This window comes from Blennius ocellaris (genome assembly GCF_963422515.1).
Source record: "Blennius ocellaris genome assembly, chromosome: 8".
Lineage (NCBI taxonomy): Eukaryota > Metazoa > Chordata > Actinopteri > Blenniiformes > Blenniidae > Blennius > Blennius ocellaris.
This window is the reverse complement of record NC_137657.1, coordinates 9778770-10006269: the sequence shown is the minus strand read 5'-3', so window position 1 is coordinate 10006269 and position 227500 is coordinate 9778770. Positions and strand designations below refer to the sequence as shown.

Sequence of the window (227500 nt, the reverse complement as noted above, 5' to 3'; positions counted from 1 at the left end):
TTCTTTTACAACATATAACTAGCATCTTGATATGGTTATCACTAAATGCAGAGATGTTAATAATAGGTCTTATAGCTTTCTTACATCTTCTCTTTGACAGGAATCTGTGGTCTGTATCATCACTACCAAGCCTCCACTCCATACTTAAATATTGTTGAATGGATAAACAAGGCCTGCATTGTAAAAAAATGTCCAGCCTCAGTGTGATGAAATTTGAAGGTGAAAGGTTTTACATCATGCATGATAATTATTTTTATTTAGATTATGATTAAGATGTACATTGTATTAATAGAGACCCAGTGGTGGCATGATAATTGAGGAGTTCAATTTATTCATATTCATTACTCCATAATGTGCTGTATATATAATCTGTGAGTGCCGAGCTGGAGATGCAAACAAGCTCCCAGTGAAATGTTTTAATTGGCCTGTTCTATTTCCATTTCAATAAGAGGTCCCCTCCTCTTCTCTCCCCCTCCCCTCCTTTCCTCTCCTCTTTTGTGCTCTCCATTTCTCTCAAGCAGTCCCGTCTGATATTTGACATGCTGGCTCCCTCTCTTCTTCCTGTTAATGGATCGGTTAACTCCGTAATTTGGAGCCGTATGTGAGGGGATGGGGACAAGTGCATGCGAGTGTGCGAGTTTGTGTGCGATTGGATGCAGCAGGACTAAACTAACACAGGAAGTTGAAAGAGGAAGAGATGGGGAGATGAAAAGGGAGACATGAAAGGAGATGGGACGAGGAGAGAAAAGTTTAGATTTTATGAACACTACGAGTGGGGCTTTGGCAACTGAGATGAGATGTACTTCTGATCCAGAGTCATCGCAAAACTGACACTACCAAAACTGTAATCCAAGTTATTCAGAAACAAAACTGTCTTAAATCAAATATCAAGAGAGTTTGGGATTTGTAAAGTGCAGTAACTAAATACGTCTCAAAATTGTGATAAAACAAGTTGTGTTGCATTTACAGAGCATACATCATCAAGTATTTTAAAGATTCTAAGATATAGGCCCTCAGGGATCCAAATAAACTTTGAAAGTGAGACATGTCTCTTTAAATATCGTTTCATATTATTGCTTTGTAATACAAGCGAGTGTATGAAATGTGTTTGCAGACTATGCCAAGAATCAGAAATAGTGCTGGTGAGCTACAGGAAGTATGGGAGTGAAAGAAGGAATATAATGGAGGGATTGTGGAGAGAAGGAGTGGAAGGAGGATGAGTTAAGGAGATACTGTGGCGGGAAGTAACATGAAGGGGCAGAAGATGTTTAAATGGGTGGTTAAAGTTAATGGAATGATTGGGGAAAGTATAGAGCAGTGCGAAGAAGAAGTAGAAGTAGAAGAAGAAGAAGAAGAAGAAGGAGAAGAAGAAGTAGAAGAAGAAGAAGAAGAAGAAGAAGAAGAAGAAGAAGAAGAAGAAGAAGAAGAAGAAGAAGAAGAAGAAGAAGAAGAAGAAGAAGAAGAAGAAGAAGAAGAAGAAGAAAATAGTCATTATGTTTGAAAAATTTGCTGATAAGAGAGAGAGGGTAACAGTCATCAGGGATGAAGAGAGCTGTTAAATCCAAATGAAGAAGAAGAAATGTCAGTAACGTGGAATAGATAACATCCGAAAGATAAACCAGCTGAATCTCAAATGAGGGGTTGCATCCTTCTAAAGTTGCATTTAAAGACCAAAGACAGCCCAACTTGTGAACTCCATGAAAGGCAGCTCACTTCTGTAAATTATTTTCTACAACCCAATGGGAGTACAGTATGTGCTTCACATATCCCACAAATCAGACAAGTTTAACAATTTCATGCTGCACTTTTTGGATCTCCTTCCAATCCCAGACTGAGGCACTCCCTGTGCCCTACTGGCATACCTTCTGGTGGCCTACCATGGCCTAGGACACTGAGGACTTCGTCTAAGCTTGTTCTATATGTACTCACAACAAACCAGTCCACTAAACTAACCAGTCACCCATGGTCCCAGGTTGCCTTGGAAATCATTACTGGATGACCAGTTTCTATTCACTACTTGCTATTTTAACAATAATTGACAGATGAAAAAAGAAACATTCCATTTTATTCCGCTTCCTAGTCTCCCAACAGCCCTCAAGACTGCCGGCCTCTGTACCATTCATGTCTTCCAACTCCATGTGCTTCTTTAGATATAGTTTTAGACGGCAGACCTTGAAGGCCTTCTGTCAGTCCCTTGGCTCAAGTGTGAGTCTGTCTTGGCAACGGATAAATGGAGCGAGGGAACCAGCACCTGCAGGCAGCCCTGTTTGGCTTGGCATTCAGGAACCCTTCTGCCAGGAGCAGATACTTGCCTTGGGTGGAATACATCCCAAACGGTTTCAGCAGTCCAGCCACAAGTTTGTCACCCTTTGAATGTGTACTTGGAATTCCAAGGATTGGACTCCAAGGAGAAGATTATTTAAATAACTTCCTACCCAGAAAATTGAGGTTGCATTGCCTTCAGTCAAGGCCCATCTCCACCATTGCTGTAAGGTATTGAAGGATGTCCGGCACGTTGTCCTTCACCTGTGAAAGCAGAACACCTGTCTTGCAGATTGTCACTGGGTCCCTGCTCACACCAATAGACCCGGTCAGAGATTGTGAGTCTCCTCCAAGGAATTTGTTTTGCAGGTGGATTCTGATAAACTCGATCCTCATTATGTGAGTCCACTTGTCAACAAGTCCTTAGTCAACCATTCTGCTGTCAGGCTAAACAGGCGATCACACATGAGACATCATCCACATCATCCAACATGCCGTGTTTTCCAACTCCAGTTGTCTTTCCCCACTATGACCCCACCACCACCCCACATTACTGATGGTCTCCCAGCTTAGACTCTGGTGATGGCTGCAGTATGAGACCAAAGAACACTGTTGGGTTCCTTGTGGGTCTCTCTCTGCCCTCTTCTCTCTCTACTCCTCGAGGTTGATGGTCAGAGCTCCTACACCATTGATTCTCAGACACACCAGCAGGTCATCTTCTCATTTGGCTCAGAGCTCTGGTAGCCCAGGCTACCAGCGGTGTGTTGCCAGATTGCTGTGTCAGCTGGTCTGGTACTTGGTTGCTCTTGGTCTTTGTTCTTTTTTTTTGTTGCTAAAATCACACTTCTGTGCATTGTCTAATACCAGTTTCCATCTGTCCAGGACCCACCCCTCACTGCCAAGTTGCCCGTGTGCCAAACTGACCTTCTGCCTTGATTCCTTCACTCTGTTCCCGACATGGTTTCTATGTTCCAGGCTTGGCTGAGATCGCCTCCTTCAGTCAAGCTGTCCGCCCCACCTGTCTGGTTCGCTCCGTTACCTGCTCTTGCTTTAACACTCACACACCGACATGGACCATTGCTGCAGATCCCCCGTTGCGACCTACCTCTGTCTGTGCTCTGGTCCCTCCTTCTTTTGTCACCATGTATACAAGCTAACCTATATAAAAGCTCTCAGATGATATTCAATGGTATTTGCATGTTTCATTAAGTTCCCTTTTCTTTTGCAGTATCTTTTTAGTCTCTCAAAAAGAAATTGAGAGTATCTAACCCTATGCTAACTTTAGTTTAACTGACAGTTGTACAACTCCGTACACAATCTGAAGAAAGGACGAAGAACGAAAGGAAACATTTTGAGGTAACAACAGTGTCGGAGTAACACTGCAGTGCAGAGCTGTAATGGTTACCAGTAATGGTGCTGGAATCTCACCAAGCTGTGCTACAAAACAGCAATCTCTCAATTCACTGAAATCAGGAAGCACGTTTGCCTCAATAATCAACTACTTGAAAACTTCTGGCCAGAACTGAACTGGTCCCACTTTGATTGTTGATATTTAGATGCAGATTAAGAGGACAGAGTGTGTGTGAGAGAGAGAGAGTTTGCATCCGGAAAATGAAAGCATGGATGAAAGAAAGAAAAATCTGTCAGTCTCATTTCAGTTCTATTCCTCTTGCCATTTTCTTTGCCTCATTTCATCCTCTATATTTGCTCACATTCTTTGTCTTTACAGCTTCATAGTTTTAATCTCTTTCATTTGTGATTCACCTCTGTCTTTCACAAACCCTCTCATTTCCCATTTGCCCATTACCCCCTATCTCTTGGCCCTTCCAAGCTCACATTTCCCCCTTCCGCTTTCTCTCCTCTTCCTTCTCCAGACTTCACCTGATTCCCTACTTCTCCTCATGTTTTTTCCTGTCAACCCCCTTCCTCATCCCTCCCCGTCTACTCATCTCAAACCCCCTTCATTTGTTCCCCTCTCTCTATTTTGTCTTTGTGTGCCCTGCCATTCTCTGTGCTGCCCCAGGCTCAGACATATGGCACTCTCCTCTCTGCTATTGTCATCCATTAACACAGTTGTCAGTGGGAATTACAGACACGTAGCGCAACATGTGAGGCTGTGCTCCGGCTTCTGATACTGGAGACAGAACAAGGCAGCGAAAGATGTAAGGTGTCTTAAAAGGGCAAGGAGAACAATCTGTTATGGTGCATCCCAAAAAGCACTCATGGCAAGAAATGTCTTGCAAAAACATTATGAAAAATTAGCTTATGTTATTCTTCTATTGTAGCTGTTTTGTAATATGAATATGAATTCAACAAGGGATTTGAGAGAATTTCTTTATAATAAAACCCTTTTTGCTCTTCATTGAAACACATCAAAACAGACAGAAATAATCTTGCATTAGACTGTGAGAGTAAAATGCAGTGCAACCCTGAGGTATTTAAAAACATCAATAATATTTCATATTTCAACAACAAAGAACAGGGATTACTGATATCTGCACTTTTTGGTTTTCAATAAATCAACACTATTGAGATAAGTTGAAGTGGCAGCACAGTGTGTAGCGGTTTGCACTGACACCTCACAGCAAGCAAACTCAGGTTTGGTTCTATTTTAGTGAGTTTGCCAGTTCACCTTATGGCCGATAAGATTTTATTCACATTTGAGTTTCTCACATAGTTCATATGACTATTCTAGATGTGTGGCTGTAATGGATGGTGATTGGTTCAGGGTGTACACTGCTTTTCACTGACTGTTACTGGAGATCTGTTCTCACCAAGTCTCACTTGGAGAATGTGGGTATAAAAGACAAAATATAAATCAGTTTGCTCATGATACGTAGTTATCAATTTGTGCATCCTTTCACCTTGATATAACCGGAGTAGACTTGAGGCAGTAAGCATTAATATTACCATTATAAATTCAAATCCCAGGCTGCCATGCTGTGAACGTGGCTTGTTGAAACTAAATTCTGTAAGTTTTTAGTGTTCCATACACCACAGGAGCACTACTCATGGCAAATTTGTGGTTCCACACTCCGGGCATCTCCAGCGAGCTGCCAGCTCAGAAGTGAAAGGCCCAGGGACACAGCCATTTTCAAGGTTCCTCCAATGCCAGCACAGTTCTGAGATCCTCTGCATGCCATGCTCACACACCAAAAAATAACATTTGTGCTTTTCGACACATCCAGCAGAAGCATTCAAAGTAAAAACAGCTGCAGGTTATACATTTAATTTCAAAGGATGTTGGATTCAGGTGTGCTGGCTGGTAGGCAGCCACAATAATTACAATATTTGTCCATAAACTTCATCAACATTGCAAGCAATGTGACTAGTGCTGACAAAATGCATTATGTCGTAGCATTTGTGCTTTATTGTCTCTAAACATAATAAATGTTTTAAAATAAAAATTTTGTATTAGGGCTTTTAAAGATAAGCTGCTCTTGTACACTTTGTTTTAAACAAAACACAAGCAGTTGGCTATGTGGCCACATGATGTGGCCATTCTGTTTGGATGGCTATAACAGATGCCTGTATTATAAGTTTGCATTTTCTTCTGTCAGCAACAGACTTGATTACTGCACATTTGATTAAACCGGATAGAAAATCCCAGCATAAACACACACAGACATTAAGACACACACACACACACACACACACAGACACACACACACACACACACACACACATACACACGCACACGCGCACGCACACGCACTTCTCCAAAGTTCTAATTAAAGTGGTTGTGATGACAGAGCACAGAGTGTGATGTACAGTATTACACAGCAGTCAGTGTCTGTGTGTGTGTGTGTGTGTCTCAGAGAGAGAGAGAGAGAGAGAGAGAGAGAGAGAGAGAGAGAGAGAGAGAGAGAGAGAGAGAGAGAGAGAGAGAGAGAGGGAGAGGGAGAGAGAGGGAGAGACAGATAGAGAGAGAGATATAACAGCTCTATAATAATCAGTCCATAGGGAATGGCAGAGCAGAGAGCTGTGACAGCTTGTCCGCCAGCTAACTGTCAGCTACACAAACACACCTATGTGAGCGCGCGCAGACACATGCACACACACATGCACACACACATGCTAATCAAACCATACAGTTGTTACAGCTTATCTCATGTCAAAGAACTATTTAAAGATATTTTCACTTGAGTGTTACATGCAGCGATATGGGAATTGTGATGTTACTTGGATAATGCAGTGCACGTGAACGAGGAGGTTTTTAATGACAATATGACAGCTAATCTCTAAATGACTACGTGAAAGAAAGAACTGACTGAGGTCGGTGCAGTAGCAGTGATGCAGGCGAGATGCCACTTTGTAGAGCAGTCGGATTGCCAGACAAGCATAAAGACAGACAGACAGGCAGAGAGACAGACAGAGCCTGAGGGCGGTGTGTTTGCATCTTTCCTTCATCGTCTACAGGTTTTGATTCTGTTTGAAGTACTCCTTTTCAGCGATGGGTTTTGTTAAGTCTTGTCAGATTGTGCGCTCGCTTTTTTCTGAGTTGTCAGGACAAGACGTCTTTAATCTTCCTTATCCACCATATCTGCAAAGGAAAGACAAATACAGCTCCTTTTTCCCCTTCTTCTCTCATAAAAAGACGAACCCACTAGCTGTGTCCATATTCCAATAATTTATGACTCACTTTGATATCATAGTTGTTAGAGCAGATGTTTAAAATTCTGACATTTTCAGATCTTTAATTGTGAGAGCAGACCACAGTATATGTGAACGAGGAGATTCAATAATTAAGAGTTTGTCTTTATGTTGTGAAGAAAACCTTTCACTCTCGTAGAGATGGAGGTGAAATACCACCTCTGCACCTTCTTTAAAGTCTGAACATCTTCCACGTTTAACAAAACAAAACATTCTGCATTAGACTGCAGTACTTATACTTAATGACCAATTATACTGTGAGATATTTCCAAGAAGCAGCCTATTACAGACTTTTCAAATCGGTTTATGCTGAAGAGTGTGTTATAGAAGTAATTCAGTTTCACATAAATGAGTCTTTGCGAGTGCAACTGTACATACAATGGTATAAACTGTAAATTTCAGTGATATGCAGCTTCAGCCTGGAACACAAGCACCTGTATGATCCATGCAAATGTTTGGTCATTGGTTTAGGTTGTAGAATAACAGGAGATCGTATTTTTGCTTCAAGCGATATAGAGAAGTCAGGATCAAGCATTAAACATATTGTGTCAGGTTGTTTGTCTCTCACGGTCATAGAAAGAAGAGCGAGAGAAGAGCTGGAGAAGAGGGAGAGGCAAAGATTTGACAGAGGGAGGGGAAAAAAAACAAACAAGCAAAGGACTCGAATGAACTTCGGTGAATAGAGTTTAAAAATGTAGACTAAAGAAAAGCATCACTAGACGCCATAATCTTCGGTGACTTTGTTGGAAAGATCTGGAATCCTTGACCGATGAAGTTAATCTCATCATAATATGAGGTCTATTTTCCAGCTGTCAGTTTGCTGACAGAGGAAATCACCATGCTGGGGAGAAACCAAGCGTTCATACTTCATATTATCAGTGACCCTGATGCACACGCACGCACGCATGCATGCACCCACACACGCAATACAAAAACAAGAGCATAATCACACACACATACCAATACTGCATAAAGAAACAGTGAATGAGCAGATGTACAAAGTGCACATGCTGATCCTCATACACACACACCTACTTGAAAACAACACTTTAAACATTCATGTTCATGCTATAACCATGAGAGGACTAAGTTAAGCATACTTCATAGATTACTCTTGGGGAAATTACTTCTCTGTTCTTAACCCATCCGATTTCATAGTTAACCTTAACTGCACAAGCTCGGAGCAGTGGGCCACGGAGCGGGGTCGGGGGAGCTGATGGGGTTAAAGGTCTTTGCTCAGTGACCCGCAGCAGTCAAACTGGCAAACCTTCAATCCCAAGTCTGCATCTCTACGCCATAGGCCACTACAGCCCCCTGTACTTTCACATTTCTTTAGAAGCAGCCAATCAAAATCAAACAAGTAAATGAGCACAGGTGTCCAAACGTGATATTACTCCCTTGATGCTGTTGATTGTCCATTTATTGGACCAGTTTGTGCAGTCAGAGGATCTCACACTTCTGGATGTAGTGACATAATCATCTGCTTATGCCACACAAAACAAATATATACTTTAATGCTTGTTCACAAAACAGTCAAGCAGTTCCTGTTACAAACCATTTACCTGAGGGTCCTCAAAAATATTGTAAAGTGGGCTCAATAGTCAAAACCGTAATTTACATGATGAGTGAATATATAGCAATTTTCCTACCTTATGTCATTGTTCCTCTCAAACAAAATGAATACATGTTTGTGTGTGTGACAGTGGTCACCTTGTGTTCAGAGAAGTGAGCTTATAATTGGAAGTTCAGGTCACTACTGTTCGTCCCTGAGCATCAGGAAAAGCACACAATGTTAAACCTTTGTCAAGTAAAACATGGTCTGTCTGCTTTGACCACCCCGGAAAAAGAATATTCATTACGACCGTGAGATCTCAAAAACATAATAGTAGACAAATGACATAGCAGAGGGAATAGTTCATCAACAGAACCAAGGTTTTAACATAATTTGCTTCTGGGGAAGTCTTTATTCTGACCATCACCTCCAAAGTGATATGGTTACAACGTACAAAGTTTGAGGAGTAATAGTTTACAAGAGTACGAGTAAAAGACGTGACGGGGAGATGAGATTGTGTCTGGTGTGACGACGTAAAATGTGTCAACTCATTTAGCCACGTGAAAGCTGCAGAAGTCTTGCAAATGGCTTTTCCGGCTGTCTTGATGGCAAAACAAATCAAAGTAAAGAGATGTAAACTTATTTTAGAGTTCCAGGATTCATTCAGCTGAAAGCTGTAAGGAGAATTGTTTCACATTTATGAAGCTTATTTCGAATTAAAAACCATGCATTTCATTTCAAACGCTGCAGACATTAAAAGGTTCAGACATTCTCTTGTTAACCCATACTAAAGCTTTTCCAGCAGCTTCCTGGACACACTGTCATGTCCCACCAGCTTTTTGTATTTTCCTGGCACTGCTTAAACTAAACCTGTGTCCTGATAAAACAACACGCACACATACACGCCACAGTTAGAGACGTTGTAGTGTGCAGCGAGAGTGTGGGAGAAGCAAATGCAGTGAAGCGGAGTGCTCTAAAAGTCACTTAGAATTTGGAGAGCTACTTAGTCAAGGTCATTATTGTACCGAGTCTGTGCAAGTGTGAGTGTGTTGTTGCATATGTGCATATATCGGAGCATGTGTGTGTGTGTGTGTGTGTGTGTGTGTGTGTGTGTGTGTGTGTGTGTGTGTGTGTGTGTGTGTGTGTGTGTGTGTGTGTGTGTGTGTGCATGTCTTTGTCTGTCTGGCGAATATAATAATGCAGCCATTTGCTGCTATACCAGAGTGCAGTAAAACCATTAAGTGTCTGACAGAGGTGCTGACTGTAGATTACAGTGGCTCTAAATCTGAACGTGGCATTATGAAGCCACTGTGCTCCACAAAACTATGTGTTATTGTCAACACTCATAAATGCAGCAATATATACACCCACGAGCAGCATCCTGCGGCACGGATTGCACACATTTGCTAATAAAAACTGTTTGTTGTGGTAGTTTTTTTTTTGTTTTGTTTTTTTTAATCAAAGTGTAGTGATCTGCCATGGAAATATGTCAAACACACATAAACAGGATACTGTGATGCTTTATTTGTAATCATACTTTCATTCCAAATCAAAAGGCCATGGGACTCTTGGAGGCTCTTGTATATTTATAAGTTGTAGAAATGATTTTAAAATGTAGCTGATCACTCAAAACAATAACCAAAATTTCAAATAATGAAGGGAGCCACAGGCAGCAAGTAGTAAAATGTTAAATATATTATGAAATTGGAAACATGTGTTCCACATTGACAGGCTTAGCTGCTCTAAGAACTGAGATTCTCTCTGAAGGAAGTGTACAGTTAAGAAATAGTCAAAGTCCTGCACAGTGATGTAGTGGCAAGAACTCTCATCTCATTAGAAGAAAGTCTTTAGTACGAGAACCAGGTTGAGATTGGTGGCCCTTTTGTGCAGTTTGAATCATCTCCCAGTGTGTATGTGTGTTTCCTTCATGAAATCAGATTTTAGCTCATATTCCAAAAAGGCCTATGTGGGAATGTGTGTGAATGTCTTCCTCTATGTTGGCTCAGTGAGAATGAATGAATAGTGCATAGAAACACTCATCCCCATCACAGAAGAATATTGTGTCAACAATCCATCATTTTGCATTATTTGGTCTTTGTCTCATGTCCATGTCTGTTAAAACCATTCGGGGGATCAAAGTCCCATGTCTGTCAGTCTTATGGTCATATCTGGTATTTTAATATACAGCGTTTTAACAGTTGTCAGTCTGGTCCTGTTTCCTGCAGTTCCTCTTCCAGTTCATTGTCCCTCCCCAAGAAATGTACCAAGTGTAAGATACTGTGTTCCAGCTGTTACTCTTGTGTGGTTTTGTAAGGCTTGATTAGTGTCTTGTCTGCCATTTAGTTTAATATATTTATAGCCTTTTCTGTTCTATTGCCGAAGTTCTTTTTAATGGAAAGGAACATTTTCTGACCGACCACGAGGGAATCCTGGAACCACAATCCTTTCAGAGTCATGAATGTCCTGTCTCATCTTATTGGGGGTGATTTTATAATCAGACTTTAAAGCATTAAAAGATAACCTTATTGCTTCTTTACAAAATATTAGTCAATACAAATTTTACCGATGGCTTTATTCACCACTACTATCTCCATTCACTAGCACAAGTCAAAATTTGTATTATAATTACCAAAATGGCCTACATCCTTCTTGGAAAAACAACTTATTGGGTCTTCCAAGCATCGCTTCAAGTGAAAATGTGTTGAATATGTAATATCCCGTCATACACTGGAACTATGCAAGATGAATACACTCATGCAACCATTGGCAACACAACAGAAGCTCCAGTTAATGTGTTTCCGCGGTGCACTACAGTATGATTAAATAATAAGTCAAGTGTTACAAAACCACTTCAGACGAGGCATCCTTACAGCCTGAATAAGGTCAGGAGTGCCTACGCGCTAATGGTTCAGATGTATGGTCTTTACATCCTGCCAGGGGTTTTCACGATTGCCGATCAAGTGTTTGGGAGACGATTGATCTCGAGTTCACTCCAACTGCCAAGTCGAGAGGGAGTGAGAGAGAGAGAGGGAGTGAGAGAGAGAGAGAGATAGAGAGAGAAAGAGGAAGACGTAAGACAAAAGACTGGGAGGAGAGAGAGTGAGAATCCAGTTGGGGAAGGGAAAGAAAGATAAGCAGCATGTGTGAGCCTCTAACCACCAGCTGACACTCTTCATCTGTTGTGTTGTGTCTGCACGCCTGTTTCACCATCGGAGCGCTGTGGGTTTGTCTGAATACATCAAAACAGCCAGAGAAACAGAGAGCGAGAGGAAGACAGAGTGGGGGAAGAAAGAGCATTTTCTTAGAGAGACTCCAGCATCAGCTTTCTGTCTCACTTTCTCTTCCCTTCATTTCTCTGTGTAATATCATTTCCCCACTCTGTCCTGCTTTTATCGCTCTGAACCCACCACCCCCCCACCACCCCTCCTTTACTTCTCTTCTCAGAAGCATAGAGTTGGGAGTTGGGAGCAAAAGGCAGGAGACAGACAAGATAAAAGCTGTTTCCTGATTCTTCAGCTCTCAGCCTCTCTGCTGTCAGGCGAAAAGACAGCCAGTCAAGGCAGAGAATTTCCTGCTAGATGTTTCCCTGCACAGCTGCTGTCGCTAACAGGCAGACAGGCACAGAGAGGAGAAGAGAAGGGAACACAGAAGAACGGATTCAAGAGGCAGAAAGGCCGGTAAACAGATACGTAAAATGCTTGAGAAAGAGGCAGACAACAGATGATGCTTTGCGGATGATTTTCTCAGCCATACCACCTTTGTGGGATGGTCTAGTAAAAGTTCAAGTTTTATATGTGTAAAAAGAATGGAAAGGAAGAAAAAAAAAAGATTTTACACTATTAGTAAAATAGTCAAAAATGTGAAGGGAAAACACACCGACTTCCTCTAAGTGATGGAGAGTCTTTGTGTCTTGTTTTATCTGCAGTAGTTAGTGGTGTACTGTATAAGCAAATACACACGATTCCTCTGAAAACAAGGATTCTGCCACACTCACATACATCTCTGTCCTGACATCCATCTTTGAAGCCCCGGCCTCAAGCTTCTTGTCTTACAATTTGTTTGTTACATCTTCCCAGGAAGTGTCTCCGGTTCTACAAGCAGATATACAGTAAATGAACTGGAAGCATGAAATGTTTGTAACCACACAGAGCAGCCTGATGGTTTGATGAAGGCCTGGCTGCAACATGAGAATCCTGAATGTCAACAAGTATCACATGTCAGAAGTGAGGAGAGCTTCAGATTCCCTTTTCAAAATATTCGGTTTTATGTTTGATGGCATGGGATTTTGAATATATACTCGATATGTTTGCATGCCGTGTCCATCCCCAGTTAACCACACTGGGCCCCCCTCAACATCGTGGTCCCAACACAGATTCATGACCTCAATCAAGCTGCTTTGACATTTTACAGACTTGTATACTCTGATATACAAGAAAATCTGAGGGAAAAAAGAATGTTGAGGCTATGATTGATTTTCTCAGCCAGAGCAAACTGTATATTTATAGTTTTGAAATAAAGAAAAGCAGAGATCTGATGTTGCATCACAAATAGCCTTCAACCACTGAGCTTTTGTTGTGAAGTTGCATAAAGACGCGAGAGGCCAAAAGGTCCGACTGCAAGTTAAACTATAAATGGTACATAACAATCTTAAGCGCACCATTGATTCTTAATACTGTAAAGAAGAAACCAAAATAACATGGATTCGGGGTGCTGTCATAATGCAGGGATCATATCATTACAAATCTGAGTCGGTGGATTAGTTAAGAGCCGCTGTCAGTCAAAGTGTCACACTTTGTTTTTCAAGTATAAAATGACTACAACTTAAAACGCTTGAGACAATCAGTATGACAGGAAGTATATTAAATCATGTTAATTCGACATATACCGGTACTCTTTCGATTTTTTCAGGTTATCATCCATTTATGTCAGTATGAGATATGAGGTGTGCCTCCACTATGGAACTATGGTGAAAAAGAAAAAAAAAATGTTGTGTACTATTCAGTCCCACAATAAAGAAATAAAAAATAACTGTGACACACAATGGAGAATGCTCTTTTCCTCGGGGGGATTTCTATGGGCAGATAAACAAAACAATGATCCATTACTGCAACAAAAATAACAAGAGCAACTGCGGTATGTAAAAACTATTATCACTATTTGATAGGAATGTATAGAATGATTGATTCCTCGAGGTAATTAGCTGTTATTTCTGTCAGAAGAATTATGGAGAACATGTCTAACTTCTCTTTATTGAGCTTGAGATTGTACTTTATCTGTACAGTCTGCATGTTACCCCTGTGCATTTGGGACTTTCTCCAGGTACTCCGGCTTCTTTGCAGAAAACATTTGTGATCAGTTAGTTGATAAATTCAACTTACCAGTGGGAGTGAGTGCCCGATTATCTGTCTCTCTGTGTTTGCTCTGTGATTGACGTTTGATCTGTCCAGGGTATGTCATTCCTTTCCCTCATTGTGAAATGGGATCAGCGCCAGACTCTGACCCTGATCTAGATAAAGTAATACAAAATGCCCCGTCGAAAGTGCGTATTCCCCATTGCCAGTTGGGAAAGGCTCTCCCAGGTATAGAAGATGGATGGATGAAAAGTCAACTGCGTTACACAATGCCAGCGATCTACATTTGTTGATTGTATCTCACGGGGAGGTTTCAAATACACCTGATGGTTTAGATTATTGGATTCATACTTCAGTTGAATTAGCTCACACAATTCCCTGCATCACTTTTCTGCTGGAGGAACCAAAACATCGCGTGAACCATACATAGAGCGCAGCAACAAGAGCGTAGTCATCCAGCCTGATGGAAATTTGTGTTTCGTAATTATAGCGTTTCAAAGACGTCTTTGTCGCCTCACTTGTGTGAGCAAGTATTTAAGCAGTGCCAATCTGCTCGGCGGGTGCACGCGTGCATCCCTCCTCAGTAGCACACAAACAAGTACACTTGCAGACAAGTCGCACGATTTCTGTAGCAGGTGCGGCACAAATAACACATCAGTCACAGTGATTCCTTCAGCCTTACATGCTTCACTTTAATTATTCAATTACCGATTCTCGGTTTGGTCATGCACAAGTGACACTGATGGAATTCTTAAAAAAGACAAGCTTACTAAGTGATATATCGTGTATTCTCCCTAATCGACCCGCAGACACTTAAATTCACATTACAGGGCTACACACGTGATTATCGGCCTGTGTTGAGGCCTCACAGGACAGACAAGTTAAATACAGCAAGATACATGTCTGAACACATCTTGTCTCAGTTAATTAAATTAGATGAGGGTTGGTGCCATCCGGGGTGATACCAAAGAGTCAATCTGACGAGTGCGACTCATGTTTGTGCGTGTCAGCTCCGGTAACAGTACGTCATTTAAACACAGAGAGACTACCTGCTCAGGCTGCTGGGCCAGTGTTGCTCATACATTCGCTTTCATATTTGTTCAAATCAGGCAACAGTCTGGCTCATCTCTTCATGAGGGGAGTCCGTGCATTTCGACTTTGAAGCGTGTAGCAGCAAACAGCAGCTGCATGAATGCAACTGTGGTGCGTCGCGGCTGCCACTTTTGATTGAACAGAGGCCCAGATTCCGAAAAAAAAAAATGTCTTTGCTCAACTTGGGTATGTCTTTACTTCCTAGCAGGCAGGATGGTCAGACGCATCCCGCGAGAGTACAACCTTCCCTTCTTACAAGAAGTAAATCACTTGACACCCGTATTTTTTTTTTCTCCTGCTGACACGGTCTGTGGTGCAGCAGGCAACAATACAGGAAGCACACTGTCCCATCAGACACTTCTGCTCTCTCAATGGAGTCAAAATCGTTCTCCCTCTTCTTCTTTCCCCTCATCAACATCATTTTTTTTGTCATCCATTCTCTTGTGTCTGTCTTTTATATTGTGATCCTCAGACTGTGTACTGTCCCTCATTGCCTTTGGGATGCAGCCCCCCAGCCCCCCTTCCTTTGTGTGTGTGTGTGCGTGTGTGTGTGTGTGTGTGTGTGTGTGTGTGTGTGTGTGTGTGTGTGTGTGTGTGTGTGTGTGTGTGTGTGTGTGTGTGTGTATCCCCTCCAATCCTATAGGGGTTTGTATACAAGACTGGCCCTTTCTGCCTGCCATTGTTAAGCCAGCTTTGTGCCTTTGAGCAGCTGTGAGTGTGTGTTCCTGCCTATGTAAGTGTGTATGTACGTCATACTTGCATGTTGGAGTGTGTAACAGCATGCATACTGACTGTGTGTGTGTTTACATACTATGATTTTTGTATGTATGTGTTCACGGTGTGTGTGTGTGTGTGTGTGTGTGTGTGTGTGTGTGTGTGTGTGTGTCACTGTGTGCAGCTCCTTTCTGCCAAGACCCAGCTCATCTCTGTGTCTGTCCATTGTGTCCAGTTCTATGTTCTGTGGCCCTGGGCATTTGGCCGCTGAAGAGAACAATGCAGAATAAACAATAGTCAGACAATGGCTGGGATGCTCTGTGGGGCAATGGGATGAGACACCTAGCACGTACTTACAGCATAAGGAGTTTGAAAGCGAGTCGAAATCTGTTCTCACGGACCATTTCTCTAAACACTTCTGCTCTTCTCCGTCATGTACGGGGTGTAATATCATACTCATGGTATGTAACAATGGCTAATTATTGAGGCAGTATGTCGAGATCTTTAAAGAGCATTAAGTCTGACTAACAGCCAAGGCTGTAGGATGTGTGTGTGTGTGTGAGCGCGTGTGCGCGCCTGTGCGTGGCGCGTGTGTGTCATACAACTAATTTCCCACCCCCTCCCTCTCTGATGACCTCCTCCGTCCAACAGAGGCCAACTGGCAGTTTGACATCCTGTATCTAAAATCTATTCGTCATTCTTTCTCCGTCGCTCCATCCATCTCTCTGTCTCAATAAGCCATCAGTGGTTTTGGTTCTGATCCAAATCAATCCTGTTCTGACACTGACCCGAATCATTCATCTCTCCCTGCTGTCTCCCTCTATCTTAATGTCTCTCTAACAGTAGGAGTGTGTAGCCAGCTGCCAGCGAGCATCAGTCATGTTGTCAGGGTCTGGCTCGGGGCTGCTGTTGGCTTTGAGGGCAAGAGTTTCTCTTCAACTCTGTCCCTAAACAGCCTTGATGCACTGCTGGCATTTAACAGTACTGGCCTTGCCACCTTCTTTTCAGAGCAAAATTTGTCGGCTGCGCAAGCATAACGACAGGACTGATTCAATGTGGAGGAAGGTTATTGTTTCAAAAATGATGTCCCAGATCAGGACATCATTTGCCGCTGACCTTTTCAAATTATATTCATTTTTAAATGTTAAACACAGTAAGAAAAAAAAAAAAGGAATATTCTCTTTTAATTATGTTAGATTAATGAAATTACTCAAAACCTCATGGGAAAGTTAAACAAAGGACTTTTTAGTATAGTATATTAAATAGTGTTTCTAATAAATAGGGCAACTCAGTGTGCTACATAATAATGATCAGGCAAACGAAACGGAGTAAAACAACAATAAATAAAAAAAGACAAAACAAAATGCATGAAAATAAAACTTTGAAATAAAATCTTCATATATTTTTCATCGAAAAAAACATCAACATGAAAAGTCTTTATAAAAATGCAGGAATACATAAAGAGAAATTTTTATTTAAAGTGCTTTGAAAGAAACAAATGATAAGCATATATGAAAAGAAGACCTGAATTAAGTTCTGTTGGTTGTATTGTTGCATTTGTGTGAAACATAACAGTGAAATGTTGCTTCACCATGTTTAGTTTGAACTCTGCGGTCTACCATCTGACCTGAAAGTGGAGACGCCAGAGACCTAATAGATCTTTAATTGATTAACATTTCATTTATGCTTTCTGGACTTACACCATTTATTGATTTGTAGACCAGTTGCCAAACTTAAAGTCTGTTCTGTAACTTACTGAGAGCCAATATTTCAGAATGGGAGTAATATGCCTTGAGACAGTTTCTTTTTAACCTTTAAAACCTCAAAATATATCAGAAGTTTAAAATACAGAATATTCAAGAAACAAAGATCATGGTTCAGGTCAATTAGAAGTCATGACAGTCAAAAACACAGTCTTGTGAGACCAAAATATGCCAGAAGGTCCAGAGGGATTTACATTGTGCAGAAATTATAGGCCACAGGCTGAATCACAATGTCAGTAAAACAATAGTAAAAGTCAATTATAACTAACCTATTGCCATGAACTTTAGTGATTGAAAACAAGCTTTTGTGGAGATAGTGGGCTCCCACAATAGCAGAGAATTGTCAAACATCTATTTTGCTCACAGAATTGAGTTGGATTAGTTTGAACACAAGTGTCAAGATGTGCATTCATGTAAAAAGTATTACGTATTAAGAAATAACCGCTCCTCCTGGCAGTGACACTCACTTTTTCCGTCCCACAGGTAAATGAGCTCTGCCCTCTACAATTATGAGCTTGTGCCATTTTTGCTCCTTGCAATCGTGACTGGAAAACAGACATGGAGGAGAAAATATAAATGATGTCCACTCAATTCTGTCATAATCTGTGTGATAATTACTTTTTCTATAAACTCATTAACTTTTAAAATTCAAGACAAAGAAGCTAAATTGTTTTTTGCTGGCTGTAACTAGCAGGTCTAACTACTTATGATCTCATGACCGGACCATCCCTCTTCGCAGAACATTGACTGTATTACATTTATAGAGCTGCATCTCACTTTGCTGCTCTTTTGTTATTAAAACGGTTCGTCAGTACACCACAGCTTCACAAGCTGGTTGTTATAAGAGTAACAGACATTGATCATAATGTATTGCCATTTTCGATGGACTAGAGAAGAGACTACAAAGAGCAAACTTATTACTAAAGTTGATCCGACCTTCTCCATGGTAGGGTCGGAAGTTGGGTCTGATTCTTGTACATTAAAAAAGGTGCAGTGAACCAGCTCAATCACATTGTCAAAACATTTCAACTTATTATTCTCGATTAAAAAAAAACAAAACCTGATATTAATTTGTTTTTGAAACTTTTTTTCCCTCAATCAAATTATGGGTTCTGCCAATTAACAAGTAGATTTTGTTGAAATTGTGACATTGTGACACTTATGAACAACATTGTGATGAAGTTGTTCTGTTGCCATGGTGATGATGTCAACAATGTGATGACAGACGAGCGACGCAGCCCGTGTCTGATGATTTGAAACCGCATTGGCCATTGTTGTGAAATCCATCCAATGCTGATGTGTCACAGACTCCAATTGCTTTAAAAAAAAAAAATTGGCTCAACTGGACAGTTTTGGTGTTATAATGGTAACAGTCTTTATCTTTTTTCTTTTTTTTAATAGCGTTGATGCCTTTATTTGGCTAATGTCTGTCGTATTATACTCAAAGTGTCTGTGAGTAACCTCCACAAAATAAAGATAAAAAAAAAAAAAAAACGCTGATGAATCATAGGCCTGGCTGGTCGGAGGACATTACACCTCTTTTCACCTCATTCTTCAGACACTGCTGAGCCAATGCTTCCACCTCCTTCTCTCGCTGAAATGTTTTGATTATCTAATTTGATTACTTCTCTATTTGCAGTTCTCCATTTTAGTGAGACACTTTGTTGCTCCAGTGGATGGTTAATTTTCCTCACTGGCAGAAAAGCCCTTTTTGCTGATGTGGGCAGTATGGTAATGCGCAGCATGAACAGCTGTTTCAGGTTCATAAAGGCACAGTCAGAGACACTTCACTGAAAAGGCTGTGCTTCCCCTCAGTGTCTGGCTCCTATACTTTTTTTTTTGGAGGGGGGAAATGTTTTCTTGTCGTAAACTAAAATGTTGAATCGCACGAGTTCATTATTATGACCTGTACATCAGAACGGTGTGCAGGGTAAATAGATAAACAGGTGGCTGACTGTGCCAGGGAGAAGAGGGGCATGTACAAGTTCATTAGCAGACAGATTAGTAAAGTACCTTAAACTAACATCAAATCTTCCGCTCAAGTCTCATAAAAGAAAAATAAGATCATGTCTGTGCAAGAGCAGCTGCATTGTGTAGTCAGTCCTCTCTTTTCTTTTCTGCTTGATAATCTGATTCTTTCTCTCCTGCAGCAGATGTCATTTACCTGCTGTCTACTCTCCAGGGACTCCAGAACGCCAGACTTTTTTTCTTTTTTTCCCCCCTAAATTAAGGAAAGAAATTCACTCAGGTTGTCTTTTTCTTTCTTAGTTGCCCTCTCTTCACCCTCCATCTTTTCTGTACGATTTCCCCAAACACAAAATGTGATCTACATATCTGACATGAGCAGCAGTTTACAGTTCCAACAGGCCTTTCAGATTAAGACGTGTAAAACTATTGTACTTTTTTGGATGTGTTTTCTCCTCCCAAAGCCCACTGAGTCTCCTCCAGATTTAATTGGCCCTATAAATAAACCGTTCTGCTACAAAAGTACTTTAGAGGAAGAGTAATGGAAGAGCACACACACACACACACAGACACACACGCATGCGCTCAGACCTAAGACAGAAGCTCAAAGGGATAAAGTTGTTGAGATGCAGGAGATAGAAAGACAAAAAATTAGGATGTGAATTACCACAGCAGATGAATGCATGTTTTTAAGTTTTGGCTGAGCAGCGTACACTGAGACGGCTGACTTGTTATGCAGACAGGCAGCGACAACTTCTTCAGAAAAGCGGAGAGAAGCAATTGTGCATATGAATGAGAGGAGGAGGATGTGTTGTGGCTCACAAAGAGATGAAGGTGATGAAAAACAGATGCAAAGTGGGAGACAGGCCAACTTGCTAAAATGAGCAGAAGACACAAATCGTTGTGTGTTAATGCAACTTTTGGTTAAACTTAAATGAAAGGAGTCCTACTCTACAATTTTAGATCAGTAGATCCATCCAGTTATGTTAATTCACAACAAGCTGGAACATTTAATAATGTACAATTAGCTAAAGGCATGAAGGGTTAAAGAAATATGACATTACAATTTTTTTAAAGATGTGAAAAAATTAAAACAACAGAAAACTTGTTTTTTTTCTCCCCCCATAATTTAATTATAACAGTGACTCGTCCATATATATGTGCTTTCCTTTATAAACACTGAAATATTTCAAGATGCTACTTTTTTATTCTTAATAGGTTTTACCTAACAACTTGTGAAAATAGACATTTTGAGGTTATATCTCAAAATAGTATTTATGGGATAAGATTTAAATCTCTTGACTTGCTATACAAACCTTGTATGAGTACATTGTTTGTCTCGCTGTCCAAATCCATTTAATCAAATTATACATATGATCAACTGCTGGAAAGCAACATGAAGAAAGCAAGATGTCATGCTTGGTGTAATTAACTCCTTAAAAAAGCCTATCATAAAGGTGCATTGTCTGAAATGTAAGTTTAGATGAATTTAGATTAAGAATCTTCAGTGTAAAGATGGTGGCAATCCTGTGAACAAAGACCGATCCAGAAAGAAATGGTTTTGTTTCTATTCTTGTCTCTATACTTCAGTGACCTGCATAGAGTCTCTAACCTCAGTAAATACCTGTGGGATAAACGTTAAACTCCAATAAATAGGAAGCAATGCGAGCCATCTCAGGCTGAATAGAAATAAATCCTTCCCACTTGCACAAAGCTGTCGGAGTAAAAATGAAGCTCTTATAACATCGTTTCAAAACTGCAGGGTTTAGAAAGTGATATTCAACAATATGACGGTGTAACATAACGCACATGTGGCCACATGCTACTAGCTGTTGCATGATTTATTAATAAAGGTTTATCACATTAAAATGTATGGATCGTCAGCAAAACCTTATGTATAAAAATGCTTGTGATAAAAAGTCTTTATACATCAGTCGGCACCAATAATATGACTACCCTGCCTTTTAATGCCAAAACTGCTGTAATACATGAAGCTACAAACACGTCATCAGTTGATACGATGTCCATGAATGCCCACGCCTCAACTCTAGTAATATTTAGATAATCCCCTCCATCCCTCCTTGTCAGACTATGACTATGGGTGAAGGCAGTGACACGGACGGCAGGACTACAAGTTTCTCCGCCATCACACCGCCTGCAGCGGCTTACCTTGTTCCTGCAGTGCATCGTGGTCTTTCCTTGATATGTGAACACCAGAATGTCCTCATGATGTCAAAGGAAATCCAACTCTTCAGGTCAGACCATCGGGGGGCACTCTTGGGACGGTACAGGACGGGGGTCAGCAAAGGACACCCTGACACGTCTTCTGAGACAATGCCCCCTGTACGATAAAATGTCACGCAGTCCGTTCTGACACCTTTCTCTCAGAACCAATGTGAACTTTTTCATTCACAGCGGCTCTGCTGGATCGGATCACACAGGTCAGTCTTTGCTCCACGCGCGCGTCACTGAGCTTTGGCCACCAATGACCTTTTGGCTGGTTCATCTGGGTTTTTTTTTCGTGAGCTGCTTCTGGTAGCAACTGATCCCTGCAGATTTTCACGCCCAATCATCTTGGTATCACGATCAAATGACGGCCGAAGCTTTTGATTTTTGAGTAAAGATTTAATTGTATTTTTTTCAATTTGTTGTTTTCTACCTCCAACCCGCAGGTGCCTTAATTTGCAGTTGGACAATCGGTGGCATTTATGCTCCCTGCCAGTGGTCATGCTTTCATAAGTGACAAAAATCATTCCGGAGAGCCAGAAACGAAATTGATATGATTTGAAAGAACGAGATGAAAAGCGTCTTCACATTTTTTTTGCAGAAAAACAGATGCCAGACAGATCATAAAAATCTTTGTATGCATGAAAACAACTCTGTAACACGTGTAATGCATTTGTGTAATAGTATGCGCACGCACGTATGTGTGTGTGTGTGTGTGTGTGTGTGTGTGTGTGTGTGTGTGTGTGTGTGTGTGTCTGTGTCTGTGTCTGTGTCTGTGTTCCTCTCAGAAACAGAATGTAATCTGGCTGTGCCGGGTGTTGACTCTACAGGGATGTGCAGTAACATGCCGTCTAATTAACAGTGTCCTCTCCGTGGTGAGGCTTGTTCCCACAGCCCCGACGGCCATGATTAAAAGAGTTGCTCTCAAAGGACGTGAAACTCTTCCAATTCTCTCCAGAATCTTCCTGGATGCCGTCCACACACAATCAACCATCTCGTCTTGACCAGAACGGATGCTCTTAACTCTCCGCCTCACTCTGTGACGGGGTCTTTCTCAAGTATGCAGCCACTTTTCTCTCATCTGTGCAGGCGCTCCTTTTCTCTCCCTGAGCTCTTTTTTTTTTCTCCCCCTAACAAACACTCGTTGTCTTCCCTCCCCTCTCACTTCTCTCACCCTCACTGTCTGCCAGCCTTCACATCAAAGCTGATGATCGGTTCCTAACTGTTCAGCAGGCAGTATTTTATCTTGGTTTGTGTGAAGAGACCAAAATAATCAGCATGAATATGGAAAAACCTGCTTCTATGGTAATATCCAGCCCAGTAATATCCATATCAGTCAAACTAACTTGGCTTAATTTGACTTACATATAAACGGATGGCAACGCTTTACTCCAAAGTCTCCTTGGCTTCGAGTCACATTGTAAATACTGACTTTGACTTGCGGTATAAATACCCCGAGTTGTCAAGGTTGTTGGCTCAGTGCTGAAATTGAGTCATGTACAGAAAGCAACAATTTACTTCATTTGTGCTGTTTTCCTGGCACCATTTCCTCGCGCGGATGTAAAGACTCTTCACCGTTGTTTGACTCCGCGGCGCAATACCACAACTCAAGGTTGTTGGCTGAGTGTAGTGAGGCTGTTTTAAGAAGTTTCTTCAGCAAGGTCTCCAATTCTAATTTAGTCGTAAAGCTGGATTAAATTAGTCTCTCGTCCTTGAGCTCAACTTTTCTTAAAATATGCTCATTAGGACACCGTAACAGAAGTTTAAGGTTTCATGCACATCTTTTGTATGTCTATGAAATACTACTTATACATTTGACGACAGCAGGAATCACTTTAGGAACTAGAAATTAAGTTTGCATTTGAGTACCCTTTCAATTCCCGATTTATGCGACATAAGGTCCTGGAGCAGTGTGACCAATCCCAGCTCACAGTAGGAGAAAGGCGATGACTGTGATCAAGTTGCCAGTCCATCACAGGGATAGAGAGACAACCACACACACACACACACACACACACACACACACACACACACACACACACGCACACTAACGCTGCACACGCTGCTTGAATCAATCCTTTTATCTATCTATCTATCTATCTATCTATCTATCTATCTATCTATCTATCTATCTATCTATCTATCTATCTATCTATCTATCTATCTATCTATCTATCTATCTTGGGAAGCATGTCTAGAGAAATTCAACTGAAAGTGGGAAAATATTGGTTCCAAAACAATTAAGTTAAATTATCAGAGGCAAGAAGTATATACTATAATGTACTTTCTAGTTGAAATTTGATTTGCAAACATTCCCATCACTCCTGTTTGATGCAGGTCAATAAATGTTAAATGTTTCGAGGGGTTTCAAATCCTTGGCAGGTCCAATATATATTCTATATTTCGAGTCTTGAGCTTGTTTCCAGAATCTGATTGTTTCTTTGTTTTGTGACATTATTGCTGTACACTCCGTGACAATTTGGATACCCCAAATACATGAATACACTCATCTTTGACTCTCTCTACAGAAACCAAAATACCTTGAGAAAACTTTCACATCATGCACAGATGGAACATCCAATCTTCTCATATAAATTAAAAAAAAACATAAAACTCTGGAATCAAACAGGAGGTATTCTGACCATGAAATGTTTTTCTTAAACAATAACTTAAACAATGTGGAAGCAGAGCTGCAGAGACATGATGCAAAACAGCATTAGATCCAAAACAGGTTTATTTAGTTGCAGGAAGCTGCTAAAATTACATAATAATTGCAAAGTTATTGGTCTTAAAAAACAACATCCCAAATCCGAAATAAAGTTTTAAATCAAACATTTGAAATGTACTATTATATTAAAAAATATATGTATTTACCAGGTTTTGATCAAGTATTGAATTGCATCCAAGACCCACCTATGTTAATCTTTGCCAAATGGAAAAATAAAAGTGGCTGCAGAAACCTTTGTTCGACTATATTATGAATCTTACAGCCACCACCTATTCTTTGACACTTTTGGGAGAGGGGTCATCAAGGCAAGAAGTTTTCATTTGGTTTACCAGTTGCTAAGTTATCACTAGTCGCTACTAGAATCTTAAATAACTGTTTAATGTGATGTAAAATGAGCTTTTACCTGCTGGGTTACTTGGAGTGCAACAAGTTGTCACTTTAAAACTAAAAAATTATTAAAAAGAACAAATCACAAATATAATTGCAACATTTACATAGACAATAAGCTGCCGAATGTTTGAAAGCGATATACAAAATCACAATCTGCCATTTGACAGTGTGGTTCTGTGCCTGTTTGTGTTGAATAAATCAGCTGGTGACAGTTCAAATCTGCCACCTGCCGTGTGTCACACAAGCTTCAGATCAGCAGCTACAGATGCGCATTTCAGTAAATTGCTTCCAGTGAACTCGGGCTTTAGCTTCAGTCAAAGTCTCCCTTCAAACCCTCGGCTCACCGGTGAGCTGCACGCCGGCTCATAAACTGTTAGGTGGCAATGACAAACTGCCTGAAGAGAGAGAAGCTATCTGCCACTTTGGGGTCGTCACCTCCAGAAATAATATGTTCTGAGTAAGCATATTTTTATACTGCTGTGTTAAGAGAAATCCCTGTGGCTCAGTGGATTAAGTGTCGTGACATGATGTGAATCCTCACAATCTCTGACACATTGTCCTCTTTCCTGTTGCTCGCTGGAATGAATTAAAGAGGAATATTTCCGCCAGACATTAAAAATGAAGGCAGAATTTCAGGAAGTGAAGCAGCAAGGAGGAGGTGGGAAAACACATTTCTCTCTCAAAGATTGATAAAAGAGATATTTCTGTAACTCCGGGCTAATTCAATGAGTGGTGCCAGATCTCGCTGGGGATCTACAGACCCGGCTTTCAAAACAATTAGCTGGAGAATGGGAGCCGTTTAAAAGACAAGGAGGCGAGGAGATCTTAATACAGCTGTGGGTATTTCCCCACGGAGGACTCATTTCTGCAGCTTCCTACCAGGCCCTCACTCTCTCTCTAATACTGCTAACCAATCTCTGTTGTCTCATTTCGCACTGAAGACAATTTTCTGAAAGCTGCTGTAGGGGAGAAGAGGAAAGCAGAGAGGGGAAAGGAGAGGACAGAAATGCGGATAAATAAAAAACGATGTGAGAGCACGGGGTCGGACACGGAGTCAGAGAGAAGAGGGTTGAAAGTTATAGAGACGGAGGGAGAGAGGGACAAAAACACAATTAGGAGTGAGAAGACAGAGGGGTGGGAAAGAGAGAGTGGCGAGCTTAAATTGTGAAGCAAGTGGGAGAACAAAAAAGAGACAGAAGCAGAGAGAGGCACACTCATAGAAAAAGGTAGGGCTCAGCAGAAGGCAATAGCAGTCGCTGTCTGGGGAACTAGAAGATTGAACATCCCTCCCTCTTTATTAGGACTTCCTGCCTGCTGCCCTCTGGACGCCATAGGCCAGTCAGTGAGTCCAAATGTCCGTGGGGGCCAATCAGTCAGAGCACCAAGGAACTAAGTCAGCACGTCCTTGTCCACACAGGTAATCAAAGACATTATTAACCCTTTACCACGGTAAATCACTTTTCACTTGCTCTTAACCCAGGGTTTGTCATTGTGCCACTAACAGTAGGAGCCGCCTTTAGGTAGGTTAGCCTCATTTAATCTGGCACCACATCATAGACCGATTCACTGTATAGCCGTTAAGTCTGGGACTTTAACCTTGGGGCTGATGTAATATCCACATCAGTGCTAACGTAATTACCATTTCCAACAGCATAAGTACGGTTCATATTAAAATTCAAATAAGGCTGCAACAAAAACATTAAATGGATAGAAGGCTATACTTAAAGCTATGGGGAATCATTTCACAATCAGATCTTTGTATCACAAGATTATTACTTCTCTCAATGAGTCGTGGAGCGATTTACATCACATTTAAACATTTGGGTGGAGCATGGCAGAGGTGCAGGGGAGTCCTTCCATCCAAAGCTTATCTTTAAGTCTATTTCACTGGGCTGCAACTGCTGACGAGTGGTTGGAGAAACACAAATGCTTGGAAGTACGCTAATTAAGCACAATGTTGCCTTGGAATCACATACAATTGTTTCTATGTGCATGTAGCACGGACGCTTCAAGAACTTCCAGTGAAATTTAGGTCAAAATTTGCCTTGAGTTTTCATGTCAGAAGAAAAACACAAACTTATTATTCTCAGTTTGTTTCTGCCTTGCAACCAATGCACAAATGTGGAACAATTGCAAGACCACAAAAGATACCGTTTTGCTGTCCAGCTATCATTTCAAGCAGAATTGAGGTGACAAAAGAAGAGGGACAACAAAAGTTCCGTTTTTTTGTAATGTGCATTAAACCGATCCTGAAGAGGAGCATTCAGACGTTAAGAGGCCTGACTGAAGGGTCTAAAGTGGTGGTGACTTGGGTGGAAAAATCAAACTGAGGCCTTTAAAGTAACAACTCACTTCATTAACCTTGAGGAGACTGAAGTATTGCAGTAGTTGCTCAATGAGAAGCCTAAAGTGTATGTAAAACAGAAAGGCTGAAACTAATGAAAAAAAAAAAAAAGCAGGACATTTCTGGACATGAATAGAATCCCAGCAATATTTTTGACCTTTTCTTTTAACTGACAAACTTGTACAAGAATGTATTTAATTATTTTACATGTGCATTTAATCTATTATCAGTTTCACAAATAAATTTTGCTCGCATACACCCCACCCATAGACAGACACACAGTAATGCACTTTTTCAGCTTCTGCAAAACAACCTTCAACTTGGAAAAGTGCACAGTAAGTGCAAGCTTTGCACATTGGCAAATGGATGCAAATAAAAGCAGCAAGCCCCACTTATGAGAAATATCCTCTGTTCCATCAAAGTAAAGTGAAGCTTGTAACCCAACAAATAAATACAAATTACGTGAAACCAAGAAAATTGCAAGACTGAAATACTTGGGTTTGATGAAGTTACAGTTCATCTCTGACACGATCCTTTTAACATCAGGCTTATCTGGCCTATGAGCAAGAAATCCTCCCTGAACAAAGTAATCCCCCAAGAACAAAGTAATCCTCCATGAACAAAAGACACTTGTGGCATTCTTGTTCACTTAAAATTTTGCCAATTATACCACTGAGGTTAAAGCCTCAGATTTCAGAGAATTTTTGTTCTGTTCCACTTGAGATCATATGCAGAGCAATTGTATTGCAAATGAAGCACAAATGCATTTCTAAAAGTGATCATGATGGAATAATCAGCCATTTCTTCCTTGACGCTGCAGTTTTCTGGAAATAAAAACGTTCAGCTTCAGACGCTTTCACAGTGGCTTTTTACAGGCTTAAACTTAGTGAGAAGGTCTCTCACTTGTGTACGCAACAAACTGCACCACTACATGCTACAGTAATGAACACATAGACTCACAAATATGAAGTATCCAATATCTTCTTCCTCCTGATGTAAATTATATGTATTACACAGCAACAACTGACTAAATACATCGAAAAGCCAGAGTGTTTGTTGAACAAGCACTCAATGAATGACACTGTTATTCAAGACTACTCTAATGATTGTAGTTAGCCTAGAAAGATCAGACTATAGGTATAGTATAGTGAAAGAAGGGGCTCTTCATCACAAGGAGAATGATTATATGACTGTTTTTAATGATTTTAACACCTTTCAGCTTCAAGTAGCTTTATGATTTACAAGCTTGATCAGAATCTTCCTCCAGTGTTCAGCTAAAAAGCTCCCTCAAAGCCTCTGTGTGCTACCTGAGTATCAACAAATATAATGGCAGAAATGTTTAAATCTATCTTGGGGGAATAAGAGTGTTTAGCGAATAAACAGTTTTCCTCCTTTAACCAAGAACAGTTTGAACGTCCCAAAGAGTTGACACTTCTTTTACTCCATTTCCCGTCCTTTATCTGCTCTGGTTGTTACACACTGTAACACTGTTTGTTGTTATCAATACTATGTGGATATAAACATGCCTCATGCGCTTCCTACCTGCAGTATATCTCCATACGGCAGCTCCCTGCGGTGCAGCAGCCTGTGTCATCAGACGACTCCCACTCACACCTCTGAGTCCCAGTATGATAAATGGACTTCTCCCTGGAGAATAAACAACAAAGTCATCCAACCTCGACCCTACCACTCACTGTCATTTCAGGGATAGGAAGTCACGGGTTACGTGCAGCAGAAAGCGTTATTAGAGACGTTGTGGTGAAAACATGGAACAAAAGGTGACAACGACCTGAAGCCAACATCTGAACTACGGGGGCCTTTTTAAAACTCTATTTTGGGAAATTGAACAGACTCTGTGGTATAACAACAGGTTGTTAGACCAGACAGCAGATAGAGCCGGCTTTTTTTTTTTCCCTGCAGTCACTGGATCCACTGCCCGATATTTAAAAATGGGAATTGAAAATCCTTTGAGTTCCTTTGAGTTAATGATATACTAATCAATACTGTAGAGTACCAATAATGTTTTGGGAAAGTTTGGAGTACTTCAGGTCGCAGTCTTTGTCTTTATTAGTGATATACACCAATCAGCCATTTTGACAATGGACAGATGATGAGTATAACGCTGATTATCTCTTCATTGTGGACTGTGAGTGGGGGGTGGATTTATTTGGGACAAATCAGAGCATCTCCAGGGGTCAGTGTCCATCAGTAGGTGGCCAAGGCTCACTGATGCCCGTGGTCCCAAGGAGACCTTGCAACTCACAAAATGTAGATGATTCATTTCAATGTTACGGCTGCAGTTTAGGCAATAAATGTGACTGTTTCTGCACCCTTTTCCCAAGATGACTTCAACTTTTAAGCTCTGGCAGTCATTCATTGTTACTGTGTGTGTTTGACAGATATCATAAAGTGTGTAGGAGTTATGTTTATGACAACGATGCATGTAAAATCCTGTCAAGGGCAACATGGTGTGAATTTAAAGGGGTAAGGAGTGTCAAAAAAAAAAGAAATGAAGGTTTCATTTGATAAAAAACTTTTTACAATTGTGATTATTTATTTATTTTTTGTACTCTGTTTCCTTATTGGTGCAGAGTTGTCCATGGCTGACGAAAAATCCATTATAACCCAACAATCTCCAAAAAGAAACCACAAATTTCTCCGCACAAACTGGACGTCTGGCTTCATGCTGGCCGGAAGAAAAGTGAAAACTCTTGAAGTGAGCGTACCACAGTTGTCAGCCACTTGTGAATTCAATGGCTTTTCCGTCTATGTACTCCACTTTTAATTTACAGTTTCTGTATTATTTGCATGTTAAGGTGTCTTTCCCTCACTGGGGACCAATTAAATGATAAAGCAGTGCTGTTACAGGTTTATGTAAATGCACACTTCGAGAAGCTTGTATAGATAAATGGCGTGGAATTACAAAACAGCAAATAACTGCGGGTGGTGTGTATTATTTTCTTTTCTTTCTTTCTTTTTTTTTTTTTTAAATGATAAGGTTGCAAAGGAAATGTTTTGTGTCTTTGGGTGAGAAGCAAACCTTTCCCAGGGCTCGTTTTTAAGTAGAAATACAAGTGAGCAAAAATAAAATACAGAAAGAAGTTGATGAGGAAAAACACCAAATTAATGGAACGACTCAACAGTTTGTTGAGTTCTGGACATAAGTGAAAAATGGAGTCTCTTATTGGGGCAGCCGTCATCATTAAAGCTGAATCAAGCGATATATATATATATATATATATATATATATATATATATATATATATATATATATATATATATATATATATATATATATATATATATATATAAAAATTATTATTTTTTAATTATATAAAATTATTATATATATATATATATATATATATATATATATATATATATATATATATATATATATATATATATATATATATATATATATATATATATATATAATTTTTCTTTTTACTTTCCCACTGAATCAGATGGCTCCCTGATTGAACATCTCCCTTATGTACTTTTTTTTTTTTTTTTGCTTTGCACAATAAAAAAGTTAAAAGTTCAGGTTTGTTTAAAATGAGCCCCACAAGCTCACAGGTGCTCATTATGCATGCAAATACAATGTGGTGAGCCACTGCTGAAGAAAGTTTAACATTTATAAACCCACAAGAGAATCCACCAGTTAAATATGTATCTTGAAATTTACAGCTCGCCCAGGAGATGTGAGGTACTTCTTATTAACATTTGTCGTGACAGCTGTAAAAGATTAATGTTGCTGAGAGGAGAATTGCTGTATCGCCTTGACTGTGACAGATTACATTTCTTTACATTTGTGATTATAATGACAAGAACACTCAGGACGGGACTGTACTATTACCCTTACTGTAAAAAGACCAAAGCACAAATGCAATTTCATATGGCTCTTAAGAAGGGAACTGCCAGCAACACGTCAGCACGGATTTTGTCTGATTTGTATAGGAGGGCTGTTGTCTAATTCATCACACGTACAAAATTGATATGGAAGAAGAAAAGGCACAATGGGAGGTTGTTTGGGAGTCTTTCGCCCTATTTTAAACTTACATACTCATATATAGAATACATTCTGATATTGTTTCAACGAGTCTGAATAGTGTGACATCCATCCATGTTTTATAATGCTTCATCCAAGTCACTTCCACCTAATGACCGCCATTCCCAGCTGACGTTGGACGAAAGGCATGCTTCACCCTGGATAGGTCGCCAGTTCATCATAGGACTACGGTGGCCTGGAAGGGCCAATGGCACAACGCAACAGCAAAAAAAGCTACAATAGCAGTGCAGCAGACCGACTATTTTGATTACGGGACAGTTTGTGGAAATGATGGACAGCAGAGAACATACATGATGTTAATCATGACAATTTCAACAGGGCTATCAACATTGCTGATGTGTGAAAACACCTAACGACATTAATTGCAATCATCTAGCAGCAGTGTTTTAGTAACGTTTCATTAAACTGTACTATAATCAAAATTGTCCGTCAGAAAATATTGTCCCCCCCTGAAACAAAGACTGTTCTTTAGACCGCTGCACACTTCCATTGTGGCTTTATGCTGTTAGTTTGGCTTTTTGCCGTTAGTTTGTGGCTTTTTGCTGTTAGTTTGTGGCTTTTTGCTGTTGTGTTGTGCTGTTGACCCTTGGCCACCGTACAGGACCACCATTGAGAAACAGATATGCACGCACTCCTATATACATAAATATTCACCTATATTCTATATTCTATGACGGATTCATTCATTCATTCATCGAATACATATGCTTGAATTATGGGACAAAGCTGGCATGTATGGTAAATATTCCCACATGCACAAGGACAATATGCAAAATTCACAATCAAATTCTCCAAAACTTAGATCAAACTGGGGAGCATCTCACTGTAACGTGGGATCATTTACCAATACACTACCATGCACCACTAAAAGAAAACCAATGTTTACAGTAAGGAGACAATTAAATCTATCAAGTTTCTAAGTTTCTATCAGATGTGGTCCTCATACCATTAACTGACATAATACTATTCAATGGCATGTTGTAAAAAAACAAAAAAAAACAAAAAACAAAAAGGCTCTGACTAATGAGAACTGATTTAGAAAGATTCACATGGGACTTCTGTGAAGCATCATCTACTCAGAAGGGAATGACAGGTACTGAGACAGAAAAACAGACAGAGCAGAAGCATACACAGATGCACATAAGCACACACTTTGAGCCATGAGTCAGAAAGGCACAGCTGGGACTGACGACTCACTGTTGAGAGACAAATCAGCTCACACAGACACTCTGTCATTCTGAACCTCTCTCCCAAACAGGCAGGGATTCCTTTATCAAACCCTTTTAGGGCTTTCTCATTATAGATTGTTGATCAGCTAGTTAGCCATGTTTAATTTCCAGCACTCGAGCTGAGAAAGGTGAATTATTTCATGTGAAAAACCACTGAAAATCTGCCAATGACTAAACACACTGTATATTTTACAACTTAAGGACAAACATTATTCAGGTTCACAAAGCTTCTGCTGTAGAGCACCGGCAGCATGAAATATACAGCTTACATCAGCAGGAACCTTATACAGCTGTGATACAGCTGAAAACGATGAGTAAACAGTAAAGTAAGCGGAATATCTATGCACAAAGTGGGACACAAAAGTGACATCAAACTCCCAATATCAGACCTTCATGCTACAAAAGCACTGCAGAATGCAGAGAGGTTAACACAAAACAGCGTTAAGATTCTTTTCAGCCCTGCTAGTGTTTAAATGGTTGGACAATGTGACAACTCCACTAAAGTGAAGGCAAAATGTCTTGATTGTTGTCATTTCTGCAAAGGTCATGGGGCTCTCGACCTTGTCTTCTTGCCAGATTTTACCTCGAATAAAGGCTGTGCGCCTCATCTCAAGCTCTAATTTGGCAAAACATTATAGTGAAGGGAGACATACCTACAAAATACTTCATAATCAAAGCAGTGGTCGATTTCCCAGGTCTCGATACCAGAAAGTGTCTTATACTTTTTTTTGTAATGTGCATATCGAACCTGAATCCTTGAGCAAGCGCTTGGTACCCCACGAAGGGGGAGGAGCGCAGGGTGGGAACCATTGTCATTGATCATAGAATATACCCATCCTTTGTAAGCAGAGGGGACATGAGCCCAACTTACTAATGAAAAGTAGATGTCAAATGTAGGTTGATCCTTCATAACCGTGTCTTGTGTTTCATGTATCTACGTGTTTGTTTTCAAGTGTCCTTGAAATTGCTCCCAGTGGACATTGAGCGCCCTGCATAGCAGCCATTTCCACGAATGTGTGAAAGTAAAATGCAAGCCAGTGGAGACCAGGTCAGGTAGATTTTATGGATGGGCTTCGACAACGTAAGATTGTCAACATGGCAGCATTCATAGCTTCACTGCCAGGCAGCTGTGCCAAATTTTCCATTTTTACATAAAGTGTATGATCAGATCCACTCCATAGCTAACTCCTGCTGTTAGACTACAGTGAAAACATATGTTGACTGCGTGTGTGTGTGTGTGTGTGTGTGTGTGTGTGTGTGTGTGTGTGTGTGTGTGTGTGTGTGTGTGTGTGTGTGTGTGTGTGTGTGTGTGTGTGTGTGTGTGTGTGTGTGTGTGTGTGTGTGTGTGTGTGTGTGTGTGTGTGTGTGTGTGTGTGCCATGTTTAGGCGCGCACGGTCAAAGCAGGCCAAGCTGAGCTGTGGTGGGACAAACTCCAATCAAGATTCCACAGCAGGGTTGAGCAAATTAAAAGTGCAACGTTTGCTTTTATAGTCCAATGTCTTAAAAAGACAGAAGATAGCTTGTGTGTCTTTGCTTAAACAGAGAGCGAATAAAGGTAGTGATTGCCCACTCATTTCCCCATAAAGTAGAGTGATGGATAATACAGGAGTTTATCAGCTAAAGAATTACTGAGTGAACACAGAAAAAAAAAACCCTGCGATGAGCCTGCCAGTCAACGTTTGTTTTTTAAAGCAGAAAACAAGTTTATGATATAAAATAGGCTGGTTTCGTGCTTCCCAGACTTTGTGTTATGATTCCTGTCACAGTCCCTTAAGTGTTCACACTGACTGCTTCACAAGCTTCACACAGGCAAAATAATTTATGTCGGCAAGACACCTTGAATCAGAGCCACAGACAGGGCCATGCATCAGTCTCTGTTATCTCTGAGGGTCTTATCAAATCTTCATGTCCTACCAATTTGATGCTGTATTTTATGAGGTTTGCGCAGACTGGTTGACATCCGAATCACTATTAAAATTGTAAAGGGCTCCCCTCCGTGCGAGGTGATGGACTGGTTTCATCTTATAAACTCTTGTGTAACTTCATGGTGATAATTCATGCACACTTTGCCTTTAATGTAACAAGCATCCTAAGGAGTTTAGTGAAGAAATGACACCATTAAGCGGAGGTCTGCTGAGCAACAAGAAGCACTTGAAATGGCAGAAATTGACTTTGAAAGTTCACACGAATAGTTTCTTTTTTATATTTTCTGTTTGTTTTGTTTTAATATGTAGAATTAAGTGAGGCACGATTCATTAATCACAAACAATTAAAATGTATTTGTTTGTTGAGATGGGATTATTTTTTAAAAAAACGCATTTTTGGTTGTTTTGAGAATCTATGCCTCTGAAATGCAGATCATGTGAGGTGCATTTTTTTTTTTTTTCTTTTATGGCATAAGAGATTTGGACACCTGCACACAAGCAACCCAGCATAAGCAAAAAACAAAACAAAACACTGATTACTAGGTCAAGTCTCCAAGCTTTTTATCTCATTTACGTGAAACATTCAGTGTCATTTTATAAAAAACTAACATTAGTGGCTTTTGTCTGTCAGCTGTATGTCACACACTCTGCTGTTTACCTCTATAAACATGTAGAATTATTTCCTCAGACAGTTTGCATTTCTTAGATAGCATTAATTCTTGTCTGACACATTCTCTCCCTCTGGTTAATTTCTGCAGCAAAGCTGTAATTTCCTTTGTTTCCAGCAAAAGCATGTCATACAAGCCTTCAGAAAAGATCATTTTTAGGCCTGAATAACACTGAAAGACTCCCTGTAAATGGATAATTATACATTTGCAACCTTAACAAGACTAATGCAAACTGATGCAACACTGCACGGACAGTTAAGAATAGAAGATATGATGTATGGAAAATATTATACAATATTTTTGAAGTAAGAGCATATTTTTTTGCGTTACCATATCCCTATCCTCATCGTAGACCACTCGGACATTGTGACGATCATGATTGTACTGTGTGGACTGTATCCAGAGTAACAAAGTACATTGTTTCCATTAATTGCTGCTCCCTTTCACAAGGAAGGCACAAGAAGTCATCACAAGTTGCGAAGTAGAATTTGATTCATATTAGCGAAGTCAACTTTGCAACCTGTCTGCTGGATGTCTGCCCTTCCGGGTGTTCATGGCTGTTCTGCACAGGCTTCGTTATAAAGTCATGTTAATTTGTGCAATGAACCTCAGGTTTTCCGCACATGAATGAACATCCATCGCAAACCCTCAGCTTGTGAGGTCTTTGCTGTGTATTAGACTTGTATACCAGTCAGCTCTGATGTGTTGTGAACCTGAAAGGAGACCGTTTGGACTGAAATTCAATAACTCTAGCATCTTTTAACGAGCTTAGCTTTCACATCTCGGGGATCTTTTCACTGCATACAACCTGAACTTGATGGAACAATGGTAGGTTTTGTGTCAGATCACACAGTTGTGAAATATATTATCTGTGACACCCTTGCCAAAGTGCTCTCGCTTGGAATGCGCTTTTTGTTTTTTTTTCCACACGGCAGCCTGGTGAGCAAGGTGTGTGCTTTTGACCTTCATCGTTCCAGCTCATGAACCCCAACAGGATGGGTTGTCATTTCTCTTTCAACCCATTTTCATGGCACAAATGAGAAAGAAGCACTATAAACTCCGATGCACACTGGAGACTGCATTGTTCTCTGATAACTCTAAGCTGGTCTATGATCAATAATGCAGCCGTAGCTACAGTAAAGCAGTGCACCAAACTGGCAGGACTGACTGTAATAGGATTACGCTGCCTTCACACCGACGGCAGATGTGCTGAGGTGATTTTCTCCGTGGATCCGTTATTATCACTGTGCTTTCACTCTAAAGTTCAGTAAACTTTGTAAACAGGAGGATTGTACACGGAACAACATGGAAGAATTTATCTATTACTAAAGCATTTCATCACCGCATACACCAGGGGTTCTCTGCATCCTGGGAGGATAGCCTGATTGCCTCGGAGAAAAATCTACAAAACCCCTTCTCCAGTCTCCGACCTGCCAAAACATTACAGTGAAGCCAAATACTTTCAGACAAAGGCCGGTGTTGTAAAATGAAATCAACAGTTGCTCAGATCTGCCCTGTATAAGCATTTTATTATAGTTTTCTTTGAGACGTGCAAATCTTATTTAAACAACCTCAGTGCAGGCAAAGCCTCATGTGAACTTGTTGTATCTGATAACTGGCTATGTTTTGTTAAATACAAATATTAACAGCTTCATCATGTGTGTTTTTGCTGAAATATATATTTTTTTTTTAAATCTGGGAAGTTGTTGTGGCAAGTACATAATCTTATACTAATTTGTTAGGAGAGAGAAATGTTTGTCGATAACTCGCAGAATAAAAGGATTTTTGTGAAAACTGAACCACTGGGAGAAAAACGTTTGAGTTTTTGGAGCTTCAAACTGGACTGGCTCTTCAATAAATGGATGATATGTACAGAAAGGTGCATTCTGAAGAACATCACAAACATATTTTTGCCTTTGGCATCACCACCAGCACACTTCCCAGGAATGCGCTGGAGTGGTAGAAGTGATGAGGATGAGGAGAGAATTCTAAATCAGAGAGAAAATGTTTGAACGTAGAAATGTTTACCCAGAGAATAAAGCGGGGGAAAACACCTCGATGGCCGAGTTCACATTTAAATCATTGAATTATATTACATGCTGTTTGTTCCTCAACCACTACCATGGTAGCTCATCATGTTATGGATGACCTCTGTATGACTACAACAGTCGATGCCACAGTGTCGGCTTTGCATCTTTCCATTTGTTGCACATGAACTGTGTCGAACTGCAGCTCTAACAGGCAGCAGCCGCCAGACACCCTGCAGTGTTGTCACTCCAGCGCTTACAGTTGATATGCTTGTGTGCAAGCTTGGTTCCAGCACGTGTCCACAGGGAATCAGTTGACCGGTTTGAGTCTGAGTGTGCGCAATGTCTCCCAGAGAGGAAACTGAAGGAGACAGCTGCCGCCATCATTTCAGCACCCAGCAGTAAAAGTATTGATCCATTGTTTCTCTTCGTTTCCATTCTTCCCTCATTCTCTCCGCTATCACGAGTTTCAGGCTGCTGAGCTATCCAAACCCAATCATTTGGCAGTATGTTTATAAATCATTACAATCAAGTTTCACATTTTCTTGTTCGGCTTTTCCACACAATTCATTTGATATGTTCCCACTTCTTTATCAATTCCTCAAATTCTGCCCAAGTCTTCCTTCACCTCCTCCTCCTCCTCCTCCTCCCCCTCCAGTCACGCTGCTTTTCCTCACCTTGCTCCCTCCCTCTTTTTGACTCCAACAGATGTTAACCTTGTAGCGCAGTTTCCTCAGGTTGGAGAGACAGCCGGAGGGATGGAGCAGTGCAGAGCTCAATACCTCCACCTTCAGGGAACTGCCTGAACTTCCCTCTCACCAGTTTGACTGTAATGAAATCAAACCCTGATGATTCATGGATTTTTACAGCAGTGCTATAGAGGGTTGTAAATCATTTTAAGATATCTCCCTCATAAAGCCTGGCAAGGAATCATCATTCCTATGCAGGCAGAGATGTATAGCATCAGGCCGCTGCCTTCATGAGTCTCTGTTGTTCACCTGAGGCCTTTGAAGGGATCTTCAAAACTGTTTTATACAAGCTATTATTTTCAATACAGAGCTGAATAATAATGCAATCTTCATGGTGCAGACATTTAATATTTTTTTAGAATAGATGGATGGATGGATAGAGTTCGGAAGAGAGGAGTCGATAATGAGAGAGCACAGAGACATACAGTATATAAGGACGGAGACAGACAGACGAGAGAGAGAGTGAGAGACAGTGGCAGGCAGAGAAGATAAAGATCAGGTCCAAAGACATGATTAATACCGATAGAGACAGGCAGACACAGAGACAGACAGACACAACCTTCCCAGAGAGCTTCCAGAGTATACAAATACTCCACATCTGTGAAATTGGCCGGGTCTCGGTGGAGTTTCTTACTGTGGAGACAATAAACTATCTATGATTCTCCCCGTGTGCGAGCCTAATATTAATGAAAGTAATTACAGCGAGACAAAACAACAAACAGCCCTTGTTGGATAACAGAAGAAAAATTGGAAAGCAGTGCAGAACGATCCACTCAGCCAAGACACTCAGTTCTTACATGTTGGGATTCAAGTGGTTGTATCAAAGTGTCTTCTTGGTAATTTGTCCAGAATGTCAATGGAGAAATAAATTACTTAAAATCTGGGTCACAATTGTTTTGATTGACGGGAGAAACAACTGTCGGCATCGTTTCCGCTGTGTTTTGGGTGATAAAATAAACAGCTTAGAATTTGCTTTGGAAGCCACAAACACACTCTCTCTCTCTTAACTGCAGGTGCCAGTTAATGCTTCCATTAACATCACATCAGGAAATGACAAGTGCTTGGCTGAAGTGACAACACTGTCACTCCAAGGGGCGGGAGAAAGAGAAAGGAGGAGGCAAGAGGAAAAGGAGGGAGGTGTTACAGATGAGAGGCAATAATGGGAAGGGACAGCAGTAGGATGAATAAGAGACAGGAAGAGAATAGAGTAAAAGAGGAGATAAGTGTAGCAAGCTGGAGGGAGGAGGAGAAAGTGCGTGCTGTCGCTCTCAGAGCACTTTTTACTCCTTCTCTGCCATCCTTTGTCAGCTCCAATGCTTGGAAAGGCCATTTCGCCCGAAACAATGCGCGTGTGCAAAAACACACAACACAAAACATAAACATACAAATAGTGGCAAACACGCCAGAATGGTCATTCGCATACTGTCCTGTGAAACAACCTGCAAATATGCAAAGCTGGAAACGTCGCCGACAACCCCACAAGGTTGACATCCATTCCATCCAGATGTGATCTGCTTCACTCTTGCTTGACCAGATCAGACAGCTTTGAGATTTCAGACATCTCAGAATCATTACAGATGTTTTACAGAGTCAGACAAAAGACCAGCAACAGTACAAAAACATATTCCTTAATCCGTCTTTAAATTACAAAGCAATTGTTTTTTTTCCCGGTAAAGCTCACATTTTCATTTGTAAGGAATACGCACAAAAGTTTTGCTATGGTTAACAACGCAATAAAAAGTTGAAAATATAAGCACATTTTTGTCCATTAAGCATGGAATTTGGGGGATTATCTCCTATTATTCGACAATAAATAAGTATTTATGTCAGTTTAACAATCCTCATTATCACAAACACCCACGTGAACTCAAAGTGTGATTCTGCTGTCAGAAAATTACCTTCTTGGCTCTCCCTGGGCCACTTTACATGATTGACGTCTTCTACAGTGTTCAATGCTGGAGTACACTTTTCCTTTATCTTCAGTTAATTTCCGAGACGAATCAACATGCATCATTATTCATAACTCAGTTTATTTTCCTAATACCTGCAATATTAATCCCAGGAGGGTTATATTCAACGGTTCACAAGCATATGAATGTTCGAGGAAATGAAAAAATTTTGCAGCTTGGGAGCAGTTAGCAGCAACGTCATTGCAATCAGCTCACCCTTCATAAACAGACTGCATAATCACATCCCTAGTAACGCTACTTCAAACAGCGAGCATTCATGTACACACACACACACACACACACACACACACACACTCACACACACACACACACACACACACACACACACACGCACACACTACAGGTACCAGCACTTGTTATCACAGATTCACATTTAAATTGGAATACAAAGGGATAAACAAACACTACAACAGATTTTGTGCGCAAACCTCCTCTGGCAGAAGAAGAAAGCTCATCTATCTGCGTGTGCGTGTGTGTGTGTGTGTGTGTGTGTGTGTGTGTGTGTGTGTGTGTGTGTGTGTGTGTGTGTGTGTGTGTGTGTGTGTGTGTGTGTGTGTGTGTGTGTGTGTGTGTGTGTGTGTGTGTGTGTGTGTGTGTGTGTGTGTGTGTGTGTGTGTGTGTGTGTGTGTGCCATGCTTAGTGTCTGTGCCTGCATAGAGAATAAAAAGAACGACTTCTTGGACAAATCCAGTCTAAATAATCATCATATCCTGGCTGTCCAGATACCAACACTGTGTCCCATGTGGCTTCATTACTGTTGCTGCTAATTAAGCAGCTCCAAATAAACACCATCTTCTGCCTTCATTAACACAAACACAGCAGAATCATCACATGCTTCAATTGGATGTCTTTGTTGATGCTGATGTGGATCAGCATGAAAATACATTATATGCTGCTAATGCTGTAAACAATTGCCTCTATATGATATATATGCTATTCCTTATAGAGTTTATAATCCCTAATGCTTACATGTTGACATTTTGACATTGTCCCAGATGTTAGGAATAAGTTGCAGCCTTACGCAGAAATCCGTTTGTGTGAGCTTGTTAAATCTGAGCCAATTCATCGTACAATTGAGAAAGACATGCCCTTTTTGAAATGAGAAATTACAGACAAAACAACAATTGATTTAGCAGTTAAAAACAAAAAATGATGATTGATTTCTATTCTTTTTTTTAATTTCCACAGAGCGCAAGACTTTTCACAGTCTTAAAACATTTAAAGTTGTTTATAATAGCTTCTATTTTCTAATGAGCTTTGACTGATATGAAAACCATTTGTTTTACATTCATCAGTCACAGACATAGAGTCATACTAAAATACATACTCACACCCAAAGGCAATTTAATGTCACTATGAAGGAAACAAGCAAAGTCCCAAAAGCCATCTACTGATTCATCCACAATCCAGTCAATGACCAGATTTGGGGCAATTCGTGTTAAACATCGTGTGTACTGCCACCAGAAACAAGTGGAAGTACATTCACAGAAACACCTCCCCACACACTGCCCTCTTTTATTCCAAGATAAAGCTGCACAGCACCCATTTATTAACTTCATGGCCGCTAACTCACTATAAGGATAATAGAAGATTCACAATATATCCACCTCCCAAACTGAATCAGAGGAGAATACTTGGATGGTAATGTGATTTATCACCAGCCAGCAAGAGGGCAGACAACAACAGACGATCTAGATTCATTAATAGGGAGTCTGCAGTGAAAAGTGTGTAATTACAAAAGAGCTGAGTGGGGAGAAATCATTGAATTTGGGGTGAATTACATCAGAATTGTTCAAGCAAAATGCTTCAAAGTGTATTAAGGACGCGACTTGTTAAAGAGGCCTTGTCTGACAATGTGTGTTTACGTGAGTGCACAAGCGAACCGAACATGCACCTCTGCAACCATGCTCTTTGTCTGCATGTGCGTGTGAATATGCGTGTGCGCGTGTGCGTGTGCACGTGTGCGTGTGTGTGTGCGTGTGTGTGTGTGTGTGTGTGTGTGTGTGTGTGTGTGTGTGTGTGTGTGTGTGTGTGTGTGTGTGTGTGTGTGTGTGTGTGTGTGTGTGTGTGTAAAATAATGAGCAGGAGATAAAACATAATTGTATGCTGAAATCTCGGCACTTCAATTTATTCCTCCATTACAGCTCAGAGTTCAACACAGTGCAGAGGGAGAGAAGCCTTTGATTATGAAGCTGTTAAAAACTGGAACACAATGTAAACAACAGCAGACCGCCAGACTGAACTTGTACGTTTTCTTTCATCAAAACGGAATTGATCCCGCATTTGCATACAAAGACATTTGGCTACAAAACGCTTGAAATGTGCAAATGTTTGAGGCGTTTGTTTGAAGACTGCATGTGTTGCAGTTTTTCACAGAGTTTTGCTTCCACAAAGTGTGAGGTTGATAATGTCAGAGGAGCTGCGGAGTCGGAGAAAAGCTGTGATAAAATGCTTCATAACCCATTGACTAAAAGGACACCTCGCTTCTTTTCTAGTAAAAACCCTTCAAAATTTCCATCTTTCCCATTTCCAACAGTTTACCCTTGGGCACCCTCCAAGGTAAGAAAACACTTGTGTTACTATCCTGTTTTGAAGTCACTGAAGACCAGAGAGTGACTGTTGGAGATAAAGGGGAAGACTTTATCTGTACTTGTAAGGTTGAGCTTCACAGCCTCACATTTTCCGCACTTTGAAACATTATATTACAGGAAATTAAGAGGCTGAAGATACTCTACGCTTTAATACCAGATATCAGAAGTCGACAAATTAGCATCTTGATTAGAACTTGCCACTGTTAATGAGTGTTGATTTTTCAGTGACAATTAGCTGACAAGTTGATTAGAGTGTTGTTTGTTCCCTGATAGAGTTGATATGTTGCTCTGGGGCAAATGTTCAGCGAGATCAAAGTGTCATTATAATGCAATAACCACCTTATAGTCAGACGGAATAGTTTATTAAAGTGCTTTATTTGTTTAAATGTCAGTACAACTAAACCCGAGTTCTAGTATTGAATTCAACAGCCAGTGTTTTACAATTATGTAGTGGATTACAGTTATTACTTCTTTATAAAGTGGTGGAGTTGTTTGGCAGTTACTGGAAAAAAAAATTACATATTGACTTCTGCTGAAGTCAAATTGTGGTTTGCTCAAATGATTGTCAAACTATTGTAATTGTAACTGTGTTAATTGATTTGTCAACAGTAAAGTTGTTGAGCTGTGTTACTGTACTTCAGGGGTGTGAAACACATTTTAATTCAGAGGTCACATACAGCCCAATTTCATCTTGAGTGGGCCGGACTGGAAAAATAATGACATAATAACCTTTGTATTTAAAATGTTGTGATTATTTTTGTTGTGGCGCAGAGTATAACGTGATGAAAATGTCTATATTATCACAAAAAACAAATAATGACTACTGATAATGGCTTTAATCTCAACATAAAGTCAATTCTAATGAAACCTTCTGGTGTAAAATACAGTGAAATGTCAAAAGAAAACTACTCCTATAACTGTTGCATGATGCAAGTTTTTACAAACTCACCTCAACAACATGGCTTTAAACAACAAAGTAGCCATCTTTCATGGCAGCATCACCTACGTCTCAGCTCGGGTCTCAGTGATGTGTTGTGTCCGCTACTCGCAGAAAATCAGTTTTTTTTTGTTTTTTTTAATCTAAGTTTGCTTAGAAATGTTTACAATTTGCTTGATGGTTTGGTGGGCCGGATTGGAGCCTCTTCCGGGCCAGTTTTGACCCATGTGCCGTTTGACACACCCGCGATACTTCATAAAATAATGGAATCCATTGCGAAATGCATTGCTCTCCACACTGGCTGAAGCAGAAACACCATCTTTCTCCCAGAGTCTTTGGAAACTTTGAGAAAGCTCGGAAAGATATTTTGACATTTTGAATTTTTTGAATCTGTTATTCATCATCTCAAAGTTGTCACAACTGACTTGCTGCATTAAAAATGGTTCAGTTTCCCCACATCTGTGAGCTGAACATTCAATACTGTGTTTTTTTTTTGTGAGTTTTCCCCTCAAACAGTTCAATGTAATGCAAATGTGTAAAGTTTTTTTTTAATGAATAAATAGTATGAAAAGTGTTCATAAAATCCAAGCTTTCTGCTCAGCATCCCATGCCTGCTTTTGAAAACACCACAACACGAGGATTCATGAGCATGAATTAATGAGGCCAAAAAGTGTCACCTCTGACAGATCAGCATAACTGACATATTTCTGGGTAAAATGTGTGAGAGGAATATCACTCACTCATTCACAATGGTTTAGTGACTCATGCTGCCACACAGCTGAGTTGACTTTGCTTAATATCAAACCGACTCATTGGAGAGCACCGCAAAATGCAGCCGATTGCAATTAATCACTGATTTGAGTAATTATTCAAAATAGATTCAAAGCAAAACGAATAAAAAAAGACCTGATAATACCTGACACAGCTATGTTGGCTGCTTCTGAATGAAAGGATGGGTTGTCCTTCAATCTTATTATTATTGGTGTCCTTGGGCAAGACACTGAACTCCAAGTGGCTCCGATGGTGCTTAAGAACCCGTCTCCACCAGTGTCTGAATGGGCGAATATGTACAGTACTTAGAGGCTGCTCAAAATAGTTGAAAATGTCCCAGGGAAGTCCATTTATCATTGACTGAAAATGCATATGGCCTCAAATCAGTCAGTCGCTCTGTTGTGATATTACTACAAAGTCCAACCCTTCCAGTCAGCATTCCGTCCGTCGGTGCTGTACTTCATCAAAATTGTACTCCACGATCTTCCAATCTTCCTGAGTTTGTTTGTTTTCCTGCGGAGTTCCAAGTACATAGGTTTTAATGTCCCCGCAGTGAAAACCGATATAATGAAACTATTTTAGGCACGGAGAACAAACTTCACCTATTTCACAGCAGAGAAAACACAGAGGCTACAAATAAAACTGATGAAATGTTTTTGTTTTTTTTTTCCATTCAGTCCCATCAAAAAGCCTTTCCCTTTTTACATAACACTCATATAGGGAGTGGAGAATGACATTTCCCCGGGCCAGCTGTTAAACATGGTCTGCTTCACATGCACACGCACGGATAAAACGGATGCTTATGAAAACAAACTGTCTTGTCCCTCTCAGCTCTTTCTCTCAAACTCCCACTTGTGCCCTTTCATATTCGACTCAAACTATTTTAGGTGGCATTAACTCTTCTCTTGCCTTCCATGCGTTTCTCACCGGCAGAAGGCTGCTCTGACTGCTCTGCCTTCTACATGATATAATTGTCTCCGAGAATAAGTTCAGAAAATTGCCATCTTTTCCAATAACGCAGACAGCTGAATGACAGGAGGGGGAGGGGGGGGGGAGTCGGAGGCATAGAGTGAACGTGACATCTGACGGGTTGTGATTCATACACAGACTGACAACATTGTCAACATGAAGCTTGTGTTTATAGCCACTGAGCCACAGGTATTTAACATCAAAACACACTATGGATGACGGCTTGAGTTTCGAGATGGAATAGCTACGTTTTCAAACAATTTAGGCAATTGGTTCTTGAATTTTTTTTTTGCAATAGCAGAGTGGATAACAAAGGTTATGTCACCATCCAAGGTCAAGAGCACTTAATACTACAAACAAACCATCGATCCATCTTCTACACCTTATTCAAGTTAGCACTGTGGAGGCTCGTATTGATTATTTTTTTTCCAGAGTCTCCTTCTGTTCACACTCTCACTTCATTCCTACTCCAGAATGCAGAAGGTCCTGTCCACACGACAACCCCATTTCATTTAATGGCATTGTTTTTGGCTGTTCATCCACACGGCGCAGGGTTTTAGGAGTCTGAAAATGTGTGTTTATGGGTTTATTTGTTTTGTTCATGGGTTCCAGAGTGGAGAAATTTAAAACGCCGCTTCGGCTTTGAGGAGTGGATGGGCAAGATGCACGTTCGCTGAAAGCGATGATGTCATCGCTCAACCCTTGACCCCAAGACCCTCTCGGCAACATCACTTAAGAACAACAATGGCGGACTACATGCTCCAGGTCGTGCTGCAGAAGATACTGATGCAATTTGGTTTACAAAAGCAAGATGATGAATATCTTGACTATGAGGATTTTTGCACTTCTGCATCTCTTTCTCCATTGTTGGTGTGTTTCTGTGGCAGAGTTACATCGCCCCCTATATGCCTGGCATATATACTACATCTTTTTGAGTCATTTTTGGAGAAGCCGTCGGTGGGGAATCCACCGCCGCCATCTTGTTCGGCCATTTTGATCCGAATCACCACCCCAGCGCCACTGTTGGTGGGAGGCAGTACTACATGCAATGTTTTGTTCCGACGCACAATTATAGCGTCACTGTCGGTGGGAGGCAAGAGAACATGATCCGCAATGCAACCGCGCTCCTCCAGACTTGAAACCTCGCCAGTGCGGTATAAAAATGGCGGTGTACGGCCGCTGACATGCTTGTTTGTGGACGCCACCATACGTGTTTGTGGAGGCCGCCATTATTGCTCACGGTCAGCGCCATACTACTCTCAAAACGCAAACCTCGCCAGTGCGGTATCACAATGGTGGCTTATGGGCACCGACATACTTGTTTTTGGCCGCCGCCATGCGTGTTTGTGGTCGCCGCCATATTGAAAAGGACAACTTACGTCACTGCTTCAGTTACGTCACGGTTTCATGGGTCATGTTCAGTTTGAAGAAGCACAAGAACACTGGAGAAACATCCAGGTAGATATTATGTGAATAAAGCTCAGAGTATTTATAAGGCCCAGAGCCAAGTGGATTGAAGAGGGAGAATCCCCCCCCCCCCCCCACCATATTCCATATTCAATATCTCTCTGAACCTATTTCAGCAAGACACTGCAGCTGGAACCACATCTGTAGAGTTCAGCTACTAAACTGATCTGCCTACTTCATTCATCCAGTGACAATGTGTGGTGCATTAAGCAAAACTAACTACAAAAATGGAGAGTAACTGTAGTTACTTCAGAGTAAATGTCCATGACAAACCTTCAAAAAGTACCTCTGACAACTTTAAAAGAATAAAACCATCCATGAATCACGTCATTGTTCTTTATTATATTTACAAGCACTTTTAAAGAGAAAACCCAACAAATCCACATGAGCAAGCGTGAGCGACTGTGGAAAGGGAAAAAGTCCCTCTAACAGGAAGAAATCTTTGCAGAAACCAGACTCAGGGTGGCGGCATTCTGCTGGCCGGTTGGGGTGAGAGGATAGAGGAGAGGACAGACAGAGAGATAAAAGATACACTCTGAAAATCGGACAGGAGACTTCAAACCACGATATTGTTAGACATCCGGCAGGGAGGATGAGAGCACAGATGACAGGAGCTTGCTAGAACTTTCTCCCACTGGCTATGATGACCTGTGCTTGAAGCCTCGTGTGACCTTGTGTTGATGATGATCTGAAAAAAGATCGACAAGGTGCATGCAGATAGGTTTCAAAAGACACAAAATATTGACCACTACTTCTATGATGTCCTCCATTGATTGATCATCTTTATTCTGGAAGCATAACATCAAAAATGTAATGGATGAGTCTCAGGTCCCCCTTCTTGATTTCCGTGACCTCCTCGATCTCTTTCAGCATCTCGAAGATCTGTTGCAATACAGATGAATAAAAATAAACAAATTGAGCTTATGTTACATAAAAAATCTCAAACTTGATTGATGAGTCATAGGAGTGTTCTGCATGCAGACATGCGACACTCAATTCCTTTACGGTCTCTGGATCCGTGGTCAGCACAGATGCTGTGTGCATTGTTGGGTGTGCATATGAATGCTCCATGCCCACGCATTCGCTGCTACGATGACGTGACATTCTGATTGAACACTGCGTCTGAAAAAATATTTAAATCAGAATCATTAGTATTTGTTCAAATGTACTGATCTCTCATTGATGAATGCAAACTGACAAGCATCCAAGTGATTCATTGCAGTATGTTATATATAAGATATTCGATCTCCCTCATAACCATTAAACTTTCTCTAATTTGGATGCACTGATAATAACACAGAAATCCCAGTCAGGTTGTAAAAATCCAGTAATGCAGTATGATAAAAAACACCAGTAGGGGTCTCAATAAACCAACACATGGAACAAAGATAAAAAAAGAGCAACATAAACTTTGAGCTGATCTTACTTGAATTGCTCCCAACATAACTATACAACAACTCTTCCTCTCACTAATACTGATATAATGACACCTATCAACCATGTCCTACTTATTAGTGCAGGCTGATGCACACCGTTTTGAGGCTTTTCACCCACGTGACAAAATTCAGCCATTTAGGACGTAATCGCAACTAAATGTTGTGATGAAACTGCAGTTAGCAGGAGTGATAAGTGAAGGCACACAGTAAACTATGAGTTGTCTGGACGGAGAAAAAAAGCAGCAGAGACATGTGGACAGACTGACACAGTTGGGGATAGATGAACATATCTGTTCCCTCATGGAAGCTTGTGAAGCTGATCTGGCTCCGGTCTTCCAGTGCGAGTATAAACATAGTCTCTAAATACTGGTAGAACTCCACCTACCATTTCATTCTTATTAGTGCAGGCTGATATTTTACACAGAAAAAAATGCAATTATTTACCTTAGCAGAAGACAATCCTTTACTCTGTTGAGCTTCGAGTACACGTGTGAAGAAAACAATGCAATGGGAACAAATGTGCGCTTGAACAGCGCGGCGCACAGTTTTTTTCCGGCGAGTGGGTCCTCCAACGTCACTTCCGGTGGGTGGGCCTCCGAAAACGTAATTCCCGACGTTCCTCGGGGTCTGATACGTCACTTCCTGTATGTCGCTTCTGTAAACGTCACTTCCGGTACGCCCAATTTCAAAATGGCGGCGATCGGTAAATAAGTATGGCGGCGCTCGCAACACCGCCATTTTTGATTCTCCACCGACATCTCTTGCATTTTTGTGGTGTCATGTGGATAGGGAAAAAAAAAAAAAAAGAATGACAGGGAGGAAAACAATCTTGTGTGGACAGTGGACAAGTATTTTCTCGAAAACACACCACTGTAGCTCTTTTTCTTCATCAACTTTAGGTTAAAAATGTTTCTTCTTGCATCTTTCACATTTTTCTGTCGTAAGTATGAACAATTCATGCCATACTTGAAAAGCAAACAATCCTCTTTACAGGCTCTTAATTCGTAGCTCAGCTCATCACTTTACTAACATTTGGACAGTTGGTAGAGCGTCTCTTATCTCACCCTGCCAAGGTGTAGAAATGTCCTTCAGCAAGCACCTTGCACGGCAGCCATTGCCAAATCTTCATGATTGCGTGAATGGATGAATGTGATGGATCACGTAAACCACATTAAATACATTCTATATACACACATAGACTCAAACAGATGTCCGACGTGGAGCCAGCAATTGACAAAGTGACCAAGGTAAACCCTGTTGGCTCAAGGACAACCTCCATATATATCAATGCATAAAAGAAAAAACTAAATCAAGCCATCAATAATGATTGGTAGCCACAGTTTTAAATATTCAACAAGTTCCAAACAATGTATTGACCTGTTGTGATGAAAAATCTCACAAGAAAAAAAAATCTCTGCATTATCAGGCTTACAAAGTGATATAATTTTTCACAAATTTAGCATTCTCAGTGAGACTATTAATCACCACTGACAACCATTAAATGATCAATAGTCCAAGTAAATGTCCTTAGAGGCAGAGCTTCAACACTCAATAAATTCTACAATATTAAGAGTAAATTGGCTATATTAAGAAACAGCAGACACAAACGCCTGAGCTACAGAGAAAGAGTCAATGTTTATACACAACAAAGACATTGTCGCATGTGATTTAGTGAGGAGAGTCTCTTCGAAGACCAGCTGTTTGACACAGCTGACAACAAGAACTGCATCTGTAGATCTCCGCACCACTGGAGAGTTTTTCAACTAGAGCAAGCCAAGAGAAAGCCCAGTGAATGCATGGAGCTCATTTCCCCCAGGGGAACGAGAACTAAGTAATTTTGAATCCTGCAACGGCCAAAACTCCAGGATGGACCATGATTGGGTCACATGACGGTGTAATCCTCCTGACATCCACAAAAGCACATCTATTCCAGGGTACACGGATAGAGAAAGTTTGAAATCACTCATCCCTCCATCCAAACCTTTTCACGTTCCCTCAATTTCAGTTATCGAGCAGGCAGTGCGTCCCTCTCTTTTTCCTCTCTCTCCCCTCTCCATCTTTCCCTTCCTCGCAAGTGTGTAGATGGATGGACAGAGTCTGCAGGAGTCCTTGGCTGAACTGCAGAATTGCTGACGTGGCGCCAAGCCCCCTAACAGAGTAGTGACGCCTCGGTATGTCTCTCCGTGAGGACGCCACACACACACACACACACACACACACACACACACACACACACACACACACACACACACACACACACACACACACACACACACACACACACACACACACACACACACACACACACACACACACACACACACACATACTCACTCACAGGTGCATGCTTGAACTGCTACTTGCCTAAAACCATGCGAGCATCGCTCATATATTAATGAACGGAAAAGTGCAGACTCGCATGACTTATCTGCACGTAGGTTCACATCTGCACACTTGCAGATGCATATGAGCACACACACACACACACACACACACACACACACACACACACATGCAGAATGTGTACTTGTTCAATGAAGAGTGCACTCATTCTCTGTCTGTCTGTCGAGTGACGTCTTTATCACTGCTCCAGTCTCCTATATAATCAGCATCAGTCTCTATTGTCAGAGCCACACACACACTCCGACCACACTCCTACAATCACCACCACGGATACACAGGCCTTATTCTAAATGCACCCACATGCACACAAACACACTCAGGTCAGCTGAGTGATGTTGGAGTGTGTATTTCTCTTCTGCCTGTGTTAAAGTGAGTCATCTATCCTTCCACAGCTTCATTACAACCTGCAAGGGCAAACACTATCTTTCGTTCCCCCCGTCTCTCCAGATGGGGAGAGCAAGACCGAGAGAGGGAGCGAGAGATACAGTTTGTAGAGTGAAATTCCTCCCTTTTTTTATGCCCACCCATCTTGCTCTTTCTCTCTTGTTCCTTCGTCTCTATATTTATCATCTGTCTCTGTATCCATCGCCCTGCTCTTTCAATCACGCAGTCTTTCACTCTTCTTCGTGAGCTTCAAGCTATGATGGCTAAGCAGCTCGACGTAAAGGTTTTAACCCTTCGATGAACGTTTGCCACACAGTATTTACTTGCAAAATAACTTATGGCCCATATCTGGAGCATTTTTTGTTGTTGTTATTTATTTATCCATGAAGCTTTTCTAACCTTGTACAGCTTAAGAAAAAAACCCACAAGCAGCAACAAATTAGTCCTCAAAGGTTCAGTCAATAAGCATTTAGGTGACCCAACTAAAAATTATTGAATGACTATTCATTCATCCCTTTTGTTACCCTTTTCTTCATGTGGATATTAGTCCACCACAACAATGGACTGATAATCTTTTGAGTCAGAACTGTCCAAAGAAACAAGACATTTTATGTCTGGATCTCAGCCTTTTAGAGACACTGGTAGACTTTCTATTTTAACCATTTCTGACATTCATAAGACCCCCCCCCCCCCCAAAAAAAAAAAAAGAATGAATCAATAATTTAGATCATTAATAGCAGTAACACTGTGATATAGTGATGGTGGTAATAGTCAGACTCAAAACAATACACTTAATCTAATATGCATTATTTAATGCATTAGATTATGATGCACAAAGCAAATGATCTCAAGATTTTGTTGAAAAACAAAAAGAAAAACTGCCATCTGCAATGTAATTGCATAAGATATATGCAATTGTTCAATATGTGCATCAGGTGAAAGGGTTCACAGATATGTCATACATAAAATGGGTAAAGTACAAGACAAAGATCCATGAGAAGAGAAGTTTGTGGTGCTTTCAGGTGCTTCTCTCAGTACTGGATGAAAGCTTGCAGAAAGCCCCCGTTTTTAAGGCCCTACAGTAACCATGAATAATACAGGGCTAAAACCTCTTATTCTCTAAATTTTAAATGGCTGGCTGTTATCAAAAATAACTTGATCTGTGCAGCACTGGTTGACTTGCACGCAACAGCAATGCTGCGGCACTCCGCAAAGAAAAGTCACTAAGTCTGTGCTCATCATGATCCATGTTTCTGACTAATAAACCCAACATTCCTTTACTGAATTATTATGGAAAAAAGAAATAGGCAGCTATCTTACAAGGATTTTACATTCATGAGCTGTCGGTATTAATGAGTACTCTCACTCCTCAGCTGAGAATGACATTGATATCTTAGCACCGATATGAAGAGTTACACTTTCATAAATCGAGGGATTGAAAGCTCAACTATGACACAAACCCAGTGTCTGACTCACCAAAAGGTAGAAGCGGGATTTAAGCCTTGCACTCCCCCTGCTGGTTCACGTGGCAGGCTGGAAGAGGCGGTTTGTAGACTCTGCTGCTCTGTTGAGACGTCTTCTCTGGGGAATCACAACACTTAGCCTCCCTGTGGAAGATTATTATAAGTCGTCAGAAAAGCCTCTCCAGCCCTCCTCCAAAAAAACTCTGTATATGAAGGAGCAATTTGGATTTTGCTGTTATACCCAACAAACACCAGTCTCTTAATCTTTTTACTGTCACTACAAAGAAGGCAGCCAAAAGATGTAGATGAAGCTTAATGCATTTTAATGGTTCATGGAAAAACATGGGGCGTGGAGATAAGACAGTTGGTCATACATTTCTCACAGATCTCTCCTCAAGGTCTCTTCACCAAACGACTGCAGACAGCCTCATTATTCTAGAAGACAACTTCAGCGACAGTGAGGACTGATAAGGCTGGATCAATGCTACTGATCAGTTCACGCCGTAGTATGGATAAACACGTAGAGCTGAGGGCATCCTCGGTATATTTCAAAGAGGCTTTCACATCAAGACAATTGTAACTTACAGAGTTCAATGTAATTACTTAGTTTTTTTGAGGAGGATGGTTAAAACTGAACCACTCAGTCAATTTGTTAAGGGGAATTAATAATCCCTGAACTGTAAAAGTACTTTGGCCACACAGTTGAAGATTTTCCTCTTAAGGACCAGCAGCCAACATTTATTCAGGGAGTGGTGGCTTTAATGCTCCACCACAGAATCATAGATAATGGGGGGGTGGGGGACAGAAATGCTGTTGTGAAGTTGGGTCCTGTTAGTGGTGCAATCACACACAAAAAAAGGCTTTTCTGGATTTTTTTAATCAGAGGTTATTCACTACTTCACTGAGAAAAGTGGCTTCAGGCTCAGCTCTGAATTGTCAGACTGAGCTGCAAATAATCAGCCTCAGCACAGCGAGGAAAGGAGAAGTCAAAATAAGATCTCTTCTTTCACTGTATATCTGCTGAACATAACAGGATTCGACTAAAGATCAAATTGAGATTTGGACAATTTTCACATGTTTCTTGAAATCGAGAAGAGAAAATTTGTCTTTAGCTCGATTCAGATCAATCACAGGTGTGTGACAGGTTCTTTAGTGACACTAAAGAAAATGAACAGCTGTAGGTAAAGTCATTGAGTCAGAAAAAGTGCAAATGTCATTCCAAGGTGACCTCTGCTCATGTTTAATCTCATGCACATTTCAACCTCTGTCCATGATCTATATGCAACTAGTTGAAAACACCACATAATACTTTCATTATCATACCTCACCATTGGTTTCCAGTTGCTTCCTGGATCTAGTTTTCTCTTGTATGAAAAAAAAAGGATCTGGTTTTAATATTCCAGGTCCACTCACCCTTGTGCTCATTAACCCCTGCCAGTGGAACATTCACTAATAAGGCCTTAAGCCTGAGGCAAGACTTAACTTTAAGACATGTTGAATCTGCAGACTGCCTGTGACCCAGCTTGATCATGAACACTTTTGCAATTGTTGCATGACCAGATGTTATTTCAGATGCAGGTTGTATGATTAAAGGCTTCGCTCAAGGACTCAAACTGATAACCTATTGGTAATGGTATTGCTTGAGACTACAGCCGACCAAGGTTGAGTATGCAACAGGAGCACATTCTGCAAGCAAATAGATTTTATTATCATTTTTGTATCGATCTATTTGCCACATCGAGTTCGGGCTGGCAAGCATCCCGTCTGATAATGGCCAATAGGCGAGGTACACCATGCACAGGGTGCCTGACCATCACAGTCACAAAGCTGTTACAAACTTACACTCATAATCTTGAGGCAATTTAGAATCGGACTGTGGGAGGAGAAAATCCATCTATACACAGGGAAAACCTTCACAAGCACTGAGCTCGAGCTTACTTGAGCTGTACAGCGCCTATATGCAGCATAAATGTGACTTTTGATAGGTTAACAAGCGTCCATCTGAAAATTCAACCCTGTTCCTGTTTCAACTGATGGGATTTGATCACTTACTGCCTGAAGTCAACAGGAATTAGCTCAAAATGACAAATGATCTCCTCACGAGAGGCCTTTTGATAAAGAAAACTGCAGGTGGGGGTCGTACAAAGGACCCTGATCTGCTTGTTTTGCCATCGCTCTGGTGTTCAGTCTTGCATGCAGCATGCATCTCACACATTCACTGGTGTTTGACAAGGGAGTGAAGCATATCCCTGCAGTATTATATGCATTATCCTGTGCATACCTGCAGCACAGGCCCACGCCCAGCCCTGGAGTATGTCTCACCTGTGTGTGCTACAGTGTGCTGCAGCGACAGTAGCAGTACGGGCTGCCTTGCGTCATGCAAACACTCCTCCACTCTGCTGCGACGTAAACTCAGGAAATCCGAGCTTTGGGCGGATTGTTTGGCAACCTGTTCAACTTCCCTGTCTGTGTGTGTCACAGCAGCAGCGACAGGCAATGCTGTTCTCTGCGATCAACAGTTGAAGGTCACTTTTTCCTTATAGCGGGTTTTTTTGTTTGTTTGTTTGGGTTGTTTTTTTTTTGCCCTTGCTTCATTCATCATGGGGGACTGGAACCCTGCGCAGGCTCGCAAGAGGAGAACCGGCTCAGCGGGGCGAGGCGCGAGCGTGCAGCCGGTGAACGGGAGGTCAGCGGCGGCCACTCAGAGCGCAGCGCCCGCTGGACCCGCAGGGCAGGATAATGAGAAAAAACTGGAATATTTGCTGGAGACAGTCCGTCCGTCGGCGAAGACGGAGAAACGGAGACACCGGAACGACTTGAGTGAACGAATGAAGTGAGTCGGAGAGAAAAAAAAAGAAGTTTGGAGAAGTTGTGTTTCTACAAGTTTTTCTACGTAGCGCGTGGGAAAGCTAACGAGTTTAGCTTTTTTATTTTCATTATTTAACTCCGGAGAGATACGTACGAGAAAAAAACAATACCTCGTCTCTGAGTGGAGACTGTTTAGAAGTAAAGCAGCCGAGGGGAAAGGGTCGTTTGGGGACGTGGGCTGGAGCGAAGCCTTGTTTACTTCAGTGTCAGTTGTAGCCCATTCATTCAGAATGGGACTCAGTGTTAGGTGGTCCTGGAGGGGCCTGTTCTGTCTTATCCTGTTCTGGACGGGCCTGTCCTGTCCTGGAATAGTCTGTCCTGTCCTGGCGGGGCCTGTCTTGTCCTGGAATAGTCTGTCCTGTCTTGTGTTCTCCTGGAGGGGTCTGTTCTTTCTTGACCTGTCCTGTCCTGGAATAGTCTGTCCTGTCCTGGAAGGGCCCGTCCTGTCCTGGAATGGCCTGTCCTGTCCTGGAATGGTCTGTCCTGTCCTGGAATAGTCTGTGATCCTGTCCTGGAATAGTCTGTCCTGTCCTGGAATAGTCTGTCCTGTCCTGGAAGGGCCTGTCCTGTCCTGGAATAGTCTGTCCTGTCCTGGAGGGGCCTATTCTGTCCTGTCCAGTCCAGTCCTGGAGGGGCCTATTCTGTCCTGTCCTGTCCTGTCCTGTCCTGTCCTGTCCTGTCCTGTCCTGTCCTGTCCTGTCCTGTCCTGTCCTGTCTCCCTGCCTCAACACCACTGAACTTGATCACCTTGCTTCTTATAAAGTCTGATCAGAAGCCCCTCATTGCAATCAAGTCAGTTTGCTTGAAATTGTGGTAAATCTCAGCTCCAGGATTACTGGACTGATCTACAGGAGCAGGACCAATGTTACTCAATCCTTCTCCTCGGGTCCCCCTGTCCTACATGTTTCAGATGTGTCCCTCCACCTCCAACAAATCTGATTCAGATGGATGGCTTGTTATCAGGCCTCTGCAGTGCCTCATGACAACTCATTTGTTTGAATTAGGTGTGTAGCAGCAGAAGAGACATCTGAAACATGCAGGGTAGTGGTAAGTGCAACTTTAGAGTCAAATTCAGCAAAAAGATTCAATAATACAAAAAAAAAATGGAGACAACATTTTATAGATGCAACCCCAATAGACAGAAAATGATCTCAATTACACTAACAGATGTTAAAAAGACACAAAATGACAACCGACACTAAAACAGCTTGGCTACTGAAACACCCAACCACAATTCAGAGGCACTGAATGACATCAAACCATGTAAACAGTGTAAAACTGTTGTAAAGAGATACAAATTAATTATGAGACACATAATAATCGCGAAGCGGCAAACCACAGGGCAATGCACAGTGATTATAAAGGGACCCAGAATGATGACGGTGCTGCTCAATGACCATAAAGAGATGCAAAATGACAGCAAAATCAAACTGTATGATCATAAAGAAGTGCAAAATGACCATAAAGTGAAACAAAAGGCCTGTAAGGAGAATAAAACTGCCACAGAGATATACAGAGGTGCAGAAACACGAGTGCTAAACGACCACAGAGATGCTAAATTACAACAGGTTTATGTTAAATAACAACAAGTCGACACAAAATTGTCGTAAGGAAAATATGATAGTGATATGTTGAATGGCAAAACAGTCCTGAGACAGAGAATTAATGAATAAAACATTACTTCTTAATGTCACAATAGCTCTTATTAAATAGATAAGCTGTCGTGTCTGCTCTACATCGATCAATTCTTTGTATTTTTGTTTCTATCCAGTTAGTCAATTGGTTATTTTTCCTTTACCAGCTTTATTCTCAAACCTTTATGCTGCACCTGTTGTTTTACATTTGTCACATAAATGCGTCGCCATGAAAATAACTCGTCCTTCTTTTCCAAAATTCAGCATGTGATGCGTTGGAGCCAAACGACAGCCGGCGCTTCCATTTGTCTCATATTCATCTGCTTTCTTTCATCAGCTGTCACAAAAGACAGGAGTCCCTTCTGAGCTCGTCCAGTGGTTTTAGCAACTATAGAGGATTGCTCAACTGGTGTGTGGTAATGCTGGTAAGACACACACACACACACACACACACACACACACACACAGACTGTCACGCTCTTAGAATGGTTTTCTTGTAGTGTGATCATCAGGTTGATGGTTTTTTCTTTAATTCTAAAAGAAGTACTTCATATCGAAGGTTTTATTTTTATTGTCGGACGACTGAATGGATATAAAGTTATAAACCAACTGATAACGTCACTGTAGCAGTGCAGGGTTTTATAGTTTATTTTTTCATCATGTGGGAGGTGAAGACTGCTCTCAATCGTTTCTATCGACCGGTGTTCTCTGTCAGTTGAGGGTAAACGCACCATTTTATCCACTCGGTTACAATTACAGAACACGATCAGCTGGTTTGTCATTTAACCTCATTCTTGAGCTTTTTGTACTGCAGGATATTTTTAACCTTTTGGGGTTTTTTTTGGATTGTTTATTCATTACTTAAATATCACTAATTAAACTGAGCTCACTCTTTCATTTAAGTATAACTTTGTCCACTGCAACATGGTTTTACACCAGCTGTATGGGTTTTGTGTTAATGTTTGCATCTTATAAGTCAGACTTGCATTTAAACCTGTTAATGACCAGAGAGATGTTTGCAGTAATAGTTCCATGATGGGAGAACAACATCAAAACATGATGAAAAAAAGAAAAAAGTACAAGTACAGTATGTTTGAAAAAAGCCTATTTGCCTGAACAGAAGAGAAGAGAACAATTATACTCCTGACCCTTGTTCCAATGTAATTTTGGTTTTTATTTTCAACAGGGTATATATTTATATATATATACACACACACACACTAAAAGTCAAAGATTGATACACTTTAAGCAATCAAAACCATGTAAAATAAGGAAAATAATTCACCCTATTTTCCAATTCCAGCCTGCAGGCAACATACTGCCTCCCTCATCAATACTCGGCAGGCAATTTTTACAAATTATCCATTGAACAGGGCAATGTTTGATTTTTATTTTAAGTACACTTGAACAACTGCGATTATATCATGGGTATTAAAAAACAACACCACCAAATGATTGCGTGTTCATTAAAATTACAGTCATACATTTTTCAATACCTGCTATAATACCCATCAGTTTTCCCACAGGTCCTAGGAAAAAAGGTTTTTGTGGCCTTAACAATGAGCAAGGTTTCCCAGTGCTGGTCATTTAAATAATCAGAGCTCTTATATATTGTTAATCTTTTTTGTATCCATATTCACCTGAATTTAGATGACTCTGTGAGGATGGGGTGAAACGTGCGTGTTCTTGAAATATGAAACATATTCTTCAAATACAGTAAAATGTTGTATTGTCAAGATTATTATTTTGCAGATCTAACCGCAGAAAATGAGACATAAGTGAACAGAGACTGTGAGAGCAAAAATGAGAGTAGTAAAGCCTTAATTAAATCTGATCTTTTAACACGAGTTCATCATAGGTGGTTTTCCTTCATTTAGACCGAACGTGTGCGCTTTGTGTTGGATAATGAGATATTACACTTCATTTACATGGCCAGGGAGCGTGGAGGAAGGATAACAAGAATGATGTTAAAATGAGACAGAAAGAAAGAAAGAGGGGAATAATTGGATGTATGTACAAGGAAAGCATTAGAGGAGTGATATGAAACAACGAGTTAAGTCACTTATTGGAAAAAGAATTGACAGAGACGAGTGAAAGGAATGTAAGTCAAGAGAAAGAAAAAAGGAGCAATATCACTGTGCAACAAATCAAACGTGACTCGACACTTTGCTTTTTGTTCCAGGTGCTGAGTAACGCTCGCCTCTTCTTAGAAAACCTCCTAAGGTGGGTACATTTTGTTGGAAGATTATTTATTACCAGTTTTTTTTTTCCAAGAGGCTTTCTGCACTACTTCCATTTAGTGATTTTATTTTTTTCTATACAGAGATTAAGAGGATGTTTGACATACACATCAAATCCTAGAAAAATCACCCGGATGCTTTCTGCCGTAACAAAAGACTTTCACTTATCTTCAGATTTATTTTATTGCTGTATTGACAATAGAGCTTCTTTACCCTCGTCATTTAGTAATACTGGAGGAAATGGATTTTGTGCCATAACAATAAAGATTGCATTTGACAAAGGAGAGCCAATTTCAGGCCTGTTAGACCTCACTGGAATAGTTTAGTTTCTCTTTTCGTTATATCCCCTGGGGGTTCATGTATGGGACAGTTTTCACTCGCTCTTTAGAATATATCAAGACTTTTGATTATAATCCATTGATTTGTTTGCCTGTCAGGTACGGAGTTCTGGTCGACCCTATTCAGGTGATTTCCTTGTTCCTGAATGATCCATACAGATGGCCTGCGGCCTGCCTGGTGATTGGTAGGTCAACTTTTAAATACTTGGCAAATTATATCGAGAGTGCAAACACTCAAATCAAAATGTCAAATTAAGTTTTGCGATGGATCAGATAAAATAGTTAAAAACTGTTTGAAATGACTGCGACTGTTTCAGGTCTCTTTCCTTAAATAATGTAGGTTGTTGATCTGCCTCATTTAAGGCTTACGTAAACAGGTGCATGGTGTACTTCCCCCCCCCCCCCCCCCCGTATTTATTTTTATGGTATATATCAGTGAAAGTCTGCAGTGTTGCAGCTTGCAGTGTCTCTGGAGGGACAATCACCTGGCCTATATACTGCACACTGAAACTCTCCCGCAGAGAGCGAGAGAGGTAGAAAGTTGAGGAGTACCAGAGAGAGAGAGAGAGAGAGAGAGCTGGAGATGCCGGTACAGGCTTTTAAAGGAAGAAAGTTAAGCGAGCGAATGTGCATATAGGGTTCATAAACAGGGAAGAATGCCGTGATGAAATGAGCGACACAAAGAAAAGAGGAGGGCTGCGGGACAGGACGAGAGGGAGGTGGAGTGAAGGAGAACTGGATGGAGTTTCGGTAAATGCCTGCGCAGGCGATAGCTCAGAGACAGGTGAGAATGGGAGGCTGTTTACAGTAGCATGGACAGTAAAGCAGCTCATTCCCAAAGGGCACCGAGACAGTCACTGCAGCAAGTAACACACTCACACCCTCCTACACACAAATAACCAACCAGAGTAAATGAGTGGACCATAGTTCACAGAGTCTATCAGAAAAGTGGTGCAACGTTTGGAAGGAGGGAAAGTTTTACGTTTAAACCTGACCCGGAAATGTAATACACTGTATCTCCCGATGGTGACCCAGTACTTGATGAAAGGTAGCAGGTTATCGACGGGATCGGAAGGCCCAGCTTGTTGCCGTTTGGATTTGAAAATGCTGAAATGAATCAAAACTAGAGACGTGATGAAGGGTTTACATAGGACCTATAACGCAATTCTTGTGTGTTCCGTAGCTGTCATAGTGATATAGTGTTAAATGTGACCTGTGTCGTCATATAGAAAGTTTAGTAGAGATGTGCCCTACATACAGTAAGTTGTTGCTTGACCTGCATTTCGTCTTCCGGTTGAAAGCCTGACACCAAGAGCAAGAGTATTCCTTCATTCTGTCCTTTCTGTTGGGAGTTTGCACGTTCCCCCTGGGCCTGCATGGGTTTTTTCTGCATACTTCGGCTTCCTCCCTCAGTCCAAAGACACGCATTTGGGGTTATTTGGTGACTCCGAGATGAGGGTATGAAGGCGAAAGGCATCATCGCCTGTGCCCATGTGTTGGTCCTGTGATGGACTGTTCTTCTGTAATTAGCTGGATTTAGCTTCTATTATATTGATTATTCAGAATAGATGCTGGTGAGAAGAGTTGTTGGGCTTAAATAGACAAAAGTTATCGTGGTTAGTTTCTAATTTGAAATGTTCTGATGGGGCAAAAACAAGCAGGAATAGGAGCAATAAGCATGTGTGATGAGTGAAGAAAGTACGAGTAAAATAAATAACACAATCACATGAAGCTATTAGCTTCATCACATATAACTCCAGACTATGACAGGTCGGATGAAAGTCTTTTCATGTACTCAGCTTGCTTTATGAGGGGAAATCAGGTTGTTGTCAGATGAAAAAAACAGATTTGCCTGCTGGGCATTTGTTTCTTGTCACAACATTCTGCTTTTTTTTTCTTTTTTTTTTACACAGTGCCTCTTATAAAAGAAAACAACTACATGACTGAGTGACTAATAAACTGGAATGCCAAAGCTCAAAGATGACTGGATTGATGACAAGACAATAATCAAACTGTCTTGTCAGTGCGCACATCTGTTCACTCTAAAAGAGATGGATTGATATGCTAATGACTGATTAGGGTTTTAAAATCTAACAATCGCTGCAATTAAATGCCATCAACGTGCCTCAGCAGAGTCGTCAGGGTAACGGGGATGCTGCCTACTGGAGACTTTCTGAAGTCATCTGTAAGTTTCCTTTCAGTAAAAACCACGCCTGCGACAATATCACCTCCTACAACACAGCCTCTAATGCATAATAATGTGCCATTAAAAAAAGAAAAAGTGTGCAGGGAAATGTTTTTGATCAAGATGCGTCCCTCGCTTACACCCAATTCACCAAAAATGTGAATAAATTGTAAAAGAAAGGCAACTTGCCTTTTGCTTCTGAAGCTTCACCTGCATTTACCAAAACCCCTCATTAAATATGAGACCTATTAGATTCCCCCGAGATGCATTTATAGGCAGAGGTATCTAATAAGCTCTTTTGATGTTGCGCAGGCCATCGTTCTGAAAGAAGAAACACATCTTTTTTTTAAGCAATTTATACCAATTTATCTTCTCACATCTCCAATGCAACCAGTTTAGGTGCTGAACGAGTGAGAATCACTTAATGTCGAATATAAGCACAGGAAATCAAAACTAATGGGAGTGTTGACTAAAACGTGATGTATGTGTGCGCCAGGCAGCCTCATCTCCCGACTGGCCCAGTCGCTCAGCTGTCTAGCAGTTGGTGTGTGCTGTGAAACACATATGCCTTGTTACTGCTGCCTCATTTCTTTCATCAGGTGTTTCTGTTTAATCATGTGAGAGTCTGGAATAGCCTATCTGGGACTGCGTGGGTGTGAGTGTGGTGTGCACGAGAGCGAGAGGATTTGGCTGTGAAATCAGCTGACTATCAATCCGAGACTAAAAACATGTTTAAAAACACAACTAGTAAATGTATTTTTGCATCAGGTACTTTATAAATGGTTAAATCCTAATGTGTCCTCGTGTCTCGCCTGTGTCTTTGATGAGAAGTGTCTTCACTTGTCATCGATTCAGTTCAGACAATCTTATCAGTTAGGGAGCAATTCCTTTGCCGTTTCCAATTCATACACATAGTCCACACAAATCAGTGAAGTTAAAAACATAGAAGTTTAGATATTATAATGGTGAAATAACAATTGATAGTAGGGTAGCCATATATAGGATATATGGATATATAGGAAATTGGCATAAATAAGCCACTTCAACTTATTTCTTTTCTCTGTCGTTTGAAGTGAACAATATTTTGTTCTTGTTTGTATTTTCTATTTGTTGAGCTATGACCAAAAACCATTCACTTATTGTTATGCAACTCAGGGTCACAGCACGTTACCTCAGGGGAAAGCAGAGTACAACCACACACATTTACACCCCCTGGAAATTAAAAATCACCACTTAGCCTTAAAAAATGTCCCTATTTGGACTGTGGGAGGAAAAAAAACAGAGTACCTGGAGAAAACACATGCCCACACAAGGAAAATATCCACATTTCCCACAGGAAGCCAAAACACAGACTCCAACTGAGGGAATACATGGGAATTATGAAACTCTATGACATTTATTTATTTATTTTTTTAAATCTTGTTGATGAGAAAGTACAGCAGACAATGGTGGCTGTTTTAGATGAACTGACCCTCATTGTGCTCCACAGTGTCCAACGTGTTCATCCTGGTGGCACTTTACACTGAACGGCAGCTCTCTAAGGTGAGTGGAGAAAGCGACGCGGAGCTCTGTGGCCTTTTTACTCGGCTGTTGAATTCAAAGCACTTCCACAATTCCCACGAGGGATTATTTTGCTAAAATTGTTCTCTAAAAACTGACTGACTAGCTGACCCTCCCCAGTTGCGTCTGCAAGTGTTAAATGGTAAAATGAGAAATTAGTTTCACCATCTGCATTTAGGGCATATTCAGTTATGCTCTGTCTGTGTGTGTTTGGCATGAATATGGAACATCACAAGCTTTTTTTTTTTTTTACCCCTCTAACTTAACTAGGCCACCACAACTTCAAATGTGATCTGCAGTTGTTTCAAAACCAGACGAAGCAGATGCTTGGAATTCAAATTTTTTGGGATGCTGTATTGTAATGGCCGTCTTACAGAATGAGGTCAACCATAGTTCAAAATCTGCATCTGATACTGGAGGCAGTCTGTGGTGAGAGTGGTTAAAAGTGGGATGACATACTATCAGGAATTGACGGAAACATTTTTTTTTCTTTTTTTGCCGTTTGTGTTTTGCTCTTTCTGTGCAGGGTTCATTCAGCGAACTGCTGGGATTTCTGCTCCATTGCGTTAACATGGCAATTATGCTAACATTCCCTGCTGCAGTGGTCCTATTCGTTCCCTCCGTGACCCCAGGTAAAACGTTTCTCACCGTATTAAGCCGCCCTCTCTGCAGTCTTGCATAACTCCGACAAAACGATGACTAAAGTAGTAATCTATATTAAGGTGCAATCCGATATCCATTCATTGGTGGTTTACAATGTAGTCATGTGTATGGAATAGAAAATAATGTAAGTGTAATAAAGATTAAGGGGACATTTATATCCTTGCCCTTCAGAGAAACAGTCAACCAGTTTGATAGTGCAGTAAAAGACATCTCTTATACGGAGTCATAATTGGAGTCGGTTAGTGGTAATGGACCAGTTGGTCATGACTGGATCACTTCCAGCTGGCTCCGAGAAACGGAGGAGGAGCACAGAGGAGGACAGAGGAAAGGAAAGAACAAGTGAGGAGGGGAGGCAGGAGATGCCAGAGTGGGTGTGGTTTACTGTACGGGCTCATCCAAAGGTCATCTTCTTCTGTCTTTATCAGGCTGCTTGACAGAAACCATGGTGGCCTTCCACAAAGCATGCACTTCACCCATGATGACTATATATGTTGCATATATAGTTGCATACACGGTATGACTAAAATACCTGAGAAATACTAAATCATGACCTTTGAGAGGATGGCAGTCGCCATAAAAGTAGTGACAGTAGGGTTTTTTTTTTTGTTAAAGAATACAGACCCATCCACTAGAATATCGGTGTTTTGTGAATGAATAACTTTATAAGTCAGGTTATGGTATTTTTTCAGATTCTTCCACAAAGTGAGAGTTATGTGCAAAAAAGAAAATGTCTTCAAACACGGGCCTTTTTTTTTTTAACGCGTACAATATGTAAAAAGTATTACTATGCCATCATCCCCAAAATATTCTTATTGTGGTTAAAGTACGACAAAGGTATAGTTTGCAGTATTTCTAATCACATTTATCTGAAAATGATCTTTTTGTAGTAGAAGGTTGTAAGTTGTAACCATACAGCCACAACCTGATTGGTCTTGTCATATCAGTTGGCGCCACAAGGTGGTGCAGTGAGTCACACCACCACTCTGCTGCTGCAGATTTGGACACGAATGAAAACTGTATATTTAATGTGCACTGAAACAACAAGCTGCTTAAACTCTGAGGAACAGCAGCTCACTGCTGCCACCTAGGGCACAAAATTCTCACTGAATAAAACTTGCATGCCCGTCCTTTAAGACCAATGCGAGAGCTACACGTGTAAATATTTCACTGTCAAGGTCACATTTGTCACTTCACCCCTAAATGATCCACAGTACAGTGTTACATGTCGTTAACGTGACAATTCAACGTCCAGAGTTGTTTCATGGCTCATTTACTCTTCAAGCTTTAGCCAGTACAATTTTTTAACGACAGTAAAGAGAAAAATGTTACTTGTTTTTCAGTCCCATTTTGGTTTCCTCTCCTCTCATCTGTTGTCTCACTGGGAGGCGACGGAGTAAAGGAGTCACTCCATCTGTCTGTCTGTTGTTCTCTCTGCGCTGCTGTTCACACAGGAAGGGCAACGACAGAGGGCAGGTGTGTGTGTGTGTGTGTGTGTGTGTGTGTGTGTGTGTGTGTGTGTGTGTGTGTGTGTGTGTGTGTGTGTGTGTGTGTGTGTGTGTGTGTGTGTGTGTGTGTGTGTGTGTGTGTGTGTGTGTGTGTGTGTGTGTGTGTAAGTAATAGGAGTGGTTACCAAAATAAAATGAAGTGAAAACATTATGGTTTTATTGTCAACTTTTCAAAATGAAAAAGATTTCAAAACATGTCTATATTTTTCTTAATACATTGAACTGTATCCTGTTTTTTTTCTTCTTCTTCCAAACTGTTGTAAAAGAAATGTGGATGAAGACGTGTGTGTTAATGTCAGTGTGATTCATCTCACTGCACCGCCATCCGTTTACAGTAATAGGCCCAGGGAATATTATTGAGAATAATAAATTATGCAGCATGGCTCAGTAGGAGCCGTTATGTTATTTAATATGGCCTTCATTTACAATATAATTCACAAGTTGATGATCACAATAACATCGTGTTGAGTTATCTAGTTTGTGAAGAGACCAATTGATGGAAATCCCTCTCCGAGAGTGTGCGTGTGAAGTGCTGCACGTTGTCATGTTTCATACGAGTTTGACATCACGTGACATTCATCATATGAAACTGTTGTTCAGCCACAGACATAAACTTCTCGTGAAAGCAATAAAGTGTTGATCAACCTGACTTTTTTAAATTTCTTTCTTTACCATTTACCTTGTGTAGAGCAATGCTGTAAAAGAATTTCCCTCTGGGATTAATGAAGTATTTGTATTCTCGTCTTAACTAGTTTTCCAAAAACTGATCAGATGTTTTTCTTAATTTTCGAACTGGATTCCACAATAGTCACTTTTTTATGCTGTCTTTGTTTATACAACCTCAAAATGAGAAGAAAAAAACCCCCCTGAGCTTTCTAACTTTTACATTCAGGGTTGTATTGTTTGACATTGAAAATCATTTAAAAAAAATAAAAGCCTTTGAAAGAGACTTTTTCTTTTTCATCTTTTTTGTGTTATTTGGCCATTTCAAGTCTCTTTTCAATAGAAAGAAGAAGATGAACAAACCGTTTTCACAGTGGAAACAGTTTTAATAGTGTATAAAACGGTTTTGTGGCTTCACTCTCATTCAATAATCATTTCAAATTAATTAGTTTTGATGGCCTTTCTGGCATATTCTCCCTCTCATTGTCTCCCGTTTCCGAGCCACGCTGAGGCCGAGGGACAGCTGGTTAATGTGGGAGCTGTGCTGTGGTTTGATGCCAGGTGTTCTGACCTCTTCCTCACCCCGCTGGCCGAACGACCCGTTTTTTTGTGTTTTGAGTTAGTGATAAGCGGGCGACAATAGGTGTGCATGATGCCTCTGCAGGACGCATATGGCGACTATCAACAAAACCCAGCGAGAGAAACTTTTACGGATTTTTTTTTGTCTTTATTTTGAATACTTTTAATAATCCGTCTTCAAATCAGTTTTCCCCGATTAGCCAAAACAAAAACCCCACGAATGCCGGGGTTTTATCAGTGCACACACAATAAGAGCTACGCTCGTGAACAACATGGTGCTGTAAGAATGTCCTTGGCACATTAAGACTCCTAAATACTGGATTAAAATGATTTATTTTCCTTTTTGTTCAAAAACAAGTGACAGTCATTCTGTTGCCCTTCCATTTTGACTTTGTTCTCACCCCCCCCCCCACCATTTCATCTACTTTCCCTGACTTATTCCCTCTCATCTCTGCCGTCTATATTTGTCTCCGGTTTCTTTTAGATGTTCTTAGACTACAAGATTGTTCTGATCACAACATTTACAACCGTCACTTTGTCCCATCTTTTCCAGTTGGCGGTACATTTGCTCTCAGCGTTTACACCATTCTCTTCCTGAAGCTGTACTCTTACAAAGACGTCAACTGTTGGTGCAGGGAGCTGAGCAGCATCAAGGCCAAGACACTGACCCGAGCACTGTCGTGTAAGTCATGCATGCAGCTGTTCACTCTGTGGAAAGACACGACGGACTTTTTGCAGAGGACCGCACGATTACATGAAGTACAATTGTAGAAGAAGTCTTTGATTAAAAGTATCATTCATAGCCTAAAGTATTTACAGCTTTTTTTTTTTAGGATTTTAGTTTTGCAGATATAGGCATATTTACCATGATCAGAATCATAAGGGTTAAATAAACTTTGCTTTTATTTGGACACAGTTATCAGAATCAATATTTAAAAAAAAAAAAAATGCTTTAAACCTGTTAAATAGTATGTTGTGAATGTAGGATTAAGTGACACAACAATTAACTCTTAAATGATGTAATGTTTCAAGATAGGCCTGCAGATCTTTTCACTACATTGTTCATGCTATTGCAGTGACACCTGCTGGCAGTCAGCTGTCACTGCAGCTCTTTACCAAACCAGAAAGCATCAACATGCTGCATGAACACGTTTTTCATTTCCTCAGTAATTGCTGCACATCACCTGTATTTGTCTGTAGTGACTTATTAAACTAAATCATCCATGATGATTTGTTTTCCTCTTTTTTTTTTGTTTTTGGCTTTGTGTTAATTAAATCTTAAATGTTTGCTGCAGGTCCAGTTGCACAGCATGCAAATAGAGGCGAAGCCAAAGTGTGCTACCCTGGAAACCTGACCATCAGAGGTACTCGTATCCCGTAAATCAAGTTGTATTGTATTATAATTTGTCACATACAATAACCACCGCGTTTCCCTTTCTCTCTAGATATATACTACTTTGTCTTCGCTCCGACTTTGTGCTACGAGCTCAACTTCCCTCGATCTCCGAGCGTTCGTATGAGTTTCCTGTTGAGGAGACTGTTTGAGATGGTGAGAATAGTCACGCTGCAGTTGCTCGCCTGTTGATTGGACCACTTCATTAGATGCTGATCATTACAGAGCAGGGACACCCGACAAGAGCTGCAGTTTCAAACGTGATCTGACATAGTCGTCCAGCTGTTACACTTCAGCCCTTATCAGACCACATCAAGTCATCACATTTGTCCATCTGTCTGCTTTTCACACGTGTCAGGACAGTTTCAAGATAAAGAGAGAACCTTAGTTTTTCAGAGCTGATTGATGTAGGTGTGGTGAAGAAGTGCTGAAGTGTTTTCATGTTTGTCATAAGTTATTCAGCTCTTTTTTCGCCCACTAACCGAGATCCAGACATTTGGCGACGCATTATTTGACCGAGAATCACTTAAAATTTCCTGAATGTTTCTTTCACATTTGTGTGTTGTTCCCCCCAGATGTTCTTCATCCAGCTGTTAGTTTTCCTGACCCAACAGGTACAATCTCATGATGTTTTTCTTTTAAACAACTACATACCTCAAACAATTGCAATTAAAGCTGTGTGAATGCCATGAAAATGACACGGTATTGTCTTGATATTAAGGTCACGTGCCTGAAAGTGATTTATTATTCTTGTTCTCTCACCATCAGTGGATGATTCCCGTCATTCAAAGCTCCATGAAGCCACTGGAAGTAAGGCAGGCAAAATGAAAGTAAAAATCAGGCCATGATGCAAAGTGCTGCCGTGCATTTTATTAACTTCCAACTTCTCTTCTTTTTGTTGCAAGGACATGGATCTGTCCAGGATGACTGAAAGACTCCTACGATTAGCTGTAAGTAAAAAAAAAACCAACCAAAATAAAAGTACAGAGTTTGTTTAGTGGCTAACAACAGAACCTATATCACCTAAACAGCATCTTATACACAGATCTCATTAAAAACCACTTGTGTTTTGTTGGTAATGGCAAAGAGTGATGCTAAATCTTCAGTGGGAATGTAAATGAATGAAATATTTAAGACAGTGGGACTCTCCAGGCCAGATGAGGCCACCCGATGCTTTAACTGCTCATTTTAGGAAACAATCTGGAGTGTTGCAGGACTCAAAAGTTACAGAGAGCTAATTAAGAGCATAGTCACTTTTAATCGCGTATACAATCGTGCCCCTGGGCGTCCATATAATATACAGTGACTTTCCAGAGACTGTGGAGTTTTGTAGCAGTATAGTTAATGTGCTTATTCATGAACTTTGTCTGATTAGCGCGTGTTTTACTCTTTGCTGCGCCGTCGCTTTCTCTCTGCAGGTTCCAAATCACTTGTTGTGGCTGATGTTTTTCTATTGGTTCTTCCACTCGTCTATGAACTTCGCAGCTGAGCTGCTGCGCTTCGGAGACAGGCAGTTTTACAATGACTGGTGGTGAGTTTTCAGTGCGTTACCGTCTCTGGCGCTTCAGAACTCGAGTCACTGCACACCATGTATTCAGATCTGTGGTGCAGCGGAGTGGGTTCACATGCAAACTGTATTGATTTGAACTGCAGTCAGTCTGTTATTTCGAGCTTGTAATGTGCAGCATTGTTTTCGCCGACACTCCTTTTTCCAGGAATTCTGAGACAGTGACATATTTCTGGCAGAACTGGAACATCCCCGTGCACAAGTGGTGTCTGCGGTAAATTATTCGCACACTAACACACTTTATGGGAGCAATGAAATTCGCAGGACTGAGCGCAGGGGACGGCGGTTTGGCTTAATGCAGGAAGGCAGACTTTACAAGGCTCACTGATGTATTTGGGAAATTGATTGAATTGGCTGTAACTGAATGAGTGGAGTTTCCAGTAACACATCCGTGGGAGCAGATAGTGTGGTTACATTGAACTAGACAAAGTAAATATGTTTTACTTAAATTGTATTGTGTTTATTTGTTGTGTGTGTGAGAGAGAGAAGGAACAAAAGCTTTTCAGCCTACAGCACGAGAGTAAAATAAAGTGTTTTTGTTTTTATGATATAAAATTTACAGGCCCGTATTGATTGGTTTGTTATTTTTACACTATTTCCAATGTTTCTCGCGATTGAAAAAAATGTAACTGGTAATAATTACGGCCTCTGGTTGAAAACATCTGATCCTATGTATATTGTAAAACTATTATAAAACCGAAAATATAATAACAGCCATAATACCGGTAATGTAATCATTTTTGGCCTTTTTCAGAAGGTAATAACTTGCATTAATGGAATATTTGATCCATTATTGTAACATTTTGATTATAATAGAGATAAAGGTTAAACGAATAAAGGTTTTGTGCAGTTTGCTCATTAAAACTAGGTATAGTGAATAACAGTCGTCATGTTCATTCATTGAGGATAGATACTACGCATCGCTCACATTTATGGTTGTAGTAAAAATGGTCAATTATTACATTGTTGGTTCTTAAATGAATGAAGAAAAAGACTTAATAGATGTGACTTTGTTTGATAATTCATATATATGTGGAAGCTTTACTCATTGAATTGTATAATAGGGGAAACTCCATTATATTAAATGTTTTTGCATAATCCTGCTATGATCCCTCATTTCATTGTCTTCCCTCCTTTCTGAATGCCTTGCAGTCACTTTTACAAGCCGCTGCTGAGAAGAGGAGTCAGTAAGATGATCAGCCAATCAGCCGTCTTCTTCCTGTCAGCCTTCTTCCACGAGGTGAGAGCACAAAGTAAAACCAGACACTCCTGCTCTCAGCTGATTGCATTGCACCTCAGTGGTTAATTTTCCAGCTTGTATTGTATATAAATGCAACAAATGAAATGTCGTCTCTTGTTTCTGTCAGTACCTGGTGAGCGTTCCTCTCAGGATGTTCAGACTCTGGGCGTTCACAGGCATGATGGTACAGGTAAGACCAAACACACAACTCACAAATAGACTGTTATCTTAAGTTTTTATTCCTGACTGGGATATTTAACGTGGTTCACTTCACTGCACTCTTTTTATTAGAGTCTGATTTTCTCATTCTTGTTTCAGAAATGAGAAAACATTTTGCAGCTCTTGCAAAAATCTCACATCTCGAGTCTAATCTAGAGGGTGTATGTCTATGCTTTGTGTGCTTCACATCGATTAAAAGCAGAATCGTTACAACAGATAAAAAGGACATGTAAAACAACAATTAAAAACTTAAGTAGGGCATGAGATTAGGTGAGATTTTTAATTTAAATAATACATAATTTAAGAATGCCCATTCATTTCTACATTTATTATCTATTATAAAGGGTGTGTGTGTCTCTAAAGACAAGGTGATGATGTTCCCTTTGTCAGCTGTGGGGCTCTTTAAAGGTGTTGTTGGTGTTTGGCCTTGTCTCCACCATCATTACCTTAATGAATGGCCTCATTAGCATAGCAGGGGGCATTTGCTGTGCTCCGGGTAACTGGTGAGGACAACAGGCAGCATAAATGGCTTTTGTTGTCGCTCTTTTATCTGCTTGATAACACAGAGTGTGTGCTGAGTCATGCACACAAACAATAACGATCAGAAAAATATGCACAGAAATTGTGAGGCCGTGACTAGTCAAACACAATCACTTAGCAAAGTTTGTTTTTTGTTTTGCCCTCGTCCTGTTCGGCAGCTTGGGCAGACAATATGATGTGATTGATGTGATTCTGATGTCAGAACAGTTTTTGCCCTTGCAATAGGAGGAGACTAAGAGTCTCCCCATGTTACCGTTTGTTTAATTACCTTTTTTTGTTTGTTTCTTTTTTTCTGTCCACTCATCAGCTTCCGCTAGCCTGGATTGTTGGCCGCTTCTTGCGTGGTAACTACGGCAACGCTGCGGTGTGGATAACCATCATCATTGGTCAGCCATTCACTGTCCTGATGTACGTCCACGACTATTATGTCCTGAACCACATACAAGAAGCCAACTGATGCTGGGAACTCATTACAGGGGGCATCTCACAATATTAGAATAATCTATGAGATCAGATTTACAACTTCCATGTTTTTATTCCTCCGATTGTTGGTTTTTTCCCTCTGTTCAAGCACAAACGACCACGAGTCTACGGTGCAGCTCACAGACGTATTCTGGTGAATGTCGCTATGAGCTGATCATTTAAGATGATAATTCTACATACAAGTGTGAATCTTGAACCGCTGCTGTGATTGAGGGAGGAAGGTATATAATAATAATGCTGCATTTTGCTCAGGCAATTTTTATCATGTGAAAAATGTGACGGCCAGTTTAGGCTGAACTTTATAAATTTCATAGATCATAGTTACTCGAAGATCAACAGCATGTTGGATTGCCGGTACTCTCTTGCTTTTTATGTCTTGCGCAGCTTCAATTGTGCCTGGATGGTATTCAACATGGACGGATTCCATTAAAGATTAATGTTGTACTAGCGTGTTGTTGGAAGGTACGGTAAAGATTCATGATTGACAGTTTATTCGCGCCACTGGGCTTTTAAAAGGTCTTATGTTATTGTAGGTTTCGGCACCACAAGAAGAATTGAATGTACGGTGGGAGGGTTGTCATTTTATTTCATTGTGTATACTGTATCTATTATAAATAAAAACAACTGTTTTGACATTTATGTTTTCACCTAATGTTGAGTTGTTTTTCTGTTTCTGCTTCAATGCTCACTTAAACAGCAATCAGTCTGGATGGCAATAGAGGACTCTTGACAACACTACTTATTTTGTGTACTATTTGGTTAAACAAGTACTGTTAGTTGTAAACCTTAAAGGGGTCATATACAGCTTTTCAATGCTTTCACGTGGGTCTCATTGCTCCAAATATGTTGTACTCAAAGTGTATGGCCCAAAATTCAGCTTTTCCTTGATTTTCATCCATTTGAATATTGGATCATCATTAATCGGACCAAATGCAAACCATAAATCTCAGGCCTTATCTGCTTCTGCCACTAAACACCCAAACGATCAAACAAAACTCGTACCAATGTCATCTCAGAAAGGATCCACACACTGACACAGTCTGGTTCCTGTCTCTCCAGAAGCACGCCACTCTGTCCAACACACACACACACCTGCCACTGATCCTCCTAATGAGGCCAGCTTCACTTCCTCTACCTGCAAAGTAGGTGATCCACCTACAGTGTTCAGCTTACTGCTGCCGTCTTTTGCATCGATGCCCATTAACCGATATGCTTCTGAACAGTGAAAAGGAAATTGTTCAAAGCAAAGAAACACCTGATACATAAAAAAAAAAAAAAAAGGTGCTATTAAAATAGTAAATCACATCTTAAGTTGCTTTAAATGTTCCTTTAAATCAGGGGTCTCCAACCCTGGTCCTCGAGGGCACCTGTCCTGCATGTTTTAGGTCTCTCCCTGCTTCAGCACACCTGAATCTAATGATGATGTCATCACCAAGGTTGTGAAAAACCCAATAACGAGCCCTTCATTGCAATCAGGTGTGTTGAACTGGGAGAGAGCTAAAACATGCAGGACAGGGGCCCTCGAGGACCACGGTTGGAGACCCCTGCTTTAAATCAACAAAGTCTCACTGTCTCTTAAAAGGGATCATTGTTGTCTTAAGATTAAGAAGAGTTTTTTTTTAAAATTTTGTACCAGTATTTTAGTTTTTAACATGGCTTGTAATTTTGATTTAATCAGTGTATGTTAAAATCACACCCAAGGAAGATTAGTGAAGAAAAAGCAAATGAAATAGAGCAAGAGAGGAGAATATTGTTGGTATTCAACTCCAACAAATGGTCACAGACCAATTTTGTAAGACGAAAAAGTATTTCTCTTGTTTGCCTTAAATTGCTCACTGAAGTTTTCACCTGACAGAAGTTGACGGCACATGTCTGAACTGTTGAAAGACAAACAGTGTTAAATAAGTGGATCAGCTATTGGACTCACCCTGATCCCAGCTGGCAGTGATGGCAGTGTACACCCCGGACAGGTCACCAGTCCACCACAGCGGAACCAGAGAGAGAGTCACACACTCTTCCAGTCACGGCTCGGGCAATTTAACCAACAAACCTCATCTACCTGTCTCAGGACTTCATCTTCACTGGAACTATTGTAGCCAAATATTTGAAAATACAGTGGCTCTTTATTGCCAGTTTAGCGGGGCGCACCGTGTTGTAAGTCACATTGTATCACGCTGTGGACGCTGGCAATCACGTCCACAGCCTGTCCGACTCCTAAGACACTCCTTCCAGCTCTTAACACTGATCTGTGTTCAACAATACAGAGCAAACAACGTAATCACAAATGAATACCTCCAGGCAGTGATGTGAGTCCAACAAATCTATCATGATGATGATGATTATGTTTTGCCCGTGGCTATCCGCATTGTCACAAACTCTTGACTCCTCTCTCTCGTCTTGTAATAACTCTAAAATAGCTCTGGGCTGCTGGCGACACCACTAGTTCCATCCAATAACAACAGTTTAGGACTTTTATTGAAGCTCCAGCGGACCAAAAATCCCCAAATATGAAGCCAAACCAATCTCATGTACTCAATTGACCTCCTGAAAATACCCATAGATTGTCAATATATCACATAGCGATCACACAAATACGAGTTCACACAAACTTTTGCTCATAACAATTTACCTTGACTCCTTTTCTCTCTGAGCACAAAATCCACTGCCACCCTGTTTCATACACTCCAGGATTTAGTCACAGACGTTCACGTATAACGAGTCATCATTAGTCGCCCATGTTGTTCATCATGACCAGACTACTTAACAGGCTGAATTTTAAAGTGAAGACAACAACGAACAATGTGTTCTCTCTCCTTCTCTCTCGCTCTGTCTGTCTGTCTTTCCTTGTACATTTCTCACACAGTGGTGTGAGCGCAAGACTGTGAACCTGTATTTTGTCAGGTTGACAGGGAATTAAACAGCGAGACCGAGTCGGATGGCGAGGTTTCTGGAGGCCTGTGTGTACTGAGTGTGCTCGGAGAGTGTGACATACAGTCACACAATGGTCAGCAGGGACTGCGCCACAGCAGAGCTGTGACAGGAAGCTTTGGAGTATACACAGTAATGCAATATAGAACACCTGCTCACAGTAAAACTAAATCTTATTATATGCTTTCACCAGTCTCCCTTTTCTGACTTCCAAATAAGAACTTGAGCTACTAGTGTTGCTGACATTTTGAACCTTGCACTCCCTGAATCTGAATCACATTAGGGAGGGAAAAAAATCATATAAAGGAGGTTCAGGAGTTATTAAGTCTTTACTTTATTCATGAATAAATAGTTTTTAGTGGTGGGCAATGACTCTAAGATGGCTGTGAGTATAAAGCATGGCTCTCCAGGTCACATCTTGGCCAAAAGTAAGCTTTTGGTTCAGTGCACTCATATCTCACCATCCATCTCCCTCTCATTCCTCACAAATATACCATCTAATGACGGGCAAGTTGAGTAAAACAGTATTGAAATTGTCAATACCCCTCCACCATCAATTCTCTCTATACCTGAACACACAAACACACATCATATATTTACTGCACATTAAAAGTAAGACTCTGTCCTCTGCCTTCTCCCTGCTCCTCTCCTGTTTCGGTGCCTCTTCTCTTTTCGTCCATCCTCGGTATCAAGTTGATCCATGGGTCTTCTCCCGACATCCGTTATTCCGGATCTTTCCGAGAAACGCTGACAAGCAGTGAGTGATGATGAGTCTCTCGACAGGAAACCAGGAGACACAAGCCTGTCTCATTGTGCTGGATGGATGGAGGACTGGGGACCAGGTGTAAAGAAACTGTCTGAGTCCTTAATTTCAATGAGGCTGTTAATTGCTCACTGGTTTATTCAGATCCATGTGTTTCCAATTTAAAATATCCGACAAAAAAGTTAAGGTATGATCTGTCAGTGTAATGGATCGGATTGGCTTTAATACATTCATTAATAGTGCTATCTTTCATTGAATATTATTTGCTTCCTTCTATTGCTTCAATTCAACATTTCACCTTATTGTTAACAATGTATAACAGATTTTCCACCGTCCAAGTTTAACCAAGTCAGGCTGCTATTGCCCGTGTCTTTCCACATTCCACTTCAAGAGAAACAAGTGTCAGAAAGAAACAAATGACTTGTAGTTTTTGGTGTTCCGTAAATGATTCTCATAATCGTGCCCATATCATTCATTACATCACTCACTCAAATTCTATTTGTCAAGTCCTCTGAAACACTTGTGAATTTTCCTATTTCTATTTGTATTATTCTCTTAAGAAACACTGTGCTTTATCAGTGATCTTTTATTCATGCAATCATTGGGGACTTTGAATTGTTTTCAGATACTTTTAACTGAATCTCAATGTAAATATGTTTTGTTTTATGGAACTATTATAGTAGAACTATTTTTCCATGCATAGAGTTGCACTAATAAACAACCACATGCTTGTACAATTAACCGCATAGAGACAGATTTACCAACATATATACAACTGAAGCTCCCCGTGACCCTTTATAGAAGATGGATGGATCTAGAAATGAAAAGGCTCTTCAAAACAAACATTAAACAACAATTCTTAGATTTATATAGTTTAAGTTAATACAAGTATTAACGAAAAATTAAACTTAAAAAAATTGAACTTAAAATTGTTTTTTACCCACATTATTTGAAAAAATCAGTGCCAGAGGAAACAGTAATGACTCACTACCTCGACATTGTATATTTTCTGTGGATTGACATACACCTTTCATAATTTATGTGACAAAATACACATTAGCTCAGTTCATTCTCAAATCGTATGTGTGTGTGTGTGTGTGTGTGTGTGTGTGTGTGTGTGTGTGCGTGCGTGCGTGCGTGCGTGCGTGCGTGCGTGCGTGCGTGCGTGCGTGCGTGCGTGTGTGTGTGTCCCTACAGAATATAAACACATACTCAGACTTCCTGTCTGAGGGCCAAACTGAGGGAAGATCTAGAGTGTGAGAGAGCAAAAGAAAGGCAGAGTCAGTGAATGACGACAAAAAACTAAACATTATGCTACAAGGAAAAGAAAGAGAGGAGAGAAAAGAGACACTGACAGCGGTGATCTCAAAGGAAGCAGTGGGACTTCATAAATTGGCAAAAGCCAAAGTACGAAGACTGACAGAGTGAAATGAGAAGGATGTTTTTTTTGGGGGGGGTTTATGCAAATATTTGAGGAAGAGTGTTGATTTCCAGAGCTGGTGGACATGAAGACCTGAAAGGAGACATGATGACTGACATATTGATAAGACAAATTAAATTCTGCTTTGAAAGTTAAAATATCAAAGATGGAGAAGTGACTGGAAGTGGATGCGTCTGATGGATGACTTCACACTGAATGAGGATTTGAGGACGATGGATGTATCATCACAGTCAACAATAATGAAACCAAAGTGATTGGATTAACACGTCTCCTGCTTCTCAACAGGTAAAAAAAAAATATATATATATATTTTAATTTAAAAATGTGTGTGTGTGTGTGTGTGTGTGTGTGTGTGTGTGTGTGTGTGTGTGTGTGTGTGTGTGTGTGTGTGTGTGTGTGTGTGTGTGTGTGTGTGTGTGTGTGTGTGTGTGTGTATACAGTATATATATATATATATACACACACACACACACACACACATCAAAGTATGCAAGTGCACACATAATATCAAAAGTCCAACAAAACAGTTCCAATAAAGAATTTTTTTCCTGAAAGTTGTTAAAGTTTTTTGAGGATATGAAGTAAAGCTTTAAAAGAAGATATCCTATTAGGGCACAAAGGAAGACCCCTGCAAGCTTTTATTGCAAGTACAAATACAACTGTCTCTAAAATTAGAGTTATGGCAGCAACAAAATGTTGTGCTTGCCTCAAGGGTTTCTCTGTAAAGCTATAATTTGATGCAGGACAGCGTGAGATCTGTACACCACTATTCCACCCTGTCTTCCTGCCTTTCTGTATATTTCTGTCTTTCAGACGAACAGGACTCCCACGCTGCGGGAATTTATTTGGACAGTATTATTTGTGCTCTGCCTCCAGGCCTTCCAATCTCCTCTCAATATCACTTTACAGTCGTTGCATCAGTCCATCTTTGATGCTGAAAAAAAACCCCAGAAACAATCGGTTAGAAACAATGGCGATGCATTCGACTGATAGCATGTCATCCTTGGTGAAATTATAGGCTACACACTGTTTTCGCTATTTAAACTACAGTAATCTTGCAAGATTTTCAGAAAGTATACAGTGAGTATGTATGTTAAAATTGGTTATATTTTGAAATGAAAAGATGGAGGAGTACTGGAGCTACTCTGTTGTTAGTAATGGAAATATCTTTCATCTAAGCATCCACCTAATTCATCTTTTGTAAGCTGCACCCGAGCATATCGGAGCATGTGTGTTTGAGACACGGCCTTTGTGCAGGTTTTCCTCCTAATGTTTTTATGGAGTCCTCTGGTTTCTGCCAGCAAGCCAAACACATGCATGTGAGGTTAATTGATTACACTAAGACTGCTGGTAGGTGTGAATGTGGGAGCCCTGTGGGGGGCTGTGGACCTGTCAAGGAACTCTGCCTTCGCTCATTATGAGCTAGGATTGGCTCCAGCAACCCCTGACTGGATCAATCAGTACAGAAACGCATGTAAAGCGCCCCCTTCAGGTCTCCTTAAAGAGGCTGTCTGGACTTTAAAGAAGATCAAGACCTGATAAGACTAGATAGAGATGAATTCATCCCACAGTGACGATATCCAAATGTTGCTGTAGCTCCGAGGTTGAACAAAGGTATTTGAATATAAAAAAGATTTTACAGAAAAAGTCCAATTGTTAAGGATTTTTTTGTATATAGCCATGTACAAAAATGAAATTCAACTTTATTCATAGGGCAATAAATGCAACAGCCATTTCTAGGCACTTTTACGGGGAGAACCCAACAGCAAAGTGTACAATATGGGTTTGGTAGGGCCACAAATGATCAATCAAATGTGATTTATTTTCAGTTTCAGAAAACGTTCATGCTTCATAAGCAGGTTTGACTTCCAGGATTTCTTTTCTTTCCCATAATCCTTCACAACCTCATGCTGCCACCACCGTGCTTCCATGTGGTAAACAGTTATATCTCTGAGCCGAATCTCAAATCATATGCAATAGTTTTTTTTCCGGCTGTTTTCATTGTTGCTTTCATGTTGACACTTGTTCATTAATAGAAATGTAGCTACCTTTTTGGAGGATCTGCTATTAACTTTCATGTCTTGTGTTGTTTCATGTCTCCAATCCCAGTGGAGAATAAAGACAACTAGCTGTTGTTTAATTTGAAATGTGCAGTAATAGCATTCTATGTGATTTTTACACATAACCTTATCCTGCCTTTTTGGTTAGTTTTGGAAATCTTTTCAGTCATAGTAAAAATGTAAATGTTCTTACATTCTTCCCATTCCTGTAGTTGTGTGTTTTTTCTTTTTTCTATACGAGTTTACATGGAAAACCAGTGGCATGTTTCACCATCACTGACATCTGTTCTATACCACAAGAAGCAAGTGGTCAAACACACTTTGAAACGGTATTTATTAGTGTAAATGATGATGAACTAGCTGCAATAGGCCGAATGATATCAGAGGATGATACTGTGAAAACCCCCCATTTATTTCCTTCATTGGCCCAAATGCTCTGCGGATGGACTGGTCTTGTTCATGTAGATGAATCACATTATTCATGCCCACCCTTCGTTAAGCGTGTTATTCTCATTGGCTCCAGCAGACTGTGGTTTTCATCATCCAGATGATTGTTTTTGCCGAGAGATTAGTTGTGAGCACTGAGCGTGCATGCAATACGCCGGGCTTCTCAGATTCTTCCAGTCTGACGATCACATGAGCAATTTAACATCATTTGTCATGCAGGGAGATGTGAGCACTCTGGCCTCCAGCCAGTCCATGGACCTCCGCTCAATGTGAGGCCGCAAGGAGAAGACGATGTGTTGTATAACCTCGTGCGACTTTGAATTTCTTTACATTTAAAATGCCATTAAATCCCCCATGACAATGATTCAATCAATAAGCTTCTTGAATCACCTTGATCTTCACTCTCTCTTTCAAACACTTTCCACCATTTACTTCGAAGACACATTATTCTGTCACCAACTGCCCTCTGCTGTCTATAATGATCACGTCTGATGGATCCTTCTTCATGCTTGCACATTATCCCCGGCACAGCTGAAAACACCATATGGGAAGAGTGACATAAAGTCTCCTAACAGCAGGATTTGTTTGTTCACAGCAGGACATTATCGCTAAAATGTGAAAATGTGACTGCTGGTAAATATACCTTGTAAATGACAAGAGCATAAATTGCATCTTGTTGCTTTGAATAATTTACAATTCCAGGTACACAGGTGTTTTCATCTGCTCTAGGATGCTCACTGGGGTTCGTGGAACTTCTGTGGGATTTCTTCGTTTACCAGTAAATAGGTTGCTGAGTCTGTTAAAAGTGCCAGACAAAAAAAACAACAAAAAAAAACTTGGGATTATAAATATCCTGCCTTTACATAAACATATTGCATTCGATTTTCCCAATTGCACTCTGTTTATACCAGTTTCAAGAAGAATTTGCCATCTTTCTTGGAGGTAAATAAACAGGCACCGTCCAGCTTCTGGGAGCAGAACTGATTTTACACAGGCATAAAACGTCTGTCTCCATCAAGACCTGGGCTGCTCTCATTCAAATGGGCGAAGATTCACACAGACTCATGTTTTGATATAATGAAACTTAAAAGAAACAAAAAGACGAGACATGTGTCATTTCTGTGTTGAATATTAGGGTTAGATCTTCATCGTCTGATTCTTATTAGGCGGTGGAACAATCCTCCCAGAGAGCATTCCTCCAGCAATAAATAAATAGAGCTAAACAACAAATAGTTGGATTAAATAAATCTGAAGATGGTTTAAAGTGGCCTTGCCAATTAGTTATGCCAAAGGCAATAACCACTTGAAACAGAGGAGTAAAGAAGAGTGCTTGTTTATCTGTGCGTGACAGCGGCTCAGTGCAAGAAAAAAAAGAAGTTATTTGCTGAGCCCCAGAAAACCTTCATTGTAAAAGATCAAAATTGCTCTTAAAGTTTCATTTCTCTGTTTTATTGTAATAATAATAATAATAATAATAATAATAATAATAATAATAATAATAATAATAATAATAATAATAATAATAATAATAATAATTTTATGAGCTTATCCCATCTGACTGGGGGTGAAGGCAGCCTGGGCTGGTTTGCTGTTCATCACAGGGTACACACAGAAAAGCCAACAACACACAGACATATATTTACAATGAGGAGTAATTTAGAGACCAATTGACATGAACAGAGAAGATCTGAAGAAAACCCACACAGAGGAAACATGAAAGACACACATGGAAGGCCTTCATTTTGAAGTGTTTTTTCTTTTCGTTTAATAGTCTCTACTTTGATACTATAACCTGTCCTCACTGGTATCATCCTTGCAGCTTTTATCAGCCTCATCATCATCGTGGACCATCACCATCTCGTCACAACGATGGACTTCAATAGCACTGATTCCTGGCTCAACACTTCATTTCCCACATTCGCCATAATAACCAAGCCCACAAACAAAAGTGGCATGGAGGCATATCTTCAAAGACTGGCACATTTAGATGAAGGACTCTACAATGACTTCTATGGTCTTTGGATTGCACTGATGGTCACAAATTCTCTCATTTTCCTGGTGAGTGTCTATTTCAATTTTTTTTACTTTTTTTGCGATAATACCCCCCCAAAAAAAAACAAAAACAAAAACAAAAAAACAAATCTTAACCCGATGTATCTCCCTTGTTGTTTTTCAGGTGGGCATGGTGCTCAACATGTTTGCTCTCTATGTTTTCTGTGTCCGCACCAAGCAGAAGACCACCTCGGTGATCTACACCATCAACTTGGCGGTGAGCGACCTCCTGGTGAATCTCTCTCTGCCGACTCGCATCCTGCTCTACTACAGTGGAGGAGCCTGTCTCACCTGCTCCTACCTGCACATCTATAGCTACTTTGTCAACATGTACTGCAGCATCCTCTTCCTAACCTGCATATGTGTTGATCGCTACCTTGCAATTGTGCAGGTAAATGTTGTTGTTTTTTGTTGTTGTATTTTTTTGCTTGTGGTTTGGGGTCTGAAACGGCTTTTCTACGTGTGGTACAGCATCTTAAACCTACTTTGTTTCTGTTGTTGTTTTCACAGGTTGAAGCTTCCCGTCGGTGGAGGAATTCCAGTGTGGCCAAGTGTGTGTGCATTTCAGTCTGGCTGTTTGCCATTGTGGTCACCTACTCCTTTCTCTCCACCGCTTTCCAGCACACGGGCTGCTGCCTCTCAAAGCTCCTCTTTCTCACCATCACTGAGTTCTTCCTGCCGCTCGTCATCATTGTGGCTTTCACTTTACGCATCATGTGGGCCCTGGCTGACCGCCGCCTCATGCAACAGAGCAGGTACATGAGAAGCATATCGTCTTGTTGATTTAAGGCGAAGCCACACAAGCATTAAACATAATGCTGCCACAGACATAATGCCATTTCACAAGTGATTGAATTTGCTCAGGGAGAGGAGAATGAGGGCAGTCCAACTGCTGACCACCGTTTTGATCATCTTCACTGTCTGTTTCACACCCTTCCACATCAGACAGGTGAGTTAGCCCCTGATATATGTGTTAAATCCTCTTCATATTCTCCCACACAGTAGTTTTCATCGCATGAGATCAACCTCTCGTAGTGTGAGAAGTTCTGGTTTTGGGGACCAGTGGGATTACTTCCACTGAACTTCAATTTTGTGTCTCTCTTTCTCAAATGTCCCATCCAAATGGGAACATGAATGAAACTTTTTTTTTTTTTTTTTTTTAAAAAGCTGGTTAAGCTTGTCATAGTGCATGCTCACACTCAAAATGTTTGGACACGTTTGGAATAGACCGGATAAGTAGATGGTAACAGTCTCCAGGCACTTTACATTGGTGATCCTGTTAAAACGTTCACACTGTATCTCACGCACGATTGACGACAGGAAACTCTGACACATGGACTTGAAGAGACTGATAGAAACCAGTTCCTTATTCAGAATGAATCAATGGTTTTGTCCAGGTGCTGAAAGTTACTGTGTACATTTGGCCTTGTCTTTTCTTTTCTTTTTTTTGCTCTTATTCTAGGTGGTGGTGTACTTTTACCCTGACATGCCTCATCATATCATCGTGTACCACCTGACTGTCACTCTCAGCAGTTTGAACAGCTGCATGGATCCTGTCGTCTATTGCTTCGTTACAAATAATTTCCAGGTAAGACTCAAGTCCTTTATTTATTCTCAGTGTTTTTTCCTCATCCCGTCAACGCTGACATCCTCCTTCTCGGTCACCTATCCATCTCTTCCTCCAGCTATAATTTCATCCATCGCTCATTCATTCACTTGTTAGTTTTCTGTTTTTTTTAACTCATCGATTCGCTAAATAATTCACTGTCCTCACACTGTCCTCAGGCCACCATGAGACATTTTTTCCGTCGTGCAGAGCCAGAGCAGACCAGCGGTGACATTGTCAGTATGCAGCACAGCTCCAAGGCCTCAGGAGGGACAGCCAATGTCATGACTAATAATGTGATCATGATGACCAAGATTCCTACTGCGGCACGAAGAAACAATCTAGGAAAGAACCACACTCTGTAAAGACACAAATTAACGGGCTGCATGGAGCTACAACATATGGACTCCGTAATATGCTGAGGGGCAACTACATCACTGTATGAAAGCGTAATGCCATTCAATTTTAATTCAGAGAATCACCATATTTAAGAAAATATAACAAAGTCTGCTACTAACTGAATAAAGTACAAGCTTGACAAAAGACACATTCAGTCTGCAATAAAGTCTTATCTTCCTGCCCAGAAATATTTCCATTACAACAGACCTTTGAATTTTTATCTGTCAAAGTATTTTTCAACATGGGATTATGGCCAATTTAACCCAGGGGAATAGTGACTGTATTAATTTATCTTCCATAGACTGAATATAGACCATTTATAAATGTCGGAGCTGACTGTTGAAGTAGCGAGGGCCGACATTTAGAAGAAAACAGGATCCATGATACCTCATCATACCTGGATTAACTCCTACAGTGAAGCCTAATTTGAGTGGAAACCGCAGGGGATTAATTCTAAACACCTGTAATTGTCTCTGACATGAGGGCATAATTATCTGCCACTTGTCTGAATTGCAATAAAATGCACAATGGAAGTTTTGGGGAATGTACCTAATTTTGAACGCAAGAGGGCAACATTGCACTCTATTTCAAATACACTGCCGCTATCAGTGGAGGGCACAGTCTCTGTATGTTCGCTTTAAATGTAGAATTGGAACACGAATCAAATGATGACGATCGAAAAGGCCTGTGCTGCCCCCTTGTGAGTTCCAGAATCTAGAGTTGGATTCATAAGACGTCTCCTGCAGAAGAATTAAATCTGACCGCTTCGAACATAGTAATGGAGCTTTCTTTTGACATTTAAAGGGACAACATTAGGGGAATAATAGTAAAATCGATTAAAACAAAAACAAAAACAAACCCACAACGAATACAAACTTTGCTTGGGATAACAAATTAACAAAGTTATGAAGAAGTCAGTGGAGAATAATATGTTGTAAGCAATATATAGCTGTGCAGTTGTTATAAATTGTATATAAAACAAATTATTCTGATATAGTGCTGGCAATCAGCCCCAAGAGATTGATTCTACGCTTGCAACTTTGACACATCATGAGAGGTTTTAACTTCTTTTGAGAAATCCCTGCTCATCACTGGAAGCACGTGCAAACACATCTGGTTCTTGTTCCTCATGTGCTCCTCCTTGCACCGCGCGTTAAACAGTTCTGTCCAGGGATTCCTTCACATTAGGATGGTTTTAGTTTGTGAAGAAAGTCAACTGAACATCGACAACCATATGTTGAATTAAGTTAATCATAAACTCTCTAGAATCACTGACAGGATGCGTGAACACATGAACACATGACACGTGGGCCGTTTCTGATATCATAGAGGCCCTCGCCAAGATGCTGCTTCTAAGTTGGTCAAAATACAATAGAGATTCCTAAATCCTTTAGATTTTCCTCTGTTAATTCACTTATTAAAATCAAATAGCTCATGTTGACCCACTCAGGGAAGCTAAACTGTCAAAAAAACAACAACTATAAAACAAGGAAAACACAATCCTCCATACCTCAACAAATAAAACAGATACGGAAAATGTTTACTTTAAATAATAAAATCCAACCAACATCTAGTTTATAGTGCAGCAATGAAACAAACCAACACTAAAAAAATAACAGTCTCACACTTATCAACATCACACATGATATATTTAGTCACATTATTTATGTCATATATTATTTATGACATATTTCCTGGCTTTTTTGTTTTTGTTTTTTAGTGATCAGTGATGGTGCAGTGATACAGAAAATTTTAATATATATATTTTTTTTATCTTAAACGTTGTTATGTCCAATGTTTCCAAGCATGTACCCACTTAAAATGGTCACTTTTAAATGATTTTTGCATTAATTTGCACACTGTAAATTAAACTGAGATAAATGATCCACTGCCACAATAGTATAAAATAGTCATCAATAAGCCCAATATTTATTAATCACCTATAAATCAACCTTTACACCTCACCATTCTCAAAGCTTGTAATACACAAGCTTAAACAGATCAGTCAGTTGTCTCCTTTGGAGGAAAACTTTTTTTTTTTAAAGCATGTCGTGACGCTAACGTTTTGAGGGGAAGGGCAACGTCATGACGTAAATTTCGTCGGCCTGCGTCCACGCCCCGCCCCGTTACCTTGGAAACCAGTGAACTTGATGGGCAGACGTACCATGCGGACGCTTCCTCGGTTTTAAGAGGGTTTAAAGTGCGAACTATTCATATAAAATGACAATCGGAGCGCTCACATAGTGACACTGGCTGGACTTCACCGAGGAGGAGTTAAAACTCAGGTATGTCACCTACTTCTGGTTTTCTTCTTTTTACGTTCGATACAACTTTTATGCGCAGATAAGGAAGCGTCAGTTAAACGTGTGTTTGATAAATAAGATCGTAGCCATAAAGTGAGGATCTATTCGAGACTTTCAAACAGAAGTTTCAAACTGAAACGCCTTGTTGTTACGCGGCAGTTCAGGTATGTGGATTTCCAAAGGTTTTCCTCAAACATGTCCAAACTGGTTCACCAAGCCCCCCAGAACTCCCAGATGTTGTTCAGTCCTGTGGATAACACGTGTTCACAGCAAAAGCAAGGTGAGGCTTAAATATTATACAGTAATGAGTCCTGTGGGAACAAGTTATTCTGTTACTCAGAGATTTAAACATCGATTTAATATGTGACTTAAATTTTATTGCTGCTCAATCACCTTTGTTTACGTCAGAGGTAGAAAGTGAATGAGGAAATACAAGAGAAAGAAACGAGTCTTGCTCTCAGTTAATCGCTTGATTTCATCATCTTTCTTTTACTTTTTACACATGGAAAGCAGATGAGATGTGATCATCCTGATTTAACTCCAGTACAACAAGGATGTATATTCTAATATAACATTCTCAAGTTCTGTGGCTCAAATGTTATGTTAGTATTTCAGACAAATATCTTTAATTTTTTTGTCTAAATCTGTCTAGATCAAGGGTCTGCCACATGTGGCTCAACAGCCATAAGGCTGTTGGGTTCTTCTGTAGTGACTGCATTAAGCTTTTACAAAATTAAATCAAATTAGCATTTTATTTGGTTTCATTTTATGTATGCACACAAGGTCATTTTACAGAAAGACCTTTAACTCTTGGTTAAATGGGCTTTTATAAAAGATACAACTAAAATTGCTAAAAGGGAGAGAACTAAAAACCACAAGAAATAAAATAAAATAATAAATATATTACTGTGGCTTAAAATAGAGTTAAAAAGTCCTGACAAAGAAGGTTGAAACTTCTAAAACCAGGTACAAAAACAGCTAAAGATGTAATTGAAACTTCATAAATGCAACTTAAGACAGAGTTTGTCTTCATACATCAAAACCAAATATGAAACTTTAAGCTATCAACTGCATTTAAAAGGTTAAACATGTTTTGCAGGTCCAGATAAATTTGATTTGGTGGAAAGCAACAAAAACAGCTCTTCGGGTCATAAAGGTGGCAGAACCCTGGTCTAAACTCTTAGAGTCAAGTTGGATCATGATAAAATAGACAAGGAATACCGCTCTCTTTTGTTTTATCACTTTATTGTCTAACTCGTGTCCATATTTTGCAGGTACCTTTGTGATGGGGACAGACCTTCATCCAGGAATTTCTATATCTTTTGACCGGATTGGGCTTCAGGTGCACTTTGCTGCAGATACAAAGACTTATGAGACAAACTTTTATCTCATAAACCAAGTGCATGCATACACTCCCAACACACACACACTCCAGCAAACAGTCACAGACCTCTTGGTGTGATAACCCCACTTTACCCCGAACACTGACCGCGCCCTATGTTGTACGCGTCATGTGTGAGAGTTGCTGTAACGGAGCATCACCACACACCAGTAGAACTTATTAGCTCAGCTAAGTGCTTGTATGTCCAGACGATTAACAAAAAAAAGCCTACCTCATGAATATTTTGGACATGCTGATCTCATGAGGATGACTCCTTGCTCTGTCTCTGTTATCTACAATTCTTATGCCTTCCACTCGCTGCTCACTCATTAGTCTCTCTCTGACCAACCAACTCCTCACATCCACACACATCCAACAAGACAGACGAGGACCACTGACTATACCTTTTTCTGATTGAACATTATAACATGTTGAGGTTTTGTTGGCGTTTATAAACACACTGGTATTTGAGATCCACCAACGACGGTCATATAGTTGCCCTCATGTCAGACCAGTGTAAATTTGGAGGGGAAGCAGACGAAAAGAAGACTCCTGTCCTTCCAGAGAAGACCAAATCCGAGGAAGAAAGCGAGATCAATGCGATCGAGACGATCGAGACGAAGGGCGAGGAGGAAGGCGGAGCGGTGCGGATCCCACTGCATCGCTGGTTGATGCATGGGGCGTTGATGTTTGGACGCGAGTTCTGTTATGCCATCGAGACAGCACTAGTGACACCTGTGCTGCTGCAGATCGGTAAGGAGTTGAATATGCACAGAGACAAATGCAACCACTATTCTCCTCGTACCGTAAAAAAATGTTCTCACCTTGTAAATTTGTCAAATACTTTTTTAACTGTGTCAAGAATCATGAAGACTGACGTTAACAGGTTAAAGAAACCCAGGTTCTTTTTCCATATCTGAATACATGATTTTGCGGTTTATATTTTAATAAATCTCACAACAGTTATCCAAACAAGATCAAAAAAGCAGTCTGGAGCCTTTATTGTCTTGACTGTCAGGATCAATCCTATGATATTCCAGTGCACCTCCGTCACGTAACCCCAACTCGTGGCCTACTATAGAAAGATGTCTAGTTTGCCACCATAGCACAAGAGGAACAAAGGCATTTTCCCTGACTAGGTATGACAAGAATGTTTGCCACAGCACATTTTGTTCTCATTGTTTTCATAAGAGTTAACATAATTTAAAAGGGGGTTTGTTGTCAGGTTTGGATATATCTGAAACACGTTTGATGGTGACGAGCGTCTACACTCAATGTAGATTACGTAAGTAGTGTATAGCTGCGTTTGGTAGAATTTTACAAAACATGGCCAGAAGGGTGACATAACATTCAGTGTTGCTTACAATGCATCTCCATACAGTAATTTCACATTTCACCATGGGCACTTCAAAGTAAATTCTCTGAGTTTCAAGTTTTTCCTCACTTCTGCAAGTGTTTTGACTGACCTCCTCTGCTCTGACCCATTTTGATATAAACATAGTAAACACAGTCGCTGCTGCTTGTTGCTAATGAAGGGTGGCATAGCAGAATGGTGGTCAGGTGTGACCCGTAGATAATTGATATGAAAAATTGAGTTGCCCAACCCACAGTAATGACTTCAATATGTAATCCAGGTATCATACATTTTGTTAAGGGTATTTAATCTTTTCATTACAAAAAAACAAATACTGCTTTATTTTAAGTGTGTTATTACTCATCAGAACGCACAGTGTGTATTTTATAGTGTTCTGAAGGCATGTCTTTCTCTTATTACATGTGTTCTAGATAAATGAGGACTCATGAGAAAAAAAAAGAAAATAGTCTAGCATTTGTGACTTTAGGCAGCAGAGCAAAGTGACCTTCTCACCACTATATGTCAGGTAAAAAGCAGATATGCTTGTTTTTGTTAATACGGACAGATTTAGTATCTTATTAGTTGCACTCAAATCATCAGCACACACAAAAAATAACACAGCCATGGATTTTTTTAAAAAGCTGAGATGCGCTGAAAGGGAGTGTTTCCCGATTTGAGTACACACTGGAGCAGTCCTGTCATGTCCCAGGGGCCACAAGAGGTGATTTCACGATTCGCCTGCCGGGATGGTGCATATTTCTGCCTGTGTTATTGTTAGCGGCTACTGTGTTATCTGAAATGTTATTGCCACTCTTATAACTGAATGTGAAGGAATAGCCCAAATGGTTCTTCAGCAGTACACTGATATGCAGGGACTGGCATGAACCACACTTTTGTAAACACCAGGAACATTAGACAATTCAACTTCCAGTGTGTCAGGAAGTGATTAGGTTTTGTGTTCAAGGCTTACACCAGAGTAGTTACGCTGACAAGTTACTACATGGAAAAACTTTGATGTGTTAAACTTAGAACCTGGTATGTTTGTAATTCTTTAAAGAAAAATTATGTATTCTGCCGGTCTCATCTTGCAACGTAATGGTTTGCACCGAAGGTAAAGGTCAGCAGCACCTTGGCCTAATCTCATGAATAATGCATCAGGGTCCTATCAGCAAAGTTAGCAAACTATACTGGCTGTTGTACATCACATTTTGTCTTGTGAGAATTTAACTCTTTGAATATTTCCTTCCATTTGGCAACTGCAGCACACCAGCATACAACATTAGTTAATAACAAATGGACATTTCATTTGATTAAACTCTGCTAGTAAAGCTCATAAATTAGATTAAGTTAGAACATATTTATTATTATTGAGCATCAAGATTATGTTTTGATCTTTTTTAAATAAAAGAATCAAAACATTTGAGTCGACTCTAATCCAATGTAATTTGCATGGGTGAATCTATTATATGTGTTTTCTAGGTCTTCCTGAGAAGTATTATAGTTTGACGTGGTTCCTCAGTCCTGTGCTGGGTCTCTTCTTCACACCATTGATCGGCTCAGCCAGCGACCGCTGCACTCTGCGATGGGGCCGCAGGCGACCGTTCATTCTGGCCCTCTGTGTCGGTGTTCTACTGGGAATAGCGCTGTTCCTAAATGGATCACTCATTGGTGAGGAGAAGCTTTCAAACTTGTGCAATAGTGTGACTGCAGTTTAAGCCAACATGTGAATATTCTGTGTTTTTTTTTTTTTTTTTGTGTGTGTCTTTGTTCCCAGGGCTTTCTGTTGGCGACAGCCTCAACAATCAGCCAATCGGCATTATTCTTACCATCGTCGGTGTGGTAGTACTGGATTTCTGCGCCGATGCGGCTGAGGGACCAATCAGAGCCTACCTGCTTGACGTTGCGGACACAGACGAGCAAGACATCGCCTTGAATATTCATGCTATTACTGCGAGTGAGACATACGTGTTTTCTTCACTGCACAAAGAGCATCCATGTCAAAGTTTTAGATATTCACCGCATTTTCAAAAGCTTAAAATTTCATAGCACCAGTAAGGTTTTTATTATCAAAGTTGCATAATTGGTCATGCCAAGGATCTTAGATTGTTTTCTTTTTTTTTTTTACCTCATGGCACCAAGGTAAATGAGATATACATTATCTTGTGTGCCTCAGTCGACCCTGATCCTGCCGTAATACCAGCAGAAAATATGTTGTAGATGTAAATCGGCAATCGCTTGTCAAAGCTTTAGTGGATGAGACAAGCTTCAAGGCAGACATGAATCAAGTCTTGCATTTCACTTGAAATGTTTTCATGTAAATCGGAAGCAAATACAACTCTCTTCTCATAACGATTGCAATCCATACTTGCATGTTAGTTCTAATAAACTCACACATTTTTCTAATGTCACAAATGTCAATGCAGTTGTAGATCAAAAGACGTATCTGCAGCTCTCTTATGCAGTCCCAAGCGTACGACAAATTTAAGCATTATTAATGGTAAAATGTCACCTATATGTCTGTCTTTCTAGGTATCGGCGGAGCGGTGGGGTACATGGTGGGAGGTCTGGATTGGACAGGCACCTCTCTTGGAATTGCTCTAAAATCACAGGAACAGGTCCTTTTCCTGTTTTCAAGCATCATCTTCATTATTTCTGTCGCACTGCACATGTTTAGTATTCCTGAGCCACAACTGGCTCCAGCTGACCTCCTAAATGACACGGGGGACAGGCGGCACAGCAGCAAGATATTTATTAGCCCTGAATCAGACGGGAGCCTGGAAGAGGGTGCAGCTCAGGGCATGTTAGGAGTGCACAAGATGTCAGATCTTCACAAAAGACACCTTGATCTCCTTTCTGTGGAACGTGCGCGAAGTAAAAGTGACTCGGTCTTGGCCATGTCAGACGCTTCAGTTAAGTTTCACAGTGACCTTGTTCCAGACGTACAAACGTCCTTCCCAGAGAGCCGTTTTCAAGCAGCCACAGATGAAGTGCTCGAGGATGCCTTCATGCCATCAGACCGCAGTATCGTGTCTTCACCCTCTATTGAAGAGTCTGCTGATAAGAAGATGGTCTTGCAACCTTTGACTCAAGTTGCGTCTAAACCTGCTCCTGCTTCAAATGGGTTCTATGCCTTGCTTCATCAGAAATGTGGCTCAGAGGACTCACAGCAGATAAAGGTAAAAGTACCTCCATTAGGTAGCAGTGATCAGCAAACTATTCAGTATGTTCACTTCCCATACTCAGAGACTTTAAACACTGCTATGTTTCTCATTTACAGTTTAATGGGAGAAGTTTATTAGGTTGTTTTTTTTTCTGACTCACCAGGTCAAAGCTGACAAGGCTGTCGGTTCCGGCTTGCTCTCATCTGGCTCGCCTAATCCCGGCAAAAGTCGTGGCCCGACTAAAACAAGGGACCGTACCTGTAGTATTCTGGCAGAATCACGGCCTCGTGCACAGAGCTTCTACAGACAAGTACAATTCAATGATTTATTTAAAGATCATTCTCTATTATAGTTGAAAATTCAGCGATTAGTGACAATATCTGTGTAAACATGCTTACTTTTATCAGTGACTCTACATAACCCATAAGCATGAATGTGTGTCTTTGCACTGTGGTGTCTAACGGCGTCCTTTTATTTCTCTCCAGCCGTCCTTTACCTTTTCGTATTACGGTCGGGTCGGATCACAACGGAGTCGTGCAGTTCGCCCTCGGCAGATCACCCGCAGTCTGAATGACCTGAGTAAGGTCCAGCATCATACTGACGGGGAAGAGCTGCAAATATCAGCCGGCGACGTGTCATTGGAGAGCTTCTGCGGTGACGGAGAAGCAGACAGGGGGACGACTGTCCGGCTGCTTTGGCTGTCTTTGTTTAGGGTGAAGTAAATTGGAAACTGATTATTTTTTGTCGCTGTTTTGATTTATCATTGCACTGGTTTACATTCACGGCCTCTATGACAGGTTTTTCTGTTCGCTTAACAAAGCAGTGGAATTCTTCTTCTTTACATTCACACACTAATTTAAAGTGACTGTGTCTGTTTTCTCCACTATAGATGCCAAAACAGCTTTGGAGATTGTGTGTTTGCCATCTTCTCACGTGGTTCTCCTATATGGCTGAATCTGTGTTCTATACAGATTTCATGGGACAAGTCATTTATAATGGAGATCCATTGGTACACGCCACACTACACTACACACACACACACACACACACACACACACACACACACACACACACACACACACACACACACAGAGTGGCGCGGCAAATCAACAGACGGGAGGAGAACAGGAACACACACATAAAAAAAGAGAAAGGAGAATGAGACACAGATGTGACATGAAACAATCGGACACAAACCCAAAGGAAAAGGGCTGAAACCAGGGGAAGGAAAGTCCACGGAATCATGCCAAGACACTAAGACACCAGTGCTCTAAATACAACACAATGTGGGTAGTCGATGCTGGGAACGCGTAAGACTGGGCACTGGAGCTGTGACAATATACACTGTGATTTATTAATGTTACCACTGAAGAATTACATCTGATTTAAAGCTGAGAAATGTTGAAATGTTAATGGAGGAAATCTTTAATTGTTTTTAGGCGGCAACCAATTCGACAGAACTGCAAAATTATCAAAAAGGAGTGCAGATGGGCTGCTGGGGACTGATGGGGTCTGCTGCTACGTCGGCGGTCTCCTCTGGTGAAACACACACACACACACACACTTTTTGTTTTTCTGTTTTTATATTAGGATTCAGATATTCTGCTGTTAAATACATAAATGGTGATAAAAATCGATTCACACTCATTTCAGTCTCTCAGAGTAACATTTTCTCCCATAACTTATCTTTTCGTTCCATGCAGCCGTGCTCCAGAAGTATTTAGATAACTTTGACCTGAACATCAAGGTGGTTTACATTGTTGGCACTCTGGCATTCTCAATAGGTGAGTTAACACATTCAATATTAGTAGATTGTGTAGTATTTCATCACAATACGTCAGCAGGTATTAAAGATAATGTATTAACACCCAGGTTTTTTTTGGGGGGGGGGTTTCCCAGGGACTGCGATCATGGCAATCTTTCCCAATATTTATGTTTCCATGGTGATGATCAGCACCATGGGCATCATTTCCATGAGTATGTGTTACTGTCCCTTTGCTTTACTCGGGCAGTATCATGAAATCAAAGAGGTAAAAACACATTCATATCCACGATACACGAGCAAAGTCACACAGAACAACAAGAAACCTGAGTTCTCTTTTCCTTTTTATACTTCTGTGTTTTTAAATCAAGGCATTGCAAACAAAAGTTTTTCTATCTGTGTAGCTGGTAAGGCGTTTGGCCAAATATCAACACATGGCAGCATTTTGAGGTCATATTGTCATATTTGTATGATCATTTGAAACCTATTTTTATGAGGTTTTGGCATGTTCTAAAAAATGTGCTTGTACCTTACATCAAGCATTAATTCTGAAATTGTGATATGTGAGCTCCTTCCAGTGGTGGAGGAAAGTATTTTAATTTGAAAACATCTTATATTATCAAAATAGTACAACATTTTAAGTGAAAACATATAAAGCATAATGTTGATGTTTGTATGAATATTGTATTTACATTTTATAAGAAGCAGTGTTCTGGCTGTACAGTATTTATGAGAGTTAAAGATGTGCAGCACCTTCTTCTCTTTACTGCTACTGTTTTGCACTGTGGGGCTGCGACTGCATTGGAAAATATAATCCTCAGATATAGTAAACATATGAACTGTCCATAGCTATTGTGGTAAGCTTCGGCTCAACATTTTCTCCACTGATGAACGCTGTCAAAAAGAAAAGTTTGAGAACATCCAGCGATTTAGACATAATGTAGTATAACAAAAAAAAAACAAACCCTGATAAAACATGTTCCTCTCCTCAGTACATTTACCACAGTCCAGAAAACACGCAGAGAGGCTTTGGTATCGACTGTGCCATCTTAACCTGCCAGGTGAGCATAAATTGCTATTGCACTTTGTGGCCAAACCAATATGGCCGACAAAGATTGTCTCTTTTCTCTGAAACACTCCACAGTCAGTGTGATTAACCAGTCTTATATTTCTATGCAGTAACGGTGGTCACACCGCTGATTTCTTTTTTTTCCCCAGGTCTACATCAGCCAGATTATGGTAGCGGTGGCTCTGGGATCTATAGTGGAGGCGATCGGCAGTGTGCGCGTGGTACCGGTGGTTGCTTCAGCAGGTTCCTTCGCCAGCTTCCTGACAGCCTGCTTCCTTGTCATTTATCCGGATATTGAGCCGAGCAGCTCCGCGGAGAAGCTGGACTTGGTTGCTTTACCAGACCAAGAAGAGCATGGAAGAAGGACTAGTGCAGCAGATACTGCTTCCACAGGATCTCGCAGTGTGGAGAAGGCCGAGAATTAACATTAATCCATGAAGAATTCCTTCATCTTGTCCCTTTCAAGTCAATCATGCAGCTTCTACAGAGGATAATTAATGCTGCTAATCTACAAATCCGACATTAAGGTGCTTTTCTAAAGGAGAACTTGGCCGGAATTTGACATTTCAGCTTCAACAATAAAACAATCTTCATGGTCAATGTGTGAGTAGATTTTGTCAGCTTAGAAAACTGACAGTGTTTCCTCTTCTGCCGCGCTTCTCTCAGCTGTGATACAACTTTATGAAATATGGAGACGAAAAGAAATGCCACAGCAATTTGCTTGGACATTTGTCTCAAATCACTCAAGTCCTGCACAATTTAAAGGTTACCCTATAAACTGCTCTGTGAAATCATCAGAATCAGAAGTTCTTTATTTTTCCCCGGGGGAATTTCTTTAAAATTCTTAACAACTGTAAATATGATACATTGTGTTTCCTGCATTATTAATAGACAGATTACAATTTTGAGTGTTTTCACCAGCTTGACAATAAACTTTTTCATGCAGAAATGCTAAAATAACAAAATTGTTTTGTTTTAATTTTGTCTTTTTGGCTAAATGAATTTTAATGTAGTTTATTTAACCATGTAGTTTGGAAACTGATAAAAATGCACAAACTCCACACAGTATTTAAACTGCAGACTATCCTGTTTATAAGGCAGGTGCTTTGACCAGCTAAGCCACAACGCCCCAATGAGGAATACCATTCACAACTCAATAGAATCTGTACAGTTCATTGTTGAAAGTCATTCACATGTCTGAATAGTAGACGTTACTTGCTGTGTCAAGTTTGGATGTGCTCTCTGCCGCTGTTCAAAACGATGTATTTGTGGATAATTGGTGAGTCTAGTGCTACATAGATAAACAAGTCTTACTGTTAGATACTCTTAAGAAAATTGTGTAGAAAAAAAAAGCACAAGAGTTCCTCAATTTTCAGCCTTGCTTGGTGGTTTAGCCGGATTTGGGCCTCTTGCTGGCCGGTTTAATGTTTGACATCCCTGGTCGATAGTAAAACTGAAAGAGACTTAACTTGTAACTTATTTATAACACAACACACACACACACACACACACACACACACACACACACACACACACACACACACACACACACACACACACACACACACACACGCACACACACACACACACACACAGTCTTGCCATTCATTCATTCATATTGGCCTTTCCTAAATTCTACAGCTTTAGTACAGATAACTGTTTTAATATATTGTCTTGACTTGTGGAGTGTAATTTATACTCCATACATGTGCTTTAAGTATTTCAACTTTTTTTTAATCACACTGTATAAATAAAAAGGTGAAATACTTATAGTAGAGTAAAGAAATACAAACAGATTTGTACTTGCCATCTCTTCAAGATAATATTCGATGACCAAGAGGAATCAAAGCTTGTTCTTTGAATCAAAGAGTATTCTAATGAATACTCTTCTTGGAGTTTCCTGAAACGACCAGTGCGCATGTTTGAGCTTCAGATCCAGAAGCAGGAAGCAGTTTGACTGAAGATGTGCAGCTGACGGCTCTTTCTTCTCTTTCGCTCCTGACGGAGTCAAGAAGCGCAGCTCTGGGACCAGCGGTCTGCTCTGACCCAAGAAACTGCGAGGAGTCAGTGGCGTGTGAGTCTATTCTAACTTTTTAATGTGTGTTTTGCATGGAGCGTCGCCGTTGGAGTCGCGCGCTTCAGGTGTTTTACCTGCACAGCGCGTGACCGCGGGGGTCACGTGTCACAACAGACACAAAAACGAAAGGAGGTCACCTGCGATGGGAAGCTTTAAGCTTTTAATGGATTCTCTTGGTGGAGAAACAGAGAGAATCGACAATAACACTGTGCTGCACGGACGCCCCAGTGATACCAGATGCTGGGCTTGTTTTCACGAGACAAGTTACTTTTTATAGAGTTTTTGATATTTAAAATTGTGATGTCTTTTCACTTTCGCTTTTTTTTTTTTTATAAATTTCAACCCGATCTGGTTCACCAATTGGAAAAAAAAAAGTTGAATAAAAAGAGAAGAAACTGAAAGTAAAACAGTTACTTCTCTGCTTCAGAAGGCAAATAGATTTCTGTATCACCAAACAGACACAAGGCAATCCACAGTGCAAAACGAGGCCGTTGCAAAGGACAGAAATAGGAGAATATATATCTTTGTCAAGCTAAAGGTAACAGAATAAGTAAAAGCTGTTGGTTATTGAAAACTCCGAGCAAATAATTGTGTTTAAAGCCCTGATTTAAGAGAAGTGTGTGCCAGCAGATGCCGATCTAATGCGAAGTGAAAGACATCAGATATTCTGACTTCTCAGTTATGATCGTTCCTCATTTCTGTCTGTACGTGATCAGAGAGGGTCTGTTTGGAGGGCTTCTTCTCCAGGGAGCATGTAATGTAACACACACCCGGTGTAGTTTTTATCTTGCTGCAACAAACAGGATTTACACTTGTCTCATGAGTTTTAAAGGCACATTTGATTCATTCTGGGCACAGTCCAAATGACGACTTGATGAAGGTCCTGAAGATGAACTTGTTTCTTTCATTGACTGTGTGGTGACATTGTTATCAGAAGTTGGTGTTGTTCAAACACTGAGAGACACTTGATACGGAGTTTGGCCCATTTTTGCCACAGTCACATGACTTGTACAATGAGGATAGGATGGTACCATCGCCTCAGAACAGTAATAAAGAGATTAGAGTTCAATCACTGCAGGCGGGAGCTCGTCCTCCCACACTGGTGCCGAGGTTTCACTGTCATTTCATTTCAAATAACCAAATCGGTGCCTGTCTGTTCTGCAGTTAAGGGAACATCTCACAAGCCGGATTCCATGCTTACATGTCACCCGTGTGTCACATTTGTTCCAGCGAAGTGATTTGCTCTGTTCACGTGAGCCTCATTTTCTAGGAACAGACTGGACTCTCTGGAAAAGTGAAAAATACTAATTAAATGATGAGCAGCATCCTGTTTCATGGAGGCATTTTGTACACATGGTTCAGAGCAGTTAAGCTTGTTCGCATGCAACGCTTGAAGCCACATGCTGAGGTTGGAGGAATAAAATCCACACACCATTCATTTATCGTGAGCCATATTAGAAATGTATGTAAGTGATCGCAATGTACTCATTTCTTGTTTGCTTTGTATCACTAGATTGTTTGGAAAGTGCATTTTGTCAACAATATTAGTAGTATTCATCCATTAGTCACAGGATTACATTTCAACAAGGATATAAATTCACGTTGTTTGTGATTATTAAACAAGATTTACTGTAAATTATGAAACATTTGCAATGTGACAGCCGAAGCGTTTCAAGAGAAGAAGACTTGTGAGAATTGTTTTTCCTGCAGCAGCCGGTGGGTTTGCTGTAGTAACATTCAGAGAGGAATTATTAAGCAGGATGTCATGTTCATGATTTCAGAGAATTTTGAATTTGTACGGCCACTTTTCATCATAACCACTGTTAAATAAATGCACACCACATAATGCTTTTACTGTGACGGGCTGGTACGGCTGCGATTGGACCAATGGATGACAAATTTTAGCTGATGTGTTGAAACATGAACGAGTCAGAAATGTGTGTGCAGCAGAGTGTATCTGACTTTATGTGACTTAGTGCTGCTAAACCAAATGCGCTACAGATACTAGCTGTTCCATATAATCTCTGATGTGATCGTCTTAGAACTATTAAAATGCTCAGAGGCCATTTCTTCTGCATGCAACTGGGATTCATCTTGTGGTGGTGAATTCAACAGCGTGACTCGGGCTTAGTCGAGTTATGTTGTTGACACACACGGGAGCGCAGATAATGAGCTGGAACAGCCTCGCTGGGTTCTGGTTTGTTTATCTGAAATGTTGTTTTGATACAGCAAAATTAATGTGAAAGACCCTCTAACAACTGTCTGTCTTATTTTAGGATGAACTGTTATAGCTACGATGTCTGATTTTTTCCCCTCGTCATGTATGCTTCTAATTGGTGGCTCATTTTGCTCTTTTCTTCAAACGACACAATTTTTTCTTTGCCTTTCAGTGGGTTTGATGCAGCACGTCTGAGCCAGACTCTGCTTGCCGCGGTCCTGGACCGGTTGCAGCGATGGCGGATTATCTGCCGTCTTCTTTGCTGGAAGCTTGTGTCGTGGTCGGAGCATCGAGTGACAAACTCCAGGAAGTCCATCAGGTAAATGTCTTCACGAGCTGCATTTGAACAGAATCACCTATGGTGCCGAGAACAGAAACCACATACAAGTGCAACTTCAGTATTGCCCCAATTTGAAACTGAAGCAATATTAGAGTCAAGAAAAGGTTAGTTTTTTTTTTGTTTTTTTGAAGGGGGAAATCATGAGTTTCAACCTTGCCAGGTCATGTTGATGAAGTCGGTCCGCAACATTTCCTGTTTCTCAAGTACCAGAATCCAGTTATGCTACAAAAACAAAAACAAAAAATACTCCAATATACTTTGCTATGCTATGCTTTTCCAGCTGACACTGAGATTCAATTCGCTTCATGCTCAATTGATTAAAATCCTAACGAAATAAGGTCGAAGGCATTTAGAACACGACTCAATGAAGTCACCAACTAAGAATAAAAGCGTGACTGATTTCCAGCTTTCCAAAGAAGTCGATAACATAGAGTTGGAAGTGCTGATGGAGGAAGTTAACAAACATGACCAACGCTGTGTGATAAAGAACAACAGAGAAAATATGAAATGGTGTATTAACGTTTCCAAACGGGGCTGATTACCACCTTCTTCTTAAACATGGTTAATATATATACAATGTGAAACATGATTCTTGGTTTTGTAGATCATGTTTTATGCAACAACTACATCTCAGAGTATAGCTTTGCCTTATATTTTGCACATTTGGATAGAAACAATTTATTTTATTGCATATTGATTAAAGCAAGCTCACCATGTAGTCATGCATATCCATCAGACTCAATGATCAGTGCAGCCAAGACCAGCTTCCGTGTGAGCGTGCGTGTGTGTGTGTGTGTGTCTGTCTGTCTGTCTGTGTCTGTGTCTGTGTGTGTGTCTGTGTGTCTGTGTGTTTGTGTGTCTGTGTGTGTGTGAGCCACACCCCAACTGCCCCAAAATGTTTTACACTCAAAGTCCAAAACAGCTGAACTCTGATTTTTCACTCGCAGGCCTTTAATCACAGCGGAACCCCGGAGCAGCTCCTGTTGGAGCCGGAGGTCCTTCACGTCTTTGTGCCTCCTTTTGTCAGCAAAAGCCAGCCCGAGGGGGAATCGCTGAGATCACGTGGGAGGCGCCGGCGGTCCTTTCTGAGAAAGAAGAGGCAACAACCCCCTTCAGCTACAGCAGCACAGAGTCAAGGTTTCATTCATGCAGAGCAAATCAATTCATAGATACTGATCTGATGCTCTGCACTGCTTCAGTCGGTCATATCTGTTCAGGCGGAGGTACGGCAGAAGCAGCGGGAGGAAGTGAAGATGTCAGTGTACCGAAAGACATCGACCTCATGGCTTTACCTCAGCTCTGCTTTCCTGGTACCTACTTGTTTATAGGATGCACATTTACATAATCCATATTAAAAGGGCTTTAAAAAGTAAGGACATTTGTTTGGTAAAATATTACTTTGTTGTTACAGTACTTCTTGATTATACATTTTATTCCATAAAATCTGGTTATTCCCCTGGTGCCACACTTGTAAGACACATCCATTTGTGGGATGCGCAGCAGAGCTGACAATCTGGCTTGCGCCTATTCCGACTTCAATTATCCAGTTCACTAAACAAGAGTCGACACCAAAGATAAGGGAAGCTTTTGGACATTTTCATTCTCGGCTCTGCTGCTCGTTCCAAAACCGCAAATGTGACACCATTTGAAAAGGAAATAATGTTTTACAGTTGTCTAAAATTTACTGCAGAGGAGCATTGTCATTAAATAGAAATGACATAAATGCCCTTCCTCTTTTTCCCCACAGTTTAGACACATGTTTTATGTTGTGCATATGGTTAACTGCTTTATACTGTACTAACAAACACATTTTTATTTGTACTTTCTCACCAGGTGGTCTTCAAGTAACCAATAAGCACAAAGAGGAACAGTTTCACTATTTGGTTTTCACCGATGTCTTTGGCAACAAGACCCATGGAGTAGTAATGCAGTGTTACTGTCCATTACTGGTACACAATACGACGATGTCACATTTTACCCATAACCTTGTGTTTTTCTCTGAGATTGAAGCAGCTCTGTTTGATGTCATTGCAATGAAAAGTTACTATGTAGCAAAAAGAGAACGAGTAACCTCAAAAAGATACTTTTATTGTATTTTTTTGCAGGATTGGACATCTTTCTATAAGAATGGAACTGGATCGTCTCCGAGCGTCAAACTTTACTCTGCGTACAGTTTCTGTGTCATTTCCAAGTATCCTTACTTCACTGTACTCAAAGACTGCCTGTCGTGGTGAGTAATAGTGTGGCGACCCAATGAACTGGGCACATTAAACTGCTTCGAAATAGTAATTTCTAACGGTGTAGGGGTGAAACATCCCACCTGCAACATTTCATAATCATGAGATTATAAATGAGAAACAATTGACTGGGAAATGAAATGTTTTTAACAGCTTACCTTGTGAGTCACTGATTCATTTCAGTCTCTCAGACACACTTTTTTTGCTTTTTTTATTTCCTGCTCAAGCCTTTTAATCCAGCTGAAAGCATGTCGACTATCAGACATGGAGGACACAGTGAGGGAGTTTGCAGCCAAGCTGGCTCTTGTTCCTATTCCACCTCCTGGACAGCTACATTTGGTGTGTGAGTGTGTGAAATTGAAGTTCAGGATAATCCGAACTGAAACAATAAATAGTTTGTTTTTTCTCTGCTCTATTTTCTAGATGTTTACATTACACCCACTTACCATCACGTTGCCCTGTAGTGAAGATAAAAACCACCCAGCTATAGATTTAGATCTCCATCTGCCGTTCATCTGCTTCAGGCCTCAGCAGCTGCTACAGGTAATTGAGGTTTGTTGTTGTGAGGAGATCCTCAGTGACTCTTCTGTCCACTTCTCATCCGTGTCTGTGTCCTCATCTAGGTGCTCTCTTGTCTCCTGCAAGAGCAGCGAGTGGTGCTATGTTCCGCTGACTGGGCAAGACTCACGCTGGTGGCAGAGAGCTTTCTGCTTTTTCTGCAGGTTGGTGCAAAATCTGCTCCTCTTTTAAGACAGTTTTAGAAAATGTCACTCTCATTTTAATTGAGGAGAATAATTTATTTGTTTTAAAAACACAGTTTTTCAAATAGAAATAGTCTATTTGCATTGAGGAGTTAATTATTTCGATTATAGTGACGACTATAGAGAACTGAGTGAATGATGTTTAGGATGAATCCTGTTCTGTGCTATTAGAACCATTAATTTCATTTTCCTTGCTGCCTGATCTTTCTTTCAGCCTCTGTCATGGCAGCAGCCGTACGTTCCCGTCCTGGCCAGAGGCATGTTGGACTTTCTCATGGCCCCCACTGCCTTTCTGATGGGCTGCCATCTCAGCCATTTTGCAGAGGTTGCCGCTGTAAGAACGTGGCCATGACTGTTACAGTTCCCTTGGCTTCTCTCTCCTTTTGATAAACTTCCAGTTGTTGCATAATTTGATACTTTCTGGCAAATTAGTTTCTTCATTCTCCAGTTTAAATATCTCTTTTCCCCAGGAAACCGATGATCTGATCCTCATCAGTATTGATAATGGAAGTGTCTCCTGTTCCTCCTCTGATATCATCAACCTACCCGACATACCTCAAGTTGCTGCGGAATGCTTCACACAAAGGTTTGTGGTGGAAAAGCACCTCCGATAAACATTTGGAACCCACACTAAATACACTCGTGACCACGCCGACGTCAAAAATGGGAATTTCTTTTGCAGGTGTCAGTCACTGCAGATACATTTTGACTTGAATCAGTGCCATCAAGCAAGCTGCACTGACATCAATGAGCAGCGGGCGCAGAGAAGAGCGTGGCAACAAAACCTCAATCAAGACATCCAGAAGATCACACTGGAGCTGATCGTCAATATATTCAGGTTCTGCGTGCACTAAGACCCCCAAAACAGTGTTTTTAGTCCCTCTCCCGTCACCATCGCTCATATGCTATGTGTAGTTTCCGGTGTATATATTTTACCATATGCTGTGTCTCCACTTAACAGGGATGTTTCCAATCATCTGAACTATGAGCATCGAGTGTTTCACAGCGAAGAGTTCCTGAAAACCAGAGACCCATCTGAGCAACTTTTCTACAAGAAGGTGCAACAAGTGACGTTTTACCTGAATACATGGCACATTGTAGACAGATGAAGGATTTTTTAATTTTTTATTTTAAACACGATTTCTACTTAAAATAAACATAATTGTGTTGCAGGTGTTGGATACACAGATCTTTCACTCCTTCCTCAGGGATCGTCTCAACAAGAAAATGGATAGCTTTGCTCGTATGGAATTGAGCACTCGCTCTGAGACGCAAAAGTTAGTTGTGTTTAAAGATACTGGTGACGGTGATGATTTTTAGCTTGGAATCTTTCTGACAACTCGTGATATAACTGCAAGTTTCTCTCTTTGTTTTTGTCCTGCAGAATGAAGGCCATGGTCCAGGTGGCTCGCAGACCCACCATGCAGGAAATACAAGCCAGGAGGAAGAGCTCCATCACAGAGAACGGGCTCAATAAGAGACTGGGAATGAGCCTCCCTAACTTAGGAGATGCACGATCCATGAGTTTTCAGAGAAGCACACTGCCCACCAGCGACATCATGTCTGACCCCGGTGAGACCGGATGAGACACTTCCATTGATTTGTAATTAGAGGTACAACTTGGACCTTTTCTATATACACTAATCTTTCTGTCTGTTTTCTTTTTCTCTCCCAGCCCCTAAAATCCCTCCTAAGCCAGTAAAAGTGTTTAAACTCCCAGACTTCCCAGCATATTTGTCTTTCCAGTCTGTACAAGGTTATTACTTTGAGCTCATCCAGCAGCTTGGGAAATCTATTTTCTCTGCCCAGAACGAAAGCTCTGCTCTGCTGGCCAGGTATTGTGCTTTGATTCCTCTCTCCGCTCATTTGGCTGTATTTGGGAGAACTTTACGTCTGTGTGTTGGCCTTTTTTTTTTTTTTTTTACACTACCGCAGTACAACTTCACACTGTGAGTTTGTTACATTTCATTAGGATCAAGATACTTAGATAATATTTTTTTTTCTTTTTAATCATTAATAAATACTGAGCATCATTAAATTTAAATTCTAACCTATTGTTGTGCATATTTATAAATGATAAGGTTATAACGGACCACATTTCTGTTTTGTTCACAAATCAGTATTGGTAATCAGTATTTTTAACATTTTTAACATTCTATTGTTCATTTGAGAAATTTTCTTTATATTTTATGCCAATGATTTGAATCAAATGCCTGCTATTGACCATGGAATCAAACATCCACTGATTGAAAAGTAGTAGTTTTTCAGAGGAATATTTTATGTTTATAGTCAAGTCTTTCTAAGACTCAGTCCTTTTACTTTTATTACATGGACTTTCTTATATGAATCTATATTTGTAATTAAGTACAATGTCATCACTGCAACAGTTTTCGAAGTCACATAAAAAAAAAAAAAAAAACACGTCAGCGTCGATGCTGCTTATGCGAGTTTCAATCCGATATTGTTCCTTCTGCAGGTTTTACTACATGCGTGGTTTGATAAACACGTTGTGTTCGAGGCGACTCGAGGCTCTGAGTGATTTCCAGAACCTCTATAAGACCGACACGGCCATCTTCCCCACAAACTTGGTGACGTGGCTCGTGGACTCGCTGCAGCAAGACGAGAGACACCAAGCACAAAAAAGACCTGAATTGAAGAGATTAATCTTCAGGGTCAGTCCATTCACCTTCTGCTGTTGTTGTTCTAGAGGTGGTAGTTAGAAGTTGATGATCCCAGTGATATTTTCATTCCTTTTTTTCTTTTTCTTTTACTTCTTTTAGGTGAAATCCAATAATGAAAAGCCTCTTTTAGAGGCAGACAATTCGGTCAAAAAGTTCCAGCTACCCCGTAAACATCTATATCAGGACGAGTTTGTGCGTTGCATTCAAGAGTGTGGGATTGTTAAGAATGTGGCAACTATACATCGTTTATTTGACGCTCTCACTGACGGTAAGTGACAGTTCAATGAACAACATTTAAATGTAGTTTCTTTATTTTGAGTATATTCAGCACTATTGACAAAAAACAACTGAAAAAGTTATGAAATTACAGTAGTGACTATATTCATATAACATTTCTGTAAAAAAAAGTTTGATAATATATAGCAATTTACCTGTCAAGTACATGTATTTACATGACTTACACATATAAATGCTAGGAAAGGTGTGGCACAATGTAAACAAATTTTTTTAATTACTTCTACTCTTTTTTTTTTTTACAAGTTATTATTTGAGCAAAACCTGATTCTTGTGCTTTTCTTATAATATCCGCATATTTTTTTGATCACAATGATCAACAACATGAGTCAAGTTTCTCTTCTGAAAATGCATAAATACACATAAGGGAAGTTAATGTTTTTCATTCATAGACAATGAACAGCTTTTGCAGACATATGCAACCTGCAAGCATTGTACCTTTTACAGTTTTGTAGAGTTAGATTTTTCTTTGTCTTTTGGTATAGCTCTGATATGTTTGTATAAGGAGATGAAAGTCTCTTCAGAATGGCTCTTTCATGTAATGATAGTAAACGCAGAAGTGGCTTCACACTAACCGAGTCTCCAGCAGCATTACATAAATTGAATTTGAACAGTTGTAATCAAATCTGTTCCACTTTTTTTTCTCTTATAGACAATAGTCTTTTCATCATGTTCTGTTTTGCTCAGACACAAATCAGAAGGCAGACTGTGACTCCACTTAGCTCTATGAGCCTAAATGTTTTTCTAGGCCGTTCAGCCTGAAGTTGTGGTTCATCGCTCTTTAGACCAACTTAAAGCTCCTGAATGTGAAAATGTCAAAGTTCAGCTAAATGTTAAACTGAAAAGAGTGTTTAGAAATGCACAAAAAGGAGCTAAATCGAGCAGACATTCCATAGCTTGCCCCAATTTCTCCACTGGATTTAAAATTCCGTCATAAATTGCGTTTATATTTTTTTAACCTGAACACATAGCCAATAATAATAATAACATTTTGATGTATGGGTCAATCCACCACATCCTCATATGAAAGTATGAGTAAGGATGCACGTTAATGGTTATCTGACATAAGTGTTTCAAATTAGCAACCAGTACATCTGATTTCTGTCTCGGAAGAAAAAAATGTTTATTTTTAGATCAGTGGAAAATTCAAGAGGGAAAAAAAAGCTTTTATCATTGGAGAACGGTCACAAACTGGCTTTACCCGGCTATTTATGAGTTCATCCTGTTCTGCTGAATTCACTGAACCTCTTCATACAAAGTATTATTTGTCTTCTTCAAAACAACTGTTTCGTTGTTTCGCGTTGACATGTTTTTCCCTTTATGAGTGATCGAGCATGGCCATATTGATGAACAACTGTTAAACAATGGAGCCACTAGTTTGGTTTTAATTTGGCATTTGTTGACACTGCTTTGTGGATTGATGTGAATTCAGTCATTTAGTAACACATGAAGAAGAACACTGAAAATGTTGATCTTCACTGAACACAAAAACGTCTCTTGTCGTCTCAGGCCAGCCGAGGCAGGTGAAGCCCGAACTCTTCAAGGACTTCTACACTTTCTGGAAGGAGATGGAGGCGGAGTCTAACGACGTCGACCTGCCCTTCGAGGTCGTCGAGCACCTCGACAACAGCGAATGTGTTTATAAGTTGTCGTCTTCTGTCAAAACCTCCCACGGCGTTGGTAAAATCGCCATGACGCAGAAACGGCTGTTTCTGCTCACCGAGGGACGACCTGACTTTCTGGAAATCACAAAATTCAGAGACATACAGGTGACACTTCCATAATGCCTTCACTATGCAGGTTACATATAGAGAGATTTGTTCCGTTTCTGTTCTTGTATAATATGCCATTTAATTCACGACATGAGAATATGCATAGACCTCTCCAGCGTTAGTTCAACTGATAACTTCCCACTTCTCTCCTTGCAGGATGTGAAGATTGCCTCGGCTCCTTTTCTGCTCGTCCGGATTCCTTCCCTGCGAATTCAAACTTCCGGCAGGTCAGAGGCATTCGAGGCAAATCTGAAGGCCGAGACTGAACTGTGGAACATCATCGTTAAAGAAATGTGGGCTGGACGCAAGCTGGCAGACCAACACAAGGTGCATTATAGTTTGTAAACAACTCTCAAATGTTTTCGCTGAGCGTGCTCGTCACAGTACAGCTCGTCCAACGTATCTAACGTATTCACTTGTATGAAAGACAGATGACAACACTATTATATACCAGTCTCGTCCATGTGAATCCCCACAACATCCTCAATCAGCTTTACTTGAAAGTTTTTGACTGATCTGCAGCTCGTCCAATGCTGTTCCTTTTCCTTCTCCCTAACATTGTTTTTACCATCAAACTCATTAAACTGCTTCGACTCAGCATTCTGTGAGCAGCAGCTTGTGGCACTGATGCATCGTGGCCTCTCCGGATGCCTTTGCCGTGATTACAGCAGCGTGCACCAAAGCTGACCCTGAAATCCACGGCTTAATACCACAAAATTAATGATTTTCACAAACTTAACATGACAAATTAATCTTTTTCTGAGCTGGAGGCTGCCATTATCAGACTTAAAAGCATGCTTTTAGTGAATAAAATTATTATATATCACATTACTATACAGTTTCCCGACAGAAAAAGTACAAACTTTTATTAATTGACCCGGCATAAATTGTTTCACCACAGTATCTAATTGTATAAAGTGTTCGGATTAATTATAAAGTTAGCCGATTCTTTTTACCAAATTAAGAATTCCAGCAAAATGCGAGGGAGTAACGAAATGATATGCAAAAAAGGTTAAGGGCTTTCAACAGCGACCTCCATAAGATCTACAACATCTACTGGCCCAACAAGACCACAAATGAGGATCTTCATAAGAAGATATACAAGTAGCGACACAACATTCAGAAATTAATAAGTGCACCGCTCACATCAAATTAGTTACTGAGTAGACTTTGTAAATTTCCTGTTACATCTTGGTTGGAGTGTAATATTGTAGTAATGAACTTGGTTGTTTGTTGTTTTGTTTTTTTTATTTTGTCTGTCTCTTTAAATGTTGTCTCTCTCCCAGGACCCTCAGTACATGACTCAGGCTCTGACCAACGTGCTGCTGATGGACGCCGTCATGGGCTGCCTGCAGACTCCGAGGCCCATCACTGCTGCGTCTAAGCTGGTTTACTTTGATAAGATCAGACATGAAGGTGTGACAGACGTTTTACTGCTTCTTTTGTGAAAACATGATTAATTATTGGCATTAATTAATAATAATATTAATATTAATTGTTCATGATGTGTAACCATCAGTTCATTAGTTCCTTTTTAATCTCTCTTACCTGTGCTCCATTTTCTCTGAGACATTCGCTGTTTTGAAGCTGGATTCATTAACACATCGTGTCTGTCTATGAGCAGTGCCGATGATCGTGCCTGAATCTACCTCAGAAACCCTGAAACACAAGATCAACCCATCACAGGACCTCCCCGAACCCCAGACTGTCCGCGTGCTGCTTTACACACCAGGTACCAGCTCAATTACTTTATAGTGTCTGTGACCTGTTATTGTATTTAGCTTGGATTCTTATTTGTCAAGGCATATGCAGGGATGGATTTCCCTCTGCAAAACTTCATTGACGTCAATGGTCAATGCAATTCAATGCTGTTAAAATATAATGCCGTAATGCTAGTAGGTTTCCACACTCTTTCTGTTTAATTTCTTTGTATGGATTGTTTTTGTTGTACTACATATTTACATGTTCTATTTTAACTGCTTCCTGTACAGAACACAAAAAGCTTATAATAGCCCCTGAGGAAGTTTGATGCAATAACCTATTTTAAAGAATTTAAGGAAAATTGCTGTGATATGCAGGTTTTCTATCAAAGTGCCCTGCATTAAAATAATGATAGCGTCTGATCCAGTCAGTCAACTTGCAAATGAATGTTCTGTGTATTTATTGCAATGTTTTATACTGAGAAATAATCTCTCTATCAATACATTAAAAAAAAATGTTTCCTCTTCTTTCAGGTCAGCTGTCCTGCACTGACTCAAACAGTGAGATGAACCCGAAGCTGTGGGTGGCCCTCAGCGGGGGCAGGGTGGTGGTGTTTGATGCAGCGAGCTGGTCCATGTTGCAGGACCGGATCCAGGTCGGAGAGTCACAAGTGGTGAGAGCAGACTCAGTGTGGGTAGTTGGAGTTATTCAGAGGGCTAGTCTAAATTGATCTTGCATACTTTTTATGATCATTATCCCGCTCTACTAGATAAAGGAAATGCTGCACCCAGTCTCATGCATTCCATTTGTATTTATTTTTTCATGTGATTTAAAGATCTTTAACATTATTTGTAATGTTAATTACTTTGTTTGGGTTTTTTTTTTCTATTGTTACAGTGATAATTTCCACATTAAGATAAGGACAAACTTCACATCTGTCCATGTATAGATGTATAAATTGCCTTTAAACTAACCTGTGTTAAAAATTGCAGAACTGCATGATGGGATTGGTCCAGGAGCACATGTGGATCGGCTCTGAGGACTCAGTAATCTACATCATCGACACTCACAGTATGTCCTGCAACAAACAACTGACTGAACACCGGCATGAAGTGACCGGCCTTTCAGTGGACGCCAGAGCTCAACAAAACAAGTAGAGCTTATCCATTGATGCATTACATAGGAGATTGAACAGGTTTGTGACATAAAGTGAATCTCTCTCTCTCTCTCTCTCTCTCTCTCTCTGTCTGTCTCAGTGACCAGGTGTACTCCTGCAGCTCTGATGGGACGGTCCTGCAATGGGACTCGTCCAGTCTGAAAGTGAAGCGGCAGTTCAAAGTCAGCTGTGACCGTCTCTCCTCCATACAGATCCACAACGGCACGCTGTGGTGCTGTGAGTGCACACTGCCCCCTGTTGACTCACAGGCAGATCTCACGCAGTTCTTGTATACTTGCTGCAGTGCAAGGAATTCTGTCTGAGCTCTTTCCATTGCTTCCTACAGTAGCAGTCAGATCAAAGGTTTACTGAGCGCAACGAAGATTATATGTCCTGATTTAGTAGGGTTTATTTTCACATGCACTGTCATGGTGTTGTGTGAAGTGAAATCTTTTATTTCTAAGAGTATCTGCACAGTACATTTAAATGTGCTTGACAAGACAAAAACCCACTCCCATGTGTGCGCAGGCTGTGGTGACGGCATTGTGGAACTGAAAAAGAACGGGGCGTCGCAAAGAAGGATCGTACTTCCCGGTGACCTCCGCAACGAACCCCGGAGCTTCAGCAGCTTCGTTGTCATGCCTGAGGTGACTCAGCAAACTGCAAATGAAAAATCAATCAATGAAGAAAGCAATTGACCTAAAACGCATTGGAGGGATTTAAAAAGTCAGTGAATTGTCCAGTCAGCGATTCACGACGGTCAGCCAGTAAATGAACCTGGTTCTGCATCATGATAATGACGGTGCAACAAGTTTTCATTGAAACCTGGGGAGTCAAGTTTGTACTAACAATTTGACTCAAAAGAGAGACAAACAAGTGTGAAAATAATAAAATACTCTTATTACAGTAATTCAAAGGTCTTTTCATACTTTTACAAATCTATTCATACATATCTAGACATTACACCATGTTATCTATTTTCCAAAGCACAAGTAATGACAGAGTATGTCCACAAATTTAATGACTATTTGAAGCAGTATATCTGTAGTTGTCTTGCTAATAAATGTGCTCATATTACAGATAAAGTTGCTTCTTTGTATTTACATTTAGTACCAAAGCCAATTGTTTGTGTATTTTGCATTTACATTGTCTCAAAAATGTAGTTTTAAAAGAAATATTTCATACCGCTTCCTTGAATCAAAAGCCTGCTACTGACAATATAATTAGATGCTGCTAATAAGTAATTGATAAGAAGTGTGTGCTTGAGTATTTGTAACAGCGGTAGTACTCCTACCCCCCCATATGTGTGACTACTTTGAAGATGTTTCTTATTGTTCAGACTCCAGATAAAATGAGTTTAGCCTGTCCTCCATATTCTCCCTGTATATTGTGTTTGTTGCAGCGTGGGCAGGTGTGGACTGGATGTTCAGACTCACCAGAGTTGTGTCTTTGGCGGATAAACAGCAGCAAACATCCGTTCAAAAGAATCTCGCTGCCCAGCAGTGCCGGAGTCACCTGCATGATTCGAGTCAAAGATCAGGTGGGCCATAAAACATGTCACAATTTTCTGTAAAATGAAATAACTGACTATATAATTATTGTTACAGTATGTTTCGGAGTTGGAAGCGACAGAAAAAAGATCACATCTGCTTATAATGATAAAAATATTTGGTTGCATTCATAATAAGCTATTATTATCATGTTTAAGGAAAAGATCCTAAACATACTTTGACATGTATTTTCATGCTTTATATCACGAGTTCGGTTGTACGTTCACATATAATCATAACTAACTTTGTTCGATGTGCTCCAACCTCGTCAGATCTGGGTGGGGTGCCGTGGGTGGAGCTGTGTGGGGGGCCAGTGTGATGGACACCTGAGAAGCCAGGTGGTGGTGGTGGACCCGGAGAGCCACACGGTGGACAAGGAGCTGCAGGCTCACTCGGACAGCATTCAGACTCTCTGCTCTGCGGAGGATCGCTACGTCCTGAGCGGCTCTGCATGCCGGGATGGAAAGATCGCCATCTGGAAGGTTGAGTGAAGAAACGCAGACACTAAGAGCGGCGGGGTAAAAAGGAGGCGGCGACAAGTGAAGGACATGACGATTTACAAACAGGATACATGGTTTTATCAGGTTGTGACATTACGATAATGTTGAAACGAGGAAGACAAAAATGAAGCTGACTGTTAAAACAATGTGTCATATGAAGATGCAATCTATTTAACATGTATTATATTGAATAATAGTGTAAATTGCACTGTTTATATTCCAGACATGTGGCTCTTCAATTTTAAGACTCAATGCAAAAACTGAAACACAGTGTTAAAACAATGCTGAAAAAATGTCACTTTCTTTGGAACAATAAATTGTAATGAATTATATACTGTAGCATTTGGTATACAGTATATGTTAGTATGCACAATTTTTGCAATTGCCTCTCAAACATGTAAGCTTCCATTATTCTGTTTGTGTATTTTATGCCAATATTCAGTTGTGATAACAACAGAAATCATTGGTTGAAATGTTGGTTTGAAATGTCTAGTCAGTCTGAGACACACTGCAGTGAATTTTCAGCTTCCCATATTTACAGTTGCGCCAAAACAGGCCTGCTAGAAATCCCTCACTGGCTTCTTGTTGCTGTTAGATCGACAAGAGCTTCTTGCTTTTTGTCACAAGTTCAAACGTTGACTACAAAGTAATGTTTAGACTGAAAGTCTCAATGTCTACAAAAAGAGAGAAAATTGATGAAATCAATTTTTTTTAAAATACATAAATTGACCTTAATGTCTGAGTGTCAACTCCAAGACAGCACATTGAGTCTCAATTTTAAACTCTCAGATTCACATTTTTTTGGACACATTTCTTTGTTGAATTAATTTTTAGTTTTTATAGGCTTTTAAGACTGCAAAGGGATGTGATCTTGTACTTTGCATGTAAACATGGCACTTAAACTACAGTGGACTAAGTTGTATGTCTGCTTCATGTCGGTATGAAGTATAACTCATAATAACTAAGGGTAGCAGTTACAATCTCACAGAGACACAACATGGATTTCTTGGCTTTGAGTGCATGATCTCACTCTCTGCCTTCTCATAGGCCAGAGAGACAGATGGGAACTACAGTGGAAACAGGAGTAAACAAACAACTCATCCATGTGGGGTAGATAAGAATGTGAGGAGCATAATAATGCTCCTAATATCACCAAATGACCTGCTGTAAAGGATAAGACTGTGTGATTCCACAAGTAAATATTAGGCACGATATCACCTATTGTGATGATAAATTGTTAGTGTAATGACCATAATTAAGCAATTTGCTTACTCAGGGAACCGGTACTAATGGCATAATTACTCACAATGTTGTTGGCCAGGAAAAGGATGGTGATACAAAGCTGAGGAAGAGGCAAGCTGCTGGTGATGTAGTGATGTGAGCAGACATGGAGTCGGCTCAGGAATGTTTTCAATACACCTCTTTAAGTTGTCAAAGATAGGATGACCAATGAAAACCACTTGTAACAATCCCTGTTACATATGAATTTGCTGCGAGTTTAGTGGTAGAATTCTCCCCTTTCACCCGAGAGCCTGTGATTTGATTCATGATACAATGTTGTGAATTTTCCATCCATCCATCCATCTTTGACACAACTTATCCTAACAAGATGGATCCTGAGGATGTCTTCAGTCCATTGCAGGGTCAACACACATTTATATTGCATTGTTTCAGGGAGAAACTGTTGTGCCTCATTTCTATAACTGACCATGTGCAACCTCATTGTCTTCCAGCAGGAGGAGACAAATAACACTGCTGATATACAGTCATAGTTTAAAAATCCCCTGTGCAGAGAGAGAGAGATACTTTATCAGTTCCTTCTGAAAGCTTTCTTACTTTCTTACTTGTTCATCAGGACATTTTTTTACATTAAATTCAATAACTTGAACATTCTCCGTTCCCAGACCTGTTCCAGTTCAGTTAGATAGAAAACCACCCTCCAATAAACACACATGGAAATAAATGCATTCTGTTCATTCCTGTCAGAGTGAAAGTCTTCCAACTGTTGCAATGTCACCAGTAGTCCACCTGATTTTACACTGATGTAATTTGAAACGTCCTCATTTCCACAGACTCATTCCAAATAATAACTTGTCACATGTGCGCACAAATAATTTAGTTCCTACAATAGCCTCATAGAAGACCACCCTCTAGTGGTATCCAGTGGAGATCAATAAATCCCGAATCACAACAGACCAATGCGATTTATGACACTCTACCAAGCACGTTCCTGCTTCCTTTTTTTACACCACGTGTACAACCACACAATGACAGTTTTCTCTTAGCAATTGAGTCCATGACAAATGGAAAAATGACAGAAAGCAATAACTGAGAATTTCTCACATTTCTCTAGGAATCACTCGATCAGACATTCAGTGAAGCCTCGCAGTACCTGCAAACTATACACATGAGAAAGCAAACTGCTCGCTCAGCTGTATTAAATCAGCTGTAATGTGTGCTATCAGTCTCAGACCTTCAGCAGTGCTGTTGGATTGCTGAGGACAGTGAATGTGTCAGAGGTTTTGTGCCTCTTGCTCAAGGTTAAGTGGGTGTGACTGGCCACATGCCTACTCTGACAACAGTCTTGTCATTTTGACTTAATCTTCATCTTTCTACTGCCTCGTCTGTCACACTGTCAAGTTGTGATGCCTTGCTGGTGTTTCCCATAAAAACATGGTGCATACTCTCCTACAGTTCAGTTGAGCTGAGTAATGATAGTGTATAAGCACCAAAAACATCCTCCAAATGAATTAAATAAAATCATATATTGTATTTCCTCAGAGTACCAAAGTCCTGTGGATGTGTTCTGTTCAACAGACTGTTGAGGGATGGGGAAGTATGAGGAGAAGGAGATGGCTGGATGGAGCAGAAAAGGAGGAAACAGCAGATCCTGAGGGGGAAATGAAAAACCACTACACACATTAAAAGATCCTCAAAACAAACATGACGGCAGTACAGTATATACAAGAAACCATCTACAGCTTTCAATACAATAAATCCAGTGAATATGTGGACAAACACAGTTGAAGGTCATAATGTGTGTGTGCTGCATTTATCTGGACACAGGAAAAAAAGTTTCACTTGAAATGAGGCTTTGTGTATTATTTTTACTTTTGCACTGAGGTACATTTCACAACATGCTTCGTACTTTTATTTAAGTGGAGGGATTTCTAGGAAAGGCAAGGCACCTTTATTTACAGTATATTGCACCATTCAGACACAAGGCAAGGGAACTGGCAGAGCTTTGCCAGAAAATAAAGGTAATACGTTCGAATAAGGTGACTAAGAACACCATAAAAAAGAGAGTTAATACAGTAAAAGTTGAGATAATAGAATAGTCCTCAGGTGTCAGCAAGAAGTTTGTTTTACATGAATCTGAGATGTGTTTATGTTAAACCATGCAAAGCTTTGTTGAGGTAAGAAGTCAGATTTTGAAGTGGGTCCTTTGACACACAGACAGCCAGTGCAGATATTCGAGCGCAGGTTTAATGTGCGCCACTTTCTTTATGTTGATGAAGATTCTTTATGAGCTGCAGAAGTGTAACACATTTCTTACACTTTCCCTGACAATTGTCCAGCCTACCGAAAATAAATACATGAACACGTTTCTAGTAATCTTGTTTGGTCAGATATCCTTTAATTCTTGTGACGTTTTGTTAGATGGCAGAAAGCGGATTTTCTTATTGTCTCATTGTTCTTTTAAAATCTATTTATTTTTGGTGCAAAAACGTTTTATCTCCACAAGGAGGAATGTGAAGGATTGGATGACATCAGCCAATCACAGCATCGTCCGCTGAACACGTGCCCAAAAACTATGACGTCAGTTTCCTGCGACCGTCAGTTGCAGCCCTTTCACATGTGAAAATTTTTCAACATTCGAAAGTATTTTCTTTATTAAAGGTAAGCCTTCCGGGTTTTTTTTAAATAGCAGGTAGCAGTTTGTGTCCTTCGTATGTTGTGACTTTGTCTTGTGGGAAGAGACGATGTTAATATCGGCTTCCAGCGTGTCGATGCGGCTCTTGATTCCCACAAGGTCAGGATTTAATGTTACTGACAGAAGAACCGTCTTCTTTCCGTCAGTCGGTCTTTCTTTCCTTCATTCTGTCGGTGGCTTCCTTCATAATACAACAGTCTTTGTAATGCGAGCTACGAAAATCCTTGTTTGGACGGCGCTGCGTTACATCATTGACATTGTGTTCATGTTGCCGGTTACACAACCTACAATTTCATTGAAAGAATTCTGTAAAGAAGGAAATAAAACCATAACTCTGACTAAAGATGAAAGGTGGTTTATGATTGCACCATTGTCTGCGCAGATCATTGTTGAAAATTGGCATGCATACAAATTAACTGCACATTCATATCATTATATCCAAAACAATATTAGTGAGTGTGTCAATGGAGTGAATGTCTGATGAATAACAGGAAAACTTTGTGAAATATGTCTGGAAGGTCTTCTTTATTATTAATAAATAAATAATACGTGTATACATAAATATGCTTGTTTGTGGCGTATTAATAGATTAATTTATTATTAAAATATTTTTTGTATGAAGTGGAGTTGATTAAGTCGAGAAGGAAGTGAGGCAGCCCAGGCACTATTACAATGTGTGAGGTGTCGCTACATGAAACTAAGGTGAAGTGACATTAGACATGACTTATTTACTAAATGTCCATCTGAATAGGATTTCATTTCTTTATTGCAGGCATACTCGATGTGGTTTTGACAGTCTGCCACCAACTAAAACACCCACAAATGTTTCTACGAGAAACCTGTTAAATATAATTATCATTAAATAGTAATTTTGGGTCAATTTTAGGAAACTCTACATTCTTGTTTTTTAATATTATGAAATTAGATGTACTAATATTTGGTATGAGTCTGTTTATCTGAAACCATTTTTCTGCAAATACCAGAGTGTTGTTGGCATTTCTATCTTCATCCACACTTTGTTCTTCCTTAGGTTCTATTTGGGATGTGACACCGGCTGCTGAGCTGTGAGAAACCCGCTCTCTTTTCCCCACCGTTGGCCTCTGTGTTGTCTCCTGGACTCGATGGCCAGCCGGCTCCTGTGCAGATATGCCCGTCTGCTCTGCAGGTCCTCCTCTCAGGCTCCAGCTGCTGCTGGTGCCCGTCCGCCTCCACCGGTGGCCGGACCTGCTGAGCTGCAGAGGGCAAGCGGCTGGCCGAGGGTCCCACGGAGATTCATGTCTGAAAGAACGATGGCTACCAACGGTGACCAATTTGCAACCTTACCTACACGCACCCATCTGGATGATCTGGTGGAAAAGGCTACAGCGCCAGAGGACGTCTTGGTGGCTTGGGCAGAGTGTAGAGGAAACGGTCACCAGGCTGCTGTTTCCTTGATAAAGTGGACTCAGCTGATGCTAAAGACAAAGGGGAAGTTTAGAGAACAAGAACCACAACCGACTGTGGATCCTAGGCTTCTGGACATGATGCAGGCACTATCTCAGCAGGTGAGGAAGTCCGACGATTAAACCATTAAGATGTGAAGCAGCACAATGTCTGCAGTTTTCTCTTAGGAGTTGCCGTATACACACTGTTGCACGTATGAAAATGACATAATATTCTGTCACATTGATTCCAACTTCCAAATTGATGATCGTAAACTGATAAAGATCATAAAAACCATGAATATATAGTAAAGCTGAAGCAGGAAGTTGATTTCTTTGGCAAAGCATCTTCTCCTCTGAGTCAGAGAACCTATCCTAACAATATTAACAACCTACATTTGCACATGAAAGCATACAAAGGAGCAAGTGACAGCATGTCCATTGTAAAACATTCACCCAAGGCTGGTAAGTTTAATTTTATTTTTATTGCGCTGTTAACAAAAGGATGGATGTTATCAGAAGTATTTAACAAATATCTTACAGGATTCCCTGTAAGATATTTCCAGCATAGCATTTCCAAGGTAAAAACGATATATTCTTTGTCCAACAGGTTTTTATCAATTGCAAACAGTGCATTGTGGTTTTCATCTCCACTGACTTTAAAGTGTTGAAAGATTCTTTAATCATGCTATTGCTGTTGCTGTTTCTTGTGGTTTCAATGGATAGCTTATCACGGGTTAGATAAAAAAAGAAGACACAGGAACAGGTGGGAATTTCGAATTCTGATCTCATGGAGCAGAAAGCTGCCGTGGAGTCCGCCAGAGCTTCAACAATTACTCTGTCGCAGGGATTTCAAACTCATTCTGCTCTTGTTGGTCCCCAAATCAAAGCAGAGGTGACAGCATTTTCAACCGCTGCTAAATTGAAGGCAGTTTGGTTTCTTTTTTTTTTGTTTGTGTTGGTGCTGCTGGACCTCACAGCAGCCTTTGATACAGTCGACCATGCAGTCCTTCTATCTCGCCGAGAGCAGTATGCTGGCATCCGTGGCACTGCCCTCCAATGGTTTAGGTCATACTGGGCAAACAGGAGCTTCTCTGTAATGATTGGTGACCTCTGCTCTTCACGTGCATCTCTCCCTTGTGGGGTGCCACAGGGATCTGTTCTCGGCCCTGTTCTGTTTTCCCTGTATGTGCTACCTCTGGGATCAATTATAAGAAAACACAATCGGTCTTTTCACCTCTATGCTGATGACCTGCAGATACATTTACCCATAAGACCCAATGAAAGCACTGCTCTTACAAGGCTAATGGATTGTTTTACTGATGTAAAGCAGTGGTTGGCACAGAACTTTTTGCACTTGAATGACACGAAAACAGAATGCATCTTGTTTGGCACATCACCTATGGCGAATGTTTTTAAAACACACTCTGGTGCTCTGGCCCCCTATTTTAAACCACTTGTTAAAAAAAACTTGGGGTAACGTTTGACAATGGGCTTCCATTTGATAAACAGACTAGTTCTGTTCTGTTCTGTTCTGCCAGCTTTTATCAGCTCCGTCTCCTGGCCAAAGTGAAGCCGTTTCTGAATCAACAGGATCTTGAGAAGGCAATACATGCTTTTATTAGCTCAAGACTGGACGACTGTAATGCCCTTTATGTCGGCCTCAGCCAGTCTTCCATTTCACGTCTTCAACTAGTGCAGAATGCCGCTGCCAGATTTCTAACAAACTCATCCAGACGTGAACACATTACCCCCTGTGCTGTCGTCTCTCCACTGGCTTCCAGTTCGTTTCAGAATCGATTTTAAACTTCTGTTGTTTGTTTTTAATGCCATCAATGGCCTGAGTTCCTCTTACTTGTCTGATATTTTAACTATACGTGACCCTGGCAGGGCCCTGCGTTCTTCAGGTCAGCTTCTTTCAGACATTCCAAGGTCGAGATATAAACAGTGGGGCGACCGCTCTTTTGCTGTTGCTGCTCCCAGACTGTGGAACAAACTGCCCCCCAACATTAACCCATTTTTTTTAGGTTGGCTTTTAACTCTGTCTAGGGCAGTGTATTTATTCTGTATGCTCTGTTTTTATGAATTTCTGGAAGGCTTCCACCAACCTGCAGCACTGTCGCAGCTCCCACAGTCAGCACCTATGTTTTATTTATTGTTTTTACGTATTATTCTTGTATTTATTTCTTAATGTATTGTTTTTATAGCTTTGTTGTAAAGCACTTTGGGTACCACTGGGTTATTGTAAAGGGCTAAACAAATAAAACTTGGTTGATTGATATTGATTGATTGATTTCAATGAGACGCCAGCGGTGGCCCCCAGGTCATTTCAGCTTGAGACCCCTGCTCTCGAGCCTCCATGCTGATGCTAAAAATCTTAAGAGATGGCTGAAGCAGTAAACTTAGTGATACGCGGTTTAAAAAGGTGAAATGATTTCACATGATGCTCCAAGACCTTGCAAAGAACATTTAAAAGGATAGAAAAGAAGTATCATGTCTAAATTGGTTTTGTGTTTTGTTATAGGAGCTTCCTATTTGCGTTGAATTGAGCTCCTTGTCTCTGCTTGTTTGTCCTCCAGGTGTCTTCAGTGTGGAACAGCGCTCTGGTATCCGTTCTGCAGAGTCTCTGGATTATGGGCACCCTCGCCACAGATCCAGTTCTCAGCTCTGTGCAGACTGAGGTCCTGTGGAGGGTCCGCAGGCTCGCGTACAAGCAGCTGGGCAACCTGGCAGACTGGGGAGCGAGCAGGAAGGGACAGCAGGACGTGGCCATAGTGAATGCTGTGTTAAAACAACTCGAGCTACGCTGGACTGAAATAGCAGACGCAAAAACCGTCAGCGTGCTCATATCCAAAGGAAAACGCATGTCGCCTGCGTTGATGGCCCGACTTGAAGACAAGGTGTCACATTTAAACTACTTCCTGTGATACAAGTTAAAGTTAATGTAGTGACAATAATACTTTTTGGTGGATGCAGATTGGAAACAAAGCTTTATTTGCCGTTAGTAATAGTTTATTACTTTTGTGTTTCACCCTTTCAAAATTGTCAAAAAGAGAAATAATGTGTATAATAACATATGATGAGAGTATTAGTACAAACTAAGCCGCATGTTTACAAAATAGTCTTAACAGCATGGATTCCTGTGTGTGGTTGGGATCGTTTTTTAGATTAGTTATCCGAATTATAATTCAACAAACCTGCTTTTTGGCCCCAAAAAAGCAACAAAAGAACAAATAATGCAGTTTGTCAAAGTGTTTGTCAGGATTTCATTTATTTTAATCTTGTGGGACAAATCATTATCAAGACAAAAATAATCTGAATATTTTGGAAAAAACACATTTTGGAAGTGAATTTACTGATTGTAACGTGTGTATATACATATAATCTCTGCAATCTGAAAAGTTTGTTCATTGAAAAAGTGAAAATTGAATCTTGTATGATGTTGATTTTATTTATTTTCGACAAATGATACAAAGTTACAAAGAGTTAAAAAAAACGAAAAGATGCACGTGCCTTAAAGTAGTGTCATTACACAATGTGACAGTGAAAGAACCTTTTTGAATAGCAAGGGTAAATCTAGTGTGTTATTAAAGTTTATATTCTCAACGCAGCCTGATGACCTTCCGTTTGTCTCTTCGCAGGCCTTGGAGCTTGCAGAGAGCTTTTCAGCTGAAGAGATTCGCAAAGTGTGCACGTCTTTGGCGGTCCAGGGCCGCCGAAGCGTCCCCCTGCTCCGGGCTCTGTCCTACCACCTCCTCCAGAAGCCCGCGGCAGAGTTCACCACTCAGCTGATATTAGACATTGCCTTCGCTTATGGTAATGCCACCGAAGCTCAGTCCTCATCGGCAGCTTGACAATGCGATTCACTCGACTTGTACTGTGGAGGGCAACACCGTCTGTAACAACTTTGCCTTTACGTTCCCACAGGAAAGTTAAATTTCCACCATTCTCAGGTGTTTCAACGTATGGCCTCAGAGTTGTTACCCAGAGTCCCTGAGCTCAACTCTACAGACGTCACACGCTGCGCAAAGTCACTGGGCTTCCTCAAGTGGCTGCACATCCCTCTTTTTGAGGCCTTTGCTGAGGTCAGTAATACACAGATTCTGCGATTCAGTTATTTTTTTATTTTTTAAAAGATGGGTCTTTTATGATCTCAAATGAACAAATAATTAAAGTTGTTTCCTTCTCACTCAGTGTGAAACCTTTTGTACATTTCCCCACCAGCACTACACAGCTACCAGTGGCAACTACAGCACTCTGCAGCTCTGTAATCTCCTCATGACGTTCGCCAGACTGGACTTCCAGCCCAGCAAAGGAGGACAGTTTTATAGCAAGGTACTGTTGCCATTGGATCGGTTCAAGGCTGCACACGTCGTGTCGCACTTGTCGTTTCATAAGTTTGTCATCTGTTATTTCTCTTTAAGGTTCACTCAGCACTGGAGGAGCCTCTCTTCCAGCTGGACCCATTTCTGCAGACAGATGTGGTTTGGGCACTGTGTGTTCTGCAGCAGGCCAAGCCAAGATATCTCATTCCCCTCATACAAACAACTCATGTTACCAAACTGTCTGGTAAGAAATATGGCTGTGATCCTTCTTCCTACCTCTGAATCTTTGTGTTTTTGATCAATATGCAGACCGCATAATATTTATTTAGATATTTCTCAGTTTTGTTTGAGACTATTCCAATGATCAGCTTCTTGCACAGACACATCCCAAAGCATTACAGTACAATGGAAATGATTTTCTAAATATATTCTAGATCTGTTCGATCATAAAAAGACACATTTCATCAATTTTTGTTTTTTGACTTGCATACAACATACATGCTTAGAAAAGAAATATAGTGTCTCAAAAGATCTAGAAATTGTTTTGAGTTTATATGTTTTGCTTTAAAATATCTGCCAAAACAACTAATGTTTGTGCAATATTCAGATTTTTTGTGTCGTTATTAAGTATCTTTAAGTGCTGTGGCGTGTTGGGAGTTGTCAAGGTTCTACACTAGCTCAGTAGGGGGCAGTGCAGCACCAGCAGAGTTCTCCTCACATCCAATTCTGACTTTCTCAGATTTTAAACATTGGCATGGCAGTTTATTCCTTTTTGAGAATCAATTTTTCCAACAAGTTGACCTTTTCTCTCTGGTTATTGTTTTTTTTTTTTTTTATCATTCCATGTAGAAGGCAGTCCAGCTCGGGTAGAAAACTACATGCTGAAGCTGTTGCACGTCGCCGCTACTCTTCACCTGGAGCATCCCAGCTCCTCAGATCCTTCTTCCCCTCTGAGCGTCCCCACCAGGAGCCTCACACCGTCGGCCTTGCAGAGCAGCCTCAGAGAGTCGCTGCAGAGTTTAGTGGGAGGAAAGTCGGAGTTCCTTCGGACCGGCGTCGACACGGTTTATGGATGGACCATTGGTAAGATACTGTCAACGTAGTGAAGGAACATACTCCCAGATCTCATCGGCGCCTTCTCTTTCATCGCAGTTTTAAAGTCTTATCGTCTCTGTTTTCTTCATCTCTCAGATGGTGAGCTGGTTGTGGACCGCGACAACAAACCAATTGACTTGTCACAGTTCAAAGCTCCTCATTTACAAAGTGGAGAAGGAGATCAGGCTTTGCCTTTAGGGGCCCGGAGGTGAGTTCTAGAGAATTAGCTTTTCCTCTCCACCGCCTGGACGTTGCAGCAGTTTTTCTTTTTGCTCATTGTTCCTGATGGCTCCTCCTGTCCCACATATTTTCTGTTTGTTTGGTTTTTTTTCTAGACTAGCTTTCTTGGCCTGGGAATTTCCCAACTTTGGCTCAAAGAGTAAAGACCTTCTGGGGCGTTTTGCGATGATGAAGAGACACCTCCAGCTGGCAGGTTTCCTCACTGTGGAGGTAGGGAGGGGGTGGGGTGGGGAAAGCTTTGTTGCAGTGTTTGTCATGATGGTTTTGTTCCCTCAAAGTGTATTTTTAACATGAAATACCCCCCTTTTTTTTCTTTGTAAGCTAATCTGAGGTGTTTATTTCTTACATCTTTTTTTATGCACTGGAATTCAGTCGAATGAGGAATTTTCTAGTGTGTTCGCTCTTCTGATGGCGATAGTGAGCAGTGAAGCACCGGTGCTGCTGCGGCAGCATCTGACAGGCTAAGGGCATGCAAACAACGGGCATAATACTTTGGGAGAGCTGCGAGTCAGGTGCACCTCGCTGCAGTCCGTGGTATAAATATAGCTCCAGCCGCAGCTCTGCCTCATCTAGGCCAATCCAAGCTTTCTCTTCCTCATCGAGGACAATTTCCTTATTCAACAGCAGGATCTTTTACCCTTTAGGCTGCCATTGTCGCCGTATGCATTTACCTGAGTAATTATCTGAAAACCCCAATTTATATTTATTTTTTATTTATTTTTTTAATGTTAAGCAAATTTTGCAAGTGAGGTTTTCTCATAAGCACATCGTAAAAGACACTAATCATCTGTATTAAAACCACAGAATGTGTTTGATGCAGAATTTGTCTCTGATATCTGTCAGGTGCCGTATTACGAGTGGCTGGAGCTGAAGACCGAGTGGCAGAAATTGGCCTACCTGAAGGATAAAATGGGGAAGGCCGTTGCTGAGGACATGGCCAAGTGAAGTGGGCCACATTTGCAGTCTCAGCTAAATCTGTTCCCAATCAAATGAGACCGCAGGGAATACGCTCGCACACCCACGTTCACACTGCAAGCAAGGCCGCTTTGCAGTGAAGCTCTTCTACTTTGTCTGTGTAAAAAAAAAAGAAGAAGAAGAAGCATATTTTCACTGGTTCCCCTGGAAACGTGTGGGGCTTTCCCTGTTTCCATGGTGATGAAAAGTTTTGGAGCCATAGGAAGACAGAAATAAACACGAGTTTTCTGCAGAAATGATGGGCGTCTTTACATTCGCGAGGCGTCCGTACACTGAAGCACTGCATTTTCGCAGAGTTTTGCGACAGAAGTGCTTCAGTCCATCAGTATGTGAATACATGGAATGAACTAAATTATCTCTGAATGTGTGTCATCATGTCATAGAATAAATTGTTTTATTGCCGGTTTTGCCTCTTTTTTGTCTCTTCATTCAGGAGAAACTCTTGAGGTTGCATGGCGGTGTGTTGTGATCTTATTGTCTGTGGATGTGAGCTCCAGGCGGTTCCCGGTGTGATATTCAGAGAGAGGATGTTTGAATTCACGTCTAACAGCGAGTTCCAACATCTGTCCGCACACTGCTGTGTGAGTGAGTCAGTATTATTAGTAAACAATGGCTGCGTCAACGGCAAGCGGCACTGAAGCCTTATAGCTTCTCTGATAACAATAGAAACAGATATGTAATTTATTTAGTCTGGTTAACTTACAGTGGAGATATTAACACATTAATTACACGTTGTGTAACATTGCACAGCCGTAATTACACTTCACAGTCGCCTTGAGTTCAAAATTCATAAAATGCCACGGCTCTAGTTGATCAACTGTTTTCATGTTATATTTAAAATCAAATTCAATTCTATCCCCAACCTCATGCTTTTTTATGCTGAGATGACAGAAATTCACAATTAACTTCCAGCTTTCAAGCCACAAATGCTTAGTCTCACAGTGAGTCGTAAATGATGGTTTTCATACTGAAATATGTTCTTGATAACATTTGAGACCCATATATATAAAAAAAAAAAAAAAATCTGAAACGTGCTCTATAGAATCTTTTGCCCACACAACCTATAATTGTGATTTTTGAATTGCATCTGCTTTTACACGAGAAGGTTTCATTAAAATTGACTACGTTGAGATTGTTGTAATTTTTGTGAGCAATTTGTTTGGATTTGTAAACGAGGCATTTCTATCTCGTATCCTCTACACCACAACAAAAAAAAACTTAAAGTTTAGATTTAAAGGTTAATATTAGGCTTTATGTGGCTTCTGATCCTGAACTAAAATATAGTTTGACACCCCTGCTTTCTACTAACACGTCACGCTCCTCCGAATTGTCCTGAGTTTAAACTCTGAATGCCAACTTCAAGTGGTAGGCGTATGACTTACTTTTTGTACAAATTCAAATCAATAATGTTTTCCTTCAAAGTCGATGGTCTCCACACCTTAGTTGTGGCTAATTGACATGTTGGTCTCATCCACCTTTACCCTCAACAATACATCATCACACACAAATCCTTCTTTCTGATTACTCAGATTTTCTTCAACTTTTACAACTTAAGCTCTACAACTCCAAAAAAAACTGTATCCTGATGCAGAGGACTTTCAGAATAACTTTGACTTGTGTATTTTCTTTTGTTTTTTGTAAAAAAACAAACTAATGTGCAGAGATGTTTAAGATTAGCAGCACGGCTGAGGAGAGGAGGGGGAGGGGAACCCTGTATTGACACTTTGCTGACCCGATGCTGCTTACGCACAGCCAACAGCAACAGAAACAGAAACACTCGGTCATCAGAGACGGAGAAATGCAAGTCAGGCCAGTGCAGAGGAAGCTGGAGAAGCAACTGAAGGAGGAGCTCAAAAATAAACGATTCGGACTGATGAAGACTTCATATGATCTTCAAGTGATCACAAGATTGGATTTGTAGACGAGACAAGTATGTTTAAAATTTCCGAAGTTTTCAAAACTCAAAAGATGATATTTCACTAAAATTGGACAATGGTAAGAGGAGAAGGTTGGTTGTTTTTTTGTTTTTTTGTGGGGGGGGCTTGATGACTTTTTTTATACAGCTGTTCTACAGGTTTTAGTAGTCAAGTGAAATGCTTTTTTTTTTTTTTCCTGTTTCAACCAAAAAGTAAATCCCCAATGTGATACATGTATTTCCATGCTGTATTTTATATCTGCAAATGGCTGTGGTGCACACAAACCCTGCAGCCTGTGAGGGGTTAATGTGAGCTGTAGAAGTCTAAAAACACCTTTCTTTTTCAAGCTTTGATTGTATCAGCAGTGGGATTTGTTGAGGTCAACCGTATCTTACGGAGGCCGTTCTCCAGTAGAACTGCAGTCGCTGCTGCTGAGATGGCACGCTGTCATGGGAACTTTTAGGTTACCATGGAAACTACCATGGCTGATCATTAGGTTCAGTGTTATCACCCCTTCTTACTGTCTCTATCTATTTGCCCCCTTGCTTGTTCAAAACAGTACAAATGAAAGAAAAAAAACGTTGATAACGGTGGGTTTTTTTTTTTTATTATAAAATTTTACAGATACATAAAACTAACCTCCTTTTCATCTTTTCAACACATTGAGTTTAATCCATTTAATCTGCCCATCTATCAGGCTCGCACAGTGCTTGAGGCAATCCCAGCTAACAATGATCTTTTTTTTGCTTAAAATAATTTATATGAGTCCTTTTGGAAGGACGTTATAGCTAATAGAATAATACAGATGTGTTGCTGTAACAAGGAACAAAACAAAACCTTTAAACCCTACTAAACAGAAACTTCTGTGTAAACATGAACCCCGTCAGTCCCCAGCCAGAATGGAGGACAGAGAAAAGCAGAATATAATTGGAATACAGTCTTTAAATTGATTTGGAGGTAATAAAGAAAGACAGGCTTCCTTTTTAATTAACGGAAATTAATTATAGTGTAGAGTTTGCCAGCATTGGAACGTTGATTATTCCTGCAAGACAAAAATATTGTCATCCCAATTATGTATAATGAGTGTGTAAACTATTTTTCCATGTCAACAATGAACCAAATAAAATAATATAAACAAAAACTTTATACATGCCTGACTTGAACTTTGTTGGCCTCAAAGTGCAAAACACTACAAAATTCAGAAAACATGACAAGATCAAGAAAACACTACATTGTATTCTGAAAAATTCGGAAATTCCGGATTTTGTAGTGCTTTCTGAAAATTTTTGTCGTGGTTTCTGAATTTTGTGCTTCCAGGCCACCATGTCCCTCACTCATTTTTGCCAAATTTAAATAAATGAAATGGCTATGCTGTTACATTTTACGCAAATTAAATACATACTGTTCTGGAAAAGCACCAGTTTTGATTCTCATTGGTTTTAAAACCACCATTTCGATCAGATGATAAATTATTGGCGGTAAAAGGGAATTCTCTATGATTGTTATTATATAGTCATTATTCTGGTTAGACTCATTTCAACATGTACATAAGTGGAAGTTATGAAGACGACAGATTCTCTTTCAACAGAAGATAATACTCAGTTGGACCCATGCTATCAACTGTTGGAGTTAAAACTTATTTGCTTTTGACTATAATTTTATCTGACATAAACAAGATGAAAATTCTTTGAACAAGAAGCTCTAGTGTGAACCTGCTGTCTCAACCTCAATGTTTCACAGATGTCATGACAGGTAAAATAGAGAAACATATCTTAAAGATTGCTATGTCTTCATATAGTTTCCTGCTTAATTCAGTGAGCCCCTGACTCAGTTGTAGAACTACTGACATTTGTCTTATATCTGTGATCTACTATCAGTTCTTTTTGTGTGTGTAACATTGATCTTAAATTGTACTTTTCTTATCTTTGTGAGCAAAACAGCAGAAGGCAGATGTTCATTTATTTAACTGGCCAGGCCTTGAGTCAGAAGCGAACACACTGAAGCTGCTGGAAGTGTCTGTGTTAGAAACCGAACACACTTTTTCATAAAATCAAATGTGGGCTGGGTCCTGCAGCATCAATAACAAATTCTGTTCTTTTGTTGGAATTACTGTTGTAATATTAAATTAGTTTAATCAATTTTGCATTTTCTACTTTATTCTTATGTTATGTAGTTTATCATATTTGGATTTATTTGGATTCTTATTCTGGTCCTTTATTTTCCCCATAGTAAACCACTTTGATTTGACTTTGTTGTTGAAATAAACTAGATAAATGTCCTTATGGGAGTCAAAGATGGAGGGCAGAAACAGATGCTCTTGTTGTCCCCGGGGACGAAAGCCTCCCTTGTTTACTCTGGGATCTAATTAGGGCTGCAGGCAGAAGATGTGAGAAGCAATATAATTCCAGGTTTCACTTCTGCACCTTTCCATCTCAATCTTTTGTTTTTTAATGTTCACTTTCAATATGACTTGTTTTTGCAATACTACAGTTTTCCATCGAAGTCGGGGGCAGCAGAGAGAGATCAGCAGAAATCTGCTGACATCACCTCTCAAGATCCAGTCATGGCTTGAATGGGGGTGGGGGCGAGGGGGGGGGGGGGGGGGGCAGAGATGAGATAGAGGCAGAGAGGAGGAGGATGAAGAGGAGGAGGAGGTGGAGGAGAGAAAAGCACAGGACCTGGGCATCAAAAGAATACTGCATCTCTCTCTCTCTCTCTCTCTTTCTCTCTCTCTCTCTCTCTCTCTCGCTCTCTCTCTCTCTCTCTCTCACACACACACACACACACACACGCATTGAGATGAAGTGGATCATGAGGCTTAGAAACACACGCCCACAACAGCAGCATCACTGTGCTGCACCACAGAGAGACCAGCCTGTGTTCTCATCTCTGACTCTCTCTCTCGCTCCCTTGGCGTTGGTCTGCCTCATTCGGTCTCATACACACACACATAATCTCTCTCTCTCTTCATCTCTTCATCTCTTCCTCTCTCTCTCTCTCTCACACACACACACATAGGCAGACACGTGCTGCGGGGAAGATCTGAGTGCTGGGTCGCTGAGCATTCAGATCCCCTCCCCTTCTTCTTCCTCCTTCTCCCTCTCTCTCTCTCTCTTTCACTCTCCCTGTTCACCTTGTCTGTTCCAGCTGTATGGTTTATCGTTGCGTCAGAGCCAAAGGGAGCCATCGAGAAGCATGCCAGGGGAGAGCACTCACAGATCTGTCCCCATCAGCAAGGATCCAGAGCATGGAGCCGAGGAGACAGGGCTCCCCGGACCAGGTAAGACCTTTTGGATGGAGAGAGGAGTCTGTGGTAATCTAGCTGTTCATTGCCGGAGATGGAGACTAGAGCAGTTGTTGAGGACTTTTCAGAAGAAGGAGGAAGCACAGGGAAGCAGACAGAAGTGGAATATCTCATGTGAAGGACATCGAGTTCATAGCTTGGCCATTGCTGTTTGTTGACATGTGCAGTCTGAGTAAGCTGTGATTCAGCTGCATGTTTTGCCTCCTCACTAAACTGTATGTTGACTGCTCTACCAGGTCCCGGCTATTAGCATCCCCCCCCAAAGCTTCTTCCATCCGAACACATCAACTCTCAGCTCGCCTCTTTATAGTCCTCCTTACAAAATTAATATCATATTTCTTTAAAGGTGCTTTCTGTCTTCTAATTGCTTTGTCTGAACCCCCCCCCCCCGGCACTCTACACCACCCCCACCCAAAACCCGGCCTCCTCACCCTGATGCATCCTCCCACTAACCCCATATTCATCTGCATCCACATCTCTCCATCAGTTTGTGGGCTATAAGAGCCGAGCAGCGTGGAGTGGCTCCTCCCTTCCCCCAGCCTGAGCAGGAACATGACACAGCAGCATGGCAGAGAGCACTGTAACACAAAGGCTTCATCATACTGCTGCAATCTGCTATTGCTCATGTTTGTCCTTGCTAATGAAACTGTACCAAAATGTGAATTTAGGGACCTGCCACAAAGGGCGTGAGGAAGATGCTTTAAAGAAAGTTCTCTGCCATACATTTGTACTTATAGATATCTATATTTTAAATAAATGTGCGTGTTTAGATTGGGGTTGCGAAAACGGGAAAAGACAATACAATGGAGTGTATTACACGACTGTGGCATCTCTTTATCACGGATCAAATTGAACAGTAGCTGAAGCAGTGGATCCCCTTGGGGTTGGCAATTCAGCGCTGCAGCCTCTGTGACGCAGCTCTAGTCTGCTAAACTGCGGCCTGATCCCCACACAGGAGACGGCTGCTCAGTTCACTGCAAAGCAAAACACACATTATGTTGTTTCTACTGGAATGATTACAATTCCAGCTTCACGGAGGCAACACAGTGCAGTATTTATATATATTCATTTCCACAATTTGCTTTCATCCAGACATGTTTTAATTATTGTTTTGTATGCTTATGGCAACTGAAGCTGAGTGTACATGTGATTATAGCGAATGCATGCAGTTTTCTGACTAGTGCCAGGTTTCAGTCTCCGAGGTATGACTCAGCACACACACACACACACACACACACACACACACACACACACACACACACACACACACACACACACACACACACACACACACACACACACACACACACACACACACACACACACACCTTGAGCGTCTTGTTGAAACAGTGTTCAGGCAGCCTTTTTGCTAAATGCAGATGCCTCAATCGGTCACCACCCCAAGCAGGGAGAAACAGAAGTGAGGGAGGAGAGGGAGGCCTGAGAAGAAAGGGAGACATGGGAATAAACAAACAGGAGACATTAATGTTCTGCTTTATCAATCCATGTAGTACGACTCATCTCAAAGTCAATGTTCAGGAGCGATTCAAGGGGATTCAAGGAAGGATTGAGTAGAAAGAAACTGATTTGGTTGGGCACATTGTGTGTGTGTGTGCGTGTGTGTGTGTGTGTGTGTGTATGTGTGTGTGTGTGTGTGTGTGTGTGTGTGTGTGTGTGTGTGTGTGTGTGTGTGTGTGTGTGTGTGTGTGTGTGTGTGTGTACCAATCAGCGTGTCGATTGAGGTCACGGTGGCAATGGCCCAGTTAACAGAGCAGATACAGGTTCTGTTCTGCCATGAAAGAAGCTCACACCAGATCTTCTTGGCATATTTATGTGAATCCATAGTTTTATGTCACAGTAACCAATCGACATATAGAGCTATCTTTCATCTGATGTTCTCCCTCCTTTTTCCATTTCATGCTCATATGCGAAGACTTCCCCTTTCTCCTGACCTAATTTCGTTCATTCATTCTGACATTTCGCATGAATGATTTTGAGATGACTGACCACAGTTGATAACACGGGAAATAATATGGGCTAAAAAGACAAGTGTATGGAGAACATTGTAAGTGCCCCCGGCAAACTGTGAATCATGTCCATAAAGAAAAAGACAGACAAGCTGAGGCAGACTAAAGCTTTCCATGTTTTCCCATTTGTGCCTCTTATTATGTTTTTGGCTCTAAAATTAAGAAAAGAAAGAAACTTCAGCCTTATTGTCTTCTTGTAACAATTTGCAGTGTCAGAGGAATATGCACAGTTGAGATGTGTTTGTTTAAATTAGTAGCTGACATTTTGGTGACATTTCTGAAGCTCCCACTGTGTGTGGGATGACAAGAGTGAAGTTCAATTATGAAGATATGATATCTGTTATTCTTCAATAAAGGAGCGACATCATGTCAAGAATTTTATATATCTGTTAATTTAATAATATTCAAATCTAACATAAGTCTCATGGATTATTATTTGTTGTTTTGTTATTTTACTATATTTTAACCCTACTCTATCTGGTTATTTCAGACATGATCAGACACCCATCGACTGACTCCACCCCGAGTGACAGTGGCTCCTCACCGAGTGACAGTGGCTCAAGCCCATCCCCCAGTACGCCACAGAAACGACTCCCAGCATGCACTTCTCCATTTGGACCACGGCTATTTCATGTGACGCCAAGCTCCTCTGGTTCTCAACGACCTCAGCCTGAGGGCTCTGATTATCGCAACCACAACACAAAAAGATTGTCTGGAAAACTAGGTGGTCATGGGCCGTGTGGCCGCCATGTCCCGGTCAAAATGGAGAGAATCAAGGTGTGTGTGCATACCCACAGAATTTTGCGATTTACATTTCCAAGTTGACCACAGATGTGCTACCTGTTTCAGTGCTGTACTGATATGGAATTGTTTTGCATGTATAATGTATTATTTACAGGTCCTGACTGGTTCTGAGGTGGAGAGTGACTATCAGGAAGAGCAGACCATTGACACCCGGGTTGTGATGGGTCAGGAGACTCTGCTCAAAACCACAGAAGCCCAGAATGAGAAGCCACTGGAAACAGGTGGTCAGGCCATACCTTTACCTTATTTCCCTAGCTTTCCAGGGCCTCAGACACAAGCAAAAGAGACTCTGCTGGAAATCAGCAAAGAGGAATGCAAACCCCAAAGTTCTCAAAAACAGCCTGAGGAGCCCAGAATCATACTCCCATCTCCTTTTCACAACCCACCATTCCCTTCCTCCTCTTCTCCAGAGTTAGTCACAGCCGGCCACAGTTTGACAGACAAGGAAGAGGGTCAAACCCTCTCTCAGGATGAAGTGCCTTCCCTCTCTTTCTCCGAGCTCTCCTGTTCAGTTGCTTTGTCCTTCTCTGAGCCAACATATGTTGTTGACCCACTCCGGGTGGGTGTTCCCTCCACGCTTGACCCAGACCTTTATTATACTGCCCCGTCTACACCAATCAAGATGGCTTCTCACTCGTCCTACCTTAAACATCACTCCTATCCTGGTTCCCCAGTCTGCCCTCTGTCTCCTAGCTCTCCATCTGACAGTGAGGAGCTTTGCTCCCCACTCACTTCTCCTTCTGGTTCTTATATTACAGCAGAGGGAGGCAGCTGGGCCTCTTCTTATACATCCTCCACTTCTCCCTCCACTTCCCCCAATCTGCTCCTAACAGAAGAAAACCCAGAAGCCCCTGCTTGTTTTGTGGGCTCCTTGTCAGAGATAGGAGATGAAGATGGAGAGGAAAAGGGCAGAGTGAGTGCAGAGCGGGAGGAGGAAAGAGCAGGGAATTACTGCTTGTACCATCCTGAGGACTTTGCTATGACTTCACGGATTGGAATAACCGATTCAGTGATTGTGGAGGAGGAAGAAGTTCGAAAAGGGGAAGAGATCAGTAATTCTAGGGAAAGTTGTCGTCCTTTCTGGGTGACAGAGGATCGGTCCCCTCTTAGGAGCAGTTGCAGCAGTGACTCCCAGGAAGATGGAGGAGAGTCTGAAAGTTCTCTCTGTCCACTAGAAGAAGCTGCCACAGGAAGAACTGAGTATCCTGGACCTATGGAGACAGGCCTGAGACTGCAGCTACAAGCTTGCATATCAGAAGAACATTATGGACAGAGCAATGCTCATCAAGATCTTCTTTCGCCAACATTGACTCCTGACTCTGAGAGCATAACAATGGGTCCATCTGGCCTTAGCCCTGAGTCAAACGTCCTCCCTCTGGATGCCTTCTGTTCTGGTGCCTTTGATAGGCTTGGCCCAAGTTCTTTCCTACTTTCTCAAGCAGCTTGTGGTGATGACATACCAGAGGAGGAAAGGATGATTCCTGCTTCCCTCATTTCGTTTCCTCTCCACACCAGCCTAATCTTTAAGGCTGATTCAATGGAAATCACCCTCTTTCCCACGGAGGATGAAAATGACATAGTTCAAGACAGTCATGAAGGACAAAATGTAGATGCATATGCAGCTGGAGAAGAGGAGGCAGATGTAGAAGATGATGATGATGACGATGAAGAGGATGATGATGATTATGGTTATGATGAGGATGATGGAGAGGATGATGGTCATGATGATGGAGAAGTAAAGGCCAGTGGCGAAGCTGACACCCTTGAACAGGAGACAAATAAAAAAGATGAGGAAACTGAGGAGCACAATGAGGTTGGTCAGGAAGGCAAGGTAGAGGTGAAAGTTGTAGAAGAAGTTGAAGCACAGGAAGAGGATGATGATGATGAGGATGATGACGATGATGACGATGATGATGATGATTGTGATAGCAAAGCTGTCGATGATGCAACAGATGAAGACAGTTCAGCATCATTCCTTCCTTCACTTTCAGAAACATCCATTAATGAGGTGTTGGATGAATCGTTCTGTTTCCAAGATGATACTGATGATTCTCTAGATTCTGCATCATACAATGGGGAGGAAGACGAACGTTTATACAGCACTGAGAGGCATGCACAATCTCTAGAACCAACCGCAGAAAACGGATATGATCTGAATGAAGTCCCGTCAGGACCCGAACAGGAGTCAACCCTTGGTACAGCTCAAGCTGAACCTTTGCACACACAACTCAACATGGACGAACAAGCAACAGGTCTTTCTGAAGCCATTGCTGAACACCCCAAAAGCAATAATGTGGACAACAAACCCCAAGATGAACCTAAAAATCATGAACCTCAATCAGGCTCTCAAGTAGAGTCCAAGAGTGAAGCAAGTTGCACAAAATCTGTGCATATGCAAGCAGCCCAAGACAAACCGGTGGATCAGGATCAGGAGAAACTGTCCAGTCCATCACAAGGAACATCTGGTCAGCCAGAGTCTCAAAGCAACCTGCACAAACATCGAGATGGAAGCGAGACAATAGAGGAGCGTTCTTGTCTTAAAACCCCTGAAGAGTCCAAGAAAAGTCTTTATGTTGCTTCTCCCACAACATCTGCAATATTTCCCGCTTCACTTGATTCTGATACTGAACCTCAGACTCTTCCTTCCTTTGGCCCTTCTGTACAGGATACGGCTGAGCCAGACAGCTTGCTCCCCTTACAAGAACTGTCAGAGGAAACCCGCCTGTGCTGTGGTTACTCAGGAGATGAGCCCACAAAAGAACTCGAAAGGGACTCATACAAATTGCTCATAAAGCCACGTCATTACCACTCTGAAAGTCAAAGGGCTGTAGGAGCAAGTAGGGTGGCATTATCAAAGGCTTTTTCAGCTAAATACGATGGGCAAATTGGGGCAGAGTCCAGCTTTCACACCAATATGGAGCTTGAACAGAAGAGTGGGAATGATTCAGTTGAGTGTCGAATCACTGAGTCCGGTCCCTCTGTAAAAATATTCACTGCTACAAATGACTTGAATAAAGGTGTTCTTCTTCTGTCTTGTCCTAAAGATCCTTGTCCCAACCTCAGTAACATCCCTATTTCTGCCTCCCCGGAAGTGATTTCAGAACTGGCTGACAATCTGGTCTTAACCTCTGAACAATGCCCTGTTGACTCTGCCCAGGAGAACCTGAGGGAAAACACCTTGAGTACTGATGAGGGGGCGCTGGGAGCCGTCGGATCCCCACACTCTCCGCTTGCCATTTCACCAAAAAGGGAAAACTCTGAAACAGAGACGAGCAGAGAGATGGGCCCGATAGCTGGAGCATGGTCTGACACCAGGATGGGACTCGGCTTCGGTCTAGGATTAGGTTCAGCATCTGAATGTGGCGTGTGGGGAGCAGGGGAATCTCTCTCATTGTCGATGGGAAAGAGATATGACTTAGAAGCAGAGAGCCTCCTCATATGTGATGCGGAGGGCCAGAGCTCACAGACAGCTATGGTTCCAAGTGACGAGTGCAAAAACTATGATAATGTTGTGAGTTCTATTTTTGATGAAGCAGATGACAACAGCCAGCATGGAAAGAAGGACCAAATAACTGATGATGATTTGGTCGTAGGGGGAGCCTGTGAGTCCAATTTGGCCCGTTGGAAGTCTATTGAGGAGATTTCAGAAGCAGGAGGAGGAGAGGATGGCAGTTCCCGATTTCCAGAGGATGATGTTAGTAATCTCAATCCAGACAATGAATTAGAAAACACTGACGCACAGACACAAGATGCTTGGAATACTTCTAACAACAACAATGATTCTACTTTTAACTCCTTGGAAGTGAGCTTGTATGGAAGTCTGAATGCTCTGTCAGAGGAAGTAAGACACCAGAGTGTGAGCATCAGCGTTAGAGAGTCCGTGTCCAATATTCCGCTTGAAGAAATGCCAACTCAAGTTTCAGATGATAAACGACAGGAACCAACAGAGAGCTTGGCAAACCGAACATCAGAAACAAAGCAAACACCGTTGTCTGAGGATGGTATCTGTGGCATCTCGGCTGAAACTGAAACAAATGAAGGCCTTGATTCACCAGATAAAGAGTCAAAACGTCATACTAGTGTACAATGCCAGCCAGTCAGTCCAGAGAGTAGAATGTTTTCTTTGCTACAGGGATCCTTTGGATCCTTTACTCCTACATGCAAATTTGATTGCAGCCAACAAAGAAGAGCTTCTGAAGACAAAGTCAAAAATGTTTGTCAGTCAGAAACAGTGATGGTGAAGCCTCAGAAGGAAGTCCAAAGAAAAAATGAAGTCTGTCATGTATCTGACAGAATTGTAGATAAACCAAAGACTAAAGATGCCTTTAGTGGACATCCATGTGTTGAGTGTGACTCAGGGGATGATGAGGAGGAAAAGGTCGGGGGAAATGCAAAAAACAGAGGTGAAAAAAAAACAAAAAACAAACAGGACAGCAAATCTTTCTCAGCGCAGAAAGAACCAGAGCACTTTGTCTGTCAAACACCTCAGGGCGGATTTTGCACAGATGCTTCAACTCCTACTAAGAAAGGGAGGAGAGGAAAGCAGAACAAACAAAGGGCATCTCAGACAGGCAGCCATGCTGACTCCAACCTTGGAATTATTGATGATCCAAAGAAACCCTCTCGTCCATTAAATGCCACAACGGATGAATGGGCGAAGGAGATCGCTAACAGTTCTACAATTAAGACAGTCCACAATGCAAATAACAACTCTCAACAAAGAACATCTGCAACAGATCAAGTTGATGCTGCTTTACCGACACAGAAAGCTGTCAATTCTTGCCCTGATGTCAAAAGTCATTGCCATGGACATCACAGCTCTGTTGCGTTTACCACAGAAAACCTCAATGTTGTGAACGCAATGGACCAAGACTTACAACAGAAAGGAGAAGTGCTCGATAATAGACCTCTATCTGTTAGTCACAGAAGAATTGCAGTGGACATTAACGACAACAACATTAACGACACATCTCTCCACAACAACATGGAATACTCACTGAATCCCCATTCTTCCACAGCATCTCCTATTTCTTCTTCCTCATCATCCTCCTCACTACCTTGTGCCTCAACAGAGCCAGAAAATGATCTTCCTACACCAGTGCAGGAATCCCAACCTGTTCTCTCAGCCCAACAGCAATCCTCACTATCCCCATGCCACACCAACCCCGCCCTTTTCTCCGTGTCCTCTAAGCCAGCTGCTCGTTCTGGATATCCCAACAGCTACTTTCAAGAGTTGACCGATGCCCTGTCCACATCATCTACATCAACCACAAGTGTCTCTTCACCCTCATTTTCCACTGCCATGCCATTAGACTTGTTCCAGGCTGACCAGAGGTCTTCGTCACCTGGATCAGGGACTCAAGAGTCTCGTCCCCAAAGCCAATCACACTCACAGATTCAGGCGAATGTTGGAATCCTTCCTCAGAAGCAAATCAAACAAGGCCCCATGTGGAGTCCCCAAGGCAGGTGCAGAGGTAAATGAACAACGTTATGTTATGATTGTTATGTTGATAAAACAACCCAATATACACTTACAAATTCTATATTTGTTCTGTTGTACCTTAGTTAATGGAATTGCATTTGAAAAGAACACTGCTACTATTTCACCCTAGACTGTTTGCTTGTGAGTTTCAAGAAGAATATGAACTTCCTGATGTGTGAATGATAATGCATGTATGTTCTGTAAGGTCCATGCTTGGCTGAAGAGGAGACTGACAGTGAAGATGATTGTGCACCACCCAGACATGGGCAGCGATCCCAACCCAGAGGAAGTAGGAATGGATCATTTCACAATGTCTGTGATGCTACCAATCAACAGGAAACCCAGCCTTTCTCGTCCCGTCATCTCTCTGACAGACACTCAGGCTGTCCAATCAGTCACAGCCACAGCATCTCTGAAGAGATTGATCTATCCTTCAAAAACAACTGTGAGTTTCTTTTTTAAAACCAACTATGGATAATCTAAATAATCTAGATAATCTAAATCTAAATTACCTTAATTCCATTAGTCTTTGTTGAACTACTCCCGGTTTTCTCTTTCTGCCTTTTGTTTATAAATCTATAGTAACCCTAACCTTTGTTTGCCATAGGCTAATCTGATTCCTTAGAACATTTCATGATGTTACAACACCATAAAATGGATACAACAGACTCAGAAGTGCCTTTGTTACTTTAAGTTCCTTTCAAAATATTGACACGGGCTTCTTTCACATGCATGCCCTCATATAGGTTCTATACTTGCTTCCTGTAATGAGTCTGAGAGTGAAGGGTCAGTGCCGGAGTTAGAAGAGCCAGAGCCAATAAGACCCTCCGAGCCACAGGTGAGTCAGTTGACATGCTTCATTTTTCTCTTTACATTAAATCTCACCTTTTGATGCATGTTGAATGTAATGTATTATCATAACTTCTGTGCCCATGCCATGATACAATAATTTCATAGTGAGAGTCTCCTTAAATGCCAACAGTTGAAAAAAACAAACAAAACTAAAAAAATAAATAAATAAGCAAAAGCAGTGATCTGATTCCTTTATATTTCATGTTGCGCATGTTAGCTGCTATGTCTTTTCATCACAATATCAACAATGAGATTCATGGTTCTGTGGCTATTTCTTTTTGTGATTTAGCTGTTGTGGCTGTTGTCTTAGTTTATAGTTTTTTAATCAACGTTTGGGAAACTGCTGCTTTTCATGATAAAACAAAAGAAAACTGTTTTTTCCGACCTCGACAAAGAAATACAAAACAGAAAGCAACAGCCATCCTTATCTTGTGTTTTATTAGATGAAAAGGAACCAAGGTCAGTCATCCATCCATCCATCCATCCATCCATCCATTGTTAAAGTGAGCTCACCGATTTGCTTTCCTCCCTACAGTCCATTTCCTCTGCAGATGAAGGATTGAACAGACCAAAACAGAGCCGCAGTGAGAAAAAGGCACGCAAGGTCGGGTCAAAGATACAAAGAGAAAAAAAAAAACTAATTATAAATTTAAATCGAGGACTTTCTAATAATAGTTCTGCATAATGTCAGTGTTGAGGTTTTGCTGATTCTCTGCTGCTGTTTCTGTATGTAGGCCATGTCTAAACTGGGTCTGAAGCCAGTCCACGGTGTGACCAGAATCACTATTAGGAAGTCCAAGAGTATCCTGTTTGTCATCAGCAGACCTGATGTATTCAAAAGTCCTGCGTCAGACATCTATATTGTATTTGGAGAAGCAAAGGTGAATCTCTTTGTTGGCCTTTCATTTAATTGTCAGTGCATGTTCATAATTTCCTCTCACTCAGTCCCCCCCCTTCTCTTTTTCACTCGTCAGATCGAAGACCTGTCTCAGCAGGCTCACAAAGCAGCTGCAGAAAAATTCAAGGTGCCTGTGACTTCCTCCCCGTTAACTCCACCGGTCCCACCCAGCCTCACTATCAAGGAGGAGAGTGAAGAGGAGGAGGAAGAGGTACTCAGAGTCTCTACTGTTGTTTCTGAATATATATGCACTACTTGAGCTGTCAGTGCTTTTAATTGCCTATTTCTTTTTCTCTTCTTCTTTCCATCCATCAGTTGGACGAAGGCGGTCTGGAGCAGAGAGACATCGAATTGGTGATGGCTCAGGCCAACGTGTCACGAGCCAAGGCCATCCGTGCGCTGAAACACAACAAGAATGACATTGTGAATGCTATCATGGTAAGGAAGGAGGGGAGAGAAAGAGAGAGAGGGATGGAGGAAGGGAGGGAAAGAGGACAGATGGTGTACAAAATAATGAGTCATAGTCGACAAGCAGGAAGTTGGAGAAAGAGCAGAGGACAAATGAACAAGTAAAATTTCTCCCCAGTAACTGAGTAACCTCTGCAGTCCTGTAGGTCATCGATGGCGGGTACATCGCCACTAGGTGGCAGCAGCTACCAACCCTGAGGTTACTGCAGGAGTTTTCAAGTGACGCAGATTATTTTCTTTTCATGATTTGGTTGTAAAACCTCATGAACGTGATTTAAGATTAGCGGCACAGCTCAAACTCTAAAACATCAAATACATTTACTCCTTTTTTTCCAAATCATCTGTAGTGAGTGGAAAGAAACAGGTTCAACTTGAGTGTAGGAATTACTTTTGTTGAGATGTGAATATTATTTGTGATGATTGTACAATTCAGTTTCAATCTAAATCTTTTTTTTCCTCTTACTTTTCTGCACCTCTTTCTCACAGGAACTGACCATGTGAGTGATGAGGACGATGTAACATCCCACGACTCCCTTCTCCAGCCTAAAAAGCCTAAATACTATACTGACTCTTCTGTATCGCTGCTAATCTATGTTGCACCCCACCCCCCCCCCCCCCCCCCCCCCCCCCCCCCCCCCCCCCCCCCCAATATCTGCTAAATAAAGTCCGTTCTGATGTCAGCTCTTTTGCCTCATGAATCGATTTTTTTTTTTTTTTTTTACTATAAAAAGATTGATACAAATTCTGCAGATAATCTCACTTTATTCAGTGATGTCACCGATTCCTTTATGGGGTGGCAGAGATCACAGTGGAGCCAAGGCTTTGCACTCTGGTTCTCAAAATTAGATGGCACATTTTAAAGAATAGCCTGATAAGGTTCTTTCTGGATAAGACAAGTAAAATACAATTTTTAATACTAATAGGTGTGATTTTTCATGGTGAAATGCTAAACTTTCAGTTCATCATTATATTTTGTAACATGTTGGTCATGTGCAGGTAATTCGTTCCATTTTTGTTTGAGTTGCTTGCATGTTCTCCCACAGACCAAACACACCAACATAATAAGGTTAAATAGTGATGCTACATAGGGGTTAATGTGTGTGGTAGAGACATCTGTCGACGGCCATCACCAGAAGTGATCAGCCTACAACCATAGGTTGGACGAAGCAATCATAGAAGATGCATGGTTGTGTGATGCCACAGAATGTCGGACAGAACGTTTAAAATTTATTGTACAAAACCATTTGCAATATAACACATAGACACAGGACTACCATCTTGGACGATTAAAAAAATGCAAAAGATACAGTACGAAGCATCTCAAGCCTTCACATGTTATTCACACAAAACCAAACCAATGTGAAAGCATAGGTAGTATTTCAATGTGGGAAATTATAAAAAAGAAACTGCTGTTAATGATTCAAATACTATCACGTGTAATGAAAGCAATTATTTAAAGGGATAGTATAGATTTTCACAAACCAAACAGTTTTTTTTTGTTATCAATATTAAAGTGGCATTCAAAAAAATAAAAAAAACATCTTTCTTGTATGGCTCTCTCCTTTGGCAGGAATTGTTGCTCTCCTGAGTATTCCTCATTGCAGTTCAGTCTAGTTCTCCTGAAAATCAAAAATAAATGCCTCTGGGCTCCCAAGTCAAGCCAAGGGACCAATGCCACCCTAGGAGCTGGTGAGAGGTTGGAGGACATTGTTCTCAAAGTGTCCCTGGTTAGTAATATTCCCAGCTGGAAAGTATCTGGCCACCACAAAGGAAGACCCGTCGGATGCTGTGGCCTTTCCAACGCCCAGCTGTTTGGTACTCTTCCACACCATTGCTGTGAAGTGACCTGTGGGACGAACAGAAAAAGAAATTATAAATTCAAAGCGTGAAGAAGACATCTAACAGCAGGGGGATGGGATAGGAGTGAGGGATAAAAAAAAAAAAAATACTCTGTTAGGACTTGGTTGAAACTAAGTACACATCATTTTAAGTTCTTCTAAACATTTACAGACGTTGGAATTTTAATACCTCTCCTGGTACTTTGCACATCGTATCCCCTTCTGTAACTATCTGGGAACTTTGAATGAGTCAGTGTAAATCACTGCGATGACCTACAAGTGATCTGCATCGTTTGTGATAAACCAACTCCCCATAGTACACACATACGCATACGCTGTGGCTGTGGGAAAACATCTGAATAAATTAATGCAGACTGACAGGCTTAGGAGTGATACAGAAGATTGTGATTCCCTCTCAGTTTCCCCAGTCACCGAGTCAGACAGTCACACATTGGCTGAAAATGTGACCTCAGCACAAGAATAACATGCCTGAGAAAGTGTCCCACAGAGAGAAAGAGAAACTGGCGGCAACCGACAACAACAAGCAGTAAGCAACAGATAGACTGAGATTAAAATGAGACACACACACACACACACACACACACACACACACACACACACACACACACACACACACACACACACACACACACACACACACACACACACACACACACACACACACACACACACACACACACACACACACACACACACACACACGTTTGTGATACTCACCCGTGCCAGAGGAGAATCCAGGACGATTGAAATTGTACTGTTTCACTTCATCATACCAGCGGTCTGCCACATCCTTCCCTGCACGAGCACGGGACAGAAAAGCAACTTAAAAGGACAGTCAAATCAGTCACAGGTCATCCATATTAATCAGACTAATAGCGATGTAAAGAGACGGCATCTTTGAGTTACAAATCCCCCTCAGGCCCATGTTGTTTACAGCACTGCACTTTGTGTCACCCGCTGCTGCAGTGTAGATGTTTTATGAATCACATTGGCCCGGGCTGACATATTTCTGCGGTGAGTCATGGTATCTGGAGTGAGAAGGGCAAAATAGGTCCCAGCTGCTCATTTGCAGGCACAGGGAGTTGGGATCAAGCATTTTATTCCAGACTTAAAAGTAGACTAAACTATTGCACAGAGGAATGTGTCTTATTAGATTTTCCCATTTTCTCTTTATCACAAAGAAACGTATCCATGGAGACGGCCATGTTGGAAGAAATCACATGAGTACAGTGAGGCTGAGACAGACACCACCTGTCATTAAAATGCTTACTTGCAGTACTTTCTCATTATATGCATGCACTCTGACTACCTGTCTGGTCATAGGAGGCCCATGCCAGGTTTTCTCCACAGCTCCCTCTGCTGGACTCAACGCTGTGTTTCAGGATCCGTGTGCTGGCCAGACTTTCAGCGTAACTGTGGAAAGAGAAAGTTCAGCCTGTTGGTTACTGGCTTGTGTTTTCCTGTTTTCCTCACTTTTACATTGTGGATCCTGATATATAGGTATACATAAAATATATAATCCGCCAAAGTGGTGAATCGGGTGCAATTGGCTGAGGAGTGTTTTACCTCCTGTTGTCTGTGTACACCCTCTTCTCTGCTGAAGTAATTTGCAGTGGGGGTAATCCAGCCCCATAAGGAAAATAAGAACAACACAATGACAGAAGAAGGGATTTAAATGAGTGATTGTGTGTTCATAGGGAGCCATGTGTGTAAATATATCCCATAAGTATAGAATACCAACAGAAGTTACATTACAAAATATAACTGATGAGTTAATATGAAAAAGGCATTACGGTTTTCAGAAACATATTAAATAATATGTTGGTATATAGAATTAATAGGATGACATACATTGTTCTTCTTACAAGTACTTTTCAAACATGATTACCGTGAATGTGTGTGTATAAGTGAATGTATATAAACGACAGCTGCAGGGATGTGGCGACAATATATGCAAAATGTGTTTACCTCTATAATGTTGATTATATGTATATATGTAAAAATGCTAATATGTAAATGTCTGAAAAAATGTTTTCAAATTCTTTCACAACATTTCATCATATAGCATTTTTCAACATGGGAATTTATTTATTGATTTATGTAGCTACAAAAATAGCCTGATAATAATAAATTAACTTTATTGGCAAACCAGGGACTGAATGGCCACTTGGAGTACAGGGACCTTTCTGGACAAGCTGACGTTTGAAATACAAAAACAAAACAAAACAATGTGGTCTGATCATGTTCTGAACAACCTGTGTGATGTTTTGAGACTATAGCAATTCAACTGTCATAGGGACGTCATCAGCATCCTGCACTAAACACAACAGCACTGACTAAATGTCAGAGATATTAATGTCCATAGTGTAGATTTTCAGCATTAAAGTTGCAGTTTCTTATTTAAAGAAAAAGATCAGTGAGAGCATTTCTCAATCAGCCTTCCTGAATCAAATGATTTACAAGCATGAATGGATGAACAACTTCTCAGTCATTACTGTGCTTCAGCTGCTTCTCTATATAATTAGGTTTATGACACATGAAGCTTTTGCTTTTGTTGCTTTGCATCATCAAACATACTTAAGTAAATGGAATGAAAGGGTATTATGCAGGAGACGTTCCTTTCCGTTTTTTTTTCACACAATGCTGAACGGTCTTATGCAATTAATTTCCACAGCTTCTCTCCCAATAGTTTGAAACAAAGCTTCTTCCAAAATTAATTTGAAAGAAGTGATGTGGCCACAATTAGTGGTAAATATGTTGTCAACATAAAAAGTGAGCGCAACAAAAACAAGCCAAACACCTGAGAGCTCATGTTACATTTAATGGTGATTGGACTTGACAGACCGAGCTGCGACTGTCACCGTTATCCGGGGCGGTCTGACAATGACTGCCATGTGTAGTCCTTGCTAATTAGGTTTCTAATTTGATCTGTGTTGTGCATTAACCCACCGGGCAGCCTCTCTGCTCAACTTGCTGCTCAGCTTCAGCGGAGGGGCCTGGTGCTTCTTCCTGTACTCGTTATGGCAGTGCAGCACCTCTTCAGCAAACTGCTTGGAGGCTTGAGGGACCAGAGGGACCAAAGGGGACCAGAGGCAGCAGCAGAGTTAGACGTCATCTTGACAAAAAACACTTAATGAAGCAATACAAGGACTGACACACACACACACACACATGGCTGCAGCAAAACCAACCTACAGTCTGACTGACCTCAGACAGCAAGTGCTGAATTGGTGACGGATGATGGGGCAGAAAACGTCATCCACAACACCCCCACCCTACCCCACCCATCCCCGCCTGCCTGGTGCCTATCACTCACTGGCCTTTTCATACGTCTCACAATCTCTCAAGTGCTCACACAATAGGCACATTCACATAGTTACACAGAAACAATGGATGCTGCCAGCATCCATCGGCCATGCTGCTCAGTGGAGACAACAAAATGCATAGAAGAGAAGAAGCACATCACATTACAATTCATGAAAATGTGATAGATGACTCTTATCTAATTTAAGATAGCAAGGCTCACGAACCAGGAAGCCATGAGTCATGTGTGCAGACACATTTGTGGGGGCAAAGCTGTAACTCGCACAACAATCAAAGTTAAACTCCACAGGGTGCAGTATCCACTTACCTGATTTTCCCATGGTGCTGACACAGGAAGGCTTCAGCGAGATCAGTAACAAGCTTTGCACAGAGTGAAAGCAGCTTCTGCTCTGTCTTGTTTTCTCTCTCTCTCTCTCTTTCGGTCTCTCCTTTTTGTTGCAGTTTGCAAGTCTTGGAGTTCTGAATCAGCTCTTCATATGTTTATCCTATCTCATCGCACCCTAAATATAAAGATTTTTCACAAAGTTCCCCCTCAGCTATTCATCCGGATATCATTTCTATTTCACAACATGCTTCCTCCTTGAGTTTTGCTTCACTTGATTTGAAGAAACTTGCCGCCTGTTTCCCCTGCAGCCTCACGCCCTGCCCTCTGCACGCCCTGCCTCTTTCTTTATGGCCCAGAGAAGCTCACACCCACAGCTGCCTGTGCATTCCTCCAAATGAAAGGGGAACCCCTTCACCCACTGCTGACATCATCTTTATGAGACACATCTCCATATATGGGTCCAACAGTCTGGTTTCTGGTGGTTTCTTGCTGAGAAAAAAAAAAAAACCCTCTAGTTTATGTGAATGAGACTGTGGCTTTTTCTTTCTTTTTTCTTTTTTTCCAAACTGGTCTTCTAATGTATTGAACTAAAGTTTATATGCCAATGTCTCTTTCACTTTCAATCTTTAAATAGACTCAATCTAACACACACAAAAAAAAGAAAATACATCTAAATAAAAGAATGAAGTATGCATCGGACATCATTAAAAACAACAGGCAACACACGCTGCTTTCAGTTGCCTATATATATATATATATATATATATATATATATATATATATTGTGAAATGGCATGAAATAGCATGAACAAATAAATAAATAAATAAAAAGTTTGATCAATAACGTCTGGTTCAGTAAATTGCTCTTAATCCGCCCACATGAAAAAAGAATGACTGCTGAACCTCCCTGCTGAATGAAAGACAAGATGAAGAACATGAATGATTGAACAATTTACCTGTCGCCTCCCACACACAGGAGAAGGCAGGAGGCCGCAGAAGAAATTTCTACTGTTTGTTTTCCCTGTATAGGTTTCTTCTCTTCTCATGCTTTAATGGCGCTTTAATGGCGCTTCTAACAAAGGCATAAATAACTTGCAGCTAGATGCCATGAATGACCTCATATTTTTCCATTACTCAGCATTTGAAACAGTGACTGCACTCTTTGCACATGGCCACGGGCCTGTGTAAAGAATGGATGCTTCAGAAAAGCCCTCTTACATTGTCTCAATCAATAGGACTTCATTGTGTTGGCAAAGTGCTCTGATAAAACCTCCTCATGTGTAACTGTAAATGCTGACTGAAGATTTCCAAGTGCTGAATGACAATTTGTGCTTTCATTATTGAGCTTGAATAAAGCAAGGTCACTGCAGAGACACCCGACGTTAGTATCAATTACCACTAAGTGTACATGTATACAAACTGGCATCGACTGAAGGATTTCTACAATTACTGAGTGGACTGGTATGAAAATGTTGACATTCTTGTTTTCACTCACGTCCTTACATGATGGGGGTCAGGCACCTTTCATTCATTTCTTTCATCGCTCTTAAGTGATGTCAGTCATTCCTGAAAAGTGGCACAGTTCACTATATTATGTCGAAGACATGAAAAATAAAGTTCACAACACATTTATTAGGTGTTTGATTTCTCTTTGAGGATATTTCTGTTTTGTTTTTTTTCACATGCTGAAATAGTCATTTCTTTTTCTCGTTTTGTACCGCTCAGGTTGATTAGGATTCAGTTGTTGAACAACCAGAAGTTGAAAAGAAAACCTGTTTATAAAGAGAAATCAATAAACCAAGATAAATAAAGAAAAATACATTGAACTGAACAATGAAAACGTTTATTTCCTCTTCGAAGTCCAAATATTAAAGAAAGACAAAATACTGTTCATTTCTTAACCTTTGGTTAACTACTCAGATAGATCCCAGCATTGCCCTCTTGAAATAATTATTTGCTTCCACATTAGATTTTATTGATACCAAAGCATTTCTTCATAAATATTAAAAAACAAATCAAAATATTACCCTTATTATTCTACAGCATTGCTTAACAATGTATATATGTGTATACTGTGTGTGTCCATGTTGTGGTGTCAGGTCTCACATACATTTGAAGCACTGCTATGTAACCTCACTAAAGGGAAATCATATGCAAACTGTTGTGCATTTATGTGTGTGTGTGTGTGTGTGTGTGTGTGTGTGTGTGTGTGTGTGTGTGTGTGTGTGTGTGTGTGTGTGTGTGTGTGTGTGTGTGTGTGTGTGTGTGTTTTCTCTCTGCTGCAGTTTGTGTTTTCACTGTCCTGGCAACTGATGCAGCAATTCATGCTGGCAATACGATAAATCATTTTCCCAGGAAAAAGCTTCACAAATGAGTCATCTTGAACAACGAGCGTCGATTTACATGAGGGTAAGGCCTGAAAGGAAAAGTTCCCTCTGAGGTTGTGTCTGATTCAATCATGAATCATGATTTGAAACCGGAACAGATCATTTTTAAGAGGGGGACACAGAGGGTACGGAGATTTGAACTTTGAAGGCCATCGCAGTGGCTGCCACAGACATCTCTCTTTAGCCTCTAAACTCCTTCATAGAAATAACAGTTGAGATTGCTCTTATTGTAATCATTTCTTTTTCTGTATTCTAACAAAGTTAGACATTTTAGGAGGGTGCATAGGACTTTTTCATGCAGTCAGCATTGATGATAGGTTTGACTTTTCCTTTTGGAGCACATGGTGTCAGGCTCAGCTGTTTGCCTCATAGTGACAAGGTTGTGAGTTTCTGGCCCAGGTTTGAACGTTTGTGCTGTTTTCTCTTTATAGTTAATACGAGTCTTTGAATTTGAGTGAGCCATGTGCATGTGCATGGATGAATGTCCACTTGGTGACATTGTTCTCTGTGTGTTTTTTAACACAGAAAGAAACTCAATTACAAACTACTTTTAGGTTTGGATTCATCTTTACAACACAATTATGGGTGACGACTTTCACAAGTCAGGTGCCCTCTCATGTCCCCATTGAAACTCTGCCCTTGATTGAAAACATGATGGAAACATGAGTTTCAATTATGTCTGAGAAGACATGTGCTGTGAATAATCGATATGGCACACAAGAGTAATCGACCAGTTCATGCAGTAGATTTCAAATCATAATTATTATAGTGGACTAGAAGAGAGTGAGAGAAAATTAGAGCTGATTAAATTTCCCGTGGGATTTACCACCAGTTATTCCACCGCGTTTTAATTAAAGACATTAAAAAACGTCGAGCATATTTCCCCCATGTGATCTTTCTTGGTGTATTTTTCTTTCCTGCCACACGGTGGGACTGTTAACAAAGACACAAAACGAGGACGTGGGGAGAAATATTAGTCACACTAAGTGCAACTAATGGCACCCTGGTTTCATAATATGAGTGGACATGATGAGATTCATGTGAAAAGTCAAGCCACTTGATTTCTCATTAGTCGGACGGTTCCATCTGAACACATTGATTTCTTCCTTTCCCCCCTCCCACCATCTGCATGGAGATGGGGCTAGACAGCTGGAGGAAGACATTTACATAGTGGCTATGCAGGAACTTTAGTGTGCTGCATCTTAATTTGTTGTAATTGAGATATTTGAGGAGTATGTGTGTTCAATGTGTGTCTATTTATAGTGCGAACACGCACCTTTGAGTGTAGGCTGGTTGTATGAGGGGGCGGCGTTGTAATTTATAGAGATGCTGCCTTTTAGAGGGGCAGGACAGACATTGATCAATGCAGATATTACATCATTTATCTCTGCACATTGGCTATATCTGCTGTAGTTATTGCTTGGCTCCCCTCCCTGTCTGCTGTGACACTGTTCCTTCGCTTCTCCTCCCCTCCCAATCACTTTCCCCATGTCTCTCATCTCCTCCCTCCAATTCATTTTTTTTTCTTTCTCGGCACCTGAAGCCCCTAATGAAAATCTTCCAGCAGATCCCTTATAAAAAGAAAAGAACACCAAATACTTTCTGGGCCAGAAATAATTTTCCACCCCAGTCTTGACTGCAGTGGATGTGGATTTATGGCTACAGAAATGTGAAATAACTCTAACTGGGGCTGTAAGTGCACTTAGTTGCATATAATTCCTCTTTAGCGATCCCAGGAGAGAGGTGAGGACTTTTTAATAACTCCTTCCATTCACCTCCATCCTCATTAAGAGGTCTAGTTGAGTGAAAATGGAGACATCTACTGAGGGGGTGTTGAGAGGATTGATCTCAGCTGAGAGAAAGAGAAAGTGAGGGGGCCGCACTTTTTCGAGGGAATTGTTGGAAGCTTCCTCCCTCTCTCTCTCCCTCTCTCTCTCTCTCTCTCTCTCTCTCTCTCCAGAGCACTGCTCCAGAATTTGACACATCAAAAAGCCTTTTATGGTGTCATTAGTGCAACTGTTCCACTGAGGACAAATGATTCTGTGGGTTAAGAGGAGTTAATCACCTGTCAGTCAAACCTCATCAAGCCGCCTCTACAGATGAGGCACTATACAAATCTCATAGTATTTACAGAGCCTCAATTAAGCAGATACTGGCGAGGAGAAACATGCAGAGAGAAGAGAGTGACAGTGTGAGGAGAGGGAAAGCTGGGAGAGAGAGAGAGACAGAGACAGTAAGCAGAGCAGGACGACTCCCGTCTGACACTAAGCAGCAGAAATGTAATGTCTTAAAAGGCCATCGCAGTCAATAAAGTTCTTAATGTGCTTAAAGCAATTACTGTGTCCGGAGAGTAACAGAGTGCATGCAGGATATTAACCTCGGTAACCCGCTCTATCTGCTCCATAATTAAATTATCCTCACATCCTCATTCTCATATAGACACACGTGCACAAACCCAAACCACACACACTTTTGCAGCCATGCATTTATGCATGTTCACAGGAAGTGTATGCTGAACTGCGTGTCAGCTGATATCCTGACTTGTGCAGAAAGGAGGGGGGGGGGGGGGGGGGGGGGGAAACGAGGTGAGTGACTGATGATGATGTGCCATCGATGGGGGCCAGAGTTGCAGTGCAATTGTTTGACCTTGACATTGATTGACGTGTTGTGTTTTCATGGCTGTGATAACAACATGCTGTAGGTTTCAATGGACCCACTTGATTGTGTCACTTCTCTGTCCTTTTCTGTATCTGTTGTTGTTTTGTTTGGGGGGTGGGGTTGTGTGTCACTGTAAAATTAAGGCCATGTTCCCAAGCCTAATATGTAATTTGGTATAAATACAAGGAAGAACCTTCCATATTGAAGAAATTGCATAGTCTCCTTCTGAAGTCTAGTCTATAATTTCACTCACCCACACACACACACACACACACACACACACACACACACACACACACACACACACACACACACACACACACACACACACACACACACACACACACACACACACACACACACACACACACCACCTCATTAATTTATCACCAGAGAAAGCCAACTAAATCAATCAATTCCACACGGGGTGAAATAAGTCAATTTATAATCATAAATAATGTGTGCGTGCATCCCACCAAAAAAACGACATAACTTAGGTGGTTTACATACATGCTTCCATTCCATTTCACATAGTTTAACTTCCTTTTTCAGAATCTATTATATTCTTTAAATTATTGTCATGTTATCGACCTCTGCCATCCCTGCAGCCTTGAGCATCAGTTCCATTTGATAGGCTTCTTTGAAAACATCTCTATAAGCGCTCACCATCCTTGATCCTGAAATGTATTCTGTGCGATTTATTACAATTTCTTTACCATTGTAACGTTATTTCTTGTTTTTTTTTTGTTGCTTCAAACTTTGAAACTGCCTCATGTACAAAGCACTATTCAGATAAACCTGCCATGCTACTTACTTATTTGTAGAAAATGTCCAAAGGGATGCAAAGGTGATGAAGAAATTACAGAATTTCCCGTTTCCTTTGCTTTATTTATCATACATTCTTTTTTCCTCTGTGCTCTCAATCTGCACAGATGCTTTATGTAACTCCGTCTGACATTTGGATCTGCCGCCTGTTTCTTCAAATCTGAATCTTTTCTCACACTGCATTATTCGGATTTTAATAGTCATGTCCGAGTGGTATAACTAATAGGCTCTTCAAGCTGATTTTAGGCCATTTAATAGTTGTCATACAAAATGTTATTTGCAGAGCCAGAGAGGAATCTTGACACTATAGAAGCTAATTATTGCTTCTGAAAATAACTAACCACCCTTAAGCATTCTGCATGGGCCCCAGAGGAGCTTTCCTCTGCATCTGGGACAGCTTTTGTGGTTGGGCTGGGCAGCAGGCTAATTTTGTATTTCTAGGCGCTGCCTTTCCAGCTTATTTTGCAGTTGTGTTTGTATCGTTAAGTAATGTTTTCTGACCTTGCCTTGGGAATGCTAAAGGGTTGCTTTGGGTCAGCGTATAAAAAAAAGCTGTTAACTGTAAGTAAGCTTGTGCTTGTGAATAAATAATTTGAGGGTGGGAGCCTGTATGTGTGTGCGTGTGCAGTAGGTCGCATTTGTTCGAGTGGGCAATTGTTTTATATGCTGAGGATGTCTTCATTGCTTTGACGAGACAACACGGGAGTCCAGGCTGTCTGGGAGAGAAAGGTGTGAGGCCATCAGCAGACTGCCAACCTCACTCACACGCACACATACACATGAATAACATACAGCCATCAGCTACCAGGAGAAGGGTATTTTTTGGCCTGTGGCCTCTGCAAGTCTGTTGCATATGCATGCAAATCCAGGATATGCACTCAGGCTTTTCAATAGGAGCAACAATTTGTCACCCTGTAGTGTTTAAGCTGTCATGAAGCACAAAGTGTAAGTATTATAAATTGAGATTGCACTCTAAATTTAATCAAATCAGCTGCAAACCCAGCAGGAATTACCTCTTAAACCACATCACAGCAACTAAGCACTTTTCAAAAATTCATACATGTGTCCTTGAGGTATTTGAATATCACGTGTTAATGAATATTTAATGATAAAAATAGTAACCTCTGAGCAGACTTTCTTCTCAGCCATGCGTCACTGCACACTGCATTAACGTATTCAGTGTGTTCACAGGTTTAAAAAATGATAATGTAAATCTGCACATATGAAACGAGATCTATACTTCACTCTCCCGCTGCTCAGCTCAGTAAGCTGATTGCCTATCCATGGCACTAAAGTGAATTAAGTGGGAAGAAAGACCAAATGAACAGCATTGTCGCATTAACAGCATGATAGACTTTACACAAGAATTTTTCAGTGATATCCAGGAGGCTGCGATCTCTGGTACCATTGTGCTGCTTCTTTGCAAATACAAGGCTTTGACAATTGCTTTTATTGACTCTGCATCAGTGCAGCCTGATTGAATTTGTTCTCGTTTTCCCCCTATATATGTAGGCTAACTATGACATATCTTAGCCTCACTGAGGCTAAGGCATAAATGGGATGCATCATGGGATTGTTGAAACCCTCCTCATGATAGCATAAATCAATCAAGAATAAAAATCAAGGACAAAATCTGAATTTAAATGAAACCTTACAACCCTTGTCATGCCATCTAATAGTGCGCTCAGTAGAAGAGTGCAGCTCGAGTGGAAACGTGTACGGTGACAGGGTTACAAACGAGTGCCTATATGAGGGAAACATGTTTGTTAGCCTTGAGAAGTGGCAGCTATAGAGGTACTTCATTGAGAGATAAAGTCGTTGGATAGCTCAATGCTGCATGCCTGTGCTGTTAATATCCATTTTATTTGCTTTTGCTGTTCATTCGCTCTCTTTTTGTGGTCATGGATCATAGAAACCCAGAAAGAACAAACAAAAAAATTAATATGAAGAGAAAATGCATGACCGTGGCCTTGGGGAATAAAAGGACAGCAGGGAAGGGACCGCCGGGGTGTGTGTGTGTGTGTGTGTGTGTGTGTGTGTGTGTGTGTGTGTGTGTGTGTGTGTGTGTGTGTGTGTGTGTGTGTGTGTGTGTGTGTGTGTGTGTGTGTGTGTATGTGTGTGTGTGTGTGTGTGAGAGAGAGAGACATAAAGAAAGGGACAATTTCTTGCAGAACAAAAATGAGGTTGGGGAATTGGATAGAACTCTTACGTTCAATGAAAGTGACTCCCTCTCATATTTGCAGGACATATGGGGTGTGAAACAAAGCTGTTGGAAGACAACAGCGGGAGAGGAATGCCATACAGCCTGAAGAGTTGACAATGCAATGCAATTGAGAAAATAAAAATAAAAAAATAAAAAATCTAAGAAAGAACCCTGCAACTAAGTTAGGGGGCATCATTTGGCAAGATTGCTTGTAAAACCTCTCAACTGGCACCATCGTAACTGTAATGAAGAGACGTCTGGAGTCCATCTTGCTGGAATCATTGCTTCAACCATCTGGACACAAACACGGGGTTTCAGGCAAATGCTGAAGGGTAACACAGCATGTTCTACCACGCCAGAGCACAATATACAGTGTCCACCTCACCTCACTCCATCACTGGGGCCCACAAGTGTGAGAGAGCACACACACACACACACACACACACACACACACACACACACACACACACACACACACACACACACACACACACACACACACACACACACACACACACACACACACACACACACACACACACACACACACACACACACACACACACACACACACACACACCCACAGGTATATACAGACACAGTGGGCCCTATTTCAGGATCCTGTCAGCAGGGGGACAGAGGCGAGAGGAAACACAGGATGAATTCTCCTCTGCCTCATTCCATCACACTGTCATGACACCCCTATTTACCTCCTCCATCTATCTCCACTCTGACTGTCTGCCACCTTGGCTCTCCTATGTGTGTATGTCTTTTAGTGTGTGTGTGTGTGTGTGTGTGTGTGTGTGTGTGTGTGTGTGTGTGTGTGGGGGGGGGGGGGTTCCCTTTTCAGTGCACTGCCTATGTTTCTCCCAGATTGTTGTTTTTTTTTCTTTTCTTTTGTGTGTTTCTTTCTTAATGTCTTGTGTATCTTCTCAGCTCTAGATGCAGGATGAAAACAACCACATGGAGAGAGTTAACAGTTCAGAATGAGCAGAGAGAGACGGAGAGGGGGGGAGAGACCCCTGGGGGAAAAAAATTATCTTTTCTGATGTTTTCATGTTGAGCCCTGGTCTGAACTAAACTTCCAGTGGACAGTTTTCAGGAAAGTATTATTAGATCCCACAGAGTATGTGTCTATCCTCTTAACCAATAGACAAATGAATAGAGGAAAAAACAAAAAGATAAACACTCAATACAGGTGATACACAATGTTTCCTCTGTAGTGATTGCACATATGACTCATACATTTCAAGAAATGTCAATCAATTTAATCGCATTTAGGCTAATTTCATTTGGCTCATTTAATTTGTTTGATTCAATCAGGCAGTGGACAAAAATAGTCTTTCTTTTCTGTCTTTTCTGCTCACCCTCTTCTTTTTTCTTCTCCTCACCATCTCTGTAATTTCAATAAATTATATCTGCTCAGCAGACACTTTTATACCCTCATGGGGCATCCATACCAAAAATGCCATCAGTACAGCTCAAAATAAATTCAATGTAATATATAGAAGAGGCGATAAAATAATAATGACTCTTCAGTTCCCACAACTTTTATAATGAACAGATCAAAACAAAAGTTACACGAGGTGTAGCCTGGGGTGACCTTTACATTAGAGGGATTGAACTTATAAGAGGACGAGCTTGTATTTCCCCACATTGCCTCAAGCGGTGGTGGTGGTGAGGGGTGGGGTGGGGTGGGGGTGGGGGGGTCATAATGAACAACATCTTGGGCTGAATGCTGAACTTACTAATGTTTTCACATTATTCGATAGAAATGTTAACAGCTGTTCAGATCAGGCAATAAACAATAAAAAAAAAAACTTCCATTTCCATACCAGCAATATCTGGTAAGTCATTATATATAACCTGCAATTCTAATTCTCCTATACCTGAACAACAGAGTCCTCAAGGCTGGAAATTAAACCGTGTGATATCACCTCCGTGTTGCCTGAAGTCCTGGGTATCCCCTATAAATGAAGTCGTAACATCAAGGCCATTATGGCTGGTAATTGAACCGTATAACTGAAGGATCAAGTGAAATGGGAACATATCTCAATAAAGGGGCTAAGACGTGATTCTGTTGCCCTACATATACTTGTGTACAAGAAAAGTGACCACCACACTACTATATACTCCTCTTTATTATTTTCTTGCGTCATAGGTTATTTTATTATTATAATTTGTCTCTATTACACTTACAAATGTGACGGAACGCATTTGCACAACATTTGTCCAAAGGCAATCCATCACATGCCTGGAGAGACACTGACAGACAGTTTAGAGAGACCAATTGCCACAACTTGCAATGGGTTTAAGTTGTGGGGGAGCCTAGGTAAAATCCCATGCAGCCACAGGGAGGATGTTCAAATTCTACTCAGAAATCTTCATCCAGCAGTTTCCAAATAGGAACTTGACTACTGTGAAGTGAAAGCATTAACCATTGCTCCACTATACTTCCCCCCTGGGAAGTAAAACAAGGAGCAAAAGTTCTGGAGTTTGCTTCTGGACCCCCCTGAATCTGCAACTGATTGTGAAGGGGATGCTGTGAAAGTGATTCTGGTTCTGCACAACCAACTCTTTTTGACTGGGGATATTGTGACATTTGTGTTCTGAAGATGGTCTGTCCCTCACCTTCAAAACCTGCTGCCTCCATTTTTTCAAATTGTCAATGACAAGCGAACCCACCAGGGACACACGTAGTTATATACTGGCCTGTTGAAAATTGGCCCTTTCATGGCACAGCCAACCATGTTGCTTGCTCTTTTGATGAAGCGGACAGCTTCAATATGCAGTGCCGTCTCAATTTTGAGAACCATGGTTGTGTTTCTACACCCCCCTACAAAATACAGTACATAGAAAATGTCTTTGTTGGTTAAGCTCTGTGTGCCTGTCATTCAGACATCCAAGCATTTTAAGGTTAGTCATGAAACAATTGTGAGAGACACACTCGTCTAATTCATGTGAGTTAGTTCTCCACTCCCTCCTCTTTCAACTCTCGGTTTTGTTCTTCTCCTCTTTTCTGGCTTGTCTCCTGCTGTCCATCCTTCTTACTGTCCCCAAGGATAAGGACCATTCCCAGTTTTTCACTCACTGAAGCTTGTGTGGAGTAATTAGAATTAAAGTATTAAGGTTAAAAAGGAGGATTTGAGTCTGATTAGGATGAAGGAAAAACTATAATCCAAACGTTCTCTCATGGGTTTCATAGAATTTCAATGCAATTCCCTCTCACAAAGCAAAACAGCCTAATCAGTTAATGTTAAGCGAAGCTGGGAGCATATGTGTTGTGCTTTGTGAATAGGTGTGTGCTTTGTGTGCATGGAGCAGAGCCTCTGAGTGAATGGGCCTCATCTATCAGCCTTCCTTTTTGGGGTGAAACTGACTTTTCTCCTCGATTAAAAATGAATGTGCTCGACTCTGCGCTCTGTCACTTTCCCTTGCTGCTGCTATTGCTCCTGCCCCGGCTCCCTTTCTTTTTCACTATTATCCCTTCTATATCCTCTCTATTTTCTCCGAGCCATCTCTATATATCAACCCCCCCCCCACATACATGCACACACACACACAGACCCTGACACTTTCCCACTCGCTTTTGCTGGTGCTCTCCTCCCATCTCATTCTCTGCGACCCCCCCCCCCCCCCCCCACACTGTCTTTTTGAACATATTTCATCAAAGGCCTCGGCACAGGTAACACTCACCCTCATCTAATTAACTGCTGCTAAGCGCAGAATACTTGAAAGAACACACTTTTTCCAACATGCACACACTGACTGACACACAAAGACACAGGCAGTGTAACCCTAACAGTTGCATAGGACAAGAAAATCAAAGAAAGGAACCTTCCAGAGGGCTCATGTATAATTCTTAAACTGCTGAGAGGTATAACGATCTAATGATTTCAGTCTGTGGCACGAGCGCTGAGACAGGCCTTTATATTGGCTGCGTGTGCATGTGTGTGGTGTGTGCGCGAGATAGTACACGTGTGTATGCAAATCCCAGCCCACACACACACACACAAACACTCAGTCTTTGTCCTGTTAGTAGCTGTATTAACCTGGGGTCTCTCTGCTATCCTGATCAGTGTAACCCCATTAACTCCCATTAAGTCTCATTACCACCCTCATGAGGATCGTTACCACTTGCTTTATCTCATTTCCTAAATGCCCCAGTATGCATTCTGCGGATGTCTGCGCTGTGCCACCCAAACGTTTGTCAGTAACTGTAAGCTCCCCGACTGTGTTTCATCGGAGGTGGGGCCAGGTGTGAATAGTGGTTTGCCAGTCGACGATTGACAGTAATTGAGCAATCCACTTCTTCCAAAGGACGAAAAGGCAGCCCACACTGGCAAGGAAACAGTTTTTTGAGGCCTGAAGGGAAGAAAAAAAAAAAGGACGAGAGAGGGGGCACTGGAGTGACAGCTTGACATAGAGTCAACTATAATTATACATGACTGTCAGAGTGAAATATTCAACAGTGTGTGGTCGCAGGGATGCATTATATATTCACTACCTTGAGGACTTCCGTTCCAGAGTGGGATTTGATGTTGAAGCAGCTGAGAAGGAATGGGGGCTGGAGTAAAATGGGGGGAGAAAAAAAAACAGAAATGGGAATTAATGGTGTGATTAAAGACAAGAAGGGAGGGCAGATTAGGTTAGAAGTGGAAAAGGTTTGGTTTTCCTCTGCAGCTTGCTGAGGTCTGTACTACTCTTCGTGAATCAAAGATGCATGCAAGGCACAGCTGAGCGTTACAGTGTCCTTGTGTGCGTGTGGGGTCACTTTAACATGTTTTATTCAAATTTTCTTAGTTTGAATGTTTTTATGCCAATGTTGTTCTTGCCATTTAGAGTTACAGATGACTCAGAGAAGCAAAACACTTTTCCAAACATAGAAGTGCTGAAATGACCAGGCTGCTTCTGGTTTATTGAGTTTCACTTCGTCTTTTACTGTAACATGTGTGGCAAGAGGGCTTTTTTGGATGGAGGGCGGTGGTACATATTGATCACATTTCTGGAAATATTTCAGAACATATTTGTTATTCTACTATGCAAGACTGGCAGGTTAAATCCTAAATGGCACATCTGGAACAAAGCCTACAAAGCTAATTCAGGCGGACAATTTGAGCATCATGTGACACACTATTTGCTGTACCATCCAACAGGGCTTTTGTAATAAGGTGGCGTATTTAAGCTGTCAAAAACCGCGGTTACACTCCTGGTCTGCCAGTGTGACTGCTTTTATGACTCAGTTTGCAGCGTGTGCTGCCACACTTGCTGCTGCTGCTGCATTTCATCATCAGACTTTACCCGACCCACACACAGGTCTCACTTAGATATTCTTCTTTGGATCTTGAGGTATCTGGTCGTACAAAGAGTCACATCTGACCCAGAAAATATCACATAACACAAGAGCTGTCATGAAGATGTCTAAATATAGCATGGCTGTTGGCTTTCAATGGCTGCATTGATCAGGGTTTATGTTTCAAAACCCATATACATTTTTATTACAGCAACATTGAATTCATATGCATACATTCATAAATGGCCTTGTCGTTGCGGAAGGGCTTGCACGGTATAGTGATCTTCAGAGCTATGCCGTTGGGAGCACATTCTCCTGCAGAGCCACACTAAATTCACCATGAATACAGAACACAAACAATCATGGACCCTGCCAGGACAAGGGTCACCGAGAGCCAAGCCTGTGGCCAGTGTTTGTTGTGGAGCAGCTGGTGACTGGGAGCCATGTGGCTTCCCAGGCCCCCGCAACAGAAACTGGCTCTTGAGATGTGAACGTGTATTAGTTGAGTTATTTTGAATGTTTATTGATTTATTAGATAATTACAGTAGTCAGTTTTGTTTAAAAAACCATGTGTGATGTTTTCACTTCCTCTTTCTTGAAGTATACGTTGCAATTTCTGTTTTGGGGTGCTGTGCAGTTTTTCAGGTCACACACAAACAAATACCTGAGTCATTGCGTGAAAGGCCTCTAAGGTTGAAAATGTGTTTTACAGTAAGTTTCCCATTTTGGGAAATAGGAAAGGGAAGAGTCTCAATTCTTCTTTGCTCATCTAATATTGCATGCATCGGTGTTACCAGGTCTACTGCTAACTCTTTCAGTCAGGTTTTATAACCACTATGATTAGGACCGCTATAAAGAAGAGGCCATATCCCAGCGATGTTCTACATTGTAACAGATAGAGAGACAGGGTGATGTGTGTGTGTGTGTGTGTGTGTGTGTGTGTGTGTGTGTGTGTGTGTGTGTGTGTGTGTGTGTGTGTGTGTGTGTGTGTGTGTGTGTGTGTGTGTGTGTGTGTGTGTGTGTGTGTGTGTGTGTGTGTGTGTGTGTGATACAAGGGGAGATTGGATCTAACCCATTAACTTTACAGGCCACTCATTGAACACCAGAGCAGTAGGGGTCAGTAGGGAGATTCCACTGTAAATCTCCACAACGATCAAAATGATAGACCATAGAGCTGAGAGAGAGAGAGAGAGAGAGAGAGAGAGAGAGATACACAGCTTGCAACACAGTTTCTGACATTGTTCGAAGCCAAGATAAGTTTCACTAAGGATAATATCTGCTGCCAACCAGCCAGCTGGACGTTATTTTCCTCCGTTACTCATGTAAAGGCCCTACAAAAAGGAGGGCTTTGACAGCTCAGCCATTTTCTGAGCAAATGCTGAGAGTACGTGTGGGTTGTTTTTTCCAGCCAAGGCCTCTCTTATATTTCTGCCTTAAGAAAAGCTGCTTTTAGATCTGGCCTTTTTAGCTGTGCTGGGTCATGGCCTGCAACCCAAAACATAACCTCAAAAAGATAGCTGAAGGGGCTCATATGAGGACACGCAAAGCCTTGAGGGAAACACATACAGCAGATGTGTCGTGCAGAGGAGGTGAAGCGAGAAGAGAGAAAAGTCACTGTACCCGGCATGGGCCTGAGACCAGGATGTTTCTCGCTCCTCTGCTTTGTGCCCTGCGGCACAGTGGCTCCTTGGCTCGGTCACACCTCAGATTCAACCACCTCTTCCCAAGCAAGCTTCTGCAGTACAGTGTAACCACAATCTAGAATCGCTTTAAACACACCCATTCCCTTCCTACTTGGTCTTCCTCTTTCTTTTAGGCACCAAATCACAATTTGCAACAAATCTTTCCACTGTAGACGATTAATAATTGATCTCATTCAGCATGCTCTCTAAAGAATGTTGCAGTTACTTATATATCAGATAATCCATTACCTGGTGATCATCTGCTTCAATAACTGTGTATCACTGTAGATAATCCACATCTACTTTTATTTTAGTTTCCTTTACACAGCAACTTGCACCATAGTCACAATTACAGATTAATTAAAGCTGCCTGAAAATTTAGAACAGTGCACACAATGCATTCAAAGTTCGAAAGATTGAATCTCACAATCAATCCTGCTGATTACATAGTATAAAGACTACAGAAACCAGAATGTTGAAGTGGGCCTCATTTCATGCACCAGAATTCATTAGCATAGACTTGTGGCCTTAATGCATCCTGCTTTTTGCGTAGACAATCAGATATTACAATGTATGAAGCTAATCATGATAACGGCTGCAGCCTGGTAATATTGGGCGGTCAAATCATCACCCTTGTTTTCTGCCAGACCTTACATTTGATATGTGATTGCTGCTTCCATTTGCTTACAGTTTGGTCATCGGAAAACCACCGACGTGGATTGTTTGCTTTGTAGCCTGCATGTATTAGACAGCGGCTGTTGTATGCACTGAGGTATAGCTTGGTGCTTTGGTGTCTGAGCTTTTACTATCATTGAGCTTGACTTTAGCGGGCAACGAACTCTGTGTCAGTGATGACTGACCATTCAGTATGAGAACAAAACACCCAACCAACCCCAATCCATAAAAATAGCTCTGACCTTCTGCATAAAAATCAAACTCTGAGACTCTTCCCATCAGGCATTCTTTTGTTTATCGACTGATGCTAAATGTCCAGTTATCTTTTTTTGTTTATTATAACTGAGCACTCCTCATGAGCGCCATACATCTTTAAGACTTTGTCATTGTGTGGGATGAAGAGTAAGTGAGTAACTGTTTTCCAAACAGCAGAAGATTTATTTGGTTCAAGGTCTCAGGCTAATTACTGCCCAAGAAACCAGATCAGCAACAAAGTTCATTACATTATCCTTTGTGTCTCTGTGTGTTTGTGTGTGCGCGTGCATCACATGTGGACAACATGCTTGCACAAACACATACTGGCGACTTACAGAAGCAGCAGAGCGGTGGGAGTAATTATAGTTTAGGACAGGTCACTGGGTCTGTGGTTCACCTCAGCCCTGAACAGCGCTATTCCTGACCGCTGAGAAAATAAAAGAAGCCTGCCCTCAGAGGCCAACTTCAGTTACAAAACTAAGAACATTAATTACTCATAGGGGCAGCACAAGAGAGAAGATTAGACTCTAAGTGCTAGGTTTGCCTGAAAAAAATCCTCAATTCAGTGAGTGCCTCCACTGACCACCTTATCAGCGGCTGACTATAAGGTTTGGGTCCTTTAACTGCAAGTTCACCACAAATAACCTGCCAATACAAAATGTGTGCTGTTTTTCATTGCATTAATGTCAGAGTTATTACGCTATTTACTGGTGAATGTGAAGACAGTGTGAGAAGGGGGAGGGGAGCATTCCTGCCCAAATGTTTGCTGACTGTGACCTTGAATCGGTGCAGAGAGTTTGTTTGTAGAGAGCTCAATGTGACGGCTCTGCAACTGCGATAAGTTAATTGTCATAAAGTCTTTTAGTTGAAAATGTACCAAGCAGTTTATTTACAAAACGGTTTAAAGCACGATGCTCATGTTTTGGACTTTGGTTTTTGTGTAAGTGCCTAAATGTGTGATAAAGACTCTGTCCTTGAGAAGCTGACGAAATGTGACTCGCATTCTTTTACATGGGAAATTCCTTTCTGTGTTCAGCCTTTCACTTACACACCAGTGTGCCAGCGATTAGGTAAAACCAGAAAAACCGCAAAGTTTTGGCAGGAACATAAAGCAACATTACTTCCCGATGTTGCATAACTTGTAACGGATGATCAGCAGGTTTCCCAGAAGAAGGTCACACTTTGTGATTTTTAAATTTTTTTTTTTGGTATTTGCCTTCCAAAAACAAATAACTATAGACAGGCAGACCGATTCAGGGAAAAATGACTCACTCGCTGGACTTCCCCCACCCTCAAACCCCCCATACACACACACACACAACCTTTTGCCATGGACTTTCCCAGTCCAGACGGGCTTCAACCTGAGCCCGTCACAAAATGGGAGGGGATGAACTGAGAGAAAAACAGACTCCAGACGGAGAAATCTGTCACTCTAAAAGGTGATAAGTTAAGAAGTGCGGGCATGTGAACTTGAATTCCAGATAGTGGATTCTACTTATACTTTTTCTTCTTTTTCCCCCCCTCCAGGGGCACTTAAAAGAACTGCTAATTTGAAGAAAGCATTTTCATTAGACCGGTCTCAAATCCAGCCAGATCACTTGGCTCTCTCTCAATACAGCTGTCAAGCACTGACAGAAGACCTGGTGGAGTGTTTTGTTCTTCGAGAAACCACAGGAGATATTCTCACAGATTGTGTCAGGCTGCGGCCGTGACGGCTGACAGACTGAGCAGCATGTCACAGGAGGTGAAGCCAGAGGCCGTGTCACTGTGTCCTCTGGACATGGCAGCTGCCCCTGAGCAGACGCCCCTGTGTATCTTTGGTACGGGCGACTTAGGGATCTCTCTGGGCCAGCGTCTGCTCCAGTCTGGCTACAGGGTGTTGTACGGCAGCCGCAGACCCCACAGCTGTGGCCCCTTGCCTCCGGGAACTCAGGTACACAGTATGATGTCCTAACAAACATGGGAGTGGAGCTTATTTTGGTTGTGATTTTAAGATTGCTGTTGTAATTGCTTGATATGTGTCATCATGTGCTTTGATCTCAGAACACACATAGCTGTATGATAACAGTGAAAGTGTGGTAGCTGCTATAAAAAAACAAGCTGGGAGAAACTTTCTCAGGCTGAGAAATATGACTTGCTGAACTTGATCATTTGAATGTTGCTGTGTCTTTTTTGAATCATAAATTCTGCACTCTGGCTTTATCTTAAGTGCAACAACTAAAGTAGTGCCCTACAACATGTATCTAACTAGTTTATCAGTGAATATATTCCGATGTATAATGACAGTAGTGTTGTGTGTGTGTGTGTGTTGTACAGGTGATGAGCCACAGAGCAGCAGCCCAGTCTGCCAACCTGGTGTTTGTTTGTATTCACAGAGAAAATTACGGCTTCCTAGAAACACTTGAACCTCAGTTAAAGGGAAAGGTACCACGATGCACGATCAAAATATCTTTGTCTGATGAAGCAGTTGGTTAATTTAGAACTTTTCATCCATTCCACTTATTTCATTGATCAAAGGTGCTAGTAGATGTCAGCAACAACTTAAAAAAGAATCTACATCCAGAGGCTAATGCTGAGTATCTGCAGAGGTAAGTTCATTGAAAGGCAGTAATGTAATAATCTAACATGTTGGTACATGTCATAGACCATGTGGTCAGAATCAGCAACAATTGGAAGCATGTGAAGTAAAACTTTGTTGTTTCCTGTCCAGGCTTGTCCCAGGAGCTCATGTGGTGAAAGCTTTTAACACTTTGTCTGCCTGGACACTTCAGAATGGACCTTCAGATGCCAACAGACAGGTACTGAAACTGCTTGTTAAAGTCTCTTGGCTGAAAGCTAGAGGAAGATTAACTTTGAGGTTCATTCTTTCACTATTTAGGAATGTATTTTCCTCTCATGCTGACAAATCTCATTCTGGATTTAAGCACGCTGTTTGTCAGATTTCTGTTCCACCGCAGGACCACCAGCATTTGACAGCTGTCTGATGTGCTTGCATAGTGGGTGCTGACCAACAAGTTGAAACAACAATAGTCTCTTCAAGAAAGAAAAGCGTTGCACTCCAATTTATATTATTAACTCATTTTGAAGTTGTGATCAAACCAAATCCAAGTAAAATAATTCAAATCCAAGAAGTCAGCCTTATGTCTTTGCTGTGAATGCTGTCTCTGATGTATCCGGGAATCAATTAACTCGACAGTCTTGCTAGATCTGAGCTTCCCTTCACATGTTTTACACTCCAGCTCTGTACAGCAAAGCTGCAGCATATGTGAGTTTTTCAGTTTCATTTTGATCTGGCTGTGCTGTCCCAGAGGACAGGAGAAACCACTGGGGAGTGCGTGTGTGTGTGTGTGTGTGTGTGTGTGTGTGTGTGTGTGTGTGTGTGTGTGTGTGTGTGTGTGTGTGTGTGTGTGTGTGTGTGTGTGTGTGTGTGTGTGTGTGTGTGTTTTGAGGTTGCGCATATATATTTTGCGGGATGCTGCATTTACAGCAAATCACACTTGTGTTGACTTACCATTGTTTTAGTAGATGCCTGGTTAGCATTTATACAGCATCTTTCATGTTCAGATCTCTAGAGTCTTTTATGACTATATTTGCAAATGCATAATTATGAGGAAATTGAGACATATACCTCTCACACGAACCATCTGTGGTGCTTTAAAGAAAACAGTGGGTATCATTATGCTCTAGGTGTACCTGTGTGGGAACAATGCAGAAGCAAAGCAGATGGTGGCAGAGACGGCGACCAAACTGGGGTTCACTGTTCTGGACAGGGGGTCACTGTCTGCGGCCAAAGAGCTGGAGGACTTCCCCCTGCAGCTGTTTCCAGAGTGGAGGTTGCCCTTGCGCCTGGCCCTAGGCCTCACCGCCTTCTTCTTCTTCTACCTCCTCATTAGAGATGTCATCTATGCATATGTCGAGCAGAAAAAAGACATCTCCTTCAGAATCATGGTGTCCCTAGCCAACAAGGTGAGCACTGTTTATGCTCTTCTAAATTATCATGTGACTCCTTGAAACACAGCCTCTGGGCATGTAGAGTAGGAATTCCTGAATCCTGTGCAAATAATTCTCATGATAATCCCCTCTGCTCTTATTCTCCATCTTTTAGGTGTTTCCAATAGTGTCTCTCATTATGCTGTCTCTGTGTTACCTCCCGGGAATCATCGCCGCCTTCCTGCAGCTCTACAGGGGAACCAAATACAAGTCAGGGCTCAAATTATGATGGGTGTTCAGCATATGCACAGATGTGTACAGTCACCAACATAGTTAAAATACTTTGTTGTACAAGCCAAATGTATGTTGTTTCAGGCGTTTCCCTGACTGGTTGGATCGCTGGATGCTGTGCAGGAAACAGCTCGGACTGGTAGCGCTCGCCTTCGCTTCCCTCCATGTACTGTACACCCTCATAATTCCTCTACGGTAAGTCGTGGTTTGTCATTTAAAAGTCTTTCTTAATCCTAATTAGCATAATGGTCTTTAAAAAAATGACATGTCTCCTGCCGGTATCCAAGAAAATATCTAAAAAGACTATGTATTGAGACAATACTTATGTCCTGTTAATTAAGCCTACCGGGATTAATTGTTGTTTCTTTCTTTGACTCTGTCGTTGGCTGATCACTTGTCTTACTTTCAGTAAACATACACACACCCACACGATAAATGGAAGTGTTAATAGTTAAGCCGTGCTAAAACGATTTCAGAGAGGCATTGTTTCAACTTTATGTTCATTTGGACTGCTGGTGAAAGAAATTGCGTTAATGCCAAGAAGTATTACAGGAATTTACTCTGCCTCCCTCACAAGGTGGCAGGGCTGTTGTATTACACAGCATCACTCTCAGTTAAATACACCGAATAACCTGGCGACTGTAGCATCTACAGAGGTTATTATAAGGCATAATAAAATGAAATCAGTCATCCTCAGTGGATTAGTGGTTGTTCAATTATCATGGAGGACTTTTGTGTGCCGCTTCATTTTAGAGACACACAAAAGGCTAACCTGAACCTTGAGTTGATAGGAGTGAAAGCTCAGGCCCTAAAACAACTGCAGCGAGATTACAAAACACAAGAAGTTATGATGACAAACCACAGATTAGCTGCTTTAGTGAGGATTTACTTCTAAGTGTCTTTGCCATATTTCTCCTCAGATATTATGTGAGATACAAGATTGCGGCAAGTACAATCTCAAAGGTAAGTCAACTGTAGGACTTTTTGTTTTTGTTTACATGTTTCTAATACTAGACACACATTTTGTAAATAAAAATGTAAACACTTTTAATCGCTTTTGTTTTTGTTGACTGTCTCTTTAAGATCAAGGAGAACCAAACATCAGAGCTTGACACCACCATGGCTTGGCGTACTGACTCGTACTACTCTATGGGGATTCTGGGATTTGGCCTCTATCTTCTGCTGGGAATAACCTCTCTCCCCTCTGTCAGCAACGCTCTCAGTTGGAGAGAGTTCAGCTTCATTCAGGTGGATACTGCCATGTGTGTCTGGTTCATATGAAATCAGGTTATCTGCAGTGTCATCTTCATTGTGTGCAAATACTCACACTGGCACATTATGGACACAGAACTCGACTTTAACTGTGCAGCCCATCCACATTTGGCTCAATCTCTGAATCCTGTTTATGCGAATAAACAGCACAATCCACCAGTGCAGGAATGAGAGAGTGGAATTTTCCAGCAGTGTCCCCAGCAGTCTCTGTAACGGATATTTGCCTGAGCAAATGTTTTTCTCCATGCCTGCATGTTTTTTATGGGAATTATTAAATGGCAGAAATTGTTACTTCTGCATTTAATGATGTTTCCCCTGTAAACCCAAAAATGTGGTACATCATTTGAGGTAAATGTTACACTCACTTTAACACAATGATAACAAAACAGAGGCTTGACGCTTTCAGTAACTAACTAACATGGCTCTCCTTTTACTCACAAAACAACCGTGACTGTAAGAAACAGCAGCGCTGAATATTTTGCAGCCATTCTTGCAACATTTGATAAAACATCTATTAAAAAAAATGAATACAAAGTTATTCACAGGGAGTTTTAATTTGGGGATACTGTTAATCTCACCATGACACTATGACCTTGCAAAGCTACTGAAGACAACCAGATTGATGATACAGAGATGTTCACAGTGTTAAATTGGCTTAAGTAGTATCCTCCTAAAACATGTCTGCTGGAGGTTTTTCAAAGTGCTCTATGAAAGTCCACTGTTATCACTGTTCATTAGCTCAACGTCTGACTGATGAATATAGATTTGTGCTCCAGCCGAGATGGAAAACAGTTGCATGGGCCTGACAGCTGTTTTCAACTTCTGATTGGAAGTAATCCATTCAAAGTTTAAAGTAAATGTTTCCCTTTTCTATTGTAGGATTGTTTTCACTTGAGCAGACACATTTATTGACTATTTTTTTTCTCATTTTGACCAATTGGAAATTAAATCGGCCTCACTACAGTGAACAACCTCATTCATAAATGTAACTAGGTCATGTCAGGCTCATTTTCTCATTCTGCCCCTCCCCTCCATCCCAGCCCAAATTAGAGCAGAACTTTAAATGTTAAGTTATTCATCACGTATAATTTGGGGGCATACATTATCCTGGGCTACATCCCGGCCGTTATTGAGGCTTCGTTCTTGTCTCTCGATGCGTATGCATGCACGCGTACATGTTGTACTATATGACTATGAACGCTTCAATAGGAGATGAATGTGATTGTCTTCATGCACAGGTCACACGTTTCCCTGGTATAATTCACTTGATTATTGCAGTTGTTCATTATTTAAACTGAAATAGGTTAAAAATACCTAAAATCATGTCAGGAATACTGCAGGCTGACATCAGCTCTTAAAGCCTGGTATTAAATGGTCATTTTAATTTTTAGTTGTACCTTTTAATTTTTGACACTGAAAAGACATGCAAATAAATAATAATTATGCCTCTCGATAAATGCAACAAAAGGTGCCATTAACAGTAACAAGACAATAATTTTTTGTTCAGCTTTTATATGCGAGTATAGAAGATACATAGACACATAATTGAGAACCACTGAATCTATACATTCTCCTCATCAATATGTACATTGGAAGGGCGGAGAGGAGGTTTCCATTCAGCATTTGGAGTGATAATCATCACTGGCTTTTCAACACTATAATTATGCTCATCACGTCACATTAACACTTGTAGATAGCGTCTCTCATTTTCACCTTGCATTTCACAATGTGTGTAATTGTGTGGTAACCCTGCTGTGTTGTTGATTAGACCAGGTAATGTCTCTGCTCTCCAAGATGGCCAGAATGCCTCTATATGTACTCCAAAAAAAAAAAAAAGATCAAACAAATTCCATTTCATTTAGTCTTTTAAATCAAATCAAATCAAATCAATCTTTATTTATATAGCACTTTTTATACTTTGAAATAACACAAAGTGCTACAACAAGAATTAAAAACAGTGCAAAGATAAAATACATGAATAAAAAGCAAATGACCACACAAGCACACATGCAGACACACACCATTAGTGAAGACATGCCTAGTGATATGAAGACATGGCAGGGCACCGAGGAATAAGGTGAGGAAAGGGACGCATTTTGGGCCTTCCACACTGGGGGTCGCACAACTTCTGACCACAGGGGGCACCGGCCCACAGATACGTTGAAACGTACCACAAACGGAACAGCCTGTTCTGTTTGTGGAACAACCATACGTTTGTGTAAATAAAACGTATTTACACAAACAGATGAGCTTTACCTTTTATTTTTTCTCTCTCTTTTTCAGTCGAAGTTGGGCTACCTGACATTGTTGTTCTGCACTTTGCACACGTACTTGTATGGCTGGAACAGGTTTCTTAACCCCAGTACCTACAAGTGGAACACTCCCCCGGGATACATGCTTTGCCTCATCGTTCCAACTGTCGTCCTGGTCCTCAGACTGTTGTTCCTCTTGCCGTGTGTGGACCGCACCCTCACCCGGATTCGACAGGGATGGGAGCGGACTGATCCTGAGGACTGCAGCAAGAAATCTCTGCTAACATAGGATGTTTACAGAGGGAAATACAATGCTCAGCATCAAAAGACACGATAAATTTACCAAACATGCTAGAGTAGAAAGATATTTTATCCAGGACTACAGCACTGGACAAAATCACAATAAGAGTACAAGGGTTTAAAACTGCTTCATTGGAATTTATTGAATGACACCAATATTGATGAAAATACTGTAAGAAAATCAAACTCTGTTCTCAAACTCCTTAACATTAATGGTAACAGTATGATCAATTTCTTTTTATTTTTATCATATGTTAGGCTTGTATGTTCATGTAGTATATTTGACATTTCTGCTTTTCCTATTTTATAAATTTCTATTTTGGGATATGCTGTCACTGTTTCAATGGCGTTCTTCATTATTAATGCCCCTGTACCGTATGTAACAGCTGCAAAAATGCTCTTTAAAACTTCACAGCAGTCTGAACATTGTCATGTGTCTCTTTTCTCCTCGCTTATTTAATTCTATTCAGTGGCTCAGTCAAACTTTTTCCCAGGTGAATCCAGTGTGCTCTGTCTCGTCGTCTCGGTCTGATCCCTCTCTGGGGTTCATGCCTCCGGCTGATCTGATTCTGTTCTCCAGGAAACATTTGCACTGAGCACAAGGCTTCTCCCCAGTCGCTAGTGGATCTCAACACATAAGTGCCGAGAGGACTGTGAAGTCTCCTCCATCACAGGGCTATGCAGAGAGGATACAATATTTAGTCGTGACAGTGCAGATGCCCAGAGAGACTCTTACTGTTCTGCTGCAGCAAGTCATTTCATGAGCGGAGTAAAGAAAACATTAAACTCATACAACTCAACTGGTAACATCTATAGACACTCAAAACATCTCTCTAATAACATTCAAAAAACCAACAAGCATGTGTCTAAATTGCCATGAATAACAAGAAAGAAAGAGAACAAAACTTAGTCTATGGTTTACTAAATTACCATCATTCACAAAAATAGGACCAAATTCAACAGCCATCTCATCAGATTTACACTTTCAGCTGTGTTCGGGTCACCAATTAGGCTAATTTATGTACTTTTTTGTATTTAACTGCTGGAGAAAATCAAGGTACCTGGAGAAATGAAAATCCATAATAATCAGCAAAATATGCTCAGTATTGTACGGTGTAAATCCTTTTAAGTCAAGATTAGAGTGTCAGAAATGAAACTTTGGGAGGACTGATTTGCCTTGAGGCCTAATTAGGTAGAGATACAGGAAGACGCTTAGATGTGACTTAAAAGCATAAAATTGTTTGATGTATTTTTGAGAATGATTTTTTGGTAACTACGGAGGCCTCCAGGGGTCATGCATTAGCAAAAATATTTCTGTGTATGTCTGTGAACAGAGATTAATAGGCAATAAGTATACATTGATTTTGCAGAAAATTAGTTGCAATTTCAGTGAAACAACAAGAGAAAATCTGAACAATCTTGTAAGTTATTGTATTCCCTTATTGAAGAGTGGCTAATAAATTATCTGGACTTAACGAACTCCATTATTATATCCATTTGTAACTTAATCACTCCTCAATTCATCAACGTCTGCCGCTCCAATTATTTAAATGTAACTTTGAACTGATATTTGTGCACAAATGAAGACAAAATAAGCAGCCATCACAAAGCAACAAACCCACTCATTTAAAGCATTGATAACTGATAAATCTACTGTAGTTCAATAAAGTACAAATCCTCACTTGTCACATCTGCTTAAGACTATAATGTGACTTTTGACATGCTCATTATAAAAAGGTGTGGTGCCTTTCCATTCTTCCAGCTGTATTGAATACTCCATTCCGTGAACAGGCATTCAGATTAAATGAAAGTATGTTTTTTCAGGCGCACTCACAAAATGTACCATTGCATGAGTTTGATTTAGCAACACATCTTCATGATATTACTCACATTTCCTCCACTAAAAAGCCGTTTACTCTACCCCAGTGGTACCTTCCGCCAGTGAAATAAAACCCAAGTGACCTCAGCAAACCTGCAGCCAAAAGGCCAGTGTACCAGATACTATCACCAGCAGCCTCAAAGGAGAGTGTTGTGTCACTTTAGTGATCCACACTCCAGTCAGCTCTCCATAAGCCAAAACGGTTCATCTTCCACCCAGGTGAGCAATAGCACCCCGAGGGTCAAAACAGGAACATCCTCACATCAAACCTACAACATGCTGCTGCAGGCTCAGAGGCTGCGAATGTGTTTGATGTCAGACATGCCATGCCTTCAAATTTCCATCACCAAATGAGTGTAAGTCTTTTTTGTTTGTTTGTTTGTGACCTTCAGATTTTAACCATGCATATTTTATAAAGCGATTGTTGAATTTTTCCAGTGTGAGAAACAAAACAACCCTCAGAGTAATTCCTGTCATTGTTGGGTTTACACTGTTATCTGTGACACACAAATGTATGTTAGTAGAGTCTGGATGAAGCTCCTGTGATGACATCATCATCTACAAATTAAAATGCAATTACATATCAACTGATGTCAAACATGACATGTTTATTCCACCTTTTTCATAGAAACAATGCTTTTTAATTCATTTTGTAATTCAACTAAAGAACTATTAGCCTATCAACAATGAAACCCTGCATGACACACCTAAAGAGTTTCATGACCTGAGCTCTGTACTATCTTGTTAGATTTGCCAGCCTTGTCAAGGGGACAGCGTGAACTGATGAAGCCACTTGGACAAGGGCTGAAACGTCATCCAAAACATACTGTGTGACCAAGTCCAGTTGACCGGATTCAATTTGCTTTGAGATGAGCAGAGATATTCAGTATCTGATTGCCGTGAAAGCTTTCATGAAAATATTACTGTAAGCAGGTTACCGATTGGCTTGTTCATGCAGCTCCCTCACATATATGCACACAAATCTTAGTAAAGATAAGGAATTAATACATGACAAAAACTGAACACCCATAGAGGATTCAAGGCAAGATCAAGACCGACAGTGCTTCAAACTGAGAGCTTGAAAACTTCCAAAACATGCTTAATAATACAAAATATATATTTCTTTGTATGAATACAACTACATATATTCATTTAACAAAAAGGATCAAAACTTGTGTTTGACATGACATGACATGCCAAGATATAATATGAAATACAGCTCTAATGTTTTTACAGTGAGATGTACGGTAAACAGTGCTGTGCAAAAGGTTCAGACTGGTATTGGAATTGCATGTATCGAATTGCACATGATTTATGAGTGTACTCTTCTCAAGAACATGAAAGACTGATACGGTTTTGGTTTTTAAACGAAGTTCATGAAACAGTAGTACAAGAAGAACAATGCAAGATATCGTTGGTTTGCAACAAGATGAGTGAATTATGACGAGTTAAGCACGGCAAGGTATCAACACTTGGCAGCAGCCATGAGATAAATAGCTCTAAATGAAATGCTTGAGCACAGACAAGTATAGTGACCTGAAAATCCGGTCACCTTGAGAGCTCAGGAGTCATTACCAGGGTGGAGTCACACAGTAGCTATGTCGGGAAGGATGGTGCACTTCAAAACAAACCAAACAAAAACCGGCACACATGAATCACGAAGGCATGAACAAGAACATGGATATTCAAGTCAAAAGCATAATGAGGAAAACAGGAGCATTAGGAACCAAAACACGATAAGTTGCGAGGCAACCATGAATACAAATAACTCAACATGACATCAGTCCAGACAGAAGGGAACTCTGCAATAATTTGAAAGTTTTGTTCCCAATATTATTTGACTCGTGCAAACAGAGGCAAGTGTCTTCAAAGCTTCAAAGTTTTATTCTATAAATCATAAATGGAAACTTTTGCACATGGGAGGTCGTGCTTACCTCCAGGATATGCCTCTCAAATTTGAAGAATATACATGTTTTCTGCACTTGTTCCTGAAATTCAAAGAAAGAAAAAAAAAAACTATCACAACATATTTCTTTATTTAATGGGCCCACCCATTTTAAAAACAAAACTGTTTCTATTATTAAAAAAAATTATAATTGGAATAGAAGGACTACTTTTGTTGTGAGGAGAACAACATAATTATTTCATTCAGAGCATATTTGACATAATTACATAAATGGATCTTATTATGTTAAGAGAGTATGTCTCTCAAAACAAGCCTTAGCAGATAATCCAAAAGTACTTCAAGTAACACAATATGTACTGCCACTGTCTGACTGAGTTCACCTTATTTAATTTTTTTTAAAGAAATGGATCAGAAAACCTCTTTCTGTGAGAGAGTTTGTTCAAAGTCTGTATAGCTTCTTTTCAGACCTCTGCTGGGTCTCTGCAGAGAGAGAGAGAGAGAGAGAGAGAGAGAGAGATGTTTGCACAATATTAAAAACTCACCAAATGTGGACAAAAGCAGCCTGAATTTTAATCACCAGCCCAATCTGGCAACACTGCCCTTGGGGCATAAATGTGCTTAAAAATATCCAGTTTAATCTGTAGAAAGCCATGACAGAATGTCAAAAACGTGCCACGCCTTCCTCTGAACGCGAGAGACGTGATTGGCCGCACCGGAACGTCACAACTCCTGAGGAAACGCGTTTGTGTCCGTGATGGACCACGGGATGAACCGTAGCGCACCTTGGAGCCTCCAGATTACAGCTGCACTTTCCACTTTTGACACTTGGCTGCCGTGAACATAGTGTAAATGTACTTTCTGACTTCTCCTGTTAGTGTGCACATATCTGAATAGTTTGTTTTTGTGATATAACAGCTGAGCTGTCAGCCTCATGTGGGTCAGTCTGATAATTGATTAAGTTCAGTGTAAGTTACGTCAGTCATCTGGAGGAAGATTTTTTAAATTCTCTATGTTATCAGTGCTTTTTGTGAAATCCTTGAACTAATGATAATGAGAAGTAGCGACAAAACAGATAAACTAAAACATGAAATAGACAGCAAGCCAGTCTTCACTTGTACAATGCATCCAGGTGGATACTAATGTCACTTGTGGTCAGACATCATTTGTGCTGCTGTCAGGAGGACTGAGTTTTTCAGCTCAGGAAATCTTTTAAACAAAACTTAAGGCTTAAACTTAAGGTGACTTAAGGGTGTCCAGGAGATAGAACATGCTTCACCTTCATGAACAAGGACAAAGAAACACAAGAAGAGTTGTGACACCTCGATATTAAACAAACCGAGTAGGCAGAGCAGCAGTGAAAACAGGGTGGAGTGAAGATAGACGTTATAATAATGACATTAAAAAGAAAAGGACGAAATTATACAAGACAAATAGAGAGCCGAAGATGGAAAACAAAGCATCAACCATGACAAGTATGACATCTGATGGCATCAACAGATCTTTTATAAACGGGGTAATCCGAACTGGACTGAGCCACATTTTCTGATAGAATCTGAAGCAACATCAGGAACAAGGGCTTTTAATGGTTCTGTTGATTCATCAACATATAGTGCATGTGAAGGCTGTATGTGTTGCAACAAAAAAAAACAATAACCTCGTTAAACCGGTCAAAGGAAGCAAACATAGAGACATACACACACCCACACATATGTATAACTTGGAATGGAGTGACTATATAAGACCACCCAACAACTCAGCCCTGCACACACTGTCCTGATTCTGATGTCAAGGTGAGGACATTTTAACTTGATTACTAGATTACAAGTTTATTTTCATTATCATTGCCACTCAGATCTAGTTGATCTCTTCCGCTTGTCGACTGTGTGTATTAGCAGCAACCCAACATGGTGAAATTTGTCTGATAAAATCTTACTTACCGTGATTTTCCTTTTTCTAACAGATGAAGCTGCTCATTGTTCTGGCTATGGTGGCAGCAAGAGCTGCAAGTGTTGAAGGTATGTGTGTGTTTTAATTCATAGTCATGCAATATCTTTTAAAGATTTGTTAACTCAACACATTGTTGTGTGAGAAGGTTAATCAGAATGTCATAATTTCTGCTGATATTTTTGTATCTTCAGTCTGTTTTTCTTCATACAAGTGAAGTGGCTTCACATGCAAAAGTATTTCTAGATGTTGAAATCACTTTTATACATCGATACTTGTGGGTTTTTTTTTACCCCATCTATTTTAGAATAAATGTGATTTCAATACAAATTTAAATATTAAATTACATATATAAATTTTAAGCATAAACAAGGGGAGACCTTTTCCCAGCGCAATATCTGGGAGGTAAAATCACTCTCCTCTATATTTAAAACCTTATCGCTGTTGTGCAAAACAACTGTTTCACTGACTAAGTAACTTTTCATGTGCTATTACTAATTCTAACGAGAATAATTCTGTTATTTTGATTAATAGTTTTTATTCTTTTTCAGATCTTTCAGCTAAAATGTTCACATTCCCGGTGCAAAACAACATTGCTCGTGTGAAGCTGACTACAACCAATCAAGAATTCAGTGCTGTGACTGTCTGCCACAGGTAGTGTAACCCAATGTTGAGACACAACAAGCTCACGTAAATCTCTTGACTGTCACCTATGTCATCCTAAGTCAACGTGTCATACTCCCAGATCGTTCACTGACCTTAAAAGAGACCACGTCCTGTTCTCACTGGCTACGAGCCACAAAAGCAATGGCTTCCTGATATTCTGGGATGAAGCAAATCAGGAGATGGAGGCTCACGTCCTGGATCAGAAGTCTGAATTCAGAGGATGGGACTACAAGCCAAACATGTGGCACTCCATCTGTACCACATGGAGCTCAGCAACTGGACTGGTGCAGATATGGTTTAATGGAAACCCTTCCATTCGCTTATCTGGCCCCACCACAAACATTAGTGGGAATACTGTAATCCTACTTGGACAGGTATGGTTTCATTGCCTCACACTGTCTTGTCTGTCACCAGTTCCTGCTGATACAAAAGCTCATGATCAATGTACAAACTGTTTTGTGTCCCTCTCCGTTCCCCCACAGGAGCAGGATTCTTACGGCGGAGGCTTTGATAGCAACCAGGCTTTTGTTGGGATGATGTCTGACGTCCACATGTGGGACTACGTGCTTTCTTCCTGTGAGATTCAGAGATATGTTGATGACCTCAACTTCACTCCAGGCAATGCTCTGAACTGGAGGGCGCTGGACTACGTGATCACGGACAAGGTGCTGGTGGAGGAAAAAACCACATCATGTCACTACTAACCGTCAGTGTCTTGGAAAATCTCATTGTGCTTTGAATTCTTTGGCTTTCCACTGATGAGAAGTTGTCAATGTCAGTAAATTATCTTTATTCCCTGCTTATCCAAGGATGAAATTTCGGTTTAGGCCTTTTTTCCCCATCTTGAAATCATATAAATGATCTTTTTCTATAAACTCTATTTACAACATTTTTCACTCTATAAAAATCATAAACCTTAATTTTTGCTTGCTTTAGAACTGCATAATTTGCAGCGCTTTTATAATATTCAACCGCGTGAACTTGAATCAGCTGTTCATCATATGTATCAAAAAAATTGATTAAAACAAGTAACATTGCAGACAAGAGGTGTGTTTTGTTTCCTTTTTTTCATGTAATCTACTTTTCATCATCAACCCTTTTTTCCCCAAAGGATTATTTCCATATTTCACTGCTTGTACAGGGAAGACTTCTATGTCATAGAGCATAAAGCCTCAACAGGAAGCAGTTTTCTAGCCATTGGCTTTCAAAAGCTTATAAAACCTTATTATCAAAGCTGTGGATCTGTGTGCTTGTTTTGTTTTTCTTCAACTGGAAAAGGGGGGTGGAAATCAGTTCAAGGAATCAGCATCAACAGCTCCAACATCACGACTCATCATAAACTGTGTAATTCACAATTTGGTTTGTTTAAACTGACTGCTAGAATTCATCACACAACATATTTACCAAATGCTGGAATTTAAACACAGACAGTGAGTTCATTCACAGACACAAGTGCAAAAACATTGACTGCAAACAAGAATGATGCATTATAACAACACCCACTGTTGTTTTCTCCAAACATGTCCAGGTGAGCCATTTATTCAGAAAAATACAGCCACATTTAATTTAACTTGCATTCAGTGCATTTATCTTCTTGTTAGTGTTTTCTCTGTTTGATATACAATCCTCACCTGAGAAGATGCACCGAGTGTTTTAATGCTACCAGCAAATACCAAGACGCCCGTCTATAAACAGTGAGAACTTGAAAACTTCCAAAACATGCTTAATAATACAAAATATATATTTCTTTGTATGAATACAACTACATATATTCATTTAACAAAAAGGATCAAAACTTGTGTTTGACATGACATGACATGCCAAGATATAATATGAAATACAGCTCTAATGTTTTTACAGTGAGATGTACGGTAAACAGTGCTGTGCAAAAGGTTCAGACTGGTATTGGAATTGCATGTATCGAATTGCACATGATTTATGAGTGTACTCTTCTCAAGAACATGAAAGACTGATACGGTTTTGGTTTTTAAACGAAGTTCATGAAACAGTAGTACAAGAAGAACAATGCAAGATATCGTTGGTTTGCAACAAGATGAGTGAATTATGACGAGTTAAGCACGGCAAGGTATCAACACTTGGCAGTAGCCATGAGATAAATAGCTCTAAATGAAATGCTTGAGCACAGACAAGTATAGTGACCTGAAAATCCGGTCACCTTGAGAGCTCAGGAGTCATTACCAGGGTGGAGTCACACAGTAGCTATGTCGGGAAGGATGGTGCACTTCAAAACAAACCAAACAAAAACCGGCACACATGAATCACGAAGGCATGAACAAGAACATGGATATTCAAGTCAAAAGCATAATGAGGAAAACAGGAGCATTAGGAACCAAAACACGATAAGTTGCGAGGCAACCATGAATACAAATAACTCAACATGACATCAGTCCAGACAGAAGGGAACTCTGCAATAATTTGAAAGTTTTGTTCCCAATATTATTTGACTCGTGCAAACAGAGGCAAGTGTCTTCAAAGCTTCAAAGTTTTATTCTATAAATCATAAATGGAAACTTTTGCACATGGGAGGTCGTGCTTACCTCCAGGATATGCCTCTCAAATTTGAAGAATATACATGTTTTCTGCACTTGTTCCTGAAATTCAAAGAAAGAAAAAAAAAAACTATCACAACATATTTCTTTATTTAATGGGCCCACCCATTTTAAAAACAAAACTGTTTCTATTATTAAAAAAAATTATAATTGGAATAGAAGGACTACTTTTGTTGTGAGGAGAACAACATAATTATTTCATTCAGAGCATATTTGACATAATTACATAAATGGATCTTATTATGTTAAGAGAGTATGTCTCTCAAAACAAGCCTTAGCAGATAATCCAAAAGTACTTCAAGTAACACAATATGTACTGCCACTGTCTGACTGAGTTCACCTTATTTAATTTTTTTTAAAGAAATGGATCAGAAAACCTCTTTCTGTGAGAGAGTTTGTTCAAAGTCTGTATAGCTTCTTTTCAGACCTCTGCTGGGTCTCTGCAGAGAGAGAGAGAGAGAGAGAGAGAGAGAGAGATGTTTGCACAATATTAAAAACTCACCAAATGTGGACAAAAGCAGCCTGAATTTTAATCACCAGCCCAATCTGGCAACACTGCCCTTGGGGCATAAATGTGCTTAAAAATATCCAGTTTAATCTGTAGAAAGCCATGACAGAATGTCAAAAACGTGCCACGCCTTCCTCTGAACGCGAGAGACGTGATTGACCGCACCGGAACGTCACAACTCCTGAGGAAACGCGTTTGTGTCCGTGATGGACCACGGGATGAACCGTAGCGCACCTTGGAGCCTCCAGATTACAGCTGCACTTTCCACTTTTGACACTTGGCTGCCGTGAACATAGTGTAAATGTACTTTCTGACTTCTCCTGTTAGTGTGCACATATCTGAATAGTTTGTTTTTGTGATATAACAGCTGAGCTGTCAGCCTCATGTGGGTCAGTCTGATAATTGATTAAGTTCAGTGTAAGTTACGTCAGTCATCTGGAGGAAGATTTTTTAAATTCTCTATGTTATCAGTGCTTTTTGTGAAATCCTTGAACTAATGATAATGAGAAGTAGCGACAAAACAGATAAACTAAAACATGAAATAGACAGCAAGCCAGTCTTCACTTGTACAATGCATCCAGGTGGATACTAATGTCACTTGTGGTCAGACATCATTTGTGCTGCTGTCAGGAGGACTGAGTTTTTCAGCTCAGGAAATCTTTTAAACAAAACTTAAGGCTTAAACTTAAGGTGACTTAATGGTGTCCAGGAGATAGAACATGCTTCACCTTCATGAACAAGGACAAAGAAACACAAGAAGAGTTGTGACACCTCGATATTAAACAAACCGAGTAGGCAGAGCAGCAGTGAAAACAGGGTGGAGTGAAGATAGACGTTATAATAATAACATTTAAAAGAAAAGGACGAAATTATACAAGACAAATAGAGAGCCGAAGATGGAAAAAAAAGCATCAACCATGACAAGTATGACATCTGATGGCATCAACAGATCTTTTATAAACGGGGTAATCCGAACTGGACTGAGCCACATTTTCTGATAGAATCTGAACCAACATCAGGAACAAGGGCTTTTAATGGTTCTGTTGATTCATCAACAGAGAGTGCATGTGAAGGCTGTATGTGTTGCAACAAAAAAACCCAATAACCTCGTTAAACCGGTCAAAGGAAGCAAACATAGAGACATACACACACCCACACATATGCATAACTTGGAAAGAAGTGACTACATAAGACCACCCAACAACTCAGCCCTGCACACACTGTCCTGATTCTGATGTCAAGGTGAGGACATTTTAACTTGATTACTAGATTACAAGCTTATTTTCATTATCATTGCCACTCAGATCTAGTTGATCTCTTCCGCTTGTCGACTGTGTGTATTAGCAGCAACCCAACATGGTGAAATTTGTCTGATAAAATCTTACTTACCATGATTTTCCTTTTTCTAACAGATGAAGCTGCTCATTGTTCTGGCTATGGTGGCAGCAAGAGCTGCAAGTGTTGAAGGTATGCGTGTGTTTTAATTCATAGTCATGCAATATCTTTTAAAGATTTGTTAACTAAACACATTGTTGTGTGAGAAGGTTAATCAGAATGTCATAATTTCTGCTGATATTTTTGTATCTTCAGTTTGTTTTTCTTCAGAGGAGTGACGTGGCTTCACATGCAAGAGTATTTCTAGATGTTGAAACCACTTTTATACATCGATTCTTGTGTTAGTTATTTTCCCATCTATTTTAGAATAAATGTGATTTCAATACAAATTAAAATACTACATTACATATTTAAATTTTAAGCATAAACAAGGGGAGACCTTTTCGAAGCACGCTATCTGGGAGCTAAAATCACCCTCCTATATATTTAAAACCTTTTAGCTATAATGCAAAAACAACTGTTTCACTGACTAGGTACCTTTTCACATGTTATTACTAATTCTAACTCCAATAATTCTGTTATTTTGATTAAAAATAATATTCTTTTTCAGATCTTTTAGGTAAAATGTTCACATTCCCGGTACAAAACAACATTGCTCGTGTGAAGCTGACTACAACCAATCAAGAATTCAGTGCTGTGACTGTCTGCCACAGGTAGTGTAACCCAATGTTGAGACACAACAAGCTCACGTAAATCTCTTGACTGTCACCTATGTCATCCTAAGTCAACGTGTCATACTCCCAGATCGTTCACAGACCTGAAAAGAGACCACGTCCTGTTCTCATTGGCTACGAGCCAGACATCTAATGGCTTCCTGATATTCTGGGATGAAGCAAATCAGGAGATGGAGGCTCACGTCCTGGATCAGAAGTCTGAATTCAGAGGATGGGACTACAAGCCAAACATGTGGCACTCCATCTGTACCACATGGAGCTCAGCAACTGGACTGGTGCAGATGTGGTTTAATGGATTCCCTTCCATTCGCTTATCTGGCCCCACCACAAACATTAGTGGGAATACTGTAATCCTACTTGGACAGGCATGGTTTCATTGCCTCACACCGTCTTGTCTGTCACCAGTTCCTGCTGATACAAAAGTTCATGATCAATATACAAACTGTTTTGTGTCCCTCCCCGTTCCCCCACAGGAGCAGGATTCTCACGGCGGAGGCTTTGATAGCAAACAGGCTTTTGTTGGGATGATGTCAGACGTCAACATGTGGGACCACGTGCTTTCTTCCTGTGAGATTCAGAGATATGTTGATAACCTCAACTTCACTCCAGGCAATGCTCTGAACTGGAGGGCGCTGGACTACGTGATCACAGACAAGGTGCTGGTGGAGGAAATAACAACATCATGTCACTACTAACCGTCAGTGTCTTGGAAAATCTCATTGTGCTTTGAATTCTTTGGCTTTCCACTGACGAGAAGTTGTCAATGTCAGTAAATTATCTTTATTCCCTGCTTATCCAAGGATGAAATTTCGGTTTAGGCCTTTTTTTCCCATCTTAAAATCATATAAATGATCTTTTTCTATGAACTCTATTTACAACATTTTTCACTCTATAAAAATCATAAACCTTAATTTTGCTTGCTTTATAACTGTATAATTTTCAGCGCTTTTATAATATTCAACCGCGTGAACTTGAATCAGTAGTTGATTAAAACAAGTAACATTGCAGACAAGAGGTGTGTTTTGTTTCCTTTTTTTCATGTAATCTACTTTTCATCATCAACCCTTTTTTCCCCAAAGGATTATTTCCATATTTCACTGCTTGTACAGGGAAGACTTCTATGTCATAGAGCATAAAGCCTCAACAGGAAGCAGTTTTCTAGCCATTGGCTTTCAAAAGCTTATAAAACCTTATTATCAAAGCTGTGGATCTGTGTGCTTGTTTTGTTTTTCTTCAACTGGAAAAGGGGGGTGGAAATCCGTTCAAGGAATCAGCATCAACAGCTCCAACATCACGACTCATCATAAACTGTGTAATTCACAATTTGGTTTGTTTAAACCGACTGCTAGAATTCATCACACAACATATTTACCAAATGCTGGAATTTAAACACAGACAGTGAGTTCATTCACAGACACAAGTGCAAAAACATTGACTGCAAACAAGAATGATGCATTATAACAACATCCACTGTTGTTTTCTCCAAACATGTCCAGGTGAGCCATTTATTCAGAAAAATACAGCCACATTTAATTTAACTTGCATTCAGTGCATTTATCTTCTTGTTAGTGTTTTCTCTGTTTGATATACAATCCTCACCTGAGAAGATGTACTGAGTGTTTTAATGCTACCAGCAAATATCAAGATGCCCGTCTATAAACAGTGAAATCAAGATTCTCTGTGTTCTAAATGTTTTTTAACTATGTTCTGTAAAAATGACAGTATCGATGTTTGTTTGTATTTTTTGTGACCCTCAGTTTTTAACCTGGCATGTTTTATAAAGCGATTGTTCAATCTTTCACTGTGAGAAACAAAACAACCCTCAGAGTAATTCCTGTCATTGTTGGGTCTACATTGTTATCTGTGATGCACAAACGTAAGTTAGTAGAGTCTGGATGAAGCTCCTGTGACTACAGAATCATCTACAAATTAAAATTCAATCATCAACTGGTGTCAAACATGAGGTGTTTATTCCACCTTTTCCATAGAAACAATGATTGTAACAGGAAACAAAATAAATTGAATTTGAGATCAAAAATGCGATTCCTGCAAAGACATGTAAAGGAGGGCAAGCTTTTTTTGATTTTGCATGTCCAAAGTCTATGTGATCCCAAGTTCAACTGTTTAGATCTTGGAGAGGAAGCTCAACAACCAACTGAGGATATGGTTTGTGCTGCCAAAGAGTCTGAGCAGCATTGCTCTCCATGGACAAAACAACAAACTGAAACCGAATTCAGGGTTATCAGAGCAAGAGATGTTGTGCAGTAAAGTAACTCAAGGGATCTGATAGTAGTTAATTATTTATTGTTTCAGGATCTGCATTAGTTGCCACAATAGTGACAGCTAATCTTTCTGGGTGACGTCAAGTGACAGCAACTTCAAAAGACAAACGTTTAAAAAGAAAGAAAATAATCCAGTAAATGCATAATGTTGTCAAAGTCAATGAGTAACAACGTTAAATAGTTGCAAACACAATATCAACCATGATTTATCTTTTGTTAATGGTATTTGGTCTAAATGGAGCCGTTTTACGGAAGACGTAGGAGGCAGCCTCATGAAATTTCATCCCAAAACAAGGTTTTTCTTTTCTTTCTTTTTTTTTACCTTCTCTGGATTAGATTGGCGCTGCTGTTGGCGGTTGGTTCGAGCAACGCAACATCGCTCCGTTCATTCATCACCGCATAGCACTCTCTCTCCATTATTGTCATTCACACAAACAGATGAGCACACATGCATGACAGTAGTGCACCAGACTGACACGGTCCGAACCCCTTGTCAGACGCTTGGACTGGTCCACGGCTAACTCCATGGAGCTAGACAACATGGCGCCCTTCTTCTCCAGTTCTCTGGAGAGCCGTTGAAAATCATCTTTAAGGACAGTAATTGTCTTATTAGCCTTTTGAAGTATTAAAAAATGGTAAAAAAAAAAAAAAAAAAAAAATGGTAGGGGATACAGAGTTGAAGGTGAGGGAACCTGTCCGGGTTTGCAACCTCATCTCCTGCTGGTTCGGGCATAGGCTCTGCACCCTCAAGTCCGATTTAATGAGTCCAGAAAAATCAGATGAATCCAAAAAGAAAATGTTCTTGTTTGCTTCTAAGATATTCTTTAAAATGGGTGTAAGGGAAAAGGAAATGATACAAGACACATAGAGAGCTGAAGATGGCAAACAAAGCATAATTAATGACAAGTATGATGTCTGATGGTGTCAACAGATCTTTTATAAACGTGGTATTCCGAATTGGACTGAGCCACAGTTTCTGATAGAATCTGAACCAACTTCAGGAACAAGATCTGCACCTGCTCATATGGTGCAAATAAAAAAGAGGTTTTTTTATTTTATTTGTATGTACAGGACAGTGTGGAAAACAAAATATTAGAGATTTAGATGGACTATTCATGGACAGTTCACTCATTGTGGTACTGAGGCATCAGTAACATAGTCAATAAAAATAAGGATTGACTTTCATTGGATTCTGTTGATTCATCAACATATAGTTCATATGAAGGCTGTGTGTGTTGCAACAAAAAAAAGAAGAACCAGTTAAAGGAAGCAAACACAGGGACATACACACACACACTCATATGCATAACTTGGAAAGAAGTGACTCCAAAAGACCAACCAACAACTCAGCCCTGCACACACTGTCCTGATTCTGATGTCAAGGTGAGGAGATTTTAATTTAATTACTAGATTACAAACTTATTTTCATTATCATAGCTACTCAGATCAAGTTGATCTCTTCCGCTTGTCGACTGTGTGTATTAGCAGCAACCCAACATGGGGAAATTTGTCTGATAAAATCTTACTTACCGTGATTTTCCTTTTTCTAACAGATGAAGCTGCTCATTGTTCTGGCTATGGTGGCAGCAAGAGCTGCAAGTGTCGAAGGTATGTGTGTGTTTTAATTCACCCGGTCATAGTCAGCAATATCTTATAAAGATTTTTTAACAAAACACATTGTTGTATTTTATTAAACGTCTTTGAGTATTAACACTGTGAAAAGCAACAATCAAACCGGTGAGAAGGTTAATCAGAATGTCATGATTTCTGCTGACATTGTTTTATCTTCAGTTTGTTTTTCTTCAGAGGAGTGACGTGGCTTCACATGCAAGAGTATTTCTAGATGTTGAAACCACTTTTATACATCAATTCTTGTGTTAGTTATTTTCCCATCTATTTTAGAATAAATGTGATTTCAATACAAATTAAAATACTACATTACATATTTAAATTTTAAGCATAAACAAGGGGAGACCTTTTCGAAGCACGCTATCTGGGAGCTAAAATCACCCTCCTATATATTTAAAACCTTTTTGCTATAATGCAAAAACAACTGTTTCACTGACTAGGTACCTTTTCACATGCTATTACTAATTCTAACTCCAATAATTCTGTTATTTTGACTAAAAATAATATTCTTTTTCAGATCTTTTAGGTAAAATGTTCACATTCCCGGTGCAAAACAACAGAGCTCGTGTGAAGCTGACTACAACCGATCAACAATTCAGTGCTGTGACTGTCTGCCACAGGTAGCGTAACCCAATGTTGAGAGACAACAAGCTCACGTAAATCTCTTGACTGTCACCTATGTCATCCTAAGTCAACGTGTCATACTCCCAGATCGTTCATGGACCTTAAAAGAAACCACGTCCTGTTCTCATTGGCTACGAGCCAGACATCTAATGGCTTCCTGATATTCTGGGATGAAGCAAATCAGGAGATGGAGGCTCACGTCCTGGATCAGAAGTCTGAATTCAGAGGATGGGACTACAAGCCAAACATGTGGCACTCCATCTGTACCACATGGAGCTCAGCAACTGGACTGGTGCAGATATGGTTTAATGGAAACCCTTCCATTCGCAAATCTGGCCCCACCACAAACATTAGAGGGAATTCAATAATCCTACTTGGACAGGTATGGTTTCATTGCCTCACACTGTCTTGTCTGTCACCAGTTCCTGCTGATACAAAAGTTCATGATCAATGTACAAACTGTTTTGTGTCCCTCCCCGTTCCCCCACAGGAGCAGGATTCTCACGGCGGAGGCTTTGATAGCAAACAGGCTTTTGTTGGGATGATGTCAGACGTCAACATGTGGGACTACGTGCTTTCTTCCTGTGAGATTCAGAGATATGTTGATAACCTCAACTTCACTCCAGGCAATGCTCTGAACTGGAGGGCGCTGGACTACGTGATCACAGACAAGGTGCTGGTGGAGGAAAAAACCACATCATGTCACTACTAACCGTCAGTGTCTTGGAAAATCTCATTGTGCTTTTAATTCTCTGGCTTTCCACTGATGAGAAGTTGTCAAATGTCAGTAAATTATGTTTATTCCCTGCTTATCCAAGGATGAAATTTTGGTTTAGGCCTTTTTTTGTCCCATCTTGAAATCATACAAAGAATCTTTTTCTATTTACTCTATTTACAACAATTTTCACTCTGTAAAAATCAAAAACCTTAATTTTGCTTGCTTTATAACTGTATAATTTGCAGCGCTTTTATAATATTCAACCGCGTGAACTTGAATCAGCTGTTCATCATATGTATCAAAAAAAGTTGATTAAAACAAATAACATTGCCGACAAGAGGTGTGTTTTGTTTTCTTTTTTTTCATGTGATCTATTTTTCATCATCAACCCTTTTTTCCCCAAAGGATTATTTCCATATTTCACTGCTTGTACAGGGAAGACTTCTATGTCATAGAGCATAAAGCCACAACAGGAAGCAGTTTTCCAGCTGTTGGCCTTCAAAAGCTTATAAAACCTTTTTATCAAAGCTGTGGATCTGTGTGCTTGTTTTGTTTTTCTTCAACTGGAAAAGGGGGGTGGAAATCAGTTCAAGGAATCAGCATCAACAGCTCCAACATCACGACTCATTATAAACTGTGTAATTCACAATTTGGTTTGTTTAAACTGACTGCTAGAATTCATCACACAACATATTTACCAAATGCTGGAATTTAAACACAGACAGTGAGTTCATTCACAGACACAAGTGCAAAAACACTGACTGCAAACAAGAATGATGCATTATAACAACACCCATTGTTGTTTTTTCCAAACATGTCCAGGTGAGCCATTACTTCAGAAAAATACAGCCACATTTAATTTAACTTGCATTCAGTGCATTTATTTTCTTGTTAGTGTTTTCTCTGTTTGGTATACAATCCTCACCTGAGAAGATGTACCGTTTTAATGCTACCAGCAAATACCAAGACGCCCGTCTATAAACAGTGAAATCAAGATTCTCTGTGTTCTAAATGTTTTTACCCATGTTCTGTAAAAATGACAGTGTCGATGTTTTTTTGTATTTTTTTGTGAACCTCAGTTTTTAACCTGGCATGTTTTATAAAGCGATTGTTCAATCTTTCACTGTGAGAAACAAAACAACCCTCAGAGTAATTCCTGTCCTCCGGCCGGGCCTGGCAGTGCCGTCGCTCTTCCTGGTCTGGGGGGGGGCTGGTCTGGGGCTCGGCGGCTGGAGCCCTCTCTGTGCCGCCGGGGTTGGGGGGGTGGTGGTGGGGATGGCCCGCGGGGGTGCGGCGGGCTGCACTGCCGGGATCGGGGGGGGCTCCCTGCCCGCATGGCCTGGGGGCGCTGCACTGGCCGGTCCCGGCTTGGCGGCTCGGGTCGGGGCCTGGGGCTCTGCGCCCTTTATCCTTCTCTTGTGGGCCCCTCTGGCCTGGAGCTGGTGTTTGGCTCCTCTGGTATGATAAGATCATGGCGAGAATGAACACAAGGCAACCCCGACACCGATTGCAACGGCTAAGTGGAGTACCTTCAGAAAGTCTCCTGGAAACTGTGAATGCAACAGTTAGAGCGATCCCTACCACAACAATCATTGAAACCAATGAGTTGATATACACTTCAGCAGCAGTGATCCTAGAGATGCTTGGCTATAAGAGCAACCATGGGAGCCATGAGAAACAATACCCACCATGGAAAAGACGGTTGGAGGCTAACATCAAGGCAGCACGGAGAGAAGTGAGTCAACTGACAGAGGCCCAGAGAGGTGCAATGAAAAGACCGTTACCCAAGAGGTACACCCAGATGCCCATACCTTAAGCACTCAAAATTGCCAAACAAAGGCTCCAAGGCTTGGCCAGCCGCCTAAAGAGGTACACGAAAGACAATGAAGTCAGGCGAATGAACAGGCTGTTCGCAACGCAACCTGTGAAAGTGTACGCTCGGTGGCAGGGTAATAACAGCAGAGCAGACCCACCAAGGCTGGAAACCGAAAGGTACTGGAAGAGCATATGGGAAAAGGAGGCAACACATAACATCAGTGCTCAATGGCTGGTGTCTCTGAGAGAGGAGCACAGCAACATCCCTGAACAGAATCCAGCTACCATCACAGCGGCAGACATCCAAGAAAGAGTCTCAGGTATGAAAAACTGGACAGCACCAGACCCTGACATGATCCAGGCCTACTGGCTAAAGAAACTCATAGCTCTCCATGAGCGCCTCCATGAGCGCCTCCATGAGCACAAATGAACCAGCTGCTCAGAGATGGGACTCACCCAGAATGGCTAGCCGAAGGGCGAACAATCCTGATCCTGAAGGATCCCACCAAAGGTGCAGTCCCATCCAACTATCGGCCAATAACCTGTCTCTCCACAACATGGAAGCTCATGTCAGACATCCTCGCGGCTAAGATAAGCGGGCACATGGATCAATACATGAGCAAAGCACAGAAGGGCATTGGTAGAGATACCAGAGGAGCCAAACACCAGCTCCTAGTTGACAGAACAGTCGCCCAAGACTGCAGATCCCATTATACCAACCTGTGCACTGCCTGGATTGATTACAAGAAAGCCTACGACTCAACGCCACACACATGGATCACTGAATGCTTGGAGCTGTACAACATCAACAGGGCTCTAAGAGCGTTTGTTGCAAACTCGATGAGGTTGTGTAAAACCACCCTTGAGGCCAATGGTAAGCCACTTGCACAAGTGTCCATCAAATGTGGCATATACCAAGGTGATGCTCTGTCCCCACTGCTGTTCTGCATAGGTCTGAACCCCCTAAGCCAAATAATCAACAAGACTGGCTATGGATACCGCCTCAGGAACGGGGCCACGATCAGTCACCTCCTCTACATGGATGACATCAAGCTGTACGCCAAGAGCGAACGGGACATAGACTCCCTGATCCACACCACCAGGATCTACAGCAATGACATTGGGATGTCATTCTGGCTTGAGAAATGTAGTAGGATGGTGACAAAGCGAGGCAAGGTAGTCCACACTGAAGGGGTCTCACTCCCAGAAGGAACAATAGCAGACATTGAGGACAGATACAAGTACCTGGGAATACCACAGGCAAATGGCAACCTTGAACAGGCAACAAGGAAAGCGGCAACGGCCAAATACCTCCAGCAAGTGAGACAAGTCCTAAGAAGCCAGCTCAATGGCAAGAACAAGTCCAGGGCAATAAACAGCTACACCCTGCCAGTGATCAGATACCCTGCGGGTATAATAAGGTGGCCAAAGGAAGAGATACAGACCACACATGTTAAAACACGAAAGCTCCTCACCATGAATGGTGGGTTTCATTCCAAATCCAGCACCTTGAGACTGTATGCTAGCCGTAAGGAAGGAGGCCGAGGACTAGTGAGCGTGAGAGCCACTATCGAGGATGGAACATCCAAGCTCCATACGTACATCAAGGACAGGGCTCCAACAGATGACATACTCAACGGAAGTCTCAGACAATGGCGAGATGAGGAGGTGCTGGAAGAGGGACCATCATGGGAGGACAAGCCCCTACATGGGATGTACCACCGGAACTTAACTGAAGTGGCTGATCTCAAGAAGTCCTACCAATGGCTAGAGAGGGCTGGCCTACAGGACAGCACAGAGGCCCTCATCCTGGCTGCACAGGAGCAGGCTCTGAGCACCAGAGCGACAGAAGCCCCGATCTACCACACCAGACCAGACCCACGGTGTAGACTGTGCAAAGAGGCACCTGAGACAATCCAGCACATAACTGCAGGGTGCAAGATGCTGGCTGGGAAAGCATACATGGAACGCCATAACCAAGTGGCTGGCATAGTGTACCGAAACATCTGTGCGGAGTATGGGCTGGAAACCCCAAGGTCACAGTGGGAGACACCCCCAAAGGTGGTGGAGAATGACTGAGCAAAGATCCTGTGGGACTTCCAGATACAGACAGACAGGATGGTAATGGCGAACCAACCAGACATTGTGGTGTTTGATAAAGGGCAGAGGAAAGCCGTGGTGGTGGATGTAGCAATACCAAGCGATGGTAACATCAGAAAGAAGGAACATGAGAAACTTGAGAAATACCAAGGGCTCAGAGAGGAGCTGGAGAGGGCTTTGGAGGTGAAGGTGACAGTAGTGCCTGTGGTAATCGGAGCACTCGGGGCAGCAACCCCCAAACTGGAGGAGTGGCTACAGCAGATCTCTGGAACAACCTCGGACATCTCAGTCCAGAAAAGTGCAGTACTTGGAACAGCAAAGATACTGCGTAGGACCCTCAAGCTCCCAGGCCTCTGGTAGAGGACCCGAGTTTGGAATAGAAAATCAGGTGACCGCCCGCGGAGGGCGAGAGTGGAATTTTTTATTTTTTTTTATGTAGCACTCACAAGGGTATTGTATGTATCTTCCCACCAAGTCTATCTCTGTCTTTCCTATCCTATCCTCTCCTCTATCCTTTCACCCCAACCGGTCCGCAGAATGCCGGCACCTCTGAGTCTGGTTTCTGCAAAGGTTTCTCCCTGTTGGGGGGGGGGGGGGGTGGTTCCTTTCCACAGTCGCAAACAAACCTGCTTGCTCATGTGGATCTGTTGGGTTTTTCTATTTTCTCTGTAAAAGCACATTGGAATGACTGTAATGTATTTAAAAATGTCTTTTTTTTTTATTAAAACAATAAAATAAAATAAAAAAAAAGAGTAATTCCTGTCATTGTTGGGTTTACATTGTTATCTGTGATGCAAAAACATATGTTAGTAGAGTCTGGATAAAGATCCTGTGACTACAGAATCATCTACAAATTAAAATTCAATCATCAACTGGTGTCAAACATGAGGTGTTTATTCCACCTTTTCCATAGAAACAATGATTGTCACAGGAAACAAAATAAATTGAATTTGAGATCAAAAATGCGATTCCTGCAAAGACATGTAAAGAGGGGCAAGCTTTTTTTGATTTTGCATGTCCAAAGTCTATGTGATCCCAAGTTCAACTGTTTAGATCTTGGAGAGGAAGCTCAACAACCAACTGAGGATATGGTTTGTGCTGCCAAAGAGTCTGAGCAGCATTGCTCTCCATGGACAAAACAACAAACTGAAACCGAATTCAGGGTTATCAGAGCAAGAGATGTTGTGCAGTAAAGTAACTCAAGGGATCTGATAGTAGTTAATTATTTATTGTTTCAGGATCTGCATTAGTTGCCACAATAGTGACAGCTAATCTTTCTGGGTGACGTCAAGTGACAGCAACTTCAAAAGACAAACGTTTAAAAATAAAAAAAATAATCCAGTAAATGCATAATGTTGTCAAAGTCAATGAGTAACAACGTTAAATAGTTGCAAACACAATATCAACCATGATTTATCTTTTGTTAATGGTATTTGGTCTAAATGGAGCCGTTTTACGGAAGACGTAGGAGGCAGCCTCATGAAATTTCATCCCAAAACAAGGTTTTTCTTTTCTTTCTTTTTTTTTTACCTTCTCTGGATTAGATTGGCGCTGCTGTTGGCGGTTGGTTCGAGCAACGCAACATCGCTCCGTTCATTCATCACCGCATAGCACTCTCTCTCCATTATTGTCATTCACACAAACAGATGAGCACACATGCATGACAGTAGTGCACCAGACTGACACGGTCCGAACCCCTTGTCAGACGCTTGGACTGGTCCACGGCTAACTCCATGGAGCTAGACAACATGGCGCCCTTCTTCTCCAGTTCTGTGGAGAGCCGTTGAATATCATCTTTAAGGACAGTATTTGTCTTATTAGCCTTTTGAAGTATTAAAAAATGGTAAAAAAAAAAAAAAAAAAAATGGTAGGGGATACAGAGTTGAAGGTGAGGGAACCTGTCCGGGTTTGCAACCTCATCTCCTGCTGGTTCGGGCATAGGCTCTGCACCCTCAAGTCCAATTTAATGAGTCCAGAAAAATCAGATGAATCCAAAAAAAATGTTCTTGTCTGCTTCTAAGATATTCTTTAAAATGGGTGTAAGGGAAAAGGAAATGATACAAGACACACAGAGAGCTTAAGATGGCAAACAAAGCATAATGTCACGGGTAGCGGACAGGACCCAAGTGCAGGACTCCGAGGCAGGCTGAGTTCAATCAAGTCTTTATTTAAAAGGACTGTACAGACCGACGTGAGATGCAGGTTGCTCCTCAACCTGAGGTGCACAGCAGACCCGGACTCCAGACAGCGAGCAGGACGGACGAGACATCAATGACTAACAGACCAACAGAGACACACATACAGACAGGACATATATAGCTGTAGGGATTTCTTACCTCATAAGGATCGCTATTTATGTTTTGGTTGGCTATCGATAGTGATTAATAATTATCAAAGATAGTTATTAATAATGTTATTGAAATTTAATCTGATCTGTATCAGATACCTCGGAGCACCACCTGTCTTAACAGGAAATGATAGCCAATTCCGTTATATCAGTCTCACAAGATGTACTAAAAAGTTAATCAGGAATTTGAATTAATAGTTAAATTAATTACAGTTACCAGAATTAACAGTAAAGCTTGAAGGATTTTGGAGTTCTTGACACAGAAGAGGTCGACATTTCATTCACCTTTGTGCGCATTAATAAAACAGCAAGTATGATTCCAAAAATTATATTTATTTACAATGAAAACAAATAAAACACAGATTCTAACTACCTATATACAGCTCGGTGGGTGTAGGTGTGTGTGTGGAGAGAGAAAGCGAGAGAGAGGTGGAGGGAGTGTGCGTGTGAGACGTGTGATGGAACTACAAAACAAGATGGCGGATCACAAGAAACTACACTCAAAATGGAGGTTATCAGAGAGCAGGAAGTCTGCCATAGGTCTCGACCATGTGCGGGGAACAATGGAACATGGAAGCTAGCCTTAGCATCTGCTTCTGGTGTGTCTCTGCTAAAGGACCATTTCTAGAATGGGTTTATGTGTATGCGACTTGCTCTGTAAAACGTCAGGAGTCGTCAGATGGTGTTCGGTTATGGTGTGATGTTGTCTTTGATGGGATATGTGTAGGATTGTGAGTTAAGTTAGTAAAGCAAAGATTAGCATGCAGACCCTGTGTCTGTGGCAGAGTGGTTAAGTTGACGGCTCCTAATATCATTATCAAAAGAACGCAATCACTGTAACAGAATCAACACATCTTCATAAAGTTAAACAGTTCTATGCATAGCATCAGGTTTAACTAGTCTCAGGTAATGACCAGTTGTTACCACTTCCTTGAAGGAGTTCGGTTGTTGTCCTTGCTGGAGAGAAGCTGGTGTCTTCTCTGGTAGTTAGCACCTCCTGCTAACTGTGGTTGCTGGTTCTGCAGGCTGAGGAGAGGAAGATGAAGTTGATGTTTCAGGAGCGGTCCTTCTTTGCAGCTCCTGGTTGTTCCCTTTGTTCAGACTGAGGAGCTGGTCGCTCAGGTCTGTGATGGTTTTCCTGCTGGTTGAGGAAAACACAAAGAAGTTCTGTGAGGCGTCGTTTCCCTGGTCCTGTCCTGGAGGAACCGATTGGTTTCCCTGGAGAGCAGACTCTGGGCGCTGGTCTCTGGATCAGGGGAAGGTCTGACCCTCGTGGTCGGGTCAGCAGAGGAGTCGAGGAGTGAAGGCCCCTGCTTGCAGGCCTCTCGTGTTAGCTGTCTGCTAACGCTGGGTGAGCTGAGCTGCTGGGGAGCAGCTCTTCAGCAATCCTCCTACTTCGGGTCCAGGGGTGATGACAGAAACTGGTTACAGGTGTGGAACAGACCGCCCAGACATGTGGCCCGTCCACTCTTAAAGGGAGATCCCCAGCCTAATCCCTGACGCATAATTAATGACAAGTATGACATCTGATGGCGTCAACAGATCTTTTATAAACGGGGTAATCCGAACTGGACTGAGCCACAGTTTCTGATAGAATCTGAACCAACTTCAGGAACAAGCATATGGTGCATTTGGTGCAACATTTGCACCATATGCACCTGCTCATCTGGTGCAAATAAAAAAGAGGTTTTTTTTGTATTTGTATGTACAGGACAGTGTGGAAAACAAAATATTAGCGATTTAGATGGACTATTCATGGACAGTTCACTCATTGTGGTACTGAGGCCTCAGTACATCGTCAATAAAAATAAGGATTGACTTTTACTGGTTTCTGTTGATTCATCAACATATAGTGCATGTGAAGGCTGTGTGTGTTGCAACAAAAAAAAGAAGAACCAGTTAAAGGAAGGAAACACACACACATATGCATAACTTGGAAAGAAGTGACTACATAAGACCAAACAACAACTCAGCCCTGCACACACTGTCCTGATTCTGATGTCAAGGTGAGGAGATTTTAACTTGATTACTAGATTACAAGTTTATTTTCATTATCATTGCCACTCAGATCTAGTTGATCTCTACCGCTTGTCGACTGTGTGTATTAGCAGCAACCCAACATGGGGAAATTTGTCTGATAAAATCTTACTTACCGTGATTTTCCTTTTTCTAACAGATGAAGCTGCTCATTGTTCTGGCTATGCTGGCAGCAAGAGCTGCAAGTGTTGAAGGTATGCGCATGTTTTAATTCACCCGGTCATAGTCAGCAATATCTTTTAAAGATTTGTTAACTAAACACATTGTTGTATTTTATTAAACGTCTTTGAGTATTAACACTGTGAAAAGCAACAATCAAACCGGTGAGAAGGTTAATCAGAATGTCATGATTTCTGCTGACATTGTTTTATCTTCAGTTTGTTTTTCTTCAGAGGAGTGACGTGGCTTCACATGCAAGAGTATTTCTAGATGTTGAAACCACTTTTATACATCGATTCTTGTGTTAGTTATTTTCCCATCTATTTTAGAATAAATGGGATTTCAATACAAATTAAAATACTACATTACAAATTTTAATTTTAAGCATAAACAAGGGGAGACCTTTTCAAAGCACGCTATCTGGGAGTTAAAATCACCCTCCTAAATATTTAAACCCTTTTTGCTATAGTGCAAAACAACTGTTTCACTGACTAAGTAACTTTTCACATGCTATTACTAATTCTAACTCAAATAATTCTGTTATTTTGATTATAAATATTATTCTTTTTCAGATCTTTCAGGTAAAATGTTCACATTCCCGGTGCAAAACAACAGAGCTCGTGTGAAGCTGACTACAACCAATCAACAATTCAGTGCTGTGACTGTCTGCCACAGGTAGCGTAACCCAATGTTGAGACACAACAAGCTCACGTAAATCTCTTGACTGTCACCTATGTCATACCAAATCAACATGTCATACTCGCAGAGCCTTCACGGACCTTAAAAGAGACCACGTCCTGTTCTCATTGGCTACGAGCCAGACATCTAATGGCTTCCTGATATTCTGGGATGAAGCAAATAAGGAGATGGAGGCTCACGTCCTGGATCAGAAGTCTGAATTCAGAGGATGGGACTACAAGCCAAACATGTGGCACTCCATCTGTACCACATGGAGCTCAGCAACTGGACTGGTGCAGATGTGGTTTAATGGAAACCCTTCCATTCGCAAATCTGGCCCCACCACAAACATTAGTGGTAATACTGTAATCCTTATTGGACAGGTATGGTTTCATTGTGTCACACTGTCTTGTCTGTCACCAGTTCCTGCTGATACAAAAGCTCATGATCAATGTACAAACTGTTTTGTGTCCCTCTCCGTTCCCCCACAGGAGCAGGATTCTCACGGCGGAGGCTTTGATAGCAACCAGGCTTTCGTTGGGATGATGTCAGACGTCAACATGTGGGACCACGTGCTTTCTTCCTGTGAGATTCAGAGATACTTTGATGACCTCAACTTCACTCCAGGCAATGCTCTGAACTGGAGGGCGCTGGACTACGTGATCACAGACAAAGTGCTGGTGGAGGAAAAAACCACATCATGTCACTAATAACCGTCAGTGTCTTGGAAAATCTTTTTTTTTTTCCATCCCGCAATCACATGAAGAATCGTTCTTTTATTTACTCTATTTACAACATTTTTCACTCTGAAACATAAATGTTGGTTGCTTTAAAACTGCATAATGTACAGTGCTTTCATAATACTGCAACTCTGTGAACTATAATCAGCTGTTCATCATATGTATTAAAAAAGTTGATTAAAACAAATAACATTGCAGACAAGAGGTTTTTGTTTTCTTTTTTTATGGAATCTACTTATTGTCATCAGCCCTCCTTTTCCCAAAGGATTATTTCCATGAAGATATTTCACTGCTTGTATAGGGAAGACTTCAATGCTAGCCATTGACCTTCAAATGTTTATACAACCTTATTATGAAAGCTGTGCATCTGCGTGCTTGTTTATTTCCAACTGGGATAAACAAAACAAAACAAAACCAAAAAAAACTACAGTTATAATTTAAGGCTGGCTTTAAAAAAAATATGAACATATTCACATGTATCTCTCCCTGTTTTTTGGACAGTGACGTTTTGTTTTTGACATGAACTGAAAACAATATCCTCAATTCGATGACTGTTGTTGCACCCGTGTATACCCACACTTAGGATATTAGCACACGGTTTAAGTTTCTCCATGTTTCATCACTCTCCCTGGTGCTTTGATGATAAATCACACTCGCACTCCCACACGGACCTTTGATTGTTCATTCCAGTCATTCTTCGCTGACAGATGCTGCCACTCTCTCAGTCAGTAAAACAACTCATCCCTCTCTTATGAATTTACACTCCGTGATGAGGAAGGTTGCAGCGATTCCAGAAACCACTGGTGAACATGTTTGCTTGTGTTTAATTTAACAAGATGAAACAAAGATGATCTTTTAAATCGACAACAAAGACAGGTTGTTTTTTTTTGTCTTGGATCTGCTCTAATTGTCTGTTTATCCTTAAATTACATCACAATAAATCACATTTGAATCAGCATTATTATTGGTAAACAAGTCCAAGGGGCAAAGTCAGGGGTTGGCTGTCTGATAACAAGTCACACTCAGGGCTGTAGCTACCATTGAGGACACCGAGGTCTTGACCTCTGTATTTTTCCAATGTGTATGTAATTAGAAGTAGTTAAAACAATGCTTTGGAACGTCAATTCAAACACTCATATTCACAACATGTATTGAAATCACTTGTTCTAAATGTTTACATTTTAATTAAATGTTGGTCTTCATTTCAGTCGCTACTTGGGATAATGAGTGGTGAACCTCAGTATTTCTGAAACTCTGGCTACGGCCCTGGTCACACTGGCTGGTCATTCTTTGCAGCCTCTCAAGCTGAAAAAAAACTAGTCTCTCTAATATAATCCAAACTTCATTATGAGCGGGACCACGTTGGGTCTTGTGCTGTAGCCATGTTAGAGGTTCGTCTTCATAGGCAGTTAAATTGTGTCCCTGAAGAAGCGAGCCGCTCTTGAAGTTGTACCAGACTGGAGTTTTTTTTGAAAGGAAGAAGCTCATGAGACCACACTGACCCACAGAGGGCTTGTCTTTTCCTCAACATCTTGGCTCATATCTCCTTTTTTCTTTTTTTTCTTTTTTTTTTTGCAAGCTAGTAGCATTTGTGCTGCAGGAGGCAACGCGCAGAAATACCATCAGGAAAATGGTTGGATCAGCAACAGCGGCTCCAACAACACGACTCATCATAAACTGATTGTGTAATTCACAGTTTGGTTTGTTTAAGCCAACTGCTAGAATTCATCACACAACATCTTTACCAAATCCTGCAATTTAAACACAGACAGTGGGTTCATTCACAGACACAAGTGCAAAAACATTGACTGCAAACAAGAATGATGCATTATAACAACACCCACTGTTGTTTTCTCCAAACATGTCGAGGTGAGTTTATTCTGAAAAATACAGCCACATTTAATTTAACTTGCATTCAGTGCATTTATTTTCTTGTTAGTGTTTTCTCTGTTTGATGTACAATCCTCACCTGAGAAGATGTACTGTTTTAATGTACACGCAAAGACCAAGAGACCCGTCTATAAACATTTAAATCAAGATTCTTCATGTTCTAAATGTTTTTTTTAACCATGTTCTGTAGAAATGATTTTGTCAACATTTTTGTCAAGTCAAATAAAATGATGCTATGAGTTAAAGGAAATAAGTTGAAATCCTGTCAGTGTGTTGCATCATATGCATCACAGGAACTACAGCAATGCAATATATGACTACTATTATGAAATAAATAACACAGTTGCCACAGTTATAGTTCCAGTAAACTCATCACTTATTTCAATCTCTGTATTCTGCTCAGTGAGTTTTTGATTGTCTCCACATTTCCTGGAATGTATCATTGACCTCCATTGAAAATATTGGCTTACCTTCATAGGAGCTTAATGTTGATTTTACAAAATAAAATATCCATTTCCTAAACCTAAGTCCTGTGCTTAAATGAAGAAGTGAAACCAGACAGATACAAAAATGAAATGAAATCTCTGTTGTTTTGGAATTGCAAGAATTTTTTTTCGAAACATCTACAATAGCTTGTTGTTGAAATTCTGTTTTTTTTCCATGCCTGTTTTTTTTGGGGGGGGGTTTTACTAATCGCTTCCGATTGGTATTTTTCTGCATATTTATATATTTGAAGTCTAACCAAATGTTTTTTTTTTGTGCTTGTCTGTAAACTTGAATTGTGTTTCATAATTTCTGTAGCTACAAGTGTTGTTAATAATAAATAGGATTTCAGAGAAACACTTCACTCACGATATTTCAGAAATGCGTGAATATATTTACTCTGGCAGCTTGAGTTGTTAAAACAGAAGCTTTGAGAAGAACATTCAATCTTTTAAACTCGTGATAATGCTCTAAATATCATTGCATACACAGTCACATGCGCCACAGCTAAACAATTTTACATGCTTGTCATGAACTATTAAATTGTTCTTGCACTGGTCGGTGTCCAATTGCTCATTTCACACGTGGATACTCTGTGCATTCTTCATGAAATTTGCATCCCTACCTGCACAGTTTCTTTTTTTCCATTGTCCATATACAGAAGGAGATCTTCATAGCGATATAGCAGGACACACGTAACCTTATTACTTTGACGCCAGTGTGTGAAATTACACATGGGTGGAAACAATGCATCTAAGCTTTCTTGTTCTTGTACGTCATGATTCCGTCTCATGGCATTACTGGAATACTTTATTACAATTATACATTAGTGTGCGCACACACACACACACACACACACACACACACACACACACACACACACACACACACACACACACACACACACACACACACACACACACACACACACACACACACACACACACACACACACACACACACACACACACACACACATATTTGTAATGCACTTGTAAATTGTCAACAGTCACAGCGGCTCTTTGATAATGGGAGAAGAAGAATACAGTACAATGGTGAGTGAGCAGTTGAGAATTAGGTGCGCAGCTACTAATGTCAGATGCTAAGAAACAGAATGTCTCTCCAACTACTGTAAATTATCTTCCCTCAGCAAAGGAAAAAACAAAACAAAACAAAAAAACCCAAAAGACAGCATTGCATATTTTCTACTATAGAACCAGTCTCCATCATGAAGACAGCTGCTCCCACCTCCTCTTTTTCCCTTCCATGCAGCTCCATCATTTGATTAATTTTTGAGTTATACATGCTGAGATCTCCTGATGTTCAATATACACTGAGTCACATGGTTACCCAGCTGCTCCTCACACTGAGGGTGCACAGCTTATTGTTGCTATTTTGTAGAGTCTTATGTTACATCCATTTGTGTACTGTGCAAAGCAAATGCAAAAAAATAGGTTTGAGGATCTATGAGCACTACAGTTGTTTTTTTTACAGAGCAATATCTATATATAATTAGTTTTCATAAATACAGGATGTCCTTATCAACACATTCCTCCCTGACTGTACATATTGGCCCTTAAAAAAATGGCTCCAGAGTAAACATGCTCAACACCACTAAGTATAAAAAATGACATTAACATTTCATTTTCCCAATGAAGCTATTATCAATGCTTCAACTCAGACAGAGAACTTAACAGCGGATGTAAACAATGCACGTAGAGAAAGACAGCTCACTTATTAACATTAGGAGAGTGAGTGTGTTAGTTTTTTCTCAATGGATTTTGATATGTGTATTAAAAAAAATGAACAGTTTCAGGATATGGTCATATTTCTTGTGGATTTTTTGAGTTGTTGGTATTTATAGGTGATTATGTTTATACTTTACTTGTGAAATACCAGCCGATAGACCCACATGGAGTGAAATTAGATTGTATATCACTTCTTAATACCGGTAAGTTTGAGACCATAGAAGTAGGCATTCCAAGTCCTGCTCCAACACTCCTGAATTTATTGAACGTATTAGAATGAAGAGCTGCAGAAAGCCTGATAATGAGCCACTGCTTATGAGCAGGTGTGTTGACGCAAAAGCACCTTGAAGCCGTACCGGAATGATACCAGGAGTGCCCAGCTCATTGAGCTTCCTACTTCCCTGTTGAAAGGTCAGGACGTTTTTAGTTTGGTTAACCAGATAATTTCTGACAAACATACACGCCCTCATGAGCCGGCAATTTTCACCTCGTTGAGACGATCAGGTGACAACAGGCTTTATTGTTTCCTCAAAACTGGTTATTCAAACTGCTGTCATAATAACATCACACCCAAAGAACCTAAACTATTCAGGACACGTCAATTACTGTATCCACACAAAGATCCTGTTTCAGATGTCTAAAGCCCTTTTTCTTTTTCTTTTTTTTACATGCGTTCTTTGAATCCCGGACACTAAAGTTAACGCTCACAAAAAGTTATTGCCTTGTTTCTTTCCTCCAATTGTAATTCCCTCTTCAGATCTAAACTCCGTTTCAAAGCTTCAAGTGTGAAAACAGATCTTCAAAGTCGACTTCATTCTGGTGTGTTGCTTTAATTCTCTCTCGCTGTCTGGCCCACCAAGTGTATCTTCCTCCTGTCTAGAAGTCAAACTCAGAGAGTTTTTCCCTGCTGAGTTGAGTGTGCTCTGTCTCGTCGTCTCGATCTGATCCCTCTCCAGGGTTCATCCCTCTGGCTGATCTGATGCCTTCTCTGTGAAACATTCATATCACATAAGTCTTGCACAGATGGGGAAGAAAAAAAAAGATGTGATAGTACAACTAGACCACTGATATTAGTGACACCAGCTGAACAACATAATAAAACATTATCAGAGCTTTACAGTTGTTCATATTATTCATATAAAAAAATACTCCTTGAAATTCAAAGATCAAAAAGCTTCAGCCAAACACAGTGTTATCTCTCTATGCTATGGTAACAGCCCCATCGGTCCGTCCATGTCTCTATTTACCAAACCCTGGCTCACGATGGGGTTTTTCTTGATCGTGAAAACAAATTTGCGTTCCTCGATGTGCCAACTACCATTGCTAAAACAGTGTAAGTCATGTTTTGCACCACTGAGGCGGGTGAGGATTGTGTTTAATGGATTACAAAATGCCGTGAAGAAGCAGATGTTGAGGAGGTCAACATAACCAAGGGGGTGCATGTCCAACCTGATATTAATGTTGTCGGTGGAAATAGAAGCAGTCATGTGCAGCCTCTTCCTAACGAGAAGGGAATACATCAGCCAGGAAAAAACAAGATGGAGAAATATATACAGTATTTATTTATCCTCTATACCGTTTATACAACTTATAGGGTCATGTCGGACTGGAGCCAATTCCTCCAGGCAATTTCAAATGATGCAGATGTGCATTGTATATTTCATTTCATTTCATTTCATTTTATTTATTCTTTTTTCAAGGTAATGCAACCTAAAATAAAGCAACAATCCAACAAAAAACAAACAAACAATACATTCCATGAAAAGAAGAACAGGAGTTGGATGAAGAAAAAAAATCTTATAAACTCCAACCCCATTCTTGAAGAAAAACGTACAAACTAGATGGCCTAACCGATGTAAAAAAATTAATATTTTTATTAATATTAATATTAATCGATCTACTTATATAAAACTACGGAGGGGCATTAGTGGCAGCTTTTCCACCTATAGGTTCCACACAAGATTAATTGGTGCCAGTGACTCAAGTTGCTTTGGAATCTGTTCAATCTGTTTCTGTTTACAAGGAAGTTTGATGTTTTTCTTGAAGCACAATTGAATTGTTCCCACATAGAAACACACAATAGGAGCCATTGTAACAAGGAAGAAGCAAAAGTCACAAATCCGGTTCACTGTTGCCACAGCATATTGGACTGCGATGAATTTTTTTTATTATACCAAATAAAATAAAAGCACAATAGTAATATATGATTCAACATATGCATGAACTGAATCTTTTAATGGAGATTAATACGGTAAACAAACTGATAGCTGTTTATATTGAGACAATTATTAAGCTGTTACTAACTTTCAGAAGTTTATGTTTAAATATGCAGACAAGAAAAAATGCTGCATTTATTTTGAATTTTGTTTTCGCTTTTGGATGTCTGCTTTTGTAACTCCATAAATATCTATACAGCGAGGGGCATTGTTACCTAATTTCAGGGGGAAAAGAAGGAACGTTGGAGGCATGTGCAGCAAACTTTAAAATGGTGTAAAAGTCAGGTTATGAATGGCACATGAAACCTGGAAAAAGACTACAGAGAAATGAAACTGAAAAGTTGGTGCACTGAGGTGTTATTATTGAGAGTTTGGTCTCACAGTATAAGAAAAAAAAGTGTTGTTTAATATATATATATTACCATATAAAATACTCAAATTCTGAATTATAAATCTTCACCTTCATAGCAGTCAGATTTATTCACATCAGGAAATAAGTAATAATGTACAGAAAGGTTTGTGCACACATCACAAGCTGATTTATGCAACACAGCATACAGTACTTTATTACTGCTTGGTGTTTTTTGTTTTACTTTTGTGAGGGTTGTTTCCATTGTACATAGGATATGTGTGCTGATGTTTGATCAAATTAGACTAATCTATAGATTTGTAACAAAAAGAACCATAAAAACATCAAAATGTGTATTTTCAAAATGTCTTTGATACACTAAAAGTCAGTGTGAGATATAATCCAACACAAAACCTCAAAACTGACCCATGCTTGAAAAAGTCAGGTTATAGGACTTAAAACAAACTTCATCTGGACTGACTTCATTATGAGAAGTTGTGTTTATGAGTCACAAGAGCTGGATTCTCACTCTCATGGATCTCCACAGTCTTTATTATATATTTTTTTATTATATATCGTTGATTCTCAGTTTCAGTTGGTTTCCTGTGTGATCTAATATGTTTGGAGAGCAGCATGATACATGTAATCCCACATAGTTTACGCAATGGAATGACAACAGAAAGCTCAAACAGGCTAAAAGCTGCTGCAGAGTTGATTGTTAGGTTCTCTCCAAAACTCAAAAAAGTCTCAATAAAATAAGACCCAAAAGGTTATTATGTAAGTTGTACTTTCTGTTATCATTGCAATGCATGAATGGTGTTCACAAGGAACTATCTTGCATGTCTGAAGCTACTATTGTTCTCACAGTGAAACACACATTTGCAATTATGAGGAAGCAGCGAGGGTATAAAACCTCCAGTTCTTGTTCATTTTTGCTGCAACACCCTGAGCCCAACGCAAAGGTAAGATCACGGCATGACCATCGGTGCAGAATAAAGTGTATCATGGTGACTGCAAGTGCTTTCACAGCTTTACTTTCTCTGAAGTTGAAATCCTCAGGAAAAGACTAGCACTATTGATAGCAACTTAATGGCAGTTTTTCTAATTAAAACGGAGCACTTTCCTCTGTTCACTTTGTATCAGATGGCATTGTTGCTTCTGTTCGTGATGCTGACAGCCTGCGCTGCGATCCCTCAAGGTAAAATATTCTTCATTTAACTGTGAGAAAATGTTCCAATTAAAAAACAGCCCAGCAAAACAAATATTTCTGAAATACATTTCTGAAAGAAATATGTAAGAAATAATTATCACCTATGCATACATGGTGCTTTAAATGACATCACACTTGCTTTTTTTTTTTTTTTTCATTTATTGTGCAGATCTTTCAGGACAAATGTTCACATTTCCGGAGAAAACTAATACAACAAGTGTGAGACTGAGTGCTTCCACACAGAGTTTCAGTGCTGTGACTGTCTGTCTCAGGTAGTGTGAAAACTACAGGATGCACAAATAAAACCACCATGCAGCATGCACCGTTTATTACATTTAGATATTTATTTACTTTTATCCCTCCAGGTTCATTACAGACCTCAGCAGATCCCACAGCCTGTTTTCTCTGGCTGCTCCCAATGCTCCCAATGCCTTCCAGATAAGAAATGATCCTCAAGCTTCTATGGTCGACGTCTTCGTCAATAATAGAGTGGTACGATTCAGGGGGGTGAACGTCATGGCGAATAGGTGGCACTCCATTTGTTCTGCTTGGGATGGCAACTCTGGACTGGTGAAGCTGTGGCTGGATAGCGAGTCCACAATCAGCAAGTTTGTCGGTGGAACCAACATCAGTGAGCCGGTCATTATCCTGGGACAGGTGTGGCGAGTCTTCCCCGGTATTCAACAATCAGTGAACTCATGTGTGGTTTTCTAAAAGCTCATCAAAACACTTTGTGATCAATACAGGACCAGGATTCTCTCGGCGGGCATTTTGACAAGCAGCAGAGTTTCGTTGGCATGCTGGCTGACGTCCACATGTGGGATTTCCTGCTTTCAGCCTGCGCGATCCAGGACTACATAGATGATCTGAATTTCACTCCCGGAAACGTGCTGAGCTGGAGGGCGCTAGAGTTCAATATGGTTGGCAGAGTGATGCTTGAAGACAAGATGTTGGCCTGCCGCTGAATATTAAAGATCTTATCTCATAGTCTTCAGTTTTGATCATCAAAGTCTCTCTTCCGTCTTTGGATATTACTACTTCCTTTTGGAAACATCTTTATTATTAGAATTGTTTTTCTTGATCAGTAAAATCATTTGAAGCGGTGTTAATTGTTGTTTGATGTAATTCTTTCACCTTGTATATTACAGCTATCACTCTCTAACTCAAGATTTTTCAATAAACTTGATAAGTTATGCATCTACATTAAATCTCATGTTGTTCCTTTTCCTTCTGTTGTTTATGCTGACCAAACTTTGGTGAGTTTCATGTTTTACCTTGACTTTGAACAGGTGTCAAGTTAACTTTTGACCAACCAATTGTCTTATCTCTATTTCCAAAATGCAATCCAGCTCACATCCTCATTGTCCCACTTTGCTTTATAGAGCCTAATTTTATACATAAAAATCCAAACAATTAAACTTAAACATTTCCTTATTACTATAGCCAGGAAAGACAAGGAAACTCACTCAACCATTTCCTGTATGTGCCACATGTTAACCTGCAGAGCGAATCAAAAACTAATCAAAAGCAGAGGTTTGGTCACTCTTGAAAATATGTCGCATTGGTTTGGTTTTTCTTTTATGCTTATTGCCAAAATCATCAGCAGTTACTCCTATTTTGTTTTCTGCCAAACAAATTGTTAAAAACCTAAAATTTACCAGATTCCAGAGTCCAAAATATGTATTTAACTAAAAGTAAAACTGAATTTTTTTTATGCAAAGGCTCTACAATGATGATGAAAATGTACACTATAAGAAAAAATACGCTAATAGAGGTTACCTTGGTCTTACATAGTGGCAATTTATTCACCAGCAAGATAATTATATTTCACAATATACCTACAATAATGACCTACAGCTATTTTTCAAGGTATATCTATCACAGTGTAACAGTCATCCTCTACAAATGTAACTAGTCCTTTGGGATACAACTAGGTTTTTTCTTTTGTATTACTTTTACCTAAACAAGTGTATTGCAGTGCTACATGAATCGGTGTAGATTACTTATTTGTAGACTAATTATAGCTAAACAATTGAACACTATTTTTTAGTAAAATGGGAGCTTGCTGTAAAGTCACTTGCTCTGCAGGATGTCAACATTTACATTAATTGAATTATGAAGAAACATTCCCTTACTGTGAAATATTCCTGCATTTTTCTTAATTGTATCAATTTGTGATGGCGTGAATGATTCATTTGAAAACAAAGGAACATTTCTGAAACAGGCATTTTCCTGCTAAATGAGTCATCGGTAAAAGGTCTTGTGCTGAGTTTGTACTTTAACTTCCTGTTAAAGAATTCCTTGAATCATTGTCAATTAGTAATCTGACTCAGAGTCTTCCTATAATGCTTTACAACCTATGCACTGGACTTTGGTCTTTTCTCGAAGCATTGCAACGGAGTGATTACAAGCAAAATGACTGCAGGTCTACAAAGAAAAAGTGGGTTGTCGCTTATCGGCCTTCCAGATGTGGTTTGCTTTCCTCGCAATTAGTGATAACCAAGAGGGACAACTAGTTATTTATCTTCATCACGGTTTGACAATGCTGAACTCCTCTCTGAAGTAACACTTGTCCAGACTATGACATTGGTTATGCCGTAGCCTACTTGCAAATCTCCGGGGACTTCCACAATAAATTAGGCTACAAGAGAGGCGCCGCAGCAGTAACACCACTCACCTTAAACGCCTCCCTTTTGACATTGCTCCTGAATCAATTAAGAATTATGCACTGTGTGGGAACTCAGAGAAAAGCCCTTGTGGTAGGCTGGCTTCTTCCTGATGTAATGGAGGGCAACTTTTACCTCAGAGTGTGAGACTAAGGATTTGAGAATATTGTAAAGGTCTAATCCACCAGACAATGGGAAACACTTTTACTCGAGATGCCATTTGCCCCATTGAAGTCCGGCGGCTACAGTGCATCGGCCACACGCTGCGCTGCAAAATACAAGTCTCAAGTGCAATCCTGAAGCTCACAGGGCTGAGGTTTTTGGTCTGCATGAGAAAATGGGGACACCGTGTTTCATGATATACCAACCTAATGGAAACTTTTATTCAATTTTTCTTGAACTCAAAATTCAAAGTTCAGAGAGAATATATACAGTATATATTTCAGACCTAAAATCTGAAACTCCTGTCAATGTTTTACTTGGAAAAGTCTATGATGGTTTTGTAAATCAATCTGCATATGAAAAAAGAACTCCTTTCACTCGTGATATCATTAGTGTGAAAAGATATAACTTTATTTTCAGTAAAACGTGTATAATGCAAAACAAATCAGGCTCAGAATATCAGTCTTCCATAGAAAGAATGTTTTACTTTACACAAATGTGCCCATTATATTATATTGAATTGTGTTGATGCAAAAACATAAAGTCAAAAAAGAAAAGCACTGGATAGATTAAAGATTCAGACAACAAGGCAGTCATGCATTAAGTTTCACACCTGTCATTCAACACAAACCTATACATGTCATGAGACAATCTCCTGTGTACTGTTCAGTGAGTGCGGTCAACTGTGCATACGCGATGATTCCTGGTTTACTCATGCTCATCCATGATACATGATTGAACCTTCACGGGTGAAGACACACAAAAAGGTTTTGCAGGTGTTTTTTCTTTCTAGGTTTGTAAGAAAAATCAAGCATGAGAGGAAATGGGGTATGTAAGTGAGCTTGTTTCACACTTCTCCTGCATGTTGCTACATCTTAATTCTTTCCTGGGGCGATATAAAAATACTTTATCTCGAGCAACAACACACACACACACACACACACACACACACACACACACACACACACACACACACACACACACACACACACACACACACACACACACACACACACACACACAACACACACACACAAAGCCAGTGCGCTCCCTCAACAGGAAATAAGCTTGAATCAACAGCAGTTCTTTGGTAATAGGAGTATAATACAATGGGAGAGGGTGTAAGAGATTACAGATTGTGTTTGCAGATAATGCTGTTAGATCCTAGATAACAGGATGTCTCTGAATAAACGCTCTGCTAAGGGCAAAACAGGCATCGCATATTTTTAATATAGCAGCAGCAGCCTCTCATAGCGACAGCTCCTCTGTCTTCCTCCCCATCCTCGTCGCTCTCCAGACTGTTCGTGTGGCACATGCTCACCTCTGAGCCATCCTGCACATGTTCACCTGCTGCAGCTACTAACTTCCCCAAATCTGACTCTGCATGTGGAAACATAATTGGCTTAACCTCGCCGTCCTTTATATTGTGTATGTGCATATGTGAGCATGCGTGTCCTCCAGCACGCATTTGCATGCCCTTCAGAGGGAGGCAGTTCTGGGCGGAGAGGTATTTGTGTCAGAAAGCAGGGAGATCAATAGCATCCTGAAAAAGAGAGCAACCTCCGGGACACGCTCGCACCACGTGAAGAGACGAGAGAGTGGAAAACAGAAACTATTGCCTATGTTTATCAAAACAATGGGCTTCAGCAGGGGATATCAATCACCACGCTCTGTGAAAGAGATACAACAAAAACATGAAAACTGGGCTTTTCTTTTAACAGAGCTCACAGAAAATAAACATTAAAAATTTTTATATCCACAGAGACCTGTCCATTTGGCTGGATTATCTTTTTTTTTTTTTTTCCCGATAATGCACAATTCAGTTGAGAACAGGCACAACAGAGAAGGGATCACGAGACATAATCAAACACCAGCAGAGGAAACGTTTGGCGCATTTTTCTTTCTTTGTTTTGAAATTCTTACTATTATTTTCAGAAAATGTCAAACAGGCATGTTATGGCTATGTCATTTTTTTCCCTTTTTAATGCTATTTACAATTTACATTCACGAGACGATTTTCAGCATCATCAATTCATTTCTTTTGAACACAGACGTCTGCAGTTTTAAGTTCACAGGTTGGTGACACCGACAGCATCCTTGGGCTTGCTCCTCTCCCAGCCCTGCCGGATCCGGGTGAGGGTGCGGTCCACACAGGGGAGGAGCAGCAGCAGCTTGAGCACCAGCGCCACGGACGGCACGATGAGACACAGCATGAAGGCGGGAGGAGTGTACCACTTGTAGGTGGAAATGCTGAGGAATTTGTTCCAGCCATAGATGTAGCCGTGCGCCGTGCATATGAAGAGTGTCAGGTGCCCCAACTTAGACTGCAAAACACAAAGGTGAAAATATATGTAAAAAATCTAATCTTTAATGAAAAAGGCTGAAAATTGCTTATTTAGAGTCTTAAGTAGGAAGAAGACAAGGGAAAAAAAAAACTTGACATTGATCATCTATTCTACTTACTGGTTCAGTGTAGCCTGTCGGTGTTATTGCACGTATTTGGTTATCTGCCTCTTTATATTTGCCCTATGATGGACTGCAGGCCCGTCCAGCGTGTCTCCTGCCTTCACCCACAGTGAACTGGGATTGGCTCCAGCACCACACCGGTCTCCGCTCATATAGATGATTGGATAGTTGAGTATTTTGTAGTATTTTTCTTAATAGCTTTACATTTAAAATATGGGTTACATATTTTTTCTTCATATTATCACTTTGGTGCCTCTTACATTCTAAAATCCTATTCGCTTGTACTGACCACTCTGTTTTTAAGACATATCCACTAATACACCCACTGGTTACTTAAGTATTCCCACTCCTGATTGTGACCACAGTTCACTCTACCATAAATCTTACTTCTACACACCTGGGAAATATTCACTTTTTGCTGCTATTGAGACGCTTGTGATTGGTCACGTTGCAGTGTTTTGAATGAAAAGGTGGTTGTACTATTTTGAGGACCTCATTCATATGACAAGGCCAGACTTTTTAAACCAGAAATAGAGTCTAAGCAAGAATGGAAACAAAAAAATACAAATAGCCACACTACAGCACTTGGAAACTATTTCCAAGTAGTGAAGTTTTCTAATTATTTTTAGATATGTTTTAAAACAATCAATGTCAATAATTTCTTTCTGTACAGTTCACAACGTGTAATCTATTTACTACTTTTAAAGTGTTAGGTTGCTACTAAACACCCACAATTTGAATTTGTAATTTGCTATTTTCTAGGCAATAAATTCAACAGATTAACAGGATAATGTCGATTACGTTAAAGTTAGTAAGTGTATTTGAGAATCACTAAAACTAAAATTGAACTGTAATGAATGCCAAAATTATCTCAACGTACATGTAGCTAAGCATTAACTCATCTGCATGATTCAGTTTGTCATGTGCAGATGAAGGAAATGCTTCAGGGTTATCAAAGGTACCAGATTACAGAAACAGAATATCATCCTCTATCTATATATGAGTGGTCGTATAAAAGTCATGGTCAGCCATTGAAAAAAAGGTCACCAGTCCAGCAAATCCAGACAGACATCATTCACTAACATATTTTTACAAACAGGCAAATAACCTAACTTATCGAGGGAGGAGGTTTGGACATCCAGAGAAAAAAAAAACACACAGGCCACACAAATTATATGCTCGTAACTGTACATAGAAACACACCAGCCTGGATTCAAACCACACCGACTGAGTGTTAAAAACAATATTCCACCACGATGCCTCTCATCAATACATGCAAACAAGGCAATTTTCCAAAATGCCAAACCTTTTCACTGAGTGTTTTCTGAAGAATGAAATATTCATTTGCGCAAACCTAATTGTAAAGAAAAATGCATTATCAAAACTCTGCTTTTCTTAATGGAAAGAAAGTGTTCGACCTCCTGCTGTACAAACTCATTTTCTGCAAATTTCTGGATTATTTGAAGTAAATACAAGCTGTTTTAGTTCCGTCGGCTGTACTATTCAAAACACCCCTCACAAATGGGAGCTTACTTTCTGTGGTAATTTTCTTATAGAGCTGAATTAAAAGATGTGCCGCTGCTTTCTGTGCTTGCAGAATCCTCAAGTGTTAAAGAGAAAATCTCAAAATACAAACTGTTTTACAGCCATTTCAGAATAATTGGTTTTGTAGCACCAGTGGCCTTTGAGGCTCGGTTATTGTTAATTACTTGGATAATGTGCTTTCATTTACATTTTTAGCAACTGGCTGCTGATGTTCTCATCTGCAATGACTTTACAGCAACAGTGCAGACAGCACAATAAACAACATGCATACAATAATGCAGTTCAACAGTCGATTTGAACCCAAAATAACAAACATGACCCTTGTTTATCTGGTTTACAAGAGCAAATCCTGCATAGTCACTGCTTTACAGTCCACACTGATCACAGCTACCACCAGAATGTGAGTTCATGTAAAATAATACCTGTTATTTTATATCTTTTACAACTCCTTCCACCAGATCATAAGCGTCAACTTGACCTGGACCTCGATCTCATTCCCCCTCCGAGGTCTACCTATGGACCTGACCTTTACACAAATGGGATTGTGACCTGTATTAACAATCTCACCACCGGGGACAATACCAGGTATCATAATTCTATTTAATGAATAACTTAACATTTAAAATCCTGGGCTAAAGTCCGCCAGGGTTTCACTCCGTGCGCTTGTGTTGGCCAGTTAGTTAACTAGGCTCCGGGGAGACGAGTGCCCGGACAGATTTCCTCTGCACTTTAATAACTCTTATGAAAACTTGTAAACTCTTAATATAGATTGTCACAAAAGGTCTAAAAGATATTTTTACCAGCACCGGGCACATGACTGATAACGTATTCCAGCTTAAAGGTGAAGGCAAACAAACAGACATGGTTACACACATGGGGCATAAAGGACTGTATTTCCTGCTGTGCTCTGACCTGAATGAAGCTGAACTCTCTCCAGCTGAGAGAGCCTCCCACTGAGGGCAATGATGTTAGTGCAAGCAGGACGTAGAGAAAGAAGCCCAGGATTCCCAGCGCAATAAATGAGTCTGTGCCCCATGCTTCAGTGTTGTCAAACGGGGTGGATGTATTTCTCTTCATCTAAAATAAGAAAAGCGAGAGACGGGGGGGGGGGGGGTTACACAGTCATTTTGGCGAGCACCCTACATGAAAAAGTCATCTACGTATCATGTGTCTTATCGCACACACACTGAAATTGGTTCGGACCAACTCGCTTTACCTCATCCACCACCGTCGACATTTGGTCTCGTCTGAAGGTATAGCGAATGGGAATGACAAGTGTGTAGATGGCATGAAGGAATGCAAAGCCGAGCGCAACCAGACCCATCTGCTTCCTGCACAGCATCCAGCGGTCCAGCCAGTTAGGGAAACGACTGCAACATGCATAAATGAATTAGAAACTTCCCCTCCTATAAAAAAAAGTATGCAATTTTCGAAGAGAAGTGTACTGACAGCAAAAAGTTTTTTGCTCTGGTTTTGATGTCTGACCTGTATTTGGTCCCTCGGTAAAGCTGAAGGAAACCGGCTATGGCACCGGGCAGGTAACAGAGAGAAAGCATGACGAGTGACACAATTGGAAACACCTTAAATATGGAAAGTGACCACAGAAAAACAAAGAAGGCATAAGAATATAGAAAATATGTGACAGACTACACAGTAAACTGAATCTTTACCTTGTTGGCCAGGGCCATCATGATCCGGTAGGAGGTCTCATTGCCATTCTCAACATACGCATAGATGACATCTCTAATGAGCAGATAGAAGAAGAAGAAGGCGGTGAGGCCCACAGCCACACATAGAGGCAACCTCCACTCTGGGAACAGCCGCAGTGGGAAGTCCTCCAGCTCTCTGGCGGCTGACAACGACCCTTTGTCCAGAACAGTGAGGCCCAGTTTGGTGGCCATCTCTGCCACTACACGCTTTGCCCGGGCGTCGTCCCCACACAGGTACACCTGCAGCAGGGTGGTGCAGGTTATTTCTACAACAAGCTGCAGCAGAAGAGATCTATACGTGTTTTTGATTTTCTTTTCTTTTTTTCCCCTTTTTTTTATGGATAACAACTAGAAGCAAAAGTGGCTCATAACATTTTAATATCCATCCAATTTCTGTGCCACTCTGCAGCAAGTCCATTTTTTTCAATCTCAGTGAGAATGGTCACAGAAACATTGTTGTGCTTTTGCCATATCATTGTCGATCAATTTACATTAACCCTTTAGAGCTTCCCAGTATAATTTCAATCATATGTAAATATAGAAAGATATCTCCAGTTTTTCTCTTGCCATATTCATTTTAGCATTCAGTTGCTATCAACTAGGAATTAATCCAATTATTTACCATCCTGTTGAAATATCTAGTACAAGATAGTACTGTGTGTACACATATTTTTTTTTTCTCAATGATTTTGAGCCCCAAACCCCGGGAAAGCACGTTGCTCTGTGAAGAGACGCACCTACTTTATATACATACACTCAGTGTGTAATCCCACCTCAACATCTCACAGCTCTGAGGCTTATTATCACACTCAACAGTGTTTCTGGTGAGAGGTAAGATGATTAAATTGTTTGTGAAAAATTGAGTCAAACCAACAGAGTAGCAAGGAGTGTGTGTGAGAGATGGAGAGAGAGAGAGAGAGAGAGAGAGAGAGAGAGAGAGAGAGAGCGAGAGACAGAGAAATTTGACAGGCATATAGTGGAGTCACTAGGATGGAGTAGTTTTCCCCAGGTGTGTGTATAAGTGGACCGGGCAGCCAGCCATGTCTCCCTACATTACTGCACCAGTAACAGCAGGGGACGGCCGACAGACTAAATCTCCATCTGAATGTAAATGTGACAGAGCCACTGCCCCGCTGTGGATCTAATCAAATTGCTGGCCAGGGAATAGTGCACGCTTACAAGCATGTGCGCGTGCATATACTGTGATGTAACTACACGTGCACCGATAAAGATGCACACATTCAGACACACTACACTCGTAGCTACCTGTTATCAAAGAAATAGAGCACTGCAGTGGTGTGTGTGTGTGTGTGTGTGTGTGTGTGTGTGTGTGTGTGTGTGTGTGTGTGTGTGTGTGTGTGTGTGTGTGTGTGTGTGTGTGTGTGTGTGTGTGTGTGTGTGTGTGTGTGTGTGTGTGTGTGTGTGTGAGAGAGAGAGAGGGGGGGGGGGTTTGGGTCTGTGTGTTCATGTATGGGGGGCTTGCTTGTGCTGAAGAGGATTTGAGGCAGATTCAGGTTTGGTCTCCAGAGGTTCCAGCATGTTTGTGTTTCTCTTTGTAGCTGTGAAACTGAAGCTGCAATAAACATGGCTCTTTACACTGCATAACATCACGAAGTGTGTTTGTTTGTGTATTTGTACAAGCACTGTCCTCATTTTCTCTCGCATTGTAATAGAAAGACAGCAGAATCAATAATCAGCAGCGACACAAATGACATCAATTATTTCCCCTAATTTTTTTCTTGCTGTATGGGGAAGTATAATATTCTTTTTTTAAAGCCCCTTTTTTTTAATTGTATTACAAGAAATAAAGACTGTGGTTACTGATATCTGGTTTAAAGTAAAACACACCTCATCATTTAATTGGTAATCTCCACTCCTGCTGCTCCCCTGTCTTTATATCTCTCCTCGAATCATCTAAAGTCTTCCTTAAGGCTCAAACGCTTCCTTGGTTCTGCTCTGTCTTGATCCTGCTGACTTCTTTTAGCAGATTCTTTACTCCTACTCTTCTCTCACCTGCTTCCCGGCCAGAAGTCCATTTTGCAGGGCCCAGGCAGACAGTGTGTTGAGGCCTTTCACCACAGCAGCTTGGGGGACCAGCCTGCAGAACACACAGCGAGGAGTTTACCTGTTATTGTTTCTGTTTACAAACAGTGATAGGGAAGGAAGGGTTCTGAAATGTAGGGAAACAACGTTTCCACTTCTGCAGAACAGACACACAGCAGGCCGACCAACCATGGTAGCCACAACCCTTCATATTTTTTTCATTTACTTTTGCTCCAGTGCGGAGTTTTGATGTCTGATTCTCGAAGTGGCGTTTAGAAGCACTTTTCCAAGACAATGATTCTTTCACATCCAAGACAACCAGTGTTATTTGGTGACGGCTGATAGAATAATGTTGTTGTTTTTTTTCTCCACACAGACATAAAACCTCACTTAAGTGAATAATTTACATCCGTAGTGTCAAACATGTGGTCTAAAAAAAACGACCCAATCCAGAGTTAAATCCAGCTTGCAGGATGACTTCAATACAGATATTATGTGCCATTTTTTAATAAAACTAACTGTTATTTCTGATTGGTTGGATGGTTTTGTTCAGAGGCTTTTTTTAAAGGCCACAATGGTGACAATTACGATGGAAAATCATTGACTATACTTGTGCTTGTCCAGGAATTCAAATCAGTGACCTTGTGGTTACAAGTTCATTTTACTAACCTCGGCTGGCAGGAAGAAAGAATTGTGTGACATGCACGAATTGGGACAGCACTTTTTTTTTTTCTTTCTTAAGAATATTTCAGATTTTCACAACACATTTGGAAAGAACAGAATTTAATATGAACATTTTCAGGATGTACTCGCATATTTCTGTACTGAAGCTCGGAGGCTTTCTCACAGCACCTAAGTAAAATGAGTCTGACACCTAATATTTACATGTGCAAAATATTCATGAATAAAACATTTTTTTCCTTATTGTTACAGGATTGTTACCTTTGTAAGTAGACGGCATTGGCTTCAGGATACATGCCTTTCTTCAGGTTGTTGCTGAGGTCCACCAACACCTTGAGCAAATAATTGAATTCAATCAATTCATTCTTGTCCATCAGTCACCCTATCAATAATTCAAACTGCAAAGACTAAATTAAGATGATCAGTGATCACTGTCACAGGCCAGATGGCAATCACAATCATCAAATCTTTACCAACTCTCTCCTGTAGTTTTTGGATTTTCCTTGTGCTCTGTGTCCTGCATCTTTTTAAGTTTCTCTTTTGTTTTGATCGCAGAGCTACATGTTGCATGCTCTTCATTGTTAAATGCTCGTTTGACTTTGCTCTCTCCTCTCAGCTTATCTCAAATGGTTGAGACCAATGTGCAACTGTGAGTCTGGTTTAATTTCACTATTTGTTTCAGTCTCAAAAGGGGAATTGTCTGCTTGGTTGTTTTTTTTTGTCTGCAATATTGTAAGTTCCTGACATGGAAAATTAATTGAAAAATATAAACCAACTCAGCACAAATGTTGGTATTCTCTACTGTCTGTCTACTGCCAACTACAATTTTACAATTTATACTAAATATCACCTTAAAGTGAAGACGCAAAAAAAAAAAAAAAACACAGAAAAAGCAGAATCACATGTAAAATATCTGATATTCACACAAAAGGCACAAAATTAAATGTGATGGGTAGGAAAGGGACTTATTTGTGTCTACCTGTAATATCTAGTTACTCAAGGCTCTGGCACAAGCTCAAACTTTAGATTATTAGCAAACTGTGCCATCATAACTATGTCGATGATACACACTGTTACATGAGTCTTCTATCAGGAGACAATGATCTCCTGTAAGCACTGGGTGAATGTGTTGAACAGCTCAACCTTGGATTTGCCAAAAGTATCTTCTATCTATCTACGTCTTTCAAAACTGATTTTACTTTTTATGCACCAAATGTTTGGAACAAACTCTAAAAAACTTATTTTGAAACAAAACTGAAACCTTTCTGTTTGCTGCTGCTCCTGCCTTTCACTAAAGTCTGTTATTTTATGTTATACTTTATCTACAATTAAGTGTTTTCGGATCCCATTTTTACAGCTAGCATCTGTTTTATTATACACATTTTTTTATTGCCTTAATCTTTTTAGCTTTCCTTGTTTTTATCCGCTTTTCTGATTGCTTTTGCTCCTGCCAGCTGTACATGTTTGAAAATGAACAGCATTTGTGCTGAAATGGGCTATGCAACTAAACGTTCCTTGCTTTTATAAATTTACTTTTTGCAAAACTGTGGTAGTAACTCATTGCTGATCTGAATTTAATAATGCAGATACTGAAGTTTGTATGAGTGCGTTATTTGATACTTTCACTATATATAAATACAAATGCATACCTGCTCTCTCTCTCTGTCCTGCAGCTGTTACCTTTAACATCAGCCAATGTTACCTTACATCCACAGTTTGCAGCCTCTTAATAAGAGCTGTTCTGTTGCTCGACATGTTTGTAGTTTATCTCAGCTGTATTCATTGCTGCGACTTATTCTTTCACGAGCCGGTGTTATGCAGAGTTCTGCGTGATTGCTGAAAAATGTAACCCCTTGCAGGAGCAAATGCAGATGAAACAGGCGAATGCACGTTTGCACTTCTATTTGACGTCCCAGCAACTGAAGTGAGTAGAACCGAACTTAATGAGTGAATCAGTCGTCAGATTGATCCACGCCATGCGATTATTGAGAACAGAACAGAAGATTAACAGATCTCTATAAGAAAATTACAATTTGTCTCTTAGTTAGATTCACTTCATAAATAATGGTTGTATTAAAACAAAAGACAATATGGCAGAGGCTGTAATTTTCTTTTACCATTGAAATAAACTCATTTGACCTCATCCACCCCTGTAACACGGCAGCAGTACTGTTCTGTAAAGTGCTCCTCAATAAAATACCAAACACAAGGGATATCAAACCTTTTTTTTTTATTATCTGAGAGCATTCTGCTGATAACACTGGAAGATTTTAAGGCTGCAAGTATTCCATGTAGTTGAGTTTATTGCAACTTTATTGAATGTTTATTTGAACTAAATGATTTGAAACTCTCTGGGTTTAATATTACTCACCTGTGCTGAGATAACACAGATTATGATTTGGCAATCGTTGAGATAGATAATGGAAAAAGATTATTAAATTACTTTGACAATTTTATTTACTCCGTTTAATGTATCTGATTTCAATACTATTCTTGCAATTCTTTTCTGAATTTGCTGACTTTGTCTTTTGTTTTGTTTCAGTCATGTTATTTCTCATTACAGAAACTTGGCCCATCAAGAAATATAGTGCAGAGCCTCATTTGAATATCATTATAAATCATATTACACTATTTGTCTTTAATCTTTTAATCCTCACATCAATCATACTGAGGATACAATAAGTTGCACAGCAGTAATTCAACATGTCCAACAAAAGCAGCGTCAATCTAAAGTAAACGATGTTTAATTCATGACTTGTTATCAGTAATGGACCTGAGACACTAAAAGACTTTTTGTATAGTAGTCATGATGAAAATGTGAAGGATAAATAACTGTGACCCAGAAGTAAAGTATTTCATCTGGGGCTCTGCTAAGTGAATGTTGTGTTTCAGAAGTTACAAAATGAACTCCTGAGCTCGGAAGATCATTAGAGGATGAAGATGAGTTGATATGAGGATCTGACTGTACTATAATGTCTTCCAGTAGTGAAATTTTTTTTTCTTTTTTTTTTAATTGATCAATCATAGTTGGAGCTTTTGAATTTTTTTAATCTCATGTGTGTTTTGTAACATGTCATTTTCCTTCTAACAGCTTTGATTTGTATATTTTGTTTTATATTTGTGCCTGAATATCTCGTCTTATTATGTTCGTATTTTTCCTTTTTCCATCATCAGTTTTATCTGGTTTTTATCATCTTGACATTTAATCTTTTTTTTAATAGTTGTCTTCTAAGAGGTATTTTGTTTAATCCACTTCTTTCTTCTCATTATAAACAACCACTTGCCTTTTAAATGGCTTTTCTCCCAATTTATCTCCATCTGTTTTACCTTTTCTTGCTTTGTTTTATGTAGTTATCACTGAGCCAATCAAATAGCGAAGCTATTTAAATTTTACCAACCTGCATGAATATATCTATAATATCTATATACTAATAGTGTCTGATAAAGTTTGGCTTGGAGTTGAGTTGGTATTCCAGTAGCTAGCATATACCACACTCTTGATTTAAAATATTATGCACATGTTTTTTTTTTTTAAATGATACTGAAACAGATAAAGTCACTGATTGACTAAAATTCCAAAATTTTTAAAAACATGTGCTAGGGCTTTAAGAAGTCAGATTACTTTTTATTGAGTTTGAAAGAATAATACATATCTTTTACTGATTTCACTTTGTCTTTGAATCTACTAGTCACAAAATAAAGGTGGTTATAAATGGTATAAATGGTGAAAAGAAATAAAATGATGTGTTTTGAATTTACCTTTCCTTCAAGTTTACTTTGCAGAGTCTCCAGGAATTCGTAGTGCTCTCTATGAACACAAATAAAGATCAGACTGGCGGACCGGGCAGCTGCTGCGTGGGTCATCACCTGCAGCAAGAACACATGGAGGACACACAGTCTCAGCAGCACATCGGAGTCACGCTCACATCTTTTCCGGGCGAGTTTGAAGTCCCATGTTGTGCTCGTGTGTTCCTGTACCTGAGCGCCAGAAGGCAGGGGGCCACAGCTGTGCGGTCTGCGGCTGCCGTACACCACTCTGTACCCGGACTGCAGCAGACGCAGGCCCAGAGAGCGGCCCAAATCCCCGGTGCCAAAGATGCACATTAGATCTGGCTCCGGGACAGCCAAAGTGTCCAGAGGCTGTAGCAACACACTGTCTGGCATCATCTTCTCCTATGTGCCACTCGCTGTTTGCTGTAGTGTTTAAACTGAGTTTGGATGGTCAGCGTCTCCTGCTGGGAAGTTATATTGCTGTGGAATCTGACCTGTGTGCCGCCTTTCCCTCCCTGTCTTTGAACATGATAGGGATGTTCTATATGTCGCCCAATCTGAGGTAATGGGTGTGTGTGTGTGTGTGTGTGTGTGTGTGTGTGTGTGTGTGTGTGTGTGTGTGTGTGTGTGTGTGTGTGTGTGTGTGTGTGTGTGTGTGTGTGTGTGTGTGTGTGTGTGTGTGTGTGTGTGTGTGTGTGTGTGTAAAGGCAGTGCATTTGTTTATTACACCCGTAATCAACACATAAAAATCACGTGGGTCGGAGTGTGAAAACACATCTTATCTGTTGCATTTGTCAGTGTGAGTCATTTCTCAGTCATCATGTCAAGTTGTTTTCATCCTCACAGTTATTGCTGCATCATTCCAAATATTGATTTACAGCCCAGCACAACTCTGAACCTTAAATTAGCTCCATGGAACGATGTTCCAGGCAGTTGTAACATTAACCGGAGATTCAACATTTCAACTCTTCTTGGAAACACAGACTTCTTTATCTCTCGAGTTCAGCTAAAAGTTGACTTTAACATTTGACAGGGAAGAGAGAGAAAAAAAAAAAAAACAACCTAAAAAACTTGTGCTGCTGGCTTTCCAGGCCTGTCTTATTCTATTTCTTCTGTTTCCACACTAGACATGATGCCATGTGGGAGATCCTGGCCCACAGACTCATTATCATTTCAAAAACCCGCCGTTCCAACCAAATGACTGGGGAGCGAAATTGTGTAAATTTAGTGCTCATGTCCCCATGGCTGAAACATCTGCAAAGCTATGACACGAGCAGATCCAACAGAGCGGAAATGAAGCCTGGCACACATGCAAGAGTTTTATGTGCGACTGCTTTTACTTTGTATGAATGCAGGACTTTGTTTGCGCACGTTCAACGGGGGTATGTGTGTGATTTAAATTGAGTCTGGATGATCAGAGCTGAAAAGAGTCTCAGCTGTGATCCACAGTTTGGGGGGGGGGGATTTGACTCTGGAGGCTCGGTGACTACCTGGCTGGAGCGATGACAAACAGCATCACATCAGCTTTTACTATTTGCACAAAAATACACTCGCTCTCAGTAAAAGCAGCCTCATTGGAATCACAATATACATATCCGGAGCCAGCAATATTTATGGAGGAGGAGCAGCACGTTACCCCGGGAGCTTTTACAGTTGAGTCCATAACTAAAGCATTAATGTCTACCTGGGGGGAAATCGCAGCAAAATGAGAAATCATTTCATGCCTAACCTTTAAGGCATCCATTCACTTGCAGCACTGTTAGAATAGACCTGATAGCAGATCCACTCCGATGAGTCATTTACTAGCACTGCCTCCAGGACAACTCTCTTTTCTTGTCCTCTCCTCTTTTTCTCGATACTTGAATCTCACCCTCCTTCTCTTTCTCCCTCTGCGCTGTCACGGCAACGCTCTTCTCCAAAGTCGACGTTTCTTTCTTTCACCCTCCCACCTCTCATCCAATCTTTTTTGAAAGTTAATAACTATTGAGCCCATTGGTGGCGTACAAGGCCAAGTCATCTTTTGTCTCTTTCACAATGAAAGTTAGGTAAACTGAAAAGAACAGCTCTTTGACTTTCAGGCTCCCAATCCCCTCTTTTCACAGACACACACAGTACAGGTTTGAGCATCACTTCATATGTTTCTGTGCTTTTGAGCACAATAGTGATTTAGATATTCCAAAATAATACAGGAACACCATCCTCTATGTTACATTGTCCTCCTCCTTTTCATGCCCTTATATCAACGTAGAGGCCGAGGGGTTGTTCAGTTGATTTTGTTATTGCACTCTCACTAACTTATTGATTGTTTCTGACTGAAGGTGTGTGCACGAGGCTCTCAAAGAGAAGAACGGGCCTCCCCTCAGGGGGCAGCAGAGAGCTTTAGGGCTGGAAAAAGTCTGGCTTAAGAAAGTTGCCGTTTCTCAGCGTGAGAAGAATTCATGGTTTTAAAAAAGAGCAGAATGTCCAAACATAGGTGGCCAATATGCAGGAGAATTGTTCTCCTTTCTGTCGGCTTTGGATCGCAACACCTATTAACAATGACACCTCATGGTGTCAAAAACAATAGTTAGTCCTGCATTCAACCAAATGATATGAGGAGTTTGGTTTAAGCTTTGAAAGCTCTTCACTTTGCAGCATCCCCCAGCCTTTCTTTTGTTTACTTGTACGCTTTGTTGTTACTTTATTCTTGATGCAAATCAGTTACATTTACGATTTACCTATCATATCTAGTTTTTATGTAGTTCTTCCCAATTTTGAGTTGCCTAGGTGTTCAATTATGCTTTCTCAACCTTTTTGGCATCATTTTCAGAATCTTGATATTCAAGATCTATAAATGTATTTATTAATTTTGGAGGGGGGTTGGGTTGGGGGGGGTGCTGTTTGGCTGTCAAACATCAAAACTTGGTCATGACTCCAAAAACATTTGTATTTATTTTAATGTGTCCATAATGACTTTTTTATTTTTTTATTTTTTTTTATTTTTAATCTAATTGTGCATAGTAGGAGGAACTGCTGCTCTTGTATAACTAAGCGTTCATCATTTGTAGTTAAAGCATGACTTTATCCATCCATCGATCCATTGGCTACCGCTTTATCCGGGGCCGGGTCGCGGAGGCAGCAGTCTGAGCAGAGTTGCCCAGACTTCCCTCGCCCCAGACACTTCCTCCAGCTCCTCCGGTGGCACCCCAAGGCGTTCCCAGGCCAGCCGCGAGACATAGTCCCTCCAGCGTGTCCTGGGTCTGCCCCGAGGCCTCCTACCGGAGGGACATGCCCGGAACACCTCCCTGGGAAGGCGTCCGGGGGGCATCCGAAATAGATGCCCGAGCCACCTCAGCTGGCTCCTCTCGATGTGGAGGAGCAGCGGCTCTACTCCGAGCTCCTCCCTGGTGACTGAGCTCCTCACCCTATCTCTAAGGGTGCGCCCAGCCACCCTACGGCGGAAGCTCATTTCAGCCGCTTGTATCCGGGATCTCGTTCTTTCGGTCATGACCCATAGTTCATGACCATAGGTGAGGGTAGGAACGAAGATTGACCGGTAAATCGAGAGCTTCGCTTTTTGGCTCAGCTCCTTCTTCACCACGACGGACCGATACAACGTCCGCATAACTGCAGACGCTGCACCGATCCGCCTGTCGATCTCACGCTCCATCTTTCCCCCACTCGTGAACAAGACCCCAAGATACTTAAACTCCTCCACTTGGGACAAGGGCACTCCACCGACCTGGAGGGGGCAAGCCACCATTATAATGATATCTTTTTTTTTGTTTTATACAGATTTTTCAGGTTCCTGCTAACTGACCTTGCAAAGTATTACTGATTAACCTGTAATTTTTCAATAAGGTGAAAAAAATCTGAAAACACTCAATAAAGAAAATAGTTGGAAATGGTTGGACTAACTTAATTGAATTATTTCAAATGGTAACATCTGAATGAATCATATTCTTTGAACAAAAGTTAATGAATTAGATTAAATTCAAAGAACTTGATTGTTTTAGATTTTACCAATATATAGTGTTCCTGACGTGTTGACCGAGCACGGCACTATTTTAGTATGAGTGTAGGACATAAGCAACACTAAGATCATAAACTGAACAGCAGATGGAAACAAAGGTCATAACTCAAGACATCAGTGACTCAATGCTACATTAACGCTGGTGAAATGGTTTTAGCAACAAAGCATCACTGAGATTAGAGTAGATTAGATCAGACTTTATTGTTCCCATACTGGGAAATTCAGTCATCACAGCAGCTCCACATTGCACAATTAGTTAAAGATAGTTAGGATTGTAGCACACGAGAGAATAGACTAGAATAGACTGCAGATATGTAGATAATTAGATAAATATATGTGTACAGTATATACACATGGAAGTACAGTAGAGCCAGATGGGGGATAATACATGTAGTAGCTGTAATAATCACAATATTTACAGTATTCCGTGTTGAATGAGGATGAAATTGTTAAAACATGCAAAATAAATCCTGCATCCTAAGAGGCAGTAGGCTTCTTCCACTTTAGCCTGAAGAGAAATTCTGGAGCAGGGGGGATTTGTACTTGTATTTTCATGATTTCGTTTTACTGGACTGGCTCAACTGAAATCAAATTGTTGTGCATGTCAGCGCTGAAATAAAATGTGTGATAGGCTTGATACACAAAGGAATGTATTACGTGTTTAGAGCAGAACTGTTTGGAACATCATTTGCAGAAAGAGCTAAATTCAGTGTCTGAATATATTTGTAACACACACACACACACACACACACACACACACACACACACACACACACACACACACACACACACACACACACACACACACACACACTCTACGTGGGTCTTTCAGCCCATAACTCCTTCTCCTGCAGAGAGGATATTAAGTCATGCAAGCGTTTAGTGCTTATCTAAAAACATCTTGCGACATTTAGCAGTGAGGCGCTCTGGGACATGTTTACATCAAACACACGCTGAACCGCCATTTTAAAAATGTCAGGCTGGAGTTGCAGATTACAAGCGCACATGAGAAACAAGCTCAAGTTTTGTCCGTGTTGTGTTGGAGCAGCATGCAGCGCGCGGCTGGAACTATGCAAAGCACCGTGAACATTAAACTTTAATTTGCTGGCTTAATAAAAATGCATGAATTTTCATTCTGATTCTCTGTTTAACATGTGCTGCTAACAAGGCTGGAGGTTCAGCTGCTGAGAGGAAGTATTTGGGAGATGTTTCGAGCTGTCAGAAGGCACACAGGCTGATATGAGGTGCAGTTGTTAAAGACAGATTTCAAGAAGAGTGAGCATATCCTTCATAGCTCCTTGCTACTACAATGATCGAAGAAAAAAAATTGCCTGCAGGACAGATGATTTCTGAAGAATTGCTCTTATATGTTGGCTGCTATGGTAATGCATTACATATGAGGTTCAGATTGAAGATCTGGCTGAACTCCCATTCTGAGGTTGCAGGAAACCAGACAGAAGCAAAGGCAGGGGGCACATAGGAAAATACTGTATATGCAATGAGACTCAAAGACAAAAGACAGAGAAAGTGGGATATGAAAAAAGCAGAAAGACAAAAAAAAAGAAGAGACGCAACACAGGAATAGAGGGATTGTGCCCCACTAGAAAAGAGACGCTTGTTACAATCAGAGTTTTATACAAGTATTCCCAGAAATATTCTATAAATATTCAATTACCATCTTTCCAGAAAGACACGCTTGGGATGTTCATTATGAAACACTTATATTTTTTATTTTTTAAGGGGAATAAGAAACAGTCTGGATGAAAGTGTAACCTCTTTCTGTGGATGTTTGTCTGACACACAATTGCTGCTTCAGGGCTGATTAGATAAATGCTGCACATGCTTATGTGTGTATCTGTAATGAATCTGATGTGTTCAGCGTGTGTTATTTCTCATGGTGGTGTAAACTTAATGCACATACAATCTATGTCAGTTTATGTTGGCTCCACCATCATTTGTTTTTCTGCAATAGTCTCACACATCCACAAAGAAACATTTCAACTGAGAGATTCATTGTCTATCCATCTCGACTTTAACAGGATGAACAGTGACTGCATGTTTGAAGTTCAGGATCTTATCTCGCGAACCAAGTGGCAGAAATCAGAGGCGGCGAGGAGCTGCATGAAACTGTAGATTTAGAGAATTTCCACATTTGTCTGACACGCATCGCTGCTGAATTATATGACCCCGCTCATTTTAAAATTCATCCCCTTTGTGACAATGCGAGAAGACTGTGACACTTTGAAAGTGTCTCCACAAAGACAATGCTTGCCCAGAATTGCTTTATCCTCTCCTTGGAAAGCAAGCTTTGATAATCGTTTTTGCTTCATCGAACTTCTTCCCTCTTCCTTCCACCGCAATATCTGGGTTTTTTTGTTTGTTTTTTTGTGGGATCCACAACAGATCAAACTGAACTGTCCTTTCGGTTGTCAAGCTGAGAAAGTTGAGATTACAATCTCTAATGTATCTGTGTCATTCCAAAGAATCATATCTTTAACAAACAGCTGCGGTCTGCAAATAGCACGCGTCTGCACAGCTCCTCCTCCGTGGCTGCGGGGAAATTGGCAGCCCATTATAAGGCTGAAATAGGCCTAAAGAATTTCTCGCCTCATCTCCTCAGCCATACCTCCAGTCAAGTGAAAGAGCTGACAAGGTAAGAAAGAGCTGACACAGAAATGTAATTCTATAAGGATGGAAACCTCATACTCATCATAGGTACAATTTCCCTGCTCTGTATTTATTTTTTATTTTTTTTAATCCAAAAGGCTAAAGGGAAGAAAAAGACAGAGTAGGCCAGGCAACATGCAAATTACACAAGTTTAATGAGCTCAGCGGTGATTAATCGCGATTAAGTAAATTGTTGTCGGTAGGTACATTTCGGCACAAAATGTATTGTTAACAAAGGAAAAGATTTTTACTAACAGGCACGCATGCCATTTGTTCTCGTTTCCCTTCAAAAATAATTACAAGCCAGCAGGCCTGTTAGATCAGCAGCATGGTAACAAAGTTTAATTGCGGCTCTGACTGTCAGGCTTGATGAATATCTTGTTTTTTTTTTGTTTTTTTAACTCTCACACATTGCTGGAACCACACCATTAATGTTACAATAATACAACTCTCACACACTGGCCAATGGATCTCTGTAGGCAGTCGGACCACATGACAACATTATTCACTTCCATTACTTATTCTTAACACTAGTATCTGCACTGTCGGATTCAATCTGCTTTTGCAGTCTTTGTATATTCGATAGTTCATGGCCAAACACGAACTCACCACCATCTCATATTGATCCACTTGATGTCCCAAACATGTTTTGCAGGACCCTTTAAAGGACAATTAAAAAAAATAAAAATAAAAAAAACTCCAACTGATCCATGCATTCAAATAAACTACTTAAAAAGCAGAAGGACAGCCAGTACTCCTCCACAATAGACATTTTGCCTACTTAAAAAAAAAAAGAAAGGGAAAAAAAGCTGTTTTTGGTGCCCATTTCTTATGTACTTATTTAAAAAGAACTAATACAATTCAACCAAGGGTAATTTTGGAGATGCACAATATCCCACCACAGTGAGACTCTCTGTTCTCATTACCATGACCGTTATTCAAAAACCAAAAGTTAGCAATGAGTAAAAAGCTGAGTAGGTATAATCAGATCCAAGAGGGCTCCTGGTGGGCCACTTCAAAATTGGGCTTAACATTAAATGAAAACAAGAAAGTACCAACTGTGGTGTCTGTTTAAATTCACACTTTGTGGTTAGCATATTGTAACATTTTAAGCTTTAATGATAATGTGCACAGAGAAAGAAAGTGGTGCTTAGGCAACTATTATTGCTATTAAACAAGCATGCTTTATGCTTTATATAATTCTTCATATGGCTCAGAACTTAAATGAAAATACTACGCTATGGCTCACTGTAAGGCCAGTATAAGCTATTATTTGTGTTAACCTATCCATCTGGAGATGTATTTATGTTAATTTAGAGGATATGCTGATAATATTTTGCATGCGTATAAGCACTTTGCTATAAATGTATTCATAGGCAAAGAAATCAAGTCTCTAGTCAGAAGCTACCAGGATGAAAAGTGGCTCTGATTTCCACTACTCTGAGGATATATTACAACAACACACTTAATACGCGACACCTCTGCTGATCTTTCAGTGCTCGCTTTCCAAATAAAGTGAACTTCATCACTGCAGAATTACAAACATACATTAACCTTAATGCTGATTAATCAATCAACACAAGCTGAATTTCAGTATTTGGTAACTGATTTGCTCTCAGCTGTGTTTCAAGTCTGTAAACATGAATTATATGTACTTGTACTTGAGTTTTGAATTGACGTGTTGTGCATCATTATATTATATTTACATGATTAGCGCATTGTTTTCTCTTGTTTGTCACAGAGCGTTGCCTCTACCTCCCAATTGGGTTGAGGGCCAACGGTTTGAAGAGTCTATTCATGTTTTTGTTTTTTGTTCATTTCAATTTACACCTCATTTTTGGATCAAATTTATTTGATCTCAGGCTGACGTTTAAGGACACGATTGTGGCTGTAGATTAATTTCCTTTTCAGCCGTATCATTTATTTCAAGGAAATTGGAGCGCTTTCATAATCCCCTGCAAGATTTGTGGCGTCCACATTACTTTCTGAAGGCCTTCAAGCGCTTTTTAGATCTTGGCATGATGACACCACACACTTCGACTGCATTGAGAACAGCAGAGCCTAAATGTCAGAGGCTCAAATAAAACAGGTATCACTTGTCGTTCCCTAAAGAGACTCATCAGCAGCAGGATCAGCACCCGAAATCC

General features: G+C 40.7%; 14 protein-coding genes across 16 annotated transcripts; 12 read left to right on the top strand and 2 right to left on the bottom strand.

Moving 5' to 3' along the window:
• Positions 1-54614: 54614 nt before the first annotated feature.
• Positions 54615-72378, top strand: LOC308133508 (diacylglycerol O-acyltransferase 1-like). The gene is made up of 17 exons (XM_080500912.1): positions 54615-54935; positions 56942-57029; positions 58787-58827; positions 59282-59367; positions 62857-62909; positions 63454-63559; positions 66891-67019; positions 67633-67701; positions 67783-67886; positions 68306-68344; positions 68499-68540; positions 68636-68680; positions 69149-69261; positions 69446-69511; positions 70450-70537; positions 70665-70727; positions 71604-72378. The coding sequence occupies exons 1-17, from the start codon at positions 54703-54705 to the stop codon at positions 71751-71753; spliced, it is 1515 nt and encodes a 504-aa protein (XP_080357038.1). The 5' UTR covers positions 54615-54702; the 3' UTR covers positions 71754-72378.
• An 8909-nt stretch (positions 72379-81287) lies between these two features.
• Positions 81288-83441, top strand: LOC308133819 (G-protein coupled receptor 20-like; the record flags this gene model as incomplete). Its single annotated transcript, XM_080501331.1, has 6 exons — positions 81288-81476; positions 81595-81861; positions 81981-82225; positions 82335-82419; positions 82933-83058; positions 83256-83441. The coding sequence occupies 6 exons, from the start codon at positions 81288-81290 to the stop codon at positions 83439-83441; spliced, it is 1098 nt and encodes a 365-aa protein (XP_080357457.1).
• Positions 83442-85653: 2212 nt separating this feature from the next.
• On the top strand, positions 85654-95459 carry LOC308133910 (solute carrier family 45 member 4-like). Of its 3 annotated transcripts, XM_080501458.1 has the most exons (14): positions 85666-85760; positions 85938-86058; positions 87053-87912; positions 89993-90181; positions 90288-90467; positions 91043-91689; positions 91838-91984; positions 92160-92387; positions 92564-92683; positions 93114-93213; positions 93378-93458; positions 93574-93704; positions 94429-94497; positions 94655-95459. In XM_080501458.1, the coding sequence occupies exons 3-14, from the start codon at positions 87663-87665 to the stop codon at positions 94928-94930; spliced, it is 2418 nt and encodes an 805-aa protein (XP_080357584.1). In that variant the 5' UTR covers positions 85666-85760; positions 85938-86058; positions 87053-87662; the 3' UTR covers positions 94931-95459. The 3 variants fall into 3 exon arrangements, with proteins under 3 accessions (XP_080357586.1, XP_080357584.1, XP_080357585.1); XM_080501460.1 differs by lacking the exon at positions 85938-86058 and having other exon boundaries at positions 85654-85760; XM_080501459.1 differs by lacking the exon at positions 85666-85760 and having other exon boundaries at positions 85928-86058.
• A 1054-nt stretch (positions 95460-96513) lies between these two features.
• On the top strand, positions 96514-112009 carry LOC308133948 (DENN domain-containing protein 3-like). Its single transcript, XM_080501517.1, has 28 exons — positions 96514-96579; positions 98973-99119; positions 100088-100277; positions 100358-100450; positions 100974-101089; positions 101246-101370; positions 101605-101716; positions 101801-101920; positions 102001-102099; positions 102353-102472; positions 102609-102724; positions 102821-102976; positions 103100-103196; positions 103312-103415; positions 103523-103710; positions 103814-103973; positions 104615-104810; positions 104919-105087; positions 106623-106882; positions 107042-107212; positions 108172-108301; positions 108510-108617; positions 109120-109259; positions 109579-109739; positions 109843-109979; positions 110271-110389; positions 111145-111282; positions 111565-112009. Exons 2-28 carry the CDS (start codon positions 99036-99038, stop codon positions 111781-111783), a joined length of 3828 nt encoding a protein of 1275 aa, XP_080357643.1. The 5' UTR covers positions 96514-96579; positions 98973-99035; the 3' UTR covers positions 111784-112009.
• Positions 112010-115622: 3613 nt separating this feature from the next.
• tbrg4 (transforming growth factor beta regulator 4) lies at positions 115623-124115 on the top strand. The gene is made up of 11 exons (XM_080501272.1): positions 115623-115692; positions 116757-117270; positions 119727-120047; positions 120789-120963; positions 121075-121232; positions 121372-121482; positions 121572-121716; positions 122322-122555; positions 122664-122775; positions 122903-123017; positions 123651-124115. Exons 2-11 carry the CDS (start codon positions 116848-116850, stop codon positions 123750-123752), a joined length of 1896 nt encoding a protein of 631 aa, XP_080357398.1. The 5' UTR covers positions 115623-115692; positions 116757-116847; the 3' UTR covers positions 123753-124115.
• Positions 124116-128893: 4778 nt separating this feature from the next.
• nacad (NAC alpha domain containing) lies at positions 128894-140088 on the top strand (the record flags this gene model as incomplete). The annotated part of the gene is made up of 12 exons (XM_080501330.1): positions 128894-128978; positions 131520-131806; positions 131928-132885; positions 133276-133502; positions 133605-134298; positions 134878-135834; positions 138062-138153; positions 138703-138771; positions 138902-139048; positions 139142-139276; positions 139381-139503; positions 140020-140088. 12 exons carry the CDS (start codon positions 128894-128896, stop codon positions 140032-140034), a joined length of 3789 nt encoding a protein of 1262 aa, XP_080357456.1. The 3' UTR covers positions 140035-140088.
• Positions 140089-140753: 665 nt separating this feature from the next.
• glipr2l (GLI pathogenesis-related 2, like) lies at positions 140754-145265 on the bottom strand. Its single transcript, XM_080500376.1, has 5 exons — positions 145024-145265; positions 144342-144450; positions 142702-142805; positions 142110-142187; positions 140754-141379 (listed from the first exon to the last, which is right to left on the bottom strand). Exons 1-5 carry the CDS (start codon positions 145034-145036, stop codon positions 141213-141215), a joined length of 471 nt encoding a protein of 156 aa, XP_080356502.1. The 5' UTR covers positions 145037-145265; the 3' UTR covers positions 140754-141212.
• Positions 145266-162457: 17192 nt separating this feature from the next.
• On the top strand, positions 162458-169488 carry LOC308133695 (metalloreductase STEAP4-like). The gene is made up of 10 exons (XM_080501179.1): positions 162458-162952; positions 163336-163443; positions 163537-163607; positions 163730-163817; positions 164707-164985; positions 165125-165219; positions 165325-165435; positions 166161-166203; positions 166324-166488; positions 168796-169488. The coding sequence occupies exons 1-10, from the start codon at positions 162752-162754 to the stop codon at positions 169051-169053; spliced, it is 1419 nt and encodes a 472-aa protein (XP_080357305.1). The 5' UTR covers positions 162458-162751; the 3' UTR covers positions 169054-169488.
• Positions 169489-174631: 5143 nt separating this feature from the next.
• Positions 174632-176493, top strand: LOC308133932 (C-reactive protein-like). The gene is made up of 5 exons (XM_080501491.1): positions 174632-174639; positions 174810-174864; positions 175345-175447; positions 175539-175833; positions 175942-176493. Exons 2-5 carry the CDS (start codon positions 174810-174812, stop codon positions 176161-176163), a joined length of 675 nt encoding a protein of 224 aa, XP_080357617.1. The 5' UTR covers positions 174632-174639; the 3' UTR covers positions 176164-176493.
• A 3456-nt stretch (positions 176494-179949) lies between these two features.
• LOC308133816 (C-reactive protein-like) lies at positions 179950-181301 on the top strand (the record flags this gene model as incomplete). Its single annotated transcript, XM_080501328.1, has 4 exons — positions 179950-180004; positions 180483-180585; positions 180677-180971; positions 181080-181301. 4 exons carry the CDS (start codon positions 179950-179952, stop codon positions 181299-181301), a joined length of 675 nt encoding a protein of 224 aa, XP_080357454.1.
• Positions 181302-184176: 2875 nt separating this feature from the next.
• On the top strand, positions 184177-186198 carry LOC308133485 (C-reactive protein-like). The gene is made up of 5 exons (XM_080500869.1): positions 184177-184271; positions 184442-184496; positions 185035-185137; positions 185229-185523; positions 185632-186198. Exons 2-5 carry the CDS (start codon positions 184442-184444, stop codon positions 185851-185853), a joined length of 675 nt encoding a protein of 224 aa, XP_080356995.1. The 5' UTR covers positions 184177-184271; the 3' UTR covers positions 185854-186198.
• A 7882-nt stretch (positions 186199-194080) lies between these two features.
• Positions 194081-195931, top strand: LOC308133018 (C-reactive protein-like). Its single transcript, XM_080500267.1, has 5 exons — positions 194081-194127; positions 194298-194352; positions 194890-194992; positions 195084-195378; positions 195487-195931. Exons 2-5 carry the CDS (start codon positions 194298-194300, stop codon positions 195703-195705), a joined length of 672 nt encoding a protein of 223 aa, XP_080356393.1. The 5' UTR covers positions 194081-194127; the 3' UTR covers positions 195706-195931.
• Positions 195932-204147: 8216 nt separating this feature from the next.
• LOC308133815 (C-reactive protein-like) lies at positions 204148-204596 on the top strand (the record flags this gene model as incomplete). Its single annotated transcript, XM_080501327.1, has 2 exons — positions 204148-204288; positions 204378-204596. The coding sequence occupies 2 exons, from the start codon at positions 204148-204150 to the stop codon at positions 204594-204596; spliced, it is 360 nt and encodes a 119-aa protein (XP_080357453.1).
• Positions 204597-208528: 3932 nt separating this feature from the next.
• Positions 208529-219052, bottom strand: steap4 (STEAP family member 4; the record flags this gene model as incomplete). The annotated part of the gene is made up of 9 exons (XM_080501326.1): positions 218882-219052; positions 218663-218770; positions 215165-215235; positions 214193-214277; positions 212141-212419; positions 211956-212050; positions 211687-211840; positions 211383-211547; positions 208529-208783 (listed from the first exon to the last, which is right to left on the bottom strand). Exons 1-9 carry the CDS (start codon positions 219005-219007, stop codon positions 208529-208531), a joined length of 1338 nt encoding a protein of 445 aa, XP_080357452.1. The 5' UTR covers positions 219008-219052.
• Positions 219053-227500: the final 8448 nt, after the last annotated feature.

What these genes read in the sequence shown, in the direction of transcription:
- LOC308133485 (XM_080500869.1), top strand. Translation starts at nt 184,442, where the DNA reads ATGAAGCTGCTCATTGTTCTGGCTATGGTGGCAGCAAGAGCTGCAAGT. An exon ending in GCTGTGACTGTCTGCCACAG is followed by an intron (nt 185,138 to 185,228) that starts GTAGCGTAACCC and finishes TCATACTCCCAG; the next exon opens with ATCGTTCATGGACCTTAAAA. An exon ending in CAATAATCCTACTTGGACAG is followed by an intron (nt 185,524 to 185,631) that starts GTATGGTTTCAT and finishes GTTCCCCCACAG; the next exon opens with GAGCAGGATTCTCACGGCGG.
- LOC308133508 (XM_080500912.1), top strand. Translation starts at nt 54,703, where the DNA reads ATGGGGGACTGGAACCCTGCGCAGGCTCGCAAGAGGAGAACCGGCTCA. An exon ending in CTGAACGGCAGCTCTCTAAG is followed by an intron (nt 62,910 to 63,453) that starts GTGAGTGGAGAA and finishes CTTTCTGTGCAG; the next exon opens with GGTTCATTCAGCGAACTGCT. An exon ending in TCACAGGCATGATGGTACAG is followed by an intron (nt 70,728 to 71,603) that starts GTAAGACCAAAC and finishes TCCACTCATCAG; the next exon opens with CTTCCGCTAGCCTGGATTGT.
- LOC308133910 (XM_080501460.1), top strand. Translation starts at nt 87,663, where the DNA reads ATGTCAGACCAGTGTAAATTTGGAGGGGAAGCAGACGAAAAGAAGACT. An exon ending in ACCTGTGCTGCTGCAGATCG is followed by an intron (nt 87,913 to 89,992) that starts GTAAGGAGTTGA and finishes TGTGTTTTCTAG; the next exon opens with GTCTTCCTGAGAAGTATTAT. An exon ending in TACGTCGGCGGTCTCCTCTG is followed by an intron (nt 93,214 to 93,377) that starts GTGAAACACACA and finishes CGTTCCATGCAG; the next exon opens with CCGTGCTCCAGAAGTATTTA.
- LOC308133695 (XM_080501179.1), top strand. Translation starts at nt 162,752, where the DNA reads ATGTCACAGGAGGTGAAGCCAGAGGCCGTGTCACTGTGTCCTCTGGAC. An exon ending in CTTCAGATGCCAACAGACAG is followed by an intron (nt 163,818 to 164,706) that starts GTACTGAAACTG and finishes ATTATGCTCTAG; the next exon opens with GTGTACCTGTGTGGGAACAA. An exon ending in GAGAGTTCAGCTTCATTCAG is followed by an intron (nt 166,489 to 168,795) that starts GTGGATACTGCC and finishes TCTCTTTTTCAG; the next exon opens with TCGAAGTTGGGCTACCTGAC.
- LOC308133948 (XM_080501517.1), top strand. Translation starts at nt 99,036, where the DNA reads ATGGCGGATTATCTGCCGTCTTCTTTGCTGGAAGCTTGTGTCGTGGTC. An exon ending in GCTTTCTGCTTTTTCTGCAG is followed by an intron (nt 102,100 to 102,352) that starts GTTGGTGCAAAA and finishes TCTTTCTTTCAG; the next exon opens with CCTCTGTCATGGCAGCAGCC. An exon ending in TGATAAGATCAGACATGAAG is followed by an intron (nt 108,302 to 108,509) that starts GTGTGACAGACG and finishes GTCTATGAGCAG; the next exon opens with TGCCGATGATCGTGCCTGAA.
- LOC308133932 (XM_080501491.1), top strand. Translation starts at nt 174,810, where the DNA reads ATGAAGCTGCTCATTGTTCTGGCTATGGTGGCAGCAAGAGCTGCAAGT. An exon ending in GCTGTGACTGTCTGCCACAG is followed by an intron (nt 175,448 to 175,538) that starts GTAGTGTAACCC and finishes TCATACTCCCAG; the next exon opens with ATCGTTCACTGACCTTAAAA. An exon ending in CTGTAATCCTACTTGGACAG is followed by an intron (nt 175,834 to 175,941) that starts GTATGGTTTCAT and finishes GTTCCCCCACAG; the next exon opens with GAGCAGGATTCTTACGGCGG.
- glipr2l (XM_080500376.1), bottom strand. An exon ending in GGCCTCCTATGACCAGACAG is followed by an intron (nt 142,188 to 142,701) that starts GTAGTCAGAGTG and finishes GTGCTCGTGCAG; the next exon opens with GGAAGGATGTGGCAGACCGC. An exon ending in TGGATTCTCCTCTGGCACGG is followed by an intron (nt 141,380 to 142,109) that starts GTGAGTATCACA and finishes TTCGTCCCACAG; the next exon opens with GTCACTTCACAGCAATGGTG.
- LOC308133018 (XM_080500267.1), top strand. Translation starts at nt 194,298, where the DNA reads ATGAAGCTGCTCATTGTTCTGGCTATGCTGGCAGCAAGAGCTGCAAGT. An exon ending in AAGAGCTGCAAGTGTTGAAG is followed by an intron (nt 194,353 to 194,889) that starts GTATGCGCATGT and finishes ATTCTTTTTCAG; the next exon opens with ATCTTTCAGGTAAAATGTTC. An exon ending in CTGTAATCCTTATTGGACAG is followed by an intron (nt 195,379 to 195,486) that starts GTATGGTTTCAT and finishes GTTCCCCCACAG; the next exon opens with GAGCAGGATTCTCACGGCGG.
- tbrg4 (XM_080501272.1), top strand. Translation starts at nt 116,848, where the DNA reads ATGGCCAGCCGGCTCCTGTGCAGATATGCCCGTCTGCTCTGCAGGTCC. An exon ending in AGACATTGCCTTCGCTTATG is followed by an intron (nt 120,964 to 121,074) that starts GTAATGCCACCG and finishes ACGTTCCCACAG; the next exon opens with GAAAGTTAAATTTCCACCAT. An exon ending in GGTTTATGGATGGACCATTG is followed by an intron (nt 122,556 to 122,663) that starts GTAAGATACTGT and finishes TTCATCTCTCAG; the next exon opens with ATGGTGAGCTGGTTGTGGAC.